At 39.6% G+C, this 288,358-nt stretch overlaps 3 protein-coding genes across 6 annotated transcripts; 2 read left to right on the top strand and 1 right to left on the bottom strand.

Annotated features, from left to right (window-relative positions):
• The first annotated feature begins 18,843 nt into the window (after nucleotides 1-18,843).
• On the top strand, nucleotides 18,844-42,521 carry LOC126456724 (uncharacterized). Of its 2 annotated transcripts, XM_050092465.1 has the most exons (5): nucleotides 18,844-19,066; nucleotides 31,499-31,675; nucleotides 31,769-31,987; nucleotides 32,193-32,354; nucleotides 42,341-42,521. In XM_050092465.1, exons 1-5 carry the CDS (start codon nucleotides 18,988-18,990, stop codon nucleotides 42,415-42,417), a joined length of 714 nt encoding a protein of 237 aa, XP_049948422.1. In that variant the 5' UTR covers nucleotides 18,844-18,987; the 3' UTR covers nucleotides 42,418-42,521. The 2 variants fall into 2 exon arrangements, with proteins under 2 accessions (XP_049948422.1, XP_049948420.1); XM_050092463.1 differs by having other exon boundaries at nucleotides 31,499-31,987.
• A 52,115-nt stretch (nucleotides 42,522-94,636) lies between these two features.
• Nucleotides 94,637-225,570, top strand: LOC126458595 (DNA excision repair protein ERCC-6-like). Of its 3 annotated transcripts, none has more exons than XM_050095748.1 (19): nucleotides 94,637-94,924; nucleotides 110,372-110,579; nucleotides 111,528-111,697; nucleotides 127,364-127,618; nucleotides 132,338-132,450; nucleotides 139,261-139,416; nucleotides 146,317-146,467; nucleotides 151,493-151,645; nucleotides 151,806-151,933; nucleotides 160,909-161,066; nucleotides 161,165-161,362; nucleotides 163,189-163,482; nucleotides 174,249-174,386; nucleotides 191,000-191,110; nucleotides 191,398-191,601; nucleotides 191,732-191,902; nucleotides 208,847-209,603; nucleotides 214,325-214,529; nucleotides 224,132-225,568. In XM_050095748.1, exons 3-19 carry the CDS (start codon nucleotides 111,627-111,629, stop codon nucleotides 224,598-224,600), a joined length of 3,732 nt encoding a protein of 1,243 aa, XP_049951705.1. In that variant the 5' UTR covers nucleotides 94,637-94,924; nucleotides 110,372-110,579; nucleotides 111,528-111,626; the 3' UTR covers nucleotides 224,601-225,568. The 3 variants fall into 3 exon arrangements, 2 of the variants coding, with proteins under 2 accessions (XP_049951705.1, XP_049951702.1); XR_007585665.1 differs by lacking the exons at nucleotides 94,637-94,924; nucleotides 224,132-225,568 and adding exons at nucleotides 95,692-96,365; nucleotides 212,581-212,723 and having other exon boundaries at nucleotides 214,325-214,462; XM_050095745.1 differs by lacking the exon at nucleotides 94,637-94,924 and adding an exon at nucleotides 95,704-96,365 and having other exon boundaries at nucleotides 224,132-225,570.
• A 42,037-nt stretch (nucleotides 225,571-267,607) lies between these two features.
• On the bottom strand, nucleotides 267,608-272,079 carry LOC126456723 (protein POLR1D-like). Its single transcript, XM_050092462.1, has 2 exons — nucleotides 271,936-272,079; nucleotides 267,608-268,425 (listed from the first exon to the last, which is right to left on the bottom strand). The coding sequence occupies exons 1-2, from the start codon at nucleotides 271,959-271,961 to the stop codon at nucleotides 268,005-268,007; spliced, it is 447 nt and encodes a 148-aa protein (XP_049948419.1). The 5' UTR covers nucleotides 271,962-272,079; the 3' UTR covers nucleotides 267,608-268,004.
• Nucleotides 272,080-288,358: the final 16,279 nt, after the last annotated feature.

Genomic DNA, 288,358 nt, shown 5'->3' with positions numbered 1-288,358 from the left:
GAGAACATTTTTTTGTTAACCTAACCAACTAAGCCACCGAGGCGCATTCATGTACAGTTCGTTAATAAGTTATTTATGAAATAGAAACAACACTGAGCCAAGAGTACAAGCATTATAGTCTGATAAAGTTGCTTGATAATTGATACTTCATGCGTTGGAGCTGGTTTCCTCCAATCAAAGCGCTTAACATCACGCCTCAGACGTTCGCCATTACCAAACTGCCATAACAATGGGTCAGTTCGTTTCTACTTCCTTGTTCGGCTTTTTCATTTGTTTTGATCCTGAATCATAGGTCTGTCGTTTTTGTTTCGTATTTCATCACATATGATAATCAAACCAAAAATAAAACACTCACAAACACACACACACACACACACACACACACACACACACACACACACAGTACGGCAAGAAAGGAAGAATGAATTGATTGTTGGTGTTAATAACAATCATCCTCCTTTACCTCCTCTGCATTACTGCAGATAACGTGTCACTGAGCACATTCGTTCTGTGCATGCAGTACACGTGAGGCGCCTAGTTGTTTCCACTGCACTGTGTGGAATACGAAGGTTCTGTTATAGTTCACTAACCTGCTGTCTTCAAGTTGATGTCCCCAGCACAGAAAACAGCACGCAGGTCGTAGGTTCTGTATCTTGAGGCTGAAACTGACGTTTAGCGAGGTTTTGTTCTGAAATAATTATCACTTCTTTGGGATGCCACTCGCCTATTTTAATATAGCCACACGAGAAGATTACATGATCTTAATACAACACCTTCTAATACAGCAAAGTACATGATCAAACACAATGTTTACGAAAATGTATCTTTACACTAGTTGTGGCACGTTTCTGTGCCTCATGACTACTGGAGTGAACCTTTTAATACTGCATACTGGCAAACACATCCTGCGCCAGACAACATGTCTGTTCTTCTCGACTACCTAATCCAGAGTGACGAACAGGAACTTAAATAAAATTGGAAACACATCCTACGACAGACAGCATGTCTGTTCTTCTCGACTGCCTAATCCAGAGTGACGAACAGCCCGAATCACTTCGCGCGCCATACCAGAAAAAGCGTGACCCGAACGCTTCCGAAGTGCTTCGTCTGCAATTTCGTCAGTCTTTTGTTTTTGATTTAATATGTTTTTAAGAAATCTAAAATGACTGATTGATAGTCAGCTGTTGAGAGATATTTATATTAAAAAGTGAAGTTATTCCAATGAGTAGTTTAACTAATAATAATATTAATTTTGGCGCCCTTGCTCCGAACACAGCAGCCAATCACAGAGCAGTAGCATTATGCAGGCGGTCTTTCTCACGGGAATGGTACCGAATCTAACACCTGTCACAGGTACCTCACACCACATTTCGTCATCTGTATACTTCTTGCATCTCCACTGCTCTGGGAACAGCTTCTTGGAGCCTAATATGATGACTGACTAAGCCAGAAATATTACAACACACAAAACAATGCTAATGAAATACACACGCTTCACACACAGCTCTAACCAAACACTACTGGATACTTCCACACAAAAGGTGAATCAGCGTCACATATACAGTTATCATAATCACAGAGATCGGCCTACATTAGGTAAGCTTCGCACGACACTGCACGAAGACGAATTTTCGAAGGCTGCAATTCATCATTGCGACTGGGTCACCACAGTTAGAAATATAACTACGTAAGCTAGTGTTGTGGCATACATTGTGCAATGGTTACCATCTAAACATGACATGTAGAAGCGTTTAGGTTCGCATAGTGAATTCTTTTTTTTTATTTCTAAATCTAGTCAAAGGAGTTTGATTATTATTTTTATTCAGTTAAGTTTAAATGTAATTTTTTTTATTTCTAATACTTTACCCTATTGTATTCATCATTGCATTGACTTTTTTATTTGTTCTTATTTTTCTTCCTATAATTGTTTCGTCGTTTGGAATCTGCCTTTGTCACCTATAACCTGCAACCAAGTGCCAGTAAGGACTGCTCATCGTTTAGTAGTGCGGCAGCTCTTGTAGCCGGCTTGAGGATAGTTTCAGGTAACCAATGTAAGCGATAAATTACAGTTTGCGTTTAGCACTGAAACTGAGTTTTTTTCTTTCTTGGCTTTGCTCATAGAGGTTAGCTTTAACGCCGTGTACAAAGCGATCATGTTTCTAGTTCTGCCGCAGATTGTTGATCGCCTTTCTCTCGGACACATCGCACATCACGAGGTTGTGTGTAGGGCTACAAAACGCATCACTGCACCATTCCAGTCGGTGGTCACTTGGGATGAGCTGTCGACCGAGCATCTCTCGTTTATGACATACCTCATCGCGGCCACTTCCAGCATTGCCCCACGTTACACATTAATAGCAATTGTAAAGTGATCTGCTGTGTTTGTGTGTTACATATAACTGAGCGGCAGCCGGCAGCCGATGTGGCAACACTGTCGCAGCAAGTGACAGATGTCAACTATCATGCAGTTTTAAATAGACACAGAATTAGGTACAATATGTAAACAAAGCAAATACAGTGGAATTTTATGTTATTTGTTACTTAAGTTAACGAAATTATTCATGAAGAAATTGTTTCAATGAAATAATTTTTAGAAAAATTACCTAGATGAAAATTTATTTTAGAATAATGTTCATCTCTGGTTACCACTACACCATGGGCTTCCTTACCCTTTCTGTTTATTGCAGTAAATATCATCATCTGTAACGAGAGTTTTAGTTCATTTGTTTGATCCATGCATAATGGTCTACAATGTAGGTGGATTGAAGTTTTTTGTTAAACATAAACAATGTCAACACTTATAATCTGTTGTCACTCTCCTCAACATAAATCTTTTTCGTTTATTGTGCCCAAAAGATGATTCAACGTCAATGCTATTTTAGCAGCAGACTGAATGCGAGCATTATTTTGTCAGCTGTTCTCTCACACAAATTTACAGATCCACAGCTACATCAATAACCTTCAATGACATTCTGTATTGGCTTATTACTTTAATTTTCGTTACACATAATCGTACTCGACTGCTGTGGTAATACTTGGGTCTCAGGTATATGGTGTACGCATTCTCCATAGGAAACATGGACAATAGACAGTTAAAAAGAGATTCTAATTTTAAATGCATTCCAGTCCTTGCCATGCCCACTGGTGCCGCTATGTTGTGATGAAGCCGTGCAGAGTGACATTTCCACAGCCGCGTGGCAGGACCACTCAGGCGTGATGCCGAGAGCGTAAACTGCCGGCCGCGTGTTTCCACAAAGCGTGCGAAGTGAACGCGAGTGATGGCAGCGAGCCGGCCGCTGGTGGCCGAGCGGTTCTAGGCGCTTCAGTCTGGAACCGCGTGACCGCTACGGTCGCAGGTTCGAATCCTGCCTCGGGCATGGATGTGTGTGATGTCCTTAGGTTAGTTAGGTTTAAGTAGTTATAAGTTCTAGGGGGCTGATGACCACAGATGTTAAGTCCCATAGCGCTCTGAGCCATTTGAACCATTTGATGGCAGCGAACGCTGCTCATGCGGTTCCGCCACATGGACATTCTGAGTCATACTGGCTCTATAGCCGTCCATAACTGCGAAAGTGTTGGCGGAGCAGGATTTTGTGCACAAACTGACCTCTTTATTATGTCGCATAAGTGTTAAACGGGATTCATGTCGAGCGATCTGAGTGTCCAAATGATTCTCTTGAACTGTCCTGAATGTTCTTCAAACCAATCGCGAACAATTGTGGCCCATTGACAGGAGTCGTCGTTTTCGGGAACATGAAGTCCATGAATGGCTGCAGTGGTTTCCAAGTATCTGAACATAACATTTCCATTCAATGAGCGGTTCAGTTGGACCAGAGGACCCCATCCATTCCATGTAAAGACAGACCACACCATTATGGAACCACTGCCTTCTTGCACAGTGCATTGTTGACAACTTGGGTCCAAGGCTTCATGGGGTTTGCGCCACATTCAAACCCTACCACCAATTCTACTAACTGACATCGGGACTCATCTGACCAGACCTCGGTTTTCCAGCCGTGTAGGATCCAACCGACACTGTCATGAGCCCTAGGAGGGGCGCTGCAAGTGATGTCATGCTGTTAGCATAGGCACTCGTTTCAGTTGTCTGCTGCCATAGCTCATTAACGCCAAATTTCTCTGCACTGTCCTAGTGGGTACTTTCGTCGTACGTCCCACACTGATTTCGGAGATTATTTCCCGCAGTGTTGCTTGTCTCTTAGCGCTGAGAACTCTACTCAAACGCAGCTGCTCTCGGTCGTTAAGTGAAAGCCGTCGGCCACTGCGTTGTCTGTGGTGAGAAGTAACGCCTGAAGTTTGATATTCTCTGCACACGCTTGACATTGTGGACCTCGGAATACTGTATTCCCTAACGACTTTCGAAATGGAAAGTCCCATGCATCTAGCTCCAACTACAACCCCACTTTCAAAGTCTGTAATTCCCGCCATGCCCCATAATCACGTCGGAAACCTTTTCACATTAATCATCTGAGTACAAATGACAGCTCCACCGATGCACTGGCCCTTTAAATCACGTGTATGTGAAACTACCGCCAGCTGTATATCTGCATATCGCTGTCTCCATGACTTTTGTACCATAGTGCAGTGCTTTACTACAGATTAGTGCTAGCGCCCACGGATGACATTTGTCACCATGACAAAAAAGTTTCTGCCACTGTAACATCACGCCGTCAAAGAAGAAGACGCTTACGGTGGATAACAGTCACTAAACATTTTTTGAAATCCAAGCGTCATTTGTCAATATCGATTTTGAAGAGACACTCATTATTTGTGAACACATGAGTCGTAAAAGGAAATTATCATAAATATGAATAGTGGGTGACAGCCTAATAAGGAAAGTTTTACACAGAGATTCATAAACTTCGACATCAAAAGAATTTTTTTCAGTGTTTTCGAATTAGTATTGGAAGTTTTGATGAATTACATCGCATTTTACCTGCATTAACACACAAAAATACGAACATGAGATTGTCTGTCCCAACTGAACACAAATTGTCCCAAGCACTTAAAAATATAATTCGGCTGATTCCTCCCCACCCTTTAATTTCCATATTTACTTCTGAATAATCCTTTAAATTTGCTTTCGAAAACTACTGGTTGTATTTCCACTTATTCCATGAGAATATTACACTACTGGCCATTAAAATTGCTTTACCACGAATATGACGTGCTACAGACGCGAAATTTAACCGACAGGAAGAAGATGCTGTGACACGCAAATGATTAGCTTTTCAGAGCATTCACACAAGGTTGGCGCCGGTGGCGACACCTACAACGTGCTGACATGAGGAAAGCTTCCAACCGATTTCTCATACACAAACAGCAGTTGACCGGCTTTACCTGGTGACACGTTGTTGTGATGCCTCATGTAAGGAGGCGAAATACGTACCATCACGTTTCCGACTTTGATAGAGGTCCGATTGTAGCCTAGCGCGATTGCGGTTTATCGTATTGCGACATTGTTGCTCGCGTTGGTCGACATCCAATGACTGTTAGCGGAATATGGAACCGGTGGGTTCAGGAGGGTAATACGGAACGCCGTGCTGGATCTCAACGGCCCCGTATCACTAGCAGTCAAGATGACAGGCATCTTATCCGCTTGGCTGTAACGGATCGTGCAGCCTCGTCTCGATCCCTGAGTCAACAGATGGGGACGTTTGCAAGACAACAACCATCTGCACGAACAGTTCGACGACGTTTGCAGCAGCATGGTCTATCAGCTCGGATACCATGGCTGCGGTCACACTTGACGCCGCATCACAGACAGGAGCGCCTGCGATGGTGTACTCAACGACGAACCTGGGTGCGCGACTGGCAAAACGTCATTTTTTCGGATGAATCCAGGATCTGTTTACAGCATCATGATGGTCACATCCGTGTTTGGCGACATCGCGGTGGACTCACATTGGAAGCGTGTATTCGTCATCGCCATACTGGCGTATCACGCGGCGTGATGGTATGGGGTGCCATTGGTTACACGTCTCGGTCAGCTCTTGTTCGCATTGACGGCACTTTGAACAGTGGACGTTACATTTCAGATGTGTTACGACCCGTGACTCTACCCTTCATTCGATCCCTGCGATACCCTACATTTCAGCAGGATAATGCACGACCGCATGTTGCAGGTCCTGTACGGGCCTTTCTGGATACAGAAAAGTTCGACTGCTCCCCTGGCCAGCACATTCTCCAGATCTCTCACCAATTGAAAACGTCTGGTCAATGGTGGCCGAGCAACTGTCTCGTCACAATACGCCAGTCACTACTCTTGATGAACTGTGGAATCGTGTTCAAGCTGCATGGGCAGGTGTACCTGTACACGCCATCCAAGTTCTGTTTGACTCAATGTCCAGGCGTATCAAGGCCGTTATTACGGCCAGAGGTGGTTGTTCTGGGTACTGATTTCTCAGGATCTATGCATCCAAATTGCCTGAAAATGTAATCACATGTCAGTTCTAGTATAATATATTTGTCCACTGAATACCCGTTTATTATATGCATTTCTTCTTGGTGTAGCAATTTTAATGGCCAGTAGTGTACTATCGAAAGAGTCTTCATGCCCTGTTACGTTCTGTGAAGAAGTTGATGTCATGTTTGCGTGTCACACTGCATCAATAGTCGTAACGCAAATGAAGAGCGGAGAATGCACAGAGAGTGACAACTGTGGCACTGGTCCGCTTGCGGCTATAGAGACCTAGCGGCCCAGTGACAGTCATTGTCATGGGCTTGTTCGCTGATCGGCAGCCAAACATGTCATCCAGCTGTCACGTCATAACACTCGCGCATCTATGTACACAGTTGGTACAGGAAAGCAGCACACTGATAGATAATGTTTTCATAGACCAAGAGAAATATAATCAAATAAAAACTTTTCCTGTTAAGAATACGTCTCTCCAATCATGATGCACAGCTAGTTACAGTATATGATATAGCTCCATATAATAATGCAAAAAGTACTCCAAAATAGTGTGTTCAATTAACGATTGAACAATTCATAATTTTAAGGAAAGCTTGCAACAATTAGACTGGGATGAGGTGTGCAGGGAACATGAAGCTGATTTAAAATTTAACCTATTTCATGATACCTTTGTGAGAATCTTTGAAAACAGTTTCCCAAAGAAAACAGTGAAATATAATTACGAGAAACCATGTAAAAAGTCGTGGCTTACTATAAAACTATCTTCTAAACAGAAAAGGGAAATGTATCTTATAGCTAGGAGGAGTAATGATATTGAAACAGTGAAACATTATAAAAACTACTGCACTGTATTAAGAAAAGTTATTAAGAAGCCAGAAGTATGCGCATTATATCTGAGATTAGTACATCTGACAACAAAACTAAAACAATTTGGAATACTGTGAAAAGGGAAACAGGGCAACTGAGAGCACAAGAATACTGTATTTCCATCAAACACAATGAAAAGTTTGTTAACAAGAAGTCAGAAGTAGAAAACATTTTAATAATCTTTCTTAAGTGTTGTAAAGAAAATGGGATACAGCTATTCATTAGAAAATGCAAGGCAGTATATGGAAGAGGCAGTACCTATGCAATTTGATAAAATTGAAATTCAACCCACCACTCCTACTGAAATTAGGAAAATAATAAATTCACTCATACTTGCAGTGTTTTCCCGTATAGAGGTGTTATTTTGAAAAAACAAACACCTGAAATGACATCTGTTAGATGTAATGAACATATGGTCGCCCAGTGAGATCACAGGTATTTTATTCGTCCTCTAAAAGAACTTATTTAAGAGGAAATAGTGTCAAATTTAAATTTTCTTTGTTTTGTATACTCTCTGTAGTGTCATTTCTTGTCACACAACTGAATATTAGCATCCCAACAGGGCTTGTTCTTGAATAAATGTGTTCTTTAGCGACATAACCCGAAATTTTGCGTGAGATAAACACAAAACATTCTATTCAAGTTTTCTTGATAGTGTAAATTTCTTTTAAAAAAGACTGCTACTAGTTTCAACAGTGTCTATTGTCGCAATAAAAATGTAAGTAAACGTTTCTAAATCGTATCCAACTACAATATTTCATATTGTTTTATAGACGCGATCTAGGCCTAAATTTTCCGAGCTATAATCGTTTAAAAACCTGACCAAACACGCCTGATAACTTAAATTCTCTAAAGGCGAATTACTTACAAATTCATTCTTCTGTCATTTTATCTCCAAATCAGTACAAAAAAAACCAACGCACATAGGACCTTTGTGTCGTTTTTTGTTTACACTCAGCCAATCTCGCGTCCTTGACAAATTTAAAACATTCTTTAAACTTAATTATTCTTTCGAAACTGACCATGAGTAAGAAATGTGGGAGCTGTTATAGGGTAGTGAGTAGAGGGATTTGTTGCCAGTCTTGTAGGAAATATTTTCACAGGGGGGGATGCAGTGGCGAGAATGTTGGGAGAACAAAAGAGGCTCTCTCCTGGAACTACAGAGTATGCAGTAGGAACATCTTTGATTGGGAAACAGGAAAGGGAAATCTGTGCCCTTCAGGCACAGGTGGAGGAAGCAAGGAAGGAACTCATTGTTGTGTCACCGCCAGACACCACACTTGCTAGGTGGTAGCTTTAAATCGGCCGCAGTCCATTAGTACATGTCGGACACGCGTGTCGCCACTGTCAGTGATCGCAGACCGAGCGCCACCACACGGCAGGTCTCGAGAGACTTACTAGCACTCGCCCCAGTTGTACGGACGACTTAGCTAGCGATGCAACACTGACGAAGCCTCGTTTATTTGCAGAGAAGATAGTTAGAATAGCCTTCAGCTAAGTCAATGGCTACGACCTAGCAAGGTGCCATAGCAATTGATAGTTATCGTATGAAGCATGTCTCATCAAGAACGATGTATACAAATGATGGATTAACGTTAAGTATTCCAGAAGCTACGTACTTTTCTTTATAGCATTCATTACGTATCCTGTTTCAGACCTCACGCCATCCGGCGTGAGCTTATAGCGTGCATTTCGGCTTCCTCAAACAACACGGTGTTGGCACTTCTGCCGACACATCACTCATAAGGATCAAGGGAGATAGGGGGGAGGAGGGTGGTTGGGGACTGGCAGCTGGTAGGAGGATAGGAAGAAAGAGAATGTGATCTGACAGTTTTGTCATCAACACCAAAAACAGGTATCTATCACTGCCAGAGTTAAGTGGAGAAGAGCCCCAGGAAGAATGAGGAGCAGGAAATATGCAGCACACCTCAGACGAGGCCAAGAAGCCTAGGAATGTACAAAGTGTTAGGAAGAAGAAAGTGCTACTGCTAGGTAGTAGCCATAGGCGAGGTGTAGGCCCTCAGTTACAGGAAAGCTTAAGGGCAGCATACCAGACCACCAGTATCTTCAAGCCAAATGCAGGGCTAAGTCATGTGATAGAGGACCTAGGGTCTTTATGTAAGGACTTTACAAAAGAAGACCATGTAGTGATAGTGGGTGGGGCAGGAAACAGTTTGGACAGGGATGGGGCATGTGACATAGGTGGTGACCTGGATAAGATAGCTTCCCTGACTCATGGCACCAACATACACTTTGTTGAGCTGTTCTGGCGTCATGATCGACCACACCTTGATGGAGTTGTGAGGCGAATCAATGTGGGGTTATGGATGGCTCTGAGGACAGCCAACTTTGCTCATGTTTCTCTGGTGCCCGTCGGGACTATCAACAGACTGGTTTTCACTAGGCATGGCCTACACCGAAAGAGGACTGGGGAGGGAAGATTGGTACAACTGATTCATGAAAGTATAGGGGGTGGACCTCGGGCCACACATGGTCAAATACCTGTTGTCATAGGTAGGAAAAATAGGTCTTTTTTAGGATAAATCCAGACAACAGGTTCCCCTGCCTAAAGAGTATCTCCAGCACTTTAAAAAATACTGAAACAATCACTCGCAAGACAGATTTTAACACCTCAAATATCACATATACCAGATGTCACAAAGAAAAACAAAAGTTGAGCTCCAATCTTTGAAGTACACAGTAATTTGTATTACTGAGCACTGGTGTAGAGATACAGAAATCCAACATGCAGTATTATCATTTTATGAAAAGGCAAACTCTTACTGCAGTACTACTTCAAGGGGTGGAGGATCATGCATTTATATCAGAAAAGGAACACAGTTCAAATCAAGACATGACCTCAGTACCGTAAGTGAAGACAAATACTTTGAAAAATCAGCAATTGAATTAACAGGGCTTTATATCACCAAGAAATTAATCATTTGGTGTGTATAAATCGACCATTGGCACTGTGGACTCTTTTTTCAATAAGTTAACAGACGTTCTGGATAAAGTCTCAAGTACAAAGGTCAACATAATTCTGTGTGGGGACATTATCATCAACACTAACATCATAAATGAATCCTGCAGCACCTTCATAATCATCCTTCAAAGTTTTGGCATGTCCCTATTGGTCAATAGTGCAACAAGGATTACCACAACGACTTCATCAGTAATTGACCATGTGGCCACAAATATGGAAAGGGAAAAATGTGATGTAGCTGTAAAAGATCTCGGCCTATCAGACCATCTCTGTCAAACAATAACAGTGAAGTCAGGCATCGAATCATTCCCTAAACTACAAGCCTACAAATGACATCTATCAGAAATCAAAATTAAAGGTTTTTCAAAAGAACTAGAAAAACAAAGCTGGGATGAAGTGTATAAGGAAACCAATGTGAATATTAAATTCTCCACATTGTTTAAATTGAACTTCGAAAAGTCATTTCCAAAAGTATGCATGTCTATAGCAACAGCTCACAAAAACATATGGATAACAGCAGGTATTAAGAAGTCCTCCCAAACACGTAAACACCTCAGTAGCATGAAAAAGATTCACAATGATACAGAATTCTTAAATTTCTAACACAGATACAAAAATATCTATAGGAAGGTGCTAATTGCTGCAAAAAAAGTCATTTAATGACAAAATAATATATAATGCAGAGAATAAAGGAAAGCAGTCTGGGATGCTATTAAAAAAGGAAATGGGGATAGGCAAACAAACACAGAATAACCTAATGCTAAGGGAGGGGGCTAAAGTAATAAATGATCCACAGCACTTGGCAAAATATGAAAACGAGCATTTTTCAAGTATTGCAGAGAAGTTATAGCAAAATTCCCCCAAACAAATATAACACCTGTAAACAATGTTGCACTAAATACAATGATGTTACTTCCAACCACAGAGAATGAAGTCAATAAAACAATTCAAAAACTAAAAAATAAAAAGTCAGTAGGCTTAGATGAAGTACCAATGTGTGTACTGAAACAATGCATAGAGATTATACAAGGCCCCTTAACAAATATAATAAATGAATCCTTCACATAAGGAACATTTCCAGAGCAGTTAAAACAGGCAAGACTACTACCTTTGCTTAAGAAAGGTAATGCAGAAGACATAGAAAATTACCGGCCCATTTCCCTGCTGTCACCATTCATTCACAAAAAAAAACGTAAGCAATTATGAAAGACATATTAATGAATTACCTGAATAAACACAATTTTTAAGCGAATCGCAGTTTGGTTTCTGAAGTGGCAAAAATATGGAGTCAGCCATAGTAGAATTCACAAAAGTTGTACTTCATGCTCTTGATAAAGCTGAGTGTGTCACATGCATATTTTTGGATCTTTCTAAGGCGTTTGATACAGACGACCACAAGATTCTATTAAATAAATTAGAAGCACTAGGAATAAGAAGGGTAGCTAATGACTGGTTTCGATCATACCTAACAGATAGGGTACAAAGAGTAGAGATAGTACATACTTCAAATAGATCTAAACATTTAGTAAAACACTTATCAGAAACAAAATACATTAATATAGGGGTTCGGCAAGGTACCATATTAGGTCCAATACTGTTCCTGATATACATCAATGACTTTCCCAGTAGTGTTATTCATGGTGAAAAAAAATCCTCTTTGCTGATGACAGCAATGTTATAGTCACTGAGAAAACAAGAGAACTCCTTGCTGAGAAAGCAAATGAAACTCTCAAGAAATTTTTTGATTGGTCAATAGGTAATAAGGTGACAGTGAACATAAAGAAAACTAATGCCATGAATTTCAGTTTGAAGACGAAAAACCACAACGTTAAATTAAATGTAGATGGCACCTCTATAGACTGTGTAATAAATGCAAAATTTCTAGGAATGAATATTGATTCTCAGTTGAAGTTGTGTGAATACACAAAGGTACTTGCAAACAGAATGTCATCAGCATGTTACGCCCTTAGAATCCTATCATCAGTGTGTAACATATAGTGTCTTTTAGTTACGTGTTATTCGTATGTCCACTCAGTTCTTAGCTATGGCATTCTTTTTTGGGGAACAAATGCACAAAATATAACTACACAATTTTCAAACTCCAGAAAAGAGCGATAAGAATAATAGCCAAAAATACTAGTTGAGCTCATTGTAAAGATCTGTTCAAAACACTGGGGATTTTAACTGTTCCATGTGAATACATTTACCAGTCAGTTGTACACATCAATAATAACATTGGTAATTACTGCACAAACAGCTCTGTCCATGATCATGCAACAAGAAATAGACTTAACTTACACTTACCAAGAAAAAATAAACACAAACATCAAAACAGCATTTTCTACCAAGAAATAAAACTATACAATAAATTACCAAAAGAGGTTAAAAAATTGCAAAAATACACTTATTTAAAAAGGCAGCTAAAAAGTACCTGTTATGCAATACATTTTATACACTGAAGGATTACTTAGCTAAAACAGAGTAGGAGTTTGATAAAAAAAAGTTATACAAATAAATAATAACAATAATGATTATAAAATATCCAACATTCCACATAACAACTTCAGTTTATGTTTTTTTCCTTCATTTTCCTTTCTAGAAATACTTACCCCCCCCCCCCCCCCCCCAGCTATGCATAGCACAATACTAACACCTCTTCCTCTTTCTGAGCTCAACAACTCACTCATTATGGAGGGATGCTAACTCAATTTTTCAGGATAGCAAATGGGAAGTTGTGGTACAGAAAATAGCCCAGAGGTCACCAGTGTGTGTGTGTGTGTGTGTGTGTGTGTGTAGTGAGTGAAGTGTTATGAGACAATGTGTGTATAGTGTGTGCAGTGACTGTTAGTGGGATATGGGTGGACAATGTGGCATTACATTATTTAGTTACTTATTTGTAAAAAAAGTATTGTATACCAGGAGTAAATCTAATGATTGTCCCTAGCTAGAAGTCTGTAAATATATGTGTTTGCAAATTAACTTACTTTAAATTGATCTAAATTTGTAAATACTTTGACATGTCCTATATCCTTGTAAAAAGAGAACTACAGATGAATAAAGCTACTACTAGTAGTTCTACTACTACTACGACTACTACTACAACTCAAAATTAAAAGCTCACATGAAATTGATGTCATTTCTAATAGAGTATCAAAATTATTGATTTGCGACTCCATTGAGCGTTCTGTGCACCACGACCAGATAATGGATATAATTGGAAGGAGAAACAGCATTGGTCATATTTTTTTTGTTTTGTTTTATCACTAGCTCTAAGCTTGTTGATACGAGTGCCTACCAATTTTAATTGTGTATTACAGCACTGAGGATGGTCACTAAGTGACCGAAAATCGATTTTGCGGATAATAAAACAAAACAATACGACCAATGCTGTTTCTCCTTCCAATTATAGAGTATTAAAAGCTTGTTCCCAACAAATAAGTAGAATTCTCAGCCACATATGTAGTAGCCCACTGAAACAGGGCATTTTTTCAGATAGACTTAAATATGCAATTGTTAAACCATTGCATAAAAAAGGGGATAGGTCTGATGCTAACAACTACCACCCAGTCTCACTTCTGACAGCCTTATCCAAAATTCTTGTATTCAAGAGTAGCATCACATATTTGTAAAAATGAAGTACTAACGAAATGTCAGTTTGGTTTTCAGAGAGGCTTTTCAACAGAAAATGCTATATATACTTTCACTGATCAAAAATTAAATGCATTGAGCAACCGAACATCACCCATTGGGATATTTTGTGATTTCTCAAAGGCTTTTGATTGTGTGAATCATGAAATTCTTCTAGATAAGCTCAGGTATAGTGGTATGAGTGGGACAGTGCACAAATTGTTTAATTCATACTTAACTGGAAGATTGCAGAAGTTTGAAATTAACAGAACAGATAGTCTGCAAAAATCAGCAGAGTCCTCTGACTGGTGAGGTATCAAGAATGGTGTCCCCCAGGGTTCAGTCTTGGGTCCCTTATTGTTTTTAATAATTGATAGTGAAAGGGCCAAATATCTCACGAAATAAGCATCAACCAAAAAAACTAAAAAGAACGAAACTCATCAAACTTGAAGGGGGAAACCAAATGGCGCTATGGTTGGCCCACTAAATGGCGCTGCCGTAGGTCAAACAGATATCAACTGTGTTTTTTTAAATAGGATCCCCCATTTTTTATTACATATTCGCGTAGTATGTACAGAAATATGAATGTTTTAGTTGGACCACTGTTTTCGCTTTGTGATAGATGGCGCTGTAATAGTCACAAACGTATAAGTACGTGGTATCACGTAACATTCCGCCGGTGCGGACGGTATTTGCTTCTTGACACCCTATCCGTGTTAAAATGGACCGTTTACCAATTGCGGAAAAGGTCGATATCGTGTTGATGTATGGCTATTGTGATCAAAATGCCGAACGGGCGTGTGCTATGTATGCTGCTCGGTATCCTGGACGACATCATCCAAGTGTCTCGACCGTTCGCCGGACAGTTACGTTATTTATGGAAACATGAAGTGTTCAGCCACATGTGAAACGTCAACCACGACGTGCAACAAATGATGATGCCCAAGTAGGTGTTTTAGCTGCTGTCGCGGCTAATCCGTACATCAGTAGCAGACAAACTGCGCGAGAATCTGGAATCCCAAAAACGTCGGTGTTGGGAATGCTACATCAACATCGATTGCACCCGTACCATATTTCTATGCACCAGGAATTGCATGGCGACGACTTTGAACGTCGTGTACAGTTCTGCCACTGGGCATAAGAGAAATTGCGGGACGATGACAGATTTTTTGCACGCGTTGTATTTAGCGACGAAGCGTCATGCACCAAAAGCGAGAACGTAAACCGACATAATATGCACTATTGGGCAACGGAAGATCCACGATGGCTGGGACATCAGCGACCTTGGCGGGTTAATGTATGGTGTGGCATTATGGGAGGAAGGATAATTATCCCCCATTTTATCTATGGCAATCCAAATGGTGCAATCTATACTGATTTCCTACGTAATGTTCTACCGATGTTACTACAAGATGTTTCACTGCATAACAGAATGGCGATGTACTTCCAACATGATGGATGTCCGGCACGTAACTCGCGTGCTGTTGAAGCGGTATTGAATAGCATATTTCATGACAGGTGGATTGGTCGTCGAAATACCATACCATGGCCCGCAAATTCACCGGATCTGACGTCTCCGGATTTCTTTCTGTGGGGAAAGTTGAAGGATGTTTGATACCGTGATCCACCGACAACGCCTGACAACATGCGTCAGCGCATTGTCAATGCATGTGCGAACATTACGGAAGGCGAACTACTCGCTGTTGAGAGGAATATCGTTACACGTATTGCCAATTGCATTGAGGCTGACGGACATCATTTTGAGCATTTATTGCATTAATGTGGTATTTACAGGTAATCACGCTGTAACAGCATACGTTTTCAGAAATGATAAGTTCACAAAGGTACATGTATCACATTGGAAAAACTGAAATAAAATGTTCAAACGTACTGACGTTCTCTATTTTAATTTAAAAACCTACCTGTTACAAACTGTTCGTCTAAAATTGTGAGCCATATGTTTGTGACTATTACAGCGTCATCTACCACAAGGCGAAAAAAGTGGTCAAACTAAAACATTCATATTCCTTTACGTACTACACGAATATGTAATAAAAATGGGGGTTCCTATTAAAATAAGCGCAGTTGATATCCGTTTGACCTATGGCAGTGCCATATCACGGACCAACCATAGCTCCATCTGGTTTCCCCCTTCAAGCTAGACAAGTTTCGTTCTTTGTGGTTTTTTCGTTTGGCGCTTATTTGGTGAGATATTTGGCCCGATAACGATCAATGGACCACCCTGTATATTAACGGCTTCCCACTCTGTATTCATGAAGATTCAAAGCTAGTTCTTTTTGCTGGTGATACAAGTATAATAATCACACCCAACAAGCAAGAATCAGCTGAGGAAATTGTAAATAATATCTTTCAGAAAATTATTAAATGGTTCTCTGCAAATGGAGTCTCACTAAATTTTGAGAAATACAGTTTATACAATTCTGTACAGAAAATGGCATAACACCATTGATAAATATTGACTATGAACAGAAGTTTGTTGCTACGGAAGAATACTCAAAATTTCTGCGTGTGTGCATTGATGAGAAATTGAACTGGAAGAAACACATCGATGATTTACTGAAACTGTTAGGTTCAACTACTTATGCTATTAGGGTTATTGCCAATTTTGATGATAAATATATGAGAAAATTGGCCTACTATGCCTATTTGCATTCACTGCTTTCATATGGTATCATATTTTGGGGCAATGCATCATTACGAGAGAAAGTATTCATTGCACAAAAGCGTGTGATCAGAATAATAGCTGGAGCCCACCGAAGATCACCTTGCAGACATTTATTTAAGGAACTCGGTATATACATAGTAGCTTTACAACACATATATTCTCTTATGAAATTTGTCATTAATAATCCATTCCAATTCTAAAATAACGGCGAAGTGCATTGCTACAACACTAGAAGAAAGGATGATCTTCACTTTTCTGGATTAAATCTCACTTTGGCACAGAAAGGAGTGAATTATGCTGCCCCAAATTCTTTTGTCATTTGCCGAATAGTATTAAAAGTCTGACAGATAGCCAATCAACATTTAAAAGCAAATTGAAAGAATTCCTGAATGACAACTACCTCTACTCAATAGATGAATTCTTAGATATGAAGTAGTATTGTAAAAAAGTTAATTAATTAATTATTTTGTGTAAAAAGACTTATGTTAAAGTGACACGTTCCACAACATTACGAAATGTATTCATGATCTATGGAACAAGGAGTAATGTATGTATGTATGTACTGCTGCGACACACTGTGGACCCATAGAACTGCTTGCTGATAAAGGAGAGTAACATTCTGTACTACTCGTAGTGATTTGTGTCATTATCTACCTGCCTTCCTTATTATTTTCTGGTTTGTATCCTGCCCTAAGAATTTTACTCGGTCGGCTCTTCAGTCGTAAATATAGACTGTAGTATTGTACTAAGACATTAGTTGCCATTTTAAAATTTGTCCCGCCATAATATAGTCTTTCCTTTCTGGTTTGTACCTGGTCATTAATGTTGTAATGAATCAGCTGCTGGTCGTAAATACAGCCGGAACAATTGGACTAAGGCGTAGGTTGCCGTTAAGCAAAAGAGGGACCTTGTGGTTAGATTTAGATGTTAACCAGCTCAATTCTTTGATTGTAATTGTATTTTTCAGTCATTAGTAGTAATCTGAACAACCTGTAGTACTAAGCTGTGCGTTACTGTGTTTGAAAGACCAGGTAAAAAATGTTAAAATGTGTTTCAAATTTTATGGGACTTAACTGCTAAGGTCATCAGTCCCTAACCTTACACACTACTTAACATTAATTATCCTAAACAATCACACACATCCATGCCCGAGGGAGGACTCGAACCTCCTCTGGGACCAGCCACACAGTCCATGACTGCAGCGCCTTAGAGACCGGGTCATTATTGATGGATTTTAGCTGGATCTTGTGGTTCCGCCGAGTGAGTTGTCTTGCAATACATGTTCACAAGTAATGATTTCAGACGTTCCTTCAAAGCTGTCTTAATTACTGACAATCAGTTTAACTTTGAAAATATTAACAGCCAACTGTCACCAGGGCTTTAGTGAAAATAAGATTGTCAAAAGGGTCAGGCTGGGATCCACTCGCATCCCGGTTGCCGATTGAAATTAAGGAGTAAGCCTTATCATTGCCATATTGTTTCCTAATCTATTTAACCTTTAAGCCCAGGTGCACTCATTAACCCCGAACCTTTCGACGTACGGCTTTCAAATTAAAAGTTACGTCAACTGTTTTGAGTAATTAAATCACACTTGTCATCAATGGTGCTTACATAGTTTTCATGTGCTGCAAAATGGCGTTTAATAAGAGAGACTGTGTCCAACGCGGTGTTAAACGCAGCTGTGCCGCCCGATAACGGATGGGCTGCAGATCCGGCCGTCTTGTAATTATTGTCATATTGTTTGCTGTTTTGATTTCTTTTACAAAAGCTTATTCATCTTAAGGTTTAGGTCAAAATAATTTTGCAGATATGTTCATTTTGTAAAAAGTGGTTATATATTGTTAAATAAACAGGTTGTGAAAAGAAAGTTACATTGGTGGGTTCTCCCTTCCAAGTTTTCCTTAATTCCAGTAAGTACCACGTATCTCTCGTGTTTCATTTCGCGCAAAAATCTAACGGTGCTACAGCGACTCTGGTCACTCGCTGTGCGGCATTCAGTTGTTACTACACGGCATGTCATTCAAGAGTCCCTATTTTGCTGCGTAGAAATACCTTCCATTCCAGAATTAAACTACTTTTTATTATATCTGTAGAATACTGTGTTGGGCTATAGATAAATAACAGTTTCTATTATGTTTACAGCAAGAGTCAATTTTAATATTCGCATGTTTGCTTCAACGGAGTTACGTTGGCAACATGAACAATCACGCGTCATCTGTGATTCAAACCGCGGTATTTGTGTTTAAATCTGTACTGACTCAGTACTACTGAGTACTGCGATCGCTGTTCCGAAGCCGGTTGAAATCAGTTGTTGCGACGCTTTGTAAAACTTCCGAAGTGCTAGAAGAAGTCTTTTTCTCCAAGGTGTTTTCTTAAATACTTTTATTCACTATGTATGAAATATTCTCAGACCGTGAAACACAAGATCTGCAGAGAAGCAATCACCAGAGGCGCAGTATAGATGTGAAAGGTAGTTCTGTGCAATCTTTTCATTTAATATAGCTTATAGTTCCCATTGCAATACAGTACTTACATGAGCATATAACACGTTTATTGCGCAGCGCGTATCGTTGGTAGGCATCTTTTGAAGACTTGATTTATTCTGTCAGATAGCCCTACCGTATGGAGCGTTGCGTTGTTGGTTGGGAATACCGTGGGCGGTTTTGTGTTTAGTTGTTGTTGTTTTCACCCGTAGATATCATTTACAAGGATGGTATACTTGTCATGGTATCACACAATTTAAGAACAGCGGAATAAAGTAATTCACATGTACAAACTTAAAGGTCCAGTTTGGCAAGGATGGGACAGGTATTCGGCCGTCTCCTTGCAGTAGTAATCTCGACAATTTTCCTGAAGTAATTTAGGGAAACTATGGAGAACCTAAATCAGGATGGCTGGGTGACGATTGAAGCTTTAAATAGTGATAAAAGCCTCATGTTACAATGTTCATTCATTTCTTACTCACTGTCATGGCGCCTACTATACACTTTTTTTTTCATATTGCTGCTCACTATAAGCTGATATCAGAACCATTTTGTGTTCCACAGCTTCCCATTTGTTAGCCTGAAAAAGTGTTTCAGTATCACTCAACTCTGAGTGAAATGTTGAGTTCAGGAAGAGGATAAGGTGTTAGTATTGTACACTGCAAAGCTTCGGAAGTATGTTTTTACAGAAAAGGGAATAAAATGTAATGTGAAATGTTAGATATTTTCTTGTCATTATTATTATTATTATTATTATTATTATTTATGTTAAAATTTTCCCCAAACCTCTATTCTTTATTTAGCAATCCTTCTATGTATACAGTGTCTTACTTAAAGTTTTTTTTAACAATTTCTTTGATCTTCCTTGGCAGTTTATTGTACAATAAACTTATTCTTTGGCAGAAAATGCCATTTTGAGTTTTATATTTCTTCTTTCTTGGTGCATGTAAGTTCATTCTAGGTCATGCTCAATGGTCATCAACAGGGCCTTTTGTTGAGTAATTATCAATGTTATTTTTGATGTGCACGACTATAGGTAAATGGACTCTCACGGTGCTGTTAAATTCACCAGTGTTTTGAACAAATCTTTATAGTATGCTTGATGACTATTTTTGTTTATTATTCTTATGGCCCTTTTCTGTAAATTGTGTTCATATTTAATGCATTTGTTCCCCAGAAAAGGATGCTATAGCTTAAAATTGGGTGTACCTATGAGTGATATGTAATTAAGAGACACTGGCTGTTACATACTGATGACAGGACTCTAAGGGCATAGCGTGCTGATGACATCCTGTTTGCAAGTATCTTCATATGTTTGCATGACTTCAACTGAGAACCAATCTTCATTTCTAAAAATTTTGCATTTGTCACTGTCTACACAGGTGCCATTTTCCCTCTCCAAACAGAAATCCATGGCATTTGTTTTCTTTATGTTCAGTTTCACTTTATTGCATATGAACAAATTGTAAACTTCCTTGCATAATTTATTTGCTTTCTCTGCAAAGAGTTCTCATGTTTTCTCAGTGATTATGACATTTCTGTCATCAGCGAAACTGACTCTACTTGGGAAGTCATTGATGTATATCAGGTACAGTATTAGTCCTAGTAGGCTAACTGAGGAACTCCTATATTAATGTATGTTGATTCCGAGAAGTGTTCTAGCATTTAGTAGTAGCAGATCAGATGACTTAGAATGCACCACAAAAAGCTATTACTATAGGTACTCTTCCATAAAATAATTTTAACCTAATTGTCTTTCATTACTGCTCAAAAATGTTACATTAATACATACCAATGTAGTGTAACCAGCTACCATTGCAAAAAATGCAGGATAGGTTGGAAGGTGACAGTTTGGTTTTAAGTTTGCTAAGCCAGTGAATGTGAATATAAAGTCATAGATATCAAGATGTACTGATCTAAATAGTGTAGCCATAGGTCCAGATAAGACTAAAAAGTGACAATTAGATTGTGAGTTGACAAAGCAGAGTCAAATGCTTTAGAGTTAATCTGTTGAATTGATATGATAGTTTAGTTTGCAGTTTAAAATAGCCTAGGCTACATATAACATGTACTTGAGTAATTATTCCTGTAAAATATTGGGAATGACCAAGGAAACGGCTGAAGGCATATGATTTGAAACATAGCCCTATTATGGTTGTGTTTTGAATCTCTTTGGTGCTATTGCAGTTTTCTGAGGCTCACAAAGAACCCTGACTATTTTGTGGTGGTTTCTTTCTCTGTTATTTGTTTCGTGGTGACTGACATAATTCAGGAATGAAGAAATGGCCTTCATTATCTTTCACTTAACCTGTTTTAACTCTTTGCAGTCTAGCTTATACTTGTTGACCTAAATGGGAATGAAATGTCACCCAAATACATCCTCTTATTGGGAGTGGCTTAACAAGCAATATAGTGAAACAGGTGGATGGGAAAAAATGTGAGCATACGAAGAAATTAGTCACATTACCAGCATGACTTGTCAGATCCATGGATTTCTCAAGGAATAAAGGTACCTTGTAAGACAAAATGGAAACTGTATCTGTCGATCAGAAACAACTCTGATGTTGATGCTGTAGCTCAATATAAGAACTACTTTGAAATATTGTAGACAGTAATACAAATACAGACATTAATGCAAATGCATTATGAGAAAAAGATGGCCATGTCACTTAACAAAATAAAGACAATGTGGGGTTATAGTGACTATGGAGACATAAAATCATAGATGAAGAGCAGCAGATAGCATTAAGAGTATGCAGTGTTGCAAAATTTCGTAACACAGTTCATAACTGTTACTGAAAAAAAAGGGGAGGGGGCATCCAGTTCAGTAGATGCTGCCATGGGATATCTCAGACCACTCATTTAAAACAAATTCGGTGATATAAATATGACTCTCACTATTCTGGCAGAAGTAATGTTAATATAAAATCTGGAAAATAAAAAAAATAATGGTTTTGATAAAATAACAGCAGAGTTAGTGATCTTCTGAGTCTAGTAATATACTAACAACAAAAACAATAAATTATTGACAAAATTATTTAATTGGAGAGATAAAAAATCAAATCAACAAGCGGTGGCGGAACACATGCATAAGACAGTTGTAGTTGGCTAGCTTTCGGAGCCGGTGGCCCCTTCTTCAGGCAGATGGGTCAAAGGGGAAGGATGAGGGGTGAATGAAAAGGACTGGAGAGGTCTAGGAAAAGGGTTAGGTTTCGTGAGAGTCACCCGAATCATGGGTCAGGGGAGACTTACCTTACAGGATGAGAAGGAAAGACTTCCTTCTCATCCCATGTGGTAAGTCTCCTCCGACCTGCAGTTCTGCGTGACTTTCCCGAAGTCTACCCCTTTTCCTAGACCTCTCCTATCCTTTTCCTTCCTCTTCTGCCTGAAAGAGGAGACACAAGCTCCAAAAGCTTGCCAATTACAACTGTCTTTTATGTGTGTGTTCTTACACCACTTGGTGAGTAGATTTTTTTTTATCTACCCTATTTCGTAACATTAATTTATTTGTGTTATACTTTCTGACATGTTGCACACCCACAAGAATCATCCCATTTTTGGGCCTGTGGAATGAAAACTGAATTTAATCTAAACAGTTATTAATCAGATGAACATTTCCCAAATGATTTAAATATGCATTCTTGAAAATTGTGGAAAAGGAAATATTCAATCGGCTAGAGTGTGGATATTATAACCTGGCAGTTGTAAGTGTAAACAGGTAAATAAACGAGAAATCAGACTGTCAGAGAGGGTGAGAAGTGGTGTCCAGAGGAACAAGCCCCTCCACCCCCCTCACACACACAGAGCTGACAGCCTGAATGCATGTTCTGTGCTACAAACAAAAGCAGAATTGACTTAATAATGCTCGTAGGGAATGCTGGCCCTTTCTGCTGTTGTGAGGTTCACACCCCAAGCCCGTCCTGGACCAGGATTAATATCTTCTCATATCAGAATGAAATAAGAAAAGAAAAATGAGCAATGCTCAACATAGAGCAAAGCAGAGTACACAAAGCATTTGGTAATGGCGAAAACCCAGTTGGCTACTGTGTCAGGCAGTCCATAAATATGTAGTTCTGGTTCAACCTCCTGACAAGTATCTGCATAATACCATTTATAGGTGGTAGGCCTACTGAAAAATCCAGGGTGAAATGTAAACAGTATGATAAGCAAAAATAACTAGTTGTATGAATGTAATAGAGGGAAACATTCCACATGGGAAAAATATATCTAAAAACAAAGATGATGTAACTTGCCAAACGAAAGCATTGGCATGTTGATAGACACACAAACACACACACAAAATTCAAGCTTTCGCAACCAACGGTTGCTTCATCAGGAAAGAGGGAAAGACGAAAGGATGTGGGTTTTAAAGGAGAGGGTAAGGAGTCATTCCAATCCCAGGAGTGGAAAGACTTGCCTTAGGGGGGGAAAAAAGGACAGGTATACACTCTCGCGTGCGCGCGCGCGCGCGCGCACACACACACACACACACACACACACACACACACACACACACACACACACACACATATATACAGACACAAGCAGACATTTTCCCCATAGCAATACACTACCTTTTTCTGAAAGCCATATTGTGCATTGTGAAAACAGTGGATCAATGTAAAGAAATATAAAATAGTATTTTCACTTTTTTACTGGTCAGCAGCTCTGTATCAGTGTGGGATAATGCTCGCAATAAAAGAGAACCTAGTAAAGCTGGTGAAACATTTGTGATAAGTTATTGTGGTATTTTTTTACTATCTAGTGGCAATAAGATATCATAGGAATGAGATGTACATGTCCAGTTTGTATTACGAAAGGCAAATAGAATTGTTAGTTTTGCTGGGAGGTTTGTGGGAAAGTATGATGCATCCATAAAGAAAACTACATATAAGATGTTGGGGTCATTGCTCTGCCATGCACCTCATGATGGTTTGCAGAGTACAGCTGTAGAAATAATCAATGAAATCACCTAATAAAAATAAATTTGAACCTTGATCATTTAGAATTTTGTGATATTTGATTATTCTGCATATCAAAATAAGGTAAAATCAAAAATTAAAGACTTTTTTCCGACTTTTAGAGATTGATTTTTAAAGTGACCAAAATTGAGACTTTTGTTGAAACCTTAAAATATCTCCAAAACTATTTGACTTACAGATCTGAAATTTGTACCACAACATTTGTTTTCTTATAACATTTACAAAATATGCTACATGACCATATTCATATAAACACTGGATTTTCCTGAACCATTTTTTTAATTTTTAAAATTTGATAAATGGGAATTTTTTGTGTTGGAAAAAAAAAATTGTCAAGCATACAGTATTTGTTAGTGTGTGTGCTTAATTTCATGGTGGTATTCCAATGAGAATATAGTGAAATTTTATTTTACTGCAGTTTTCTTTGCCAACTACGCCACAACTTTGCATGCTGGTTCATAAAACTAAAGTTAAAATTAAAGTATTGTGTACTAATGAACCAAATTTAAGTCTGATTGTAACAATGTCGTAAACAATGCAATATAACAATTAACCTAAGTAGTGTAAGGGTTATTGTGTCTTTTTCATTTTCTATAACTTTTAATTTGGTTTTTATGTTGACGACACAGCAAAAATAAATACTATCAGTATATAATTATAAAATAAAAACTCACTTCTATTGGCATAATAATGCACTTCAACACAGATTGGTTGTTAAAACAAAATTAGCAAAGCACTGGAGGGGAAAGGAGGAGCAGGTTGATTCATGCAACACACCTGGTGCATGAGTCGAGCGTACATGTAGCAATATTTCTGTAGTAGTAGTGGTAGTAGTATTATTTTAAAGAGAAAGCATTAAGTTTCAGTACAGTCTGTGGACACCATCCCTAAACATCACTGTACTGCATTGCTGGATTTGTAAAATGGTATTTCGAAAAAAGTGTTTCTTTTTTTTAAATTACTCTTCAAAATTAATGCATTAATGTAATTTAAACTAATTAATTTTACATTTTATTTATCTTGTAGGTTTCTTCTTTTTAATGCTTGTGACTTATCTTTCATTGATTTCTTAAGACTAACACTAATTATGTTACAAAGAATCTTATGGAAAGGTAAAACAAGTTGTAGCATGTTCAATTACTCTGAGTTTATGGACATTCCAAAAGGATTGCTTTCATTGAATGCCTCTTTAGCTTCAGTAGGGGAATCTCCAGTAATAAAAAAGAAAGGTATCAGCTCAAAGAAATACTGCAAACATAAAGCTGAAAAAATTAGGTGCAAATTAATTGAAATCGTCTTTCAGGAAGAAACGGACAAAAATCAGAAAATTTGTGGCTGTGGTGGTCCATAAGCTAAAAGTTTAGACAAATCTCACATTTCTAGAAAAGTGAAAAATTTGTAGTGTAGGGGTCCCTACCCAGAAGTTGGCCCCGCACTCGTCTAGAAGAACAGGTTGGAGCAAAGAAGTACATGACAAGAAAAACAAACGAGAAACGCAGAATTTTTTAATTGTAGCACAAGATGACAAAAGTAATAGCTGCCCAAAGTTCTAAATGCGTGCGGAAAATTTGACACGCACTGCTGACAAAAACAGCTGTAACTTCTGCTCTCATAGAAACAGAACCATGAATCAGGTAATTTTGTAAAGGGCTAGGAACAAGCTTACATATCACATACAAGCAGCCCATATTCAAACAATGTACATAATTAATGACAGTGACCTTAACCGTAACCTTTTACTTTGAGTACCTCAAAACATATTACCTTCAAAATTTCTGAAAAAAATACACTGAAGCACCAAAGAAACTGGTACAGGCAAGCGTATTCAAATACAGATATATGTAAACAGGCAGGATATGGCACTGTGATCAGCAATGCCTATAGGAGACAAGAAGTGTCTGGCGCAACTGTTAGATCGGTTACTGCTGCTACAATGGCAGGTTATCAAGCTTTAAGTGAGTTTGAATGTGGTGTTATAGTCAATGCAAGAGTGATGAAACACAGCATCTCCAAGGTAGCAATGAAGTGGGGATTTTCCCATACGACCATTTCACGAGTGTACTGTGACTATCAGGAATCCGGTAAAACATCAACTTTCTGACATCGCTGCAGCCGGAAAAAAATTCTGCAATAACAGAACCAATGGTGACTCAAAAGAAACACTCAACATGACAGAAGTGCAACTCTTCAGCAAATTGCTGCAGATTTCAATGCTGAGCAATCAACGAGTGTCAGCGTGCAAATCATTCAACGAAATATCATCTATATGGGCTTCCAGAGCTGAAGGCCCACTCATATGTACCCTTGATGACTCCATGACATGAAGCTTTATGCCTCATCTGGGCCTGTCAACATCGACAGTGGACTGTTTATGACTGGAAACATGTTGCCTGGTTGGATGAGTCTTGTTTCAAATTGTATCAAGTGGATGGATATGTATGGGTATGGAGACAACCTCATGAATCAATGGACCCTGCATGTCAATAGGGGACTGTTCAAGCTGGTGAAAGCTCTGTAATGATGTGGGGCATGTGCAGCTGGAGTGACATGGGACCCCTGATATGTCTAGATAAAAATCTGGCCGGAGACATATGGAAGCATCCTTTCGTGTCTACTGTGCATTCCGACTGAGTTGGGCAATTCCATCAGGACAATGCGACACCCCACATGTCCATAATTGCTAAAGAGGGACTGTTCCGAGTTTAAATACTTTTGCTGGCCACCAAACTCCCCAGACATGAACGTTATTGAGCATATCTGGGATTGCTTTGCAACATGTTGTTCAGAAGAGATCTCCACCCCCCATTGTATTCTTACAGATTTATAGGCAGCCCTGCAGGATTCATGGTGTCAGTTCCCTCCAGCACTACTTCAGACATTAGTAGAGTTCATGCCACGTCACGTTGCGGCACTTCTGTGTGCTCGCGGGGGCCCTACACAATATTAGGCAGATGCACCACTTTCTCAGGCTCTTCCGTGTATATTTGCTATGTGGTACATGACACAACATAGTAAAAAATTAAAAACGAGATGACTTTTGTATTGGGAGGTATAAATTAATATCTACAGTAATACGATACAATAAAGAAACACAATCCGTAACAAACTGTCAAAATGTACGGAAAAATATATTAACTTTTTAAAAGATAGTGCAATAGCAACTCACAGTAAGGTAGCAATATGAACAGGCAATCATTTGTAATATGCAAAGTACAAATGTGTTTGATAAGATCAGTGGCTTAATGACAGACCACAAAATAAGTGACAGACATGGGAAGAAATACACAAAAACTAGGGCCTGTGGCTCTGGTGAACCGACTACATTGAAACTGATATTAATCACAAACCTGCTGAGAAAAGTTACACACATCTGTAGCTAGGCATTGATTTAGTTGCATTAAATGGCAGTCTGGTATCCCTTGGCAAATCACCAGTAAAAAGAGAGAGAGAGAGAGAGAGAGAGAGAGAGAGAGAGAGAGAGAGAGAGAGAGAGAGAGAGAGAGAGACATATATGCACAGTAGTAGTTCAAGAAAGTGTCTGAAGTGTTCCAAAGTATATACGAGAAAATGCAAAGAGTGAAACAAATGTATCTGAAATTATAATGCAACTGAAAGAGTAATTCAATGCTAGCACTACAAGCAGTGAGAAGATCAAAATATTGACACTTCTTCTGAAAAGTTGGAGCATTCAAAGGATTGAAAATTTGATTTGTATCTACAAACTATTTCGTGAGAAAAACAAAACAATTAGAGTATGTAGTAACTTATGAGCTCATAGTCAGAGATGTAAATGTGTCCTAAATGAACACATTGTGAACTGAGAAGATATGTCACTGTTTGCCTGGAAAGAAGAATTTCTTTTCTGTCGAGGAAGATAATTACACGGTTCATTAAAAAAATCATGTGTTGGGAAACCTTAATGAGATGTCAACCATCCCAGACTGAAAATAGCATTAGTCATATTTTGCCAGTTAAGACCCAAGAACTGGTACCCATAGTGTGTGTTTCTGTAGTGTTAATGAAAATGTGAGGCTTGTGTTGGAACTTCCTGGATTGAAAGAGTTGACACCTGATGTTGACTGTCAACATGTACAAACACTGTCTAGCCCAGATCATTTGTAATCCAGCACAGCCAAGGTGTTTATCTGTCAACATGTGAGCACTGTCCAAATATACATTCTTTCATGACATGTGTATGAGAGTTGTTTGACGAAAATGGAATTGAGTAACAAACTGTGGAAATCTACAAACAGACCAACTCTCCAAAGACATGTATCTTCTGTGGCAGGCTTCTAGGAAAACATTGTCAAAAATTTAAAAAATAGCCCCTTCTAGGAAAACATTGTCAAAAAATTTAATGAAAGCTCCTGTTGCAGGTCTCCATAGCCACCCAACAGTTTGAATTTCTGCAATATCTGAGAGAGAGAGAGAGAGAGAGAGAGAGAGAGAGATGACAGTGGATACATTGTTATATGCATTCATCAGTTTGTTGCTTATAATAAACATGACACTGAGTGTTTGTCTTTTCAATGTCATTTGGTTAATTGTACAATATCCCATTTCCATAGAACATCCAAGCACATTACTTCTTAGATGCTGCTGGCCCAGTATAAATACTACAAGAATTTTGCAAAACATATGTTGTCATCAGTGATTTCAGTTTCTGTGCAGAGTGGGATTTCACTGCCACATCAAGTGGCTAAGGACCATGTTATGGTATTGGAATACCATCAGGAGACTTGCTTCCCATGCCAATCTGCAGTGTATATACAATTATCAGATGATGACACCCTACAGTTGTGTGTGGGCTGTTCCTAGAACATTTCAGTTTGTCACTTTCATTAACTGTAAAGGAAACAAAAGAAAAATTCGGAGTAGGTATTAAAATTCATGGAGAAGAAATAAAAACTTTGAGGTTCGCCGATGACATTGTAATTCTGTCAGAGACAGCAAAGGACTTGGAAGAGCAGTTGAATGGAATGGACAGTGTCTTGAAAGGTGGATATAAGATGAACATAAACAAAAGCAAAACAAGGGTAATGGAATGTAGTCGAATTAAGTCGGGTGATGCTGAGGGAATTAGATTAGGAAATGAGGCACTTAAAGTAGTAAAGGAGTTTTGCTATTTGGGGAGCAACATAACTGATGATGGTCGAAGTAGAGAGGATATAAAATGTAGGCTGGCAATGGCAAGGAAAGCGTTTCTGAAGAAGAGAAATTTGTTAACATCCAGTATTGATTTAAGTGTCAGGAAGTCATTTCTGAAAGTATTCGTATGGAGTGTAGCCATGTATGGAAGTGAAACATGGACGATAAATAGTTTGGACAAGAAGAGAATAGAAGCTTTCGAAATGTGGTGCTACAGAAGAATGCTGAAGATTAGATGGGTAGATCACATAACTAATGAGGAAGTATTGAATAGGATTGGGGAGAAGAGAAGTTTGTGGCACAACTTGACCAGAAGAAGGGATCGGTTGGTAGGACATGTTCTGAGGCATCAAGGGATCACCAATTTAGTATTGGAGGGCAGCGTGGAGGGTAAAAATCGTAGAGGGAGACCAAGAGATGAATACACTAAGCAGATTCAGAAGGATGTAGGTTGCAGTAGGTACTGGGAGATGAAAAAGCTTGCACAGGATAGAGTAGCATGGAGAGCTGCATCAAACCAGTCTCAGGACTGAAGACCACAACAACAACAACAACAACAACAACAACACTTTCATTATGAAATTAACAGTGAGTCTGATGGAGCATCTCTCCTTCTTGAGTGGTTAACACAGGTTTGCACAGTTGCAGGTACCCACAAGCTACACTGTGTTGTTCCCACTGGCCAAACAAAATCCAGTTGAAGATTTTTCCAGTTCCCCATACATCAGAAAGGAGTGTTGAACATAGATTCAACAAAACTCGTACCTCGGTGATATCACTGGATATGTTGCCTGCATGTATGAAGTTTGCTGCTGGCTTGAATGTTTTTTGAATGTTAATAAAGATAACAGTGTGTTTACAACTAGCTTCTACATCCTCACAGCCCTTCACCTTCATTTTCGTACAAGGAACCTGACATCTTTACTCTGTACAAGAAAGACTTACTTACAAAGGTTGACTGAGAAAAGCAACAGGCCAAATTTCATTCCACCAAAATTTTCACAAAAAGTGTCATATCTTGCTACCCAGTATTGAAGCATGGTCAGTCCTGATGATAAATTTGTCATTGCATTTGTTTGTATAAATATGAACCCTTTTTTCCATGCATTCCACGCCTGTTTGGCTGGAATGGTTATATTGTTTTGCGTCAATGTAGGTTGGAGGACATAGTCAGTTACCTTGCATATTGCAAATGCTTGTTGTTGACCTGTTCACATTGCTACCTTACTGTGCATTGCTAGCACAATATATTTTTAAAAGTTAACATGTTTTTCAGTGCTTTGTCATTTTACTGCAGTTCAGCTACACCAGTGCTAAATTAGTACAGAGGTTCACAGTTAACATGCAAAAGAAAATGCTAACATTAAATTTAAATATTTAATTCTAATAATGCAATAAGTTGTGATGAAATGGAAAAATAGCAATGACTTGACAGCCTTATATGGCTTTTGTCATTTAATTTTCTGTTATAAGTTAGTGGTAAGTCAGAAGCCCTGCAGGCTATGTGCTGCATGCTGTGCTTACCAGTGAAGTAAATTTTATTTTAATATGTTCACACCTGAATAACATCATGTAACTGGCACACACATTATTTCAAAACAAAAAAAATTGTGTTTGTAATTTTAAGAATTTAAAAAAGTTGGTTTTGGAAAATTCAGAGTTTTATGAATATAGTAAAGTAGCACATATTTTTAAAGCCTATGAGAAACTGAACAAAATCGTACAGCTTTTGAGGTACAATCATTTTGAGGTTTCAGAACATGACCAAAATCCCAAAACTTAAACTTTAAAAATTCAAAAATGAATGGTCCAAAAAAAGTTTAATTTGGAATTTTTATACTGACAACTGCTAGTATCAATACCAACATTCAGAGTTTGTATCAAGTACGCTAAGTAGAGGCTACTTGCAGACATTTAACAAATTCAGATGTACTCTGCAAGGATAGGAAAGTTGAATAAAAATCTGGAGGAAAAAGTAAGCTCTGTACTCATAGAATTGTTAGGTAAATGTAGAGAACCAGTATTCAGGGAAAACTATGCAACAATTCTGCTGTTTCATTCATATAACTTGTTTAGGCACCCTGAAAATAAGATAAGGGCACTTGCTGAGCCTTATAGACAATTTTCACTTGCTTCATATTTGGATGAAGTACCAGTGGACTGTGGTTTTGTTGCCTCCATAATTTCCTTTTATGTGGGTTTTTTCTGCGCTGTACAGTATACATCATTTCTTTGTGTTGGTTGAAGACCATTGTTTAACATTTTATTTTTATCTTCTTTATTTTCCAGGAGGGTGCATTCTAAAATCTAAAGGTAGTGATGTCCTCAAAAAGAAAAATGTTTTTGCTGATCTCAGTAATATTATGAGACAAAAAAATGAAGCTGAATCACTGATAGATGATGATCACCAAATTTCAAACCTGTCTGCTTGTGACAAGAAAAGCAAAAATGTAGAAAATGACAATGGCAAGGATAGGCACCAGAGGTTGTATGAAAAAATGATAGCTGAGAAAAATATCTTTCCTGGCGCATCTTGTGAAGTTCCTAATTATCTTCTAGATGCCCCATACTTGTACAGTGAAAATATCCTCTTCGATGAAAGCAATAATTCCACTTTCGGCGAAAATTCCAGAATTGAGGAAGATGTTTTCTTTGGAACATATTACTCCATTTCAGAAGACGAGAGAGAATTAATTAGCACAGCTAACTGGGATATGGATACAACTGAAACTATGTCTGGATATTGTTCTGAAGAGGGAAGCTGCGATACAAGTTATGGTAAGAATTATTCTCTTATAGGATAGTTGACATAAAATGTGTGCCCATCTTAATGCTCAGGTATATTGTGAACTTAAGCTTCCACACCATTCTTAGCCATTTCTGTGCTTTTTGTAATGCAGACTCCCTATCAGGAAGAAGAGACAAACTTCTATCATGAAAAACTACAGTGTTTCCATGATTGTTTCTTTATAACATTTTACAGATGACCGATGGCTTGAGAAACCTCTCTGGAAGACAAGTGAAGGATTTCACCAGATTGTTGAAGTGCCAGAAACATCAAAATGTGAAACACTGACGAAATTGGAAGACATGGAGTTTACCAGTTTCTTTACTGAAATCCCAACTTCTGTAAAAACAGCTTTAGGTACTGTATTTGTACTGATTTTATTCATTACCTTATTTATGCTCTTTGGATCATTTCTGCACAAGGAAATACTACTTGGCACACAACACTGTGTGGGTTGATTCTCCAGCCTTACTGTCAACCACAATACTTCTACAGTTGGACTAACATCATTAATTGCCAAGACACGAGTACCATGAATGATAGGAAGAAGGGGGTTCAGAAGTTTGGTAAACTGATTCTATATATCTTCCTTTGCACACTAAAATTCTCCTGATCATCTATATTTTGAATTTCACCTGTTTCACTTTCCTCCTGACACTTGAGGAACGAAAGGTGTTGCTGTACTTAAAAAGATCCCCGCATAAAGCCTGTATATTGGATGTGAATTTAGGCTTTTTATTAATAGCATGCACATCAGGCATCCTATTAGCCACATGGTATGCCAGGGCATGTAACTGCGACATTTGAGCACAGGAAAGGGATGTGTCTTCTAACAGTGTAACACCTTCCTAAAGAGCAGTGAACAAGCAGCGGCATGCAGTGCTGGCGGTACTCATCTCCCCAATGGTTTTTGCGGTTATGTTTACTGGCCTGTCCATTCATGCCCCCACAGCTGCTGGTATAATTCCATCATGCTGCCCTCCTCCAACTTGCTGTGGTCATGTAGTTCATACAACAGGTGCCCTTTCTCAAATCTTTTACCTACACTACTCTTTGCTCTCCTATAGTGAACAAATGCTGCAAACATACTATAAGTTACAAACAACGAGAAATTTATAAATGCATGTACCACCACCACCTGCCGCCCCCCCCCCCCCCCCCCCACACACACACACACAAAAATACTTCCCTACTGTGGTACTTGAGCAATATAACTCCATATAAGAATAAGTTAATTATCCATAAATCTTTAATGCAGTCATGAAATTTTTAATCCAATCAGAAAAATCAAAGGTAATGACAAATAAAATTATTTTAAAGGCCTAGAAATTGACTAAATTTTTAAACAATTGACTGTTACCAATTTTCAATTCAAGAATAATGCATTGTCTAAAATCTTCAATGCAACTGATAATTGCAGTAAAAAATTTTAAAATTCAGAAAGCAAGTAAATTGTCAGGAACTGTTAAAGCACAACTAACAATTTAACTAAGGTGCTGCTCAGAATGTTCAGGCACAAAGTTAGTAATCTGGTCAGACCAAGATACAAACTTACAGACATGACATTACTGTAATAATCTTTAAGGAAAACGTAGTAGCAGCAGCAGTTGCTTGTGAAGGAGGTGTACCAGGCCAATGTCAACCTTCATATGCAGCATGCAACAACAGAGAAGACACAGTAAGCTTAAGTGTTGTGATAAAGCAATGATATTCACCGCAATATTTGCACTGTGCTGCACAAAAAAATGGCACATAAATAGTGAAATGATTTAGAATTAGCAGATGCAAAAAAGTAATAGTGCATAGATTAATACTGAATCAAATCAAGGGCACAATAGCTGGCATAACTACCATGAGATTTACAATCAGTAGACAGAACAGAACCTTATGTGTGTAACCTGAATTTTTACTTTTCTTTGGAGAACTGAAACCTGAGTGATACCAAAGCCGACATTGCATCCTACACAATGTTCTAGACCAGTCTATGCAGTAGCACTTAAACTTATCTGTTTTAACAGTCAAAGTTGCAGCCGGAGGCAATGTTGTCTTTGCAGGAAACAGAAAAATCTGGCAGCTGCTCAATGATTACAGATCAGCAAAACGGCCATTATGATCATGGCTCTGAGCTTGATGCAGTGACCATCCCGTGTGCCACATCCTGCCCTGTCCAGACATGGATCACTGTGGTTTCCAGCGTATGTCATTGTTCATGGCAACTCACCCTCCCTGACTTGTGCCACGCTAGTCTAAGGAAGATCATGTCCGAAGTCCCAGCCAGCCGCCATGTATGAGCCGCGCGCACTCTGTCAAGTCAGCAGCTATCAGAATCTCCCCACTCCGGGCTTGCACACAGCTTAAGAAAAGCCTCAAAATCGCCACACACACCCTCTCACAACAGCAGACTGTGTAAAGTGTCTCAGCGATGCTGATTCTAATTAAATCGAAATGGAACATATCAAACATAACAGACCTGTATTCTACTTCATCCATTTGAACAAGACACAGGCAACTCGTGTACTTTTAACAGCAATAGAAACAAAACTATTTTGAGAATGAAGTAGTCAGTTAACATGCAAGGTGCCCAAAGACTATAGAATTAAATTTTGTTTTCACCATCTCCTTGTGGTCAATCTGACAGTGTGTGAATGCTCTGGGTCAACCAGGAAATCCGGGCTAAACCTGGGAATTTTTTTATCTGGGAGAAAACCGGTAAAAACCCGGGAATTTTCTATAATTCCAAGAATTTTTCTTTGTTTTAGTCTTCTGTTAAATTTGTGTGATTTTGACTGGTAAGAAGTTATAAGCAACAAAATATGTCAAAGGCTTTAGGACGAAGACTATGGAATACTTCATAACAGCAAACTGCTTCCGATTAGCGTGACGTCACAAATGTTTACGTTAAGTCATTGCGAGTAGTCGCCAGCGGGATCGTGCACATGCACAGTTAAGTTGCATACGAGCAGTGCCTTCTCCCACTTCTGGTTGCTTGCAGTGTGGCTGCAGTAATAGCAAGATTTGTCATGCTACACACAAAAATTTTCTGGCGCGCCCAAGCTGCCAGATACCCACATGCAAAGAACAGTCTGGGTTTTACTGGGGAAGAGCATAGTGACCCATGCTTATGTATAGTGATTTTGCTGTGTCCTGATGTCCTATTTCCTCTTCGTTTACAGTTCACACGACAAAAAAAAACTGGATTTCTGTGGCCGGGGGTTATCAAGTAAATAAAAATAGGTGCACATAATTATGAAAGGCAGTTATTAGTTTATTTTCTGATTTTATTTTTTTATTTCCACATTTTTTGGCAGTCAAGCATTAATTGCCCTGCACAACAATGAAGTTATTTTTGTCGGTTTGCAAAATAAATGTAGCTTTTATTAATCTTTTCCACACATGCAATCAATTGATAAGAAACGAAGTGTTTCATTCCACACTAATGGCTAGTTTCAACTGTTCACTGGATTTCAAGTGCACATTTTCATCTTCTGACACGTATTATGCCATGATAAAGAATCAGACATGGGACAATACAGAACTGGTATTCCAAGAAAATTTTGCATCCCGAAAAGCACACTGAAAAGCTTAATATCAGGTTGAGGCCTACTTCATTGAGAACCTGGACATATGAATGTGTCCTTTCAGCTGAATTATGAATTTTAGTATGCTCTCAGAGTATCCTCTGATGTCCTATTTCTTTTATGACGTCATGTAAGATCTCTTAATGCTATAAGTGTATGAACATACAGGCTTCCTATGTCATCATAGCTGCCCATGCACAGTAACACTTGTTTCCTGGCACTCTCTGGTAGCTGTTGAAACGAACCAAGGTCAGAGAGGTCGCAGGAAAATATTGCAAATGGTTTTTTTCGAAAAACATTATTTCCAAAGGAAATTTTCTTTTACACAAGATGAACTATGTTACATGTGAGAATATGCAATGAATTTCTTAAATCACAGTGTGTTTGAATCTCATTTAAAACTTAAACTTTCAAGACCAGCCCAGAAGGCCAGACATTGCATTCACTTAAATCTGTACTCGATGTTAACAAATTTCTCTTCTTCAGAATCGCTTTCCTTGCCATAGCCAGTCTACATTTTATATCCTCTCTACTTCGACCATCGTCAGTTATTTTTCTCTCCAAATAGCAAAACTCATCTACTATTTTAAGTGTCTCATTTCTAAGCTAATTCCCTCAGCATCACTTGATTTAATTCTACTACATTCCATTATCCTCATTTTGCTTTCGTTGTTGATGATCTTATATCCTCATTTCAAGGCAATGTCCATTCCGTTCAACTGCTCTTCCAGGTCCTTTGTTGTCTCTGACAGAATTACAATGTCATCGGCAAACCTCAAAGTTTTTATTTCTTCTCGGTGGATTTTAGCTCCTACTCCAAATTTTTCTTTAGTTTCCGTTAACTGCTTGCTCAATATACAGATTGAATAACATTGGGGATAGACTACAACCCTGTCTCACTCCCTCTCCAACCACTGCTTCCCTTTCATGTCCTGCCATTTATTTTCTGTACAAATTGTAAATAGCTTTTGTTTTCTGTATTTGACCCCTGCCCCATTCAAAATTTGAAAGAGAGTATTTCAGTCAACATTGTCAAAAGCTTTCTCTAAGTCTACAAATGCTAGAAACGTAGGTTTGCCTTTCCTTAATCTATTTTCTAAGATAAGTCATAGGGTCAGTATTGCCTCATGGATTCCACCATTTCAACGGAATCCAAACTGATCTTCCCTAAGGTCAGCTTCTACCAGTTTTTCCATTTGTCTGTAAAGAATTTGTGTTGTTATTTTGCAGTCGTGACTTATTAAACTATTAGTTTGGTAATTTTCACACCTGTCAACACCTGCTTTCTTTGGGATGGGAATTATTATATCCTTCTTGAAGTCTGTGGGTATTTCACCTGTCTCATACATCTTGCTCACCAGATGGTAGAATTTTGTCAGTGCTGGCTCTCCCAGGGCTATCAGTAGTTCTAATGGAATGTTGTCTACTGCCAGGGCCTTGTTTCAGCTTAGGTCTTTCAGTGCTCTGTCAAACTCTTCACGCAGTATCATATCTCCCATTTCATCTTCATCTATGTCCTCTTCCCTTTCCATAATATTGCCCTCCAGTACATTGTCCTTGTATAGACCCTCAATGTACTCCTTCCACCTTTCTGCTTTCCCTTCTTTGCTTAGAACTGGTTTTCCATCTGAGCTCTTGATATTCATACAAGTGGTTCTCTTTTCTCCAGAGATCTCTTTAATTCTCCTGTAGGCAGTATCTATCTTACCCCTAGTGATATATGCCTCTACATCCTTACATTTGTCCTCTAGCCATCTTTGCCTAACCTTTTGCACTTCCTGCCAATCTCAATTTTGAGACATTTGTATTCCTTTTTGCCTGCTTCGTTTACTGCATTTTTATATTTTCTCCTTTCATCAATTAAATTCAATATCTCTCATGCTACCCAAGGATTTCTACTATCCCTCGTCTTCTTTCCTACTTGAGCCTCTGCTGCCTTCATTATTTCATCTCTCAAAGCTACCCGTTCTTCTTCTACTGTATTTCTTTCCCCTGTTCTTGGCTAAGCAGTTAAAATGCAGTCTGTGAGGGGGCTTTTACATAAGCGCAGCCGTTAATAACTGATGCTACATCACAGTTCACAAAATACACTGTTGTCGGCTGTCGTAAACCACTATATTGCGCTCAACTTGGTTATTTTTGAACGTTACTACATACATACCTGTCTCCGATTGTGGCTACCAAACCAATACTCTCCCTCCAGATGGGCGGCACATCTGGCTGTTAGCACTGCTCAAACTCCTGCTCAGCTCCCCAAAAGATGGCCGGCCTATACACCCTCGAAAAGGCTGCTGAACTCAAAACAATGTTTGGCAAAAAAAAATTAGGAATATTCTAAAAGTAACCACAGAAATATGTAAATTTTCCAGGCAATAACAATTTAAATTCCAGTTTTTTGATCTGCCACTGTTTTCACAAATAACGTTCTTGTGGCATGATTTTGCTTTTCTCGGATTTTTAATACTAGACATAAATAAAAAACTAAAAATACAGACTTAATTACTCATCTGCCTCTTGAAACTTTAGAATGCTGCCGCTAGTTTCATTTCTTTCAGTTTATTTATTACCAAAAACACAGTTTCTCTCAGTCAAATCCCATATTACGATCTCATTAAAAATGGTACATACTCTGGCTAAATTGGCTGCGATTGCTCAATGCAGCTCTACTAGCCACATACGTAAATACTTTATTCATATAAGTAAGCCAAAGCATTGCCAAAATATTAGCTGTTGAACTTTAATAAATTTACAATTTTTACGATGACAGTAACTTTTAACTATTATATATTTTTGTGGCGCGTCTAGATAATTTAGCTTTACATATTTTTCTGCCCATGAGTGCCAACTCGCATCTCCGTGTCACTCTTAGTTCTGTTTTTAACAATTTTTCTCTGACATAAATACCTCCAAGCACACAAACATGGTCATATGCTCACCTACCAAGCTCTGCACAGGTTTTTCCAAGGCCGTGTTATCGCTAGCCGCTTGCTGCAGCCCCGTAGCAACCGCCAGCCATGTGCTCTGCGGCGGAAAACTGCCACCCTAATCTCCCGCCGCAGCTTGTATGCTCACAATTACTCCCACTTGCTACTCCATAAATGCAGTTCATGGCATTGCAAGTAGCACGGAACTCAATCTGTGCCCTCAGAAACCAAATAATATACAAAGATAAACTCTACATATGATAGCAGAAAAATCGAAATGAAAAAGTCCCTATATAATCTTATGTGGTAGCACTTCCTACCCTAACTTGACTAAACTTCACGAAATACATTTATCCATCAGTATTTCCATGATGCTGATATGACTGGCCAAAGGTTGTAAGTAACGAAACATTAACATATCGAAGGTGGATCAGCAATTTTTCTTAAAATCATCTAAATATTGTTTTTTTTCTCCCCGATGCACTATATTTCTTAGTAGAAATTATGCAGCACATACAGCAAGCACTACACCTTTTGTTGTCTTCTGTGGTGTGCCTCTGACCTGCATCAGTGCTGCAGCTCAAACCTCAGGAGCTGTTTCTCAAGTTCTCCTGCCAGTCAGCTAACCCGGTGCTACTAGGAACAAGCAAAACTCAGTTGATCAATTTCCTATCAGCGAAGGTGTGTGGGTAACAGAAACCGGTCGGATGCAAACCCTCCCCCTCTGCTATCCAGACTTGACACAGTTAAAGCCAAATTTCAGGGCGAAACCTGACACAAACATGCATATGATAGTGTTACCAAGAGAAACATGCACTCTCTACAGACTTTTCTTTGATCACAACAATTTGTTCCATTAAAGAACAGGAACGGCCCAAATCGTTGCAACTGTACAACATTGAGACAAGGTTTCTCTAACCAAAGTGAAACTAAGAAAATATGTGACCAGAATAGTACTCAAAAATTGATTATATGATGGATTCCCTGGTAGGTTCCAGCAACAACCCTGTCTCTAGTTTCAAGCCAAACAATAATCTAACTGCTGCTCATTGACCAATGACAATTACAGCACTGCAAACTGAATAAAATCAAATATATAAAATATCCCATGGCACAACATAATCCACAAATCAGCCTATTTTCCCCTGAAATAAGTAATCCTAAACATATAAACAAAAATAAAAACAAATTATATATACCATTCAGTTCCATATTCTCATCAGTCAGTCCCATGCTGAACTATCTCCACCCCTATAAACAAAAAAAATTATTGTGTGCCCAAATCACAATAACCTCTCATTAAAAATTGAATCAATATTCATATGATTATAATCAGTAAGAAAAATGCCACTCAATGTCCCTCTCTCACATTCACATCCTATCATGTACATATAAGTGCTGTACAGTGACTACATCTGTTGTAGCCTGTATGACTAGTCATTATGAGAGAATTAGTTGTGTCAAGCAGCTGTTCCACAACTTCAAGTACTGCTATGCTTTTGCCAAGAGAAACATGAAAAACACTAGGCTATCCAGAAAATTCTTAAAATTAAACACGTATGTAAACTGTATTCAGCATGGAGTCCCTTGAAAAAAACCTTAGCTAACATACACATGATAAATTATCCTCAACATATAAGCACCATTAAGTAAACTCCTATTCTTACTATAAAAAAAAAAGAAAAGAAAAAGATTCAACCCCATCACAGTGGCTGTTCATACAGTCACAGCTCAGTTACATTCCTGGGTCCCAATGGGTTATGTGACTTAGGATACTCCAACCTGTAACCGCTTGGGTGGGGCAGCTTACCACAACAAATGGGCCATGGTATGATTCAAAAAGCTGTTTGATCTCTCCATCTAAATCCATTGGCTGTTTCTTTGTCTCTACTAATAGTGAGTCACCCACCTTGTACTTTGTAGGCTTGTATCTTAAATCATGCCTATGTTTCCTCTGTAAGCCCCTTTTGCCATTTCTCCAGTAATTAGCTCTTGTCTCTTGTTCAGAAATAGGTGTGCCTGGTGGAAAGTTCACTGCCTCAGCTATAAGGCTGGCTGCCTTTTTATTCCACATTACTTCATGAGATGTGAACCCTGTGGCACTGTTTTTTCACTCTGTTCATGATGTCCTCAAACTTAGCCACAGTTCTGCTCAGGTGGTATGCTTGTGGCTTTAGTGTCTCCTGCACAATCCTCCGAGCTCGCGTATATACGGTACTTCCCAGCTAGATTTTCTGCTGGGTGCTAAACTTATGTTTCACACCTCTCTGGTGCAGGAAGTTCTTCCATGCCTTGAAGGTGAATTGGGACCCATTGTCAGAGAGCACTGCTTTCGGCTTACCAATTTCATTGTAGTAGGACTCCAGTTTTTTAATCATAGTCCCACTAGTGTCCTTGTTCATCCCATACATCTTTACGTGTTTGAAGAATACATAAACTGTCAGCAGAATGCACTTTAGCCCACCCCCTACTAGTTGGTAACAGATCGAACCCATCAATTGCTAGGTGCTCTTTAGCGTTTTTGGCCAAGATGTTTTGCATCTCCCCTTGACTGGTAATGGTGCTGTGTGTGTGTGTGTGTGTGTGTGTAAACACCACATAGTCTTGTAGTACTCCTATCCATTTTTGTGCCCCATAGTGCCCATGGCTCGGATGCACATATTAATTAGTGACAGTACATGTTCCTTAGGCCACCACAGTCACTACTACTATTTGCTTTCTTTCTGCAGTACAACACCCCTTTAAATATCTTGTAAAATCTCTCCAACTTCTCATGTCCCTTTGTACCCAGTCTAGTCTTAACTAGCTTCAAAATTGGATCTGTATTCGCCTCATGTACTTGCAAGTCCTCCTAATCTGTTTTTCTCCTTCCACACCCCCCATATACATCATCTTAAATTCCGTTCCCTCTTCGTCCTCTTCACTGTTCCCCTCAATTCCAATTGGCAAGCATGAGAAAGCATCTACCAACATGTTTTCAGCGCCCCTAACATACTCTATCAGGTACTGGAATCTTTGTAAGAACATTGCCCGCCTAGTGAGCCTCTTATTCAGCAGGCTACAATCCTGCAAATAACTAAGGGCCTTGTGTTCTGTCATTACAATGGTCTCATGCCCTTCCAAGTATGTCCGGAACTTCATGAACTCCTACTCCACTGCCAACAATTCTTTTTCAGAATATGCCATAGGCCCGTTCGTGCTTAATCAGCATCTTACTTATACCACCAGCCACATGCTCTGCGGCAGAAAACTCGCCGCTCTAATCCTCCTCCCCGCCCCCCCACCCCCCTCCCCCCCCCCCCCCTCCCAGCTTGTACGCTCAAATAGTGTACCTGTTGCTGCACGTCAAAGATCTTTCTGAAATGCTTCCCCCCCTCCCTTCCTCTTCTTGCTGAGTTTCGCTTTCAAAGTGCCGGAAAGTTCTCACTGGTGTATAAAACCTTTACCATTCAAAGTATTTATGTTTTTACAGCTTCGAGAGAGAGTACACAGTTGAAAAGTGTATTTTCACAAGGAAAAAAGTATGTTTTTAACTGGGAGATCCAGGAAAAATTCTGGAATTATTTTTTCTTTCTGCGTATACACCCTGTCTGAGAAATTTACACTTCACGCTCACATGCATTAGGAAAACATAAACTAGTCTTGCATTATAAGCATAAAAATTAATAATTGCTTCAAGAAATCATCAAAATTATGGTATTTTGAGTTGCAGTGGAACATCTGATTCCTAAAATGTATGAGAAATAATCTTTTTGAGTAAATTATTGGTGCTTCTTTGCAACAGTTTGCTGTCTTTGTACTACCACACTGTGCTGCACTTAGACATCCTTTTGTTTTTCAGATGTACCAGATGTTCTGTTTGGTAGTGATTACGAAAATGATGGCCCAAAAATTCCTGTACCAGATCTGGAATGGTGACATTTTGTAAATATGTTCATATTACATTATTCACAGTGTGTTGCTGTGGTATTTAATGTGCAATTTTTGAAATTCATTTAAAGTGGATCATGTATTGTAAATGACAGATGTTCTATTTTCAGATTATATTTAAAATAAATTTATTTGTTTTTAATAAATTAGTGATGCTCATTCATTTCAAATGCATAATCAACCCATTATCACAAAATTGTCTTAATCTGTTTTTTGGAAGTGTGTTTCTTTGTTAATCATAGTGTCTGCCATCCTAACTTCTGTTTGGTAAGCAACTACTCCACAATTACAGCCAGCCTCTTTTCATTTCTCAGTGTCTCCCAAGGAGTGAACCGCTTTTTCATAAAGTTGATTTATTGTAATCTTGTGTGTAGTGCTTATTAGCATTCATTCATCTTTTGTCCAGTAAAGAAATTTTTTCTTTGTATTTTTCTTGACAAGGTGTTACATAACTCCTGTAATCTTTGACAGTATTAGTTCTCTCCATTATAAACAAAAGGGTCAAGGGGCAAATGGTAATATAGAAAGCAAATTTTCTATAGAAAACAGTGGAATATTTTTACACAGATTTGCACTGCACTGAGATCTTCACTTTACATGTAGTCAAGTTGATGTAATGAGAAAGGGGCCATTTGAAATAATAATGTCATCACATAAGTGGGCAAATCTGTGGTCACTGGATTGCACTCGGTGTCTCATTGGTAGAAGTTCTTTATATTGCTGTAAACTGATTTTATGATAATTTCTCAAATAATGAATGCAATGCAGCATTTAAATTACTTTGTTTCGCACATTTATTAAGACTTGAAGCAACATGATGACCAGTCTGTTTTCACCTAAGACAGGGCTTCCCAACGTGTGGTCCGCGGTCCCCTTAGGGGTCCGCCGGCTCTTTCTAGGGGGTCCGTGGCCGCCCTTCACGAAATCGTGTAAAATAATGAGTAAAATTATTGAATAAAAATGTGAAAATCAAATTCATCACATTTTTTTTCATGTGAAAAAAATATGTACTTTTGCCTCAGGTCGTATTCCCAAGCAGCCTTTGCGGTTCCTAAGTGAGAACGCATACACAGTTTAGTGCCGGAGAATGCGGCTTCTCTGATCGACTGTTTCGCAACAATACAGGGGTCGTTTGTGCACAGGCTCATGGCGGTAGATGCGCTGAAACCTTTTACGCATGCGCGGAGCGAGCTTTGTCGACCAATCACCGCACTCGCTGGCATGTATGCGGCCCTAGGAGTCATTAAATGTTAAACTTGCTTTGTCAGTGCACTACCTATTTCGGAAGGCGATTTTTGACCTTCAAGTTGTTTTCATTCATCTCTAAACCAAAGACTATTGATACTTCGGGGGGGGGGGGGGGGGGGGTCATTGGGAACAGACTAGGGGTCCACCATGGATTTTCGACTGAAGAAGGGGTCCACCAGGTGAAAACGTTGGGTAGCCCTGACCTAAGATATTGACCACAAGTAGATACATATAGTAATCTCCTAAGAAGTCTTGTCTGTGGCTAAATGTTACAGTACGCTTTCATATATGAAGTAAGACAAATGAACATTCAAAGTTGTTATCAAATTACACAGTCAGTAGAGGCAGTAGGTATCACTACCGATAACACACAGAAATGTATATAACTGACATGGAGACATTTCCACTAGACTGAAGAAGATATTTAGGTGGTGTGGACTATTCAGAGACTTGTGTATGAACATTTTATGATCTCAGGAAATACATTTTGTTTATAAAACTGCTAGGTTGAAATTTACTAAAGCAGATGAGCTGTGTGCTCGGGCATTAATTTGTTTTACATAATAAGTAATTAGTAAATTACAAAAGCTTATGGAACTATTTTGTAAGTCTGCATTGGGGATTATCTGTTTACAATTGGAGTTCAATGTCGAATTTATGCAAATTCTTCACTAGTGGCTTAATTGGTTAATGAAGTGTCATTCAGTTTAGAAAAATTAGGGCATCAAAAGTATAACTACAAACTTGAAAATTAAATGGCTGTAATGGCACAAGAGGCAATAGCAATTTTGGGTGAGTCTGAACTTTAAGATTCTCTGCATTTACAATACAATACAATTTGTTGCAGGAAAATTAAAATGTGTTGCTGCAGTCTAGATTCCAATCTTTCTAGTGGTATGTGTCATTGTTTCCATCACCATCAAACTGTAGTAAAATTTTCAGTTACTCATTAATTTAAATTAATATGGTTTCTAAAGAAACTAAATACATTGCCATAAAGAACATGTTGACAAATGACACCTGAAAAATGAATCTGCCTGAGATGTGGTCTGAATAACATTAACATTTTTTACAGATTTATGCATGCATGACATTTACTCAGTGTGTATGATTAGACTTAACGGAAATTAAGAAAAAATGTACATTTATTAATAAGAGTATAATAATAGCAAGTAGGGTAGTTCCAGCTTGCAATGTTATATCCCCCCCACTAACAAATTGAGAAATAGCAGATTGAATGATTCAATGCCAGATACACAGTTAATTCATCTACATTAACGTACATTTTAAAACGAAGTGCAAATCAAATATAGTAAATTTTCATACACTATAAGAACATACATGATTTGAACTGTCACTGGCCATCACCCTTACAAGCACACACAAATTCTTTTCACTGTTATATCATTAGTCACAATATAATTAAATTCATTTCACCAATAATTTTTCCAGAGTTTTTGGGAACACATACTTTGCCAGACCGACACCTTGCAGTGGTTCAGCCTGTGGCTCTATTTTCCCAGACACTTTTGTCAGTGTCTGTGGTTACAGTAGCATTTATCGTCCATTTACATGAAAAAAATATATATAATATACTATATTAGAAAAATAATAGAATTTACTCTTACACCTGAAATAAGACACATTTATTTATGTATTTATTTATTTACACGTCAAGTTCCGTAGGACCAAATTGAGGAGCAAATCTCCAAGGTCATGGAATGTCTCAGTACAGGAAATTACAACATAAAAGTAATAACAGATAAAAATAAATGTTCATGAACCTGAAAAAAGTTGGTCCATATGTTTAAGTAAACACTATCAGCAATACAAAAAGAATCAGCTTAATTTTCAAGGAACTCCTCGGCAGAGTAGAAGGAGCGACACATTAGGAAACTCTTCAGTTTCGATTTGAAAGTGTGTGGATTACTGCTAAGATTTTTGAATTTGAGTGGTAGCTTATTGAAAATGGATGCAGCAGTATACTGCACACCTTTTGCACACTAGTTAAGGAAGTCCGGGCCAAATGCAGGTTTGATTTCTGCCAAGTATTAACCGAGTGAAAGCTGCTTATTCTTGGGAATAAACTAATATTGGTAACAACAAACGACAATAAGGAATATAACTATTGGGAGGCCAATGTCAAAATACCCAGACTTGCGAACAGAGGTCGACAAGATGTTTGTAAACTCGCATCACTTATTGCCCGAACCGCACGTTTCTGAGCCAAAAATATCCTTTTAGAAGGGGAAGAGTTACCCCAAAACATAATATTATACAACATAAGTGAATGAAAATAAGCAAAGTAGATTAATTTTCGAACGATCACTCATTCTGATACTGTTTGAATAGTAAAAATGGCAGTATTGAGTCTTTGAACTAGATCCTGAATGTGGGCTTTCCACGACAGCTTACTATCTATCAGAACACTGAGAAATTTGAACTGTTCAGTTTCCATTAATCATATGCCCATTCTGTGAAATTAAAATGTCTGGTTTTGTTGAATTGTGTGTTAGAAACAGTAAAAACTGAATCTTACTGTGATTTAGCGTTAGTTTATTTTCTACAAGCCATGAACTTAGGTAATGTATTGCACTGTTTGAAACCGAGCCAATGTTGCACACAACATCCTTTAGTACCAAGCTAGTGTCATCAGCAAACGGAAATATTTTAGAGTTACCCATAATACTAGAGGGCATATCATTTATATAAATAAGGAACAGGAGTGGCCCCAACACTGATCCCTGGGGCACTCCCCACTTGACAGTACCCCACTCAGACCCCACATCACAGCCATTCTCAACATTGTACATAATGACCTTTTGCTGCCTGTTGCTACAGTAAGAGGTGAACCAATTGTGAGCTACTCCCCGTATTCCGTAATGGTAAGGGTTAGACGCACACACTAATTGTGTGTGCCTGCCTGTATACTGTATGTGTCCCAGGACAAGCTGATGACTTAACAATACGAAGAGACAATGTGCTCTCAGAATGAATTACACTTAAATCATTTCCATTGCAACTTTCAGACACTATGCACTCACACTGAATTCAATAGCACATAATAAAGCATATGGTGTAGAACAAAGTGATGTAAAACAAAAATACAAGTAACATTCTCTGAATTGATGAGAAAGAATTGTGATAAATATTTAGAACTATGAAAATTGTCAAAAATCCGCTGCAGTTTAGATGGTGGGCAGGGGCGAGGGGCGGAGGTAGCAGAAAACGAGAGAAGTGAAAAGACTTGGTGCGATGGTGGAATGAGGGCTGTGTAGTGCTGAAATGGGAGCAGGGAAGGGGCTGGATGGGCGAGGACAGTGACTAACAAAGGTTGAGGCCAGGAGGGTTATGGAAATGTAGGATGTATTGCAGGGAAAGTTCCCACCTGCGTAATTAAGAAATGCTGGTGTTAGTGGGAAGGATCCATATGGCACAGGCTGTGAAGCAGTCACTGAAAGAAAGGATGTCATGTTTGGCAGCACGCTCAGCAACAAGGTGGTCCATTTGTTTCTTGGCCACAGTTTGTCAGTGCCCATTCATGCAGACAGACAGCTTGTTGGATGTCATGCCCACATAGAATGCAGCACAGTGGTTGCAGTTCAGCTTGTGCATCACATGATTGGTTTCACAGGTAGCCCTGCCTTTGATGGGATAGGTGATGTTTGACTGGACTGAAGTAGGTGGTGGTGGGAGGATGTATGGGACGGGTCTTGCATCTAGGTGTATTACAGGGATATGAGCCATGAGATAAGGGGTTGGCAGCAGGGGTTGTGCAGGGATGGATGAGTATATTGTGTAGGTTCAGTGGACGGCGGAATACCACTGTGGGAGGGGTGGGAAGGACACTGGACAGGACATTTCTCATTTCAGGGCACAACGAGAAGTAGTTGAAACGCTGGCAGAGAATGTAATTCAGTTGCTCCAGTCCAGGGTGGTACTGAGTTATGAGGGGAATGCTCCTCTGAGGCCAGTCAATGGGACTTTGGGAGGTGGTGGGAGAATGGAAAGATAAGGCATAGGAGATTTGTTTTTGTACAAGGTTGGGAGGATAATTATGGTCTGTGAAGATTTCAATGAGACGTTCAATATATTTCAAGAGGGACCGCTCATCACTGCAGATGCGACGACCATGGGTGGCTAGGCTGTATGGAAGGGACTTCTTGGCATGGAACGGGTGGCAGCTGTCGAGGTGGAGGTACTGCTGGTGGTTAGAAGGTTTGATACGGATGGAGGTACTGATGTCTTTGTGACAGTCTTTTCATTATGCTTATCTGCGGCTCGGCATCTCCGCTATATGGTGAGTAACAAGTTCCCTTGTCATGATATTGTTACATCTCATCTTGGATTTTCCATTGTTTGATTTTTACCTGATGGCCTTTCTTCGATCCTGGCTTTCTTCGATCCTAACCCAGGGCTGTTTTCCTTTGTTACTATTTTTGAATGTATTACTATACTCAATGTCCCTCCTTCTTTCTCTTCTTTCTTTTGTTTCTCTTGTCGGCTTACAAACCGCACTGCACCCTCTACTTACAAGCCAGTGTATCAACCGTCTTGGCCGCACTCACCACTGTGCTATAAGATCACGCTGAGTGTTGGTGCAGCATCTTACATCCCACATTATTCCCACCGATATCATTAATCCTATACCTTCAAATGGATCACTGTCCCATATTTTTGTTTGTTATTTCCCGCACCTTTCCGGTGCCACACAGAACCCATCTCCCCCCCCCCCTCTCTTTCTCTGTTCTGAACTAGTTCGCACCCATGGATTCCGCCTCATCCAGTCACATCCTCCACGCTCTTTTTTCACACTTACCCACCCTCAGACCTGCTACCCACAGTAAAATATACAGGGTGTCCCATAAAGAATGACCCAATTTTAAATAGAATTATTTATTAGGAAGAAAGGCCTAACACCAACAAATTGCGTACTAAATTACTCAGAAAAGACAGAACGTTATAAAAATTCATCATAAATGTTCAATATGTCCTCCATTGGCTGCACAGACAACATCTAGCCAATAGCGGAATCATCCCAAACTGAGCGTAAGGTGTCTTCTGTCACTGAAACTACAGCAGCTGCTATTATGGTTTTTAGGTCATCAATGTCATGAGGGAAGGGAGGAACGTAAACACACTGTTCAACATATCTGCACAAGAAGCAATCACATGGTGTTAAGTCAGAGAACCTAGGAGGCCAAGAGTGTAAAGCCTGGTCTCGCGGTCGTGTACACCCTATCCAACACTGAGGCATGTTGACATTGAGGATACTGCATAAGTTTTTGTGCCAGCGTAGTGGTGCTCCACCTTGCTTATTGATGAAATAGTCGGAGTCAAATTGTGGGAATAACCAGTTCCGTAGCACTGCAAGATATGATTGTCCTGTTACAGTTTCTTCCTCAAAAAAGTAGGGTCCATAAATTTTGCTTTGCGAAACAGCACAAAAAACATTCACTTTTGGTGAATCACGTTCGTGTTCAATTGTTTCATGAGGATTTTCGAGCCCCCATATATGCACATTATGACGGTGAACCTTACCGCTAATATGGAAAGTTGCTAATCGCTGAATATCAATTGTGACATAAAAGTGTCATCTTCCATGTCTATAATAGCACTGCTAAAGTCCACTCACTTCACTTTGTCAGTATGTCAAAGAGCTTGTACCAATTGTAATCGGTATGGTTTTAGGGCTAAACGATGCCATAACACACGCCACACTGTCACGCATGGTAACACAAGTTCTCGGCTAGCACGACACACAGTCTTGCGGGGGCTCTGCTCAAATGCTTGTCGGATTTGTTCCACTGTTTGTTCAGGAACGCGTGGCCAGCCAGGACTTTTGCCTTTACAAACGTACCCTGTTTCTTTAAACTGTTTATACCACCGTCGAATGTTCTTTGGTGATGGTGGTTTAGCACGAAATCAAATATGAAACGCACACTGAACTGCCATCACTGATCGAGTACGACTAAATTCAATAACACAATACACCTCCTGTTGCGCGGACGCCATACTGCACAATACTGGCTGAATGCCCCAGGTCAGCACTCGTAGCGATATCTAGTGGATTTTTTCTGAAACTCTAGACCATGCCAACTACATATCTAGCGCTGTTCCAGTTAACTAGTGACATTTGTCTCAATATTATTACAAGTTAAAATCGGATCATTCTTTTTGGGACACTCTGTATATATTTATATATTTTTTTAATTATTTCGTTGTGGTATCAAATGCCAAATGTGGCGTATTGACACCAAATGTAGTGGGTGGGTGCCAGGAGGTGCCATATTAACACTTGGCGAGAACTTTCCAAATGATTTACATGCTCTGTTCACCTCGATCTGCATCACCTGGGCCCCGCAATGCTGAGGAAGCACCCCAGTGGCCTGTGCAACACAACACTGTGTCATGCCAGCCTTGGCTGGCCTGCTGAGTTCCGATGATATCAGGATGGCCGCGCCAGCAGCCAATTCGGCGCTGCTCGGTGTGAGCCGTGGGTGGCCAGCTGCATCCTTCTCCTTCCTGGCGTGGCTGAGACCGCGGCGACGAACAAGCACCGGCTATCCGGCATCTGAATCTGTGGCCTTCGCCTCAGGAAGTCTCCGGCATGTAGTCAGGAGCCGAGATGACTGCCCGCGGTGGCGAGCTGAAGAGTGGCCCACTGCTGGGTGGCTGCGGACCCTGCGTCAGCCTCAGAGGGTCGCACCAATGACCCGCCATGGACTGGGACGCTGTCGCCCCATCTGTTGCTGTGTGTAGCCCAGCGGTGACACACCCTGCTGCCCAGGAGAGCTACCACACTTGAATGAATCTCGTTAGAAAATGTCACCCATTTATACTCGGCTGGGTGCCTCTGTTTCACGTCGCTTCGCGTCGCGTATCCATAACACTTAGGTTGGCCAGTGGCCTTCTTCTGCCTGTGACTTGCGCCCTGGAAACTGCTGTGTGCACCCTCTCCGGCAGTCTAAGCCCCCGTGGCCTCTATTTGCCTTTGCAACTGCTGATATGTGTAATTTACTGCAATCCAGCCTGCACCTGGCTGTAACTTGTGCTCCAAATATTGCACAAAACTAACTTTCCCTATGCTAAAGGGTGTTGCCGCTACAATTTGTATCCTTTTGTTGATCTCTTTGTGACTACATTTTAGTGAATTTTCGCCTTTCGGTTTTATTGACTCTCTGATTTCATCGTGTTTCCCTCTTTTGCATCCATTTCATCCTTCTTGTGATTTTTCACACATATTTGGGTGTATTTTGCAAACTTTTTCGGACGTAATTTTACGTTATTTACATAATTTTTCACATTTTTTCCACCACCATGGACCTTTGATCCTTCCATCTGCATCAATATAGAAAAGTTTCCTTAACCGAAACCCAGTCCCACATACTGTTCCTGTGTTGTTCCTTGTCTTATGGAAACCCCCCTCCCCCAATGGCCTTGTCATCAAATTACCCATCTCCAGGTGCCACCCCTCCTTCTACAATGACCTCCACCTGTTCAGATTCTGCCAGTCCTTAGCCCTCACCAACATAGTCCAACAAAACCCCATCAACCAAGCCCAAAGCTCCTTGCAGTACCTTATCTCCATCCACAAAATTTTCCTGCAATGCAATCCTAAATTCCTGGAACCCATAACACCCATTGAAACTCTTGTCCTCCAGGAACTAGAGCAATGTGCACAAAGCCACCTCAAAAAGCTCTCCACCCTGCTCATTTCCTACTCCCGCCTTGGAATACCACTGTCCACCACTTCTACAACAACCCCCAAACCTCCCCCATGTCCCCTCACAGCTGATAGACCTTGTCTCACAGACCTACTACACTTACCCCACCCTCCAAAACTCCCTCCCACCACCACACAGAATCCAGAACCTAAACAGACCCATAACACAGTCATGAACCTTTACCCACAGAAATATCAGTCCTTTCCAAAGACCTCACATTTTGCCCCACCGCCAAATTCAATCATGCAGGACTTGTCTAAGACCTTCTTTCCTTCTCTCAGTCCCTACAGTGGAAACACTTCTTCACCACCAACCCTACCAATCACACTCAACCAAAGACAATGCTGAACCATGCCTAACTTAGTTCACTCCTCCATCCAACCATGACCCACCCCCACTGCCCCCAAATCACCCAGTTAACTTTCCAGAATTTCTTAACTTCAAACCTTGTCTAACCATCATTCCCAAAATCCCTCAACATGCAAACTAACCTTACGTATGCAGAAAGAACTGCAGTCCACCATCTAAAAACTGATCCTGACCTTAAAATCCTACCTGCAGGCAAAGGCTCCACCACCATTGTTTTGAACCGCAAGGATTACCTGGCAGAAGGACTCTGCCAGCTGTTAGATACTTTCACCTACAAACCTGGCCACGATGACTCCATTCCAGAAATCCAGCAGGATCTCCAGTCACTCCTCAAATCCTTAGGCCCATGCCAGAATCTCTCCCCGGAATCCATCTCTCTGCTCTACATTCTTCCTAAAGTCCATAAATCCAACCACCCAGGATGCCCCTTTGTGGCTGGTTACTGTGCCCCCACTGAGAGAATCTCTGCTCTCGTAGACCAACATCTTCAACCAATTACCCGGAACGTACCCTCGTGTGTAAAAGATACCAACCATTTCCTCCACCGACTTAAACCCCTCACCTGGTTCAGATTCACCGATGATACCTTTGTGATCTGGATTGAGTGTGTGGACACCCTATCCACATTCCTCCAGAACCTCAACTAATTCTCCCCCATTTGCTTCACCTGGTCCTCCTCAACCCAACAAGCCACCTAGATGTTGACCTCCACCACAAAGATGGGTACTTCAGTAACTCTGTCCATATCAAACCTACTAACCACCAGCAATACCTCCACTTCGACAGCTGCACCCTTTCCATACCAAGAAGTCCCTTCCATACAGCCTAGCCATCGGCGGTCGTCACATATGTAGTCAGTAGCGGTCTCTCTCGAAATATACCAAGACCTACACAGATCATAATTATCCTCCCAACCTTGTACAAAAGCAAATCTCCTGGGGGGGGGGGGGGGGGGGGGTGGCACCTACTGCAAAATATAGCTCATAGGATAACACACATGAACATGAAAAAAGATGTGAACATAAAAAAAAAAAGGAAAGTGCCTACTACAAAACATAGCTCATAGAATAACACGTGAATACAAAAAGATGTGAACAAGGCAAATACATAAATCATATACAAAGTAAATACAAGAATAATATATACTACATGTGGAACTAGAGTTTGTTGCTAATAGGAGTTCAAATCAATGAGATTTATGGGTTGTGGTTTGGCCTGTTGTATGCACGATACCTAACCACAAGAAAGTGTTTCTGTGATATCTTCACATGTATGCCTCAACATTGTGTAAACTTGTCACATGCAGTGTCTTTTGTGAGGAGTGCTGTGTCCAAGCATGGGGGCGTATCAAGGTTGTGTGGGGTGGGGGAGAGAGAGAGAGAGAGAGAGAGAGAGAGAGAGAGAGAGAGAGAGAGAGAGAGAGAGAGCGTGAGGGGGGGGGGGGAGAGAGGGGAGGGGGGGGGGAGCAAGGTAGTGAGGTCAGGCAATCTCACAGAACATGCTCATTGTGGGAGCACGTGTAGTGTGGCCACTGTTGACTGCGCATTACCTTTACGGATGGCCCTTTGGCGGTGAGGTAGTGTGGTGCTATGTGACACACAACTGTGATGACTAATGTGAGCTGGGCCCCATGTGGCTTTGTGTGCCACTGGTGGAGGTGTGTCACCTGGAATGTGCACAGGGATGCTGGGGAGGGGGTTCCCCAAGGCTGTCCACCACTGTAGTTGCTGATGAATGCAGTGGGTGTTGGATGCCAGCAGATTAACAGATTGTCAGCCACCTCATGCTAAGCCATTAGGAAAAGACCTTTCCGCGGGTGAGGCACATGACCCACTGCAGGCTGCTTCCACTAGGGGTGGTGTGATGATCCTTTTTGTCTGCTTCCCCTGGGAAAGACCATGAATTAGGTCGCACTGGAGCATCCTGCCTGGCATGGTGAGGCACAGTGCTGGCTAGTCTGGCCCACCCCGTGTTTGTGAAGGAATGGGACTGAGGTGTGCAGGTGTGGCCAACTGCGCTGCACAAAAGAGACAACTCAACTAAGTACAGGATCCACAGCAACGGGTGATGCACACACGCAACAGTGAGTCATCTACAGTCCCCCTCTGGAACAAGAGCCCCTTTGTGAGTAGGTAAAACTGTCTGATTGCTGCCTCCTTCCTGTCCTCCCATTTCTGTTCTAGGTCTGCAAGTCCCAGGTACTTATCCCACTCGTTCTTGATATCTTTCATACTTTTGGTTATGTCCTATTTTAGTGATACATTTCTCATGTAATACAGGCTAAAATGGTATCCTTCTAGATGAATCCTATCAGAGATCTCAACACAATGTCAATGACTGTATCCTAGGGCCCTTTGACATGGATAACTTGGAAATCGAATTCTTGGAGCAGGAGCACCCATCTGGTCAGCCTCAACCGTACAAGTAGTATCTAAACTTCTGGAACCCCCTCAACATGGCAAGTGCTTCCAACTCTGTCACTGAATAATTTCTCTCACTTTTTGTGAGTACACAGATACCAAATGTGCTTGTTTTCTATACCAGGTTCGCATCATGTCTCCCTGAGAAAATCACTAAGGATGCCATGAAGACCTCTGATAAATGTGGCTGATTGCATGGTGAGACCAAAAGGCAGCCTTCTGAACTGATAGCACTTCCCTAATGCAAGAAAATCAATGTACTGCCTGCTTTCAGAATACAACTTGATCTGCCAGAAGCTGCTGCAGAAATCGATCAAGAATACCAGTACCCCACGTAAGTTTCGGAGCGACTCTTCCCACACGTCCGGTCTCTCCGTTTTGGTTTCCCATGTTTACCTGCTTTGCATCAAGGAAGAGCTGAATTGATCAATGTTTCTTTTCAGTGACCTTTGTGAGTTTATTGTAGGTTGATCTAGCTGGCTCAGTTACACTGTCCTCTTTATCCTAGTGATCTCACTGGCCACTTTATGCAGCAGATATGCAGGATTACATATGGCAACATAAAGGGCTTTGTGTGTGGTTGATGCGGAAATGGTACGTGAAGTTTTTGATAATACGAGGCTTTGGCAGAAACATGTCGGTGTTTCCCATCAGAATGTAGTTCCTCTGTTTCTTTTGCCGCCATGTTCAATACTTTCTATCTGTTCAGTGTGGGTCTTTTCTTCAACACAGATGTTCATACGACCGTCGACTGGTTGGTCATTTCTGTCTCCACTATTCTGTATATAACAGAGTTTTAGACTGTTGGGTGGCGGTTGCACCCTAACTGCATGCTCATCGAACCTGATGACAATTTCACCCCCCTTGTTTAGCGTGACCAGGCCTCTTCCTAGGTTGAGTATCGGCTGATGATCTTTCAAGAAATTCATACCAGTGATGATTGGTATTGAGAGATTTGGCCCCACTAGAAAATTTGATTCCAGATGGTGCACTTGGCACATTAATTCCAGCCTAATTTGCAGATTAACATTGGTGCTTTTCCTGGTGATCACACCTTTTATCTTCATTTTGCACATGGTGAAAATCAGCCAACTTCTATCTGCTGTACATCTTTGGAACACCTGTTCTGAGCTGGCCATAATGTAGCTGTCACTGTCCACATTAGTCAAAATTACTGTACGGAGGTCCTCCCTTGCAATCTCCTCCTTTTCTTCCGAGAGTAATTCTTGTATGTCATCATACCGTACTAGGTGTAATCCAGCTATTTCCTAAGCAATTAGTGGAGCTATTACAAATTGGCACTGCTCATCTCTGTTGCCAATTATTACCACAGTTTTGAGGGCCATTAGACAGGTTCAGTCCCCTGGCTTCCTTTCTCTCACCATTGCATTAAATGTACCACTGGCCACACCATCCATTATCTGCCTGCTGGTCATGTTGTTGCTCACACCAGTTGCTTTTGAACCTATGGGGATTATCCTCTCCCTAGTGTTGGTGTTCACAATCTACCAGTTCATGCAGTCCCATTCTTTTCTGTAGTTCATTCTGTGGCACTCATCTGTTATTCTTTCCCTAGGTTTGGTAGTTATTCGCATCATTTACCCTTCTTCTGTCATGCATTTTGCTTTTGAAGAACTAATTAAAGTTCACTCAGCAAACTTCAAAACTTCTGTGTCTTCACCACATTTTCCAACTAATGGTTGTTGACAGCTGAACAGCAGTTTGGTATAGCAAAAGCAAATGATTTCTGTGGCACTGTAAGGTAAGTCTAAAAATTGCTTTTTTGAATCAACACGTCAAACATCTTTATTGGATTCTTAAAGCCTGGTGCTTTGAGATAGGGCCACATCGTGATCTTGTACTCTTGTCTCCCTCCAATAGGTCACGAGAAAAGTGTCTTGGAAGAGGTTATATACATCAACACACTGCAATGTTCCATATTTTTTTTCTACGACGACGCCACCTTGGTTTGTACAAATGAATTTCAGCTTTGTGCTGAGTGGCCAAGAAATGGGATTGATGTTGTAAACTACCCAATCAACACCTTAGAGTGTAGATAACTCCCTCCTCCCCTGCAGGTTTTCAATTTTAGAATACTTAGGAAATACCTGTAGTCGAATGCAGATTCTGCTCTCACGCTTGGGTATGTGAGAGACTGTGTGACATACATGTCCTCCACATTCTGTCTCCTGTCACTACCATAATGTACTGAAATCTCACTAAAGTTTTCCGGCAGTGCTTCATGCATATGATGGTAGTGCGGTAGGAGGGTGCACTTGTTGCAGATGTGCCAGAAATTTGTGTGCCAAAATGTACTCCAATACATGGAGGTATTGATTGCTCCATTAGTGGCTTGGTACTTCAGACGGGGTTCTGGTTGATTATTCTGGCTGCTCCTGTTCTAAATCCTTTTTGAAAGTTACATACTTGATTATCTATATTCGAAATTTTACTCAAATTCTACTGAACTGGATCTCGGAGATGCAACACATATTTGATACTATCAAAAAGTACCTTCACAATGCTATCACTTTGACACACCCTTCACCTTTGGCACAACTGTTCAAACAGTGTACACCAGAGAAATAGTAACCAAGGCAGTTTTACAATAACTGTAAACAGCCAACAACAATAACTACAGTTCTTTTCACAAAAGCATATCAAGTCACAACTGTGGTCAGCATATGACCATGGACTTTTAGGTCTGTGAAGCCATTAACTATTTACCGGAGAATACTGAGGGACATCCGTTTACCATATTCACTAAGCACCAACATTTAGTACACATCATATGCAACCCCAGTAATTCCTCACTGCTTCCATCATCTGGATTGCATTACTGACATTTGCCACATCAACATGGTGGACAATGTAGTTGCTGGCTATCTGTCACACAATAGCAAGCACAATAAGTGTCTTGATAGATTGCAGTGAAATGGCAAAAGAACAAAAGAAGGATCAACAGATAATAACACACTTGATGGACAGTCCCACCAGGTGAACAATGCAACAAGTATTGATTCATGGTGCGGCCTTGCACCTGTGGTGTGATACTTCACAAGGCAAATTACATCCACTGGTTCCAGTTAAGTTCCACAGAACTGTTTTTGACAATCTACATAACTTGTCTCACTCTGCCACCTGCCCTACCACAAAGTTAATGACAGAAGGTTTAGTGTAGTGCGTTGTTGGAAGAGGACCCATTCTCTCTTCAACAGCCAATGCAGCAAGACCAGGTGTCACACCTCCCCACAACATGGAAAATTTGATGCTCCTGAGGAGAGACTACAGCATCTCCACTAGGGGCTGATGGGACCATTGCCAGAATCACATGGCTTCTGCTGTATAATATCAACCATTGATAGAGTGACATGCTAGGTGGAAGCAGTTCCACTGCGGACGTGAATAGCCGAATCAACTGCTCTTGCCTTCGTACAGATTTGTATTGCACATTCCCACTTCCAGCTTTAGTAAATAGGGTGAAACAACATGTTGTTCACATTCATGTGCCCCTCCTCAGGAGCACAACTTGCAGCAGATATTTGTCCACAAGGCATTGAAAGATTTGTGCCATATAGTACTGTGTGGTGATACTATCCAGGCAGCCATGAAACAACCATATTGCAGATCATACAACGTGCTACAGAGTGCTGATAAACATTCACTACTTTACTTAAAGGTAAACCCTCCACTGTCTCCATTCAACAGCTCAAACAGCGTTGGTACTGCTGGACCAAGAAAGTGATGAAGGATTAGCCTCTGAACAAGAGGGTCTTACACCTGCCTCTGATACACCCACTGCAGTCTTCAGCCCTACTCCCCTCCTCCAGACAAAGGGAATGATGCACTAATGTCATCACATAAAGATGACAATGGCATGCCTGCCCCTGATGGATAGAATGACACAGCAACATCATCACTGCGACGCAATACCGACACACTTTCCCGCTCTTGCTGCAGCTGTCTCCTGTGGCCTCTGTCCTTTCTGCATGGGCACATTTTGGAATAATGGTGCCTCCACTTTCCCTACTTTTGGTGCTCCATACTGGAGTGGAAGGGAGTGGGGGGGTAGTGTCACTATGGGTATGCTAGGTGGAAGCAGTTCCACTGCGGACGTGAATAGCCGAATCAATTGCTCTTGCCTTCGTACAAATTTGTATTGCACATTCCCACTTCCAGCTTTAGTAAATAGGGTGAAACAACATGTTGTTCACATTCATGTGCCTCCTCCTCAGGAGCACAACTTGCAGCAGATATTTGTCTACAAGGCATTGAAAGGTTTGTGCCATATGCAATGTTCACTGTAGCGACTGAAATCAAGACTACGGAACATAATGTGTGTCTTGTGTTCTTGTCTTGTGAGCTCTTTGACTAGTCTGTTCGTGGTATCTGACTGAATGTATGTGCATTGCATTGTCTTGTATTTATGCAAAGTGGATCAAATCTGTCATAACTGTATGGAAGTGTTACTGTGCCTCCACACCTGCGTAGAGTTTACCACACATTTATTAAAAAATTTCCATATAAATATTTTTAATGTTGGTGGGAGTGTGCTACAGGAGTTCAGGTCCTATCCCCTACCTAACCCAACACATTGAAAGTTAGCTGTCTAATCCATAGAGTTCGATGTGGAATGCTGCCTATGACTGTTATTAAGTTCAGTCTTTGATCTGAATTTCACTAGAAACACTGCATAACTGTTATTATATTTCTATTTGCTTATTTTACACATAAAGTGTATAATATTGCAAGTGGATATACTCAAGAAGGTTTATAAAAACTTGAGAGAGCCAAATCACCTACTATCCTCCTGCCACTCATAATCAATACAGCAATGGGTACATCTATCATTTTTCTAATTATAAGAAAACATCTGCTAACTGTTCATAATATGACAACAAGCTCCTTTTAAAGTCAATAAATGGATAAGCAAACACAACATGGAATATCATTCAATAAAAGTGGTATCAAAGCATTCAATTTGCTATCTAAGCTGATCTGTTATGTTTCAGTACCCCACAAAGAGTACTTTACATCTGTAGCATGCACAAAACTCTTCTAGGCAATCCGCAAAACAGTGAACAGGTAATAAGTACAAACTTTAATCCTGATGATAGAGCTTTGAACACAAGCATACACGAATGAAGTAATATATATGAAGTATTATACAGTTGGTCTATAATGAATATCTTAGCATTACAAGGAATTTACAAAATAAATGAGACATGCAAGTTTTTAAAGGGTAATCCTTTAAAAACTTTTCTCTTTCTTCGCACAGAATATCTCATCACAGCAGGTAACTGTCCTTTCCAGTATATGATGTGTCAGTCCTGGAAAAATCACAATTTGAATCACTACTTCTGTCAGCCACAGCACTTAGATATAACAATGTATCTCTTTACATATTATTGATAACACAATAAAGGAAAAACATCAGGTAGAGAACATATAAAGAAATACATAAAAATAAAATGAATCTCAGTACCCATAATTGTCTTGTACAGAGAAAGAAAGAAATTTAACCCAGTAATGTTGATGTATTTCATTCAAAATATTCACAAGTCTATGATTCGTATATCACTTTTACAGTTATTATTTTCATATTTAGCTCAGTCTCATGCTTACTGAAGTAAGAATTGTTATACTCTCTAATAGAATGGCATGTATCATATTCAGTGTTAAAATTCAATAACATTCCATCTGGTCTTTATTTTTTGTATCATAATATTTTTTCTCATAAATTCTTCTTCAATAAGTGTCACAGTAGTGCAATACCATTGTCATTCAATATTAGCTTACAAACTCAAAGTGGGTTAGTTGTGTGGCAACAGTATGATATACATACATAAAATATGTGTGCATCTCAAATCTCATTGATTAAGTGGATAGTGCTCTCTCTTTGGAGTTATAGCATAAACTTCACCTATGGGTGATGGACTTGACATTATATTACAATTTTCAATGTGCAGATTAATTCAACAAATGTGATACTTTTCCATTAAAAGAAATTATCTTTTTTGGGTGCAGTTATATAATTAAATGGTGGTAACCAGGTACAGTTAGGCTATCCAGACAAACTATATTCAGTTCACTTCCACTCCTGTTCTGCTTTGAAAAGACAGTATAGTTACAACATATTCAATATTAATATTCAGGGGTGAATAGGCAAAATGTACTGAAAAAAGTAATTAATATTTGCCTTGAATAAAAGTTACTAGTAAATATATTCCATTGTAGTATGGACTGCAACCCTTTGGACAAAGTTAAATTGGCAATTATCATCATAGTCTAATGGCGTGATGGATCAAACCAGTTCATTCATGTTTCACATATACCATAATGATATATTCCTTCAAAAGGTGCAATATTGTAATGTGTTAGCTCAGCCATGTATTATGATTTTCCAGTGTACCATGCCAAAGTAAGTGTGACCCCCCCCCCCCCCAACCCCCCCCCCCCCCTACCCACACAATCAATTGGATCATAGTGGGTTTGGTGTGACAAGGTGTAATAATTCGCTAAGTGTGTAATGTTGCATGTGGATATACTCGTGCTATCACATGGTTCATGAAAGTTTATAAAAACTTGAGAGTGCCAAATCACTTATTAGCCTCCTGCAATCACAAGCAATATAGTGATAGATATATGTGCTATTGTTCTAACTATAAGAAAACATCTGCTAACCATTCACATGTGAAAACAAGCTCCTTTTAAAATCAGTAATTGTCAATGAGTGAACAGGCAATCACAATGTGGAAGATCATTCAATAAATAGTAAGGAATCAATATAGTGTGCTTTGATATAATGTTTAACTGATAGAAGATGTTGTTTGTTGTTGTTGTGGTCTTCAGTCCTGAGACTGGTTTGATGCAGCTCTCCATGCTACTCTATCTTGTGCAAGCTTCTTCATCTCCCAGTACCTTCTGCAACCTACATCCTTCTGAATCTGCTTAGTGTATTCATCTCTTGGTCTCCCTCTACGATTTTTACCCTCCACACTGCTTTCCAATGCTAAATTTGTGATCCCTTGATGCCTCAGAACATGTCCTACCAACCGGTTTCTTCCTCTTGTCAAGTTGTGCCACAAACTCCTCTTCTCCCCAATTCTATTCAGTAACTCCTCATTAGTTATATGATCTACCCATCTAATCTTCAGCATTCTTCTGTAGCACCACATTTCGAAAGCTTCTATTCTCTTCTTATCCAAACTATTTATCGTCCATGTTTCACTTTCATACATGGCTACACTCCATACAAATACTTTCAGAAATGACTTCCTGACACTTAAATCTATACTCGATGTTAACAAATTCCTCTTCTTCAGAAAGGTTTTCCTTGCCATTTCCAGTCTACATTTTATATCCTCTCTACTTCGACTATCATCAGTTATTTTGCTCCCCAAATAGCAAAACTCCTTTACTACTTTAAGTGTCTCATTTCCTAATCTAATTCCCTCAGCATCAGCCTACTTAATTTGACTACATTCCATTATCCTCGTTTTGCTTTTGTTGATGTTCATCTTATATCCTCCTTTCAAGACACTTCATTCCGTTCAACTGCCCTTCCAAGTCCCAAGTCCTTTGCCGTCCCTGACAGAATTACAATGTCATTGGCGAACCTCAAAGTTTTTATTTCTTCTCCATGGATTTTAATACCTACTCCGAATTTTTCTTTTGTTTCCTATACTGCTTGCTCAATATACAGATTGAATAACATCGGGGAGAGGCTACAACCCTGTCTTACTCCCTTCCCAACCACTGCTTCCCTTTCATGCCAATCGACTCTTATAACTGCCATCTGGTTTCTGTACAAATGGTAAATAGCCTTTCGCTCCCTGTATTTTACCCCTGCCACCTTTAGAATTTGAAAGAGAGTATTCCAGTCAACATTGTCAAAAGCTTTCTCTAAGTCTACAAATGCAAGAAACGTAGGTTTGCCTTTCCTTAATCTTTCTTCTAAGATAAGTCGTAAGGTCAGTATTGCCTCACGTGTTCCAGTGTTTCTACGGAATCCAAACTGATCTTCCCCAAGGTCGGCTTCTACTAGTTTTTCCATTCGTCTGTAAAGAATTCGTGTTAGTATTTTGCAGCTGTGACTTATTAAACTGATTGTTCGGTAATTTTCACATCTGTCAACACCTGCTTTCTTTGGTAATGGAATTATTATATTCTTCTTGAAGTCTGAGGGTATTTCACCTGTTTCATACATCTTGCTCACCAGATGGTAGAGTTTTGACAGGACTGGCTCTCCCAAGGCCGTCAGTAGTTCCAATGGAATGTTGTCTACTCCGGGGGCCTTGTTCCAACTCAGGTCTTTCAGTGCTCTGTCAAACTCTTCACGCAGTATCATATCTCCCATTTCATCTTCATCTACATCCTCTCCCATTTCCATAATATTGTCCTCAAGTACATCGCCCTTGTATAGACCCTCTATATACTCCTTCCACCTTTCTGCTTTCCCTTCTTTGCTTAGAACTGGGTTTCCATCTGAGCTCTTGATGTTCATACAAGTGGTTCTCTTATCTCCAAAGGTCTCTTTAATTTTCCTGTAGGCAGTATCTATCTTACCCCTAGTGAGATAAGCCTCTACATCCTTACATTTGTCCTCTAGCCATCCCTGCTTAGCCATTTTGCACTTCCTGTCGATCTCATTTTTGAGACGTTTGTATTCCTTTTTGCCTGCTTCATTTACTGCATTTTTATATTTTCTCCTTTCATCAATTAAATGCAATATTTCTTCTGTTACCCAAGGATTTCTAGCCCTCGTCTTTTTACCTACTTGATCCTCTGCTGCCTTCACTACTTCATCCCTCAAAAGCTACCCATTCTTCTTCTACTGTATTTCTTTCCCCCATTCCTGTCAATTGTTCCCTTATGCTCTCCCTGAAACACTGTACAACCTCTGGTTCTTTCAGTTTATCCAGGTCCCATCTCCTTAAATTCCCACCTTTTTGCAGTTTCTTCAGTTTTAATCTACAGCTCATAACCAATAGATTGTGGTCAGAGTCCACATCTGCCCCTGGAAATGTCTTACAATTTAAAACCTGGTTCCTAAATCTCTGTCTTACCATTATATAATCTATCTGATACCTTTTAGTATCTCCAGGGTTCTTCCATGTATACAACCTTCTTTCATGATTCTTAAACCAAGTGTTAGCTATGATTATGTTGTGCTCTGTGCAAAATTCTACCAGGCGGCTTCCTCTTTCATTTCTTAGCCCCAATCCATATTCACCTACTACGTTTCCTTCTCTCCCTTTTCCTACACTCGAATTCAAGTCACCCATGACTATTAAATTTTCGTCTCCCTTCACTATCTGAATAATTTCTTTTATCTCATCATACATTTCTTCAATTTCTTCGTCATCTGCAGAGCTAGTTGGCATACAAACTTGTACTACTGTAGTAGGTGTGGGCTTCGTATCTATCTTGGCCACAACAATGCGTTCGCTGTGCTGTTTGTAGTAGCTTACCCGCATTCCTATTTTCCTATTCATTATTAAACCTACTCCTGCATGACCCCTATTTGATTTTGTGTTTATAACCCTGTAGTCACCTGACCAGAAGTCTTGTTCCTCCTGCCACCGAACTTCACTAATTCCCACTATATCTAACTTTAACCTATCCATTTCCCTTTTTAAATTTTCTAACCTACCTGTCCGATTAAGGGATCTGACATTCCACGCTCCGATCCGTAGAACGCCAGTTTTCTTTCTCCTGATAACGACATCCTCTTGAGTAGTCCCCCGCCCGGAGATCCGAATGGGGGACTATTTTACCTCCGGAATATTTTACCCAAGAGGACGCCATCATCATTTAATCATACAGTAAAGCTGCATGCCCTCGGGAAAAATTACAGCTGTAGTTTCCCCCTGCTTTCAGCCGTTCTCAGTACCAGAACAGCAAGGCCATTTTGGTTAGTGTTACAAGGCCAGATCAGTCAATCATCCAGACTGTTTCCCCTGCAACTACTGAAAAGGCTGCTGCCCCTCTTCAGGAACCACACGTTTGTCTGGCCTCTCAACAGATACCCCTCCGTTGTGGTTGTACCTACGGCACGGCTATCTGTATCGCTGAGGCACGCAAGCCTCCCCACCAACGGCAAGGTCCATGGTTCATGGGGGTGGGGGAGGGGGGGGCGGGGTGATAGAAGATAAAAATATATAAATGTGCAGGCTGAAATAATATGTAATAGTTATGTTACCACAAGTAAAACGCATCGCAGCTGAATTTGGTATCACATAGGTGTTTCACATAGTTTGCCAATCACCTGTGGAGAACTCCTTTCCCTACTACATAAATGATACTATTATGATTATCTCAAACATTTATATTCTGCCCCTGGATCATGGGGTCCCGGGTTTGATTCACGGCCAGGTTGGGGATTTTCTCTGCTTGGGAATTGGGTGTTGGTGTTGTCCTCCTCATTTCATCATCATCATTCGCAACAGTGGCTAGATTGGACTGCATAAAAAATTGGAGTGTGAAAAAATTTGGACTTTGTACAGGCAATGATGACCCTGCAGTTGAGCACCCAACAAACCAAACATCGTCATCATCGTCAAACATTTATCTGTGCATTCTTTTCTATATTCGTACTGTCCTTTTCAACATTCCAGCTGATTCATTACCAGTATATTAATTGTAATTACTTCGAAAGTGTAGATAACATCTGTCTGATATAAAAATTCATTTCAAATAAATCTTTGTGCATAACTTTATGAACTGAGGATACATACTTCATCTTCATTACCACTAAACTTGTATCCAAGTTATGATTTGTGCACAGTTGAATATATACACCGACACCCTGCACCCCTACCTTCTACCTTCTTCCTAAAATCCACAAACCCAATCATCCCGGCCGCCCCATTGTAGCTGGTTACCAAGCCCCCACAGAACGTATCTCTGCCTACGTAGATCAACACCTTCAACCCATTACATGCAGTCTCCCATCCTTCATCAAAGACACCAACCACTTCCTTGAACGCCTGGAATCCTTACCCAATCTGTTACCCCCGGAAACCATCCTTGTAACCATTGATGCCAGTTCCTTATACACAAATATTCCGCACGTCCAGGGCCTCGCTGCGATGGAGCATTTCCTTTCACGCCGATCACCTGCCACCCTACCTAAAACCTCTTTCCTCATTACCTTAGCCAGCTTCATCCTGACCCACAATTTCTTCACTTTTGAAGGCCAGATATACCAACAATTAAAGGGAACAGCCATGGGTACCAGGATGGCCCCCTCGTACGCCAACCTATTCATGGGTCGCTTAGAGGAAGCCTTCTTGGTTACCCAGGTCTGCCAACCCAAAGTTTGGTACAGATTTATTGATGACATCTTCATGATCTGGACTCACAGTGAAGAAGAACTCCAGAATTTCCTCTCCAACCTCAACTCCTTTGGTTCCATCAGATTCACCTGGTCCTACTCCAAATCCCATGCCACTTTCCTTGACGTTGACCTCCACCTGTCCAATGGCCAACTTCACACGTCCGTCCACATCAAACCCACCAACAAGCAACAGTACCTCCATTATGACAGCTGCCACCCATTCCACATCAAACTGTCCCTTCCCTACAGCCTAGGTCTTCGTGGCAAACGAATCTGCTCCAGTCCGGAATCCCTGAATCATTACACCAACAACCTGACAACAGCTTTCGCATCCTGCAACTACCCTCCCGACCTGGTACAGAAGCAAATAACCAGAGCCACTTCCTCATCCCCTCAAACCCAGAATCCCCCACAGAAGAACCACAAAAGTGCCCCACTTGTGACAGGATACTTTCCGGGACTGGACCAGACTCTGAATGTGGCTCTCCAGCAGGGATACGACTTCCTCAAATCCTGCCCTGAAATGAGATCCATCCTTCATGAAATCCTCCCCACTCCGCCAAGAGTGTCTTTCCGCCGTCCACCTAACCTTCGTAATCTGTTAGTTCATCCCTATGAAATCCCCAAACCACCTTCCCTACCCACTGGCTCCTATCCTTGTAACCGCCCCCTGTGCAAAACCTGTCCCATGCACCCTCCCACCACCACCTACTCCAGTCCTGTAACCCGGAAGGTGTACACGATCAAAGGCAGAGCCACGTGTGAAAGCACCCACGTGATTTACCAACTGACCTGCCTACACTGTGATGCATTCTATGTGGGAATGACCAGCAACAAACTGTCCATTCGCATGAATGGACACAGGCAGACAGTGTTTGTTGGTAATGAGGATCACCCTGTGGCTAAACATGCCTTGGTGCACAGCCAGCACATCTTGGCACAGTGTTACACCGTCCGGGTTATCTGGATACTTCCCACCAACACCAACCTATCCGAACTCCGGAGATGGGAACTTGCCCTTCAGTATATCCTCTCTTCTCCTTATCCGCCAGGCCTCAATCTCCGCTAATTTCAAGTTGCCGCCACTCATACCTCACCTGTCTTTCAACAACTTCTTTGCCTCTACACTTCCACCTCGACTGACATCTCTGCCCAAACTCTTTGTCTTTAAATATGTCTGCTTGTGTCTGTATGTGTGGATGGATATGTGTGTGTGTGCGAGTGTACACCTGTCCTTTTTTCCCCTCTAAGGTAAGTCTTTCCGCTCCCGGGATTGGAATGACTCCTTACCCTCTCCCTTAAAACCCACATCCTTTCATCTTTCCCTCTCCTTCCCTCTTTCCTGATGAGGCAACCGTTGGTTGCGAAAGCTTGAATTTTGTGTGTATGTTTGTGTTTGTTTGTGTGTCTATCGACCTGCCAGCGCTTTCGTTCGGTAAGTCATCTCATCTTTGTTTTTATATATAATATATGGTAGACATATATCTAAAAACAAAGATGATGTGACTTACCAAATGAAAGTGCTGGCAGGTCGACAGACACACAAACAAACACAAACATACACACAGAATTCAAGCTTTCGCAACAAACTGTTGCCTCATCAGGAAAGAGGGAAGGAGAGGGAAAGACGAAAGGATGTGGGTTTTAAGGGAGAGGGTAAGGAGTCATTCCAATCCCGGGAGCGGAAAGACTTACCTTAGGGGGAAAAAAGGACGGGTATACACTCGCACACACACACATATCCATCCACACATATACAGACACAAGCAGACATATGTCTGCTTGTGTCTGTATATGTGTGGATGGATATGTGTGTGTGTGCGAGTGTATACCCGTCCTTTTTTCCCCCTAAAGGCAAGCAGACATATGTCTGCTTGTGTCTGTATATGTGTGGATGGATATGTGTGTGTGTGCGAGTGTATACCCGTCCTTTTTTCCCCCTAAGGTAAGTCTTTCCGCTCCTGGGATTGGAATGACTCCTTACCCTCTCCCTTAAAACCCACATCCTTTCGTCTTTCCCTCTCCTTCCCTCTTTCCTGATGAGGCAACAGTTTGTTGCGAAAGCTTGAATTCTGTGTGTATGTTTGTGTTTGTTTGTGTGTCTGTCGACCTGCCAGCACTTTCATTTGGTAAGTCACATCATCTTTGTTTTTAGATATATATTTCCTACATGGAATGTTTCCCTCTATTATAACCATATATGGTAGACAGATACATAAAACTGAAAAGATTGTATGCAGTGGACACCAAGATTAGTATGAGGAAAATGTGACAGCAGAAATATAATTAATTACACAGAAGAAAAAGTCACGTGGCTAGCGTCCTTTGCATTTGACACATGCATGATACACAAAAGAGTGCACATCCCCTGGGGGAGCTTACTGATTTTCCACTTTTTTCATCAACTGTAGAACCCTTTCCGTCAAATTTGTACCCTATATAGCTTGTACTGACTACTACTTCTGTCTATATTTCCATTTTAGTATTTTCTGAAGTTCACTTTCAACCACATTTCTTGTACAGATTGGTACACCATAGAGCTTCATAAAGAATGGATCATGAGGTCTCAACTTTAGCTTACACTGATAATTTCTTACTCTCCCTGTTTTTCATCAAAGATGTCACAATACTCCCAAAGTTTTTTTTTGGTTCCTCTTTTTCCTTTGAATTTAATTTCTCAGCTTGCCTTACCTTTCCCACTACTAATGCACTATATGATTCATGTACCATATCATCATTACCAAAACCCCAATCTTCCTCATAATAACTGCTTTCATCCAACTGTTCCATTCCCCTGATTAGGTTACTACTATTACCATTATTTATCATTACTATATCTGATCAGTATCACAAATAATTCCACTTTTGCATCTGTAAATAATAATTTCATGTCATCCCAACTGAATCCAACTTTTGCTTTTACAATCCAATCTATTCACAATATCAAACTTTCATTCAGGTCCTTTATCAGCAAACAGCCCAGCATAAAAGAAACACTATTTATTTTGAACATTACTAGAACTTGTCTGTTCACCATATTATTGTACTTCCCTGTAATACTACTGATTAAACCTCAGTTACTGTGAATTCAACAAAATTTTCTCTACTCTTTATCCTAGTTCTTAATTTTCCCAAGATTCCACTTATAGGACTTCCATTGTCAACTAGGCAATTCCCTTTCCAATTCCCTGTTTGTACACAACTGTAGTCTCCCTTGCACATCACTTTCATCTATACCCTCCCCTCTGGCTAATAAATTACCTTCTATGTCTTTGAATTCCAGTCCTCTCTCTTCTTTAAGTAGCTCCTCTTTTATTGATGGTCCCCAAAGGTACATTGCTATTGTTTACTTCATTATTTACTTTAGAGTCTATTCACCAACCTGGGTACAAATTCTGACAAACTTCTCTCAGAACACCATGCACATAATTACAATTACCCATATCATTATAATATTCACATGTTACTCTTAATATTTTGTTTCCACCTTGCTTTTTGACATACTTAAAAGCTGACACTATTTCACTGATGCTAACAGGTACAAGCTAATTATCATGTACTTCCGTACAACTCTCCTGTTCATCCCTACCACAGGCAACTATATTCTAAGTATCATTTTTCTCCATTCTTCTTCCTTAACTTCAACATAATCATTCCATCTAATTCTTAACAAAGTAAAATATCTTCTCAAACTGACAGACTCCCAGTGGTATGTCTCAGTTTTCCGAATCTTTTCTTCATTTTCTGTCCCCCTATTATCAAACTGTCTGATATTTCCTTCCCATGGTCTACCTCTTTGCTCATATCTACTACCTTCATTTCTGTTCGTTTCAGTGGTTATCCCTCTTATCATTGTTATTGTAGTACTCATTTCTACATTTTCTTGGTTCTCTCTTTCTATATCTACCATCATCCTAGTTTTGAGATCATTCCCCATTCTGGTTATGATTGTATTATCTTTGTCTATCCCTTTTTCTTTAATTTCTCTCCCGTGCCATGTCTAACTTGTCTACATATCTTAGAAGCTGTTCAGTAGCATCATCTGGCCTATGTACCACTCCCCATTGAACTTTATTTGGTAATCTCCTCTTTATTTATTTTATTTATTTATGCATTTATTTTACCTGGCAAGATTAGGGCCTTCAGGCCCTCTCTTACACCTAACCAGGCATACTCAGATTCAACAAATTTCAGTGTCTACAGAAAATTAGGACATATAACATGTTATACAGTATTAATGTTAAAGAAAAAAATAGAGATTATAAAAGTAGTACAATGATAATTATAACAATCAAAAAATAATTATAACAATCAAGAATAATAAAAATAATAATAATAATGATAATAATAATAATAATAATGACTATGTATATGAAAGTAAACATATTTTTCTTTTATGAGTGTCAGTCCTATTGCTAGTTGGGAATTTTCTCGTTATATTCTTGCAGCTTGTGAGTTATTCTCATCAAGCAGAGACATAAGACGATGGAATGGGGTGAAAGAGATATAGAAGAGGTAGATAGGTTAGAGGAAGAGAAATAGAATGGTAAAATTCGAAGCTATGATGGAGAGGAGAAAGAAAAAGATGAGGGGGGGCACAACAATGGCGGCTATACCGTCCCTAATATGTAAGTCTTAAGTTCCCTCTTGAATGTTGAGTGGTTTTGGATAAGACGCAGATCACAGGGGAGCGCGTTCCATAGTCGTATGGCTGAGATGGAGAATGACACGGAGAAAGATTTTGTGTTATGTAAAGGTACAGCCAAGATGCTAGACGTATCCGATCTGGTATTGCGGTTGTGGAATGATGATAGGTGTTTAATGTGAGAAGATAAGTATTGGGGGCACCAGTGGCTAAGAAATCGATGAAGTAAGCACATCGTGTGGAGATCGCGTGCCTTATGTGGGCGTATCCAACCTAGCTGGGAGTATGAAGGACTGATATGATCATACAACCGTATGTTGCATACGTATCTAACACAAGCATTCATCACTAGCTCGAGGCATCTCGAATTTTCATTATTTGTGCCATGTTGAACTACATCACAGTAGTAAAGATTAGGCAAGACTAGTGTTTGGACTAATTTTTGTTTAACATGGGTTGGAAATATTTTTCTAAATTTTTGAATTGCATGTAGGGAGGAGAGCGATTTCCGGCAAGCTGTGACTGTTTGTTCTTCCCAGTTTAGGTGTTCATCCAAGATTATTCCAAGGTCTTTTACTGTTTTTTGGTATGGTAGTTGGGTACCATTGAGGAGTATTTGAGGGACTGTTTCGCGAAAGTACCGACTGATTAACTTTGGATGAGATATAAGTATGACCTGGGATTTCTTGGGGTTTAGTTTCAGACCTAGGTTCTGTGCCAATCGAGAAACAGAGCAAAGGCATCAACCTGGATTAATTTGTCAAGGACACCCAAATACACTGAAGTTTTTAACTGTTGCTCTGAAAAGTCCTTCGTTCTACAACTACATTCCCCAAAATTAGCTCCTTTTAAGAAACACTTTTTTATTCTTGCTTGTTTAGTTCATAACCAAATCTTATTTAGACAGCATTTTTCAAACTGAAACTTTGTGGCAGATTAAAATTGTGTGGCCAGACCAAGGATCGAACTCAGCACTTTTGCCTTTTGTGGGCAAGTTCTCTATCGATCGAGCTACCCAAGCACGACTCACGCCCCATCCTCACAGCTTTACTTCTGCCAGTTCCTCGTCTCCTACCTTCCAAACTTTGCAGAAGCTGTCCTGTGAACATTGCAGAACTAGCACTCCTGGAAGAAAGGATACTGCGTAAACATGGCTTAACCACAGTATGGAGGATGTTTCCAGAATGCCATTTTCACTCTGAAGTGGAGTGTATTGTGTGCTGACATGAAACTCCCCGGCAGATTAAAACTGTGTGCTGGACCAAGACTCGAACTCAGAACCTTTGCCTTTCGCGGGCAAGTGCTCTACCAACCAAGCTACCACATCACAACTCATGACCTGTCCTTACACACTGTTTTAATCTGCCAGGAAGTTTCGTATCAATTCACACTCTGCTGCAGAGTGAAAATTTCATTCTGGAAGCATCCCCCAGGCTATGGCTAAGCCATGTCTCCGCTATATTCTTTCTTCCAGGAGTGTTTGTCTTGAAAGTTTCACAGGAGGGCTTCTGTGAAGATTGGAAGATGGGAGACAAGATACTGGTGGAAGTAAAGCTGTGAGAACAGGTCGTGAGTCATGCTTGGATAGCTCAGTCAGCAGAGAATTTGGGCGCGAGAGGCAAAGGTCAATGCACACTCGGCAGCAGAATGAAAATTTCATTTTACATTTTTTAAACTCATTGAAAGTTATATGTGTATTAATATTTTAGTTGGTTCAAAATGATGCTTTTCCACCCAAACACTTTTTTTGCAAATTTAAGTTCAAACTTTCAGACATCCCTGAAACAAAATTATCTTAAAAATGAAAAAACTAGACGTAATTTGTTTTCTCCTGGGGACCTTTGCCTTTCGCGGGCAAGTGCTCTACCAACGGAGCTACCCAAGCAAAAGTCACGCCCCGTCCGCGCAGCTTTACTTCTGCCAGTACCTCGTCTCCTACCTTCCAAACTTTACAGAAGCTCTCCTGCGAAACTTGCAGAACTAGCATTCCTGAAAGAAAGAATATTGCAGACACATGGCTTAGCCACAGCCTGGGGGTCATTTCCAGAACAAGATTTTCGCTCTGCAGTGGAGTGTGCGCTGATATGAAACTTCCTGGCAGATTAAAACTGTGTGCTGTACCGAGACTTGAACTATGGGACCTTTGCCTTTCGTGGGCAAGTGCTCTGCCAACTGAGCTACCCAAGCACGACTTTTTGAGCTCTTTAAATATGTCATTGTTGTTATCTAACAGTTTTTGGTGGTTGAATCCTCAAAATGGAGAGCAAACACTACTTGAGTCTCTGCCTACAGCTCCCTCTTCGCAAATTTCATCATTCTCATTGCCACTGTTCACTAAAACCTGCATGTCATCACTGTCCTATTCAGAATCTACATTTTGTCTACTTCCTGTACCCCATGAACAACTTCATCAGTTCATTAAGTTACAATTAACGTGAACAAAAAGTTTTTATATATATATATATGAGCTGAACATACTAGACTGAAAAAAGTAAATAAAACTGATTTTGAAGCTAACGATACTTATCTTGTGAATTTCACATTGTTGATTGTCATGGGTGTGGGTTTGGTCCCAAAAATTCAGTTTCTGGTCACACAGTTTAGCTCCAGCATTTCATTCCACAGATTTAATTCATGTTCATCAGATTCCATCTTTAATTTCATTTTCTAGTTTTTGTATGTTCGGCATACCTGAAACTTAAAATGACATTAGCATTTTGTCCAGCATTACCTCAGATTCCTGCTCATACCACCACATTGTTACATCCCTATTTGCTATTGGATGACACTTAAATATTTCATTCACTTTGCAATGTAACGTGATCAATGAAAATAGTAAAATAGTCTATGAGGGTTATGTAACTCAGTAATGAATTATATTTAATTGAGATGTGCTCATTGTCCCAGAGATCTTGCTGAGAACTGTATCCACATTTTAGGTTTATACAGTGTGTAATGTGAAAAAAGCTTATGATCCGCAGAGAATCTTTTAATAACATCTTATTTCACAATGCTAGACAGATCTTACATCACACGGAAGTAAGAACAACAGTGAGCCCTATCTCTCATGACTTGATTGCTTATGTACATCCATGACAATAAGAACACTGTTTATAATATTGATTTTATGAGTTACAATTAGAAATACTTGGAAATGTTATTCAATACGTGTAAGAAGATTGCCCAGGTGTCACTTTTGTCACATGAAATCACATCAAATATGCAATACTAAAATGCTTTTTATAATTTTGTTAATTGAACAATAAATAAACCAGGTACAGGATTCCTACCATAATTTAGGCATCTGACTGAACAGACCTTTCTATCAGTATTTCCAGAAGTTCTGACATTTAATCAGAAAGCAGGCTTCAGACATTTATTTATAGTTTCTGATTGACAATAACCCATAAAGTTTCATAATGATTCTGAAAATTAGTGAATATCATTATATAAGAACAGTGACTGTACACACGACAAGTTAAACTTTGTGTGAAGTATTTTAGCAGACAATTGAAAATGAGCAACTTGTAAAAACTCAGTTTCATGATCTGCTAATTACAACTGAATGTGCAAATTTCAGATGTTCCTATCAATTAAACAAGTTCTATAGACTTACTGCATTGGTGTTTCAATATCATATACATTATATAACATTCACAAGGTATGGATTACTGGTACTGACACTTTTTACACTATAATTGTACTGTTAATTGGAATCTGGATGATTAAATGTCCTAACTGAACTAAGGTTTGTTGTTGCAAACCATTTGCTATCCCCCCAGGGGGCTCACGGTTCTTTCGTGAGTATGTGCGTGGCGAGCACGGGGCCCCAAGCTATTGCAGCCTTCCTTCTTTCCAGGGCTACATTTCCTTGCCCTTCCCCTCCTTTTCTCTCCTTGCTCCTTCCCCTTCGCCCTCTCCTCTCTCTCTCTTGGTGTCCTTGTTTATGTTGGGCCCCTATCCTCCTGGTTATGTTGGTTTTGCAGATTGGTTTTGTTGCGTAATCACATCACCCTTTTGGTATTCCCTGGTCCCCCTCTGGGGTTTGACCTCCATTACTAAATTTCTGTTCTGTAGTGTGTGCCATTTGGGGAAGAGCACCTTACCTAGTGTCTCCGACGTGTGCCCTCCTAGTTCATTCCACCTTTTCTTTCCCGTTGTTGTCTGATGATAGGGCGCATAGCCAGCACAGTAGCCAGCCCGTGTGGTGCGGTCACTATGTACCCTTTTGGTTGAGCCCCCTGGACACACAAGGATCACACTTCTGATACCTGAGCTGTGACCTCCTCATGTAAGCCTGGGAGTGGCTGCTTGTCGTCCTGGAGCATCAGAACTCCCGGCACTGGCGCTGTGCCAGACAGCCCTTGCTGTGGCTGGGTGGCACCCATGGGGAGAGCCCCTGATCGGAGAGGGTGGTATCAGGGCGAACGCTATGCAAATGAAACGCATACGGGTCCAGAACTCTGGCCATTCTTCTGCGTCCGTCTCTCCGCATGGAACTGATTCTTTTAGTGCTGCTTCTCCTGCCCCATCGGCCTTCCCTTTCATGGCTACCCCATGGGAGGATTGTCAGGCCCGTCAGCTAGGGGCGAAACCTTTCCCCTGCTATCTGGTTTGCACCAGGACTGATGGGGATATTTTCACCAATACCAAATCTTTATTTTTTGTGGAACACATTGAAGACAAGTTTGGCGAAGTGAACTCTCTGAGCAAGATGCGGTCGGGTTTGTTGTTGATCAAAACTGCTTCAGCTGCCCAGTCTGCGGCCCTTTGTGCCTGTAACCATCTTGGCACAATTCCTGTGTCCATTACCTCCCACCAGTCTCTAAATATGGTTCAGCTTATTCAGAAAGGTCGGTAGGACAATTGCATTGATACTGGTGCCTTTATCCTGGCCTTTGAAGGGGATACCCTCCCTGAGAAAGTAAAGATTATGGTTTATCGATGTGATGTAGAGCCGTACATTCCACCACCTATGAGGTGTTTTAAGTGCTTGCGCTTTGGACACATGTCTTCCCGCTGTTTGCAGGCCACTCTCTGTGGTGGCTGTGGATGTCCACTCCATGAGGCGAGTTCCTGTGTTCCCTCTCCTGTGTGTGTTAATAGTCATGGCAATCATTCTCCACGTTCACCAAATTGCCCAGTTTATAAGAAGGGAAACGAGATACAGGAGTATAAGTCCCTTGATCATTTAACCTACACTGAGGCTCGTAAGAAGTATGCAAGTCTTCACTTGTCTTCCCGCTGACCTGTTGTTCATGGATGTCGCCCCTTCCTTGTCGGTGACGGGTGGTGACATGGCGGCATGACTGGCTTTAGCCTGTTCAACTCGCATTTGCATCATTGATCTGTGGTCATCCAATGGAATTGTAATGGATATTACCGTCACCTTCCGGAGTCGAAATCCCTTATTCCCTCTTACTCTGCAGCTTGTGTAGTTCTACAGGAATCTCATTTTACTGATGATCACTCACCAACCCTCTGTGGGTTCCGTGTTTTCTGTCTAAATCGGGTCGGACCCCTGCGGGCCTCTGGTGGCGTTTCTACGTTGGTCCGTATGGACGTTGCTAGCACATGGATTCCTCTTCAAACTACATTGGAAGCGGTTGCTGTTAGGGTGCACCTGGTCTCTGAGGTCACGGTTTGCAATCTTTATCTCCCTGCTGCCTTAACTGCCCTTCTTCAGCAACTTCCTCCTCCCTTCCTCCTTCTCGGGGATTTTAATGCTCATCATCCCTTGTGGGGCAGTGCATTTCCACCTCTATGAGGTCTTCTCCTACACCAGTTTCTTGCAGACCATGACTTGTGCCTTCTTAATGATGGCTCCCCTACTCATTTCAGTGCTGGTCATGGTAACTTTTCTGTCACTGATCTTTTTCTTTCTTCTCCCTCCCGCCTCCCTTCATTACACTGGTCGCCACACGATGACCTTTTTGATAGTGACCATTTCCCATTGATTCTCTCGCTACCTTCCCGCTCCCCGATGGACAGGTTACCTCGTTGGTCTTTCCGACACACCAATTGGCCTCTATATACTGCACAGGTCATGTTTTCTCCCTCTTTGTCGGGTTGTATTGATGACGTCCTACGTGACGTGTCTGATGTGATTGTTCGCACTGCTAGCCTTTCTGTACCACGCTCATCTGAACCATTTCGCTGCTGTCAAGTCCCGTGGTGGAGTACGGCCATTGCTACTGCCATACATGATCGCCGTCGAGCTTTGCAGCACCTTACGAGGCAACCATCTGTTGCCAACCTTATTACCTTTAAACGCCTACACACTAAAGCCCATTACTTAATCAGACAGAGGAAACGGATGTGTTGGGAAAGCTTTGTTTCTTCCCCTGGTTCTACCATCCCTATGTAACGGATATGGGCTACACTTCGCTCTCTCCAAGGTTGCCATCGGCATCTACCCTTCCAGGCCTTCACCTCCCGGACGGCCTTTGCACGGACCCATTGATGCTCGCGGAACATCTTGCGACCCATTTTGCAACAGCATCAGCCTCCTATCCAGCTGCTTTCCTTCACCAGAAACAGCGGGCCGAAGCTTCTGCCTTATGTTTTACCCCTTTACTGGATGGGAACTTCTTTCCGCACTTTCTTCTTCTCATGATACGCCCCCTGGCCCAGACTCCATTCATAACCAAATGCTTCAACATCTAAAGCTCCACAAAGGCAACATCTTCTCTGGGTGTTTAACCGTATTTAGCTCCAGGGTGACTTCTCTTCTCACTGGAGGGATAGCATCGTGGTTCCTGTCCTTAAGCCTGGTAAGAACCCCCTGTTTGTTGAAAGCTATCGGCCAATTTGTCTGACAAATGTTGTTTGCAAGTTACTGGCACGGATGGTAGCCCGTCGGCTCAATTGGGTCCTCGAATCTCGGGATCTACTGTCCCCTTACCAGTGTGGCTTCCGAGAGGGACAGTCTCCGATCGATCATTTACTTCACTTGGAATCTGCAGTACGGCAGGCTTTTTCCCAGCGCCATCATTTGGTTGCAGTATTTTTCAACCTTCGCAAGGCCCCTATGACACGACTTGGCGCCATCACATCTTACTTACACTTCATGAGTGGGGTCTATGGGGCCCACTCCCGATTTTTATCTGCCAGTTCCTGTTCCTTCGGTCGCTCAGGGTTCGGGTTGGTACTCTTTTTAGTTCTCCATGGACCCAGGAGGATGGCATCCCACAGGGTTCTGTATTGAGTGTACTTCTTTTTCTCATTGCTATCGATGGACTTGTGACCTCTGTCGGTCCTTTGGTCACCCCTGCTCTGTATGTGGATGATTTCTGGATTTGGGTTAGTTCCTCTTCTATGGCCTCTGCAAAGTGTCACCTCCAGGGAGCTATATGGCATGCCTCTGCATGGACCCTCTCACACAGGCTCAATTCTCTCCTTTAAAATCGTGGATGGTCCACTTCTGTCGCTGTACTGCGATCCACCCCAATCCGGAGCTCTATCTCGATGCACAACGATTACCTGTGGTCCCACAGTTTCATTTCCAGGGTCTTCTTTTCGACAACAAGCTCACTTGGCTGCCTCATATCAGACTTCTGAAGGTAGGATGTTTCCATAAACTCAATGTCCTTCTCTTCCTTGCCCACACATCTTAAGGTGTGGACCGCTCCATCCTTCTCCACCTTTATCGGGCTTTAGTGCTGTCTTGCTTGGACTATGGTTGTCAAGTTTATGGTTTGGCTGCTCCTTCCACACTACACCTGCTGGATCTGGTCCACCATTGTGGTATCCGTTTCGCCACTGGCGCCTTCCCTACTAGCCCTGTTGATAGTATCCTGGTTGAAGCTGGGATCCCCCCCCCCCTTTCTGCTCGGCAGTCCCAGCTTCTGGTTTCTTATGCAATTGCTGTCCGTTCCTCTCCCACTCATCCTTCCTATTCTATACTGTTCCCAGACCATGGACGTCACCCACCTGATTCCCGCCCTCGGGCGGGTTTACCGGTTGGGCTCTGCCTTATGTCTCTTCGCCATGATTTTCAGCTTCCTTCTTTGTCCTGTCTCCCACGCTCTCCCCCCCCCCCCTCCCCCGATTAGTTCCTAAGCCCCGAATTCGGATGGATCTCCATTGAGGTCCGAAAGATTCCATTCCCCTGATGGTTTTCCGTTGTTTCTTCCGCCGAATTTTATGGGAGTTTTGGGACGCTGTTGTTTTTTACACCGATGGCTCTAAATCTGCCAATCGTGTGGGATATGCCTTCACGTCCTCTGTTGGCAAGGAAAATCATCTCCTGCCACCTACATGTGGGGTGTTTACTGCAGAATTGATGTCAATTTCCCAGACTCTCACCTTTATTAAACAGTCCCAACTCAACCATGTTTTGTTATGTACGGACTCAATGAGTGGCTTTCTAGCTATTTACCGGTGTTTTTCCCAGCCATCCCTTGGTCTCGGCTATCCATGACCATCTCGCTGATCTTCACCGTGCTGCTTGTTCCGTTGACTTCCTTTGTGTCTCTGGCCACGTGGGTATCCCAGGTAATGAGCTTTCTGATCATTTGGCTTTGGGAGCAGTCCTTACCCTTCCCCCCCCCCCCCCTTCTCTGTAACCCCTTCTGCAGCGGATTTACGGCTTCACATCAAATCCCACTTTACCAGCTCTTGGGAGGCTAGCTCCCTGTCTAATAAACTTCGTGCAATTAAGGTGACACCAGTCCTGTGGCATTCTTCCTTCCGCCTCTCCCGAAAGGCCTCAACCACCATGTGTCATCTCCGCATCGGCCATACCAGGCTGACCCATGGTTTTCTTTTGCGCAATGAGCCACCCCTACTGTGGTTGTGGAGCCTTCCAGTCAGTAGCCCACATTTTGGTGGAATGGCCCCCTTCTTTTGGCTCTGCATACTAAGTACTGACTTCCACGCACTTTACCTTTAATGTTGGCTGACGATTCCCGGACGCTCGAACTGGTTCTCAGTTTCCTCCGTGAAAGTAGTTTTTATTCTCAGTTTTAAGATTTTTAATCTCACTCTGGTGTTGGAGCAGGGTGGCGAGGGTTGGGGTGTCTCCCACTGTAAGTTGTGTTTGGAGATTCCCAACTCTCCTCCCTGGCCAAGATCCTATTTTCTTTCCCTTTTACTCTGTTTTTATCACTTTTTAGAATTGGTTAGTCTCCTTTTCCCATATGCAGTTCTACATTCTAGTGGTTGAGTGCTTTTAAATAGCAGGTGGTCTTGCTTCTGAGGTGGGATATTTCCTGCCACTAGCATAGCCTTGGGGTTGCTCTCTTGCTGACTTCCCTTATTTTGTTTTTACCGTTGACGACACAACTGTACTTTCACATTTTTTAGCCTTTTCTGAGATGTCAAACTGTCTGAATGGACCACATTTGAAACAAGGGACTGATGACCTTGCTGTTTGGTCCCTTCAACCCCAATCAACCAGCCAACCAACCATTTGCTATCTGAGCTAATCTGCTACATTTCACTATCTGATGATCATTCTTAAATAACGACTTGCTATTACAGTATGACAGCAACCGTTGTTGAGTGTCGGTTGGCACTGTAGCACATAACAACTGATGGACTGCAACTGTGGAACTGTTGGACCAGGTGACTGCTTGGAAATTTGAGGCACCTGTCGTGAAGTGTGTCCGCTTGGTGCTGCCCTCTGGTGCTGTTGCTGTGTATCTTATGACTGCAGTCATAGCAGCCTCTACAATTCAACCTATACATCGAACAATTAATTATGGAAATAAAAGAAAAGTCCAACAACAGGATTAAAATTAAGAGTGAAGGGTTATCTGTCTTGAGATTTGGTAATAACATTGCTATCCTTAAATGAAATGAACAGTCTAATAAGCATACACTATGCATAGAGAGTTAACTGAAGAAAGATGAAAGCAATGAGGAACAGTAGAAATGAGATTAGCGACAAATTTTACATCAAAATTGAGCAAGTACAGTACTCGAAGTGAAAGAATTCTGCTACCTTGGATGTAGAATAAAATGTATCAGACAAAGCAAAGAAGACATAAGAATCAGACTATCGCAGTCAAAGAGGGCCACAGACAGTAAATATAACTGATCATTAGAGTTCTACCTGATTCAAACATAGTCCTTAATTTGAAGAAGTTTCTAAGAATGTACGTTAGGAGCATAGCATTGCCATGGACTTCAAAAAACCTGGAAAGGAAGAGAAACGAATTGTTTGAGATACAGACCTATAGAAGAATACTGAAAATCATATGAACTTATAAAATAATGAGGAGATTCTCTATAGAATCAGTGAAGAAAGAGCTTATTGGCAGCTGCTGCAAATCAGTGTGTTGAAGGAGCTCCTGAGAGGTGTGTACTAGAGTCCTGCATGACCGAGTAAGCGAGCACAAAATACGAAAGGGGCGAGCACACCCTAACTGGATAGGCTGCCCGCACTAGTTCTAGTGACCGAGCATAGAAGGCGTGATCGAATACGTAGCACATAACTTCAAACACATTACACATGTCATTATCCGTGTGAGACTGCAGCCAGTACAGGCTTCTCATTTGTGGTGTGTCTCTCTCTGTAATCATGCAACGCGAGGAAGTCAGTGCAGTAAGACCTAAGATGTTTACACATTGAAGGAACGGGAAGGTCTAAAAAGCCAAGTATGGAGTACATTTCTACAGTGCGTCTACTGGGTACATATCGTGCATAAACTGCTCCACATTATTGTGTTTCCAGTCGGGAACAACTCATTTAAAGAAACATGGTTGCAGGAAACCTCACAGAGGTACAAGTCCTTCAGGGATACCGGCAGTAATAAATAAGTGTATTACAGCAAAGTGTGTTGCAATGTGTGCTAAAGATATGAGACCTTTTAATGCTGTTTCCGGTGAAGGTTTCAGAGAACTAGGCCAAGAATTAATACAGCTAGGTGCGCATTATGTAGAAGTTAACGTGGCAGATGTCATGCCACATCCCTCTACTATAAGCAGACATGTCAAAGAACAAGCTGATACAATGCGAAACAGCATAATGGCTTCTGTTAGTGTGGAAGTTATTAATAAAGCAAGTGCTGCGACATTTGATATGTGGACTGATTTGCATAATCAGGTGCACTATTTGACGCTTACAACAAAATTCCCTGACGTTAAGAAGACGGGAGTAAATATTATGAAAGAAATTGAAGAGAGGATGGCTGATTGGGACATTTCGCCGCACATGTTGCACAGTTTTGTTTTTATCTCCAACCAGGTTCCCAATGTAGTAAAGGCTTTGAAAAATCACGAAAGGATTCCTTGTGCTGCTCACTGTATAAACACAGCACTTTCGATGAAGATAACTTCTTGTTAAATCATGCCCCGAACATCGCACAAATATAAATACTGCAAAATGCATTGTAAGGTACAGTAAGAAAAGTGGCCTCTGCTCGTCTTTGAAATCGTCGTTGAAACAAGAGTTCTGCACACGCTGGAAGAGCTTGTACACTATGCTGGAATCCTTACACATTCAGTATAACGAAGTTGCTGCTTTGTTGACGGAAAAGGAATCTGTTTACAGATTGCAAGGATATGATAATGAGCTTGCAGGAAAAATTGCGCATTTTCTGAGACCATTTGAAGAGACCACAGATGAATTAGAAAGCGAAAAAGAATCGACAATTCAGTTAGTTCTTCTTTGGTTTCACAAACTGCAACAAATATGTAGTATCAATGACACTGACTGTCAGTTAAAAGCATGCAGTTAAAAGCATTGTTTCATTATGATATGCAATAGATTTGTAATTAACTAGCGTAATTGATGTGTATTAACAGATATGTATTTTTTGACAGGAGGTACAAAGGATTAAAAATCGAGCCTTGACTTTCGTTTGTGAGAAGACTGTGATCACTTCCAGACATAAAATTGCTACGTCTTCTATCCGCGATTGTATTGAAATATCATTTTACTTACCAAGTGCTTTATGAATTTAGCTGTGTCACGCACTCGTTCTTGGAAACGTTACTTTTGCATTAAAAGAGAGAGAAACAGAGATAAATACATTGTGTGTGTGTGTGTGTGTGTGAGAGAGAGAGAGAGAGAGAGAGAGAGACAGAGAGGCGTTGTGTTTGTACAGTGCAGTACAGTGCAGCGAGCCGGGGCGAAGCGAGGTGAGATGTCAGCGGTGACCGGTCATGCTCGGTTATCCGCATGTCCGGAATCCGGACAACAGACATGGGGCGAGTACGTGACCGAGCCGAATCGTGTGGGGCCGGACACGAGCGGCTTGGTCCCCCTGTCAACAGGCGAGCCATGACCGGTCGAACATTGAGCGTTGCAGCACTCTAGTGTGTACCTATGATACCTGTATCAGAGGAACCTCTCCCCTGGATTCTGTCTCCTCTGCAGAAAGTACAGAATCTGTCATTACTTGTCCACTTGCCTGCGAGTGACACATCTATTGCAGATCTAGGCGTCCTGTACAGAGTGGACAGTGACCAGGGAGGACTCAGGGTGTTGAACCGATTCCCCTAACTGACAAGTTTGAGGTTCCGTCTTTCTCTGAAACTGAGCCAGTGGGACTCAATTCACTTGTTTTGGGGAAACTTTTTTTTTTTTGTCCAGTGTCAGGAGGAGGCAAACACAAAAGGACACGGATCTATTAATCGTCTGCAGTTCAAACATATGGCAAATGATAGTACCTGTTAGGGAAACAGCAGCAAGGGGCAGGAAATGACACCGGGTGCACTCAGTATGTTTGCCTAGGAGCCTCATTCAACATGTTCGAGAGGTTATCCCAGCAGCCACTGTGAGAACAGAGTGCAACCAACTGCAGACTGTAGCGCATGTTGGAACAAATGATGCCTGTCACTTGGGCTCCGAGGTCATTCTCGGGTCATTCCAGTGACTGGCAGAGAAGATTGAGAACGCCAGCCTTGCACAAGGAGTTTCAACGAAACTCACAATTTGCATTATTGTCCCCAGAACTGATCATTCTGAGTCAAGTGGAAGGACTGAGGCAGTGACTTCAAAAGTTCTGTGTTATGCTAGGCTGTGACTTCCTGGACTTGCGCCACAGGGTTGAGAACTGTAGGGCCCCCCTAAAGGGGTCAGGTGTGCACTACACATCAGAGGCTGCTATTCAGCTAGCTGACAGTGTGTTGGGTGCACACAAGGGTTAGTTTTAGATCAGGTGACTCTCCATCCAATCCAGATAATGATAGCTGTAGGAAACCGAGAAGTATCAGAGAAAGGTTGAAAGAAATGCTTCCTGCAGGCGAGTGTTAAAATCCTAATTGTAAACTGTTGAAGCATTTGCTACTGCCAAAGATTTGAAGCGCTCATGAAAAGGAGTGAAGCTTACATTATACTAGTACACAAAGCTGGTTTAAACCTTAACTTGATAGCAGTGAGATTTTTGGGGAAAGCCAAATGGAAAATGAGGTGGTGTATTTGTCACAGCAGACAAAAAACAGCTCACCGAGATAGAAATTGAAGTTGCTTGTGAAATTGTTTGGGCACGACTCAGTATCAGGCATGGGCAGAAAATGGTAACTGGATCCTTCTATCATGCGCCAGACTCGTCTCCTGATGTAAACGAAAACTTCAGAGAAAATCTCAGTTCACTCGTACATAAGTTGCCCAATCATGCTGTGCTAATCGGTGGAGACTTTAATTATCCAACTATAAATTCGGAAAATTACAGTTTTGATAGTGGTTAAGTGATAAGATGTGCAATTTATAGTCCAGCAACAGCCTTATCTAACCGCAACTTCCTGCCGTTGCACAACCGGAAATGAATTTTTCTCTGTCACGGGCCTAGTACTACTAGGACCCATGCTACACCCTGCCTCACCAGAAACTAAGTCCCACTACATTAACATCTTCCTCAGGCAGTTGTGTTGCTTAACCTAACATGTCTTTAACTCTGGTACGAGTTACGGCTCACAGAGACACACACATTCACAGAGACACAAGGGCATCACAGAGAACCCAGAGAGCATCCCAGAGTGCTAAATGCCGCCTCTGAAAACATCCCAGAACAGATAGTTAGGAGCCACACTAATGATGGAAATACATTGGATCTAATGGCAACAAATAGACCTGAAGACTTTTGAGGATGTCCACATCGAAACTGGTATTAATGACCATCACGCAGTTGTGGCAGCAATGACTACCAAAATATAGGGTGTATCAAAAAGGAACATCCAATTTGGCATGTCTACATTTCTGAAACTAATAAACAAATACAATTAATTTTGTTTTTTGATGAATGGGAAACTTAAAAAAAATTTTTTTCATACCTTTTCATAGGTGTTCAATACGCCCTCCTTGAGATGCATGGCATATGTCAATGTGGTATTGAAATTGTTCACACACTACAGTGAGCATGTCTCGAGTTAAAGCTTCCACAGCTGCTGCTTGCGACATCTCAGAAGAAGCATATTACCGAGATTCTCAAACAATTAAGTTCAGCTTCTTTCGCTCTTCGTATAATCGATAGTCTTGGTAATAAACAGATCAGCCTCCTAACATACTTTGCATATTTCCACTCAATAATGTCTTGTGGAATAGTTTTCTGGGGTAACTCACCACTTAGACATAAAGTAATGATTGCACAAAAGAGAGCAGTGAGAATAATTAATGGTGTTCACCCAAGGACATGTAGGCACCTATTCAAGGAGTTAGGTATTTTAACTGTGCCATCAAAGTACATATATTCTCTAATGAAATTCATTATAAATAATCCATCTAAATTCACAAAGAACAGTGATGTTCATATGTACAACACTAGAAGGAAAATTGACCTTTCCTATCCATTATTGAAGCTGTCAGTTGCTCAAAAAGGAGTACATTATTCAGCAACAAAAATCTTTGATCATTTGCCCAACAACATAAAGTGTCTGGCAGGTAGCAGATCAAGTTTTAAATCTAGCTTAAAATCATTTCTTTTGGACAACTCCTTCTAGTCCATGGACAAGTTTCTGTTTCAGAACTATATATAGTTGCATGCATAGAACTAAAACTTTCAGTAATATTAATATTAGCACTGTTCATGTGTGTGTGTATATATATCTTGTAATCTGACTTGTTCCACATCATATCGATAAAATAATTGTGAAAATGATCTAAGGAACATAATTAAACTAAACTAATTCATTGTTGTTGGTAATGGAGGCACATAAACAGTCTTTTATAAATCCCCACAAAAAATAATTACATGCAGTCAGGTCCAGTGACCTTCGAGGTGAGTAATGTAAGGCTGAATCATATGGTACAGTGCGACCCATTCATCATTCAGTAATCCTTTGATTTAAAAATTCCGCACTTCCAGATGCCAGTGTGGGTGGCTGTGCACCATCCAGTTGGTAAATGAAATTGTTCGAATCAGTCTCCAATTGTGAGAAAAGAAAGTTCTCAAGCATATTGAGATATGTGCTTCCTGTAAAAGTGTTCTCGGCAACAAAAAATGGACCATACACTTTTTTCCATGAAACTGCACAAAACACATTAAATTTTGGAGTCTCTCTCTTAAGTTGTACAACTACATGTGTTTGTTTCGTACCCCATATTCTTGCATTAAGACGGTTTACCTTTCCATTTGAATGGAGTGCTTCCTAGTCACTAAACACTATGCATGGAAGAAAATTATCACCTTCCATCTTGCCAAGAACAAACGCCTTCACAAAGAGCTCGCAATAGCTGAATTTTGTATGGTTTCATGTGTGAACTTTGATGCAACACATGCCCGACAGACATTGGGGGTACGCTGAGCTGTCAAGCTGCATGGCGAACAGATTTCTGTGGACTCCTTGTAAAACTATGGCGGATATGTTTGACATCTGTGTCAGACATTCGGGAATGGCCCGGTTATTTCCTTTTACACAAACAACCTGTTTCTCAGAATTGTTCATGCCATCGTCTAATATTTCTGTGCAGTAAGGGGATCCACACTATACCTAGTGTGAACATCACGCTGAACAGTTATTACTGATCCACACTACACAAAACATAGAACACAAAACACTTTCTGTTGACCCAACACTAGAACTGAAGTGAGCGCACACTGCTGCTACCTAGCGGGAACCATGTAAAACTTGAAAGTTTGCTCTTTCCAACAGTAAGTTGTTCACGCACATATCTCAGACAACATAATAGTTATGATTTTTTTATACAAAGGACAACTAAAACAAGCAAAAAGATGTATATGCTCAGTAAACTACATAAAAAATCAGTAGTGTCATATCTCAGTGAGGAACTTGAAACTTTCAGTACAGGTGAGAAGCATGTAGAGGAACTCTGACTCAAGTTTAAAAGAATAGTTGACCAGGCACTGGATAGATATGTACCCAGTAAAATAGTTCATAATGGGAAGGAACCTCCATGGTACACAGTCACTGTAAAGAAACTTCTAAAGAAACAGAGATTATTCATAATAGGTGAAAAAAAAGAAGAAAAAATAGGGCTATAGATTGAGAGAGGCTGAATGAAACGCATTTGGCTGTCAAGAGAGTATTGTATTTTATTTTTATTTATCCAGGCAATCATAGTATTGTACAGCTGTACATATGATATAGGACAGGTCAAGAGAGCTATTTACATCCAGGCAATCATAGTACTGTACAGCTGTACATATGATATAGGACAGGTCAAGAGAGCTATTTACAAGTAATTTTTACAAATTGATTTTTACATTATTTTGTAGCAAGGAAATTATCTATCTTAAACAAAACAGTTAGTACAAATCATAGAATTGTAAGGTTGTACATACAATATTGGACAGGTCAAGAGAACATATTTGCAAGTAATTTTTAATAAATTGATTTTACATTATTTTGTAATGAGGAAGTTAGCTATCTTTAACAAAACAGTAAATACAAATGTTGTATGGTAAAATACAAGCAGCTAATACAAATGTAATAGTAAAGTAGTCCAGTGTATTTCATAGACATGCACAGTATATAATTTTCAGACCTAATTGAACATTTATCATAAAATTGTTTACAATTTTAACCCCTTTCAAAAAAAAAAATGATCAACTGCATAAAAGCAATGGACCACGAGATATTTTTTTAACTTATGTGTGAAGGCTCTTGGGTTCTTTGTTGCTTTGATTTCATTTGGTAAATTATTATACACCTTTTTTGGTAGCAGGTAGTTCTGGACTGAATCATATGTAGGTCAGATTGCTGCCTTGTTGCACAGTTATGAATATCTCCATTGAATTTTAGTGTGCAGTCATTGTTTAACAGGTATGACTTGACAAATGAGACGATATTATAAAGGTAAGCAGAGGGCAGTGTCATAATGCCATTTGTTTTGAAATGTTGTCTGCATGATTCGTTATGTCTTAGATTATATATTGTGCGTATTGCCTTTTTTTTTGCATTTTGAAAATATATCTACCTCCAGGTGAGTTCCCCCAAAATATGATTCCATACTGTAATGTGGAATAGAAGTAAGCATAATATACATGTATGAGAACAGATTTTGTGACTGATTGTTGAGTATCCTTAAAATGCAACACACAGTTGATAGCTTTTTTGAGATATAATTTGTGTGAGTCTACCACTTAAGATTTGCTTCAAGCCATATGCCAAGAAACTTGACAGAGTCCACACACATAAGCTCTTGGTTATTTAGAATCACATCAGGCATTTCTTGTTTTTGGGATGAGAGTCTGAAGTTTATGTACGTTGTTTTCTGTATATTTATAATCAGTTTGTTCTCGTTGAACCATTTGCTGAGTGACAACATAAACAGTTTGGTTGTGGTCCTCTGTATCAGTACCTGTTATTAGTATACTCGTGTCATCGGCAAATAGTGTGGTATGTCCTGTAGCAAGCTTCGTGCTTACATCATCAATGTATAGCAGAAACAATGTGGGTCCCAGGATTGAGCCTTGTGGCACACCATATCTAATAGGCATTGTGTCAGAAGAGTGGACAGTAGATTGATGGGTGGTTGTATTCTTTTTTTCAAAATCAGTTTCAACTTTTTGAAATCTGTTTGACAGGTAAGAGACTAACCATTTGTTTGCAATTCCTCTTATACCTTTATTTGCTAACTTTTAAGGAGTATGGTATGGTCAATTACAGCAAAGGCTTTGTATAAATCTAAAAAGATACCAGTAGTGATTTCCTTATTATACAGTGCTTTTAAGGTTTTGTTGAGATACTCATAAATAGCTGTGTAAGTTGTCTTTTGCTTTCTAAAACCATGCTGGTGTTTTGTTAATAAGGATAGGTTATTAGTAAAGTCTTCCAATCTGGTGTAAAATAATTTTTCAAATATTTTTGAGAATGAGCTGAGTTGTGCTATGGGCCTGTAATTGGCTACATCATTTTTAGGGCCCTTTTTGTGAAGTGGGGTAATTTTAGAAGTCTTTAGTAGGTCAGGGAAAACTCCATTTGTAAAGGATGCATTTATTATGTGGGTTAGGAGTTCTACAATGGATTCTCCACATTTCTTTACAATGCATGATGCCTTCAGTGACTACCAGAGTAGAATATTGTCTAATGACATTTCACAAAACCCAAAGAAATTCTAGGTGTGTAAAAGCTGTTAGTGACACCAACGTTAGTATCCAGTCCTTACTGAATGAGACAGGAACTGAAATTGAGGGTAGCAAAGCAAAAGTTGAAATGCGTAACTCAATTTTGAAATGTTCCTTTACAGAGGAAAACCAAGAAGAATTGCCCCAATTTAATCCTCGACCAACTGAAAAGATGAAACAAATAAGTGTCAGTGTTGGTGGTGTTGAGAAATAGTTGATATCGTTAAAACTGAACAAAGCTCCAGGGCCCTGCGGTGTCCCTGTCAGATTCTATACTGAACTTGCAGTTGAGATAACTCCTCTTTCAGCTATAATCTATCATAGATCCCTTGAACAAAAAACCATGCCCAGTTCTTGGGAAAAGGCTTATGTGATACCTGTCTACAACAAGTATAGTAGAAGTGATCCACAAAACCACTATCCAGTATCCTTGACATTGATTTGCTGTAGAATCTTAAACATGTTATGCGCTCAAACAAACAGAATGACCTCCTCAATGCCAACTAGCAATGTTTTCAAAAACATCGATCATGTGAAACCCAACTTGCACTTTTCTCACATGACATTTTGAAAGCTTTGGATCAAGGCAATCAGGTAGATGCTGTATTTCTTGGTTTCCAAAAAGCATTTGACTTGACACCATACCTACACTTATTGCCTAAAGTACAATCATATGGGGTATCAAGTGATATTTGTGGCTGAATTGAGAACTTTTTGGTAGAGAGAATGCAACATGTTATCTTGGATGGACAGTCATCGTCACATGTAGAAATAACTTCAGGTGTGCCCCAGGGAAGTGTGATAGGACCTTAGCTATTCATGTTTTGTATTAATGACTTGGCAGCCAATATGAATAATAAAATCAGGCTTTTTGCAGATGATACAATTATCTACAAGGTGTACAACTTTGCTTCCACCGTTTGCTGATAGGTTGTGACAACGGTAAGTAGCGGTCGAAAGAAACAGATCGCAGATGTCAGGCAGTTAGCTTGGACCTCGGTCAACATAACCTCATTCAAACATTAGTTGATTTGAGTCTGCATCATAAAGTTGTCCTTGACTGAAAATGTCAGTTTACAAGCCTAATCCTCATCATTTGCGGGTGGTGTTACTGTTTTGTTTCAATGCGAAGAAAACAGAGGCTGGGTCTCATTGAATGCTCTCAAGTACATATGGTAAGGACGCTATTAGTGAAATAATGTGTCATGAGTGGTTTCAACACTTCAAGAACAGTGATTTTAATGTCTTAGACTGGCATAGTGGTGGAAAGGAGAATGTTTTTGAAGATGCAGAATTGGAGACATTGCTGAGTGAAGACTCACGTCAAACTCAAGAAGAATTGGCACGATTAGTGGAAGTGACACAACAAGCCATTTCAAGAAATCTCAAGGCAATGGGCATGGATCAGAAAGAAGGAACTTGGCTCCCGCGTGAGCTGAAACCAAGAGACGTTGAACGGCATTTGTGTGTTTGTGAACAGTTGCATCAGAGGCTAAAATGGAAGGGATTTCTGCATCACGTTGTGACTGGGGACGAAAAACAGGTTCATTACGACAACCCTAAATGCTAAAAATCATGGGATATTCTGGCCATGCTTCCACGTTGACGGCCAAACCGAATATTGACAGCTCCAAGATCATGTTCTGCATTTGGTAGGACCAACTCGGCATTGTGAACTATGAGGTGTTAAAACCAAGTGAAATAATCACAGGTGCTCATTATCGAATGCAATTAATGCGTTTGAGCAGAGTATTAAAAGACAAATGGCCGCAATACAGCTAGAGGCATGATAAAGTGATTTTGCAGCATGACAACGCTCGACCCCACATTGCAAAAGAGGTCAAAATGGAAAGTCCTACCCCACCCGCAGTATTCTCCAGACATTGCACCTTCTGACTATCACCTGTTTAGATCAATGGCGCATGTCGTGGCTGACCAACACTTCCGATCTCATGAAGGAGTCACAAATTGGATCGATTCCTGGATCGCTTCAAAACATGAACAATTTTTTCGACGCGGGGTTCATACACTGCCCAAAAGATGGGAGAAAATAGTGGTCAGCAATGGAAAATACTTTGAATGTTACATGTGTAACCAATTTGTTTCATTCAAGCCTCAAATGTTGGAGAAAAATGGTGGAAACGAAGTTGTACACCTTGTATAATGCAGTATTTTCTGATAATAGCTGCATAAATATTCAGTCAGATCTACATAAGATTTCAAAGTGGTGCAAATACTGGCAGCTTGCTTAAATGTTCAGAAATATAAAACTTTGCACTTCACGAAACGAAAAAAAAACAACAACAACATAGTATCCTATGACTATAATATCAATGAGTCACTGTTGGAATCGGCCAACTCATACGAATAGGGATGTGAAATGGAATGATGACATAGGTTGAGTCATGGTAAAGCAAGTGGTAGACTTTGATTTATTGGTAGAATACTGGGAAGTGCAGTCAATCTACAAACGAGATTGCTTATAAATCACACACTGGGTCTAGAATATTGCTCCAGTGTGTGGGACCTATACCAGAAAGGACTAACAGGGGATATTGCACTTGCACAAAGAAGGGCAGCACAAATAGTCAGAGGTTTGTTTAATCCATGGGAGAGTGTCACAGAAACAATGAAGGAACTGAACTGGAAGACTGTTGAAGATAGACGTAAACTATCCCAAGAAAGTCTATTAACAAAGTTTCAAGAACTGGCTTTAAATGATTACTCTATGAATATACTAGAATTGCCTGTGTATTTCTCTCATAGGCATCTTGAAGATAAGATTAGGATAATTACTGCATGCACAGACACATTACAATAATCATTCATCCCGCACTCCATACATGAATGGAACACCTACAGTGACTAAAAATGCTTCACATCAAATGGCCAAAAGAACTTTCTCCTCTAACAGTTGCAGTCATTTTGTAAATACACTGGTTAAGCAATCATGGGCAGAAGCATTGTTACAAAAAGCACAAAAGCTGCATATAATAATTTCTCTTCTCCATTTATGTTAAAAGTTTAAATGTGTTTTCCTAAAAACTTGTCAGAACAAATTCATACACCCATTTACATACTAATTCCTGTATTACGACAGGTGTTAGAAATTCCTTCTGGACAAGGAAAACTCTTTACTCTAAACTGAAAAGTTGTACTGACCACAAGTTTAAAGAACATGTAATAAACCACAAAAAATATATAGAAAGATAATTACAAAAGCAAAATTAGCGAGTAATGATAGATGAATAAGAAAATTGGGCAATAAATCAAGAACTACTTGGGAAACAGTGAAAAGGGAAACAGGTAAGAGCCTCGTGGTTCAGGAAATAGTACTCAAAAAGAGCGAAAACATTAGATTAAAAGGTGAAGCTCTGGCAAATAACTATTTTTAAGTGTATTTGTGTCACTAAGCAAAAACTTTACCAAACATGAGAAATTAACAGCTTCAAAAGTAGACAGTAGTATGACATTAACTCCTACAAATGAAAATGAAATATTAAAAGTGATAGAGTATAAAAACCGAAAAATGTCTGCAGGTCTGTGTATGTGTCACTAATTAAAAAAGCTGCCCAACAAATTATCGAGACCCAGGTACATACAGCCAGTTTCTTTCAGCGAAGGAGTGTTTCCACAGAGGTTGAAAATTTCATAGGTTATACCTCTGTTTAAAAAAGGAGATCCATACAAGACAGAAAATTACAGAACAATTTCCCTTCTCCAGTCATTTTTCAAAATTTTAGAGCCATTAATGAAAATCTGACTCATAAATTACTTATATGCATATAAACATCTGAATTGCAATCAACGTGGTTTCCATTCAGGCCACAGCACAGAATCAGCCATCCGTACCTACACTGAAGAGATTGTCAGGAATCTTGACAGTAAAAAATGTGTAGTGGGAATCAACTTAGATACATTAAATCACCAAATTTTGTTAAACAAGGTGAAGGTAATAGGAGTAAGAGGAGTTGTGTAGAAAGTGTTGGAATCTTATTACATTCAAGACAGAACTTGGGTTGTTGAAATCATCTCAGATCATAATAACCCGAAAATCAAGTGGGCTTCAGATACAGAAAATGTGGAAATAAGCATCCTGCAGGACAGTGTTCTTGGCCCCTTATTATTCTTGCTTTATATAAATGATACAAAGAACCCAAATATTGCTACCAAAATTATGTTGTTTGCAGGCGATGAGAGCATAATTATAAGCAATGATACAAAAATCACTATCCACCACAACTGACATAGTCCTGAATATATACAACAGTGGTTTAATGCAATTGTATTAACACTTAGGTAAAACGAACTGTATACAGTATGGCAAAGCAACTCAAGGAAATGATCTCGAGTTGAAACTGAGCGACAAAGAGATAGAGAATGTGCAATCCACAAAGTTTCTCAGCTTGCAGATTGATCAAAACTTAGTCTGGAAAGAGCCTATCAGTATTTATCCCACAGGCTCAATTCGGCATGTTTCACACTGAGGATAATATCTAGAGTGTGTAGCATAGATTGTGCTAGATTAGTGTATTTTGATTACTTTCAGTCTATTGCTTCTTATGGTACAGTATTCTGGGGTAAACTAAATCACGCGTAATAGATACCTTCAAACTACAGAAAACAGCTAGTCCAATTATAACACAATGCTCCAAGAACTCACTATAGACCCCACTTCAAACAATTACAAATACTCACAATACCATCACTGTATATATTTAAAAGCTTTCGTGTACAAGAGCACACCTGAACAATTTACATACCAATAAGGACTGCCACTATTATAATACTTGCAGTTGTAAAAATTTAAATGAAGAGAGTAAGGATAATGGATACATAAAAGCATGTAAGTTATTTTGGAATACAACTTTACAACGATCTGCCAGTGAACATGAAGGAAATAACTGATGAAGTAAAATTTAAGACTGAGCTTAAAAATTACCTTCTAGACAATAGTTTCTATGGCATAGATGAGTACTTTGAATGTGAGTAAAATTATTGTCTTAACCCTTATGGACATGTTTATGACAAATGTTGTGCTCTCAAAAATGCTCTGAAAATAGCTATTAAGTGATAATCTACTATTATGTTTGTTTTGCATGTGCTCTGCACGTTAATTACACTTGTGACAATTCCTACATCATGTAAATTATTTACAGGATCATAATAAAATAAAATGAAATCAAATGAAACCGGAAGAAACCATAATAACTGAAACAATGGGACGTATCCTCTGCCATGCGTATCTCAGTGGTTTGCAGAGTATTGATGTAGGTGCAGATGTAGATGAAAATGTAGATATTGAAACCATGACAAGAAGAAGACAGGAAGACATGTGTTACGACATCAAGGAATACCGTAACTTCGGGGATCAGTAGAGTGTAAAATATGTAATGGAAAGACAGAGACTGCAAATATCTAAAAATTATTAAGAACATAAAGTGAAAGTACAACTATACCCCATAATTGGGGCGGAGGCGGGGGGGGGGGGGGAGGGGGGGTTGTATGGGGAAAGAACTCGTGGCGGGTCGCATCAAGACTGAAGAAGACTGTCAAAGGTTTGACGGAAGAAAAAGCAGTGCGAAAGCTGCACATGGCTAAGACGGCATTATTTTACGAATTATTCTCGTAAAGCCTAACTTCTGATTAAAAGGGGTGGCTGGTGTAATTTAAATGCTCAACATTTATAATAGGGTACCGAAACATTACATTACATAAATGGGTAATACGTGTTTAACTGAAAATTAAAATCCACAGTAATATAAGGCACACACAAATTTAAATACCATAACGCAATTTGTACTCCCTGCTTCCGTCAGTTTTACAGCAGTACCGGTATTTATCCCGGTCACAACACAACGACTATGTGAACCTATGTTCACTGCACTTCGCTTTCGCAATATGGTACTTCCCCTAGTTCTACAGCCGCATTCACCACAAGCGGAATGCCAATGCTCACGGATAGTGTGCCAAGAGGTGATTAGACGTATAGCGTTTGAAACGTTAGGCAGTTTGTTGTGGAGCCATTACAGAAAAATATACACTAGTTGACAGTTTAACTAATGTGATGTCTGTTTTTTTTGTTCAGAATGAACGAAATATTGATAGCCTGTGGTGAATGGTGTAGGAGTTTCGGAAGCGACATTCATTTCAATATGGGCTTCGCAAATTGTGTCGTGACTCTTAGAAGTCAAACTGATATAGAAAAGTATAAAAACTTTTCAGCGCTCAAAGCTGCAGTTCAGCAGTCTGCTTCGAAAACGCGAAAGAAGGTAAGTACATGTTTCATTTCCCTTGGCAGCAAGGGGATTTCTTTTGTTTCATTCAGCTACGCTTAGGCCGGTATTACACTATCGTTATTGCGCTGTGAGAGCAGATGTTTCCTGTGGTTTTACCACATCCACAGCTCTGTGAGAAACAGCAGATAAACAGAAAATATAATGTCAGTGCCAAGTTTACTATTGTATTACGTTAGCATAATGAAAACTGCAGAACTTCAAGTTCTGATGAGAAAATTGCGATAATAGAGTATCCAATGAAGAAAGATTCGTTTGCTAGTGATGATCGTTCTAGAAAGTAATCTGAATTAAATGAAGTGTGAGCAAAACGAGAAAGCAGAACTTCGGTTGTGGCGCATAAATGTTCATTTCGGAAAAAAATGTCTCCCCTACTTAGAAAAAAAAAAACAGATCTCATAGTTCGAAAATTACAATTACTGCATTTTATGTAGATCCAGTCATATTACCAGAGCTTCAGAATTAATGCGAAGGCCACAAAAGTTTGACAAGTTGGAACAGCAAAATCAAGGATGCTGATATCGGGTAACTGCAATTCTCTATCACCACGATATACAACTCGGTGCAAACTTTAATTGGGATATGGGTGTTGCACTAGCGATGACATTGTATAACAGAAACTCAAGACTATGTCTACTGGTAGGATTTGAATAAAAACTTTCCTATCCACAAATTTAAAAGATTTCGTGACATTGCGAAACTCCGGTGTCAAAGATTATACAGATGCAGCTCAGTGTAGTCAACTATATAGTTAAGAAAAATAAAGTTGTGGCAGGTTAAGAACAGAGAAGAAGTTGTTTGCAATTGTTGTTGCAGTTCATTGTTAATGCAGCGCATTATGTATGATGTGTGGTCAATCACAGTTTATATAATGACTTGTCACTTCGACTTTTAGTTTATGTTAACCATTCTATGACATGCAGCCGAACAGTAGCAGTAAGCAGCAGTTTTTACAGTATTATTCCAAGCTGCTCATGCATTTTCATTATAGTTACACCTCTTAGGTTTCCACAGTTCGTACATTTTTGTGTCATAAAAAATTGTTCATTGAAAACGATCATTGGCATCGCCACACAATGGATCCTTTTGAGAGGATTGAAGCAGAACCAGAAATGAGTTCAGATGAAAACCAAGGAAGAAATCCAATGGAAAATGACAGCCCCCTGGATAGTGCACCGATACCTACAGTAGGGGACGTTAATTTAGACAAATTTATGGTAACTATGGCTGTGATAGAAACTGTGCCGGAGGAACAGCAGGATTCAGAGTTGAAGGATTTAGGTTTGTCAGTTTACGATCAAGAAACGTTTGAAAAAGGAATTCTTCAGCAAGTTGACCGAGCTGTAGAAGATCAGAAGCGGAAACATGCGATGGAAAAAGTGGAAAAAGAACTAAAAAATGTGTCTGATGAGATTCAGTAAGTTCTAGCACAATAATTTTCTATCTTTTCAATTGTACCAATTAACTTGCCACCCACTCCCAGTTTCCATCATTCTCTGTACAGTCCCTCATTCTTATACAAAGGAAGAACATGTTGGCACCTAAATACGTTTAGTTTACAAAATGTTTTGATTGTGTTGGCAGTGCTAGACATTTCTTCTCCTGCAGGTAAATATTAACCAATCGTTTTGCCTTGTAGTTAATCTTACATTATAACAGCTACATGGTTACTCTGTAGTTCACACTTTAGTGTCTGACAGAGGATTCATTAAACCACTTTCAGATTATTTCTGTGCCATTCCACTCTAAAATAGGACATGGGAGAAATGAACATGTAAATTTTTTCATGAGGATACTAATTTCTCTTATTTAATCAAGATCCCCGCCTACATAGGTGGGAGTGACCAAATGTATGGGCTGTTGGAGAAGATTGTCATCTGGTGGAAGTTATTCGCATAGTTTTCCTACACCTTTGACTGTAGGCCTATAGTGAGGAGATTTATATTATTTCTATAACGTCCTCATTGCTTCAAAATATGTTAATTTAGAGCTCCCCTGGGGTGCTGTTGAATACCTTGAGCAGCTTTTCGCCAAAAATTATTTGTACTATTTCAGGAACAGAATAAAGTTTTGAGTACCCTGTTGACAGTTAGCTGAACATAGATTTAAAGGATTCTGCGTGAATCATTCTATCGTAATTAGGATATGGAAAAGTGTATAACATATAATATTAGAGAAATGGTATAGTACTGTTTTATTCGTGTAATATAAAGTGGTTGAAATGATTTAGGAGTGTGTGACGAATAGAAAAAAAAATAAGACAATAACACAAAATAATAGAAATCAGGAATAAGCTTAATAAAGCTATGGTGAAAATTTTTCACAACTGAGACATAATTTCACATGCTTTTAAATATATCCACAGGTTTGGGTAACAGGTATTTTAGCGTTGGTGTTGTGGACAAGAGAAATGTTGCTCATACCCTGCCAGTGACAAGAGTCTTGTTCCACCACACTAACATTCATGAACATCTAGTGGCTATAAAACATATGTTGAGTTGTAGAACATTTCAATAACAATTACGTCACTCTCAGAGCAGATATCAGCCAAGTGTAAAGTCAGTGACATACGTGATCATCGATAAAGAATGTGATAGACCATTGGATATCATACTCAGTTATCCAACGTAGAAACTCATTTGTAATTTATTCATAGAATGTGGGACCACACGTCCAACCACTTTGAGATTGTTTAGTATCAGATGTCCTTGATATGCTGTTAGCCATTATGACAAGGATTTCCTCCTATGCAAGTACAATAATAAAAGTGCAAAGCAGCAGCATTTGCTGTTAAATGTAGTAAAGTTGGATTTTCTTACTAATCATTCCCAACCCAACATACAACTTTATTCCCATTATGTGTGATCAGTTTGATCAGAGTTGGTAACGCGACTTGTATTATTTCGTATTTCCAATTTTCTTTCTTTCTTTGTTTGGGCCATCTAAGAATCACGCACCAATTTCGATGCTTCCTTCTTTGTTGTTTTTTCTTTTTCCTCCATCTTTTCACTATGTATCCTCATTCTCTCCTTGGACCATTTTGACCCTGTCTTCTTCTCCATCTTGCCTTGGAATCCTTCCATTTTTAACACTTTCCTCTTGAAATCTCTCTTTCTGTTGCATCTTTTTTCACTTATGTTGTTTCTTTCCAGATCTTTTCTAAATTTGAATCCAGGCTATTGTTGACTTCTTGTTACAAAGATATTTAAAAATCTTTTTGGTTAACCTGTTTCTGTTCATTCTGTATAACTGTCCAAAAAATAGCAGTTCCCACTTTCATAGTGTTTCATTTACATTTTCAATGGTGCGATAAATTTCTTCATTGCTTCTTAATTTCCATACCTCCGTATGTTTTGGTGGCCCACGTATTTTTCAAATGATTTTTCTTTATAGGGCTTCAAGTTTGTCTAATTAGTAGTTCAGTACTAAACATTCACTTGCATAAAGGCATTCTGGTTTTACTACTGTGTTGTAGTGCTCTATCTTCAAATTTTTAGGCAGACATCTTTTGTTACCATTTATTACCAGATCTTCGTCGTTCACCAGTCATGGCTGGACAGACTGCATCAAAGTTACAATCAAGTGATTTACAATGTAATGAATTACAGATTAACAGCTAAACTTTATACAGTGTTTTAGAAAACTGCTCAAAGATATGAACTGGAAAGATGTTTATAGGTAGTGCTCATGACATGAATGAAAAACATAACACATTCATAAACAATGTCAGTACCATGTTTGAAAACTGTTTTCCTCTAAAAGTTACTCAAATTAAACAGTAGTCTATAATAAAACCATGGATTACACAAGGAATAAAGATTTCCTGTAAGACAAAAAGGAAAATGTATCTGTCGACCAAGAATAGCTCCAATGCTGACGATTTTGCTAACTACAAGGAATACTGTAAAATATTAAAAAAAGTAATTCAGACATCTAAACAAATGCACTACGAGAAGAAGATAGCAATGTCAGGGAACAAAATAAAAACAATATGGGATATAGTGAAAGAGGAGACTGGTAGAACCAGAAAGGAACAGGAGCAAATAGCATTAAGGGTAGATGACACATTAGTAACCGATGGGCATAGTGTGGCAAATCTATTTAACAAGTACTTTATATCTGTTTATGATAGATTGGGATTGTCAGGATCAGTAACTAATGCCCTTGAATATCTGAAACGAGCCTTTACAAATAGCTTCAAGTACATGAATATGTCACTCACTTCACCATAAGAAATAACGTCCATAATAAAATCTTTAAAAACAAAGCAGTGTAGTGGTTACGATGAAATATCAACAAAGTTAATTAAGGCATGTTCTTGTGAGTTTAGTACAATTCTAAGTTACTTGTGTAACCAGTCAATAGCTCTTTGGAGCAGGGTGTTTTCCCCGATAGACTGAAATATGCCATTGTAAAACCATTGCATAAAAAGGGGGATACGTCGGATGTCAACAACTACCGCCCAATCTCTCTTCTGACAGCTCTATCAAAAAATTTTGAGAAAGTAATGTATTCAAGAGTAGCCTCCCATATTTGTAAAAATAAAGTACTAAAAAAATTTCAGTTTGGTTTTCAGAAAGACTAAACAGAAAATGCTATATACGCTTTCACTGATCAAATATTAAATGCTCTGAATAACCGGACATCACCCATTGGTATTTTTTGTGATCTCTCAAAGGCCTTTGATTGTGTAAATCATGGAATTCTTTTAGATAAGATAAATCATTATTACTTGAGTGGGGCAGTGCACAAATGGTTTAATTCATACTTAACTGGAAGAATGCAGAAAGTTGAAATAAGTGGTTCATGTAATGTTAAAACAACAGCTGATTCCTCAAACTGGGGGGGCTATCAAGTACGGGGTCCCACAGGGTTCGGTCTTAGGTCCTTTACTGTTCTTGATATACATTAATGACTTACCATTCCACATTGATGAAGATGCAAAGTTAGTTCTTTTGCTGATGATACAAGTATAGTAATAACATCCAAAAACCAAGAACTAAGTGATGTAATTGTAAATGATGTTTTTCACAAAATTATTAGGGCCTAAGTGGTTCCCAGCATACGGACTCTCTTTAAATTTTGATAAAATACAATATATACAGTTCCGTACAGTAAATGGCACAACTCCAGTAAGGTAGAATTTTCAAAATTTTTAGGTGTGTCCATTGATGAGAGGTTAAACTGGAAGCAACACATTGATGGTCTGCTGAAACGTCTTGAGTTCAGCTATGTATGCTATTAGGGTTATTGCAAATTTTGGTGATAAGAATCTCAGTAAATTAGCTTACTATGCCTACTTTCATTCACTGCTTTCATATGGCATCATATTCTGGGGTAATTCATCATTGAGTAGAAAAGTATTCATTGTTCAAAAACGTGTAATCTGAATAATTGCTGGAGCCTACCCACGGTCATCCTGCAGGCATCTATTTAAGGATCTAGGGATCCTCACAGTAACCTCACAGTATATATATTCACTTATGAAATTTGTTGTTAACAATCCAACCCAGTTCAAAAGTAATAGCAGTGTGCATAGCTATAACACCAGGAGAAAGGATGATCTTCACTATGCAGGGTTAAATCTGACTTTGGCACAGAAAGGGGTAAATTATGCTGCCACAAAAGTCTTTGGTCATCTACCAAACAGCATCAAAAGCCTGACAGATAGCCAACTAACATTTAAAAATGAATTAAAAGAATTTCTAGATGACAACTCCTTCTACTCATTGGCTGAAATTTTAGATATAAATTAAGGGAAAAAAAAAACTTAAACATTAGTGTCATGCAATATTTTGTGTAATGTAATATCTTGTACAGACATCTTTTATTAACCTGACACGTTCAACATCATTACGAAGTGTCGTATTCAAGATCTATGGAACAAGTATTAATCTAATCTAATTATAACTGGGACATTTCCTGACTGGCTAAAATATGTAGATGTTAAGCCTCTATTCAAGAAAGGGGAGAAAGAGATACCGTCACATTACAGACCGATTTCACTTTTGCCAGCAAAAGTGAAATCTATAGCCTATAATCCGTGCAAAGCAGCACCATTCGAAATGAAACATAGGGATAAGCCTACTTCCTCTTCTGATGTCTGCAGTCCTGATGACTTCAATGACTACTTTATTGAAGTTATAGAAAACACTGTTGTTGAAATCCCAGACTCAGTTACAGATCCTGCTATTTACTTACCAAATAAAACTCACAGTAAATTTGAAACACGGAAAATGCAAATGACATGGTGAAAATAGTAAAATCTTACAAAACTTCAGAGAGTCAAGATATCTATGGGATGTCCTGTACTGTCCTAAAGAAAATCATTGGAGAAATAGCACAGCCATTAGCAACAGCTATAAACAACTGCCTATCTGCAGGGGTTTCCCCAGATTTCTTGAAACTTGCAAGGACAGTACCAGTTTACAAAAAAGGAAACCCACATAATGTGTCAAGTTTTAGGCCAATATCAATCATTTCTATACTAGCAAAAGTTATTGAATTCATCATGAAAGATCAGATCCTAACAAACAATCTCTTCAAAGATGCACAACACGGGTCCCAGAAGGGAAAATCTTGTATCACTGCACCATGAGACTTTTAAGAAAAGTAATGCAAGCATTCAAAGGGGAGAGAGTTTATGGCATTCACACTGTGCAACCTAAGCAAAGCTTTCAACTGCATCCCCCACAAGATCTTGCTCAAAAAACTAAAATGCTATGGTGTGGGAGGTACAGCCCTAGCTACACTTCAGTCTTTTGGGAAACAGAAAGCGAATTGTTTCAATCCAAGTAGCAACATCCCAGGAACAGAAGGTAGAACACGGCAGGCCCCAAGGTTTGGTCGTAGCCCCGCTCCTCTTCCTCATTTTTGTAAATGATCTAAGTGAAGTTGGCGAGACACTACAATTTGCGGATGACACCACTCTTACTGCTAAAGGAGAAAATTCTGCCCAAGCAGTCATGAAGTCTGATGCACAGTTCGAGAATGCTAGAAAATTGTTCATTCCCAACAAGATGAAAGTAAATGAAGAAAAAACCCAGTGTATGGTATGCAGCCTTAGAAAAAACACATACTCTAACCATATAGAATCTGTGAAACTGTTAGCCTTCACAATAGACTACAAACTCTCATGGAATGGACACACTGTGCACATATGCAAGAAACTCTCTCATGTGATATACCTCCTATGAAGATTAAAAAAGTGATTACAGACCAGTTTCTGATAACTGTCTACTATGCCTTGTTCCATAGCCACATTTAGTATGGATTACAGCTATGGGGTCATTCGGCAGTCTGGAAGGATGTGCTGTTACTGCAAAAGAAGGCGATAAGGATTATTACATCATGCAGCAGCCTGGAGCACTGCAGACCGTTATTCAGAACATTGGGAATGATGACTGTTTATAGCCACTATGTATTATTATGCCTCATCCACATAAGAGAAAACATAGACACCTACAGCAAGACGCAAAACATCCATAAACATAATACACGCGGCAAAGAAGACATAAATCTACCAACCTGCCGACTGTCCAAAACAAGAGAAAGGTTTCCGGTAATCGCTGTGAGGATGTTCAACAAAGTACCTGTCGAATTGCAGACCCTGCTGCTGGACAACTTCAAGAAACAAATTGCTGAAGGCCTAAAACTGCCCACTATACACGGTCCAAGAATTCTTTGACTGTGAAAAAAGCGAATGGACACAGTGAATATGACATAGTCTATATACATTACCTGAGATTACATTAGTTTTTGTTCCATAGATCCGTGCTGAGGAGATCCTCGGGAATGTGGAACATGTCAATTTTTTTTAATTTCTTTTTATTATTTTTTAAGCTGAAATAACAATACTAATATTATGAATATATACAATACATCATTTGTTTCTATTAAAAAATTCGTCAGTGGAGTAGAAGTTGCCCACTAGTAAGTCTTTAAGGCTTCTTTTAAACTTATCTTTATTTGTAACTAAATTTTTTATGTTTGCTGGTAAATTATTGAAGATGAGTGTTCCTGAGTAGTGGACTCCTGTTTGAACTAAAGTAAGGGCTTTTAAGCCCTTGTGCAGATCAATTTTGTTCCTGGTATTGTAAGTATGAACTGAGCTGTTTGTTGGAAGAAGAGATATATTATTTAGGACAAATTTCATTAAGGAGTAGTTAGTATACCCAGTTCTTTGAAGAGGTTTCTACAGGACATCCGTGGATTTACTCCACAAATAATACGTATTACACGCTTTTGGACTCTGAAAACTTTTGTTTTACTTGAAGAGTTACCCCAAAATATTATACCATATGACATTATGGAATGGAAGTAGGCAAAGTATGCAAGCTTTTTCATTGTTATGTCGCCTATGACTGCTAACACTCAAAATGCAAATACAGATTTGTTAAGGCGTTTTTGCAGTTCTGTGGTGTGCTCCTCCCAACTGAATTTATTATCAAGTTGTAATCCCAGGAATTTATATATAGCGAGTCTTTTCGAAGTTTAAAGTCAGTGAGTTGGCTTTAAACCATTTATTAATATCCATGAAAATATCATTAGCAGATCTTTCTAGAACTACACTCGACATACTATTTATTGCAAAACTTGTGTCAACTGCAAAGAAAATGAACTCTGCTTCTGGCAGTGTAACTGATGAGAGATCATTAATGTACACAAGAAAAAGCAATGGCCCTAAGATGGATCCTTGTTGGACATCACATGTAATTTCTTCCCATTCTGATGATGACTGATGACTTAATTCACTAGTCCCTTCCACTGACACTCTTTGTTTCCTGTTAGCGAGGAATGACTTGAACCATTTTGCAGCACTGCCCGTGACACCACAGAATTCTAATTTATTTAAAAGGATGTTGTGGTTCATACAATCAAATGCCTTTGACAAATCACAGAAAATACCTGCTGCTTGTAATTTGTTATTCAATGAATTAAGTACATTTTCACTGTAGGTGTAAATAGCCTTCTCGATGTCAGAACCCTTCAGAAATCCAAATTGTGTTCTTGATAATTTGTTATTTGTGGTCATATGGTTGAGAAGCTGTCTACTTTTTCTAAAATTTTTGAGAATGCTGGCCAGCTGCGTTAGCTGTTAAGGTCAAGCACTGAATGAAACGCACTATGTAAAATTTCTTGTGGTTCAGCCAGGTAACTTGTGAAAATAGAGTCAACATTGGATAAACTAATCAGCGTGCCCAGTTTAGTATGTTATACTCTTAAGGAGCGTCTCTCATTGTGTGACCTAAAAGACAATGAGTGCTAGGTTACTTTTCAAATTTTCCATCACATTTATTTTACGGGGGTGGGCAGTGCAGATAAAGTAAATAAATTATTTATTCAGTGGAAAAAAGCAATAAGAATATTCTGCAATGTAGATAAGTTGTAATATTTACTCCTTAATGATTTTTATTGGTGATATTAAAAATCGGTTTCTGCTATATTGTGATTTACACAGCCACAATACAAGACACAAAAATAATTTTCATGTAGAGATTGCCTATCTAGGTTTCAGACTAGAATTAACTCTTTAATGGTAGGATATTCATCGGAATCCTGTTGAGCATAAAGTGTAAAATTGTGAGTCCCAAAGAACTCCAAAGAAAATTAAAAAAAAACGTATCTTATTAGCAAACCTTTATGCAAATTACTTGAATATCTACCTTGAGATAATAAAAAGTTCTGGTAGCTACATGGCAAGTAGCACTGCTCATTATAAAGCTATATTCTAAGTAGTTGTATACCGTAAATAGAATTCTATAAGTAGGTAATAACAGATACAAAAACTATATAGTATAACTGAGGGGCAATAGTTGATGAAGTAGCAGCTTTTTTTTTATCTGCACAATTAAATTTAGCTGCCATAAGATTGAATAAAGATAAACAGTACTGGTCTAGTGATAAATTATTGTTAATGTAGTATACAGATTAAGTTACTATGACTTTTTTTTTTTATTAATGTGTATCTTTGACTCATTCCACACCCTAAAAGATTCTCCTTCTTCATGGGATCTTAACAACATAATGAGTGCTTACGTCTTTCAAACAACGCACAACACAATGGAATGTGTCATTTTTGTTCCCATTAAAAAACAAAATGACTTTTAAAATTGGAATTTTACATGTCTGTCTGACAATGCTCCCAGATTAGTCTAGTGCAGTATTCATTTTATCAGTATGTATTAACAGGGACAGTAAAACATGAAGATTAAACAGTGCACATGATTTTGTTCATAGCTGTAATTCGGCAGCTGTAAAATATTTCAGCAAAGATAAAAAGTTACTTGTCAGCTGTACAGGAGAATCTTTATCTGGTTCAGTTTAACGGTTTTGAATTTAAACTGTCATCTTCGGAAGTGAAAAAGGCTCAAATCATTGGAAAGGCAATGTCAAAATAAGAATTGAACAGTAGTAGCTTTTGCTACAGAATCAGATTAGATTAGATTAATACTAGTTCCATGGATCATGAATACGATATTTCGTAATGATGTGGAACGAGTCGAATTTTCCAATACATGACATAATTAGGTTAATTTAACAACATACTTAAGTTAATATAACAACTTTATTTTTTGTGTTTTTTTGTTTTTCTTTATTTTTTATTTTTATTTTTTTATTTTTTTATTTTTTTTTATATTTTTGTTTTTTTTCTTTTTTTTCTTAATTTATATCTAAAAATTCCTCTATGGAGTAGAAGGAGTTGTCATTCAGAAATTCTTTTAATTTCTTCTTAAATACTTGTTGGTTATCTGTCAGACTTTTGATACTATTTGGTAAGTGACCAAATACTTTAGTACTAGTATAATTCACCCCTTTCTGTGCCAAAGTTAGATTTAATCTTGAATAGTGAAGGTCGTCCTTTCTCCTAGTATTGTAGTTATGCACACTGCTATTACTTTTGAATTGGGTTTGGTTGTTAATAACAAATTTCATAAGAGAGTATATATACTGAGAAGCTACTGTGAATATCCCTAGATCCTTAAATAAATGTCTGCAGGATGATCTTGGGTGGACTCCAGCTATTATTCTGATTACACGCTTTTGTGCAATAAATACTTTATTCCTCAGTGGTGAATTTCCCCAAAATATGATGCCATATGAAAGCAATGAGTGAAAATAGGCGTAGTAAGCTAATTTACTAAGAAGTTTATCACCAAAATTTGCAATGACCCTTATTGCATAAGTAGCTGAACTCAAACGTTTCAGCAGATCATCAATGTGTTTCTTCCAATTTAATCTCTCATCAATGGACATACCTAAAAATTTGGAATATTCTACCTTAGCTATATGCTTCTGATTAAGGTCTATATTTATTAATGGCGTCATACCATTCACTGTACGGAACTGTATGTACTGTGTCTTATCAAAATTCAGTGAGAGTCCGTTTACAAGGAACCACTTAGTAATTTTCTGAAAGACAGTATTGACAATTTCATCAGTTAATTCTTGTTTCTCAGGTGTGATTACTATACTTGTATCATCAGCAAAGAGAACTAACTTTGCCTCTTCATGAATATAGAATGGCAAGTCATTAATATATAATAAGAACAACAAAGGACCCAAGACTGACCCTTTTGGAACCCCATTCTTGATAGTTCCCCAGTTTGAGGAATGTGCTGATCTTTGCATGTTACGAGAACTACTTATTTCAACTTTCTGCACTCTTCCAGTTAGGTACGAATTAAACCATTTGTGCACTGTCCCACTCATGCCACAATACTTGAGCTTGTCTAGCAGAATTTCATGATTTACACAATCAAAAGCCTTTGAGAGATCACAAAAAATCCCAATGGGTGGTGTTCGGTTATTCAGATCATTCAAAATTTGACTGGTGAAAGCATATATGGCATTTTCTGTTGAAAAACCCTTCTGGAAACCAAACTGACATTTTGTTAGTACTTCATTTTTACAGATATGTGAAGCTACTCTTGAATACATTACTTTCTCAAAAATTTTAGATAAAGCTGTTAGAAGGGAGATTGGACGGTAATTGTTGACATCAGATCTATCCCCCTTTTTATGCAAAGGTATAACAATAGCATATTTCAGTCTATCAGGGAAAATGCCCTGTTCCAGAGAGCTATTACACAGGTGGCTGAGAATCTTACTTATCTGTCGAGAACAAGCTTTTAGTATTTTACTGGAAATGCCATCAATTCCATGTGAGTTTTTGCTTTTAAGCAAGTTTATTATTTTCCTAATTTCAGAGGGAGAAGTGGGTGAGATTTCAATTGTATCAAATTGCATAGGTATGGCCTCTTCCATTAACAGCCTAGCATCTTCTAATGAACACCTGGATCCTACTATATCCACAACATTTAGAAAATGATTATTAAAAATATTTTCAACTTCTGACTTTTTGTTCGTAAAGTTTTCATTCAATTTGATGGTAATACTGTCTTCCTCTGCTCTTGGTTGACCTGTTTCTCTTTTAATAATATTCCAAATTGTTTTAATTTTATTATCAGAGTTGCTGATTTCAGACATGATCCACATACTCCTGGATTTTTTAATAACTTTTCTTAATATAACACAGTAGTTTTTATAATTTTTGATAGTTTCTGGGTCACTACTCTTTCTTGCTGTCAGATACATTTCCCTTTTCTGGTTACAAGATATTTTTATACCCTTAGTAAGCCATGGTTTGTTACAAGGTTTCTTACGAGTATATTTAACTATTTTCTTGGGGAAGCAGTTTTCAAATGCATTTACAAAAATGTCATGAAATAAATTATATTTTAAATTGGCATCAGGTTCACGGTACACCTCATCCCAGTCTAATTGCTGTAGGCTTTCCCTGAAATTTGCAATTGTTAAATTGTTGACTGAACGTACTACTTTGAAGGACTGTTTAGTATTGCTGAATGGAGCTATGTCATATATTGTAACTAGCTGTGCACCATGATCAGAAAGACCATTCTCAACAGGCTGAGCATTTATCTGGTTAAACTTATCTTGGTCTATAAAGAAGTTATCTATCAGTGAGCTGCTATCCTTTACCACCCGAGTAGGAAAATCAATAACGGGTGTCAAATTGAAAGAACCGAGTAATACTTCAAGGTCATTTTTCCTATTACCCTCTTTCAGAGAATCTACATTGAAGTCCCCACAAATAATAATTTGCTTCCCCCTGTCTGACAGATAGCACAACAAGGAGTCCAAATTTTTCAGAAATAGATGAAAATTTCCTGATGGGGACCTATATACAGTTACAATTATAAATTTGCCTTTATTTAATTTAAGCTCACAGGCACATGCTTCTATATGTTTCTCTACACAAAACTTTTTTGTTTCTATACTATCAGTAAAACAAAGTGACATCACAAAGAATATATGATATTCCATTCAGAGCTGCCACTAGTAGCGGTCGTGTGTATAAGGGGTGCTCGCTTGTGTGTAAGTGTGTTCCTTAGGTTTTGCCCAAAAGCTGCAATGTGTAACAGTCTTATTGTTGTGCATATATGCAACTCAACGAGTCATCTTTTACACTGAGTAGCAGTCTATCCTTTACTTAATATTGTTGATATTCCAGCCTGAAGTTTCTACTTTGGCCATTATCAGTTACCTTCCTGTCCAAATAACATAACTCGTCTACTAGTTTCAGTGTCTCATTTCTTAACCTAATTCCCTCACCAGTGCCTAATTTAATTTGACTATATTCTAAATGATTACTGGAAAATCTCATATAAAGATGTGAAACAAATACTAACAAAGAAATAGAGGGGCTGGCCAGTACTTACCTCAGCTCAGTACAGCCAATAGATACACATAAAACAGAACCGAAAATTTACGTTCCTAGCTTTCGGAACAAATGTTCCTTCTATGTAGATACATCTAGTGAAAGTTTTAACTTGTGAAATTGTGAAAAACAAGACACAATGGTTTCAAAAATACGTCCTAAAAGAGATATATATACCTGCAGAAAGATTTATCTCCACAGATACTCAACCACCCACACAATGGGTACAAAAAAGCACTAAATGTATATACCATCTGATGATGAGTTGCTAGGCAGCTCGAAACCGGTCATGGTTAAATAAAATACATCTACATAAAAGGCGACTGGTTGCAGTAATTTCTGAAAACCTTTTCACACCACAGTCGTAGTGTTCCACATCCACAATGGATAAAAGTCTTAAATGTTCCTTCATCGGGGAGGAGAGAGGGGAAAGAAAGGGAAGAAGGGAAAGTATATTCAGTAACTCACAACCCAGGTTATGAAGCAACAGGGGAAGGAAAATAGGAGGAGGGGGGGGGGGGGGTAGCAAAGATGGAGGCATGGTTGTCAGAGGGAAGCCCAGTAACTGAATCTCCTTTTCCTTCTTCCCTTTCTTTCCCCTCTCTCCTCCCCAATGAAGGAACATTTGTTCTGAAAGCTAGGAACGTAAATTTTCGGTTCTGTTTTATGTGTATCTATCGGCTGTACTGAGCTGAGGTAAGTACTGGCCAGCCCCTCTATCTCTTTGTTAGTATTTGTTCAACTATATTCTGTTACTCTTCTTTTACTTTTGTTGATATTCATGTTAACAATACGTTTTGAAGACACTGTCAATTCTGTTCAGTTGATCCTCCTGTTTCTTTGACATCTATGATAGTATTACAAAGTCTACTACAAACCTCAAAGTTTTTATGTTTTCCCCGTGAACTGAAATTCCAGCGACTGGCGCACAAGGTTGAGAAAACCAGCCTTGCGCATGGAATTTCAACGAAGCTCACAATTTGCAGCATTTTCCCCAGAACTGATTGTGGCCTTTCAGTTGTTGAGTGGAAGGACTGAACCAGAGACTTCAAAAGTTCAGTGACAAGCTAGCCTGTGACTTCCTGGACTTGTGAAATAGGGTAATCCAGCAAAGAACTTCTGTAGTTTATGTGCCATCTAATCACCTGCCTACATGCCCAGCTCCATTAATTAAAGTCATAATTATGTCTTCCACTCAGTTTGTTTTGTAATTGTTAACAGAATGCCTGTGGGCATTTCTGAACTGGAATGGAGAATATTGGGATCGTTATTACAAAATACCACAGTTGATTCCTTATCTCATCCTGGACAGTCTCACGAAGTGTTCTGCCTCTGGTGAGCACCCTGAGTGAGGAAGTACAATATACAGGCAATGGACTAACATCCAGGTTTCACAGGTTCAAATCCCTGCCTATCTATCCAGGTTCATAGGTACTGGTTCATAAACCAATCACATGTGAAAGCTGTTGCTGAAAATTCATGCCCATTTTTTCCCATTCTTGTCCATTCCAAGCCTTAGCTCCATATTTGAAGACCTCATCATCAACAAAATGTTAAACTATAAACTTGCATCCTTTACTCTAATGACAATAGTGCCAATAAGGTATAAGAATCTAGTACATGTGTGCACTGATAATATAGTCTGTGGAAAACTGTGTATTCATTTTTATAACATGTTTTAGGTCCCATGAACAAACCATAAAAAAGAATGAAACATTGGCTAGAGCATTACTTGCTGCAGGAGCCGAAGGACTCCAACGGAGTATCCTTATTAGGAAGGACACAGAACTGAAACAAAAGCAGCTGAAAGTTCTTCATGTAAAGCACACAGGTTTGGAGAAGAAGAGACTACAGCTTTCTTTGCCAGAGACAACTGAAGACAAGTTGGAAGTGAGTTTAGTTTTTAAAGGAAAATTTGAATTGTACTAAAAATCACATATATTTTCTTCCCTGCAACATTTGAACAGATGGTTTTGAGCCTGAACAGAAACTTATCCATATATTTCATGACATCAATGTTTATTAAATAAAATACAAACTTCTCTACTGTCAGTTATTTTTATTTACTAAGGAGAGACTCCATTGTTAATGGTAGTGTATGTACCACCAATTGTTTTGATATTTTATTTTCATGTAGGTCTTCGTTTCTGTCTGTTTCCTTTGTATTCAACATATTTATTTCCCCGTATTAGTCATTATCTTTTTTTCAATTTAATTTTTTTCTGTGTGTCTCTGTTTCATTTCTTGATTGGTTTACACACTCCTTTAGCAGGCCACTGTTACTTCCCAGTTCCTTACCATTTCTACTGAATTTCGTCCTCTTCATGCTTTCTTCATCACATTATTGATTGATATCCACCAGTAACATTGGTTGAAAGTTCAACAAAAGTCCAGTCAAGAGTTGTAGTGTAGATTGTTTAAAATCTTCATTGTAATGGTAATGAGTAACATTTTGTAATTCTTGCTCAAGTGATTACAGTCAATGATCTCACTCTTATTTCTTATATGTTTCCCTGTCTACAGACATAACGTATTATTTTGCAAAACAAAATGGTGGGAAGTTATGAACGGCACAGAAAACAGTGGAAAATTGTATTTTGAATAGCCTAGATTGTAACTTTCTAACTTTTGTGCAGTAAATCAAGAACAAGGTAGAGAAAAAGAAGATAGTTTATGCATTTCATTTTTCTTTGTTTACTAGTTCATACTCTTTGTTCTTGCATGGAAGTAGTGTGATTCAGTAACTAAAAATACCATTCATGTATTGTTTATTATGAAAAAGTTTTTGATACACATACGTGATAATGCTTAACAGTTGCCTTCTTTTCTTTCACTTAGAATGTTTTGTCAGGCGAGGATGATGATGATGGTGATAACAGACACTGCAAAGGTCTCGCAGATTTATTGGGAAATGATGGTGGGAGAAAAGAGACAGAAATGGAGAAAAAGATTCGCCTTGGTGAAATGACTCCATTTGGGACTGTTTTAGGAAATACTGGTAACAAAAGGTAAGTTCTTAGTGTTTTCTCATTTGTCTGTAATCAACCTGGTTTTATACTGTCAACTAATTTCTGTGTATTACTCTTGTCTTTTCTTTGTGGGAATAAGTTCCAACCCCAACATTAAGTGGGTATTCCTTTGCTTATACTTTGTATTTTCTTTTGATTGCATTTTATTAAAACACGGAATGAAACACATTCATTGTTTTATCCACTGTCTCTGTTGCTTGAAATATTGTCTGACCTGTTTTCTGCTGTTGAATCTACTGCCTTCACGTGTATGTTCTTCTATGGTACAGCATTTAAATTTGGAAGACTGTTAAAAATCGCACATTCCAAACCCAAAAATGAAATAGTGAGAGCTACAGAAAGGAATAAAACAACCAGATTTTTTACTCGACCAAGGTCGTACATTGTAGTGTGGACAAATGGAAAGTAATTGGTGAAGGAAGACATAAAAAATCATTGCATTTAAAAGCAGCCAACAGATAAAAGATAAGGGCACTTGTTAAATGGTGAGAATGTCTGATTAAAATATGAAATGAGTTTCATTTGATCCTCTATAATTGTTTCAAATATTGCTGTCCTATCAAAGAAATTCAGAAGGTGTGAACATGTCAGACTGCTGATGATGACGGGTTGAAACCTTCAGCAGTCTGATTAGGCACTGAAAGAATATAAAGGATCTTAACCTCCTTTATGAAGCAGTAGAACTGTGTAATTTATTGAAATACAGTTTAGCCTCCTTTTTATGTTCCCATAATTATCATTTTCCCACTGTTTTCAACATATTTTAAACACCCCTATCAAGTTTCCTGTGTTCACAATGTTAAATAATCACCCGTTTTTACATTAACGTATTTCTGATTTTCCTGTGAATTAAGCTCTACAAAACAATGTACATGGAGGAGCAACTGTCACAAACATAAAATGATGCTGACATAGTGTTGACTTACAAGTAGTGTTTACAAACGTTACGCAGTTGAGATTCTCAGCACCAGGGCACTCTACTCAGCAGACCCAAATCTGTAAAAGTTGGAATAAATTGTGCTTGCACTCATGCTGTTGGCTGGCTGTACTCACCGTGGTGGTGGGTGGGAGTAATTAGGTTTGCTCTAATAAAGGTATCAGACGGATCACAAAGTTTTCAAATTGTGTCTAATGCTCATGTACTGCTTAATGACATCTTTGTGTCACTTCAATGCATAATTTGCCTGTTTTGTTCTTTGGACACACCAGCACTGTTTCTAGTTTGAATAATGAAACACAGCAACAGTTATGTGTTTTTCATTGTTTAAATAATGAATGAAATTAAGTTAAACATTTCTACTTTGCTGATAGTTACCAGTTCCAGTTACAACAATGACTAAACAAAGCACATATTTTTGGTAATGCTTATTAAGTCCTCAGTGAGTATTTTGATGCCTGTTGTGTACATATATCGTAAACTGTGAAAATGGGGGTGGGTGTGGGGTGGTTCCTGTAAGTAACTTTTATTGCTTAAAAAGTTACCCTCGCGAATCAAAAAGCACTATGTTTGTTACCAGCAGGTGTGACGAACACACAGGTTATAGAAATGCTCCATGAACTCAGCTGGGAATCGATAGAGGGAAGAAGACATTCTGTTCAGGAAACGCTATTGAGAAAGTTTAAAAAAATCAGCATTTGTGTCAACATACCTCATGAAAGCACCGCCAACAAGAGGTCCCCAGCAGTATGATCGACTTTTAGAAACTAACGAGATGGTGATGTAGGGTAAGATCCCAGGTATCACACTCTGCAGCCATTCACCCTGGTGGGCACTCATTTGCAAGTAATTGATGATGGAAAAAAAAATTGGAGATGTGTGACATCAGTAGTGTTAAAAAAAGTTGCATTTATAGGCTGTCTGTGTGGTATAATGGACAGGATAACAGCTTCACATGCAGGAGAGAGTGTGCTCGAATCTTATCATGAGCACCAGTTTTATTTATTTTTTTATTTTTAAATCTTCATCGAAATGTTTTGATTGTCGGGTGTTGTATGGAAGCATGTAGACAGCCGTTATCTCTCACTCCATCTGCAAGTGAATCAGGAAGGGATTGAACAGCAGTAGTACATGTACATCTGTAATTTGCGGACACTATGAAGTGCGTGGCAGAGGGTATGTTCCATTATAACAGTTACTAGGGCTTTTTCCCATTCCATTTACATACGGAGTGCAGGAGGAATGATTGTTTCAATGTCTGTGCATGTGCTGCAATTAATCGTGTCCTCACAATCTGTATGGTAGTAATTTGTAGGTGGTTGTAGTATATTCCTGGTCTGATCTTTTAAAGCTGGTTGTTGAAATTTTGTATTTAGACTTTCTTGGGATAGTTTTTGTCTGTCTTCAGTCATTTCAACATCTCTGTGACACACTTCTGCAGGGCAAGTCAGACAGACTTGTGACCATTCATCTACCTGTTTCTGTATATGTTAAATATGTCCTGTTAGTCCTATTTGGTACATGACTCAAACACAAGAGCAATATTCTAGGATGGGCCACACAAGTGCTTTATAAGCACTGATTGCATTTCACGAGTATTTTATCAATAACTCGTAGTCTGCTCCATGCTTTACCCATGACAGCTTGTGTTATCATCCCATTTTATCTCCCTATTGTTACACTAGGTATTTGTGTGAGTTTACTTATTTCAGCTGTGACATAATGGTATAGTATTCATAGGCTACTATATTTTTTAGTTTTGTGAAGTGCACAGTTTTAAATTTCTGAACTTTCAAAGCAAGTTGCGAATCTTTACAGCAGTTTGAAATCTTATCAATGTCTGACTGAATATTTGTGCAGCTGCCTTTGGACTGTGCATCATCTATAAAAAGTCTGAAATTACTATTAATATTGTCCATAGGTTGTTAAGGTACAACATGAACAGCAAGTGACCAGACACACTTATCAGGGTACACCTGTAGCTATTTCTAGAACTGTCAATGACTCTCCATCCAAGATTGGCTACATCCTCCCTGCCAAGCAATCCTCAATTCAGTCATAAATTTCACCTGATTCTCCAAATGATCGTCCTTTTGATAGTAAGTGTAAGATTGGTACTGAATCAAATGCTTTTCTTAGATTGAGTAATACTGCATCTACCTGACTGCCTTGATCCATGGCTTTCAGGATATTGTGGGAAAAGTGCATGTTGGGTTTAACATGGTCAGTGTTTTTTAAATCAGTGCGGGTTGGCATGGAGAAGGCTGTTCTGTTCGACACATCTCATTATGATTGAGGTTTGAATATGTTCTAAGATTCTACAGCAAAGGGGCGTGAAGAATATTGGACGGTAGTGTTGTGGAACAGTTCTGCTACCTTTCTTGTGGGCAGTTGTGACCTGTGCTTGCCTTCAGCTACTGGGCATGGTTTTTTGACCGAGGGATTTAATGTAGATTGTAGTTGACTTGGACACAAATTGAGTATAGAATGTGATGGAGATTCCATCAAGCTCTGGAGCTTTCTTCAGTTTAAAGGATTTCAGCTCTTTCTCAACACCACTGACACTAATATCCATTCCATCATCTTTTCAGTGCTACAAGGATTAAATTGGGGCAATACTCATGGGTTTTCCTTTGTAAAGGAACATTTGAAAACAGAGTTGTGCATTTTTGCTTTTGTTATACGGCTGTCAATTTCAGTTCTGTCCTATCCTTGAGTGACAAGACAGTAAATTTGGTACCACTAACAGCCATCATATATGCCCAGAATTTCTTTGCATTGGGTTCATCACAGCTAAATGCCTTTTGTGTAGCACCTGTCTATCTATAATCTAATACTCTGTTTTTTGCCTGCTATTGAACTTTGGTATTCATTGTTGTTATAACTGCCACATGGTCACTGATACCAGTATCGATATGGACACCTTCAAAGGAGTTAGGTCTGTTTTTGGCCATTAGATCAGCTAGGTGCTGAGGGCATTGTGGTAATGCAATGGCAAAAGTTGAAAATTCGTGGTAGACCAGGACTCGAACCCAGATTTACCACTTCTCATGAAGCAGTTGCCTTAACTGCTTTGGCCATCCAGACATGTGCATTAACCGACTCAAATTTCCGACTTATCACACACTGCTGTGCAGCATCTTTTGTCCATTAAACTGTAACTCGCAAATCCTGATTCTCATAGGTGTTCAGATATGTATATATCTGAGTGATGTCTGTTCTGTTGAACATATCCGGCCACTTGTGATGACATGGCTGGTACATAATGTGTAAACATGTAATGATGGAAGGGAAGGGTAGGGAAAGGATGGGTGGGAAATACAAGGCATTGTTGTAATGCAATGCCGAAAGTTGAAAATTTGTGCCAAACTGGGACTGGAACACAGATTTACAGCTCCTCATGACTGACTCAAATTTCAAACTTATCACATGCTCTAGTGCAGCATTCCCAGTTCATTAAACTCACTGTGTGGAACGTTGGCACCATCTTTTCTTTACGACAGCCCCAAAACTATTTTTGTGGTCAGCCAGAAAGCAATGGAGAACGCACTGACCGTAGTTTCCAGTGTGTAAGTCCATGTTCTTCTTTTGTTCACTGAAAGAAATGTTTCTACTCTCTGTTTACTCAGCAGGATCATAACTATGATTATAAATGAAAGTTTAGAGTTCTATCTGATTGATATATTTGATAAAATTTCACATGCACAACATAGCAATGTTCCTGATAATAGTAATAATAATGATGTCTCTATCATAAACAGCACTATGATCATTTCAGAGGCTCAACTTCCTATGGTAAGTTCCCAATAAATAGTCTTTCGCCCTGTCTTATAATAAAGTTAATTGCTCTCCTCAAAAGAGGAACATAATTTCACCACGCCCAGAGGTTTTGTTAACATTACAGGAGGAACACAAACAGTTACTTCTGCGAAATCTATGTGATCCGACACAGTGTACAGTCCTCGTGAGTGCAATTCCTATTTGTATCGAAAACAAGCATTTAGTAGCAGCATGGGTGTGACGTCATCCGAGGCAGCGCATAAGTAGGCGTTTTCACTGACGCAGACCGTATGTAGCTGGGTGTGAAGTGAAGTGAAGTGAAGTGAAATCTAAATGATCCAGTATGGTGTACAGTCTTCTGACTTCACTTTATACTCTTACTGAACAGGCTTTTAGTACCAGCCTGACGTCACTCCAGGCAGCACATAAGCCGGCATTTGACTGACGCATATCGACTGATAATGGGGTGCGAAGTGAGTCGTCACTGCCTCTCAGGTCGTATTTATATATGGGCACAGTGGACGACCAAAGGGAACACCTGCCATCATCTGCTATATCCCCTAGTAGCAGCATCTAAATGGCCGCTTTGTTGGACACATTATTTTATAACACTCTCATGAACCAATTTAGAATCTTCGACAAAATTATTTAATTGGATAGATAAAAAATCTACTCACCAAGTGGTAGCAGAACACACACAAAAGAATGTTGTAATTGGAAAGCTTTTGGAGACATTGGCTCCTTCTTCAGGCAGAAAGGTTGAAGGGAAAGGAAGAAGGGTGAAGGAAAATGACTGGAGAGGTAGGGGTAGATTTCGGGAAAGTCACACAGAACCCCGCGGGTCATGGGAGACTTATCGTACGGGATGAGAAGGAAAGACTGATTATTGGGGACTGCATTGGACGAGATTTGAAAACCTGAGAGCTTAAAGGTGGAAAACAGGACAATATGCCAGACAGAGATTACTACTAAAACATTATGCACTAGTTAATAAGAGTGAAAAGCTAAGTGCATTGTAAGTAACAGAGGCGGTGAAAAATAGATGAAAGAGGCAATGAAAGATGTAGAAAACTAAAACAGAGTGAGGCAAAAAGTAGTTACAGTGAAGAAATCCTGAGACCGAAGAAATTAATGTAAATTAATGCCAGGTGGGTGGCAAGAACCAAGGACTTGTCTTAATGCTAGTTCTCACCTGCAGAGTTCTGAGAAACTGGTGTCTGGGGGAAGAATCCAGATGGCGCTTGTGGTGAAACAGATGTCGAGGTCATCAATGTCATGTTGCAGAGCATGCATTTTGGATATTGAGAAGTTGCAAGTATATTTCCTCTGCCTATGCGTATGCCCATTCACCCTAATTGATAATTTAGTGGTAGTCATACCGATGTAGAAGTGTTTACATAGTAGCAGGTATATGACGTGTCATATCACTGGTTGCTCTCCCTTTGATAGTATATGTTTTACCAGTTACAGGGCTACTATGGATGGTGGTAGGAGAGTGCATAGGGCAAGTCTTGCAGCGGGTATTGTCACTGGGGTAGGAGCCATAGGGCAGGGAGATAGGTGCAGAAGGAGCATAGGGTTTGACAAGAATATTGCAGAGATTGGGAGGACGACGGAAAGCTGTTCTAGACAGTATGGATCTAGTTTCAGGGCATGATTTTAGGAAGTCATGGCCCTGATGAAGTAGCTTAATAACACATTCCACCAGACCGGGATAATATTAAGTCACCAGTGGCGTGCTCTGAAGCTGTTCTGTGGAGGGATCAGCAGTAGCACGATTGGATGTGATAGCACGGTAAATCTGCTTTTTAACTAGGCTGGTGGGATAATTACATGCAGTGAAGGCTGAGGTGAGGATGGTGGTATATAATGTAAACACTTCTACATCAACATGACTCCCATTAAATTATCAATTAGGATGAAGGGGCATAGGCAGAGGGTGTATACTGGCAGCTCGCAATATCCTTCTGCAGAGCATGCTCTGCAACATGACATTTGTGACCTCTGCACCTGTTTCACCACAAGAGCCATCTGGATTCTTCTCCCAGGCACCAGTTTCTCAGAACTCCGCTGGTAAGAATTAGCACTACAACAAGTCCTTGGTTCTTGCCACACACCTGTCATTAATTGATGTTAATTTCTTCCGTCTCAGCATTTCTTCACTGTAACTACTCTTTGCCTCACTCTTGTTTCAGTTTTCTACATTTTTCATTGTCTTTTCCATCTATTTTTTTCACCCCCCACTCCCCCACCCACCTCTGTTACTTACAATGCACTTACCTTTTCACTCTTATTAACTCATGCACGATGTTTTAGTAGTAATCTCTGTTTTGCATATTGACCTGTCTTCCACCTTTAAGCTCTCAGGTTTTCAAATCTCATCCAATGCAGTCCCCAACAATCAGTTTTTCTTCTCATCCCGTACAGTAAGTCTCCCATGACCCGCGGTTCTGGGTGACCTTCCCGAAATCTACCCCTACCTCTCCAGTCCTTTTCCTTCACCCTTCTTCCTTTCCCTTCAACCCTTCCGCCTGAAGAAGGAGCCAATGTCTACGAAAGCTTGCCAATTCCAACATTCATTTATGTGTGTGTTCTGCAGCCGCTTGGTGAGTAGATTTTTTATCTATCCAATTAAATAATTTGTCAGTAATTGGTTGTTTTCATTGTTGTAATGTAGTATCTTTGTAATTTTTCTAGGAATGGATTTAAGTTGGCTTTAATCCCAGAAAAAGTTTTAGCTTGACTGCATTTAAGCTTTGCCATGTAGAATTTTTGAATGGAACTTACAGTAGAACATGACGTCTGAACCACATCTTTAAGAGACGTTGTATCAATTGTTATTTACATCAAAGTCTTGAAACTTGTCATAACTTCATTATTTAATAGATGTAATGAAGTGCTGTAGTTACAGCTCTCTATCGTTAGTATAACTGATACCTAATCCACTACACCCCCCATGAACCATGGACCTTGCCGTTGGTGGGGAGGCTTGCATGCCTCAATGATACAGATAGCCACAACGGAGGGGTATCTGTTGAGAGGCCAGACAAACGTGTGGTTCCTGAAGAGGGGCAGCAGCCTTTTCAGTAGTTGCAGGGGCAACAGTCTGGATGATTGACTGATCTGGCCTTGTAACACTAACCAAAATGGCCTTGCTGTTCTGGTACTGCGAACGGCTGAAAGCAGGGGGAAACTACAGCTGTAATTTTTCCCGAGGGCATGCAGCTTTACTGTATGATTAAATGATGATGGTGTCCTCTTGGGTAAAATATTCCGGAGGTAAAATAGTCCCCCATTCGGATCTCCGGGCGGGGACTACTCAAGAGGACGTTGTTATCAGGAGAAAGAAAGCTGGCGTTCTACGGATCGGAGCGTGGAATGTCAGATCCCCTAATCGGGCAGGTAGGTTAGAAAATTTAAAAAGGGAAATGGATAGGTTAAAGTTAGATATAGTGGGAATTAGTGAAGTTCGTTGGCAGGAGGAACAAGACTTTTGGTCAGGTGAATACAGGGTTATAAATACAAAATCAAATAGGGGTAATGCAGGAGTAGGTTTAATAATAAATAAATAAAATAGGAGTGGGGTAAGCTACTACAAACAGCATAGTGAACGCATTATTGTGGCCAAGATAGACACAAAGCCCATGCCTATCACAGTAGTACAAGTTTATATGCCAACTAGCTCTGCAGATGACGAAGAAATTGATGAAATGTATGATAAGATAAAAGAAATTATTCAGGTAGTGAAGGGAGACGAAAATTTAATAGTCATGGGTGACTGGAATTCGGCAGTAGGAAAGGGAGAGAAGGAAACGTAGTAGGTGAATATGGATTGGGGGTAAGAAATGAAAGAGGAAGTCACCTGGTAGAATTTTGCACAGAGCACAAATTAATCATAGCTAACACTTGGTTCAAGAATCATGAAAGAAGGTTGTATACTTGGAAGAACCCTGGAGATACTAAAAGGTATCAGATAGATTATATAAGGGTAAGACAGAGATTTAGGAACCAGGTTTTAAATTGTAAGACATTTCCAGGGGCAGATGTGGACTCTGACCACAATCTATTGTTTATGAACTGTAGATTAAAACTGAAGAAACTGCAAAAAGGTGGGAATTTAAGGAGATGGGACCTTGATAAACTGACTAAACCAGAGGTTGTAGAGAGTTTCAGGGAGAGCATAAGGGAACAATTGACAGGAATGGGGGAAAGAAATACAGTAGAAGAATAGGTATCTCTGAGGGATGAAGTAGTGAAGGCAGCACACGATCAAGTAGGTAAAAAGACGAAGGCTGGTAGAAATCCTTGGGTAACAGAAGAAATATTGAATTTAATTGATGAAAGGAGAAAATATAAAAATGCAGTAAATGAAGCAGGCAAAAAGGAATACAAACGTCTCAAAAATGAGATCGACAGGAAGTGCAAAATGACTAAGCAGGGATGGATAGAGGACAAATGTAAGGATGTAGAGGCTTATCTCACTAGGGGTAAGAGAGATACAGCCTACAGGAAAATTAAAGAGACCTTTGGAGAAAAGAGAGCCACATGTATTAATATCAAAAGCTCAGATGGAAACCCAGTTCTAAGCAAAGAAGGGAAAGCAGAAAGGTGGAAGGAGTATATAGAGGGTCTATACAAGGGCGATGTACTTGAGTACAATATTACGGAAATGGAAGAGGACGTTGATGAAGATGAAATGGGAGATATAATACTGTGTGAAGAGTTTGACAGAGCACTGAAAGACCTGAGTCGAAACAAGGCCCCGGGAGTAGACAACATTCCATTAGAACTACTGACAGCCTTGGGAGAGCCAGTCCTGACGAAACTCTACCATCTGGTGAGCAAGATGTATGAGACAGGCGAAATACCGTCAGACTTCATGAAGAATATAATAATTCCAATCCCAAAGAAAGCAGGTGTCGACAAATGTGAAAATTACCGAACTATCAGTTTAATAAGTCACGGCTGCAAAATACTAATGCGGATTCTTTACAGACGAATGGAAAAACTAGTAGAAGCGGACCTCGGGGAAGATCAGTTTGGATTCCGTAGAAATGTTGGAACACATGAGGCAATACTGACCCTACGACTTATCTTAGAAGCTAGATTAAGGAAAGGCAAACCTACGTTTCTAGCATTTGTAGACCATTTGTAGACTTAGAGAAAGCTTTTGACAATGGTGACTGGAATATGCTCTTTCAAATTCTGAAGGTGGCAGGGGTAAAATACGGGGAGCGAAAGGCTATTTACAATTTGTACAGAAACCAGATGGCAGTTATAAGAGTCGAGGGGCAATGAAGGGAAGCAGTGGTTGGGAAGGGAGTGAGACAGGGTTGTAGTCTCTCCCCGATGTTATTCAATCTGTATATTGAGCAAGCAGTGAAGGAAACAATAGAAAAATTCGGAGTAGGTATTAAAATCCATGGAGAAGAAATAAAAACTTTGAGGTTTGCCGATGACATTGTAATTCTGTCAGAGACAACAAAGGACTTGGAAGAGCAGTTGAACGGAATGGACAGTGTCTTGAATGGAGGATATAAGATGAATATCAACAAAACAAAACGAGGATAATGGAATGTAGTCGAATTAAGTCGGGTGATGCTGAGTGAATTAGATTAGGAAATGAGACACTTAAAGTAGTAAAGGAATTTTGCTATTTGGGGAGCAAAATAACTGATGATGGTCGCAGTAGAGAGGATATAAAATGTAGACTGGCAATGGCAAGGAAAGCGTTTCTCAAGAAGAGAAATTTGTTAACATCGAGTATAGATTTAAGTGTCAGGAAGTCATTTCTGAAAGTATTTGTATGGAGTGTAACCCTGTATGGAAGTGAAACATGGACGATAAATAGTTTAGACAAGAAGAGAATAGAACCTTTGAAATGTGGTGCTACAGAAGAATGCTGAAGATTAGATGGGTAGATCACATAACTAATGAGGAAGTATTGAATAGGATTGGGGAGAAGAGAAGTTTGTGGCACAACTTGACTAGAAGAAGGGATCGGTTGGTAGGACATGTGTTGAGGCATCAAGGGATCACCAATTTAGTATTGGAGGGCAGCGTGGAGGGTAAAAATCATAGAGGGAGACCAAGAGATGAATACACTAAGCAGATTCAGAAGGATGTAGGTTGCAGTAGGTACTGGGAGATGAAGAAGCTTGCACAGGATAGAGTAGCATGGAAAGCTGCATCAAACCAGTCTCAGGACTGAAGACCACATGAACGAATGAGTTAAAGTTTTTATATCAAACTGAAGCTTCATAAAATTTTTCGTATTTCGAAGTCTGATATTTAGCGCTTTCAGTTTTTCGTAAAAACTCCAGTTTTTTTTACCAAAATATTGTTCTGATCAAGTTGAAACTTGAAGCAGTTGATTTTGACATGCATTTGCACATTCTGACCAATCTTTGGCTTTCTAGCTTTATTATTTAGTGCCACTTATTTTTTTTCTTAAAACAATGTATTTAGGGAAAGATATTCATCTGATCACTCTGAGATTTAACAATTTAAACATTAATATGCTGAATCATATGTTGACAAAGTTTGGAAAAGCAACTTTAATTTTTTATTTCATCCTGATATTATGGTGCAATATGTGTACTCTAAGCACAGGCGCGCGCGCTATGATGACGTGGTGCTAGTAGCAGTGAACTGGGCTACGTCCCTGCTCGACTCTGTATCTCTCAAATGATACACCGCTTGTTTCACCACAACTGCTCGCAAATCCTGAGTCCCAGTTCTGATGATATTCGCACTGAAATAGGCAAGGAGCCACCCTTCCCTTTTTCAGAAGTGTACATAATTGAGTGGTGTCCATTCTGTCAGACATGATCAACAGAACAGACACCGTTCAAATATATACATATAGTAATGTTTCTGTGAATGTCATTCACACCCACCACTAACAAAACTGTAGTTATCCCAATTGATTGTTGGATTGTTAAAGGATCCTCCAATTGTTCCAGTATGATTAGGGAACTTATGAGAGAGTGAACTGAAGTTTTGACAAATGTTTTCATTTATCAGGCGGTAGATGTGATTGTCAATCTCTCTCTCCCTCCAAGTTCAATTTATGTAATATGTACCTCAGCTGCGGACATGTCCAAAAGAACAGACACCACACATTCATATTAAGACTCTATTACAGTGTTATGCCTACTGTTGATATTGAGTCTTGCTCAAATAATCTCACAAGAAGGTTCTATTTCTATTTCGGTGGATTTTAGTTTCTTGTCTTGTATGACAAACATACTACCACTATTTCCGTATCCTTTCAGCATAGGCTTAAATTTTCCCCGAAGATCTCCAGTGTGAGCTTCAGGTTTTAACCAGCTTTCTGCACCTAGTATTGTGAGAGCTTCAGTGCTTTATAAGAGAGCTTCAAACTCTGACGCTTCGTTGCATATGCTTTAGCAGTTAACCAGATTTTAATATTCTCGCCTGTGGGAGGCAATTCTTTGGATCTTACACTAATAGTTCTGAATTTTCTTTTGTAGCTGTCAGCCTAGCTTGTCACAGAGTCGTCACAGTGGCTGGTTCAAGCCTTCCACTTGATGCAGAAAATGGGGGGGGATCTGTTCTGGGGAAATGCGACAGACTGTGAGATTCGTTGCAGCTGTATGAGCAAGGCTGGTTCAACCTTCTCTGCTAGTCGTTGGAATGATCCAAGTATGATCTCGGGGCCCAGACTGCAGGCATTGTTTATTCCCATGTGCATCACAATATGAAATTATTCGCACACTGTTCCCACAGTGGCTGCCGCAATAGCCGCTACAACATGCTGCACAACATGCCTGCAGGTGTACACTCTTGAGTGCATCTGGTGTTCCTTCCCATCCCTTGCTGCCATTTCCCTAAGGGGTACCATTATTCTCTGTAGTTTGAACTGCTGACAATTTATAGACCTCTCCCTTTAACACAAGATGCAGCAGGTTTCCCAATAGGTGAATCGAGTCGCACTGGGCTAGTTGTTGTTTCAGTGGAAGACAGCACCTCAGATGTGTTGGTTAATTGGATGGTTGCAACATCCTGAGTTCTTCCTGGTCTGTTTACCCTTTATAGGACACCTAGACCTATGTGATAGTTACATTCTGGCCCGGCCTGCTGGAGTTGGCGGTCATATGTGCATGAGATGTTTGCTTTGGTGAACGAACGGTGTGTGTTTCTCTTTTTCTGATGAAGGCTGTGGCTGAAAGCTTTGTGTAAGTGTCCTTTAATTGTGCCTGTCTGCAGCTTAACATGTCATCTTTATAGTAAGTAGCAACTCATTTGCAGGTAAGTGGACCAGTAATGATGGGTCATTTATTTCCTGCAGCAGAAACAGTATCGACAAGAGAAGGTAATACTTGAGGTACTTTTGGTATCTCTGATATAAAATCTCTCTCTAATGACCTCGATGACGAGATACATTTGGTATCTGTGGTACAGAATCTGTCTCTAATGATCTCGATGTTGATGTTAAACCTGATCTTCCTTCTTTTTACCTGGTATACAGTTCTTGGTAACCGTCCTAACACAACCATTTGCAGCAGTTTCTAATCACTTGATAGTAATCAGGGTGGTTTCCAGCTGCTTACAAATAGCAACCAACTCATCCACTGTCTAAGGACGAGAAACACAGTGGGACTGAATTATGGGCAATGTTTTCCAGAACAGTAAACAAATAACATGCCTGGTGGAGTATTTTATAGATGAGCAAACTAGTAACTTTATATTAAGCTTGTTGATTTCTCTTTTAATTTATGAATTTGGTATGGTACAAGTATTACCAACAGTCTTTTGAAACATAAGTGACTTACAGCCAAAAACAAGATATCTGTTAAGATAACATTTTTCAGGTTATAGTCACTAAGAAAACTTGACAGTAGTATTATTTATGATAACTGTAGACTATGTACACTCACGTTAAAGAAGAGAACCAATGTGATACAATATGTTGCATATTTAGAGTAATTGTAAATCACAAACACCAATGTATTATGAAATAGGTTGTGCAAAACACTTATAATGTGTGAAAATCTTTGCAGGCATGTGGAACTTCACAAAAATATACCTTTTTCTCATAAATACATAATTAAATTACGGGACTGTTAGCTGTGAACAAGGATATTGGAGCCAAAGTTCCTGAAAAGCACAGTTGAGCTCACAGTGGACATTATAATACTGTTCAATATATCATGTTCCTGAAAAGCACAGATTATGTTTACAATTGATGTTTAAATACTAATTTTTTATAAAATCAACACGAAAAACAACTTTTAAGTTTTATGTCGTGTTTCTGTACCACAGTTTTCAAAATGAATTTATGTGGCGCACGTGATTTTACTTGAAGACAAAGGAATAACAGAAGTCTGTATATATACACCAGTATAAATAAACAAACATGCAAATTGCATGAATTTTGCAACTTGTATGTCTGCTTGTGTCTGTTGTGTGCGGATGGATATGTGTGTGTGCGAGTGTATACCTGTCCCTTTTTCCTCCCAAGGTAAATCTTTCCGCTCCCGGGATTGGAATGACTCCTTATCCTCTCCCTTAAAACCCACATCCTTTCGTCTTTCTCTCTCCTTCCCTCTTTCCCGATGAAGCAACTGTGGTTGCGAAAGCTTGAAATTTGTGTGTGTGTTTGTGTTTGTTATTGTTTCTATCAACGTACCAACGCTTTCGTTTGGTAAGTTGCAGAATCTTTATTTTTAGATATATTTTTCCCACGTGGAATTTTTCCATCTATTATATTCATATCATTAATTTGTTTGTATGTATATGTGTATATGTAATCTAGCACAGAAAAAAATTTGTCCAAAAGTTAGCAAAGTTTTCAGTATTATTTATGTGCTTGTCAATGACGTAGTGCCTCTACTATTCAGCGAGTTCTTACCTTCACTCCTAAATTATTTATGGTCTACCAGGACTTCCAATTACCATAGCTGATAGTTCCGCAGAACTCAAAGTATCTAAAAGTGTTCATGAGATTCGTGGGAAGGTAGTATGTTTTAGCATCATGTTTGATTTAAGAAAAGCTGCTTTTCCAGCCAGCTGCACATGCACTTGATGGTTTGACTAGAGTACACCCATGTAAGCTATGTAATTATCATATTTCATGGTGTTTATAATACAGTACTTTGATGTCTATAGTAAATGAAATCAATCAATTTTACTCATACGCTGAAGCAGATTTGTCCATTTGTTGTTTGGGGCGGGGGGGTTCCAGTAATAGATCTGGGGCTGAACTTCTGAACACTGCAGCTTTCAGTAAAAATATATTGCAGTAGTTTTACGTGTTTTGTTTGAGAATACTTCACTTTAGTGACAGGTCTGCATGTACTGGAGGAGCACACTGATTTAAAATTGGGATCGCCTACAGCAAATTTAATGAGTTCTATTTGTATTGAAAGCTTTTCATGGGTGAAAACTTACGTAATTGATAGTTCAGTAGCTTTTAAACAATTATTAAAAGTATTTGAAAATCTACCTTTGTAACTTATAAAAATGATCTTTGTATCACTGTATGTGCTTCGTTTTACTGATATAAAACTTCAGTGGTCTCAAATAAAACATATTTAAAATTTTGTTTGATTTTTACTTCTAAAACAGTTTGTTTTAAAATATAATGACACATGATTTTTATTTACATCATTTTTTTCAATGATTTCCACTCACATCTAGAAGTTTCATCTGCTTGCACATTTCCTTTGTATTCTTTGGTAGGGTCTTATTGTTCAACAGAAGAATTAAACTTAATGAAATTGAAACATAAAATAGATTAGATAATTGGCACAGTTTAGAACATTGCACATGAATCAGAATCAGTAAAAATTGTGTTTTCTGTTCTGTAATATAACAGCTATATGATCTAATGTGGTATGCATTTTTTTATATATATAAACACTTTCTTTTTGAAGTATAATCATCTGTTGTATTTGTCACAGTGCGCCACGAGTGGATCAGACACTCTCAGAATTTGAAAAATATCTTGAAGCCCAGTCAAAATTGCAGCAGACACAAAGGAAGAAAGTTCTGCTGAAAAAGAAAGCTCTCAGCTTAAATTGTGAAGAGGCAGCTATTCAAGAAGGAAAATCAGTGACTCCTAAAAAGAAGTCATCACCTCTGAAGAAAAGTATTCTGCTACCAAAGAAAAGAAAGAAAAAAGAAAAACTTGGTTCTTCAACTAGTGAAGATTATCAGTAAGTCCATTGTTAATTTCCACTATATGCTTGCTTGTTCATTTGATATCAGTAATGCTAGGGTTAAATAAAACACCAGTAAGGGCATTTGTCATAGTAATTTGAGATGTTGTGTATGTATTGCCTATAGTGCAACTTTATGAATTATAAGCTATTACACAAATTTACAGAGCAAATATGAATTACTAAACTACAGTTGAGAAGACAGACAACTACCTTGATCTGAAATAGTGTCTCAGGTAAACGCATAAAAATGGATATGTTTGCTCGGCTTTCAAACCGCTAGCTATAGTCAGAGAATCCTGTGTTTGTAGTGAGTGGCAGCTGCTGTGTAAGAGCACTTTTGCCACCTCACAGATTTTTTTTTCCTAGAATGCTGTTAAACGTAACATAGATGTGGTAATTTGAAAATAAGGCACTAAATCCACCACACTATGTGACATTGGTACTCCTCTAAACTCTGTGAAACTTGGCATAAGGGTCGTGAGCATGCCTTCAGTTGTGCACGTTTAAGGTGCTTTTGTGCATGTGCAACTAGAATGATGTAGTTGCCTTATGGGCCAAATACATTCAGATTCAATAAAAAATGCCCACTGTTTTCATCATGCACAGCTAGCTGTACTACTCAAGTACAGGTTTACGCCAATTCCGCCATGTGGTAGCACACTGCAGCAAACTTACCACATTTGCTTGGCATAAATCATGCTAGATGGTAGCACACTCCTCAGATGTGCCAATTCTTTTATTATACAGTAAAATTAGATAATATATCAGTATATGTTATAGTTGTACTGATAGAAAAACCTATTTTGTGGATTTCTGAATGAGCTATAGTATATTAAATTTTGAATTTTATCATGCAGTGGTCCATTTGAGGCCCTGAGAACCATAAGGGCCTTAAATCATCGATTCTGAGACTAGCATTTATTCATGTTTTTCACATATGTTGATATTACAGCGAGTCAAGTTTATCTGTGCTGTAGGCCCGCATTGTATATATGAGTATCAATGTTACGGAAAGCTGTTTCGTTCCTCCAGTATTCTCTTAAATGTGGGGTGATTACGATGTGCATTTGGCCCTTATGGTTCTCAGCGCTTCATTTGTATTCTAGTCAGTGACCATGTTGGTAGACGTTACTACTTGAATTTATTAATTTGCAAAAACGGCCGTTTGTGTTTGGAATTCGGTTTTTACTGTACAGGAATCCGCTTTCATGGGCAGTGTCAATGTGAACTCTGTTGAATCTGTTTTAAGTGCTCACAGAAAGTAAATTACCAAGAAAAGTTAACCACAAAAGAACTAGGGCCTCTGAGACCAGACCCATTGGCCGAGAAAGTGACAGAGTCAAATAAGCTTCAGTAGAAGCGAACATTTAACAGAGAAGTGTACAATAAGTGTAAGTTGTTGCATGGGTGCAGTGTAAGAATGTCTTATTTTTCAGCCCAGAAGTTAATTTGTGGATTAATGCAAGTGTTAGGGATCTTGTACATTTTTGTGAAATAATGAAAAGCATGAAAACCACCACTTACACAAATGTGCGAAACAGAGAGTAGAGAAAGCTTACATGTTATTTCGTTCTTGGTCTAAACTATACTTAGCCACAAAACAACAAAATTCCACAAAAACAATCCTTTCTTTTGCCAGAAAAGTAATGCATATTATTATTATTATTATTATTATTATTATTATTATTATTATTATTATTATTATTATTAGCGGTGCCTGTAGTTGTATAAATTTGTTCATAAGCATAACTGTTATACAGCAGGTGATATTAATTTCACACTCACAAATTTATCGAAAGTAAGAATTTGTGAACACGTGGAATGTATACTCAATAGTAGCACCACTATTTGGAGCAAACCAGGTTTACTTTAAATACATGCTGTAACAGCTGTGTGCGTTAGTTACCTTTGAGATTGGGCGTCGTGAGTTGATGTTAGTCAAGAATACCGTTAAGGCGACAAAAACTCCATTATCAACACCTCACTGATTTTGTACGAGGTTGTGTAATAGAAGCTGGCTGTTCCGTCTGCAATACTGCAAAAAGACTTGGCAGGAGTGTAGCCACTGTACATGATTGCTGACAGCAGTAGTTATGAGAATCTATGGTGACAAGATGCCTAGGCTCCTTACGGCCATGTTGTATTACCAAGAGAGAAGACCATCAGGTTTAGTGTATGACTCTGGCACATCATACTGTATCTGCAGCAGCAATTTGAGGAGTGATTGGCACGACAATGACACAACAGACAGTTACAAATTGGTTACTTCGAGGGCAGCTCTGAGCCAGGAGCCCTGTAGTGCATTTCACTGACCACAAATCTCCGCCATTTGTGACTTCAGTGGTGCCAAGGGAAAACTCATTTGACGGTAGGGTGGACGTCTCTAGTGTTTTCCGATGAACGTTGGTTTTGTCTTGGTGCTGGTGATGGCCGTGTGTTGCGTTGGAAGGGGCCATTTGAGGACCTCACAAAACCTGCCAGCGTGCTGGACGCACTGTACCTTCACCTCGACATATGGTCAGGGGTGCTATTTTGTATGCCAGCAGGGGCGCTCTTGTGGTTACCCATGCACCCTGACTGCAAATTTGTATGTCAGTCTGATGATTCAACCTGTGGTTGCTATTCATCCATTACCATTGGATAATGGTTGCCCACATACCACTTAACCCAACTTGCTCCACAGAGTGTTGACATGTTGCCTTGGCCATCTCGATCACCAGATACATCCTATCGAGCACATGTGGAACATCATCAGAGAATGCCTCCAGTGTCTTCGATAATCAGCATTGACTGCCCCTATATTGACCGATCAAGTGCTGCAGGCATAGAACTCCATCCCTAACATCTGGCACCTGTACAACACAATGCATGCATGTTTGCATGCCTGCATTCAATGTTCTGGTGGTTGTACCATTTATTAATGTACCAGAATTTCAGATTTGGAGTGGCTTATCTCACACTTACATTAACTTGTGATCTTGCAATGTTAATCACTTCAATATGTTGCCTAGACAGACGTATTCCCAAAATTTCATTATTTACATTAATAATTTTTTTGTTTTGTGATTTTTTCCTGTTGACTTTCAAGTATGACTCACGAACATACACAATAAACTTTCTTGAGTTGCTGTGCCCCCTAGCTCTGAATCAGTAGAAGTCATTAAAACTGGAACAACTCATATTGCTAGTGCTTTGTCTTGTAACAATGTCAACCTAACAATTTATACTTTATATGGTGTTGCTCATAATTGTGAAATCAAATGAAATATTGGGTTGGTCTAAAACTTCAGTATTAGTGGAGGTGTTATCAAGTAGTGTACAGCATACTTCTGTTTTTTATTTAATATATAGCAATTTGCAAAGTGGTGGTTAATCTGGGAACTAATGACAAAGCCTAAACAATTGAAATACAATCATAATTGTACATACTTTTCACACTCGTTTTGGAATGCATCCCAGTTTCTGAAGTGTTGATTGGGATTGGACCTGACAACAGAACATTGTTATGTATATCATGTCCTACAGAATTTGTTGTGACAGTGCCACGACATTCAAAAGTGCCGCTACGTTAGTACGCGAACACGGCGATAGAGGCGCTCCGCAGCTCGGCCGAGCGCGGGAGCGCCACCTGGCTGTGAACGGCGCCGGCTGCATGTCACGGCACGGCAGTCGAATGACAGATACGAAGTTAGTAACATGTAACCGCTAGTGTTTCTACTTTTGTATATCCACGCAATTTATTAGTGATTAAAGGTTATAACAGAATTATATTGCGTTATGCCACTGTGTATATACATACATTTAACTTCTTGGTGACATTTATAGGATGTTATTCTGTCATTGGATCCACTACCTTATGTGATCAATCATCATCTGTTACTAATGGATAAAATGCACATCACATATTTTTCTTTAAAATTCATTTTTAGCATACATTGTAACAAGTTTTGTTATTTGAAGTCAGAAAACTTTTTCGCTCTGTCTTTGTTAAGATCCTCACAGGTGAAAAGGAATCCTCAGCTGTCTGATTTGATATTTGTTCTGTCTACATTCAGATGATTAGCAAACTGACTTGGTAACCACACCATATTTCCAAGGCCCAACTTCTGAATCCATAGTTTTTTTCTTCTGTCTCAACCATGTACTTCCAGGTCTACTTTCTTCCACAGGTCTGCAACATAAACATGGTGTAGTTGCAAACTTCAAAATAACTGCTGAACACTTCTGTACCTTTGTTGTTAATCATCTGCAACCTCCTGTGTAGCAGCTTTTTCCATGTGTTAAAAGGCATACCATCTTAAATCCACACACATCCCACTGCCATTCTAGTCCCTCCTAGTCACCACCGATGTTACCTCTTTCCTTACAAATACAGTATTCCACAAATGCATGACCTGCCTGGTAATGAACTTACACCAAAACAGTGCCCTGTTGGAATAAGCTAATAATACCCTTATTGTAATTAATTTTATGCTCACCTTTAAGAATCTCTTTAAAAGTGGCATGCAAAGAAACTGATCAGGGATCACTGGTACAGCCATGGAATTAGGGATGGTCCCTTCTTGTCCAGGCCTTTTAGGTTACTTACAGATGGGCCTCTCAGAGTCAGTTGATATCGGGCCCTTAATTCTAACACTGTAATACTTAGAAACCATTTGATTGATTGGTAAAACTTGGGTTATATTTATAATTTAGTCTTCATTTTTAAATTAGGGATCAGTTAAAGAGGCCAGGAAAGCTGCTATCTGAGAAGACTGCACTCGAAGATAGTGATGAGGGTAGTGAATACATACCATCAGAAGATGAATTACGGGAAGCAGAAGATGGTAAGTTCAATTTATTTCATAGGGTTTGTAAGTTCTTATTTTATTGCAGATTTTACATAAGTCTCGTACACATATGTACTGTTAACCACCATTTTCTTTCTTGCATAAAATTGATATATTTTTCTGTAAATTACTTACCTGTGGTTTTTCTTTCCTTTTTTGACTTTCAGTATTGTTATAACAAATATTCTATCAAGCCTTGGAGATCCATTCATTTGTCCACATTCGAGCCGCTGCTGAATCACTAGAATTACTTCTGTGGCTTCACAAGCAGTCTGTCGATTGCACTGCTCTTGTGCAGTTTTGTTCTGGGCTGCCAATATTTAAATATATGTAAATAGTCTTCATTTTTCGTTCACATCTTATATATGATTTGATTGAAGATTTTTCACCAAAAATAACTTATAACATTATTCTCAGTGAGAATAAATCATCAGAATCAAAAATTGTACTCAACATTCCTTGGGAAATTTTACATAATTGTTACAGTTCACTTTATAAATTACTTGTTAAATAATCTTGATAACACTCAGAGACAGATCTTGTGGCATAGGGCAAGAACATCGATGGTCGTGCCATATATAAAAAACCTGTTGATTCAATGTTTACTTACAAGGGGAAGTCCCCAGCAGTGGGAGTGACTTTTTGAAACAGAATAGAAGGTGATGTACGTTAAGATTCCAGGTACCACACACCGCAGCCATTCACCCTGGTGAGCCCTCGTTTGCGAATAAGCAATGAAAAAAGATTCAGAATTTTGTGTGATGCTCAGTAACATTAAAAAAGTCAAATTACGTAATCTGGTTGTATGGTGTAGTGGATACGGTAATAGCTTCACATGCAAGAGGTTGTGGGTTTAAATTTTGGCAGATGCAGTAGATTTTTTATTTTTATATCTCTATCAAAACAATTTTGATCATTATTTTTATTCAGTTCATTGGTTTAAATGTAATTTTTTATTTCTATTCTTTTTCCAGGTGGAATTTTTGTGAATATGAATTCAATTATATGTATCTATTATAATATTTAGTTATTTGAAAATTCCAATTTATCCATTAAAAACAAAGGACCATATAACGTATTTATATTGACTGTGCAATGGTCTGAAAAATGTATTTTTTGTTACCAGATGTGCAGTTTTTTTTTTAATGGTAATCATCATACAAACATTTAAAACATAACCTAAATGCCTGTTTCACTATGGAAAAAATAATGGAGGTGAAGATTTATATAAAAGAAGAGTTTATAAGTATAATGAAATTCAAACAAATTGAGATACAGGTATAATGAATGAAATAATGTGGATGAAAAAACAGGGTGACAAAACAAAAGGAATTAAATTGAAATTAATACATAAAATTAATTGAAAACACAAGAACAAAAATTTCAAGTAGAAAAGAAATGATGCGAAGAAAAATGAGAGCAAATGAAGTAGTCCATATTATGATTAAAATGATATGACAAAGGGATGGAAATGAAAATTACATTCAGATCAATTAATTGGATAAAAATAATGGCCAAAGTCATTTTGATAAAGATTTAAAAATAAAAAATCACTGCACCTATAAGATTCGAATCCACAAACTCCCACATGTGAAGCTACTGTCATATCCATTACACCATGCAACCACACTACTTGATACAACTTTTTTAACACTATTGAGTGTTACACAAAGTTCGAAATTTTTTTTTTCACCAGTTACTCGGAAACGAGGGCCTGCCAAGGTGAATGGCTGTAGTGTGTGATGCCTGGGATCTTAACTTACGTAACCTTATAGATGGTTTCAAATAGTCAATCCCACCGCTGGGGACCTCTCTTTGTTAGTTCAAAGATTTCTAGAAGACCCTCAGTGTAACTACATGGACAGGAATGCTTGTAATTTGTCAAAAGACCAAGTATTGTTTCATCATACCATTACTTATTGATCACTGGAACCTGTCACATCCTTCAACTTGTTAGGACTACCCACCTAAAGTCATTTCATGTAGAACAACGTGGACCTAGGCGTGCAGAAAGTAAAAGTTAGGCTGAAATTTCAGTGGCTAATTCTAAGGAAATTTAATTCATCCACAAAGAAGGTTTTTCACAAAACTCTTATTTATGGCTTTATGAATAGTGGTTTTTATTTTGGGATAGAAGAAAGAAAAGAGATTCAGAGGGGAGGTGCACATTTAGTAAAATGATACTTAGTCAGCATAATAGCATAGTAGAAATTCTCCACGGTCTTCAGGAAGAAAGTACATATTTCACAAAAGAGTGTGTATGGCCCAGGAGGAATGAAGAAAGATGTGTGCTCATGCATACATCTCTCTTATTAACCATTATACTAAAATTTTAGATTTCCACTCGTATAAATGTACATCCCATAGCCATTTACAGATGAAATAGGAGACAGAAGAAGAGGGAATTGTATTGGTGAATGTTTCAACTGTCACACATCATACAACAAAGAGGAGAATAGAGACATGGATGTAGTAAAAACTGTAAATAGTATTTAACAGGCTTTCTGTATGGATTTCGATTTGTACTTTGAAATGTACATTATATTCAATTTTTTATTGCATAAAGCAATACAGGTACAATATTTTAAAAGTTTGAGACTAAATGTTGATTACTGCAAAATTCATATTGTAGATTTCATGAAAACTGTAACACTTCGAAAGAAAATCATACACAGTTCACAAGAAATTAAAAGCAAGGTGTTGGCTGCAGATCATTTTAATTACCAAGTTATAAGTTTGTGTGTGCTTAGTTGGGATAACACTTAAACAGTAAGCAATACTCAAATTTAACAGTAATCCTATCACAGTTAAAACTTTCAGTAGCTTTAAATTTTGCCTGAACAGTACAATGCTTTAGTAGATACTGCTGTAGTGGGTGTTACATGCTTTTTATTCCTTCTGACCTGTAAACCAGTTCATCAGCCCTATTACCAGAGTGGCGGTGATGGTCCTTCAGATTAACAACTTGAAACCACAGTACATCATTACTGGATCTCAAACGAAATGTAGCACTCTTTTGACTTAAACCAAGCCTTTAAATTATTAGCATAATACTTAACTGACCTATTGAATGACTGTGACACACAAATATCTATGGAATCTTTACCATGCCCATAAAGAACTGAAATACAGTGCTGTGAAACTTTTAATGCCTCCAAGAGGAAAACAGGAAGCATAAGAACCATCAGAAATTTGTTGAAATTTACTTAAAAATTGTAGCTTTATGCTGGACTGAGGCATTCGCCTAAATTTTTACACTTGCTGGGCAACAGTACTAGTTTGTCTGGCACACCCCACAGCTCAACTTAAAAATTCCACTACCACTCTCCCACTTTGCATATAGACCTCATAAGACTTACTCTGCCATTTCCATTTTCTCAGAAGTGCTTGACCTCCACATGAGGCAAGAAATCATCTGAGGAGTTTGGGAAAATGAGAAAGAGTTGCCTGCAGATTGAAAGGTAAATGGGACAGAGAGACATGCTCAGATAAATTATGCTTAGAGCATTAGTGACAAAACATGTAAATGTGTAAGGGTGTGTTGAGAAATATGGATTAATTCAGACATGATAATGTAGTCTCTCAAATTCTGCCAGGGTGTCTACGACCCGGGACAACATGGAGATCCGGGAGAAAACCGGGAATTTTTTCATTCGGGAGAAAACCGGGAAAAACCCGGGAATCTTTTTGAGTTCCGGGAATATTTCATTGTTTTAGTTTTCAGTTAAATTTTTGTGATTTTGACTGGTGAGAACCAATACTCTAACAAAAAAAATTTACTCTATCCCGCTTCTGCAGAATAATACTGCAGCAAAAAAACAAGAATGAGAGAAAAAAACAAAAATAAAACTTAAGTCGCAAAGAAAATGCGCCATATACAACGACAAAGCACAGTGCTCATACAAGCATCTGCCAACAGCAAAGTGTGTCAAAGGCTTCAGGAAGACTGTGCAGTGCTTCTTAACAACAAATTGCCTCCAATGAGCATGACGTGACAGTTTTTTTACATTAGACTCGTTTTAATGCAAGATCTTTTAATGTTTCACACGTACAAACGTGCGGGCTTTCTGTGTCATTGTAGCTGCGCAAATGCAGTGACGCCTGTTATCTGGCACTCTCTGGCAACTGCTGAAACGTACCTTTCAAATAGGTCACGGAAAAATATTGCGAATATTGCTTTGAAAAGTGTTACTTTCAAAGTAAATTTCCTTTTATGTAAGATAAACTATGTGAGAGAGTGTACGACGATTTTCTTAAACCACAGAGCGTTTGGCTCTCATTTAAAAATCAACTCTTTGGGGACGACCATATGAAGAATTTCGAGCCCAGAAGATCAGACATTTACGTCGTTATTAAAAAAAAGTTACTGGCACATTTATGTAATGTATAACGCACAAAAAAGATCAACAATATATGTGGAAGCTTAGCTTCTCTTGCAGCTTATTGATCTTAGAGACCAATACTATATATGTGATAGCTTTGCTTTTCTTGTAGCAACAATTGTACATTAATTTAAGCCAGTAATTTTTCTTATTTGTGTGTTCGTGCTACTTAAGAGTGATCTTGCTATTGGCTGACTACATCGCGTGTCAAATTCTGTCATCAGCTGGCGAGATCAAGTGACATGAAATGTGACTGGCTTACAAAAGCGCCGCAATCTCGATTTTAATGCTTCAGAAAGTAACATGCGGTGTTTGGTGGAATAAGAATTTATACCTTCGTAACACGGAACTATGCAGTGTATATGTTGCTGCACGTCAAAGAGCTTTCCAAAACGTGTTTCTTTCCCCTGAGTTTCATTTTCTAAAGTGCCGGGAAATTCTACGCCCGTGTATAAAACCTTAAACCATATAAAAGGATTGATAAGTGCCGAGAAAAAGTATACTGTCACTTAACACGGAAAAAGTGTATTTTCACCCGGGAGAAAGTGTATTTTTACTGACAGTAATTTCAAATTGATGGTTATTTGGAAATATCACTTAACATACATTTTCTTTCCATTTCTGGTATATAATAAATCAGTTATCAGCGACAGATTTAAAGTGCCCTTTCGAGATTACAAATTTGGTAGAACTTGCAGTTTGTCTAAGACATGGTGATACAAGTGCAAAAAATATTTTGGTACTGAATCTACATGAATTATTGGGGTGAAATGAATGGAAAGTAAATGGGATGAAAAAGAGATAGGAAGGAAATAATGACTTCCAGCTGCACAAGGAATTGTGGCAATGCAGTGACGGGAGCTGAAAATTTGTGATGGACCAGGAGTAAAACCTGGATGCTCCACTTCTCTAGTATGGTTGCCTTAACCGTCTTGGCCATCTGGATGTGCTTTCTGTCTTGCCCAAATACCGAACTTCCTGCTCACCGCATTGCAGTGACCCCCACCCATTAACCCCTACTCACAGATTTCTAGTTCCCTTAGGAGTTTGGACACTATTTGTGCATCTGGCAAACATCTGTCCAACAGGACAGACACCACTCATATTTGTAATGCTATGAGCTGTTCAATGGAAAAGTTTCAGTGCAGATGCACAAACAGCGTCTGAACCCCTACGGAATTGGGAATTTATGTGTAGGGGGTTATAATGGGCTGGGATCGTTGCGGAGCGGCGAGCGGTAAGTTGGCAATTTGGGTCATGTCCATATGGCTGAGGCGATTAAGGCATCGAAGTGGAGCATCCAGGTTCAAGTCTCAGTCAGGCACATGTTTACAGATCTTGCCGTTGCCTTGCTGCAATGCTCTGGCTGGCTGGTAGTCATTATTTCCCTCCTATTTCTTTCTCATCCTGTTTCCTTTCCATTCCTTTCACCCAAGTTATTCATCTATGTGGCCCAGCTGCCTCATCATGAGTTGCGTGTGTTCTGTCAGACACATCTGTCATTGTGAATAGTTGCTTTGTGGTGTAATAAGGAGGTGTGAAATATTTTGCGTTATGTGCTAGTCAGTGGACAAACATGTCACAGATAACAGACACAAAAACTAAATATCTCTCTCTCTCTCTCTCTCTCTCTCTCTCTCTCTCTCTGTGTGTGTGTGTGTGTGTGTGTGTGTGTGTGTGTGTGTGTATGTGTGTGTCAGAGAGAGAGAGAGAGATGTTTCTGATCAGTGCTTCCAGTTTTTGGTGGGTGGTGATCTCTCCTCTCACGCCTATTACCTTCCTTTCAGAATTCACCAGTATTGAAGTAAACAGTATTTGTAAATAGTTTTTTCATGTTTATCAAACTGCTTGTGTGGGGATCTTGTCCAGTTTCTGGGAATTGTAGTGCTCTATGTTCATCTGCCTTCAAGGGTTTAGATTATTAGAAAAAAATTTTTTAACTGAGGTGTCGTATTATGGTAGGAACAATATACACATCTTGGAACTTTATGAGATATTTGAAGAGATTGGCGGAAGAAAGTGCTAACCCTCATTTTAGTAAGGATTACTCAAATCACTTTATCTGTTGTGTATTAGATTGCAGCACACACTGGTAACAGTTTATGTGCACCCCTAGAAAGTGCAGCATACTATTTAAATTATTTCATCCTTTTCTATTTATGTTGTTATCTTTGAATTTAACCAATCAAGTAACACATAACAACTCAAAGTACTCTCTTGTGGGTTAGCACTTTCTTCTGCTGACCCATCATTTGGGAACGAACATGTCTAAATTGTGTGTTTATTGATTTAAATATATATTTATTGTCTCCAGTTGCTTGATATGCATCAACAGGCTTCCAAAATTCTTCCTCATTAGAGAAACAGTTTCTCACGTCTGTATTACATTGACATTGTTTGATGTGTGTTACGTTATTTCCTTTAGATGAGAAGAAAACGAGAAAATGGGAAGGACCATCACTGCATCATGTAAAGAAACGCCGACGACAGAAACTTATTTCACCACCTGAAGAATGGTGTTCTGATGACAGCGACTGGGATTATTCTGATGAAGAACGAAGACTGAAAAAAAGGAAGAGAAGTAAGGATTCATTTGCTGTCAGTCCAGTGCACTTCTGTGTAAAATGCTGTATTTCTTTCTTATTTAATTTTTGCCATTATCACTATACACTTATGGCCTTGTTCACATTAATGAGATTCTATGTAGTACGCACAGGATAGAGTAGCATGGAGAGCTGCATCAAACCAGTCTCAGGACTGAAGACCACAACAACAACAACAACATGTAGTACGCTTCGCAATCTTAATTCGTATTGTGAGCATTATAAATAATTAACCGAGATATAGCGTAGACACCCCCTTAAAGGCCAGGGAAAAAATGGTCGTTCCTTTTTGAACAATTGTTTTTGTTTATAAATATTTCTATTTTCCCCAACTTGACAAGGTATCAGCTGCTTTTGCAGAGCTAATTAAAAAGTTTAATTTTAATCATCCTAAAGTCACCTCAATAAAAATCAGAGACAATATCTTTCAACATACCTACACTCACGATAAGCACCAATTGGGCTCTGAAGAGTGAGAGTATGTCCAGCACGGCCATGTCCTCCAATCGGTCCTCACAGGTGGACAGCCCAGTTGCTGCTCGCACGGAGGTTGGTCCCTCAACTGTAATCGAGTGGGAGGTCGTCCTGGGATGTAGCAGGCGGCGAAATACTTCACAGGCGGCTGCACGTAAGGCCTCCTTGGTTTGTCTGACAAACAGGTTCCAGGTGCTGTCAGTGGCTGACACCGTTGCTGAGCCAGATGCTGTCGCCTGTCCTTTTTAAGAGGAAACCTCTCAGCCTGCAAGATCTGGACAGTCAAAGAGGGTGGGATTACTGATAGTTAGGAGCTCCAGGCACATTATGGGGCCTCTTAGGGACATGGCTGTCAAGAAGGGAAGGAAAACCAGTGTGCATACTTGGTGGAGTCATTCCAAATGTGGAACGGGTCCTCCCGGATGCCATAAGGAGCACAGGGGGAGACAACTGCAGGTGGTTACTCACGTCGGTACCAATGATGTGTTTCACTATGGATCAGAAGAGATTCTCTCTGGTTTGGAGCAGCTAACAGAAGTGATAAAGGCTGTCAGTCTTGCTTGCAAGATGAAAGCAGAGCTAACCATTTACAGCATAGTTGACAGGACCGATTGCGGACCTCTGGTACACAGCCGCGTGGAGGGTCTGAATCAACAGCTCAAACTTTTCTGCGACCGTGTAGATTCCTCAACTTGCACCAAAAGGTGGTTGGGTTTTGGGTTCTGCTGAATAGACCAGGTGTTCACTATACGCAGGAGGCGGCTACAGGGGTAGCACGGGCTGTGTTGTGTGGACTGGGCAGCTTTTTAGGTTAGAGGGTCTCGGAAAAACACAAGATGGGCATCAGCCACGAAGGGTGCAGGCCAAACACAGGAAGAATGTAGAGACAGGAACCATCGGTATAACAGTTGTAAATTGTCTAGCTGTGTTGGGAAAGTACCAGAGCCCCAAGCGCTAATAGAAAGCACTGATGCTCAAATCGTTGCAGGCATGGAAAGCTGGCCAAACGCAGAGATAAGCTCAGCCAAAGTTTTTGCAAAGAACCTAACGGTGTTTCAAAAGGATAGGCTAAACACGGTTGGCGGTGGAGTGTTTGTTGCTGTTAGTAATTTATGTTGTCACGAAATTGAAGTAGATAGTTCCTGTGAGTTAGTATGGGCATAGGTCATTGTTGGCAGCCGGAATAAAATAATAATGAAAATAATAGTTGGATCCTTTTACTGACCTCCCAATTCAGGTGATACAGTTGCTGAAAGGTTCAAAGAAAACAATAGTTTCAGTTCAAACACGTACTTGACTCCTATGATTATAGTTGGTGATGGCTTTTATTTACCCTTGATATGTTGGCTAAAATACGTGTTTAGTTCCGGAGGTACACATAAAACATCATCTGAAATTGAGCTAAATGCATTCTCTGGAAATTATTTCGAGCAGTTAGTTCATGAGCCCATGCAAATAGTAAACGGTTGTGAAAACACACTTGACCTCTTAGCAACAAATAATCCTGTGTTAATAACGAGCATCAAAATGGATACAGGTATTAGTGAACACAGGGTTGTCGCAGCGAGATTGAATATTGTAATCCCCAAATCCTCGAAAAATAAGCGAAAAATATACCTATTCAAAAAAGTAGGCAAAAATTCACTTGACGCCCTCCTGAGAGACAATCTCCACTTCTTCAAATTAATGATATAAGTGTAGACCAAATGTGGGTTGAACTCAGAGAAATAGTATCGGCAGCAATTGAGAGATTTATACCATATAAATTAACAAACGGTAGAGATGATCCTCCTTAGTACAGAAAATAGGTCAGAACACTGTTGCAGAAACAAAGAAACAAACATGCCAAATTTAAAGAGATGCAAAATCCCCAACAATGGCGATCTTTTACAGTAGCTCAAAATTTAACGCGGACTTCAATGCGAGATAATTATAACAGTTTCCACAATGAAACTTTGTCTCAAAACCTGGCAGAAAATCCAAAGAGATGCTGGTCGTATGTGAAGTATGTTAGCGGCAATGAACAATCTATGCATTCTCTGAATGATAGCAGTGGAGATACTATCGAAGACAGTGCTGCCAGAGCGGAGTTACTAAACACAGCCTTCCGAAATGCCTTCACAAAAGAAGATGAAGTAAATATTACAGAATTCGAATCAAGAATAGCTGCCAACATGAGTAACATAGAAGTAAATATCCTCGGAAAAGTGAAGCAACTTAAATCACTTAATAAAAGCAAGTCTTCTGGTCCAGACTGTATATCAGTTAGGTTCCTTTCAGAGTATGCAGATGCATTAGCTCCATACTTGACAATCATATACAACCGTTCACTCGAGGAAAGATCGCCGGCCGCGGTGGTTGTGCGGTTCTAGCCACTTCAGTTCGGAACCGCGTGGCTGCTACAGTGGCAGGTTCGAATCCTGCCTTGGGCATGGATGTGTGTGATGTCCTTAGGTTAGTTAGGTTTAAGTAGTTCTAAGTTCAAGGGGCTGATGTCCTCAGATGTTGAGTCGCATAGTGCTCAGAGCCATTTGAACCATTTTGAAAGATCAGTATCCAAAGACTAGAAAGTTGCACAGGTCACACCAATACTCAAGAAAGGTAGTAGGAGTAATCCACTTAATTACAGGCTCATATCATTAACATCAATATGCATCAGGATTCTGGGACATACATTGTGTTCGAACATTATGAAATACCTCAAAGACAACGGTCTATTGACACACAGTCAACAAGGGTTTAGAAAACATCATTCTTGTGAAACTCAACTAGCTTTGTATTCACATGAAGTGTTGAGTGCTATTGACAAGAGATTTCAGATTGATTCCATATTTCTGGATTTCCAGAAGGCTTTTGACCCTGTATCACGCAAGCAACTTACAGTGAAATTGTATTGGAAAATTGTGAATGGAATCTCGTCTCAGTTATGTGACTGGATTTACGATTTCCTGTCAGAGAGGTCACAGTTCGTAGTAATTGATGGAAAGTCATTGAGTAAAGCAGAAGTGATTTCTGGCGTTCCCCAAGGTAGTGTTGTAGGCCCTTTGCTGTGACTTATCTATATAAATGATTTGGAAGACAATCTGAGGAGCCATCTTCGGTTGTTTGCAGATGACAGTGTCGTTTATTGACTAATAAAGTCATCAGAAGATCAAAACAAATTGCAAAACAATTTAGAAAATATATCTGAATGTTGCAAAAATTGGCAGTTGACCCTAAATAATGAAAAGTGTGAGGTCATCCACACGAGTGCTGAAAGGAATCCGTTAAACTTTAGTTACGCAATAGATCAGTCAAATATAAAGGCTGTAAATTCAACTAAATTCCTAGGAATTACAATTACGAACAACTTAAATTGGAAGGAACGCATAGAAAATGTTGTGGGGAAGGCTAACGAAAGACTGCATTTTATTGGTAGGACACTTAGAAAATGTAACAGATCTACTAAGGAGATAGCGTACACTACGCTCCTCCATCCTCTTTCAGAATACTGCTGTGCAGTGTGGGATCCTTACCAGATAGAACTGACGGAGTACATCGAAAAAGTTCAGAGAAGGGCAGCACATTTTGTATTATCGCGAAATATGGGAGAGTGTGTCACTAAAATGATACAGGATATGGGCTGGACATAATTAAACGAAAGGCATTTTTCTTTGTGATGGAATCTTCTCACAAAATTCCATTCACCAACTCTCTCCTCCGAATGCGGTAATATTTTGTTGACACCAACCTACATAAGGAGAAACGATCACCCCACAATAAAATAAGGGAAATCAGAGCTCGTACGGAAAGATATAGGTGTTTGTTCTTTCCGTGCGCTATACGAGATTGGAATATAGAGAATTGTGAAGGTAGTTTGATGAACCCTCTGCCAGGCACTTAAATGTGATGTGCAGATTTAGATGCAGTGCAGTGGACACAGGCTTATATTCCACTTTGGGAATGGGTGTAAATTTTAAATGTGCCTTGCTGTGGATTTCATCTACAAACGCGGAAAAAACGGAAATAATTATGTAAGTGTATCTGATGACTGAAGATGATAAAACCTGTGAAATTAGTAAATTTAACAATAATGTCTAATGAGTGCATACAAGTTGTTATAAACTTCAATGCTATTGAGTAGGGACCTGAAAAGATTGCATCTATTTTTGGCAAAATTCACATCTATTTTTAGGAAAAGTTATATCTAGGGGCCGTTGTAATGGAATGTTTGCTTTTGCAAAAACTTCAGTAGCTTTTTTCAGCATGGTCTTCTCTTTTTTTTCTTTTGGCTCTACTTAAACTATCAGCAAATGATTGATTGGGTTGAGAAGCAGCACCAGTTTCATACCTCTGATTGATGGTGTTTCCCAACATTATTTTTCTTTTATTTAATAATTACAGAATCAGCAGAATATTGATTTTTGCCTTTTGTGGGCATTCATAGCCATGTGACCCGTACTTGACAGTGCTACAGATTGAACTGACAGGATGCTTAGTGTGTAAGCAGAACCAAAAATAACTTCATTCTTACATTAGGGAGAAACTTTTGACAGGTTTTGTTTTCCATCACTATAGTGAAGAATGGTGACACCTTAAACTGGCAGTCGGATGTGAGTGTATACAAATTAAACTTATATCTTTCAGGGAGGGAGAGAGAGTGTGGGAAGACAAGCCCTGTTGCACGAAACAAACCTACACCCATGTTCTCTGTTTCTGCAAAAGCGGAACTTGACACATGCTCATAGGGATCACTGAACCCTTTTGGTGTTTTGATAGTTGTAATCAAACTCTATGATGAACCAGAATTAGTTTCTTCATGCATTTCAAAATAATAAAAGAAAACAACAAGCAACACACAAAATTCGGTAAGAGCTATTACGCAATTGCTTGCAAATGTTGGAAGTTTCTTAAATGAGGTAATTCTGGTCCAACCTTGTATCAGAATTTGATGTAACCACAGCTCAAAACACCCACCACCTAAAACTGCCATGTTAAAATGCCTGAATTATACGAACGTTTGACAGACAAAGATACATGTTTATGTGCTCTGTGATGCTGGGTCCCATAGTTGAGTCTTGTGTTGCCTTAAGGTGGCTACTCACGCATTTGCATGCTTGATAGTGAGCAAGCACACAAGCACAGAGTGCTTGACAATGTGTAGGATGAATTTGTGCAGGCATCAGGGCTGTTCAAGCAGCTTGATGCTTCATTGAATTTCATTTATGCATGCTTGTGCAAAGCATTCAAACATAAGCATTCTTGAGCATGTGTACCAAGAATTGGGAGACTTGTGCCAGCATTTTGATTTGATTTTACTTAATTTTTTAATTAGGTTCTGCTGAATTACATTCTATACAAATGTACTGTAATGTAGGAAAAGTGAAAGAGTACAATATTACATGGCGAAGAAAAAAAAGAAGGAAGACAGCAACATTGTGAGACAGTTTCTGTAATTGTGTATCACGAATATTTAATATGAAAATAATATTTTTGTTTTTTAAACACTCTTTACGCCACATATCACACTTGTGAAGCTTATAGATACCTGTGTAGCCACCTTTAGTTGGCATGTGGCATATACTGCCCATAAATGTTGTGACAAAAGAGCATCAGATGCACTGATATGTTGTTGCGTTTGTGAACTTTTTATTTTGGAAACACATTCTTAGGTATTTTATCTTTAGAAATTGGGGTTCGCTAGATTTTTGCAGTGCCAGTAACCAAAAACTGAGTACATTTTCAATATTTATAAGCACAGAAAATAAAGCTATTTCAAACTAACTCTGATAAAATAATTCATCTGGATACAGTTCGCTGTGAAATAATGTTTATTGGGTAATTTTGCACTTTGAGCTGAATTCAAATATATTTTAATATTTATCACAAATTGTGAATATTTCAGGTCCCTGCTAATAAGATGGTTGTGTGGCCTGGTAGCCAACTTCTGTCCTTTTGAACTACATTACCATATCATTGCAGCTTGTCTTGCTTACATCTATAAGTGGACAAGGTGGCTCAGTGACAATACCCCGGGCTAATATTCAGGAGGAAATTTCCATCCAGCTATCCACATTTTAAGATTTCCATTGTTTCCTTAAATCACGTAAGGTTCCTTTGAAAATGCCGTGGCCATTTTCCTCCCCTATCCGTCTCCAATCTGAGCTTGTTCTCCAGGTGTGGTGAAGTTGTCACTGGCAGTACGTTAAACTGTCATCTTTCTTCAAACAATGGAAAGTCCACATTGAAATAGCAACAATATTGAAAAGGATAGATTGCTACTCACCGTAAAGCTGACACGTTATGCCTGTCTGCACATTAGAAATAGGAAGCACACATAGCTATGGAGGGAGGGTTCTGGTATTTTTTATGTGTATCATTGTTATAGTTTTACATATTTGATATATTTTGTTTTATTTCACAAGGTAAGAAAGAGATAGATGATGGGAATGCAGATGATTACATGGAGCGTTTGAAGCTGTGGGAAAAGACACGTACTGAGGAAACTGTCAGAGGAGATCAAGAGTTGGAGGGTGGTTACAGGATTCCTAAGTTCCTTTGGAACAAGCTATATAAGTAAGTACACTGCTGTTGCTACGTTTCGTATAAAGGATGCATTGATAGCTTGAAAATTTTGGTATCTACAGCTACATTTTATGAAACTCTGCAAAGTGCAAGGAGGTACTAGCCCTCTCAAGTATTGCTGTGAGTGCTCATCCTTTCCATTTTCCAGATAGAGTTTTAAAAAGATGTTATTGGTACACAATTTTTCTTACTGCAGTTAATTCAAGAAGAGGGGCTCAATATTCACACATTGTAATATGTAGACAGCTGCAAAATCTCTTGAGATCCAAGAATGAAGGTTAGTTCCTTTAATTTTGTGGAATACTTCCTGCAGCATAATAAGAATTTCCAGGCAGATATCGCTTAAAATATTGAGTAGTTCTGTAATATTTTAACTCTAGTGATCATTGGTGCACTGTGAGAAGAAAAGTACTTAGACACCCAGAGTTTTCAATTCAAAAGCCAGAGCATGTGGAATCTGTAGCATGTAGAATTTCATTTTCATACTGTTACAGTGTTTAAATCTTAAATGGACAGGCAAAAAATAAATAACACAACTAGATGGGATGGGTCTGACAGACCCAAAATTTTATTTACATTCCGAAATAAGTAAGACAAATATTTTCTACAGCTGTGCCAGAAATACTTCTATTACTGTTTCTTAAAAAGTAAGGTTGTATTCATCCAAAAATATGAAAATCAAATTACTAAGTATTTGAAAACTTTCTTGAAAATTGAAAACTTTTTTTAAGTTCACATCCTTACACATTATGAATTTAGGATTGTTGCACACAGTATTATACAGTTCAGTGTTTAGTACTATCCCATTACGATGTACATGTTACTGATTTGTATTTTCTGCCCAGTCTTCACATAACAATACTGAATGTAACAGACACAGCCATTTTCCACATTCTTTACAAAAATAATTTGTTTTATTGTCTTTGCATTCATAACAGCCACCTCATTTGCCTTCTGGAACAACTTCCTTCTGAGTGGTAATCCCAGATAGCCGTGCTGCCAGCTGGCTAATGTACCTTGGGAGATTCTTCTGGTTATCTCTCTGTGCCATGTGTTGTTTTATCAGTTGCCGAGAAATATCCATCTGTAAATATCCAATACTGTGTTTGATTTGTACACTGCAAATATATTTATATCAGCAGTGTTCAAAATGGCATAAAAATGCACAATGGCCAGCATCTTGTTTGCCTTCAAGATTATATTATGAGCACTTCTCATCAACCACATCCACTCCAGTATTTGTTGAATTACAGAAATTAATAATTCAGATTTCTTGTTTCTTCATTGATTATGTTTTTTGTATGCATTGGTGACAACAGAGTGACACCTTCATTTTTCTTTGGCACATATAACACCAATGCAAAATTGTCACTAAATCTGAATATGGATGAATGTATTTCTGTTTTTTGTAAGAGAAGAGATTTCTCTTTTATTTTTGCACAATGTTGAAACGAGTGTAAGCTTACAATTTGTGAAAAGTTTTCTAGCAAGAGTGTAGCATGTGAACCAACTGTCAAAGGTAATATTCCATCTTGTATCCTTCACTGGCTCTACAACTCTGAGCACAACATTGTCAACTACATTCTCTCTGGGAAGAAACCTGCTGGTTATAGTCCCACATACACTTCCAAATTTTGTACGTAGAACGATTTTGCATATCTAATGTTACTCCAACTGCTGTTCTGGCCAAAATATTTCTCACTGCAAAAGACTCGTCATAGTATGAGAGTGATGTAGTTTTTGCAGTGGAATACATAGCTTTGAACAATCGAATCTCCTTCACCAATTAAGTCAATTGGGGGATGTGTATTGCAGATTTGCCTGGATTTCGGACATGATGAAAACTTGGATGTTAAAATAATGTTTTCCAATACACTGATCATTATTTTTAACAGAAGACGTAGTTTTCTGTAGGCATTAGCAAAGGTGTGTACACACAAACATGACTGACAAAACAGCAACTTTTAAAGACATTGCATCATTACATTAGCCAAACTGTGACTGACTTTAAGTGCTTTGCACCGCTCAATATATACCTTGTCTGAACAATGTGCGTTCTTTGGCCTGTTGGCAAAAACAATTACATTTACTTATTTATAAAGAAAATGTATTGATTTACAACAAACTGTTAGTACGGATTTGAAGAGAATAAATGTCGATTTATTCTAAATATATTTCTCTCTCTCTCTCTCTCTCTCTCTTTTTAATGAAGTTACAGTAACAATGCCTATTGTAAAAGCATTAACTACATCTGGATTTCACTTTGGATTTTTTTCCTAACAGTAATTGAGGTACTGTACAAAACGCCAAAATGAAATTTCAGGTTAAATTCTGTATTGTTTTGTAGTATTAGAATGATTGAAAACCTGTAGTGTTTACATCATAATGTTGAAGAATTGTTAATGAAAAAATTAATTATAACTGACCTAATTTTTTGTTTCGTTGTTGGCATGATACATAAAGTGCACAAGTCATGTTAAATATATCATATGACTGATAAATGTTCCAAAAATTTGTTTTTAGGTAAGTTTAAATTTACGAACATTGCTAATTAATTATTTGTTTAATTACAAAATAGATATTTCTCTTCACTGTTCTGTGGGAATGTAGTAATGCAATCGTGATAATGAAGTTATAAATTTTGCTGAAATTTATGACAGTAAGGTAATTCAAAAGGACCTGGAAGAGCAGTTGAACGGAATGGACAGTGTCTTGAAAGGATATAAAATGAATCAACAAAAGCAAAATGAGGATGATGAAATGTAGTCAAATTAAGTCGGGTATGCTGAGGGAATTAGATTAGGAAATGAGACACTGAAAGTAGTAGATGAGTTTTGCTATTTGGGGAGCAAAATAACTGATGATGGTCGAAGTAGAGATGATATAAAATTTAGACTGGCAGTGGCAGGGAAAGCGTTTCTGAAGAAGAGAATTTTGTTAACATCGAGTATAGATTTAAGTATCAGGAAGTCGTTTCTGAAAGTACTTGTATGGAGTGTAGCCATGTATGGAAGTAAAACATGGACGATAAATAGTTAGACAAGAAGAGAATAGAAGCTTTCGAAATGTGGTGCTACAGAAGAATGCTGAAGATTAGATGGTGCTACAGAAGAATGCTAATGAGGAAGTACTGAATAGAATTGGGGAGAAGAGGAATTTGTGGCACGACTTGACTAGAAGAAGGGATCGGTTGGTAGGATGTGTTCTGAGGCATCAAGGGGTCACCAGTTTAGTATTGAAGGGCAGATAAAAATTGTAGAGGGAGACCAAGAGATGAGTACACTAAGTAGATTCAGAAGGATGTAGCTTGCAGTAGTTACTTGGAGGTGAAGAAGCTTGCACAGGATAGAGTAGCGTGGAGAGTTGCATCAAACTAGTTTCTGGACTGAAGACCACAACAACAACAACAACATGTTAATTCACATCAGGTTTTTTAACTGATTATAACTTTCTGTTAATTACAATTAAATGATATGAAATACTAATGGTGATGATTCGGTACATAAGTGAACCATACAGTTTAATTTGCTGATAGAAATGAAGAAAAACCATACTTTCCAATTTTTTTTCCATTACATATTGTGGATCAGTTAATATATAATCTGCTAAACTTTTAGTGGTATCGAAGCATTCATTAACTACCCCATAACTAGTCCTATTACAATCTGCTATGATAAATATTTTGTCCCAAACTTTCCAGGTCTTGGAGGAATGTACATTCTGGAAGAATGACATCCCCGAACAGGTAGTAACATGTCATCGACTCTTAAAGTATTCACAAGCGGTGTAAGGCCTTGTGCAGTTCTTTGCGAATCTCTCCACAACATGATATACAGGGTCCAGCATATCAAAAGAAAACGAATTATTGGCAGTGTCCTACTTGGAGGGAAGATTTTTGTCCCTATGCCTCAAGTGTCCAAAAGTTCTTCCATATTCATTGTGTATGAAAGACCCAAAAATGCTCTGAACTCCTCCTTTCTTTCCCCCAAGTTTCTTGCAGTATTTGGGTCACTTTTATGAAGGTGTTTTATATAATCTATTGAAGTTGTTGCGTTCTCTATTATCAAATCAAGCAAATTGTCGTCAGTGAACAGTTTTCAGGTCTTGACAATGTTGTTAGGATTTCTAGCTTCTTCACTAGCATGAGGCAAATGCAAAATTATATTGAGAGATCTGGTACATATATTTTGGTTGGGAAAGTTTTTCAGCCATCTAATTTATCTGTCTCTTGACAGATTGCAAGGTAATGGTTCACTGGAAGAGGGACCGCATCAAACCACACTAGTTGGTAGGGAATCTCGATTAGTGTTAGTAAGTGAATTCATGTTTCTGACAGCAATAACAGTGTTATCTTCTCTGTCCAACTGTTTATTACTCATTTCACTTTCTGTCTCGTGATAACTTTCAGGAACAAAACTAGGATCTACTGGCAAATTGGCATTATCAATTTCTAATAATAGTTTTTCAGTTTGTTCCTCATTTAAGCGGATGCTGCTAAGCCTTTTGGAGCAGTTTCATTACTTTCTGTCACAATAACAAGAAAAGTGCATAATTTTAAAAAAAGCAAATGTAAGTGGGCTGGATCTCTCAGGCTCAGAACACATTTCTTCCCTTGCCAACAGTCAACAGGCAAACAAAGAAGAGTGGTGAAACAAGTATTGCTTAATCATAAACAGTGCACTCTTGTGGAATTTTTAAAACAAAATCCACCTGGCTCTGGGAGCTCCAGCCCTTCGATTCTAGAGTTAATAACCTTTCTAAATCTAATAGACTTACAGTAGAATTTGTTTCCATTAATTCTAAAACATAGTGGAGCATGTCTTTTGCAATTTTAGGATACTATATCTTCATTGCATTTAATTTTGTTAACAAACATAGGCAATATGTAAAGGGCCAGACAGAAGACAAATGTCAATAACTGTAAGTCCCCTGCACCTTGATACTGATGTACAGATTTTGTAAGAAGTTTCATGTGGAAGAGAAATATTTTCTCTTAATTATAACTTTGCATTTCAGTTACCAAAAAGTTGGTGTACAGTGGCTGTGGGAATTGAATCTGCAACGATGTGGAGGTATTCTAGGTGATGAGATGGGACTAGGGAAAACAGTGCAAGTCATTGCTTTTCTGGCAGGCCTTGCACATAGTAAATTAGTTGCACGTCATGGTGGGTAAGCATCTTAAAATTAGAAATCCTTAAACTACATGATAAATCAGAAATTGAATATTTTGTAACTTCACTATTTGTATGTGTTTTGATTACTTCACCAAAATTTTTTAAGTATGGTGTCATACTATCAAATGTTTATTTATATTACCATGCTCTTATAGCTATCGAGGTTTGGGACCTGTTTTGATTGTGTGTCCGACCACTGTTATGCATCAGTGGGTGCGAGAATTTCATACTTGGTGGCCACCATTCCGAGTAGCTGTGCTGCACGAGTCTGGTTCTTTTGATGGTAAGGAGAAATATATTTTTATTTAAGTTGCTCTTTTTATACTGACTTCAGTATTGTGTAAGTTCCACAGTAACTCTTAAGTTCTAAACTAGAGATGATATAATTGAGAAAATTTTCTTCTAAGTACGCAGTTGAGCAGTTTTGTTTTTAGTTCCTGGAGAAAATTGTTCTTACAGCTCCTACATAATGGGACAGCCAAAAAACCTTGGATAGGTAATGCCAGTTTTCAATAGAAAAATGTTGAGTGCTAACACTGTTACCTTCAGCAGAGGTATTTCAGTCAAGCAACAGGTATATCTTGGTACCGCAGCGTGTAATAGGCATGCACCGTAGAAAATATCATTCTTGTCAAACACAACTGGCTCTTATCCACATGAAGTAACAAGTGCTATCTACAGGGGATTTCAAATTGATTTCATATGTCTATTTTTCCAGAAGGATTTTGACACCATTCCTTAAAAGCAGCTTCTGATCAAATTTACGTGCGTTGATGGAAAGTCATAAAGTAAAACAGAAGTCTGGCATTTCCCAAGGGAGTGCAATAGGCTGCCTACTGTTCTTGATCTGTATAAATGATGTAGGAGACAATCTGAGCAGCCCTTTTAGATTGTTTACAGGATAAGATATCTGTATGGTGCAAAAAGTGACAATTGTCTCCAAACAAAAAAAAAAAAACAAAAAAATTGAGGTCATCCGTTTGAACACTGAAAGCAGTCTGTTAAATTTCAGTTACAAGGTTTAAAGTATGTAAATTCAATTAAGTACCTAGAAATTACAATTATGAACAACTTAAATTGGAACCATTGCATAGAAATGTTGTAAGGAAGATCAGTCAAAGACTGTGTTGTGTTGGCAGAACACTTACAAGATGCAACAAATCTACTAAGGAGACTGCATACATTGCCCGTGTCTATCCTCTTCTGGAGTATTGTTTCACCACATAGTGTCATTATCAGTTAGGAATGACAGAGGACATGAAAAAAGTCCAAAGAAGCTCAACTCGTTCTGTATTATCATGAAAAAAGGGAAAAGTGTCACAGATGTGCTACGCAAGTTTAGTGGCAACCATTAAAACAAAAGCATTTCACGTTACATCAAGATGTTTTCACAGGCTTTAGGATGAAGACTGTGTAATACTTTATAGCAACAAACTGCTTTCGATGAGTGTGACACCACAAAGGTTTACATTAGGTTCGTTTGAGCAGTTGCCAGCAGGTTCATGTGCATGCACAGTTGAGTTGAGTGAGAGCAGTACCTTCTCCCACTTCTGGCTACTTGAAGTGCGGCTGATAGCTGTATCGGCAGCAGCAACAAGCAGCCAGACGCTACCCAGAAAAATTTTTCTGTCGTACCCAAGATGGCAGATTTGTGCATGCGCAGAGCAGCCTGAGTTGAGCTGTAGTGGTGGGAGGGGGATGGGGAGTCTCCAGTAGTGCGTGGAGGGGGGGAGAGTCTCCACATGGCCCGTGTTTAAATTTAGTGATTTTGCTGTTTCCTCTTCGTATACAAGTCTCATGTCAAGTGAAAAGAAAACGGATTTATGTGGCTGGGAGCTATCACGTCTGTTAAAATACATTCACATAATTGTGGAAGGCTGAAATGTGTTACTAGTTTCAGTTTGCTGATATTATTTTATTTTCACGTTTGTGGGTGTCAGGCATTAATTGCCTTGCATAACAATGAAGTTATTTTTGTCAGTTTGCTGAAGAAATTTGGCTTTTAGTAATCTTTTTCGCGGAGGCATTCAGTTTATTTGAAACACTGTTGGCTAGTGTCAACTCTTTGCTGAACTACAAATGCACGTTTTTTATCTTCTGGCATGTATTGCGTTACGTCATAATAAAGAACCAAACATGAGTTAATACTGTACCAACACTCCAAGAAAATTTGTTTCCCGAAAACCACACTGAAAAGCTTAATATCAGGTTGCAGCCTGCTGCTTTGTAAATCTGGATATATGAACATTCACTGTAAGACGAGTTACTCATTTTAGTATGGTTTACAAAATACTGATGCTCTTGGAGTATCCTCTGATGTCCTTCTTTATTTATGACCTAACATAAGACATAATGTTATATACATATGAACATATGGGCTTCATACATCATCGTAGCTGCGCATGCACAGTAACGACGTTCCCTGGCACTCTCTGACAACTGCTGAAATAAATTCTTACAGATTGTGGGAAAATATTGTGAATGGTGATTTGAAAAGTGTTACTTTCAAAATAGATTTCATTTTATGCAAGATGAATTATGTTATGTGTGTGAACGTGGTTTGAATTTCTTAAATAGCGGAGAATTTGAATCTCATTTAAAGCTTAACACTTTGAGAGCCAGCCACTTCAAAGACTTTTGAACCCAGAAGACCAGACATTTATGACATTATTTAAAATTTTACTGGAACATTTTACTGGTGTATCTTAAAAGGAACCCATTACCTAAAAATGCTTGAATTATTTGACGCATTTAAGGTAAGGCAGAGTCGTGAATGTGGTGACATGATGATGTAAAGGCTTAACACCACCCTGATAAACCTCAAACCCCAAATGGGCAATGGTTTATGAAAGAAATGTGACTTGCCAGGTTGCATTTCAATCCTTCCTTATGTAAGACCATGAGAAAGGTGTAAGTTATGTAAATGCTCTTCCATGGATGCATCCGTCACAATGATGTCATCGAGATAGCTCATGCACCGCACCCCAGAACACACACTACAAAAATGCTGAAAAATTGTCGATGCACTAGCCACACTGAACGAGAGACACTGATATTGGTCAAGGGCTTGTTAAGCACAAGGAGTCATGTAGATTCTTCAACAGAACTGTGTAAACAGGCTTCACATAAATCATTTTGAAGAGAATCTGACCCTCAGTGAATTTAACCAATAACTTGTCAAGACGGGGCAAAGGGTAAGTTTCAGTGACAGATTGAGTTTTAAGTGAAACTTAAGTTTCCGCAGAGGGAAAGCTAACTGTTGTGACTGGCAATTCGCAATTTTTCACAAACACAACTTTTATTGATGTAAGTTCACAAGATTGATGACTGAACAACAAACAAAAGGTAAACACACACACACACACACACACACACACACACACACACACTAGTAACAGTCCAATTCAGAGACGAAGATGTAATCTTCCATGGTCGCAGTACACGAGGTCAGCATCCGGCGTGAACTGAACTTCGGGGCTGGTTCTAGCCCCTAAATAGCTGTCTCCAGTCAATCATGTTCTGGTGTAGTGATACTTACTGCAGGCCGTGGCTCGAGGTCCACCTGCAGGAAGCAGTGCTCAGAATGTTTGTTTACATTACCTTGTATGTAAATAGCCGGTGTTTATCATGGTGCTGTTGGTACGCCTTGGCCATTGACAACCTTGTCCTCTATGGTGTAATATGGGTTGCCATTCCTCAGGGGCTACCTTGGCTCCAAACACCCCTCTCCCCTTGGAAAAGCTGGTGTGGCACGGGCGACCACAGGGGAGAGAGTACCAGTGTAGGCTGATCTGCACCTAAGTCCTCCTGAAGGAGATGGTGGGACCCGGCCGCCGGAGAGTAGGGTGTCGCTTTCGGCACGAGGCGGCTGGAACGCCGCAGCGGTGGTGGTTGCGAGGCGACGTCAGGCTGGGCAAGCAGGATGGGGACGTCCGCGTTGTCCAACCGAGGCGGCGCCGAAGAGTGGCCAGGAAGTGGGTTCAGGGGAAGGTCTCGGAGCTCTCCTGGGTCCGGAGTACGCGGCAGCGCAGGGCTAGCAGCCAGCGTCTGCTGGCTATCTCCGGGAAGATCTTCCACCAACTGAGGAGAGGGCATCAACATAGGCCCCAAGGAAGGCACCGGCAATGGAGAGAGAGGAGCCGGCGCTGTGGGCTGCGGTTGCTTGAGGAAACGAGGACGCAGTTGGTTGCGGTGATGCAAAACCAACCTGTCGCCCAGGTGTACGTTGAACAGTGGTCGACCACGGGACCATATAACGATCCCCAGAAGCCAGCTGGGTTGGGGCCCGAAACTGCAAGCCCACACCTTGGAGCCAGATGAATACTGGGAAGCGCCTGGCAGGGCTCGAGGTCCAACCTGTGGCAGGAGGAGATGGAGTAGGGCGACCACGGAGCAGTTCGGCTGGACTCGTTGTCACCCACCGGCGTGGCCCTGTAGGTACTGAGAAATAACGTTAGAGCTTCTTCCGGAGAACAGTCCTCCATGTACTTCTTCATCTGAGTTTTAAAAGTGCGAACAAGGTGCTCCGCCTCTCCATTGGATTGGGGATGGAAAGGAGTGGTAAAGACGTGGTGGATACCATTATCGTGACAGAATTTGGCGAACTCTTGACTGCGAATTGCGGGACTTTGTCTGATACCAGGGTGACGGGAAGGCTATCAGTGGAAAATATTTTTGATAGGGCCATGATGGTATTCTCTGTGGTGATAGAGGAGCGTCGGATAATGAAAGGGAAGTGGGAGTAGGCACCTGTGACAAGTAACCAGTAAACACCGAGGAAGGGTCCGACATAATCCACATGAATGCATTCCCATGGGAGGGAAGCAGCCGACCATGATTGGGAGGACCGGGGCAGCTGGGTACACTGCTGACAACCCCGAACCATGCACTCCATGTCCACTGTCATGCCTACCTAGAAGAAATGGCGATGTGCGAGGGTTTTCGTCTGGGCAATACCCCAGTGACTTTGATGTAAGACGTGGAGAATGCAGGACTGCAGGGAAGTTGGTACGATGACTCCTGGAGTGGCGTCATTTTCCGCACGGAGGAACACTGTTGACAGCCACCAGATGATGGCGTGTGAAGAAGAAGAATCAGAGGTCAGCCTGGAGACAGAGGAAGTGTCGGCCAGCTGCAGAGAACATATCGGCGCACCAGGTGGAGGAGCGGATCTGCGGTCGTCGCTGCGGCCACCCTTTCAGCTGTGACTTGGAATGCAGCTAACGCATCCTGTATGTTGTCATCGACCTGAAAAATTAGCAGGTCCGATGAATCGAATGCCGAATCATGGCCAGAGGAGAGCTGAGACAAGGCTTTGGCGTTGGCATGCTGGGAGGTGGACCGGAAATGGATGGTGTACCTAAAACATGCAAGGAATAGGGCCCATCGCTGCAGGTGATGGAAAGTCTTTGTGGGTAACTGGTCTGATCAGGAAAATAAGGCCACGAGGGGCTTATGGTCAGTGATTAAGCGAAAAGGCTTACTGTAAAGGTACGGGAGGAATTTGTTACAGGCAAACACGATGGCAAGGGCCTCCTTCTCAGTTTAAGAATATTTGCATTGGGCATCCCAATTCATCCAGTAGACGGTGCAAAAGGACAGCCATAGCCAAGAGGAGAGGAAGAGAGGGGTTATATGGCGTGAGACAGGCCGCAGAGTGCAACCTCCTCTTTAAGGTTTGGAAAGCTGATTCACAAGCTGGGGACCAATGAAAAGGCACATTCTTTCGGCATAGGTGATGGAGGGGCACTGTAATGTGGGCAGCGGAGGGAATGAACGTTCGATAGGGGGGGGGGGGGGGTCGCCCCAACCTTCGCATAAGAGGAATAGTTGATCAGTGAGACTGCTGCTCCAGTATCCATCTGCAGCAGCTGACCGTTGACGTGAATGTCAATCATCAGCTTGGAAGATCCCGAAGACTGCACCTGGTTGACATCCATGAGTATAGGCCCCCAACGGTCATTGGCTGGATGAGGAGGGGGCTGCCAAGATCGGCAGACTGAACTGACATGTCCATTACGGGTACACACGGCACAATACGCCGTCCGAAGGCGCAAATTCCTGGATAGGGCGGCTGCCCTGTCAGCGCTGTGCAAAACAGGATGGCTGTCACCGTTCATCGGAACGGACGGCAGCAACGTCTTCGACCTCTGCCAGTGATGCAAAGGGGCTCCGAGGCGTCATGGTCGCGGAGGGCCGCCATTTCCATGCAGGTTTCCAAACGCTTGTCGGCTGCCATAGAGATTTCATACTTGAATGCTAGATCAATGATCTGGTCCAGAATAGGATTGCGGAATCCAAGAGCATCGTGCTGGAAAGCCGCATCAGGGGCGGCCTGGATGAGGCGGTCGCGGACCATCTTGTCCGCGTAGTATCCTTTGGAGACTCGTGTTGAAGTGCCATTTCCAGCTGAGACCTTGCAATTTCGCTTCCCACTGGTGGTAGGATTGGCCAGCCTTCTTGCGACACTGGTAAAATTGGACACGGGCAGCCAACACGTGGAGCCGTCGTCAATTGTAAGGTGCGTAGAAGTTCACAAATCTGGGAGAAGTCAAATAATCCAGAGGTCAAGGTTGGAGTTTTGTCAAGAGAACATACACTTTGGACTGGTTCCCTGACAAAAAGTAGGAACGACGAGCAGCCTCCTGGACAACCTGGTGGATTTGAAAATGCTTCTGGAGCCGCTTCTCATATGTTTCCCAGTCTTCAGCATCCTCATTGAATGCGGGAAACAGTGGGGACGGCGGAACCGGGCGGTTTTGCCAGAGTTCCGTAAATAAACTTTCTTGTGTATCCAGAGAGTCCTTGCAAAAATGTTGAAAACCTTGTATTAAGTCATCCACACTTTGTACCAGCTGCTGTAGGACAACTTCCACCATGAGGAAGACACATGCAGGCACCAACTCGTCGCCACTTGTGTTGTGACAGACAATTCGCAATTTTTTACAAACACAACTCTTATTGATGTAACTTCAAAAGGTTGATGACTGAACAACAAACGAAAGGTAACAATAACTATGCCAGTACTAGTCTCCTAATTGAAGCAAACAAAAGTTCACTTCTAATTTTCCACAAAGGTTTGTGGTAAAACACACACACACACACACACACACACACACACACACACACACACAGTAGTAAAAGTCCAATTCAGAGACGAAGATGTAATCTTCCACAGTCACAGTACACGAGGTCAGCATCCGGTGTGAACTGAACTTCGAGACTGGTTCTAGCCCCTAAATAGCTGTCTCCAGTCAATCAGGTTTTGGCGTGGTGATACTCCCTGCAGGCCGTGGCTCGAGCTCCCCCTGCAGGAAGTAGTGCTTGGAAAGTTTGTTTCCATTGTCTTGTATGTAAATAGCCGGTGTTTACCATGGTGCTGTTGGTGAGCCTTGGGCATAGACAACTTTGTCCTCTGCGGTGTAATATTGGTTGCCGGCCCTTCATGGGCTACCTTGGCATCGAACACTAGTCAATCTTATTCATCTACTACTACCCTTTTTGCAATCGCAAGGGGGGAAACCACTCACTTGGTATAATAGGCTGGCACGGGGGGGGGGGGGGGGGGGGGGGGGGGGGGGGTGGCTGTGCCATAGGTTTCAGAGTAATGTGGGCTGCACAATTAGTGGCAAACCTAACCCATCTGAGAAAAAGAGACAAAACTTGGAACACAGAGAATGTAAGTGATGGTAAGGGATTGGTGAGAAACGAGGTGCACCATATCTGAAATGGAAAAACAAAAATAATTGAAAGCATACAGACTGAACAAATTTGCAGTGTCAGCATCATCCACTACCAAAAAAGTCAAGGAATGAACCACAGCTTTCATAAGTTGCCCCAAAATTGGAATGTACTGCTTGTTGTAACTCAACCAACATAAAGTAATAGGAAACAATGCTGGAGATCCCAAATCCACATGAGTTTGTGACTTCAGTAAAGTTATGGCAGCACCCATGTCCACTTTTAGCCTGAGCTTTTTGTCCATCACTCGCACCTCGATATTAACGTCCATGGAAATAACACACAGACGCTATATGTCCTTTTTTCCTTTAATCATTGCAAGTAGCCATGCACCTGGGCACACAGCCCTGTGTTATGTTGCACGAAGTGCATAGGTAAGACGAGAGTGCAGAGTGCTGCTGTTGCTGTGGTCGTTATTGTTGCTTGGTGTGACGCTGTCCTGCATGGCACAGAGGTTGTGGTTGGATGGCTGCCACACCACCCTCTCCTCGAGAACCGACTTACGCCCGATGACCAGGAACAGGAGCCACTGCAGTGATATCACACCAAGCCTCAATCTGATCACTTGCAGCTCGAGACACCTCAAAAGATTGAGCAATATTTAACACTTCAGCCAAAGATGGATTCTGTCACTGTAGTGCGTGTTGATGCAACTCCTTGTCAGGAACTAACCGACAAACCGACCTTTGCGACGGAGGCCATGGAGTTTGGGCGTCGAATCTCGGTAGGACTGGTGAGGCTGTTTAAGAAAATGATAAAATGCAGCAATGACATGCATACATTTACAATGATGACTTGACAACAGCCAACTCATTTTGTCAAAATGAAAGCAACTTCGGTGCCTGGAGAGAGGGGGTAACTGGCACAACAGTTGGTAGGTACGAGGGGAAATAGAAGAAAGGAACAAAGTCTCACACCTGTTAGCATCAGTGACACCAGAGGTGAGGGATTGTTGCCAAAGCTGCTTCTCATAAGCTTCCCTGTCTTCGGCCACATCATCATAATGGGGAAAGATCAGTGGGTATGCCAACAGCATGGGAGCCTCCAAAGCTATTGTGGCCAACAAGTTAATGATAGCAACTGTTAAGATCCTGCTGTTGCTTGAGGTGAGATTTGAGCACTGCCGCCATGGCCAGAAGAACCGAAGGAACAACCAATAGACCGAGCACATGGAAGTGAACAGCACACTCGCCACCAATTGTCATAATGTGGACCACCACAGGCAGCCTCTGGTGGTTGGCCTGTGCAGATGCTGCTGCCAGAAAATTCAAAGTGTAGTGCACTGGTGGCCCGGTGCTGTGACGTATATCCAAGTATTATGTACAGGATTATAGCAATCTCCCTCTCTTAAGTTTCACATCTGGTGCTGTGTGGTTTACATTTTCAATCTTTTGTAAATAATTGACTTAATGTACTTCTAATAATATTCTGCTGTTTTGCATCTTAACAATTGATATGTTTCCATTCGAAGTATTTGATAGTAACTCTAAAGCTGACTCTGTTGCACTGATTTTGCAGGACGAAGGGAGTCACTGATTGGTATAATAAATTCGAATAAGGGAATACTTGTTACATCATATGTTGGTGTTGTACAGCACAAGGATGCCCTGACAGCCAAGAACTGGCACTATGTAATACTTGATGAAGGCCACAAAATTAGAAACCCTGATGCACAGGTAACCTGTATAATTTCATTTCCACACAATTTCAGGATGAAACCTACAGAATTATATGTGGTTCCTGTTTAGCAAGCTAAAGAACGTTTTCTTTTCAGGTTACACTTGCAGTAAAAATGTTCCGTACCCCTCATCGTATTATTTTGTCTGGGTCACCAATGCAAAATAGTTTGAAAGAATTGTGGTCTCTCTTTGATTTTGTGTTTCCTGGTAAATTAGGCACTCTTCCAGTGTTTCTGGCACAGTTAGCTGTTCCAATTACACAAGGTGGATATGCGAATGCTTCAGAGGTACAGGTATGTGAATATCTCCATGTTTTACAGTCAGTGATTGCTTTTGCCAAATACTAGTGCTTTGCAGTCAGTTTGGGATAAACATCAAATTTAAATCTCTTAAATAAATAATTATTTTTTGTCATTGCTCTTTAATGACTGCATATATTGTCTAGAACAATGTTAATTTATATTTATTTGGAATGATAAATTGCATATAGATCTGAACTCATCTTGAGCATGCAGAAATGTGCACTTGTCAGCTCTTACATTCTATATCTGCTGGTCTTGTGTAACATTTGTCATAGTCATTCTGTGTTTGATCCATTGATGTGTGGTGCTACAAACAGATTATCATGATAAGCTTTCTCTCTTTTTTTTATTAAATAACAAAAGAGGTCCCTTTTCCCATAAATTAAGCCTCGCCTATAAGAACTGCAATTGGATTCATATGATAACCCATATTTCAAATTACTGCAGAAATACTACCTCCCTTCCCAGAATAATGCAGTGTTAATACAGATGTTATAGATTTTATGTTACCTTTTCATTGTGGAAGTACAGTTATGGGGAACCCATCTGCAGTTTGGTAGATTTTGTCTTACTGGCCGTTCTCAGAACTGTAAGTAGCACAACTCATTTAGGATGTTACGCATCATCTGTAAACGTATACCATGGGTAAATTACTGGACAACAGAATCACATGTCAAATCAGACAAAACAAAGGGTGCCTAATGTTGAAAACATAAACAAATAATATTTAAGCAAAACAACATACAACACCACTGTGAATGCCAGGGAAAGGCTACAAGTGAATATCAAAATAAAGAAAAATTGTACAAAAAATTATAGGCTTTGAAATGAAAACAAGAATGGACTCAACCTCAAGACAATGTAGCCCCATCAAAACATATTGCTTCAAAGTGAAGCACTACAGTTCCTGTAGTAGAAAATCAAATGCATCTAACACCAAAATGCCTCCAACCCACATATTACTCTTGCACATAGAAAATCAATTTACAATTAGTTAATAAATTCTGCAGCTGTGCATTTGATATGAATACAAGTAAAACCTGCAATACATATATGTACTGTGTTCAAATATTGATATTACATCTGGCTTACGTTTGATCAAATACCTAAAATGAATGTTTTTAATCATAAGACAAATGTATGTCACCTATAGACTGTTCACAGTACAGGATAGTGAGAAGTGTTTTGTCATGGTTTTAATTATAATATTTTAATGTCTAAACATGACACTTGAGCCACAGCTCTCATATTGCTCTCATTTTCAGTGGGCAGCCAATGTCAAGGCTTAGTTGTCTGATTGACTTGTTTTTACTACTAAACATTTCTAGTATGTCTTCACTGTCAGCACAATGTCTTGTGTTCAGGAGCATAGTTCAGATTGCCATTCAGCCATCCAATTTTAGGTTTTCCAGAATCAGTGAATGTGAATGCTGGTATGGTTTGTTTGAACCTAACTTGGCCAGTTCCTTCCCTAGCCTTGTACAGTGTAAGCCTATGCTCATGTTGCTAGTGACCTTGTTGTCAACAGGTTGTGAATTCTTAATCTTCCATCCTTTTAACTGTCAAGCAATGGAAAATCAAGAATGGAATGTAACAATATAATGAAAAGACAATGCTACTCACCATATAGTGTAGATGCTGAGTCACAGAAAGGCACAACAGAAAGACTCTTGGAAAGATGGCTTTTGGCCAACAAGGCCTTTGTCAAAAGTAGACAATATTCACACAATCACTCACTCACACAAATGTAACTGTGTAGATTCTGACTAGACAGTGGGAAGCAAAAGCATGCCTGAGCAATCTTTGTTATTTTTCAGGTTGCAACTGCGTACCGCTGTGCAACAGTATTGCGAGACACCATTTCACCATATCTTCTACGACGCATGAAAAGTGATGTGAAGGCACACATCCGCTTGCCTCAAAAAACTGAACATGTTCTTTTCTGTCGGCTTACTGATGAACAGCGTCAATATTACAAAGGTTATCTGGACTCTGGGGAAGTGGAACGCATACTTCAAGGCTATACCAAAGTTTTCCTTGGCCTTATAAATCTCCGTAAAATCTGCAACCATCCAGATTTGTACTCTGGAGGACCTAAACTTTTCAGAGGTGTAAGTTACTGTATTCTTTCAGTAATAGCTTAGCTAAAAAGTTGATACTTGGTATGGATTTAAGCATTCCAGTTGTATCTTTCCTTTTTACACATTGTGTTATAGATTAATATACAAAGAGAAAAGAAACTGCAGAGGTGGGCAGATCAGAATAAATAATTTTATTAATGAAGCCTGCAGCAAAAAATAATAAGAAATTTTTTAAAAAGTGATGGCTTTGAGGGACTTTTCAGCTTAAGGTTGACTGTGCCTTCTTTAATCAGATGTTCGCTCCAGCTGCTGTTAATGCAGTTTGGATGAAACCAATATAATATCCAGAATAGATTTATACAGAGTGATTCAAAATACCTGTTGCAGACTTCTAGAGGTCATAGAGGGGATTTAATAGATGAATGATTTTGATAAGGAATCCATGTCCGGAAATTTACCATTTGGATATAAAATAAGTTTGAAGACCAGATCACTTTCTAATCTCCCACTTACAGTATGCACAGAAGCTGAGAAGAGGGAAGAGGGAGCTGTTGTCAATTCCTATTTAGTTATGATATCACAGGAAAACTTTGTCTGACTACAACAGCAGCGAGAAATTGATATGCTTGAAACCAGAAGGATTGGCTGTGGTTTTCCACAGGCACACTACACTCTTAAGTTTGCAGAGAAAGCCCTTCATCACATAGACGAGAACCCAAAGACAAGTACTTGAAACATTGCCCATGCCATGTGCCTCTGCAGCACACAGCACAGAGCTCATTGTGTCCTCTGTGTGCGTACCATGAAGTGGGAGATTTGAGAGTGGACTGATCCTCAAACTAATTCTACATCCATATGGTACGTTTCTGGAAGTGGGTTCCTTATCAAAACTTCATTTACCTAGTCCCCCTACAATCCCTAGAAGCCTTCAGTAAGAATTGTGAATCACTCTTTATATCTTGAAATAATAAATTGCATGATGTGGCATGTAATAAGCTAGTGAATTAGCTCAGCTGTATGCATCTTACTTCTTACATTAGATTGTATTAATATTTCATATTACTGTACAAGTTATCTGTTTGAAGAGCTATCTATGAATAATCTCCACACTAAATCTTTCTGGATTGTTCCGTTGTTAATACATTGTAACATAATACAGACTTTTACATGGAATAGTGAGAAGTACAGGAGCCTCAAAACTGAAAATGTGTAGTCCCCGTAGGATACAGTATGAATGAATGAACATATGCCCGACAGCAAACTTGTCAACCAGTATATGCAACCAACACCAGTTGTTGCAGGTGTCCCCAAATCGCACATTAGTTAACTCTTTTTATTTAATTTTATCCCAATACAGACATGAGTTTCAAATTGATCATCAATCAGTGTTAGAAGCACTTGTGAGAAGTGCCATGAGGGGCTCATCTCACTACAGGCTTCACAGAGTTCAATGAAGTTTGACGATGATAACTTGGACCACCGATGAGCAATACTTCTACATGAGTTGTTTGACTAAAAACAAGTTTCCTACCTGAGTGGAGATCAGTAATCTTAAAATGCTGTCGTGAATCACAGTAGAGCAGCGATTTGCAGTCTAACAACCCTTTATTTCATAGTCACAGAACATACAATACTACATGTCAGAGATACATTGTCCTAAGAGTAAACAAACAGTCTCTCACTTGCCCAAAGTACATCACTCTGTGACATCCTCTCCATCCTGGTTGACCTCCAAAGGTACGGCCAGCTGCACAGGATGACTAATGATGTGACCTTCTGGTGTCCGGAGTATTATCGTCCTTACCCTGCCGTCTCTCCCTGGTAGTACCTTTTCTATCCTGGCCTTCTTCCAGATATGTCAAAGGTCCTCTTGGGTCAGCACGATGTCACCAGGGCGAAAGGGGATGACTCGTCCCGATGGGCGTTTAACTTCATGGTAGTTCCAGAGCTCCAATAGGTATTCTTTAATCCAACGGTTCCAAAAATTGTCACAGTTGCTGTCTCAGTCGGAATTCCTTTGTTAAATTGGTGTTCGCTGAAGGCTCTGGTCCCGTCAGAATAGTCGTAAGTTTTTCTCCCATCAGAAAATGGGAAGGTGTGAGTGCATCACAATCATCTCCTGGAGTTCACCATGGCTTCAATACTGATCAAGGTGGTGTTCAGCTGTTCCTCAGTGAGCTTTGCGAGTCCCAATACCTTCCGTAGGCAACGCTTTATAGTGCCCACCATTCTTTCCCACCATCCTCCCCACCAAGCCGCCCGGGAGAGAATGAATTTCCAAGTAATACCGTGGTGGGCAGGGAACTGATAAGTTTTTGTGGTTGTTATTGCCCTCCAAAGTTGGGCTAGTTCCATATTCGTGGCGTGGAATGTTTTCGCGTTATCTGTATATATCGTGTGGGGTATTCCGCGTCTTTCGGCGAATCGCTGAAGTGCCATAAGAAACTTGTCCGTTGACAAGTCTGTACAGAGTTCGAGGTGTACAGCTCGTGTGGTAGCACATGGAAAAGAGTGATATATGACTTGTGCGTTTCCTTCCCCACTTTGATGAATAGTGGGCCAGCAAAGTCTATTCCGGTTACAGCAAATGGTTTGGCAGGTGAAACTCGTTCAGGTGGCAGCGGTGCTTCGATCTGTTGCCCTCGTGGATTCTTCAATACCTTGCATGGGAGGCATGAGTGTAGGATTCTTTTGATGGCCTGACGAGCTCTAAGGATCCAAAATTCGGTTCACAGTTTGGATAGTACAGAACGAACACCAAAGTGATGGAGGCGGATGTGTGTCTCTCAAATAACCAATTGTGTGAAGTAGTGGGAACCGTCAAGGAGTACAGGATGTTTTTGTTCCCTATTTAGGCTAGTGCACTGCAGTCGACCTCCTAGACGTATCAGTCCATCTTCTAAGAAAGGATTGTATCGTGCAATTTTTGACTCTTTTGGCAGTGGTAAGTTATTCTGAAGTGCATGTAATTCGCTGGGGAAGGAATCTCTCTGGCCCACTCGAATCCAATACATTTTGGCAGCTGATAATTCGGTGGCTGTACGTTCTCCTGAAGATTTATTCTTCTGACGAATGTTGTGTAGGAAGCGAAGAGACCATGCTGTGATACGAATGAGCTTCCAGTAAGAGTTGAATTTAAGTAAGTTCAAAGGGCTGGTTGGCGTAGATATCGACAAGACTTGGCTCTGGGTTTTCTTCCTCTTTTCTTCGGGAGGAAGTCGTACCATCGTTGGAGTATCGTGTGGCCAGCATTCAGGAGGGCGTGTAAGCCAAGGCGGCCCATGCCACCAAATACCCAGAGAATTCATTTGGTAGCAGAGGAGCCCACGTGAGAGGTGGTCAGCAGGATTGTCTGGTCCTGAGCAGTGTTTCCATTGCGTGGGAGTCGTGTGTTTGTATCTCAGTTACATGATTACAAACGAAGGTCTTCCATCTGTTAGGATCACAGCGAATCCAACTTAGTGTTATAGAATCTGCCCAAAATATCGCATGGGCAATGTTAAAGTCTGTTGCACGGCAAAAGTAACACAATAGTCTGGTCCCAACTACTGCCGCTGAAAGTTCGAGTCGAGGCAATGTCACCTTCTTAATAGGAGCAAGTCTGTTCTTGCTACAGACTAAATGGATTACGATATTATCATCTAAGACAGTACGAATGTACAAAGCTGCTCCATATGCCTTTTCCGAGTCGTCACAGAATACGTGCAGCTGAGAGTCTCTTCCATGAGCTGTAGCTATCCATCTAGGGACACATATATGTGACAATGAAGGTAAGCTAGATATCCAAGTGCACCATCGTGCCCCTAAGTCCCAGGGCATAAGTTCATCCCAGCCAATTCCTCGGCACCATGTGTCCTGGAATAACAATTTCCCAATAAGAGAAACAGGGGAAAACAGTCCGAGTGGGTCATAGAATTTAGCCGTACATTGTAAAAGGAGTCGTTTGCTGGCTGGCTCTTCTGACGACCTTCTGATGATTTCGCTAGGATCAATACAGAAGAAGTCACCTGCGGTGTTCCAGTCTATGCCTGAAACTTGAGTCTGGGTGTGGAGTTCTCGCCCTTTTGCCCTCCAGATAGTGTGGAGTTGTTCACAGTTGGTAGCCCATTTTGATAAGGGGAGACTGATCAATTTCATTAGGGTTACAAGTTCATAGTATATAGTTATCACCAAACTATTACCTTCTACTGAGATCACAAAGTCGTCCATGTATGCAGTCTTGTTTATAAGTGGCATCCGGTAAAACGCGTAAAATTTTCAGTGTGAGGACTCGGCCGTATCCGTTCACGTCTTCCCCAAGTGCCCAGAGAGCTTGAATACGTCGCTGGCATTCAATGAATGTTGAATTAAGTTCCTCTGGGGTGGACAGCTTAATTGGGTTTATGGCTTCGAGATAATCTAAGTGGGCTTGAATTATTCGATCCTTGTTGCCGTAACACGCTCGGAGAATCCTCTTCGTTTCTGTGTACGTCTCGGCCGTCACTGCAATACCGTACACTAACTGCTTTGGTTCTCCTGAGAGATAGCCGCGAAGAAAAATGTGTTTATTAATTGTAGTTACCGTCGGATCCTTGTCAACCGACTGCTCAAACTGCTCCCAGAATCGTGCCCATATCTCGATATCGCCTGAAAAAGGCTCAAGTTTGATCGGTGGAAGTTTTACTGAAGCTGTGGGAACACTCATTGTTACAGATTGTACTGGCGGATTGTCGGGAATCTTTATGTCTGCTACCGATTTCGCAAGCTGTTTCTCTATTTCATGAGAAAATCGAGAAATTGTGAGTTTCGCGATGTCTATATAATCTTCGCATTTAAGAACATCATCTTCGTATTCGTCATCGTCTAACAACTTGTGAATATCCTCATATAATTTAATGATGCGGTTCAGAATGCTTCCCAGTCTGTCATTGTAATATTTATAATCCGCGATTTCCGATGTGTCTGACAACCTTGCAACTTCCGCTACAAGTCACGTAATGTTTGCCCTTTCTCTCATACACTTTCTCTTTAGAGAGTGACCTGTGCTTCTGGTTTGTGATCTGGCATGTCCATTCCGTCCGATTACTCCAAAGTTTAAAGCAGTGTCGGCTAGCAATCAGCTGTACCTAGTTGGGCGTTATCTTTGGATCGCTAGTCGAAGTAGTTCAATTGATGGTCGCTAGATGGCAGCACTAGTCATAAACAATCTACAGGCGTAGCGTAGGATCTGATAATTCGTTAAAGCGCTAATCGAACAGCTACAATAGCAGTACACAGCGGCAATAATGTAATCAGTTGCCTTTACAAATGGCACTATAAAACGTGTTGCGTAATAATTCAATTGAACTTAGCTGTGTATGCAGGCGGTTGTCGTCGAAGAGCTTCTTGCATGGTGTGACAAATCGCTGCAGTAAACCCCCTCGTAGTATTGCCGCGTGACGTGCGTCCAGAATTCGTGTTTCACAACAGCAATCGTGGAAATTGTCTCCCGGGTTTCGGAACCAAGTTCTTATATCGTGAATCACAGTAGAGCAGCGATTTACAGTCTAACAACCCTTTATTACATAGTCACAGAACATACAATACAACATGTCAAAGATACATTGTCCTAAGAGTAAACAAACAGTCTCTCACTTGCCCGAAGCACATCACTCTGTGACAAATGCAGTACTCCAGATTGTTTTCTTATGACTTGTGTGTTTGGATTGTATGCATGGTTGTCATTAGGCAATAAAAATATTAACTAATAATTACGTGCTCCCTGTCATTGAAAACGGTATGTTTTTGTCCAGCGTAGAATCTGTCATTCTATGCTTTTTCAGTATATTGTTTATCACAGTTTTCATCCATTTACAAATAAAGTAATGTAGGTATTCCATTGAAAATAATTTTGTAGGAGGGAAATGCCAAAAGACAGTGATCAAGTATCAATTTTCTGAACTATTGTATAAGAGATTGTGTAATGCCAGTTTCTCATTTCCAGGGTGAAGACAAAAATGGAGTAAATTCAGGAAACAGTTTAAAATAAAATAACTGTCAGTGAAAAGTGATCAGAATTAGAGTCTGGGTGTAAGTGTTGGAAAATGTAACACTTATTTATCGTAATTGTTAGTGTTGCAGTAACTATTTTACACTAGTGATTTAAATTTGCCCCCTGTAATAACATAGAAATGACAGCTGAATCACAGAACTGTTGAAACAGTGTAATTTGTTTCAAATGTTGTTTCCATTGAAGATCAGTGTTTTTGCCCTTTGTTTTTCTGACATTTTCATTTGTTAACAAGAGTGTTTCTTGTGATAGAAACAATAGCTTTCTGGGAGATCGTTAACCTTGTAGTGGATGTGTAACCTGTAACATGTCAGCTTTTAACATTTTTTCGTTAGTGTGATCAGTAATTTGACACACATTCTGCTTTTGTATCTTGTTGTTGTGGTCTTCAGTCCTGAGACTGGTTTGATGCAGCTCTCCATGCTACTCTATCCTGTGCAAGCTTCTTCATCTCCCAGTGCTTACTGCAACCTACATCCTTCTGAATCTGCTTAGTGTATTCATCTCTTGGTCTCCCTCTATGATTTTTACCCTCCACGCTGCACTCCAATGCTAAATTTGTGATCCCTTGATGCCTCAGAACATGCCCTACCTACCGGTCTCTTCGTGTGCCACAAACTGTTCTTCTCCCCTATTCTATTCAATACTTCCTCATTAGTTACGTGATGTACCCATCTAATCTTCAGCATTCTTCTGTAGCACCACATTTCGAAAGCTTCTATTCTCTTCTTGTCCAAACTATTTATCGTCCATGTTTCACTTCCATACAGGGCTACACTCCGTACAAATACTTTCAGAAATGACTTCCTGACACTTAAATCTATATTCGATGTTAAAAAATTTCTCTTCTTCAGAAACACTTTCCTTGCCATTGCCAGTCTACATTTTATATCCTCTCTACTTTGACCATCATCAGTTATTTTGCTCCCCAAATAGCAAAACTCCTTTACTACTTTAAGTGTCTCATTTCCTAATGTAATTCCCTCAGCATCACCCGACTTAATTCGACTACATTCCATTATCCTCGTTTTGGTTTTGTTGATGTTCATCTTATATCCTCCTTTCAAGACACTGTGCATTCCGTTCAACTGCTCTTCCAATTCCTTTGCTGTCTCTGACAGAATTACAATGTCATCGGCGAACCTCAAAGCTTTTATTTCTTCTCCATGGATTTTAATACCTACTCCAAATTTTTCATTTGTTTCCCTTGTTGCTTGCTCAATATACAGATTGAATAACATCGGGGAGAGACTACAACCCTGTCTCACTCCCTTCCCAACCACTGCTTCCCTTTCATGCCCCTCGACTCTTATAACTGCCATTTGGTTTCTGTACAAATTGTAAATAGCCTTTCGCTCCCTGTATTTTACCCCTGCCACCTTCAGAATTTGAAAGAGCGTATTCCAGTCAACATTGTCAAAAGCTTTCTCTAAGTCTACAAATGCTAGAGATGTAGGTTTGCCTTTCCTTAATCTTTCTTCTAAGATAAGTCGTAGGGTCAGTATTGCCTCACGTGTTCCAACATTTCTACGGAATCCAAACTGATCTTCCCCGAGGTCAACTTCTACCAGTTTTTCCATTCGTCTGTAAAGAATTCGCGTTAGTATTTTGCAGCTGTGACTTATTAAACTGATAGTTCAGTAAGTTTCACATCTGTCAACACCTGCTTTCTTTGGGATTGGAATTATTATATTCTTCTTGAAGTCTGAGGGTATTTCGCCTGTCTCATATATCTTGCTCACCAGATGGTAGAGTTTTGTCGTGACTGGCTCTCCCAAGGTCGTCAGTAGTTCTAATGGAATGTTGTCTACTCCTGGGGCCTTGTTTCGACTCAGGTCTTTCAGTGCTCTGTCAAACTCTTCACACAGTATTATATCTCCCATTTCATCTTCATCAATGTCCTCTTCCATTTCCGTAATATTGTCCTCCAGTACATCGCCCTTGTATAGACCCTCTATATACTCCTTCCACCTTTCTGCTTTCCCTTCTTTGCTTAGAACTGGGTTTCCATCAAAGCTCTTGATATTCATACATGTGGCTCTCTTTTCTCCAAAGGTCTCTTTAATTTTCCTGTGGGCTGTATCTCTCTTACCCCTAGTGAGATAAGCCTCTACATCCTTACATTTGTCCTCTATCCATCCCTGCTTAGTCATTTTGCACTTCCTGTCGATCTCATTTTTGAGACGTTTGTATTCCTTTTTGCCTGCTTCATTTACTGCATTTTTATATTTTCTCCTTTCATCAATTAAATTCAATATTTCTCCTGTTACCCAAGGATTTATACCAGCCTACTTGATCGTGTGCTGCCTTCACTACTTCATCCCTCAGAGCTACCTATTCTTCTACTGTATTTCTTTCCCCCATTCCTGTCAATTGTTCCCTTATGCTCTTCCTGAAACTCTCTACAACCTCTGGTTTAGTCAGTTTATCAAGGTCCCACCTCCTTAAATTCCCACCTTTTTGCAGTTTCTTCAGTTTTAATCTACAGTTCATAAAGAATAGATTGTGGTCAAAGTCCACATCTGCCCCTGGAAATGTCTTACAATTTAAAACCTGGTTCCTAAATCTCTGTCTTACCCTTATATAATCTATCTGATACCTTTTAGTATCTCGAGGGTTCTTCCATGTATACAACCTCCTTTCATGATTCTTGAACCAAGTGTAAGCTATGATTAAGTTATGCTCTGTGCAAAATTCTACCAGACAGCTTCCTCTTTCATTTCTTATCCCCAATCCATATTCACCTACTATGTTTGCTTCTCTCCCTTTTCCTACTGTCGAATTCCAGTCACCCATGACTATTAAATTTTCGTCTCCCTTCACTACCTGAATAATTTCTTTTAATCATACATTTCATCAATTTCTTCATCATATGCAGAACTAGTTGGCATATAAACTTGTACTACTGTAGTAGGCATGGGCTTCGTGTCTATCTTGGCCACAATAATGCGTTCACGATGCTGTTTGTAGTAGCTTACCTCATTATTAAACCTACACCTGCATTACTCCTATTTGATTTTGTATTTATAACCCTGTATTCACCTGACCAAAAGCCTTGTTCCTCCTGCCACCGAACTTCACTATTTCCCACTATATCTAACTTTAACCTATCCATTTCCCTTTTTAAATTTTCTAACCTACCTGCCCGATTATAACCTACCTGCCCGATTAAGGGATCTGACATTCCAAGCTCCGATCCGTAGAACGCCAGCTTTCTTTCTCCTGATAACAACGTCCTCTTGAGTAGTCCCCGCCCGGAGATCCGAATGGGGGACTATTTTACCTCTGGAATATTTTACCCAAGAGGACGCCATCATCATTTAACAGTAAAGCTGCATGCCCTCGGGAAAAATTACGGCTGTAGTTTCCCCTTGCTTTCAGCCGTTTGCAGTACCAGCACAGCAAGGCCATTTTGGTTAGTGTTACAAGGCCAGATCAGTCAATCATCCAGACTGTTGCCCCTGCAACTACTGAAAAGGCTGCTGCCCCTCTTCAGGAACCACACGTTTGTCTGGCCTCTCAACAGATACCCCTCCGTTGTGATTGCACCTGCGGTATGGCCATCTGTATTGGTGAGGCACGCAAGCCTCCCCATGTATGTTATGTACAGAAAATTAGCAGTGTTTGGTTTATTTGAGTACCTTGATGGCCAAAGTTCTTCACAACTTACTTTTATATTAGAATTTAGTATGTAATTGAGAATGAGGCAGTTAGAACCATGATTCTAGTAGGAAACTTCCTGGCAGATTAAAACTGTGTTCCGAATCGAGACTCAACCTGGAGACCTTTGCCTTTTGCGGGTGGCAAATTCTTGTAGGAACTGAAGAAAGTATTGGCTGCAGCTATTTCAAAGAAAAAAATTTTTCCCCAAGGGAATCGTGGAAAATATAAATCAATCATAATCTGAAGTTTTCTAAGTGTAATTAATTGATGGGATGTTTTCATATTTCCAATATAGTTTATGATTCAGTTTTAGCACACAATATTTTAATGATTGACCAAGTCGTTATCTTCAGGAGCTGTATGCTCACTACCTGGAGTCCAATCATTGTACCTGCAGCACCTGTACAATACAACTAAATCAGTCATCTACTACCCCTCCCCAATCATTGAATGGATCAGTGAGCAAAGCGGCTAGAGAAAGGTGATGAGTTACCAGCTCCAGTGAGACCACACCTAGTAAAGCATTGTGGTGTTAGACAGGTGTACTTATATTGTATTCTACACTGGCTGTTGTTGTCTCTTCCCCGAACACTTACAGTTTCACCATACTAGTTCTGTTTTACCACACTCCCTGTTGACAACTACAATTATGGTCTAGTTGTACCTTACAATTTCTTTTTCGAGGTGATGTTCTGTCATTCTCAAGACAATGTGGAGAATCTGATTCTGTATTTTTCTGTGATATTCAGATATGTTAAAAAGAGAGAGAGAGAAATTGAGGTAAATAATAGATGATCACATGGAATATCACTATGAATCATATTAAGTCAATTTCAGCTTGTAGTGGATCTTCAAAATACTGATTTCATGTGTTTCTGTTCATCTCTAGAATGGGCTTGTTTTTTGTCATGTACATTTTGTTATTTCTGGTTTACAGTTTTCATTGTCCTTTAAGTTGATATTTTCCATACTTTTCATTTCTATTTAGCTCATGTTGAAGGAATCTGAAACTCACCATGTAGTACGCGGTCCACAGTGTGTAAGGTTCTTCATATTTAAATTTCATATTTTGCAGACATTTAAAAAAAATACTTCATTGTTTCAGGAAAATGAAGAAGATGTGCCAGAAGAGCAAAGATATGGTCACTGGAAGAAATCTGGTAAAATGATTGTCATTGAATCACTTCTGAAAATTTGGAAGAAACAGGGACATCGAGTATTGCTTTTTACCCAGAGCCGTCAGGTTTGTATTGAAGCAATTTGATTCCCCACTGTTAATATAATATATATGCTACAGAACATGGATACAGGGTTTTTATTTTAGATCCAACAAATTTATTATAGAATGGAATTAAGGTAGTAACCAAGTGCGCAGCTTAAGCACTTACATGTTAAATAGCTTTATTCCATTTTTGCAAGACGTGGCATTTCATGTTTGGTCAAGTAAGTCGTAAAGATTGCAGTTGTCCGTTAGGTGTATTATGATAATTGAATATATGAGATAATATTAAAATTCCTTTCATTTAGAAAATATGAGCACACACAACTATCACGTGACAGATGGTATTTATTTGTGCAAAATGTTTTGTACAACCTAAAATATGTTACTCATAAACACTGCTTAAAGTATTCTCCCATTGAATAGCTTCATGGATTTTCGAATGCTGCTTAATCACAACCCAAGGGATACATGTGTATTGTCTGTTGGCACTTACAGTACTTGTGGAATTATTAAATGTTGTGTATTGATAACCCCTGACGTACTCCCCGAGGGGGAAAAACAAAGAGCTCTTTAATACCGTTTGATCACAAGAGGCAGACATATTTACTACCAAGACAAATACCATCTGTTGTGAAGTGTATTATGCAAGAGACTTGTGATATTTTGGTTGCACAGATTGTGATCAGTATTTTGTTTGTTGCCTCATTGCAGTTGGTCTCTTTAGAACTTGTATATTTCCAGCATGTGCTCGTAATGGACCCTTTCACTAAAGAGAGTGACAATAATTTATCACAACTGAGTCTATATCATAACATTTATGTAATGAGTGTCTAAATATTAAGAGTTTCCTCCATTGCTGGTATTGAAAATTTATGACCATTTGGCGATGCATGTAGAATCATGTTCTGCTAGGCAAAGATGAATCAAATCCTGACGTTGGTCAGTTGTGTGGATGGAATGCTTCTCAGAGAAAGCTTGGAAAATATTGAATCTAAATCTCCAACTCTTACAGTAATTTCTATGGCGACCAGGGGCACAACCCTCATGACAGTTATGTGCGGGTCAAAGAAGGTGGTGCTTGCACACTCTGTAGCAGCCACATGGAAACGAGAAGTATGAACACAGACTGCTAGGAGGCAAACAAAGAGCTACAGACCACCAGAAACCTCGCCAAGCATCAGCAGAGGTCGCTAGCTGGACCACCAAAATCCAAGCTGCGACTACTGTCGTGCCATGGTAGACCCTGATCTGCAAGCACCCCACCATGAGAATGAGGTCATTACCAAAACTACACAATTTGGTCTCAAAAGGGTGCAGTGTAGGAGACCCAGTAGCTTGTTACATACTCCAGTTGATGATTGTAGCTGATGATCCAGTATCAGTCTGTAAGATGAATGGTTGTTTTCCATCTCAAACTGTATAAACATCAGCTTAATGGACATTGGGAGGACAATCTGTACAAACTTCACATCTGGAAAGCCGGGCTTGGGAGACCGTTTTTTGGGTTGCCTTGTACCCAGTCCTGGGACATTGGAGTGGAGGAGCTACTTCGTCCTTGTGTCCAGAATTACTGCAGGTGGTACACTTTGCCATGCAGAAATGCATTTGTGTCATGAATGGGTAACAAAACACTGCTCGCAGAATGGTAATGGTTTGAAATGTGTGTTCTGTGAGGGTCTTTGTTTAACTCGGGCACAAACTACTGTTGGGAGGCTTCCAACTCTTGACAGAAGGTAAATACCAGGGCTGTATTTTGGATAGAAGCTGCTGCCCTGACTGACTTCTAAAAAGCCCAATTGATGGGAAGGCATGCTTCATGCAATGGGTCCTTTAAATTCAAGAGACCCTGATGCAGGCTTTCATCAGGTGCACAAACTAAAATCATGTCTCTGACTAGAACTGGTGCATAATAGAGCTTGTATTGTTCATTTGAAACATTGAAACTGGCTTTCCTGGGAGAGACCCTCTAGCATAGCTTCCATTCCCTATAAGTTTTAGAATGTCTTTGAGAGCTAAAAAATTTGTATTGCATTGCTGTGTGTGTATCTGAGTGTTGATATAGTCAGCTAAGCTTTGCTTTAAGGAAGTGTACGCTCTGCTTTGGGATTTAACTGTTTTAAAAGCTGGCAGATTGCGGGTCCCGCATTCTCCAGTAGGAATGCTCACTGCCGCACGTTGCTGCAGACATTGTACACGTCAGTAATGTGTTCGTTGTAAATAAATGTTGTAGTAGTTCTATTATATGTTTATTACATTATTGTTTTTCTGACATGTTCTACATCCTGGAGTACCTTTTCACTACGGATCAGTTGGAATGAACGTAAATCTAATCTAATCAAAATGTTGTTCTAATCGAGCTATGTAGCAGGCCCAATGATTAATATTCCTGCCAAAGAGTTGAAAGGGCGGTGGTGCCCGTGTGCATGGATGACAGGCCGGGAATTTATCCCTACGGGTACTGGAGTGGGGATTTTCAAGGTGAGATTTGGTTTTGTTAGGATCTTATTTACCTGCTGCTACTTGTGGAGTAATAGAAGCACCAGATGCTTAATTTCTTATGTTTGGGCACGCATGTTCTAAAGTTCAAAGAAGGCAGCCCGTTTCGTGCTATCGCGCAATAGGGGTGAGAGTGTCACTGATATGATACACGAATTGGGGTGGCAGTCACTGAAACAAAGGCAGTTTTCTTTGCGGCGAGATCTATTTATGAAATTTCAATTGGCAACTTTCTCTTCCGAATGCGAAAATATTTTGTTGGCATTCACCTACGTAGGGAGAAATGATCATCATAATAAAATAAGAGAAATCAGAGCTCGAACAGAAAGATTTAGCTGTTCCTTTTTCCCATGCACCATCCAAGAGTGGAATGGTAGAGAAGTAGTATGAAAATGGTTCAATGAACCCTCTGGCAGGCACTTAAGTGTGAATTGCAGCGTAACCATGTAGATGTAGAAAACCCAAAAGTCACCACTGAAAAATTCTACTTTTTGTTACTAATAGGGGAAATCTGTGGTAGTTCTTACAAACATTTTCTTTATTTGCTACCAAAAAGCTGGTGATTATAATAGGAACAACAAGAAATTAACTCCAACCCCTCAGAAGTTTCAGCTACATACTATTCTGAGGTATAGGCTCCAAACTGACTCCCAGGATATGGAACTGAAAGTGGAGAAACTAGCACTCGAAGAACTGTTGTCTACTGCAAAAGCTAACTTCTTGGTGTGACACAGTCTTTATCTGATGCCACGTCAATAAGAGCTTAAGTGATGGACTGCAAGCACTCAGCGCATGACTTGTCCAGCCTTTTCCGATTGGCACTGTCAATAGCAGTTTTTGGGTTGGCTTAAATAGTCATTCTTCAGGAAGAGACACTTGTGTTTGATGTTCCTGTGTAGCTGCTACAAAGTGTGCAAGCATCATCTATTTAAACCACAAATCATAACTGTCTTGAGGGTTGTGGGTTGTGCCCATGGTCACAATTGATTTCAGTTCGTCGGCTGTAGACTGGGAGAAGCATACGTTCAGAACAGTTGACAGACAAGGATTCATGTAACGTTGTGTTAAAAATAGTCTCCAAAAATTATATTGAGCAGTTGTTCATGTCACCTACTTATAAGGAAAATGTACTAGATTTCCTGGCAACAAACAGGACCAAACCTATTAATTCATGAGACAGAAAGGGCATGTACAGCCAATAATCATGAGGCTGTTACACCCTCTGTGTCACCAGGTTGAATGTCAGCAGGTTGAATGTAAAGTTAAGAAAGGTAGAGGGTATGTGAATCTTCAGGTTTTCGCGGCGCAAAGACTGCTCCATTAAATTTCGGGAATGCAGCCGCATAAATTCTGCTTCTTCTTCTAATATTTCGGCTGTATATCTTTCAGCCATCTTCAGAGAGAGCCGTACGACTGACGCTCCAGCGCTCGCTCCATCCTTTTAAACTCGCGGACCGCGCCACTGCGCATGCGGCCACAGATGAACAAGGCGCCAGTGATGTTGATCGGCGGCAAAGACGTAACATATGCATGAGTTACGTCTGTGGCTGCGCATTCGATCCATGCTGGGAGATCGATGTATTACTGGGAGCTGAACTGTAGCGACGTCTTTGTAAGTTCAATATTGAAAGTGCCGGATTCCATGATTTATCTAATGTGAAACCACTGTCTCTATTAATTAAATTCTTCGCCAAGCGGATTTCAATGGCCTCTTTTACTACGGAGTCCCAGAAAGATGAAACAGAAGTCAGAATTTCGACATTTTCATATACCATAGAGTGACCAGAATCAATACAATGCTCTGCCACAGCCGATTTACTGGGTTGTAAGAGCCGAGTGTACCTGCGATGTTCCGTACACCTCTCTTGGACTGTACGATTCTTTTGTCCGATATATGAAAGGCCACATTCACATGGTATCTTGTAAACTCCAGGTTTGCGGAGTAGTAAGTCATCTTTAACGGAACCCAGGAGTGCAGCCGTCTTCGCCGGTGGACGAAAAATCACTTTTACTTTATGTTTAGTGAGGATCCGCCCTATTTTGGATGAACAAGCTACGACATTTGAGAGCGAGATTATTGAGCTCTTTAAGTTTTTTACTGAGGTGCCGTGACCATGGCATAATTCCGAAGTTTGCCAGGTTAGTACATTTTATAAAATCGACTTCCATGAATAAGATTTTATTTAAAGCTGGTTCTGCTATCGTTAAGGAGAGGATCCGATTTTCACGAAGGAAGCTGGATCTTGTTTCTCAAGAACTTTATCGTCTGCACCTGAAGATGTCTGTGGAGTTACCCAGCAACTCTTGGAACTGGATAGAGGGTACAACATGGGCCAAATCAGACTGGGTTCGTGAGGTAGCGACATCAAGACAGACTGCAAAGTTCAGCCGACTTGAGCCATCTCCACAGCAAGAAAGTATCATTTGACGCTCCATCATTAATATGACGGATAGAGATTTGGACGATGCTACGATGATGGTCTTAAGCAAAGGACTGAATTTTGCACCCACGCCAAAGGTTTTGCCTATACCTGCATTCATCAGTGCCGTTGAAGAAGCTGTTCGACCACTCTCTACGGATTCTGCAGATGAAATAAGACACGAAACTTGTCGAGCTGTTATGAAGGCTCACCCACAAAGAAGCAATATATCTGTGGCAGAGAGGACTGCACTACGTATGCTCCGCCAAGATACCGAAACGGTGGTTCTCCCTGCTGATAAAGGTAATGCCACTGTTTTAATTTCACGTGACGACTACCATGATAAGATACACAGCTTACTGAATGATAGTATGTACCGGAAGATCAGTAAGGACCCCACCAACAAGGTGGTAAGGAAGACGGCGTCGCTTTTGAATGCCTCCTCATTTCCACCGGAAGTCATACGAAGACTGAAACCAAGTGGTGCAGTGCCTCCAAGGCTTTATGGACTCCCAAAGATCCATAAGAAAGACGTTCCTCTACGTCCTATCGTGAGCAATATTGGTTCTCCCAACTATGATTGTGCCAAGCACGTGGCGTCACTATTGAGGCCGCTTGTGGGAAAATGTGATCATCATATAAGGAACTCTGCAGATTTCATTGGCAAATTAAAATCTTTGAAACTGAACACCTCTGATCTATTAGTCAGCTTTGATGTAGTGTCGCTATTTACTAAGGTACCTCTCTCTGAATCTTTAGATCTCATTGGAAAAAGTTTTGATAAGGAGATTTTAGCTTTGTTTCACCATGTGATGACCTCCACATACTTTTTATTTAATAATGACTTTTTTTGAACAGACTGACGGTGTTGCCATGGGTAGTCCTTTGTCAGCCTTGGTGGCCAATTTATTTATGGAGGATTTCGAGGAGAAGGCCCTGGAGTCTGCTAGTTTCAAGCCTACAGTTTTTTGGAGGTACGTTGACGACACCTTTGTAGTGTGGCCCCATGGCGAGGACAAATTGCAGGACTTCTTAAACCATCTGAATTCCATCCATGGACAAATTCAGTTTACAATGGAAGTGGAAAACGAGGGATGTCTTCCATTTTTGGATGTCTTGGTTCGGCGTAATGAAGATGGCACTCTGGGTCATGCAGTATATCGGAAACCGACCCATACGGACTTATATCTACATGCAAATAGCTGTCACCATCCTTCGCAGACGAGTAGTGTTCTAAGAACTTTGGTACACCGAGCACACGTCATATCTGATGAAAGTAGTTTAAAAGACGAACTTTTACATTTGAAGAGAGTTTTTGAGGACAACGGGTATTCTCCACGACAGATATGTAAGGCACTACAAATAAAACCTAAGGTGTCCGTAAGGAATGCAGAAGATGACGAGGAAACATTTAAATCCATGGCTGTCCTGCCGTATGTGGGAAGCCTTTCATCCAAAATAGGACGGATCCTCACTAAACATAAAGTAAAAGTGATTTTTCGTCCACCGGTGAAGACGGCTGCACTCCTGGGTTCCGTTAAAGATGACTTACTACTCCGCAAACCTGGAGTTTACAAGATACCATGTGAATGTGGCCTTTCATATATCGGACAAACGAATCGTACAGTCCAAGAGAGGTGTACGGAACATCGCAGGTACACTCGGCTCTTACAACCCAGTAAATTGGCTGTGGCAGAGCATTGTATTGATTCTGGTCACTCTATGGTATATGAAAATGTCGAAATTCTGACTTCTGTTTCATCTTTCTGGGACTCCGTAGTAAAAGAGGCCATTGAAATCCGCTTGGAGAAGAATTTAATTAATAGAGACAGCGGTTTCACATTAGATAAATCATGGAATCCGGCACTTTCAATATTGAACTTACAAAGACGTCGCTACAGTTCAGCTCCCAGTAATACATCGATCTCCCAGCATGGATCGAATGCGCAGCCACAGACGTAACTCATGCATATGTTACGTCTTTGCCGCCGATCAACATCACTGGCGCCTTGTTCATCTGTGGCCGCATGCGCAGTGGCGCGGTCCGCGAGTTTAAAAGGATGGAGCGAGCACTGGAGCGTCAGTCGTACGGCTCTCTCTGAAGATGGCTGAAAGATATACAGCCGAAATATTAGAAGAAGAAGCAGAATTTATGCGGCTGCATTCCCGAAATTTAATGGAGCAGGTAGAGGGTATGTCTGTTCAACAAGTGTGCCAAGGCAATAATCAAGCACCTCTTGATTTTTAAGCCACATCTTTTGAATTATAGTTGCACCAGTAAACCTCACATTCTTTAAAGAATAGAACTCCCGCGTATAAAACAGCTTCTAACTTCTCATTAAGTTGCAAGTGAATTTTTTGTGTTAAATATTTGACATTAAGCACATAAGAGAGGAAAAATTTAGAAAAGTTTTGAAATTATGTTTAAAAGTTTGTTGGAAGTCACTAAGTGTTCCCATTTACTAAACTAGATAATTATATTCTGAGTAATTTGCATTCTGTTGTAAGCAAAAGCTAGTTTTTCACACATGGCAATGTTTTTGACATCATGTCTCCAAAACCATATGTTGTAAAATACTGTAATTTTGTAAGTGCATTCAGTGATATATGTGGACGCTGTCTGCAAAATGTGTTGCAAATACAGTTAGTAGTAAAGAAATAATAAAGTAAAACATCATGCCTGACGCGGCAGTTTTACTGCATGAGAAGCAAAAATGTAGTAAGCAATAAACTTTTTTCCTTTCCTTTTGTACACAACTTTCAAACCAGACATTGTAGCATCAACAGCAGAAATGTTTTATGGGAGACATAACATCTGCCGTCTGAGATTTTTCCAGCACAACAGTTGTCAGTTGAACCAGAGCTACCATTTTTAGTGCAAAAAGTCAAGATCCAAATCTCTAAGCTGCGCTCTTCATCAGTATCTCACCATGGATACCAGAAAGTTGTCATCCACACCTTAAAACGTGCTTGCATGCAAAGCTAAGGATAGATGCAGTGCGTGCACTGTTATAGCAGCCATACTCGGGACCTCCCCAAGCACCCGTACACAATGAACATACAGTGCAGATAATGTGCAACAGCAAACCACTAACAGTATCACTGGACTGGGTCAAACTGGCATATTTTCTGACACCACTTGCACAACAGGAAACCTGGGACTTTCATATCAATGACTTCAAGCCAATCCAGTAGCTGGACTGATCACTCAATCCCAGTGTTGTCTCCGCTTCAGCAAACAAGCCTGCAGAAAGCATCTGATATACCAGGAATGTACACTAGAACAAGGCAACAGGTTCATTACAAATATCAACACATTCCAGAAGCTCTGCTCTATTGTGGGGGGTCGACGTGTGGGAAGCATCGACTTTTACATATGACAGATTTTTGTTTACTCACTGTTGTCAGGTTGTATTTTCTTAACTGTAAGAATAAAATCTGTTTATTCTGTTATGTGTATATTGGATTATTATGATATTGATATTGGGAGAAACCTATAAATGTTTTGCTTAGTGGTTACTTTTTAAATAAGTTTGTTTGAGTAATCTGTTTAATCTTGTTGGATGATTTATTGTGGGTTCTGTTCCTTGACAGAAAATGCTGATTTGCTTTTTCTGTTTATTCTTTCTTGGTAAATGTAAGTCAGTCTCCCTCTTGTTCCACAGTTATTGACAGAGCTGTTTGTGCTGTGATTATTAACATTATTTTTGGTGTGTAAACGTACATGTAGTTAAAATGGCCAGTATTTTGAACAGATCTTTACAGTGAGCTCGACCATGTTGATTATTATTCTTATGGCACGTTTCTGTAATTTGAAAACCTCACAGTGTGTTCAATGAACCTTAAAATCTGGAAAATATGGGAATTTTCAAAATCTGAAAAAGTTGTAAACTGTTTTTTTTTTTTTTTACATCGTATTCAATTTGTATTGATGTATCATCAGTTTAAACTGCACGTGATATTTCAGATAGCATTCATATATTCAAAAGGGAAATCTACACATTATATACGTACTACCCTGTGATGATACAGTGTGTATCCAAAAGTTTGTAACATTTTTATACCTGTCGAGCTGTCTCATGAGGCAGGGGTTTGAGGAAGTTGATCGGTGCCATCGCGAGAGGTGGGGAGGGTGGGGGAGGAGGATTCCTTGGCTCCAGATTAGGCACGAAGTACCGATCAGTTACTGGTAGAAATAACACACAGAACTAACAAGTTTTGTAAAAGCACTGTGTGGAGACATTCATATTCAGTTTAGTACTATATGTGACATTAAATTAATCTGAACAGATCTATGTTGCCAAATGAGTGCTCGACAGCGAGAGACTGATATAATGTTATGAATGGAAAAGCTAGTCTTCAGTTTAATTGTGGGATAATCCACCATCTTGGATCAATAAATCTACAGCTTATGAATGTTTGCTTGACTATTTCACTGAGCGGAACAGTAATAGCCTTGGGAGTAGCGGAATGAATGCATAGGCAGCCGCAGGGTGAGGAAAGTTGCAGGGAAGCAGAATTGGCAACTTCACCCTTCGTACCAGTCATTTGCTATAGTAGAAATGACACGGGGGAATAACAAGCTTTCTTGAAAGCGCTATAGTATAAATGAAACTTTGGAATAACAAGCTTTCATATAAGCACATTTTTATGTGATACTCATTAATAGCAATGAAATTAAATCAAGGCTGTTGTAACACATTAGTTCAAACAGGAGAAGACAAACGACATTTTAAACATTGTGTCTCACTTCACATCATTAATACAGTTATCAACATTTAGTAAATATACTCACTTGTTTCCATTTTCTTTCATTTACAGCACTGCAAGACATTAATAATAATGTTTCTCACTTTACCCTTTGTTAACAGAGTCATAAATATGGGTGGACCAGGAGTAGTGTCTTTATTCATCATTTTTCTACTCAGGTACTCACATAGATCAACTTCACACAAGCAACTGTTCACTGCTTAAAGATTACGTACTGCAATGCCACACACTGTTGAATTTCGTTGCTCATCTATAATTCCAAGCGGCATGAAGTACAGGGATAAGGGACCAAGAAAACTACTTTCCTTAAAGTGCATTCTTGAATTCGGCAGTTCTTTCACTTTTAAGCGGTCGATTAAATATAGAAAACCCGTTAACAGCATAAACAAAGAAAATCTGTAACTGTGCAGACCATCAAATAAAAGAACTTGGTAATCACTATTGGTAATGCTGTATAACCAACAACAACAAATGGAAAGCGAATGAATGGAGTGAAATTAAAGTACTGCTCCAAACAAGTTCACACCAGCGGTTTATTTAAATTAGTGATTCCCCCCCCCCCCTCCCCCCCACCTTGTGGCTGTTGAAATCTCAAAATTGTCGAATTCATGTACAAGCACAATATGATATCAAGCCTTATGAGTTTCGTTTTGATGGGTTGCTCCTTGCTCCTGAACTCAAAAACAGTACAAATGCTATTTGTACTTTGTGCAAGGAAGTGATGATTGTTTTCAGGATGGGGAAAAGTATCTTTGAAAGTGATGCTAAGAACATAAAACACAAGGGTTTCAATACAAATTTGCTGACACTACTTGCTTTCATGCAACATTCCGAACCTCTAGTAACAAATTTCGACACAATTAATCATACATAATGTTCAGGGATTTGATTTAGTGCTGAACCATTAACCCCCAACCCCCATTCTTCATAGAATTGAACTCCCATGTGTAAAACAGTCCCAAACGCCTGAAAGAAATGTAATAAAGAAGCAAAGATGTAAAACATCCTGCTTGAAGCTAAAGTTTCACCAAATGAACTGCTAATATCTAGAAAAAGTTTAAGAAATGCATGAAATAATTTGTAGAGTTTGTTGGAAGTTGCTAATTGTTCTCATTCTCAAATACTGGATGAATATAGGCTGGGTAATGTGCACGTCATGAATTAACACAGTCTCAACACATCTGTGGCAACAGTCTTGCCGCAGTGGATACACCAGTTCCCATGAGATCACCGAAGTTAAGCACTGTCGGGCGTGGCCGGTGCTTGGATGGGTGACCTTCCAGGATGGGTGACCTTCCAGCCGCCATGCGCTGTTGCCATTTTTTGGGGTGCACTCAGCCTCGTGATGCCAATTGAGGAGCTGCTCGACCGAATAGTAGTGGCTCCAGTCAAAGAAAACCATCATAACGACTGGGAGAGCGGTGTGCTGACCACACGCCCCTCCTATCCGCATCCTCACCTGAGGATGACACGGCGGTCGGATGGTCCCAGTGGGCCACTTGTGGCCTGAAGACGGAGTGCTTTTGAGTGCAACACAGCTGCAAAGTTTTTAACTTAAATACTTAGCTTGTTGTGTTAAAAAACTTCAGAAACTTAATGAGTAGACTACGACAGCACTTTAGATTTTCAAATTCAGTCAATAAGTGTATAAAATACTGAAAATGAATATTTTGTTGCTGTTGGAAGTTGTTACGCAATTGCAACTGGAACTAGGTTTGACCATTGGTCATTTAGTAATAAAAATGAACTTGATTTTCAAGTGTGAGGTAAAAGCTTGAACCGAAAGTGAGTTTGGATTTCATACGAGTTGAGACTTGACAGTCACATTCGCCATGTTATGTACGCCATGTTCTTGTCAATAGTAAGTACAAAAATCCTCATTTTCTTTCTTAAAATAAGTGCCAAAGAAGGTTAGCTCCAGACTTGGGAAGAATGTGAAGATAGGAAGAAACCTTCCAGTTGAGTTGTGCAGCAGTTTCTTAAGGTGCGAAGTAGGAATTTGTCCTAATTTTAAAAAAATTATATTATAAACCATTTTAGCAGAAACACAATTCGTCAATTCATGAGTGTATGTTATTTACTAGTTAAATAGAAGGAGTTCCAGCATCAGTCAAAGCAATATATTCAAACCCGTAGAATGATCCGATGAAACAGTCTGCAGTGTAGTCCCTGTTTACTAGGAGATGACATTACGAGCTGAACTCTTGTGGTCATTTGTCAATTCTGGTCTCAGCAGACTGTATAGCATTATTTCCTTCATTCTTTTTGGACAGTTAAATTGAGAAGAAAACGCAGCTGCAAAAATGAAAAAATTGTTACAGCATTGTATATGGATTGGCACCATACATGAGATGTAAACTTGCTGATCTCATTGACAAGTGTGAAATGATCGTAATTGAATTTGATGAAAGCATGAATTTTGTTTTTGGGACCATGATAAAATTAATGATGACATATTTTTTTGAAATGTTCAAGGGCAAATAATTTGCCTGAAGGCGTAGAAAGAGTGTTAGGTTTGGAAAACCCTTAAAAAATTTACAGCTGTCAGAGGATGGGCCAAACATGAATTTAAACTCTTGAATGACTAACAATGAACTACAAGAATACCTCAATCTTTTACAACTGCTGCAGTTTGCACATATTCAATGGCGTTTTCAAAACGGGAATATCCAAAACCAGCTGGAAAGTGTGCTATTTTTGACAGAACTTCATTATGCTGTTCATTTTTGGAACACAACCTATGACCAGCTTAGAGACAGAAGTGATGACACTTTCTGCAGGACCTGACCATCATTTTGCTGGACAGTGCTCAAGCATGTACAGTGCAAGCTGTTACTGATTTGTTTGACTGATGGGGCTGCTAAGTGCTATACCACCTACTGCACTCCCCTGGCTTAGCCCTCGCTAGTTCAACTCGATTTATAAACTGAAGGAAACACTTAAAGGCATTCGCTTCAAAACTGCTACAGTTGTTGAGCAATAGACTGTGCTGCTCGAACTGTCAACACAACTGACACTGCTAAGGGTATCATACGACTTCCAAATAACTGGCAACCGGTTATACACAACAATGGTGACTACTTTGAAGGTCAGTAAAACTTTGAAACACGTATCTATTTTGTACGAGCTGTAAATAAATAGTAGCCACTCTTGAAGTTCCAACCCTCGTATTTATTTCATGATTCACGTGTATGGAGGCCACAGTATACTGAGATAACTGGATCTTCATTCTTTCCTATGCCATTTTGTGGAACAAGATAGATCGAAAGTGCCAGTGCAGTTGAGAAAGCTATTGAAATTCTTGAACGTTTTCAAATTTATGTTACTGAGATAAAGAAATCGAAAACCACTTCTCTGTCATCAAGTTTCAGATTTGTTTTAAAGCTGTCTACGACAAATTGCCGTCTCTAAAACTGACATTCTTCAGTTCAACAGCACATTTTTTGGATCCATTTTTACTTGAATTTCTGAGTGATGTCCAGATGGCTCCATTTCTATATGATGAACTACTACATAGTCTTATAAACAATTTGATGCAGTGAGTTGTGAAACTAGGCATCTTAAAAAACAAAAAGGCCATGTTAATGAACATCGACTTGAAGGATTTACAGAACCTGATTGCGACAAGAGTGTGCAATCTGGAGTCTGCTGCAAGAAGTGCAATAAAAAAATTAAGAAAATTATCTGAAGAAGAAATTTTGTTGTGAACATACATTATCGGCAATCTAGAGGAGTTGCAAGAAAGATCAACCCCCCCCCCCCCCAAAAAAAAAAAAAAAACTAAACACGTATGATTCCCTGCTTAAATCCAGAAATCTCATTAAACCATGAAGTAACTCACAGAAGATTCCCAATGTGTCTTGAAATTTTGGTTTCAAACGGAAGAACGTCAGATTCAAAGCTAGACTGTGTCAAACTTGAATTTGTGGTGATTTGCAGAGAAAAAAAAAAGAGTTGGAGACAAGATGACATCTTACAAGGAAGTAAAAATCGTCTCGAATGCTGGATTAATATCATGAAATTATTTTCAAAACCATGCAGAAATTTCTGATACTTTATCCAAATAATTTTAGTAATCTCACATGGTAATGCTGTTGAGAGAAGATTCGTATATGACATGGTCAAGCACACTAATGGAGTTCTCAATTTCAACATCTTACACATTGGATTAAAACTGTGTGCCCGACCGAGATTCGAACTCGGGACCTTTGCCTTTCGCGGGCAAGTGCTCTACCATTTGAGCTACCGAAGCACGACTCACGCCCGGTCCTCACAGCTTTACTTCTGCCAGTATCTTGTCTCCTACCTTCCAAACTTTAGAGAAGCAGGAGAGAGGGGGGGGGGGGGGGGTGTAAGTACCAGAAATAAATGGAGAAAGTTAACATCAGGATATATGGTCATGAAGTAGATGAAGTTAAGGAATTCTACTACCTAGACAACAAAATAACCAATGACGGGTAGAGCAAGGAGATCATCAGAAGCAAACTAGCACGGGCAAAATGGGCATTCATGGCCAAGAAAAGTCAACTAGTATCAAACATAGGCCTTAATTGAAGGAAAAAAATTCTGAGAATGTTTATTGGGAGCACAACATTGTATGGTAATGAAGCATGGACAGTGTGAAAACTAGCACAGAATAGAATCGAAGAATTTGAGATGTGGTGCCACAGACGAGTGCTGAAAATTTGGTGGGCTGATAAGGTAAGGAATGAGAAGGTTCTATGCAGAATCGGTGAGGAAAGGAAGTAAGGGATGAGGAGGTTCTACACAGAATCGGAAAGGAAAGGAATAGGTGTAGAACACTGACAAGGAGAAGGGATAATATGATAGGACATCTGTTAAGACATCATGGAATTACTTCCATGGCACTAGAGGCACCTGTACAGGGCAAAAACTTTTAGAGGAAGACAGAGATTGGAACATAACCAGCAAATAATTGAGGGCGCAGGTTGCAAGTGCTTCTCTGAGATGAAGAGAGGAATTCATGGCATCAAACTAGTCAGAAGACTGAAAGAAAGAAAGAAGGGCCGATTCTGTACTTCAGTCACTTCAGAAACCCAACTGTGATTCACTTAAAAAGTTGTATTTATTCACAAAATTCATTACTCTGTCTTTTGTAATTGATTCTATTATTTTTGAGAATGTTGACAACAGGGTAATGGTCTGGTGGTTTTCTATGTCTTCTGCATAATCTTTCTGTTGCAGAGTCACAACTGTTGCCTGTTTTAAATACTCCATACATTTCTCTGATGTGAATGATTCATTTATTGCATTTGTTAATAGAGCTGGTATACTCCTTATGCATCGTTTCAGCATGCACATTGTTGTATCATCTGAACATACTGACCTTTTTTTTTTTTTTTTTTTTTTTTTTTTTTTTTTTTTTTTTTTTTTGTACAGTTCTGTTAACGTCATGCATTGTTGTTTTTTAGTAACATCATTGTACTTAGTGCATAATTATTCAAGGTGATATGTTGGTTTTGGGGCATTTTTGTTCTTATTTCTCTGTAATCCTTGAAAAATGCTCATTCACATAGATTGGTAGTTGGTGTGGATCATTTATTACTTTACCCTTCTTCCTTGTCAGTTTTTGAGAAAGTAATGTAATTATGTAGATAAAAAATCTACTCACCAAGTGGCGGCAGGTGAACACACACGTAAGAACTTTTGGAGCCAGTGGCTCCTTCTTCCAGCAGATTGGCTGGAGGGGAAGGAAGAGAGGTGAAGAAAAGGACTGGAGAGGTTTAGGAAAAGTGTTAGAGTTTGGAAAACCTCTCCAGTCCTTTTCCTTCACTCCTCTTCCTTCCCCTTCAACCCTTCTGCCAGTAGAAGGAGCCAATGGCTCCGGAAGCTTGAGTACATAATACCTTTTATATGTGGGTTCTCCTGCCACCACTTGGTGAATAGATTTTTTTAACCATCCATTTACATTATATTGTCAAAAATAGATTATTTAGGTTGTTATATTATCCTGTATCAGTTTCTCATTACACCTTTGTGTCTGCCCATATCATTTTTAGTGATTTCCCACACTGCTTTAATTGTATTCTCTGCACTGTGATTTATTTTGTCATAAATGGTTCTTTTTGGAGAAACCTACTCTTTCCTATAAATCTTTTCGTTCCTTTGATAGAACTTTAAGAAACTTGGCTCATTGTGGTTCTTCTTTATGGAACTAAGGTGCTTAAGAGTTTGCGGGGACTTCTAAATTCCTGCATTTGTTTTTGTGAAACATTGCTAGTGATCGATACCAATGTAGGTACTTCTGAAAATGCCAGTGTGTTTATATTAGTGTTACTGGCAGTTAAATGCATGCATTCACTCATTCCATTTGATTACATGTAGTCTTATTATGAAACCGCCTACTATGGTTACCAAAGACTTATTTGAGTACCATGTTGTTCGATATTTGTTTTTGATTATTGTGTTAATAGAGCTTTTATTTTTATAGTTTGCTTTGATATATCATAAGTAACGTCCAGTGGTTTGCGTTATTATAATTTTTGTATTGCACAGTGATAGAGACTACATTTGTTAAGTTCCTGTTTCTGGTCTTCTATATGATCAATTCCTGCACACTACCAAAAAAGCCTGTGAAATATATCATATCAGCAACATGGCCATTTGGCTGTAGTTGTGTTTCCATATATTTTCTGGTTTTATGCATTTTATATCTAGTCTTTTTTTTATATGTGACCCACGTATATTCTATGCCTGCTTAAAGTTTGTACTGTGGACTACTTAATTAATTCATGTGGTTTATTATGCCATCTGCTAAATAAATAAAAGTTGTAACCAAGGATTTAGTTTTTTTTTTTATATTTTTATAAATAACTCTTCTTAACTGTGTACCTCTTTTGACTGAAAATTATCTACCATGTTTCACTGTGAAGTGCTAGTGTTTTATTGTTGCTATTGTACTATTGACTGTCATACTTTCTTTTCTAGATGCTTTGTGTTCTGGAATCATTTGTTCAGAAGCAAGGATATAAGTACCTGAAGTTGGATGGTGGTACATCAATTGCAGCACGACAGCCACTTATAACAAAGTACAATGAGGTGAATGGTGACTTCATATTCTCATAACATACATAATCTGAATCATTTGATTCAAGTGCTAGATACGTGAAAAACTTTTTTTGTAAAATTAGTGTTGTGAAGTGTTTCTTTGAATGTATTGCTTTAATGAACTTGCATCCCTCACTTGTTCCAATAACAAATATTCAGTATTAACTCTTTATTAGTTGTTGGAGTATAATAATTTTAGTTAATCTGAATTTGATATTAATTGATTTATTAATCTATGGAATTGTTTACTTACAAGAAGACCTCTTATGTTTGAATAGGACAAATCATACTTCCTGTTCTTGCTAACAACACGTGTTGGTGGCCTAGGTGTAAATCTTACTGGAGCCAATAGAGTGGTAATCTACGATCCAGACTGGAATCCAGCCACTGACACTCAGGCCAGGGAACGAGCATGGCGAATTGGTCAGCAGAACAATGTTACAGTGTACAGGCTAGTGACAGCTGGTACAATAGAAGAGAAGGTTTGTCGCTTGACACTTTGAGCTTTCTTTTGAGGACTAATTATTTCTGAGAATAATTATTTTTCCTTGTTTTATTTTGATTGTTAGAATTATATTCCTCTAAATATTTTTTAATATGTCTTTTGACTAGGTTTACCACCGCCAGATTTTTAAGCAGTTCCTTACCAATAAAGTCCTACAGGATCCAAGACAAAGACGATTCTTCAAGTCTAATGATCTGTTTGAACTATTCACACTAAAAGAAACAGATGTAGAAGGAAGTACAGAAACCTCCGCCATCTTTGCTGGCACAGGTTCTGAAGTAAGTGGCTATCACAGTAGGGACAATTATTCTTTATTATCTACAGGAATTATACAAACTATATACCTGTAGTGGTATAAGTTGTAATTGAGGGCCGCAGTGAATTGTGGTAAGGTTATATGGCTCATTGCAGTTTTGCTTGAGGTGACTAGCATTGATAGAAAATTTCTTGTATTTAGTTCAGTTCATCACTTTGAAGTTTCTGTGTAAGGAGTGTTATTGGTCACATGTCCCCAATCTCCCATAAATCACCTTACCCGTTCCTGGTAGAATATCCAAAGCTTATGACTATTTAATTTTAAGATTGCCAGAATTGAGTGTAAGTGGCCATTGCTGAAATTGTCATACTTGAGGCTTGAAGGTAATTGCAGATGACTTTGTTTTTTAAGATGGTGTAATAAACTAATTGCTTGAATGTGCAGTACCATATGTGTTGCAGAATAATAGTGATTGAACCCTTGTGTCAGTAAAATGTTCATTATCCATTAATTCGTGTGAATATAGCAATATTTTACTACGCATGTGCTTGTACCTTAACTTTCTTCCCTTCTGTAAACCAGTGCAGCACTTGAGAATGACCAAAAATTTAACACAAAATGAAGCACTTGGTATTGTCATTGTCCACATATTCATACTCATTGTCAAATAAAACATATATTGCTTGTTCAAAATATGCTACATTCAAATTACATAATATCTTACACCAGATGGTGCCTTTTTCACAAATGTTAGACATTGGAAAACTGTATCAGAACATTCTGTTCTTCTGTGCTTCATGTGCAGAGTATGAGTGTCAGTCACATTTGCTGCATCAATCAAGCTAAATTTCTGGTGAACTTTTAGCATAAACAAGACAAAGGCACATTCAGTTGTTATATTCTGGAATAAAGCACTGTAGCTTCAACAAAGTATAGGTATTCTTTACGATCTCATAAGTAATTCATTTTCAAATACTTCTTTTGTAATATAGTTTATTAGTGCCTACATTTTTTCTTCATGTTTTGAAAATATATTACATGAATATTTGCAGAATTCGTGAGGTTCTGTACACTTTATTACTGAAACACTTTATTCATTCATAAATAATTTAATGAGCAAAGGTAACAATTTGCCAAATAGTAGAGGCACTGAATCATCGGTGCAGAAACAAGATTGAAGACATTCTTAGCTCTTGAATGAATCCCGTAAAGCAAGCTATGAACCATGTGATCACGTGCGCACTCTCTCTCTCTCTCTCTCTCTCTCTCTCTCTCTCTCTCTCTCTCTCTCTCTCTCCCCCTCTCTCCCTCTCTCTCTGTGTGTGTGTGTGTGTGTGTGTGTGTGTGTGTGTGTGTGTGTGTGTGTGTCTCACTCCAAAATGTTGTTTATGTGCCATTCACTGCTCAGCGCCTGTACTGTTCAATGAGTGGTTAGCTTTACTCTGTCAGTTATTTAAATTCTACCAGGACTTTCCATTACTCTAGTCATTCATTAATTTATTGTGTTTCATAGACTCCATTGTGAAGGACAATCTTCTGAAACATGGATACAGTCATGGTGTACATAGGCAGATATAAGCTACTGTTAAATCTGAACACTTTATTAATTTTGTCACTACATAGCTTTATACAGTTGCCATTTGTAACTACATAGTTTTAATTAATGGATCAGCAGGAAAGTCAGTGTTTGGGAGTAAAGCTACTGGTCGTCCAGTTTTATTCAATGGCAGCTGTGTATTGACAACTGCTAGCTTAATGCCCACTTGACCTCAATGATATACATACTGTTTAAACAGAGACTTGTTTGAGACTTGTTTTTAATGAATATTGTTGCTTGCCATGCAGCTGACAAAAATTATCAGTGCATATATATTAATATTTCTTTTACAGAAATGAATTTACCGTATTTACTCGAATCTAAGCCGCACTTTTTTTCCTGTTTTTGTAATCCAAAAAACCGCCTGCGGCTTAGAATCGAGTGCAAAGCAAGCGGAAGTTCTGAAAAATGTTGGTAGGTCCCACCACAACTAACTTCTGCCGTCAAATATATGTAGTGCTACACAGGCATGCTTTGTAGGCACAAAGATAAATACTGGCGCCAAAACCTCTGCGTAAATAAATTTAAAAGAAAAGGTGGAAGACGAGCTTTTTTTTCTCCGCCCCGAGTTTAGACCACTGCACTTTAATACATTATCCAACGAAGTAAATACAAATTCCGTGTTGTTCATCTTAGAATGTAGCAGAATTTCAATGTACTACGAAAATCCGACTGGCAAGATTGTTTGGTATATTTGTCAATATGGCCAACTCTACGTTCTGAATTTTTTCCTAGCAGTAAGAAGAGATGGTTGCTAATAGGAAACTGATGAAATGTAAATCACATGCAGTATTCTCTTCACCATAAGAATAATACGAATATAAACATTTTGCCATGTATTCTTGCGTGTTTGCTGCTATCTCATTTAAATCCTGTCTACCTAATACACTACGAAACTAGAGTGAGACAACAGCAAACGCGGAAGAATATACGTATCATGTCATGTTTATATTCGTATTATTCTTATGCCTAGTAGTGATACAGTCAGAAATGAAGCACAGCAACTGACTAGATTTTTAAATCTAAGATGACTCTAATTTCTACGCAGAATTTGATGTACTAAAGAAGCGGCCACAAAGATTTTCAAACGGTGAAAAATTTACGCCTAACTCTCGTTCAGAACATGTTCTATCATACGCAGTCTATTATTTGGTTCTTGTTGATCATTATCAAAGAAAGCAGCAGTGTAAGTGACAACAAATAGCAGTCTCTTGCCATTGTTTCGATAATGAGACGATTCCTCTCTCTTTTTTAAAAAAAATTGTAAGCGGCGGTAGCGCGCACAAAAGCAAGCCATGCCGCGAGCGGCGACAGGCCGTAAACACGCACTATCAGAATGCGACAAACAATGACACAGTATAGTAATGCATTTTCAGCTTAGAGTGACGTAAACACCTATAACAAAGAAGACGGCACTTATCAGATCAAAGGAAAATAAGCAATCGATTCAAACCAGACGGAGCACGTGAAAAAGGAAGGGTACCCGTATAAATACGGACGGAGCGCCTGACGCATAGCAATGGCTACCTGGTAAAGCTTAACTGCTAACTGCTAAGCTTACGACTCGAACCAAACTACTGTAGCTGTATCGTCATTCATTCAATCTACATTGTTTCTCATATTACAATGGACCAACTTTGTTTCGATTTGGAGGTGCGGCCTAAAACGTTTCTCTCCCCTTGAATTTCGAGTCTCAAATTTCAGGTGCGGTTTATATTTGGGAATTTTGTTTTTTTTTCTTTTATTTCGAGGGTCATTTTTCAGGTGCGGCTTAGATTCGAGTGCGGCTTAGATTCGAGTAAATACAGTAGGCTCCTTGTAATTTTTTTTCCTCCTCCTTCTTCTTTTCCTCCATGAACAGTTATAATTTTTCTCTAAATTCAACACAAGAAACTACAACAGAAAGATATTAAAATAACTGAAAAGATTATTCTCCCTCCTTACTTCATTCACAATTTATCTCATGCCTCACCTCTCATGGAATCTCAAAAATTTTCCAGTAATGTGTCTTACATATTCATTAAAATGTGCCAGAAGAAAAATCAAAATAAATTTATACCATTAGTTTGCTGACTGAAGCAAAACAGCAAAGATATTAGATTATAAGACAGGAAATATACAAGTGCTGCAGCAAATAGTTAAACATTTCTGTGAACTAACTTTGCATGATTTTGGAAGAAAGTAATAATGATTTACAATCATCTGCATATTATAATTGGTTGTGTGTGTGTGGAGGGGGGGAGGGGGGTTGTGGTAGTGAATATCATATATGTAACTCTTGACATATAGAGAGAAACCTGTAAACCATTGATTCTTTAAAAATGAAGCTCCCGTGTATAAAATAGCTTCCAACATCTGATTACTTTACAAATGAGTTAATGTGTTAGAGAGAGAGAGAGAGTTTGTTGGAAGTTGCTGAGTGCTTTCATTGTGAAACGGGATGAATATAGTCCATATCACGCAAGTTTTTCATGCATCTGTATGCCCATAAGATTATTCCTTCCAAACTATTGCCATACAGTGACATAATTTTGCAGGCACATTCAGTGATGTATATGGATACTGTCTGCAGACAAATCCAAATAGATTTGGTAGAAAAGAAGTAATAAATGTCTGTTTCTGAAGTTTTACTACAGGAACAGCAAAAACTTGGTAAGGGATGAACTTTTTTCTTTTCATCATTTTCGGGGGGGAGGGGGGGGGGGGGTGCATCATTGTGAAAAAGTTTTGTAAAGATTTGAAATTGTGTGTGACATAATGCTTGAGTAGGTCCCTCTTAGGAAGTACATGCAGAAATGAGTAGTAACATATGTTCAGTGCAACGTGCCACTCGTAATTTTGACACAAGATACTGTCCTTTTTAGCTGTTATCAGAGAGTTGCGGAATGGAACAAGTTTCTCTGGTAACAGGTCGATATAAGAATCCTTCAGTGACCACCATAACAGAATCTGTGCTCTGTAAGCCACCTTTGGGGGTGTGGTAGAGGGCTCTTCTGGATTTTTATATTTTCACCTCTTCTCTCCTCGAGTTATGAATGATTTACAGGGAGAACAAATGTGTCATGAAACTTCCACATGCAAGACATATGTGGAAGGAAGTAATGTGCTTCCAAACTTTTTTTCGAACTTACTCTCTTGGCAATGCAATAATGTGCTTCCAAACTCTTTTTCGATCTTACTCTCTTGGAAATGCAACAGTAAACCTTTCCGTGATGCACAGTGCCTCTCTTGTAGGACTGCCACTGGATTCCATTGAACATCTTCATAACGGTTTTGCACTTACTAAAAGATCCTTTGATGAACTAACTGCTCTTCATTGGGTCCTCTCTCTCTCTCTCTCTCTCTCTATCTCTCTCTATCTCTCTATCTATCTATCCATCCAATGTAGTAAGGATCTCAGGCTGATCAGCAACATTCAAGAATCATCCATACAAGTGTTTTGTTAGGCATTTCTTTCATGGATGAATTCCATTTCCTAAAGCTTCTTCCAGTGAATCTCACTGGTAATATGCCTTTCCTAGAGTTTGTTTTATGTGGTCATTCCGCTTTAGGTCATGCCGAACAGCTGCACTACAGTATTTTACCATTGTTTTTGTTGCCATTGATTTTTCATCAATAGCTGTGTTTCACTTTAGCCTTGTCACTGTGAGCTTCCTAAACACTCATATACTGTAAACAGTAACAGTGTTATAAGACACACGTAGCATACTCTCAAAATTACATTTATGTATGTCAGTTTCTCCCTGTTAAGAACAGTGTATTGAGTTCTTCCTGCTAGAATATCCTGCGTCCAGTCATGAAACAGTTATGTTATTCAGTGAGTTTTTATTTTGTTCATTAAATGACAATGTGGAACTATATCCAGTGGCTTCTGGAAGTCAAGGAACACAGCATCAACATAGCCACCTTTCTCTAGATTATCAGGGCGGATATTTTTTTTTCTCCAAGATCATCATTGAGCTTGAGCATAAAACATATCCTGTAATTCTACACCAGATTGATGTAAGTAATATAGACCTATAATTTGTGAATCTGTCTGCCAACTATTTTTGGAAAGGGATTAACTTGTGTTTTTTCATCGTTTAGTACCCTTTGTTGGTCTAGCAGCCTGCTATAAACTGCTGCTAGAAGGGGGAGCAAGTTCTTTCACATGATATCTGTCGAATGTCACAATTACTTCATCCTGCTCAGATCTCTATGTATTCTTGAACAATTTTAGTTTATTTTATATTCTGCAATCATGTATCTCATAAAACCCGGAGAAATTCTGGTTGTATCTAATGGTGCTCAGTGAAGCCAAAATTAACATTCAGACATTCTTGGAATAAGAAAAGAACCAAAATTGAAGGTGGCAAAGCAAAAGTAGAAATACTAATCTCCATTTTCAAATATTACTTTATGAAGCAAGACATAGAGTACTGCCTCAGTTTAATTCTCATACCAATTAAAATGTGTGTGCAATAATATTAGTGTCAATGACATTGAGAAGTAGCTGAAATTGTAAAACTTGGACAAGGCTCAAAGGGTGTAACTAAGTTACCCTCTTGTAACCATAATATACCATAGATCACTCAAACAAACAAACAGTGCAGGAATGATAGCAGAAGTGATTCACAAAACTACCATCCATGATCATTCATATAGATCTACTGCATAATCTTAGAACATACTTATTTTATTTTATTTGCACGTCAAGTTCCGTAGGACCAAATTGAGGAGCAAATCTCCAAGATTATGGAATGTGTCAGTACATGACATCACAACATAAAAGTAATAACAGATAAAAATAAAATGTTTATGAACTCAAAAAACGTCAAGACATAAGTTTAAGTAAACGCAATCAACAATACAAAATATGAATAGGCTTAATTTTTGAAGGGACTCCTCAACAGAATAGAATGAGTGACCCAGGAGGAAACTCTTCAGTTTCATTTTGAAAGCACGTGGATTACTGCTAAGATTTTTAAAATCTTGTGGTAACTTATTGAAAATGGATGCAGCAGTATACTGCACACCTTTCTGCACAAGAGTTAAGGAAGTCCGATCCAAGCCGGCCGAAGTGGCCGTGCGGTTAAAGGCGCTGTAGTCTGGAACTGCGAGACCGCTACGGTCGCAGGTTCGAATCCTGCCTCGGGCATGGATGTTTGTGATGTCCTTAGGTTAGTTAGGTTTAACTAGTTCTAAATTCTAGGGGACTAATGACCTCAGCAGTTGAGTCCCATAGTGCTCAGAGCCATTTGAACCATTTTTGAAGTCCGATCCAAATGCAGGTTGGATTTCTGCTGAGTATTAACTGAGTGAAAGCTGCTTATTCTTGGGAATAAGCTGCTATTGTTAACAAGAAATGACAGTAAAGAATACACACACACACATCAAAAAAGTTTTGCATCAGCCCTGTTCTCAGAACTCCTGAAGATAGATGTTGACTGTGGATATTGTATCTCAGAACAGTCCCTTTGACTATTCAGAGATGTCAATAAAATCGTCCAAAGATGTAAACAACCATGCATGAGCAGTGCCTATCATATGGAGGGTGTCCGACAGCTGATCGGTTCCAGCCATTGCATCAGGAAGGAGGTACACAGCTCATATTGTCTGTAGTTCACCCATGTCTAGAAGATCAGTACCATGGTTCAGTCGTGTCCGCATTGTTACTTTGTGCCAGGAAGAGCTCTCAGCAAGGCAAGTGTCTAGGCGTCACGGAGTGAACCAAAGCGATGTTGTTCGGACGTGAAGGAGATACAGACAGACTGGAACTGTCAATGACATATCTTGCTCAGGCCGCCCAAGGGCTACTACTGCACTACTGCAATGGATGACTGCTACCTACGGATTATGGCTTGGAGGAACTCTGACAGCACCATGTTGAATAACCCTTTTCGTGCAGCCACAGGACGTCGTGTTATGACTCAAACTGCACGCAATAAGCTGAGTAATGCACAGCTTCACTCGCAACATCCGTGGCGAGGTCCATCTCTGCAACCACTACACCATGCAGCACATACAGATGAGCCCAAGAACATGCCGAACAGACTGCTCAGGATTGGCATCGCGTTCTCTTCACCGACAAGTGTCGCATATGCCTTCAACCAGACAATCATAGGAGATATGTTTGGAGGCAACCTGGTCAATCTGAATGCCTTAGACACACAGTCCAGCGAGTGCAGAATGGTGGAGGTTCTCTGCTGTTTTGGGGTGGCATTGTGTGGGGCCGCTGGTGGTCATGGAAGGCGCCGTAATGTCTGTATGATACATGAATGCCATCCTCCGACCGATAGTGCAACCATATCAGCAGCATATGGGCAGGAATTCATCTTCATGGATGACAACTCGCAGCTCCATCATGCACATCTTGTGAGTGACTTCTTTCAGGATAACGACATCGCTCGACTAGAGTGGCCAGCATGTTCTCCAGACATGAACCCTATCGAACATGCCTGGGATAGATTGAAAAGGGCTCTTTATGGACGACGTGACCCACCAACCACTCTGAGGGATTTACACCGAATCGCCGTTGAGGAGTGGGACAATCTGGACCAATAGTGCCTTGAAGAACTTGTGGATAGTAGGCCACGATGAATACAGGCATGCATCTCAATGCAAGAGGATGTGCTACTGGGTAATAGAGGTACCGGTGTGTACAGTATTCTGGACCACCACCTCTGAAGGTCTCACTGTATGGTGGTACAACATGCAATGTGTGGTTTCCATGAGTAATAAAAAGGGCGGAAATGATGTTTATGTTGATCTCTATTCCAATTTTCTGTACAGGTTCCGGAACTCTGATGGCCGAGGTGATGCAAAACTTTTTTTGGTGTATGTATATTGAGAGGCCAATGTCAAAATACCCAGGCCAGTGAACAGGGGTCGACAAGAGGTTCATGAACTTACACCACTTATTGCCTGAACCACCCGTTTCTGAGCCAAAAATATCCTTTCAGAATGGTAGGTGTTACCCCACAATATAATACCTTATGACATAAGCAAATGCAAATAAGCAAAGTAGATTAATTTTCATGTCGAACGATCACTTACTTCAGATTCTGTTCGAATAGTAAAAATGGCAGTATTAAGTCTTTGAACAAGATCCTGAATGTGGGCTTTCCACGACAGTTTACTATCTGTCTGAACACCTACAAATTTGAACTGTTCAGTTTCACTAATCATATGCCCATTCTGTAAAATTAGAACATTGGGTGTTGTTGAATTGTGTATAAGAAACTGTAAGAACTGTGTCTTACTGTGATTTAGCATTAGTTTATTTTCTACAACCCATGAACTTATGTCATGAACTGCACTACTTGAAACCAAGCCAATGTTGCATACAACATTCTTTACTACCAAACTAGTGTCATCAACTACTACCAAACTAGTGTCATCAGCAAACAGAAATATTTTAGAGTTACCCGTAATACTAGAGGGCATATCATTTATATAAATAAGGAACAGGAGTGGCCCCAACACTGGTCCCTGGGGCACCCCCTATTTGACCATACCCCACTCAGACCCCACCTCACAGCCATTCTCAATACTGTGAATAATGACCTTATGCTATCTGTTGTTAAAGTAAGAGGTGAACCAATTGTGAGCTACTCCCCGTATTCTGTAATGGTCCAACTTCTGGAGCAATATTTTGTAATCAACAAAATCAATTGCCTTCGTTAAATCAAAAAATATGCCTAGCGTTCAAAACCTTTTGTTTAATCCATCCAGTACCTCACAGAGAAAAAAGAATACCGCATTTGATAGCAAATTATGTGATATAAAATGATCCATAAGCCTTACATACAAAGCCTTTTCAATAACCGTAGCAAACATTGGCAGCATAGAAATAGGTCTAAAATTGTCCGCATTATCCCTTGCTTCCTTTTTATAAAGTGGCTCTACTACTGAGTACTTTAATTGTTCAGGAAACTGACCATTCGTAAAGGAAAAATTACAAATATGGCTAAGTACAGGGCTAACATGTGCAGCACATTACTTTAGTATTCTGCTAGGCACTCTCATATCCATGAGAGTCCTTAGTCTTCAGTGATTTAATTATTGACTCAATCTCCCCCTTGTCTGTATCACAGAGGAGTATTTCAGACGCCGATCTCGGAAAGGCATTTGCCAAGAGATTTATAAGATTCCCTGTAGAAACTAAATTTTTATTTCATTCACCAGCAATGCTCAGAATGTGATTGTTAAATTCTGTACATATACCTGATTTATCAGTAACAGAAATATTTTTACTACGAACTGATTTTACATCATCAATCTTGTGCTGCTGACCAGACACCTCCTTTACATCTGACCATATGGTTTTAATTTCATCCTGTAATGGGCTACTGTAGCTTGATTGTGACTACTTCTAACATTTTGATATATTTCCCAATTTGGTTGCCTTTTACTGCTAGTACCCCGTTTAGAACATTCTAATGGAAAGCAACCCTCAAAGAGTATGAGAAATGTATTAAGGAAAGCATTATATTTGTCATCAGCGCTATTGGCACTATAAACATCCTGCAACTCTTGTTCCTTGACAAGGCTTAAAAAAATCTCTGTTGCCAATTGATTAACTTGCCTACATAGTATGTAATTATATGTGACATTTTTTTTACTACAGAAGCCTTTTAGTGTTAAAATTTGTGCATCATGGCCATCTAGAATGCCCATCTAGTGATGAAGAATGAGTAAAAATAATGTCTATGGCTGTGCTACTGTTCACGTTCACCTTAGTTGGAAGAAACACTGTCTGCATCATATCATATGAATGTAGGAGGTCTACCAACAGCCTTTTTCTTGCACCATCATATAAAAATTTTGTATTGAAGTCACCGCCTATAACTAATTTCTGGTACTTCCTACAATGTGAATCAAGAACCCTCTCTAGCTTGAGCAGAAATCCTCTGAAGTCAGAGTCAGGGGATCTATAAACAACAACAATTAGAAGTTTAGTTCCACTAAATTTAACTGCACTTGCACTCAAATACTTGTTCAGTGCAGTGCCGTGATACGTCTATGGACTCAAATGTAATACTGTTTTTTACTTACATAACTACTCCCCCACCCTGCAAGGAACTCCTTGAAAGGCAGCCAGCTAATCTGTAACCTGGTAAAGGAAGTCTCTGAATTGTCAAATTATTTAAGTGGTGCTCCGACATACCAATAATTTCAGAGTTAACATCTATCAGCAGTTCACTAACTATCTCTAATACGTTTTATATTTTGATGAAATAAGCCAATTCCTTCTCTACTTGGAAACATGACGTCCTCTGAAGGTGATCCCTTTGTTAGAGGGACTTTCTTTGAGCAGGTTTACCTTTCAGCTAACTTCAGTCCAAGAGAAGGTGCAGCTCTAACATCAACTACTACAGGAATTTTTCCAAGAGTGATCCCACCACCACCCACTACACTTCACCTGTAAGCTTTGCCAGCCTCCCCTTTCCATACCTATTGAGGTATGACCTCAAACATAAGAAGGCATCTCAAACAAAGTTACCTCCACTATGCCACCCAATACAAATTCTGAAAATATTGTTCTTGTGAGAATGTAACTCTTGCTGGAAGTTGTAAACCAAATTAGTCAGTTGGATACAATATTTCTTTATGCATATTGAAAGTATGATTATGTGGGGTAGTCATATATATATATATATATATATATATATATATATATATATATATATATATATATATATAATGGAAGGAAACATTCCACGTGGGAAAAATTATATATAAAAACAAAGATGAGGTGACTTACCGAACAAAAGCGCTGGCAGGTCGATAGACACACAAACATACACACAAAATTCAAGCTTTCGCAACAAACTGTTGCCTCATCAGGAAAGAGGGAAGGAGAGGGGAAGACGAAAGGAAGTGGGTTTTAAAGGAGAGGGTAAGGAGTCATTCCAATCCCGGGAGCGGAAAGACTTACCTTAGGGGGAAAAAAGGACAGGTATATACTCGCACACACGCACATATCCATCCACACATACAGACACAAGCAGACATATTTAAATATGTCTGCTTGTGTCTGTATATGTGTGGATGGATATGTGTGTGTGTGCGAGTGTATACCCGTCCTTTTTTCCCCCTAAGGTAAGTCTTTCCGCTCCCGGGATTGGAATGACTCCTTACCCTCTCCCTTAAAACCCACATCCTTTCGTCTTTCCCTCTCCTTCCCTCTTTCCTGATGAGGCAACAGTTTGTTGCGAAAGCTTGAATTTTGTGTGTATGTTTGTGTTTGTTTGTGTGTCTGTCGACCTGCCAGCACTTTCATTTGGTAAGTCACATCATCTTTGTTTTTATATATATATATATATATATATATATATATATATATATATATATATATATATATATATATATATATAATGGAAGGAAACATTCCACGTGGGAAAAATTATATATAAAAACAAAGATGAGGTGACTTACCGAACAAAAGCGCTGGCAGGTCGATAGACACACAAACAAACACAAACATACACACAAAATTCAAGCTTTCGCAACAGTTTTTCCAAGAGTGATCCCACCACCGCCCACTACACTTCACCTGTAAGCTTTGCCAGTTTGTTGCGAAAGCTTGAATTTTGTGTGTATGTTTGTGTTTGTTTGTGTGTCTATCGACCTGCCAGCCCTTTTGTTCGGTAAGTCACCTCATCTTTGTTTTATATATATATATATATATATATATATATATATATATATATATATATATATATATATATATATATATATAATAGAGGGAAACATTCCACGTGGGAAAAATATATCTAAAAAGAAAGATGATGAAACTTACCAAACAAAAGCGCTGGCAGGTCGATAGACACACAAACAAACACAAACATACACACAAAATTCTAGCTTTCGCAACCAATGGTTGCCTCGTCAGGAAAGAGGGAAGGAGAAGGAAAGACAAAAGGATATGGGTTTTAAGGGAGAGGGTAAGGAGTCATTCCAATCCCGGGAGCGGAAAGACTTACCTTAGGGGGAAAAAAGGACAGGTATACACTCGCACACACACACATATCCATCCACACATACACAGACACAAGCAGACATTTGTAAAGGCAAAGAGTTTGGGCAGAGATGTCAGTCGGGGCGGATGTACAGAGGCAAAGATGAAGTTGAAAGACAGGTGAGGTATGAGCGGCGGCAAATTGAAATTAGAAATTAGCGGAGATTGAGGCCTGGCGGATAGCGAGAAGAAAGGATATGCTGAAGGGCAAGTTCCCATCTCCGGAGTTCTGACAGGTTGGTGTTAGTGGGAAGTATCCAGATAACCCGGACGGTGTAACACTGTGCCAAGATGTGCTGGCCGTGCACCAAGGCATGTTTAGCCACAGGGTGATCCTCATTACCAACAAACACTGTCTGCCTGTGTCCATTCATGCGAATGGACAGTTTGTTGCTGGTCATTCCCACATAGAACGCTTCACAGTGTAGGCAGGTCAGTTGGTAAATCACGTGGGTGCTTTCACACGTGGCTCTGCCTTTGATCGTGTACACCTTCCGGGTTACAGGACTGGAATAGGTGGTGGTGGGAGGGTGCATGGGACAGGTTTTACACCGGGGGCGGTTACAGGGGTAGGAGCCAGAGGGTAGGGAAGGTGGTTTGGGGATTTCATAGGGATGAACTAAGAGGTTGCGAAGGTTAGGTGGACGGCGGAAAGACACTCTTGGTGGAGTGGGGAGGATTTCATGAAGGATGGATCTCATTTCAGGGCAGGATTTGAGGAAGTCGTATCCCTGCTGGAGAGCCACATTCAGAATCTGATCCAGTCCCGGAAAGTATCCTGTCACAAGTGGGGCACTTTTGGGGTTCTTCTGTGGAAGGTTCCGGGTTTGAGGAGATGAGGATGTGGCTCTGGTTATTTGCTTCTGTACCAGGTCGGGAGGGTAGTTACGGGATGCAAAAGCTGTTTTCAGGTTGTTGGTGTAATGGTTCAAGGATTCCGGACTGGAGCAGATTCGTTTGCCACGAAGACCTAGGCTGTAGGGAAGGGACCGTTTGATGTGGAATGGGTGGCAGCTGTCATAATGGAGGTACTGTTGCTTGTTGGTGGGTTTAATGTGGACGGACGTGTGAAGCTGGCCATTGGACAGGTGGAGGTCAACGTCAAGGAAAGTGGCATGGGATTTGGAGTAGGACCAGGTGAATCTGATGGAACCAAAGGAGTTGAGGTTGGTGAGGAAATTCTGGAGTTCTTCTTCACTGTGAGTCCAGATCACGAAAATGTCATCAATAAATCTGTACCAAACTTCGGGTTGGCAGGCCTGGGTAACAAGGAAGGCTTCCTCTAAGCGACCCATGAATAGGTTGGCATACGAGGGGGCCATCCTGGTACCCATGGCTGTTCCCTTTAATTGTTGGTATGTCTGGCCTTCAAAAGTGAAGAAGTTGTGGGTCAGGATGAAGCTGGCTAAGGTAATGAGGAAAGAGGTTTTAGGTAGGGCGGCAGGTGATCGGCGTGAAAGGAAGTGCTCCATCGCAGCGAGGCCCTGGACATGCGGAATTCCTTATACACAAATATTCCGCATGTCCAGGGCCTCGCTGCGATGGAGCACTTCCTTTCACGCCGATCACCTGCCGCCCTACCTAAAACCTCTTTCCTCATTACCTTAGCCAGCTTCATCCTGACCCACAACTTCTTCACTTTTGAAGGCCAGACATACCAACAATTAAAGGGAACAGCCATGGGTACCAGGATGGCCCCCTCGTATGCCAACCTATTCATGGGTCGCTTAGAGGAAGCCTTCCTTGTTACCCAGGCCTGCCAACCCGAAGTTTGGTACAGATTTATTGATGACATTTTCGTGATCTGGACTCACAGTGAAGAAGAACTCCAGAATTTCCTCACCAACCTCAACTCCTTTGGTTCCATCAGATTCACCTGGTCCTACTCCAAATCCCATGCCACTTTCCTTGACGTTGACCTCCACCTGTCCAATGGCCAGCTTCACACGTCCGTCCACATTAAACCCACCAACAAGCAACAGTACCTCCATTATGACAGCTGCCACCCATTCCACATCAAACGGTCCCTTCCCTACAGCCTAGGTCTTCGTGGCAAACGAATCTGCTCCAGTCCGGAATCCTTGAACCATTACACCAACAACCTGAAAACAGCTTTTGCATCCCGTAACTACCCTCCCGACCTGGTACAGAAGCAAATAACCAGAGCCACATCCTCATCTCCTCAAACCCGGAACCTTCCACAGAAGAACCCCAAAAGTGCCCCACTTGTGACAGGATACTTTCCGGGACTGGATCAGATTCTGGATGTGGCTCTCCAGCAGGGATACGACTTCCTCAAATCCTGCCCTGAAATGAGATCCATCCTTCATGAAATCCTCCCCACTCCACCAAGAGTGTCTTTCCGCCGTCCACCTAACCTTCGCAACCTCTTAGTTCATCCCTATGAAATCCCCAAACCACCTTCCCTACCCTCTGGCTCCTACCCCTGTAACCGCCCCCGGTGTAAAACCTGTCCCATGCACCCTCCCACCACCACCTATTCCAGTCCTGTAACCCGGAAGGTGTACACGATCAAAGGCAGAGCCACGTGTGAAAGCACCCACGTGATTTACCAACTGACCTGCCTACACTGTGAAGCGTTCTATGTGGGAATGACCAGCAACAAACTGTCCATTCGCATGAATGGACACAGGCAGACAGTGTTTGTTGGTAATGAGGATCACCCTGTGGCTAAACATGCCTTGGTGCACGGCCAGCACATCTTGGCACAGTGTTACACCGTCCGGGTTATCTGGATACTTCCCACTAACACCAACCTGTCAGAACTCCGGAGATGGGAACTTGCCCTTCAGCATATCCTTTCTTCTCGCTATCCGCCAGGCCTCAATCTCCGCTAATTTCTAATTTCAATTTGCCGCCGCTCATACCTCACCTGTCTTTCAACTTCATCTTTGCCTCTGTACATCCGCCCCGACTGACATCTCTGCCCAAACTCTTTGCCTTTACAAATGTCTGCTTGTGTCTGTGTATGTGTGGATGGATATGTGTGTGTGTGCGAGTGTATACCTGTCCTTTTTTCCCCCTAAGGTAAGTCTTTCCGCTCCCGGGATTGGAATGACTCCTTACCCTCTCCCTTAAAACCCATATCCTTTTGTCTTTCCTTCTCCTTCCCTCTTTCCTGACGAGGCAACCATTGGTTGCGAAAGCTAGAATTTTGTGTGTATGTTTGTGTTTGTTTGTGTGTCTATCGACCTGCCAGCGCTTTTGTTTGGTAAGTTTCATCATCTTTCTTTTTAGATATATATATATATATATATATATATATATATATATATATATATATATATATATATATATGTATGTATGTATATGTATATTACTAAATTGATGATTTCTTCATGGAAATAACTTCAGGTATGCCCCCAGGAAGTGTGCTGTGATTCTTACTATTATGTGTCTGACAGTATTACTTGTAACGTCAGATTTTTGCAGAAGGTGCAGTTATCTGTAATGAAGTACTATCTGAAAAAAGCTGCACAAATATCCAATCAGATGAGATTTCAAAGTGTTCCAAAGGCTGGCAGTTTTCCTTAAAGGTTCATAAATGTTCGGTGAGTTCTTCAGGAAAGCACAGCATCCTGTGACCACAAAATCAACGAATCACAATTGGTATTAGTCAACTAATACAAATACAATTTGTGGGAATATGAATTGGGACGATCACATAGGCTCAAGTGTAGCTAAAGACTGACATGCTTCAGACCATTGTTAAAATATAAGGAAAATGCAGTCAGTGTACAGAAGAGATTACTTACAGGACACATATGCATCCATCTTAGAATATTGCTCAAGTATGTGCCACTCTTACCAAATTGAATAATTGAGGCTGTTGAATGTAAACAAAGGAGGGCAACATTAATGATTACAGGTGTTGTGTTGTTGTCATCGTCCCCCCTGCCCCCCGTCTGTCCTCTTGTTGGAGAGTGTCGCAGAAGTACTGATAAACTGTAACTGGCAAACACCTCAAGATAAGATGCCATCTACCCTGCAGATGTTTCCTTGCTTAGCGTCAAGATCTAGTATTAAGTGAGGACTCTAGGAATATACTAAATATTCCTATTTACCACTCCCTTAGCCATTGATAGTCTGGTAAAATCAGTGGTAAAATCAGAAGTACCATCTGCCATGCAGTTCACAGTGGTTCACAGATAGATGTTGATTCAGGCAAATAATTGTGAATCAGGAAATAATTTTGCTATGCATATATTATCACCAAGTATGTGTGTTTGAGGAGGAGGGGTTATTGTTTAAGTAAGGTTTGTGTGTTGTTATGACTTTCAAATTAATGTGTGAATCTGTAAGTTAGTTACACCATGAATTAATTTAATTTATTGTGTTAATTTCAGGTGAAAGTCAACTTAAAGAAGGATAAGAAGATACTGAATCACAAAATGCAGAAATACAGTGATAGTGTGGTTCCCAGAAAGCCAGGAGATTATCATAAAAGTGATTTGTCAGTCCCACTTTCTCAGTCCAAGTTAAATTATATGAAGGAATTAGCCCAGAAACTAAGCAAAAAGATAAGGAGCTCCGCTGGAACAAACTTTGGTGGAACTCCCACTAGTCCTGGTGCCAGTAAAGAACAAAGTGAAAAAGAATCACAGATTAAAGAAGCATCTGACACTAAAAATACATCACAACTGCTGCAGAATAATCAAAAAGAGAATGACAACAGTACATTTTCAAGTTTGGGTGAGAAAGACCAAGATGAAGTATTTATCAGTAAACAAGTTGAGCTGGAGAAAACCAAATTTGAAAAAGGGCATTCTAGTAAGATGGAAGATTCATGTATGCAGAATCTGGGTGATAACATAAATGCATTAAAGGAAGAGGGGACTGATAGAAAAATAGTTATAAATGTTGATGCAGAGCACTCTTTTAGCAAAATAAAAGAGAAAGCAATGAAACACAAGAGAGAAGAATCACAGAAGAAACATAAACACAAACATAAGCATAAAAAGAAACATTCAGATGTATTTGAAGGAGAAAGAGTTCCACATCTTGTTGGTCAAGGTGAAACAAAACCATCAACACCCTCTGATGAAGAAGATACTCATGCTCAGCAAGATGATTATGTGCTGAAACAACTCTTCAAAAAGTCAGGTACATTTGCTTTTTAGACATTTGAAATATTATGAAAAAGAATTCCATTTTTGTTTGAAAACTTGTTGCGAATTCTGGGCTGTTTCGTAGTCACATATTTATTGTTATTCTGAATTCTTTCTGAACATTCTAATTTAATTAACATTACACATAGTAGGCACATGACATGGAAGGCAGTTATGTAACTGGATCAGAGGTGAATTTGGAATCATTCTAGCAGTGATACAGGCCAAAAATGGGAAAACCGCTGACATTAGTGATGTCAACAAAGGGCAGGTTGTTATGGCCCAGCACATGGGAACGAATGTCTCGGCAACAGTGGAACTGGTCAGATGGTCGCATGCTACTACCACCGAGTGTGGTTGAAAGAAATGAATCCACGACTAGGCAACAAGGTGTTGGACATCAACACTTGACCACAGAATGTGGAGGTCAGAGCCTGCCCGCTGTATAAAACACTATGTGTGGTGCAGGCATAACTGTCACAAAGCACACTGTCCTGTTCACACTACTGAATGTGGGGCTCTGCAGCAGACGACCCTAACATGTTGCCAGGTTCCTGACATTGTCAGTTATGATGGCAGTGAGTACAGTTTCATTGAAATTGGACTGTGGATCAGTGGAAATATACTGCCTAGTCTGACGACTTTTTATGCTTCTTGTTATGTCCAGATACACCACTATCCAGGCTCTCAGCTGTTCGGCACAGCATCACATACGCACACTGGTGGGGGCAGTACATGCTACGGCTGTGACGTTCACCTGTAGTAGAGATCAAACACACCATGACAGCTGTCAACTATGTGAGCATTATTGTTCACCATCTGTATCCCTTCATACTTGATATCTTCCTTGATAGCACTGACATCTTCCAATAGGATAACTGTGCTTTTGTCAAGGCCAGAACTGTGCTACAGTTGGTTGAGGAGTGTGCTTTGTCATTGACCCCTTTTTGCAAGAGGGTCTCAAAAATTGTCACTTCAGATGTTTATGAACCTTCCTTCACATTTTGGGTACAATTTTTCGTCCCAGAATATGCAATGCAGGTACCCAACAGGATGATAGGTTTACTGTGTTTGAGTGCTAAATTGTCGCAATTTATGTATTGGTTACTATTATCGAATTCTAGTCGCCCATCAAAATTAAATTTTCGTCTCCCTTAACTATAAGAGTAATTTCTTCTACTCATGATATATTTCTTCCATCTCTTCATCATCTGCAGAGCTAGTTGGCATATAAACTTGTACAACTGTGACAGGTGTGGGCTCCGTGCCTATTTTGGCTAAGATAGCGCATTCATTATGCTGTTCATCAATAGGCAGGCCATCTAGCAAACTTTTGGTGTACCTTACTCCATGCAAGATGGGGTTAAAGCAACATAATCCTCTACACAGTGGCAACAGCTGCTATTTTCTTAGTCATTATTAAACCTACTGCTGGATTACCCCTATATTTTACTTATGACCCTGTATTCACCAAACCGCAAGTCTTATTTCTTCTGGCAACAAAATTTACTAATTCCCACTATATCTAACTTCAGCCTACCCATTTTCCTTTATAAATTTTCTAACGTATCTGCATGATTAAGAGATCTGACATTCCATGCTCCTGTCCATAGAATGCCACTTTTGTTTCTCCTGATGACGACATCCTCCTGAGTAGTCCCTGTCTAGAGATCCAAACGGAGGATTATTTTACCCAAGAGGATGCCATCATCATTTAACCGTGTAGTAGAGCTGCATTTCCTTGGGAAAAATTGTGGCTGTACTTTCCGCTTGCTTTCAGCCATTTGCAGCACCGTTAACAGCAAAGTCGATTTGGTTGTTTACAAGGCCAGATTCGTCAATCATCCAGATTGCAGCCCCTGTAAGTAATGAAAAGGCTGCTGCTCATCTTCAGGAACCACATGTTTGTATGGCCTCTCAACAGATACCCCTAAGTTGTTGTTGCACCTGTGGTACAGCTATCAGTATTTCAGTGGCACGCAAGTCACCCCACCAGAGACAAGGCTCACAGTTCGTGGAAGTTGGAAATTTTTAGTACAACTGAAAAAAATTAAATTATACTTTTTTGACACAAAAAATGCCCAAGACAGACTTTTAGAGGCAGTATCATGAGTGTGATATAACTTAGGATATTGAATATGATAATAATTGTAGAATGAAGTGGAAACATCTTAAGATCATTATTTGGGAAAATGAGAAAAATAAACAAGAATGAACTTTTATAAAGTGATGGCTGTGTCAGCTTTGATGTAAAACTCAGTGACATGGGTGACAAATACTTTATGTGTTAGTCAGGGATCAGAAACAAGAGTCATGAGCTCATTGAAACGCTACACTAGATAGATTTAAAAATGAAAACGAGTGTAGATAAAACCTTCTTTTTATTAAAACATTGAATCAAAGAAAATCATTAAGGGTGGCCCTCTCTAACCCCTTCTCCCATTGTGAATGTGATGAGCATTAATTGTAAACTGGCAGCTGTTGCCACTGTGTAGAGGATTATGTTGCTTTAACCCCATCTCACACGGAGTAAGGTTCACCATAAGTTTGCTAGATGGTCTGCGGGACTGCCGGCTACCAGATGGGGGTAACAGCTACCTCACATGCTGAACCTCACACACAGTGTGCAGTTCGGCGTGGAAGCCAGCTGGTTGGCTTGACTCCGCTAAACAAAAAATGCTAATTCCATTTTACCAAGTTAACTTTCCTACATGTGAAACTGCCAGAGTGATCTTCTCATGCACAGACCCACTCAGAGTGGGAACTAAACCAGTAATACTTAAATATGCAATGTGTAGAGACATTATGCCACAATATTTTATGATATTACAATGATGACGTACTTCAACCCATATTGGCCAAGTAATCATTATTTTAAAGTTTCATATTATTGTTTATTTTGGAAGTTTTATGGAACTGTATGGCCTTTGCTAGTTCATCTAATGTCTACAGATTGCACCATCTTTCTGTAGCTCCCACAAACTGCCCACAGAGATCAAGATGACAATCATAACTTTGCATGACGTTAACATTGGTTAGTGATAATGCCACTTTTGACTACATCCAAAAGTGCGACATAACAGCTGCTGCCTGATTACTGACACTGTCATTCTTGGTAGGTTTCAACTTTTTATTTAACCTAACTTAGCACATTTTAAATGTGGTTAACATTTTATCTTGCATGGTTGAACATAATAACTAGTTATTGCTAAATTATACAAAAAATGAAACAAGTATTATGATTACTTAATCTAATCTATTTCGCAGATCGTTGTTTCTAATTATTACTGTAGATCCATTAAAGTAAATATTACACATATATGTCGTCTGCTGTATTTTCCAATGTGTTCACTCAAGCAGCACAGTCAATGTAGAACAAAAAGTTGTTGTATACAGGGATTCAAAAATAAAATGAAGAGTTCTACAATTACACTATCATTTTTGTTTCTCCAGCCAGTCATCATATTCTTAACCTAGCACTATCTTTCCTAGGCATTGTAGCATTATTACTTTCTTGAATTGTTAAGGTAACAGTAACAAAAGAGTTGAAAATTTAAGAAACTGATACCTAATTTTTTCAGTGTTATCTATTCCATTTGCTACACTTTCATGTTAAAAGCAATAAAAATTGTGTGTTGGCATTGTAGGGTTAAGTATAGGTTTCCTTGAAGATTGGCTGATTGTGAACACATGCTATGTTGCACATTTTAGGAGCACTAGGAATTTACATCGTTGCTTAGGATAGTCTTATGGAGTGCTCCATAACATCCATGAGAATTCTGCAGTCCCTTTTTTCTTTATTCTGTAATAGAAGCTCATTATTTTCATACAAAGAAAAATGTAGGCAAGTTGTTTGGAAATATCTTGGGAGCACTGGAAATGGATTGCTTGGAAAGAAAGCCAAAGAAGTACTGAAGCAATCCTCTACAGAATTCTTGAAAATATTATATTATCTTGCCATGTGTGTTACAGTGTTGCTTCCGGGGCAGGGAGTAACAAGAGTCGGTATGCTGGACAGCCTGGATGTGGTTTTTAGGTGCTTTCCTATATCCCACAAGGTGAATATGAACTGGTACCCAAGTCCTGCCCCTGTTACGTTATTCACAAACATCAAGAAAACTCGCTCACTTTCACATGAATGATGCTACACAAACACAGGTGGGTTGCGTATTTCCTGTCCGGGGAGGGGGGCGGGGGTGTACACAAAGACAGTTGGGGTACATTTATTTTGTCTGGGGGGAGGGGGCTTAATAGGGTGGCTGCAGGAAGGGTATCCAGCCACCCCTTAAATTAACAATATCAAATCTGTCCTGCACCAGTGCAGGCCAAAGGCACAATTGGCTGAAATTTGCCATGGAAATATTCGTGAAGTGTGCATGCCAGTTATCTCTCAAAGCAGAAGTGTATTTTCCGAGCTGTCAGAGACGGCAATACTTTGTGTGTGCCAGTTCCAATTCAGCCACGACACCAACAGCCACATTTTACTGGTATGGTTTGATAAATGTTGCGTCACTGTAGTAGGAAAGCTGAGATGGGATAGAACCAAAGTAATGGCTAAATCAATGCTAACAACCATTTTCATTTTTTAAAATTCAATGAAGATTTATTTCTGCAAGCTATAAATATTTGTGTCTGGATATAATATCTATCATCATTCATAATCAAATGTCAGGCATTATTATACTGAAGACGATTAATTTTAATGCCATTTTGCAGGACTGCAAACAGCATTACATCACGATCGTATAATGGAAGGCAGTGAAGCAGATTACTCATTGGTAGAGGGTGAAGCTCAGCGTGTAGCAAAAGAAGCAGTTAAAGCACTGAAGGAATCACGGCAGCAGTGTTTCAATGCTGGTCTGGGTATGCCTACATGGACAGGGCAGCATGGTGTCATTCGAGTTCCTGGGAAAAAGCCATGGTACCATTTGTTTACTTTCATAGAATTTTATTCTGTTGTTGTGGAATTTAGAGTAAGCTACGTAACTACTTGGATGTTCATCTATGTTCTGTATATGAGGACATTATTACCTCAACTAAGTCTTGCATTGGAGCGTAGCTGCTGGTCTCTCTCTCTCTCTCTCTCTCTCTCTCTCTCTCTCTCTCTCTCTGTCCTAGGCATGTTTTTGTGTGATTAGAATTCTGTTTCTGGCTTGTCATTTTGAAGCTAATATGTTTTTATGATGGGTATCTTCATTAAATATGTTACAGGAAATGAATGTTGCTAGTCACATATTGTTGAGTAATCTATATGAACACCAATACTCCCAATAGTTAACACAAACAATTTACATATTTAAAAAAGCACAGAAAACCGGTGTGTAACACATAATGCATCCATCCCAATACCCTTGTTGTTTTACATCATCATGACGTGGCAGACGTAAGTGTCTCATAATGTATGATGTCCTGGTTGCCATTATCATATTAACTGACATTTAATTATAAAAAATCATACAAATATGGTGCATTTTTGATATATCTTCTATGCACCATTGCTGTAAGGCACACTTTCATAATATGCAAGTTATCATATCTAAACAATGCAATACAAAAAATCTTTAACCACCAATAAGACATTTCCCATAATTTTCCTTGTACAAATTGTATCAGTAATGACATGTTTTCAAGAGGTCCTGATAGTACTAGTGCTTTGAAACAACATTTATTCACAGGGTGTTATTGTAGTATAAAACCATGTATAAAACCCACCAAATATGAGCTCGAACAAAACCTTATGTGATTTCTCCTAAGTTATGCGTGTTATCTATACATGACTTAACAATTGCCAGGCTGAAGGGACTGAGCCTTCAGGAAGCCTATAAGAGCTGTATTCTGTTAAGCCACGCCCCCAAACCTCTACTACATAAAGCTTAACCTGCATTTCAAGATGGAGCATCCACTCACGTTATGTAAATTCATATGTGAAATATTCAAAATGCATACTGATATTTAAATTCTGTAATCAGTTATGGAGAAACATATTTTAATATGTACAGGGTGTACATAAAGTCCAGGAACACTTTCAATTATTTATTGCACAAGAACTAAACATTGTACAGATGTCATACATATTGCAATTTTAAGAGAAGCTCTGATGAAAGTTTTTTTACAAACATTCAATATGTGAACCATGAGTGACCCAGCAGATGTCAATACGGTAATCGAGTTCTTGCCATACCCGTCCCAGCATGGCATCATAGACTGTGGCAGTCGCTTCCCGTATTCTCTCCCGGAGCTCTGCTACATCACGTGGTAGAGGAGGCACATACGCCAGATCATTAATTTGTCCCCAAAGAAAAACGTCACACAGAGTGAGATCTGGTGACTGGGGAGGCCATTTCATAAAACAGCTGTCCCCTTCTGTAGCACGCGCTCCACGTCACTTCTCTCACTGGGACGTCCGCTTCTCTTTGCTGGCCACAAGCAACCAGTTGTAACGAATTTGTTGTGTCAGTGGTAAATGGTCTTCCTTGTTAGTGGCTTTTTATCGCACTTTGTTCTAAACGTCCATTGAACTACAAAATTGTTAAGGCTTTCGTGGCCACTTGTTGACAAACTGCCTATTGGCTTCTGTCTCGGGTTCTTCGGCCAACGTTCATCTAATGATTTTTCTGACGTTCGCCAGCACGAGTGGCTGGCATTGTCAAAGCTTCACCCTCCATTGCCGGTGGTGAACTGGAGGCGAGCTCGCGGCCGCAGACTATATGTACCTGGCGCGCCAACGTCCGAGGGCTTCTCCGCGGTCATTTCCGGTGCGGTTCTCCTCTTGCTACCGGCGACGGTCGTTCGCTGCAGTACGGGCAGCTAGGATCCGTTTACCTTAAGGCTTTCCTCTTTCTTGTTGAAACTGTTTGCGTGTTTTTGCATTTCTAGAGCTTATCTGAACAAGCGCGTGTGATAGTGCTTCTCTACAGCTAGAACTTCCGCGTCGGCGAATTTTATTACGTGGTCGGTCCCATTCAGTGCGTGCTCTGCCACGGCCGATTTCTCCACCTGCCCCAACCTGCAATGTAGCTTGTGCTCTTTGATCCTGGTGTTAATTGATCGTCCAGTCATTCCGACATAAACTTTTTCGCATGTGCATGGTATACGATATATTCTCGACCTTGCAAGTGGGTCTCTTTTCTCCTTCGCCAATCTAAGACACTCTTTGATCTTCCTTGTCGGTTTGAAAATCGTCTTTACGCCATGTTTGCGCAATGTGCGGCCGATTCTGTCTGTCACTCTGGGAATGTATGGCAGAAAGGCCGTACCCGACATTTCTTTTTCTGGTTCCTTACTTCGCCGAGTGTTGGGCTCTGTTACACTTCTGATGTAATTTGTGGAGTACCCACTGCTCCTCAGAACAGTTTCCAGGTGTTGCATTTCTCGTTTGAGGTGTTGCGGCACACATATTCGTTCTGCTCTCATTACAAGCGTACTAATCATGCCTCTTTTCTGGCTCGGGTGGTGCCAGAAAAGAGGCATGATTAGTACGCTCGTAACGAGAGCAGGACGAATATGTGAGGCGCAACACCTCTTTTCTGGCTCGGGTGGTGCCAGAAAAGAGGCATGATTAGTACGCTCGTAACGAGAGCAGGACGAATATGTGAGCCGCAACACCTCAAACGAGAAATGCAACACCTGGAAACTGTTCTGAGGAGCAGTGGGTACTCCACAAATTACATCAGAAGTGTAACAGAGCCCAACACTCGGCGAAGTAAGGAACCAGAAAAAGAAATGTCGGGTATGGCCTTTCTGCCATACATTCCCAGAGTGACGGACAGAATCGGCCACACATTGCGCAAACATGGCGTAAATACGATTTTCAAACCGACAAGGAAGATCAAAGAGTGTCTTAGATTGGCGAAGGAGAAAAGAGACCCACTTGCAAGGTCGGGAATATATCGTATACCATGCACATGCGAAAAAGTTTATGTCGGAATGACTGGACGATCAATTAACACCAGGATCAAAGAGCACAAGCGACATTGCAGGTTGGGGCAGGTGGAGAAATCGGCCGTGGCAGAGCACGCACTGAATGGGACCGACCACGTAATAAAATTCGCCGACGCGGAAGTTCTAGCTGTAGAGAAGCACTCACACACGCGCTTGTTCAGAGAAACTCTAGAAATGCAAAAACACGCGAACAGTTTCAACAAGAAAGAGGAAAGCCTTAAGGTAAACGGATCCTGGCTGCCCGTACTGCAGCAAACGACCGTCGCAGGTAGCAAGAGGAGAACCGCACCGGAAATGACCGCGGAGAAGCCCTCGGACGTTGGCGCGCCAGGTACATATAGTCTGCGGCCGCGAGCTTGCGTCCAGTTCACCACCGGCAATGGAGGGTGAAGCTTTGACAATGCCAGCCACTCGTGCTGGCGAAACGTCAGAAAAATCATTAGACGAACATCGGCCGAAGAACCCGAGACAGAAGCCAATAGGCAGTTTATCCATTGAACTGCTGTAGCACACTTGTTTTTGTTGAACTTCAACACACAGAAAGCTCGCACCGCACCTGAGCCTGCCATGTTTGTGATGAGCGCTGACTATTGGCAAATTACCAGACTATGCTGTGGCGGTGTACATGGGAGAAAAAAAAAAGCCCTTCAGGGTTTCTTTTCAAAATGACATGTGTATGATACCTGTTCAATGTTTGGTTCCTGTGCAGTAAATAATTGTAAGTGTTCCCGGTCTTCATGTACACTCTGTGTTTTGGGATGGCTCCACCTCAGAGCCTGTAACCATGAGCTGCACTTATCCAAATAACGGAACATGTAAGGCAGTGACTTGGAATGTTTGTATCGTACATACTTCACATACGAAAATTATCTCTCCTTATGCAGTTAGTAAACATCAGATGGTGTAATATAACCTACACCTTCAGTCAAGGCTAATATGCAGAGACTTACCAGTCTGATTGCTGCTCATTGCATTGCATTGCTTAACTACTCGAACTGCCAAAACTTCCTTGTAGATTAACAAATAGCTGTGGGCTTATATTTAGGATTTGCAGGGAGTTATGAAATTTCTTTTTGGTGTATGTTTTGATATAGTCCAAAAAGTTTATCTCAAGTTTATGAGCAGTATAACATATCCTGCTGCTTAGTATCATTAATATTTGCAAAAACAAAATCAGAATTGCATGAAAGCAATCTCTGTCATACTAAAGAAGCTATCTTGATTTTGTCTGACACATACTTAGTCATACTTTCATACATGACAGCAATTCATTTTATAAAAATAGCTGGCAGATACAATGCTTCCATATGAACAGCATAGAAAAGTCCTACAAATACTGACTTTGTTGTGGAATTGAGAATGCTGTACGAAATTTTGAAACTGGAAGAATGGACTACTAATGACAGATGTTACTAAGTTTTATGTATTCTGGACCTTCCAAGATGGTGAAGGCCTTAAGGTGTGCATATTCATGACATTGAGGTCTGCTTTTGTGACATACTAGTTCCTAATTACAAATCTGTAAGTGGAATAGGAGTGTGAAAAAGAAATGTTAATAGTTACTTCTAAAATTAACTTGCTCTCAAGCAAGACTACAGTCTGTTTCAATTACTTGATAGTTGACATCTGTCACTTAAAGACAGTACAGTGTTGCCACTTCGGCTACCACTTGGTTAAAGGAGACACACAAATGTGGCTGGTTACTTCACAAGTTCTGAAATGCTGTTCAAGTAACGTGGGGCAATGTTGGAAGCTGGTGCCATCAGATACGACAGGAATGTGAGATACTATGTCTACAGCTGATTTTAAATGACCAGTGATTGAACTAATGCAGACATTGTGTTTTATAGCCTTGAATTTACACTCATGTCCTAAGCTAACTACAACCTCTTGACGTGCAATATATCCGAGTAAACAGCAGGTAACTGTACCTGTGGCAGAACTATTAATTACGCTCGCTTTGCTCATGACTTTTAAAGTTGACCTGTACGAACAAACTCAAGACAAAAAAAAATTGGTGTAGTGCTAAAAGCGGGCTGTAACTTCTCACTTTTGCTACACGAACTGGCGCGATACCGACTGATGAGCAGTCCCGGTTGGAACTCAGTTACAGGTTATAGGCGGCACAAGCAGATTCCAAAAGAAAGAAGAATAACAGGAAGAAATATAAGAGCAAATAAAACATTCAGTACACTGATGAAAATGATGCACCAAAAGATTAAAAGTAAAAAGTTAGACTGTAACCAGTTAATTGAAAATAATGATAATCAGAGTCATTTTGGCAAAGATTTAAAAAATAAAACAAATTATCACCTGGCGATATTCGAACTTGTATACTTTTACGCCATAGACTGTGGCATCACCACTGCACTGTAGAGGAAGTTGAGATTATGTTGTTACATTTATTTATGGAAGCTAGATGTAGTGGGAATTGGTGAAGTTAGATGGCAGGACTTCTGGTCAGGTGAATACAGGGTTATAAACACAAAATCAAATAGGGGTAATGCAGGAGTAGGTTTAACAATGAATAAGATAATAGGAATGCAGGTAAGCTGCTATGAACAGCATAGTGAATGCATTTTCATAGCCAAGATAGACACGAAGCCATGCCTACCACAGTAGTAGAAGATTACATGCCAACTACTCTGCAGATAATGAAGAGATTAAAGAAATGTATGATGAGATAAAAGAAATTATTCAGATAGTTAAAGGAGACAAAAACTTAATCGTGGTGGGTGACTGGAATTGAATAGCAGGAAAAGGAAGAGAAGGAAAAATAGTAGGTGAATATAGACTGAGGGAAAGGAATTGATAAGGAAGTCACTTGGCAGAATTTTGCACAGAGCAAAATTTAACCATCTTTAACACTTGGTTTCACAATCATAAGGGAAGGTTTTATACGTGGAAGAGACCTGGCAACACTGGAAGGTTTCAGATTGATTATATAATGGTTAGACAGAGATTTAGAAACTAGATTTTAAATTGTAAGACATTTCCAGGGACAGATGTGGACTGTGACCACAATTTATTGGTAATGGAGTGTAAATTAAAATTGAAGAAATAGGAAAAAGGTTGGAAATTAAGGAGATGGAACCTGAATAAGTTGAAAGAACCAGAGGTTGTTGGGAGCTTCAGAGGGAGCTTCATTCAGTGTTTGACTAGAACAGGGGAAAGGAATACATTAGAAAGCAAATGGGTATCATTAAGAGATGAAATTTGGAAGGCAGCAGAGGATCAAATAGGTAAAAAGACAAGGCCTAGTAGGAATCCATGGATAACACAAGAGATGTTGAACTTAATTGATGAAAGGAGAAAGTTTAAAAATGCAGCAAATGAGGCAGGCTACAGGGAATACAAAAATTTAGAAAATGAGGTTGACAGGAAGTTCAATATTGCTAAGCAGGGATGGCTAGAGGACAAATGTAAGGATTTACAAGCATATTTCACTAGGAGAAAGGTAGATCCATCTACAGGAAAATTAAAAGAGGGTTTTGAGGAAAACAGAACTAGCTGTATGAATATTAAAGAGCTCAGATGGTAAACAAGTCCTAAGAAAAGAAGTGAAAGGTGGGAGGCGTATATAGAGGGTCTATACAAGGTAGATGAACTTGAAGGCGATATTACAGAAAGGCTTGAAGTCGATATTACAGAAAGGGAAGAGGAAGTTGATGAAGATGAGATGGAAAATATGATACTGTAAGAGGAATTTGTCGGAGTTCTGAAAGATCTGAGTCGAAACAAGGCCCCAGGAGTAGAAAACATTCCATCAGAACTACAGATAGCTTTGGCAGAGCTCGTCCATGTGGTGTGCTAGATGTGTGTGACAGGCGATATACCCTCAGACTTCAAGAAGAATGTACTAATTCCAATTCCAAAGAAAGCAGTTGCAGACAGATTTGAAAATTACCAATCAGTTCAATAAGTCGTTGTTGCAAAATACTACTACAATTTCTTTACAGGAGAATGGAAAAGCTGGTAGAAGCAGACCTTGGGAAGATCAGTTTGTATTCCAGAGAAATGTAGGAACATGCAAGGCAATACTGACTTGACTGGAATACACTCTTTGAAATTCTGAAGGTAGCAGGGCTAAAATACAGGGAACAAAACGCTATGTACAACTTGCACAGAAACCAGACCATAGTTATAAGAGTTGATGGTCGTGATTGATAGGGAGGCAGTGGTTGAAAAGGGAGTGAGGCAGGGTTGTAGCATATCCCCATGTTATTCAGTATTTATACTGAACAAGTAGTAAAGGAAACCAAAGAAAAATTTGGAGTAGGATTAGATTTGGAATGAGACACTTACCATAGTAGATGAGTTTCGCTATTTAGGTAGCAAAATAACTGGTGATGGCCAAAGTAGAGAAGATGTAAATTTTAGACTGGCAGTGGCAAGAAATTCGTTAATGTTGAATATAGATTTAAGCGTCAGGAAATCTCTTCTGAAGGTATTTGTCTGGAGTGTAGCCATGTATGTAAATGAAACATGGATGATAAAATAATTTATTATAGAGACTTTAAAAATGTGATGCTACAGAAGAACGCTGAAAATTAGATGGGTTGATCAAATAACTAATGACGACATACTGAATAGAATTGAGGAGACAAGGAATTTGTGGCACAACTTGACAAAAACAAGGGATTGGTTGATAGGACAAATTCTGAGATATGAAGAAATCACCAGTTTAGTATTGGAGGGAAGTGTGTGGGTGGGGGGGTAAAAATCATAGAGGGAGACCAAGAGATGAATACAGTGAACAGATTGAGAAAGATGTCGGTTGCAGTAGTTATTCAGAGATGATGCAGAAGGTATAATAGCATAGAGAGCTGCATCAAACCACTCTTCGGGCTGAAGACGACACAACAACATTTATGCATTTATTTATATATAAAATCTGTTGCAAAGAACATTTTCTGCCTCCAAAATCTTCGGTTTTGCGTAATGTTGTATGAAGTTTACCTGCCGTAGGCAGTCTCTGTTATGATAATTGAATATGTGAAGGTGAATTGCATCTTATGCGAACGAATCCTGCAGTCTTAGGCTAGTGACGTGTAGCAATTGTGTATATTCTATTACCATCGTTTAGTGTAAGTGTGTGTTGTTTTGAGTATTTTATCATATGTGAAATAAAAGGGCCAGATCCAGGATTCAGGCTCTAAACATAACATGAGAAAAAGAAAAGCCAGACAGGGATTTGGAAGTTAACAGACCATTTGTTGTGGCAGTTTGGCAGTGGTGAACATTTCAGGCATGACATAGAGCCCTGTAATTGGAGGAAGTCACCTCCAACATGTGAATGTCAACTGTCAAGTAATTTAATCAGACTGTAGTACAGAACTGAGAGGATTCACAAAAAGTAATAGTAGGGTACGATCTAGAGTTACACAGATGTGTTTGAGTTCGTTACTTTGACAAAAACATTAATTGTAAAATTATGAAATGGGACAATAGTTTTAATTGTAAAATTATGAAATGGGACAATAGTTTTAATTGTAAAATTATGAAATGGGACAATAGTTTCCAGTGACAATTGGTTTTGGGCTCCTTCATGACCAGGCTATACCACAGAATATAAATAAACTATGATGAATCACTGAATAAGAGTTTATTTGGATTTTTGTGGCCCACTGTTGCTGAAAAAGCAATAGATTCGTAACAGCTAATGAATAAGTGTCAGTAATGCAAGAGGTGCCATTAAATTTATATGCTGAAATGATTGATGACAAAGCTTTAAGAGAACCAGTATTGAAATAGTGAGGGGAATTTAGTATTTGGATTAATTTAAGACAAAGCTTTAACATACCAGTATTGAAATATTGACAGTGAGTTTGGTAGCTGGACTGAGTTCGTTGTTGTACCTTGACTGTAAGAACAACGTAACGTGAAAAGTTTAGGAAAGTCACTTATTACACTGTTCGCATAACCGTGAAGGATGTTGCCAGAGGAACAAGTTCCGCACCATCATTACTGGATAGACATTCATTCCATGTCTGCAATTCTCTGATATCTAGGGCAACAGTTCAAAGTTTCCTGTGTAACACATTACAACAGTTTTCTTGGACAATAGTTGTAGACACCATTCATTGCACACCCGTCACAGTTTCCATTGACGTGAAGACTATTGCAACAAAATGCGATAAGTGATTTGTTTATTTGAAATTATTTGATATATTGTGGGGTGACTTCTTGAAAAGCTGATCATTAACATAGTGTTTCCATTCAGTACAAGCTCAGCACTGGTTTATGAAGTATGTGTACCTAAAGGTATGTGTGACAGTTATATATTGCTCAATGTTGTTTGATACCACGCTGCTCATTTACCACCTTGTGCTAATAACTGGCCACTTTTTTATGCCCACTAGATGAAGAAATAGCAACACACAGCTTTTCCCTAAAGTTGTCATAGTATTTATGCTGAAGCTATGACTTCATGAGATGTATTATTTTGTTTAGACACTTCTATCCCGTAGGGAGAGAAGAAGTAAATATGTATAGTGTTGCAATTTGAGCAAGTGGAAGCATAAGGAAATAGTTCTTATGTTTCAAAATAATTATTTGTGTTCTTTTTCTCTTTTTTATCAGTCTCCAATTTGGCAAGAAGAAGAAGAGTGCAGAAATGTCTTCCTCTCCGGCAAGTACTTCCAAAGCTGGTTTAGAGTCAAAGCCATCAAATGCATTCACTGGCAAACTAAAATCTGGACAAGGAAATATGTCTTCAGGTGAGCTTCTAGCTCGCATTCGAGCCCGTAATCGACTTTTGACACCAGCTAATGATTCTCAAGAAGAAGGACAGCAACAAATAGTGCAGCCAACAACATCGAGTGACGATCCAAATGTTGAGCTGTTGACCGACATTAGAAATTTCATAGCATACGGAGCAGCAGTAAATGGCAGAGCTTCAACACAGGAAATAGTTGATAGGTTCAAAGACAGACTTCCTCCTGGTTCTTCTCCACTTTTCAAGTTCCTGCTGCAAGAAATAAGTGAATTTCATAGGACTCAAAGTGGAGAAGGTGTCTGGAAGTTACGAGCAGAATTCAAGTGGACGTAATTGTAACCACTATTCCTCACAGGGCAGTCAGGATTGTAAAGTTATATTTTTATTTTATTTGGGCAACACATGGAGCTTTGGGTTAAAACAATACAATACATTCCAAAGAGTAATGCATTATATTTTTGTGCATTTTAAAAACATTTCACAGTGCATAGGATGTAAATGTTAGAAGGTTGTTCACACATTTCCTTTATTTCGTGTCATTCTCCAGTCTTCTTTCACTGTGATTCAACAGTCCTCAGTCTTACCAACACTGAAAAAAAATTGTCTCACATTCTATTGTAGTTTTATCGACTTTTGTTATTTAACTGGATTTTTATAATTTTATTGTGTAACAAGGAAAAGATTTTAGTGATCTAGCATTTTGTATATGTTTATTTTTGTTGAACATATGTGGTTGTGAACTTCTGTACTCATATCCATAATTGCTCACAACATGGCAGAACTACTGACATGAGAGCGAGAGATTGAAACCCACTAATACTAAGGTGAATGACTGCGAGACTTGTATTATTATAGGGTTGAAGTCAAAGACAAATTTCCTCCAGTTTCTTCTTCAATATTCAAGTTCTTCTGCAAGAAATGGTGAGTCTATAGGCCCCCAAGTGGATAAAAAGTTGTGAAATTTGTCACCAAGTTGTGTAAATCAAAAGAAGTAAAGAGTTATACTTGTCACTTGAAGGGATTATGAAATGGGTGTGCATTCAGTGCACTACACTATTGCTGAGCAATAGTTCATAAGAATTGCCTTCTTCTAGTCAATCTCCATATATTTTTAAATTCTTCCTTGCCCATTAAGTAAGTCAGAATATATATTATAATTTATTTATACTCACAGATTAACTAAAAATATTTTTTTATCTTTACTGAGAGATGTTAGAAAGATTATCAGTATTATTTTTTTGTCACTATATCTTTATTTCCTACTTCATCAGTCGAGTTGCAGCTGTATATTGTATTGCTATCAAACTAAGATTTTGAACTGCAAACTGAAGTTAAACAAGCTGTACATAAATTTATAAATATTGTTATAAATTTTGTAATGAAATAAAAGCATTTTGTTATGTACAATCTTTCAAATCTTCATTCCCAAACACATTTAAACATATTACACCTTGTCCACATTCTAAATGTTTGACGTTAGTCATTGGCCTGGAGTAATGAAAGGAGTAAAGGTAACAACTAACGGTATACATCTACACATAGACCCCACAAACCACCATACGGTTTGTGAAAGAGGGTATTTTGTGTGCCATTGTCACTTCCCCACTTTCCTGTTCCAGTCATTTTCGCTGGAAGGACAATTACAAGTCTCTGTGCGAACTCAAATTTCTCTAATTTTATGTTCATAATCTTTTCATGGTATTTGGAGGAGGGAGCAATTGATTGACTGTTCTAAGAATGTTTTTGCTCTTAAAACTTTTAACAGTAAATCACACTGATGTAGAACGCCTCTCTTATAGCATCTGTCACTGGAGTTGGCTGAGCATCTCCATGAAGCTTTTGTGTTTACCTATTTATTTATTTATTTATCCATCTGTAGACAATCAGGATTGTACGGATGTTGTCAACATAATTATATACAGTAGGTACACAAATTTTGAATTATCATAATCGGAATTCATGGGCATTGTAACATAAAGATACATTGTTAAACCACTTAATAACACAGTTGATAATTTTTACATATATCTATATATTTACATGATTCCAAGTAATCCTTGACAGTATAAAGACACTTTTCCAAGAGATTTTTTTAAGCAATTTCCTGGAGTTGTCTATTTTGCTTATGTCTTTGATCCCTTGTGGAAGATTGTTGTACAGTTTTATTCCTTTATGTAACATGCTATTTTGATTAGTTTTTCTTATAGAGGTGTAAGTGTTGTCTGTGTCTGGTTTCATGTGCATGGATGGAACTATTTATTGGGAACTGGTCAATGGTTTTTTTATGTATATTACTGTCTGCAAAATGTATTCACACGGAACTGTCAATATACCCAAAGATTTGAGTAACTCCATGCAATGGGATCTATTGTGGTCCTTTTTTGCAACTTAAATATTGTTTGTCTGTTCTGCCCTGTTGATCCCCAGAAGGATATGCCATAACTAATTATAGAGTGGACATACACATTGAATTTATTATCCTACGTGCATAGCATGCTGAAGCTATTTGCTTTACAAGTACCGCAGTGTGCTCGGTCCAATTTAGTTGAGAGTCGATATGCATGAGGATAGGGCCCAGCACACTTCCTTGGGGGACTCCTGTATTGTTGTATTCTGGGTGTGAAAGGTATGATTGGAGTTAGAGTGATCTCCACCTGTTGGACCCTGTTTTGCAGGTATGAATGAAACCACATGTTTGTTACCCCTCTTACTCCTAGTACATTTAGTTTATTTAGCAAAATTGTGTGGTCTGTTGTGTCAAACGCCTTGGTCAAATCAAGGAAGATCCCTGTCATATGGTCTCCTTTGTCTGGTGCTTCAAGGATAACATTTGAGAAATGAGCTACAGCTGAATTTGTGCTTTTTCCAGCCCGGAAACCAAATTGCTCCTTACTCAGAAGATTGAACTTGTTAAGTACCCCATGAGCCTGTTTTTCATTATTATCTCTGTGGCTTTTGAAAAGGATGACAGTAATGAGATTGGTCTGTAATTTTCTATGATTTCTGGATCACCTTTCTTATATAGGTAGGATTTCTGCATGCTTTAGTATGCCTGGAAAGCCCTGTGGAGAAGGATTCATTGATGATGTGCACTAAAGGATCTTTGATGTTGTCTATGCAGTCCTTCAGTAAGCACACAGGTACTTCATCTCTGCCTGCTGAATTTTTACATTTTAGGTTACTCACAACATTGCATACTTCTGCTGTGGCTCGTCTTAGCATTATCGTGTGTGATATTTTGTTCAGTAATTGTAAATGCTTTGTTTTGTTGAACTTCTGTCTTAGTTTGGTTGCTATGTTGCTGAAATACTGATTGGCAAAGTTTGCTAGTTTTTTTGGGTCATTTATTTTGGAATCCTTGTGTTGAAACTGCATGTTTACTGGCTTTAATTTTTTCCTATTAGTTTCCTGTTTGGTGATTTTCCATTCTGCTTTGGTTTTCTTATTAGCTTTTTCTATAAATTTGTCATTTTGGTACCTGTTAGCCACTAACAATACTTTTCTATAGATCTTTCTGTATGTATGATAATAGTTATGAAATGCTGAATCATTACAGTAGTTTTTCATTGAGCTAAGGTGCTTGAGGGTTTCAGAGGATTTCATTATCCCATTGGTTAACCAGCTGTTATTGTTGCATGATTTTGTGATTCTTAGAACTTTAGGAAACACTTCTTCAAATCTGAATTTAAATATTGACAGAAACTTTGAAAACTTCCCATTTATAGTAGGTTCTCTGCACACTTCCTCCCTTGTTTCACTGTTAATTAGTGGCGGAAATAGAGCTCTTTTTGACTTAGAGAAAACCCTACTGTACTTGTGTATTTTAGTGTTATTATCTAATTCTATGCCTAATCTTAATAACTGACTGGAATGGTCTGAGATTCCAAGGTCATTTATGACAATGTCACACCTATCTTTCTCTTTGTCCGTTAGCATATTGTCAGTACTTGATGCTGAATGTCTGGTCATCCTAGTGGCAGTGTTAATTAATGGTGATATACCACAGGTGTACATAATGTTCAGAAAACTGTTGCAGAACATATCTGGGTTCATCATGTTAATGTTTACATCTCCACTAATGATGATTTTGCCTTTGGGGCTGGAGACCATATCTAATGCTTGGGTTAACTTTGTAGTGAATGTGTCCATGTCACAAGTGGGAGCACGACAAATACATAGTACAATTAGTCTGTGGAATACATCTAGGGTTTTTTATCTCTAAAGCTGATATTCCTAGTGTTTATCCTCACTTAATGCCATAACGTCATTTCTAATTTTATACATAATCCCCTCGTACATGTATATGCATGATCCAATAGTGTTTCTACTGTAATGACAGGCTAGACTGTATGAATTTTGTGCTACATTTATTAATTCTGAACCGTTATACCAGTGTTCTGTTATGCAAACAAGTGAGCTGTCAATAGATTGCAGTTCCACTTCTAATTGTTGCACTTTGTTTCTTATGCATTGCATATTTTGGTGCAAGGCTGAGAAGCACTGAGCACTGCTTAACTTGTAGATTTTACGTTTCTTTTGCCTTGGTCTAAAAATCCTACCGATTCATGCACTGGCCACTGTTTATTCCGTTGGATCCTCACATTTTGCTATTTTTGCTGAAGATAATTCTGGCGCTGCCTCTTCTTGTTCAAGTGATGATCCTGGCTACACTGGTGGGTGTTTCTGCAACTGACTTTCTTGTTAAGGAGCTGTTATGGTGTTTTCGTATTTCCTCGATCGAAGCTGGCTATATAGCAGTTGTATTTCTTGCAGCATGTTCATCTTTCTGTATTAATTTTGTCAGCATTTTGCCGAAGCATGACTCCCCAGTGCTGTTATAGTGTTGACTATGTTTCGTGAACAGATCTCTTGAGTTGTGAAGCTCAAAGAATGTTGCATTTTGATAATACTTGCATATTTTACGAAATTGTCAATTTATTTTTGTAAGTTCCAAATTTACAATTGAGTTGTCCTGCAGACCGTGGGTGTGAGGCATGCTTGTCCCTACAATATTCAGCACTTTGAGGTTCAGTAGTGTTGGTTTTAGACACTGTGTGGCAAATTTACCATCGTTTCAGTATACATCATTGCTTCCACCCATGATGATGACTGTGTCATTCTTACATAACTCATTTAGTAAATTGCTGTTTTTCATTATCTCAGTCATTATTCCCGTGGCTGTAAATGACGAACTGTATTCATTCATTTTTCTAAGCGATTCTCTTGGCGTGACTGTCTCCAAGTAAGAAGACTCGTTTTTTGTAGTTCCCTGTTTTATTGGTTCTACAAATTTTCTTGACTGTGCACTTCATTGGACGCGTTGTCACTGATTTTGGTTTGTCTGTGTTTGCTGTTTGACTACAGTCTTCATCTAGAACCAGTTCTTTATTTAATAGCAGTATCACCAGAGCTGTACTTACTGTTTGTTTATGTGCTTTGATTGGCACACGCCACGTTTTCTGCATAGAAAGACCGTTTACAGCAACGTCTTGTGCTAGGCGATGATTTTGCTCCAATTCTTGGTATTTTATTTCCAGTTCTTGATATTTCTTCTGGTGTTCTTGGTATTTCATGGTTATAGTCACTAAATCGTCTGTAAGAACGCTTATTATGGTTTCTTTTGATTTTAGTGTGTTCAGTATTTCGTTTTTTGCAGAACTCGTAAAGCACTGACAGCATGTCCAGTCATGATCATATTTCATATACTTCAGATTCACTTTTATGCATTTATCGTGGTACTACGACTTGCACTTGATACACAGGATACCTTGCTTAACCTTTTTTGCACAAATTTTACGCACATCACTATCACATTGTATATTAACTGAGACATTGTTACATGAGGTGGTTTCACTGTCTGCCTTATCTACAATTAGTTTTATGTGGTCCACTTTAAATCACTTTTACAAATACTCTTAGAAATGGAGATGATTGTTCTGCAATTGTGTAATCGTACAGTAATGAATTGTCTTGTCTGTTTATGTGCACTACACAACATTTATGTTGAGGGTCAACTTGATCCATTGCTGGTCTTGCTGCATTACACTACAATTTTCTAGTGTTGCAACATTTATGAATACAACAGCATCATTGCTGAAAGGCACAATGCAACTTCCTGTGTTGTCCGCTAGATGATTTCTCTTCAATCCAATCACATAGCTGGTCTGATATTCCATACACTTGAATTTTGTTCATTAGGCAGCAGTGTAGAATTGTACTGACCTGAGCCCCTACCATCTTCGAAGGATGCCACGGGTCTGATGATGGTCATGTGATATGACCGAAACTGGTCACTTATGTTCTTGTAGCATACGTGAAATTTTTTGATCATTGTTCCAAAAATGTTTATTAAAATTGTCTGAATGATGAGTTAATCTCATGGCTGTCAATAACTCCTGATCTGTCCCCAATGGAGCATGTGAGATCAGCTTGGATGTCAGTATCCTGGATATCAAGGATCATTTACTACAGGTATGGGCCAGCTTGTCTCATGAGAGGACACAATGTCTTCATGAAACCCATCCCAGCTGAATTGGTATGTGTATCCAGACTAGAAAGGGTGTAATGTCTTACTGGTAAGTGGGCGTATACTGCTAAGTTCTTTGTAAATTTGTTTTTGCAATCACTGAAGTAACATCACATACTCTCTCAGCCTGTTAAGTTTAAGTTCATTTCCCCAGCCCCCTTAATGGGTGCTTTTTGGTGGGCAGTGTGGCTATGGTAGAGAGGAAGACATTAATATTGGTGGCCATAAGTATCACTGATTGTTTCAGTTCAGTGGTACAAAACATTTTACACCTGGTACAAACAACCAACTACAAATACCTTGATCTACTCTGTCAATTTTTTTTTTTTTTTTTTTTTTTTTTTTTTTTTTTCCTCCCCCCCCCCACCAGCAGATATTAGTTTAAAAAATACAACCCCTACGGAAGTTACAAAATTAATTATGCCACTAAAAATTAGCAAATCCTCTGGCTGTGAAAATGTTTCTGGCAGAATATTAGAATCATGAATTGATGTGATAAGACCATCCTTTTGCTATCTTTGTAACCATTAAGAGTTTGCATGTTTTATCACAATGATGTGAAACAAGTTAGTTTAATGAGCATTAACTTAATTTGCATTTTAATATGACTGCATGCTGACCACTTACAGATGAGCTCACATAAAGGAAGACAAAATTTAGTGCAATAACACAATGAAATATGCAACACTTGTACTAAATAAACTAAAGTTTCTAAGTAAAAATTATGCTATCTAAGAACATTACCAACTTACTTTCAAATTCAGTTTTGCTATCTGTCAGGCATTTAATGTAACTGGATAAGTGATTAAAGAGTGGTAGTGGGGATATGCCTCACAGCCAAATTGACAACAATATACCAAGTTTGGTAATAAAGGAAATTGGCGCACCTCCATTCCACAGCAAAATGCTATAATATGGAAGAGAAAAAGATTCACAAAGGAAGGGAAGTTGCATTCCATTTTCAAGTTCTGACGTTATCCTTTCTCACTACTTTCTGACTGAGATGTTATTGTTCTCAGCATATACTTCTTTAAATGAAACCCAACTTTCTTACATATGTCGAGTGTGCCAGTAGGTTACAATATTTGTAATTTTAATTCTGAATCGAGAATGTTGCTGTCACCCCATCACGACAGGGAATGTGTCAGCTCATGGATATGGTACTTTTTCAAACATGATGAAAATGTTGTGTGTTTTTCCTATGTTTAGCATAAATAATAGCATGTTCTATTTCTGACTGATTTGGACTCACAGCTGACACATGGCCAAGTTGTTCTTTCTCTACTTCAATTGTTCTGCTATACATACAAGTACTAATGAAAGCAGTTTCTGCAAGATGCCACAGGAATAACTTAATAACAGACAAAAGGTATACTGCTATGTTGATTATGTTGTGGAATGAGGCAGAGGTTATCATTGCAGAAATTGGTGACAGATATCAATCAGCTATCCAACAGTCATGATTACACTGTGTAGGTGAGAGAGGAGAGGAATCTCCAGGATATTGTGCTTGACACCAAGCACGGGGATGTTTAAAAAAAAAAAATTTTGCAGCTTGATAAGAGTCGGTACAAGGAAATGGCAATGAGAGAGTGGGGGATTATATTTTTGCCCTATTCACACCTGTCTTAACTGTAGACTGGGGATGGATCTGCTGCTGAACTCAAGGAACTTGAATAAATTAACCAACAGTATGGCTGTGCAACAAAGTTAAGAACTGATTGTTAAAACCACAGTGAGTCACATCATGCCTGGCAGTGTAAAGCCAAAACAGGCTAAACTTGGGGAAAAAAAAATCAGATAAAAATTTCTGTAATTGCATGAGACATTACTTAATACTCCACGAGATAGCACATGGCCCCCTCCCCCCCCCCCCCCCTTTTCCCCTTGTAGTCCATTATGAGTGCCTGTGGCAACACTACTACAGGACTAACAGTAGACCCAAAATGGCCAAACATAAAAGAGCTTGTATGTTGAGTCAGCCCCTATTTGAAAAGTACTTAATTAACTTTCCAGTGATTTGGACTAACTGTTCAAAAATTGTGATGTTTGCTGATGACATGAAAACAATAACAATGGCCCAAACTCAACCATGGCAGAGACAGCCCATATTATAGATCAAAAGGTGTACAGATGGTTCACATCAAGTTTTAGCCACACACTCCTAGCACACAATCCCAAATAAATGAAAATGGTCTCCTGCTACCAGAAATAGACAATAATCATACATTAAATTAAATATGAAACTCTATGTGTAAAGTTCATTGGATTAAAGCTTGATAACAAACTACAGTGGAATACAAACTACAATGAAATCAATGCACAAAGATGGAAAATTTGTATTGCATTGTTGGCTGGGAAATCCCAAAGGGTGGGCTCAGCCACTTGTTGGAAAAGACTGTTTTTCCTCAGCTCAGACTGCCCATTTTCCTTGCAGATATGTAATATTTGTGTCATACAGGTAGTTGCTACTCACCATATAGCGAAGATGCTGAGTCGTATATAGGCACAACAAAAAGACTGTTGGAAAGTGAGCTTTCAGCCAGCAAGGCCTTCATGAAAAATATACAACATACTCACACACACTCACACAAATGCAACTCACAAACACATGACCACAGGCTCTGGCAGCTGAAGGCTGGATTTTCCATTGCTTGATTTTTGTCACATGTATAATTGTGGAGTGTAGGTGAATGTTATGGATGCATGTACAGTGCAGTGTTATATTTCTGTTGTATGACAATGTTGAGAGAAGGGAGAGGCTGAAGCCTGGTGCTGGCACATAGCCTACACTTGTCAGAAAGCACCAGGTTTAACATCTGTATCCAATTGATGGATTTCCATCAAACATGTCGCATGTTCTCACTCCATGAGAAACTGCAGATGGGTTTGGTATTTAATCCCGGTCATTGGTGGAAAGACTAGTGATCGCAGACTCTACGCTGCCATCTCTCCTCTGGCCAAATACTGATGTCGAAAATTTCATCCTCCACCAGGTTTCAAACCGGTTTACTTCAGAGTAGAGCATCACCAAACAGTGACCTCAGCTATGGATGGGAGTATCAGCACATAGGTAAGTGATGAAGAAGCTCAGTTCATCCTGTGTACACTTATGTTGTCTTGAGCACCACTGTCTAACTTATTTTGCATACTTTCTATGAGGGCAAATGAAGAAAGTATTCATTCAGTAAAATTGGTGAGCAATACTAGAAAAGTATATAACCTCACCCTTTGCACTGGCCTCTTCCAAACTCTTAGACTTTTTTCCCATTACATTTACTATTTAATAGTATCTGCCACTAATAATAAAAATTAGTTTCAGTAGGACTGTGATTCACGAAACCATAATACAAAATAGTGAAACAGTCTTCATGAATATGTTTCCCTCCATGCCCATGATTCAAAGTTAGATTGGGAACTGCTTTTCAACAAGCTCTAGTAAACTCAGAATCACTACAAATTAAAAATGTGTTTTATGAAGTACTTCTACATATTATGTATATTGAATAATGGAAGATCCTTCTCAACTGCGTGATGAGTAGAACTACAGGTTGTAACTGCCTCTACTTTTATAGCATATAGACTACTGTTACTATTTGATAAATATCAGCACAGCCACATAAATATTAAGTTGGAGAAGCACTCTATAAAACACCCACATTTAGCATAAGAGGAGAAATAGCAACTCCTTTACTTGAAGTAATGGCTTTCCTCTTAATTTTACAGTGTTAAACTTAGCATGAGTTGGCACACATAGTTCATAGCAGTTTAACATTATTTAATTATAAATATACTTTCTAACAAGTATTTCACTTTGATTTTGTAACAATACAAGAGAAGGAAAGTTGCTACTCACCATATAGCGGAGATGCTGAGTCGCGATAGGCACAATAAAAAGATTCACACAATCATAGCTTTCAGCCATTAAGGCCTTTGTCAGCAGTAGACACACATACACACACTACACTGAGTGTAGTTTCAGCTCTCTGAGACTGCAGACGTGTGTAAGTTGCGCTTCCATGAGTGTGTGTGTGTGCGCGGGTGTTTGTGTGTCTACTGCTGCAAAGGCCTTAATGGCTGAAAGCTATGATTGTGTGAACCTTTTCATTGTGCCTATCATGACCCAGCATCTCCGCTATATGGTGAGTAGCAACTTTCCTTCTCTCGTATTGTTACATTCCATCCTGGATTTTCCATGTTTGATTTTCACTTTGATTTTGTTAATATGTAACCTTAATTCATCCTACATCCCTGAAAGTTGTCCCTTCATGATGAGATCTACAGAACACAATGAATAGTTGAATAGCTTCATTGTTTCATCACAAACATTGTTAGTAACCCCCCTCCATTGTGAAGTGAAGATACTGTGAGAGCACAACATTGGTTCACATATTTTTTAGGTTTGGAGCATGATTTTATTAAGAAATTTGCCCAAAAAAGAAATATCTGTATAACATTGTTGGCTGGGAGACCTACAAAGCATTGTTGGCTGGGAGACCTACAAGGATAGTTCAACTGTCTAATTGTAACAGATTTTCTTTGTCTATCCACAATGGCCTTTTTTCTCACATTGTATGAGAATTGTGTCTGTTACATGTAGGTGACGGAAATGGATATGTGTATAGTGTTGTGTCTCGGTGTTGTATGGTGATGAGAGAAGGACCACTTATAGATTTCATGGGCCCCTAGACAAACTTTTATGAGGGCCCCCAAGCCTTCTCAGCCCATAGGAGATGATTGTCACAAATATTGATTCTTCAGTATGTTGTTTTACACTTTAGCAGTAAATAAATGATGCCTGCACAGTGCAATGTCAATAATTTGTTTGTTCATTGAAAGTGCCATATTTTAATAGACAAAAATACACTTACCAAAAAATCACAGCATCAAGAAGGAGTTATGTGACATAGACAAAAGTTGTGGTATGTTCGAATTTTGCATAAATCACGTAAGAGTGGTGCTACTTGCACGACTATGAGGATGCAAATCAGGTTTGCTTTAAAAACACACTGCAATGGTCATGAGCATTAGTTACCTTTGAGATTGGAAGTGCCAAGTTGATGTTAGTCAAGAATGCCCCTAAGGTAACAAAGATGCCATTATCAACACCTTGCCAAGTTTCAATCAGGTCATGTAATGAGAAACTGGGTGTTCCTTCTGAGATATTGCAGAAAGACTTGGCTAGAATGTAACCACTGTACATGATTGCTGGCAACAGTGGTCAGAAGAATGTACTGTCACAAGAAGACCGAGCTCTGGATGGCCACATAGTGCTACTGAGGGGGAAGATCATCATGTATGGCATATGGTTATGGCAGACTGTACTGCATCTGCAGCAGTAATTTAAGCAGCAGTTGGCACCACAGTGACACAATGAACTGTTAAAAATTGATTGTTTCAAGGACAGCTCTGAGCCAGATCCTTTAGCAGGCATTCCAATGATCCCAAATCATTGCCATTTGAGATTTCATTGGTGTCAAGTGAGAGCTCAGTGGAGGATGAAAGCTCTGTGCCAGTAATGGCTGTGTGTTGGTTAGGAGGAGGCCATTTGAGGGCCTGCAACCAACCTGTCTGTCTGTGTACTGGGACACACAGGACTTACACCCAGAGCTATGTTCTGGGCTGTGATTTCCTATGACAGCAGGAGCGCTCTCATGATTATACAACGCACCCTGACTGCAAATCTGTACATCAATCTGGTGATTTGACCTTCGTGCTACCATTCATGAACAGCATTGCAGGGGATGTTTTCCAAGAGGGTAATGCTCACCAACATATCTTTGTTGTAACTCGACATGTTATGCAGTGTGTTGACATGTTGGCTTGGCCTGCTTGATCACAAGATCTATGTCCAATTGACTACATAAGGGACATCATTGGTTGAAAACTCCAACATCATCCACAAACAGCATTAACTGTCCCTGTATTAACTGGCCAAGTCCAACAGGCAAGGAACTCCACCTAACAAACTGACATCCAGCACTAGTAAAACACAATTCATACATGTTTGCATGCTTGCATTCAACATTCTGGTGATTACATTGGTTATTAATGTACCAGCATTTCACATTCGCAATGACACCATCTCGCACTTACATTAACCTGTGCTCTAGCATTGTTAATCAATTAAAAGTGTTACCTAGACAAAGGTATTCCTGAAATTTCATAATTCTACATTAATTATTTTTTGGTGTTGAGATTTTTTCCATAACTGTAGTAGTGTACACAATAACAACAACAAAAACAACAATAATAATAATAATAGTAATAATAATAATAGCTACTAAAAGAAATAAACCTAACATTTAGTGAGAAACCTTTCAGCATACTTCTTTATCTTGACTTAAAAAGTCTGATTGAAAGTGTCAGTTGAACTATTTTAGACAGATGTAGTTGGAACACTGAACCTTTTATTCTTGTAACTGATGAAGTCACCCACTATCTCTGAAGCTCATTTTAGAAAGAAGTTCATGCTCTATTGATCTTCACTGATTTTTAAATAATGCTAATTTACTAAATCTTCTCTCATCTGAAGCAGCAGTCACCGGTAGGCCGGTTAAAATCCTGAGCACAATGTAACACCCAGGAAACACAGATTGTAATCTCAACTTACAAATTTCATTTTAAAAAAGAAATCGAAGGTCTCTGTTTTCTGTTGTCTTTGTCAAATCCTGAACACTAGCTGCACTCACTGACTTAAACATTTGCATTTGTTTGATAAGATTATCCCTCAGATCGTCAGGATAATTTCTACTTATTTTCTTAATCATATCAAAATCATCCAGAATTATATTTAGTCTGAGAATAGCTTCAAAAGTTGTACAAAAATTTCTCATTTCTTCATACCAAGTATCCATTTTAGAAAAAATCTTGTCCATAAAACTGACTTCTCGAGACTTCATCAGAGGCTTTAATGACCCAGAAAGCTCTTACAGACTCACATCAAGCTCAGAAAGCTGAACTGTTAATATGTATCCACACAACAGTCGGCTCATGACGTCATCGAACTGCTGTCTAAGACTGCGGAGTCATGCTGACGCACACCATGGAGTTTGTAGAAGGGAAGAGTTGGCACTGTTTGTTTCATTTAGTACTAGAGCCCACAACTAGTCTAATTTCAATGCTTCTTTTCTGTTGAAATTGTTTATGTGATTTTGAATTTATATGGCCCCTCTGTACAGCCTAGTGTAGTAATTATTAGATTTTGCTATTATCACAGCGCCAGAGAAATAAATTTGGTGGTTTTCCAGTCCTAGTGCATGATCTGCTACCAGTGATTTATCCATCTTGCCCAGTCAAAAAATTACTCTTGTGCTGTTTTATCTGGATGTTAATGCTTCTCTTTGTAATTCACATGCACACTTGGCCACAAGAGCATGGGATTTTATATACTCCTGCTGAGGCAAGCAGTGAGCATAGGTCCTTTGCAGTGTTCAAATATTCACACACCTTTCTTGTTAGTTTAAACACCGTATCAATACCATGTTTTCTGGGTATTTTGCTGATGCAATCTGTGGTAGTTTTTACAAACAGAATGAAAACTTTCCTTATCAAAGGATATCATAGATCACTTCAGACATTGTCTCACATCAACATACTTTCAATTGTGCAACAATGTCTATGAGCAAATTGATGGTGTGAGTGTGGGGAACCCAATCAGTGGAGCTGTAGCAAATTTTCATATTGGAAAATTTGAAGAAGCATCCCTTCACATGACTAAGAAGAAATACTCTTATTGGCTTCGGTATGTGGATGATAGATTATACCATTTTGTGGAGAAAAATAACTCTCTGAAATTCTAAATTTTCTGAATAATATTAATTCTAATAAAAAGTTTACTATGTGCAAAGAGAATGATGGTCATATTTCATTTTTAAATGTACAAATAATTAGAAAACCTGATGGAACTTCAGGTCATGAAGTCTACAGAAAGCCCACTCACATAGATAGATACCCTCACAAAGATTCGATCTGCCTTCCCAAGCAGAGAAGAGGAGTGATCAAAATGTTAGCAGAATGGGCTGAAAAAATCTATGAATAATGGTTCTTGAAGGACGAGCTCAATCAATTAAGAAAGGCCATCAGAAGAAACAGCGACTCTGATAAACAGATAAATAGGATGCTACACCCTAAAAGGTCTAGTTTCTGGTGATAAGAGCCAACTAAAGGAAAAGTTTTCCTTCTACTTGTAAAAGCTATCACAGATTGCATCAGCAAACTACTCAGAAAACATGGTATTTGTACAGAGCTCAAACCAACAAGAAAGGTGCATGAATATTAGAACAGTGCAAAGAATCTACACACACTGCTTGCCATAGCAGGAGTATATACACTGAAGGGCCAAAGAAACTGGTACACCTCCCTAATATCATGCAGGGCCCCTGCGAGCACGCAGAAGTGCCGCAACATGACATGGCATGAACTTGACTAATGTCTGAGGGGAACTGACACTGTGAATCCTGCAGGGTTGTCCATAAATCTGTAAGAGTACAAGCGGATGGAGATCTCTTCTGAACAGCACGTTGCAAGGCATCCTAGATATGCTCAATAATTTTCATGTCTGGGGAGTCTGGTTTCCAGTGGAAGTGTTTAAACTCAGAAGAGTGTTGCTGGAGACACTCTGCAGCAAATCTGGACCTTTGTGGTGTCACATTGTCCTGCTGGAATTGCCCAAGTCCATTTGAATGTATGATGGACATGAATGGATGTAGGTGATCAGACAGGATGCTTACATATGTGTCACTTCCTAGAGTCATATCTAGACATATCAGGGGTCCCATATCACTCCAACTGGACACACCCTATACCATTACAGAGCCTCCATCAGCTTCAACAGTCTCCTGCTGACATACAGGGTCTATGGATTCTTGAGGTAGTCTCCATACCCGTACAGGTCCATCCACTTGATACAATTTGAAACAAGACTCGTTCATCCAGGCAAGATGTTTCCAGTCATCATCAATCCAATGTCGATGTTGATAGGCCCAGGAAAGGGTACATGAGTGAACCTATTGCCCCGAAAGTCCATATTGATGGTGTTTCATTGAATGGTTCACACGCTGACACTTGTTGATGACCCAGAAATTGGCAGAAGGGTTGCATTTCTGTCACATTGAATGATTCTCTTCCTTTGTTGTTGGTCCCATTCTTGGCAGATCTTTTTCTGGCCACAGAGATGCCGGAGATTTGATATTTTACTGGATTCCTGTTATTCATGGTACACTCGTGAAATGGTCGTATAGGAAAATCCCCACTTCATCACTATCTCTGACATGCTGTGTCCCATCACTCATGTGCCACTATAACACCATTTTCAAACTCAGTTAAATCTTCATAACCTGCCATTGTAGCAGCAGTAACCAAACTAACAACTGCGCCAGACACTTGGTGTCTTATCTAGGTGTTGCCAACCGCAGCACCTTCTGTCTGTTTACATATCTCTATATCTGAATATGCATGCATATACAAGATTCTTTAGTGTTTCAGTGTAAAATCAAATTAGCTGTAGCAGGTGATGCACTAGGACCAGGAAACCACCAAGTCCTTTTCTCTGATGCTGTGTTATTAGCAATGTCTCATAATTACTATGCTCGGACGTACAGAGAGGCCTTAAAAATTCAAAAGTGTGAAAGCAATTTCAGTATAAATGAAGGAGGACTGAAATTAGACTAGTTTTGGGTCCTAGTGCTAAATAAAACAAGCAGTTCCAACTCTTCCCCCTGTACAAGCTCCATAGCATATGTCAGCATGGCTCTGCAGTCTTAGACAGTGGTCTGATGACATCATGAATCAAATAATGTGTGGATACATGTAAACAGTGAGGCTTGCTGGACTTGTTTTGAGTTTGTAACAGCTTTCTGGGTCATTAAAGCATCTGATGAAGTCTCCAGCAGTAGAAGACAAAACATTAGGCAGGGAATTATGCCCATAAATCACAGCTAAACTGCAAATACCAGCTGTGAAAGACTATGTTGTATAATCTTGTGTATGATTATGTCAGAAACCTTTTCTTTGAAATTGTTGTTCTTCAGGTTCATCTGGGAGTATGACAGATACTCCGCTACTATCCCGGTCAGATTCATTCAAGAAAACCTTCCTCTTCCTTTCTCTTTTTGGAAAAATCTTCCTCAATCCCAATTTCAGTTATCATTCTTTTAGTGCTACTTACTAATTCAGGCCAAAAAGCTCTTACAGATGAGCTTTAATGTTCTTCATTTCAGTATCAAGGGAAATATCATTTGACTGCACAATCAAACTGCTTTCACGTCTTCACCAAACCACCCTTTCAAGCACTCAAGAGAATCAATGTTTCAGACCTGGAGACATATCTAATCAGACTGGTTACCTTTGCTGTCCCACCAAGAGATAAATTGCACTGACTTGTTCTGTCTCAGTTCATGCACTCCGTCTCGTTTCAGACAGGCTTTGAAGAGATCGATTGGCTGTGTATTTTAATAACTCTTCCCATCTTGTGAGGGGTGATCTGAAGAAATTGTGCAGCTGGTTTGGACAGCTGAAGGATGTACCTACTACTTCATTACTTCTTGTAGAATGTAATCCTACTAAGTTCAGAGTATGAGCTGCACAAGAAGAAACTGTTGACAGGTAATTTTTGCTTGCACACATTTTATTTGCACAGACATATTTGATCCATTATCAAAGCAGTGACCATTATAGTACTGTAAATGAATTTCATTCTAATTAAGGAAATCTACAATAGCATTACTAATTGCATATTTTTCTGTAAATAAAAGCATTTCAAACACCTCTCATGAATTACCCATTTATTTTCCTCTTTGGGAACAAAAACACACCTTAAAATCAGAACTTGCTGTTTGGTCTTAGACACATCAGAAATAGCATTGGTTGGATGGGGTGAGTGGGTGAGGGAGAAGAGGAAAAAAGTAGAACTTGTTTCTTGTAAGATTTTATTTAATATATCATCACCACACAAATATAAAAGTTCTTTTTGTGCCCTCCATGCTAAATAGTGTACTACCTTTTTATGTTTCTGTTAACAGGTTTTAACATAAATTGTATAGTTTCTTAAAAATAGGTCATATTTAACCAATAATTCAGTTAACCCCAAGAAGTTACCATTATCTAGCTATCCTAACTGGTGACTACTTGCCCTAAAAGGAAAATTTTGTGAGGCTAAAAAGATAGCAACATCTAAAATTCTTTTTAACAGTTCATGAGAAAGTCTTCTTTCTTTAAGCAATAATTTCTTGAACATGGAATCAATACTTAAAACACCAGTTCTACCAAACCTGTCTCTATCGCTATTATTAAATGGATATGTTCTTTGCCCAGTCACAGTCACTGCCTCTCCTTCATTAGATGGCAAAATGACATAATCAGAAGCAGTTATAAGGAGCGATAAAAAAGTTTCTGTTTGAGGGTCTTGCTACAAAAAATATGCAATTTAGCATGACTCTGATGTGTGTATGTAAGCACTGAATGTAGGCAAGGGATTAGTGTGGCATTTGTGTCTTTCCTATGTGCATGCAGTAAACAGGGAAACTTGAACTATGGCGATGTTGTTATTATCAAATCCGTCCGAACAGGGCCAATGTGCTATTATTCTTTTCTTAACTGCAAAAGGACAAGCATTGATAGAAATCAGTTGGACAATGAAGAATCTGTATTGAGTAGCATGTCTGTTGAAAACCACTGTTGTGGAATAGTGTGCCATGCTCATGATAATGCACATCCCCATACTGCAAATGTTGTAGTGCAGAAATTATGCCAACTCAACTGGAAGACACTTGAGCATCCACCCTATAGTCCTGAACTCTCCCCATGTGGTTAACACTCCTTCAGTCCCTCAGAAAAAGACCTTGAAGAGTTGACAATCCCTGTCAAATGAGGATGTGCAGCAGGCAGTTACAGACTTCTTCACACAGTAGGACATGGTGTTTTACCAAACAGGTGTCTTCAATCTGATGCTTCAGTGGGATAATCACCTCAGTGCTCAATGCAATTTTCTGGTCCCTTCAACCCCCCACAAACCAACCAATCAGTACAATTTTCCTGGGTGGCATACTGATTCTGGGTTGTACGGTCTTCAATTGGAAACTTTCTGATTGCCTCTTATAGCTTAAGTTTCTGCTCAGAACAAGTTTCTGCTTCTGCTGACACTGAAGGATTACTTAATTTGATATTGGATTATTTTTTGGTAAAAAGTGGCTACCTACTGGTTTTCTTATTTTATCTGGATCTTTCACAAATTTTGCATCATGTTCATGTTTTCCTGATTACTTCTGTGCACCAGATTTATGTGCATAACCCAAAATTATCCTGGAAATAAATAATTAAAATATCTACTAAAATATGTTTACTTAAATAAGGAAAACTTTAAATAACAGTGAAAGTAGTAGTACTAAACTGTTTTTAAAATTTTGTAATCCACTTCAGATTAATTATAAGATTATGAAGAAAATTTCCCAACAGATTCATGGGTATCTGTAGTATCTGCACAGGCAAAGAAGCCTAATTCGTGTGAAAACAACTTGCACACTGCTGTCACTCCTAACATTAACTGAGTAAATGAAAATAAGCACAGCACTTAAATACAAAACACACCACATATAAAACATCAGGACACTGATGATAGAGTCAAGTGTGATAAAAACTGTCATCACTATTGTTGCCAATGCCATTTTCATGAAACTTGGGAAGTCACGGTGCTAGAGTCTCTATATTCCTGTCAAACATGTAAAATACTGGATGTGGAGATTTATTATTTAATCTGGCAATAGTGGTGTTCAGTCAACATTGCGGCTGATTATCGGTATGTGTTATAAAATTGATCTCTGTAGTTAGAAGGTTATAACTAGTCCAACATTTCTTGAGTCGTGCCAGAGGCCAGGATGGGGAATGAAGGTGTAAGTACCATGGTGGCCTCAAAGCAAGGAATGTTGTGTGAAGAATATTCTTGCTGTGCTGACAAAAATTGTAGTTGCACTACATTCTGACATCTTGCTGTAAAGGAAATGATGCATGGAAATACATCTCAATAGTAAGAAGGTTATAACTAGTCCAACATTTCTTGAGTCGTGCCAGAGGCCAGGATGGGGAATGAAGGTGTAAGTACCATGGTGCCCGCAAGGCAAGGAATGTTGAGTGAAGAATATTCTTGCTGTGCTGACAAAAATTGTAGTTGCACTACATTCTGACAACTTGCTGTAAAGGAAATGATACATGGAAGTAACAAGGTTTCATGAAAACACATTAAAGGGATATTCGTGTTCACAGCTGATACCTATTTTTAGCAATGAAAGTGGCTTGACATTAAATTAAGGCCACAGCTCAGAAGCTGCAATGTTCATCTTTGGGACTAATGCATAAGACACTACTAAATTTTCTGAGTGTGAAAGGTGGTTGGAAATTTGTGCATTTCAATCATTTTCTAACATTTAGCTGAGTTCTGGTTCTTCGTTTGTATATAAGTCAGGCCATGTGGTTCAGAGAATTCCACCTACAAATTCTAGATTCAAACATCCTGTGCGCAAAATGGATGGTGCCATGACCTCTCTCTGTTATCATTCATATACTGCTTAAAAATTTGACATTCAAATTTGCCTGCCAGACTTCACTTAGAACTTCTGGGCTGATAGGCTGTGATTGATGCATAAAACTTTCCCTTAATGTTTCTTCTGATTGCAGGAGACACCTTCAGAGGTAAAGTGGTGAACTGCAGCCAGAACTTGAGGGAGCACAGAATGTATATGCAGTATAGAGGGCACCACAGTTCATCACATGACATTGGCTGCGAGAGTATTCTGGTAATGCCAGAATTCTTGATTGGAAGTAATTGATTATCGTCCTTATGGTGAAATGTTGACATACAAATTTTATGTAATTTAAACACTTTCCTCTTTTCTGTCAAAATTATTACAGTGTTTATAAATGTCAATAGCCTCTCTATACACGCATACGTGATAATGCGATGTTTTCGATATGACACTTTTCTCATTGAATTTTATTTCATGTTCACCCTTTTGGTAAACAAATTCTGCTATGGCCAGCTTGTCCATATGTCCCAGGCAGCAATTTTTCCTGTGTTCAACCAGATGGATGTTAACACTTATTTTTGTGGTACCAATGTAGGTCAGTCTACAGTTTGAGATGAAACCTTAGGGATAAGTTTTCTGTATCGACTATGGCGTAACAGCCTGGAGTTTTAAGTGAAATCAGCACTGGCTGTGAAAGCCTACATTGTTTGATTACTTGCAAGTGTTTGCAAGTGAATCTTCTTACTTGAAATGCACGTTTGTAGAGCATGATTAGAATAAATCCCCATTGCAAATGCCGTATCCAGGCTCGTAATATATTAGCTGAAGTTTATGCAAGTTAAAAATCTGTTTTGACTTCAGTGTAACATTTGGAATCTGTTGTAAATGGATGTGCTGGTCAAACAATCCCCCAAAAAAGTACCAGAGATACCCAAAGAACCTCAAGAATTTTCTACTCCTAAAGATGCTGTTCCAGGCCAGAAAAGACTGGTCTGCAGAGCCCATGGTACAGCACCCATCTTCCTTACCTACAAGTATGTAGTGCTATGTGAAACTGGCAATGAATCTGAGTCAGTACACTTGTACTGATGGGATGCAATTTACACCCCAGAACATGCCAAAGCCGAAGCAGAAGTGAACTCGAATATTAACTACTGATAGTTAATCATTCAGGAAATAATGGTACCCCTTAGGAAAATTGCACTAAATCTTGGGGGGGGGGGGACCATGTGTACTCAGTGTGGATCTCTCAGTGACATGCTGTAGAGGCCATCCCAGTGGTAGCTGAGTGCAGAAGGTGCAATCAGGTGCATATCACTGCCCATATCAGAACAAATGATGCACATTTCCTGGGTTATGAGCTGTATCCAGTACCTTCTGATGGTTGACAGAAAAAGTGATAACAACCAGCCTTTCTTGTTGTGTTTTAATGAAGCTCACAAAGTGCAGTATTTTCCCTAGAAATGATTGGGATCTCTTGTTTTGAGCCAGATGGAAGAGAGACAGTAATTGTGTAACAACCTAGGATGCAACTTCAGAGACATATGCCACAGGGTTGAGAGCTGCATGGTCTATCTAAATGCATAAAGGGGGAATTACACACCACAGGCAATTACCAGTGTAGCTGGCTATGTTTGCAACACATATAAGCATTTCTTACAATACTCGGCTCTTTTTCCAGTCGGGACAAGCATTGCAGCAGAGGGCACCAAAATGTTCATATCAGATTTCAAGAAATGCTTCAAACAGATGAGAATATCAAGATATTGATGCTAAATTGTAGGATCATCATTAGAAGAAGAAGAAGAAGAGTTTGGAACATTATTAAAATGCAGTGAGGCTGACATAATATTCAGCACCAAGGGTCAATAAAAGCTGGTAATTGATCGTATTGAAATCACTGGAGCAAATCCAAGTCCTTACCAAGAGTACAGGTTGTATAGGATGGGATCTGGAGCAGTAGACAAGAAATGGTTTACGCACAAACAAAAATCGCAAATGAAATAAAAGTTGTAGTTGGAGCCTTTCGTTGGCCAACAGAACAGCTGAAAACTTCAGTTGCTTAGTATACATATATCCAAGTTATGCTATAATAATTAGAGGAGATTTTAATCTCCCCACAGTTTATTGGGAAATTTACGACTTCAGAACAACTTCATATGTGGTAGACAAGAGAAAATTCCAGTGAAGTTTTCTCTGAAAATTACCTATAACACATGGTTCAGTGCCCCACCTATATTAGAAACACTAGATTTGTTGGCAACAAACAGACCTTATCTGTTTTAGGTGTTCACATAGAAACTGGGATTATTGATCATGATGGAGTTGCAACAACAATGGGCACAAAGGTACAAAAAGCTAGAAAAGTAAGCAGAGAATGTACATGTTCAAAAAATAGATTTTCAGATGGAAGGTAAAAATAATTTGATTTACATAGAGGAATTGTGGCTCAGATTTAAACAAACAGCCACACAAACTCTAGAAAAATATGTCCCTAGCAGAATAACTGTCTGGCAGAGATTTCTCTTTAGATACAGAAAGTATAAGGGAACTTGTTAAGAAACAATAGGTACAAAATAAAGCATAAATCTGCAGACAGGCAGACATTAATAAAACTGCACTCAGCTACTAGAGAGCCCATGTACAAAGCCTTCAATAACAACCACAGCAGAAGGCTATCACATAACCAGTCTCAAAATGTCAACAAATTTTGGTCATCAGTTAAAGTTGTCAGTGACATGAAAAGTGTTCATGTGCTCGTAGATTAGACAGGAACCCAAATAGTGGGCGGCAAAACCAAAGTTGTAACATTTTGTTCCATCTTCAAACATGCCCTCACAAAACAACATCAAGGAATGTTGCCCTCATTATCATACAATAATTGTACCATTGCTAAGATGAGTCACATAGTAATCAGCAGTAGTGGTGATGAAAAGCAGCTTAAATTGGTAAAAACAAATAAAGCTCCAGGACCTGAATTTCTGAGTGGATAAGTTTCAGTCTTGACCATAATTTAACATAGATCCCATGAGCACAGATATTTTCCTGTGTTTGGAAAAGAGCACTAATTACATCAAACAACAAGAAACAAAATAGAAATGATCCACAGAACAACAATCCTATATCATTCACATCTATTTCTAGAACACATTCTGAGTTTAAACAAAATAACCTTCTCCATAGAAATCAGCATAGGTTCCAAAAACATTCATCAGGTGGAACTCAAAACACCCTTTTCGCATGATATCCTTTGTGACCTGGATACAAGAAATCAGGTTGATCTGATGTTACACTTCAGGAGAAGCAACATGTAAGAACAGTCAAGAAACTTTGGCACTGACACCTAATGACATACATTACTGTGGGATACTTAATCAGGTTTGCAACTGAATCAAAATTTCGTGATAGGCAGGATGTAGCGCGTTATCCTGGAAGGAAGCCATCTACAGAATCTAAAAGTAGTATGTAATGTGTCCCAGCAGAGTGTAATAGCACTGTTGCAGTTTATGTTATATGCTGATGCCTCAGCAGATTGCAATAGATACAATCTTAAAATTTTCAAAGCTGATGTACCTATGTATGAAGAAATTATATCCAGTGAAAACTGCAGTTAATATCCAGTGAGCCATGGTGGCGTTGCACAATCTTTTGGATCCTCTGATTGACTGGCATCCTGGTAGGAGGCACAAGTGCCACACAGATTCACATGGTTTACCACTGTTTGCGAGTGAGGAAAAGGCAGGACTCATGGTGGCAACAGGTATGGACTGAGGGGCCAGTCTGTTGACAAGGTGGCTGTTGGGGCCTCTAGCTGTATTAGGAGCTGTATGCACAGTAGCATCCATTGTGGCTGATTTATGGGGTTTTGAGAGAGTTTGCACCAGCGATTTGCCTTGTGGAATGTTCTCACCATGTGCAGTTTGGATATTGGCAGTGGGAATGGTGCTTTGAATGATGGTGTATGTAGTACTAAAGAAGTTATGCTTCATGTTGTGTTTATTCCCTCAGTGAACCTCGCCTGTGGAGTTTGAAAGATGTTTTTTTTTTTTCCAATTGCTGTAACCTACTTGAAGCTGCAAGTGTAAACTATGCTGATTTGCTTAGTGATTTCCATTTATGTGTGTATAAGAAGTATTGTGTTGGCAGCTGGTGTGTCAGAACCTCTGAGTTAGCCTTGGGTTACATGAATGTTTAGATGGGCCACTGACTGAAGTGGTAAATACGTCTTTGAACATGTCTGCTGTGATTCTGCTGGCATACTTAATGTGCACTGGTGTTTCCATTTGTTGTTCCTTAGCTTTAAGTCAGTAGATTAGATTAGATTAATAATTGTTCCATAGATCATGAATACGACACTTCGTAATGATGTGGAACGTGTCAGGTTAATAAAAGATTTCTGTACAAGATATTACATTACACAAAATATTGCATGACACTAATGTTTAAGTTTTTTTTTTTCTTGTAAGTTTTGAGTAATGTTGGATCACTTTTTGATGTTTTAAACTAATGTCCTTTTAATTTTGTTTTAGATGTGTTTAAATCTTGAGAGCCTGCAACCTCAATCTTTTCTGTAAATGTTAAACCTAAAGTTTGTGCCAAGTGGGTAAGCCTGTATCTATTATTCTGTAGTTTCAAAAGGGCAACCAGTGTCTGTTGGTAAATCTCCTATTGGTACTCACAAGTGTCTTATCCTTTTATATTAGCAATTTTAGTACAGCAATTGAAATTTCTGCTTATAATTAAAAGGTTTAAGCCTCATTCACTTAACTTGGTGTTATGTAATTGTGAACATTATGTTACTTTAAGGGCTTCATTAAGTCTTAAAAGACCTGTGCAGCTTATTACCAGAGCTCTTGACTTTAGTGTCATAATGAATATGCTACAGCCTTGGCTTCTGAGTTTGCCCACGTGTATACTCCTATATTTCAGCCTTTACTTAATTCCATTGTTATATTTGTGTGGGTTAAATTTATGGGCCTTACAGCCATATAGAAGTTTGGGTGACTTTAACCTGTTGTCTACTGAGTGGAAACGACCATGTACAAATTAAATGCACCAAAATAAGTGAACAAACAAATTCTAGTGTTTGTAGTAGATTAGTAGCTGGGTAATTAATTAAGGGTTTTAATGTGGTTCTGTAGTAGTAGAAGTAGTTGTAGTTCTTTTCTTTTTTAATCTCTCTTTTATTTAAAAGTTAAGTATCAGAAATAAATAATTAATGCATAACGTATAACTACCCAACTAAAGTGATTTGCATGGCCTATTTTAGATTTTTAGATAATAGGCTGTAATTTTGAATAAATAAAATAAAAATAAATGTCTACTGAGTTTTAAGAGTGGCCCAATCAGTGGTTGGCTTCGGCTTAACTGTTGTGATACACAGTAGTTATTGTTTCCCTGTTTTAAATTTGTTTGTGTAAGTGAAACTTGTTGTTTAAATTGATATTCCTCTTGTCTTACAGACTGCTTGTATAAGAGAAATTTGCTGTTCATCATTATCCATCAGGTGCAAGAGAAGAGTGTGCTTTTAATTATCATTCTGATTGCTGGCTGTTTTGAAATAGATTTGTAATTTCTTAAGGAAAAATGGTGTGCTCAGCCTGGGTTCATCCTTCCACATCTCCTATCCTTTGTGCATCCTGTGTTTGGACATTTCAATGGTAGCAACAGAGTGTGACTGCTTTCCTTTCTAGTTGAAGGGGCCAGGTTGATGGGAGACTTTCCTTGTGTTGAAGGCATAATTTTTTCTCTTACTCACTTACTTACTTACTCCTTGGCACTACAGCCCATCTAGGGCCTTGGTCTCTCTGATGATCACAGCCCAATCCTGTTGATTTTCTGCTCATTTCCTCCCTCTCCTGATTCCAATCTTCCTCAAATCATTTTCCACATCCTCCAGCCATCATTTCTGGAGTCTCCCTTTGCTCCTTTTGCCACCTGGATTTCCTGTGTAAACCTTTTTGGCAGCTCGATCCTCTGACATTCGTTCTACATGGCCCAGCCATCTCAATCTGTTACACTTAATTTCAGTCAACAAGTCAGGATTTCTATCCAGTTCTTCCAATTCCTTGTTTCTCCTTATCCTCCATTGCCCCACCTCATACGCAGCTCCAAAAATCTTTCTTAATATTTTCCTCTCTCATCTTCTCAAGAGTTCTTCTTCTGCTACAGTTGTTGTCCATTTTTCTGAGCCATACATTACCAACGGTCTTATGACTGTTTGATAGACAATCACCTTCGATTTTCTGCTCAGGTTACATGACTGAAGGATCTTGATTAGGGCCCACTAAGCTCTATTTCCTGCAGCAATAGTAGATTTTTATTTCTTCTCTTATTCTGCTATCCTCCGTAACCAGCATTCCCAGGTATTGGAACTTCCCACATCTCTCATAATTGCTTCTGTTCAACTTAATATATTTCTCTGTAAAAACAGCAGTTTTCCTGAGAGATACTGTTTTTTGTGTTGTTTACCCTAAGTCCCAACTGTTCTGCCTTCTTTTCCAGTCTGCCAAATCTTTCTTCCATACTTCTAGACAGCATACACACATCATCGGCATAAGCTAGATTTTGGTGCATATGGTTAAACAGAGTGCCACCTCGGTTATCAATCTCCACCCTTTGCATCACTCTCTCCAACACTTTGTTGAAGAGTAGCATGGATAATAGATCATCCTGTCTTAACTCTTGGTTGACCTCAAATTATTTAGAAAGTTTTCCTTCCACTTGGCATTTTGTGGTGGTGATGGTCATTTGTACCAGTCTGATAAGTTTACTTGGGAATTCCATCTCCATTAAGGTGTCATATAGCTTTTTCCTTTTAACACTACCATAGGGCTGTTTAAAGTCTACAAAAAGCTGGTGTACATCCACATTATATTCATAACACTTTTCCATTTTTTGCCTTATAATGAAGATCGGATCAGTTGTTGATCTACCCCATCAAAAACCGCACTGGTAGTCTGTGAGTATTTCTTCTGTAATTGGTACAAGTCTCACAGCAGTGACTTTGGCTAATCCTTTGTACACCACACTGACTAAAGCAATACCATGATAATGTTCACAGTTTGCTTTCTCCTTCTTCTTACGAACTGGGTATATAATGGCCATGTTCCACTGGTCTGGCATCTCTACCTTTTCCAATATTTCCACTGTCAGCTGTTGTACCGATCTTGTTAATGTTCACCTTCACCCTTGATCATCTTTGCTGAAATGTTGTCGTTACCTGCATCCTTATTATTCCTTAGGCTTTTAATTGCCTTTCTAACTTCCTCTATTGTTGGTGTAGGTACAGGTCTTCCATCCTGACTAACATTCTGCCAAAGTTGGTCACCCTCTATTTCATTTTCTTCCGAACTTCTCTTTCTGTAGCAACATTTAGCAGCTCACTGAAATATTCAGACCATCGGTCTAGAACCTGTTCTTCTCCTCCTATAAAATTTTCTTCTTTATCTCTGTAGAATACTGTATGTGGTTGGAAGCCTTTCTTCAGTTCCTGAACTCTCTCGTAGAATTTTCTTACTTCTTGCTCATTATACTCTTCTTCTAGCTCCGTAATCCATCTCCTCTCTAATTCTTGTTTTTTTCTTCCGCAAAGCCTATCTGCCTCTCCTTTTCTTCATGAATTCTTCCGTATTAGATCTTGTTGTCCTGTTTATCATTTTCTTCCTTGCTTCATTTCTCTCTTCCACTGCCTTTTTACAATCTTCATCACACCATTCTGCCCTTTTCACCCTTTCTTCTAAACCTAAAACTTTTTCTGCAGTTTCTTGTAGATCCTCTTTAATCATACTCCACTTTCCTTCGATGCTTTCCAGAGCCTCGCACTTCTTCTGCAGTTCTGTTTCATACTTTTCGGATACTCCCTTCTCTTTCAATTTGGAAACATTGTATGTTTGTGGAGTTTTACTCTTCCCTCTGGATCTATAGATGGCTATGCATTGTCTCAATTTCACTCTTACCATAAAATGATCCGAATCGCAGTCTACCCCCCTGCAGCTATCAACTTCAAGGATGTCAGACGCATGTCCCCTGTCAATTACCACATGGTCAATTTGATTAAAAGCAGTGCCATCTGGCGAGTGCCTTGTGGCTTTCCTTATGTTCTGGAGCCATGTACTCTTCACTACCATTTGACACCTCAAACAGGCTTTCATTTCCTACTATTTCTCTAAAAGCTTCTTCTTTTCCCACTTTTGCATTGAAGTCACCCATCACTATCTTAACATCATTCCTTGGTATGCCTTCTAATTGCTGTTACAGTCGACCATAAAACTCATCTTTCACTTCATTCTCATCATCTTCCATGGGTGCATACACACATACTAGTACTCTTAGTGCTTGAAAATTTCATTATAAAGTGTTCTAAAAGGTTTTTCAAATTGTTTTAGATCCATATGGTGACATATTTATGAGGGTGTCTGGGATTATCCGACCTTAGGTGGAAACATCTGCAATATGAGTTGAGAGTTAGAAACACACCTGGTGAAGGCACTGTTCTGAAGTTGGCAGCCAAGCTGAGCATGGAACTGGACAGCCCTCTCCATGTTACCCTTAATACTGTTGGCGAGGTAGGTCTGGCTATTGCTACCGTTTCTGTAGCTGTAGAGGAGTTGCATGACAATGTTCAGTTCTTGTGAGACAATCAACCCACTTACAAGAAAATTCTTCAAGTTCAAGTGCACTTATTTCAATTGTGTAATCGTCTTTTGGACTTGAATTGCCATGAGATATCTGATCAACAAAAGGAAAGTGTTAATTATATAATTGCTAGGATAACAGATCTGCAAATTCGTGCCCATTCTTTCATTTTAGATAGTGAAAGTGTTAATGTGGAGGAAGGTATTCCAAGTGTTAATCAAGTTTAGGGGGTGAGGTGTGGCCAAGCTCAGAATTTGTGTGGTTTGGTGTCTGATTCCTTTGCTAAGTTGCCGAATTCCATTATGTGCTTACTTAATGGTATTTCTGAGCTGATGAAATCAGTCAGGTTTGTGAGATGCTGTGATTACTTGGGCGGTTCGAGCATCATGCTGACGCGTTACAAGTTTCACAGTCCATTATTCTTTCCTTGCTGTATCCTTTGTCTTGAGGTATGCTGAGTGACTTATTGCCTAGTGTCTTTGTAAATCTGGGCTCCTTGAGTCAACTTAGGGCTCGAATAATACAGAGCAAGTTACCGATACGTATTCACAAAGAACTTGAGTGCCTTTATTATTGGCGAGTACAGGGTTCTAGTGAGATAGTGATTCAAATCATTGAGTGTGTTCTGATGGCTGTTGCCACCTTAGATATGAATATTAGTGAACAGGATAGCATCTCTAATATTTTGGAAGGCATGAGGCCAGGAGATACGTTGCATTTCCTATTCGCTAAAAAACCAACAACCTTTGCGAGTTAAATCAGGTACTTGTCTCTAGTGAGGGCTTTAGGTTTGCTGATGAGCAGCGCAAGCAGAATAGGGGTTCTCAATCTGTCTCCCTGGTTTCTAGAAGTGATGGTTGTCATTCATCTCATAGATTACAAAACTAAAAGGAGATGTTTTTGTCGTGGTGCCCAAAATCCCTTGGTATGTGAGTGTCCTGTTAGGTGGGGGCACAGACCTAACAATTGACACCATTGGGTGGGGGCTGGAGTTTCTCTATGTAAACCTCCTGCTTGCTGTGGTTGTATTCATGGTGTCCTCCCTTATCTCCGTGCACATCTTAATCACAAACCGGTTTGTGGACTGTTGGATTTGGGTACTTGCATCTCATTGCTTGATTATGAGTGATATCTTGAGTTCCACAATTTGTGTAAATTCACCCCCATGGAACTTCCTCCCATGGAATTCATAGGGCAAATGGCCAAGAGTTGCCTCTGGTTAGAGTGTTGCAGGGGAGTTTGTCAATTTGCGATTTATCTTGGCCAGTTCAATTATTTGTGGTAAGGAATCTGTGCATCATCTTATTCTTGGGATGTGTCTTTATTTAACTGACTGCTTTAGTTTTAGATTTTGCCAGCAATACCTTTTATTTTAAATTCCATCTGTCTTGTCACATAGCACTCTTTCTTGCTAATTTCAGAGTAACATAAATTCCTTAAGTACAGATCAATCAGATTTTCAGATAAATCATCTTGAGCTACCCAATTGAGAGCTGCCTTAGATAAATTTCCTGATGTGCTTTCAGAGCACTGGTCCGTGGTTGATCAAATCCAATACAAGATTCATCTCACAGACACCATTCTGGTGCGTCATGCCCTTTATCTTCTTTCACCTTTCACAATGAAGATATTGAGGCAGAAGATTGATGATATGTTGTGCAGTGAGTTTGTTAGACCATTCACCTCCTCATATGCTTCGCCTATATTTTTAGCATCCAAACAACAGGGTGGTGACTACAGAGCTGTTGCTAACTGTAGAGCTCTTAATGAAAAGGTAGTTTTGGAGTCAGTGTGCTTGCCTGATTTCCACAATTGTTTTACTTGGTTTGCTCATGCCTTTGTTGTTTTGGTGCTTGACTTAAATCAAGTGTACTGCCAAATACCACTGAGTGAGGAATCTAAACAGGCAACTGCCTTTTGTACAGACTGGAACCTGGACAAAATTAACTGCGTGCCTTTTGGCTTGGTCACTGGTGCTGTCCTTTCACGACTTCTGAACCATATCTTGTGTTTACAATTATTCAGATGATGTTGTCATTTATAGCCGCTCCTTTGAGGACTATCTTTTTCATCTCGAGCAAGTGTTAATAAGGCTTCATTCAGCCAGTTTGACCGTTAAACCTACCAAGGTCACCCTTGCTAGGGAGCATATTTTGTTCCTAGGTCATCTTTTTTCCAGAGATAGTATTCAGATAGTTCAAGAGCACACCTCTGGCTTGAAAAATTTCCGTGTCCTAGGAATAAAATGGAGGTTTATTAGCATGGCCAGTTACTTCAGAAAATTCATTCCCCACTTCACTGACCTTGCAGCTCTCTTCAACAGCCTTTGTAAAAAAAGGGGAAGTTTTGTCTAGGGCCAGAGTCAGCAATCCACTTTTGAAGCCATAAAGACTGCTCTCATCAAAACACCTATACTTGCCATCCCAGATTTCCAGAAGAACCTTATTGTTCAAACTGATGTGTCCAATGCTGGCATTGCCACTGTTCTTCTCCAGGAACATTCTGGTGAGATGCCCCCCTTTAGCTTTTGCCTCCGTTTAAGAGTGTGAGGTCTTGGCTCTCTTGTTTGCTGTTGATAAATTTAAATTTTATCTCGAGCACAGAGAGTTTGAGTTGGAAACCAACAGTCAGGCTTTGAGCTGGGTCTTGGCACACTCTAGGAAAATGCGCAAGATAGCTAGATTTGGCTGTTCCCATACTCGTGTTCTGGTTTAAAGTTCTTCATATTAAAGGTACCGACAAGCAAGTGTTCAATGCACTTAGTCGCTTTTTTGTTGAGGGGGATCAGGAATTGCCAGTTGATGACTTGTCTGACAATCTGCCTGTCTGTATTGTTTTGGCTGAGGTACCCCAGCTCTTCACTAACTTCAGGCTTAAGCAGGATCAAGATCACTATTTCCACCCAATTAGAAAGCGATTGTTAGATGATGAACTGATTTCCGATTATGTCTTATGAAAGGATATATTTGTTTACCCATTGAACTTGTTCCCTCCATCTTTCACTATTTTCACAATTCCTTGGTGGGTGGGCACTTGAGTATCAATAAGGCCTTGACTAAAATTCGAGAAAATTTCACCTGATCAATGCTGTATAAGTATGTTTGCCATCTGGTTAATGAGTGTGAGCTTTGCAAGATGGGTGGTTCTATTTTGTGTAAGAGACTGCTGCAGTTCGAAAGAGCAGGCTCCCATGGATAAATTATTTATTGGTAAGGTGAGTCCTCTTCCCCATACTAATGCCGGGAACTGTTACATTCTAGTTGTTGTTGACAGTTTCTCTCATTTTGTTTCACCAGTTATATGCCATTTATCTGGGATATTTTCTTGGTTTGGACCCCTAAGGTCCTTGTGAGTGATAATGCTCCAGCATTCCTTTCCAGTGAGTTTAAATGTTTCTGTTTTAATAATAGCACCCACCATATTACCACTCTCCCATATTACCCTCAGCCTTCCTTTTTTGAACTTAAAGGCCTCTCTAATCATTTACCTTGTCAAGCTCAAACCAAATGGGATACGTCCTTACTGTACATTAACTTTGCCTTTAACTCAGCACCTCCAAGGCAGTCCCAGTGGCACTGATATTTGCTTACCCTTTTAATTCGCCACTTGCCAGTCCATGAAAAATACATGATCTTCCACCTGAGCATATCAGTCTGGTTTTTATTAAACAGAATTGGCATGGGGCAGGAAAAATATGTTAGCCCATCGATGTCAGAAGAAATGCTACAAATAGGGTAGGCAATTCTTTTGGGGTTTGGTAGGCGGTAAGGTTTTTGTTCACAACTTGAATGAAAGTTTTTGTTCACAACTTCAATGTAGGTGATGGTCAGTATAGGAGAATTACTGGTAAGCTAGCTCCAAGATTTATCGGGCCTTGTTCAGTTGTCAGGATTCAGAATCCGTTCAACCTTCTTGTGCATAATCTTGCCACTCACAAACCCTTTAAGGTCCAGGTAAGCCAAGTTAAACAGGCCAGTTAGTAGGAGGCGTGACTGCTACACTGATTCAGTCTGTTTGTCACTGTTTGCGAACGAGGAAAAGGCAGGACCTGTGTTGCAGGTGGCGAGCTGGTGTTGGTACGGGGCAGCAACAGGTATGGACTGAGGGACGTCTGTTGACAAGGTGGCCATTGGGGCCATTTGCTGTAGTCAGAGCCGTATGCAGAATAGCCGTATGGTGGCGGATTTCTGGATTTTGGAGAGAGTTTGCACCAGCAATTTGCCTTCTGGAATGTTCTTACCATGTGTAGTTTGCATGTTGGCAGGGAAAGGGGTGCTCTGAATGACGTCATGTGGAGTACTAAAGAAGTTATGGTGCATATTGTGTTTATTCCCTCAGTGAATCTTGCCTGTGGAGTTTGAAAGATGAGGGTTTTTTCCAATTACTGTAACCTACTTGAAGCCGCAAGTGTAACTTTGCTGATTTGCTTAGTGATTTCCATTTATGTGTGTATAAGAAGTGTTGTATAGGCAGCTGGTGTGTTAGAACCTCCGAGTTAGTCTCAGGTTACATGAATGTTTACTTAGACAGGCCACTCACTGAAGTGGTAAATTTGTTTTTTAACACTTCTGCCCTGATTGTGCTGGCAGTACTTAATGTGCACTGGTGTTTCCATTTGCTGTTCTTTAGCTTTAAGACATTCCTTATTTGTTTTAAGTTTTGAGCAATGTTGAATCAGCTTTGATGTTTTAAACTAATGTTCTTTTAAATTTGTTTTAGGTGGGTTTAAATTTTGAGGGTGTGCAACCTCAATCTGTTCTTTAAATGTTAAGCCTATAGTGTGTGATAGGCGGGTAAGCTCGTATATATTATTCTGTACTTTCAAAAGAGCATCCGATGTCTGTTGGTAAATCTCCTATACTTTATCACATGTGTCATCCTTTTATGTTAGCAATTTTAGTACAGCAATTGAAATTTCTGCTTATAAGTAAAATGTTTAACCCTTATTTATTTAACTTGGAGTTACATAATTGCTTAGCGAACATTACGTTACTTTAAGGGTTTACTGAGTCTTGAAAGACCTGAGCAGCTTATTACCAGAGCTCTTGACTTTAGTGTCATAATGAGTATGCTACAGCCATGGCTTTTGAGCCATGACATTGTAATTGATGTGACGCTTGCCTGTGTGTATGTACCCAGATGGCGTCTCAGATGGCTATTAACTCTTGTTGGAGTTTTGATTCCAGATGCAACTGCTAAACAAATTAAGTTTTCCCGATATTCTATTTGAGGGGTGGTTTTAAGTAAATACTTTTCCGAGCTTGCCCTATCTTGTGTTCTAACACAATTTTACTTAATTCCACTGTTATACTTGTGTGGGTTTTATTAAAGGGCCTTATGGCCATTTAAAACTGTGGGTGACTTTAACTTTTCATCTACTGAGTTTTAAGAGTGACCTCTGCCTGGGTAAGGGCAGCTTCGGCCTACTTATTTTGGTAGACAGCAGTTATTTCTATCATTGTTTCCTGATTTTAAATTTAATTGTGTAAGTGAAGCTTGTTGTTTAAACTGATATTTCTCTCGTCTTAAAGACTGCTTATGTAAGAGAAACTTGCAGTTCATTATTATGCATCAGGTGCTTGAGAAGATTGTGATCTTAATTATCATTCTGATTGCTGTCATATTTTGAAACAAATTTGTAATTTCTTAAGGAAAAATGATGTGCTCGGCCTGGGTTTGCCCTTCCATGCCTCCTGGCCTTTGTGCATCCTATGCTCGGACATTTCATCCTGTTAGGTCTCAACAATGTATCAGGGTGGTGCAAAGACTGCAAACATGCTCTTAACATAGAGAAACTTAAAACTGCGCATATGTGATGGAACAACCCAATGGCAGATGATTGATGGCTGATGACAGACAGCCATAATACTGCCAATCTGAATGCCTGCTATTGTAACAGTAAATTATGTAAACAACTACTTTATAACAAGTTCCTTCCCCTCTTGGCAACGGATATCCCTCGGTTTCGCTTATTTCTTTTTAAATTCCTCCTGTTGACATGTGTCACATAATGCATTGGTAACTCATACATCTAATCCTACTTAATAAATCACACATATTTAGTTATGATTCCATACAGAGGTTCTTACAATCACTCGTGCATCTTCTACACTGAAATCATCAAGACAGTTTTCCATTACCTCCAACAGAGTGAGGTGCTGCAGTCACATTAAGAGTAGTAGTTTTCATATCCCTATCTGGCCATCCAGATTTATGGTTTAGTGGTTTCCCTAAATCACCTACAGCAAACTTGGGGATAGTATCTTTGATACTGACAAAACTGATTTCCATCTCTGATCTTGTCTAATCCATGTTTGTGCTCTGTCTGTAATGGATGGTTGAATGCAGATTTTAACCCAGTTCCTCCCAAATACAGTGTTATTTAAAATGATCTAGACACTGTCAAATGACTGCAAAAATGTTTGTATTGAGCTTATGTATTATATAAATATATATATATGGAAATAAATTTGAGATTAAATGTAAAAACAAAGGATACTCTATAATCAACTGTCATGCACCCATAAACCAGGACAACAAAAATAACCCGGAGAAAGTTGAAGAATTTTGGGAGATACTTGAAATGGAACTGGATAGATGCTCAAAGAAGAACATAAAAATGTTAGTAGGCGATTTTAACGCACAAATAGGAAGGGAGAAAAAATACCATGGAACAGTAGGCCTCTTCCCAGGTCACAAAAGAACTTCAAAAAATGGAGAAAGGCTTATAGAGGTATGTAGGCATTTCAACTTGAAAATAATGACAACACATTTCAAAAAGCTGAGCCGAAAAACTAAAACATGGAGATCACCAAATCCACTTCTCGGAGAATTCCAAATTGACCATGTGGCTATCTCACTTCATTGTCAAGAAGAAATTCAAAACACTAAAGTGCTGAAAAGCCTTGATGTTGATTCAGACCACTATTTGACTACGATTAAATTCAGACCACTCCCATTTCGAAAAGAGAAGAAAACCTTTTACAAAATTCCAAAATATAACACAGAAACTTTAAAAAATGAAGAAATTAAACAACGGTTTCAAAGAGCATTGCACAAAGATAGCGATGGCATATCCACAATAAACAAGGAAGCGGGATAGGAGGAGATCAAAAACGAAATAGTTGAAATAGCAAAAGAAAATTGTCTCGTGAAAAGACTAAGAAGACATCCATGGTGGGACAATGAATGTGATGAGAACCTGGAGAAGAGACAGAAATTGTGGCAGAAATGGAACTCCACAAAAGATCCTCAAGATCTTGACAATTTTAAAATCCAGAGAAGAGAAACAGCCAAGCTTTTCCGTAATAAAAAAAGAAGACAATTTCAGGATAACCTAGAACAGATTGAGGAAGACTTTAAAAGAAATAATTCTAGAGATTTCTACAAAACTTTTAGAAAACAGCTAACCAAATACCAATCCCCAAATTTATGTTTTAAAGATGAAGAGAACAAGCTAGGTTTGACAAACAAGACTAATTGTGAAATATTAGCAAAATATTTCGAGAATCTACTAAATTGTGAACCACCCAAAGATAAAATGAGTTTTGAAAACCACCGAAATACTAATACCGAGTCAAAACCTCCAGACGCTGAAGAAATAAAACACATAATACACAGTCTAAAAAACAATAAAGCCCCAGGTGAAGACTCCATAGTACCAGAAATCCTAAAAATAATGGATACCAACCTCCCACAAGTTTTGGAACATATGTTTAAGAAGATCTGGGACGAAGAAAGAATTCCTGAAGACTGGCAGTGTGCCCTGATACACCCACTACACAAAAAGGGGGATAAGATGAATGTTAATAATTATAGAGGGATCTCGCTACTACCAGTAGGATACAAAATTTTGTCAAGGAAATTACTTCAAATCGTGGAGCCAGTTCTGGATAAAAAAATAGGTGAATATCAAGCAGGTTTTAGACAAGGTAGATCCTGTGTTGAACAAATATTTAACCTGAAAACACTAATTCGTTACAGAATCTCAAGAGGCCAGAGATTTGCAATAGTATTTGTAGATTTCAAAAAAGCATACGACTCGGTAGATAGAGAAACATTACTGAAAGTATTGGAAGAATTTGGGGTCGATAAGAAAACAATTCAAATTATCAAACAGACGCTAACAAACAGAAAGGCCAAAGTTAAATTTATGGGTGAAATTTCAAGGAAGTTCGAAATTAAAACAGGTGTTAGACAAGGTGATGGTTTATCCCCAATCCTCTTCAACTGCGTACTGGAAAAGATATTGAGAATATGGAAAGAAGAACTCAAAGGCACCAAGAATGACATCAGAATTGGAACAAAAAAAGAAAAAATAGAAGTGGACTGTTTAGCTTTTGCAGACGATCTGGCAATAGTTACAGAAAACGAAGAAATAGCTCAGAACTACCTGGAGAAACTACAAGAAGTTTCGGCCAGAGCTGGACTGCAGATTTCATTTGAAAAAACCGTGTATATGTCTAATCATAGAAATAACAAGAAAAATCTTATTACTAAATACGGCAATATTAAGAGAGTAGAAAAATTTAAGTATTTAGGTGAAATAATTCAAGTGAATGGTTTAGACAAGAGTGCAAACCAGGCGAGAGCAAGGAAAATGGAATTTGCTTTTCAAAAAACCAAAGACATATATAACAAAAAAAACATTTCGATTCAAGCTAAATTAAGACATTATAAAACTGTCATTAGACCAGAATGCCTGTATGCATCGGAGTGCCTAACTCTTAACAAAAAGGGGGAAATAGAAAACATGGAAAAGAAAGAAAGGAAAATTTTGAGAAAAATATTAGGACCGAGAAAGATTGGAGAAGAGTACAAGCTAAAGAGAAATAAGGAAATATACAAAACTATTGAGAAAGTGAGTGAGGCAATGCGTAAACGCAGACTAACGTTTTATGGTCACCTGTCGAGGATGGATGGAAACAGACTAACAAGAAAAGTGTTTGAACATAGTAACAGGAACGAAAAAACCAACAATAAATGGATACAGATGGTGAAAAAGGATTTGGCCTATTTTAATGTCACCCGTGAGTCAATCAGGGACAGGGAAAAGTTTAGACAAATAGTGAACGAAATTAAGTGTTTTCCAGAAGAAACGAAACTAAAGAATAATAACAGGAAATGGTCAGAAGAGCGGAGGAGGAACCACTCAAAAATGATGAGGAAATATTGGGAAGAGAGAAAAAAAGATCAAAAAGCCGGGCAAGTGAATTGTTGAACGTGGTCCAAAGATGGCCGAAATCGAAAGAAGAAGAAATAAACTCAAGGTATTTTTTTTGGGTTCAGTGACTGCAAGCAACATGGGTGTCAGACCAATGGAGAGGCATATTTGCATGAGTTCTGCAAGAGCAAGTCTGCAACCGCAGTGCATTGGAAATGCTGCACCACATTTAACGAGTTTCCATCTACCAGAACAAACATTTATGAATGGGTACAGAAAGTTATGAAAACAGGATCTCTCTGTAAAGTCAACAGATTAAACAGACCAGAGAAACATTTCTCAGAAGAATATGAAAATCATCTCCTGCCAGCCAAGAGCTTTTAATTCCACAACCAACTGTTTGGAGAGTGCCGAGTAAACACATGCAAATGAAACCATTTGAAATTCAGTTACTCTGAATCATTACACATGGCAACAAATGCTGTGCATTGGTATGCAGTAGTCAATGAAAGAGAACAATTTCACCTGCAGATTTACTTTTAGCAGTGAGGCTACTTTGCACTTGAATGGTGCAATACACTGGCACAACATCTGAAAAGGGGAAGCAGGGAAACCACACATAATTGTCGAACGTGTCCGTGTATTGTCAAAGGCTTGTGTGTTTTGTGCTTTGTTAAAGCAGAAAGTGTATGGACCCTTCTTCTTCGCAAATGGAAATACTTACCTGGCCATGCCTCAGCTGTGGTTCATGCCAAAATTGCAAGATCACAGCAATAATTTGATTTTTCAACTCAACGGTGCTCTACCACACCTCCACAATGACGTTCTTGAGTTTTTGGATACTGAGCAGCTACCGCAATGAAGGATCAGCTGAAAATCAACAGTTACTGGCATTCACTCACAGGACCTGACACCATGTGATTTCTACCTGAGGAGTTACGTCAAAGACTCTGTTTTCACACCTCCACTTCCCACAACATTGCTGACTACCAAGCATGTTAATGCTGACACTTTGGGATGAGAGTGGGTCAGACTCGACTACAGACTGGACATACATCTAATGATTCACACACTGAAAATGGTTCCTGAATTATGTGGTAATATCCACCAACTGCAAAACTTTCCAACAAGGAAGGCTACTCTATAGGCTCACAGATTCAAATAGTACACTAAATCTGCAGAACACTGTGGTCCCTGTATCGCAACGCATTCTCGTTCTCGGTGCTGCACAAGTCCAACCCTTGGTTCCAAAGGGGTGGCTGCCTTACTTTGCTTCTGCCTCCCGAGCTGTGTGCCTCAGCCATTAAAAGTTACTTATGTGTTAATTTTCTTTTTCAATACTGTAGTCACGAGACTAGTGACTACAAAAATTATTGGTGGTACTGGCATAATCTGTTAACATGACTGCTTGGGAGTAGGCTTCAAATGTTGGAACTGCATCTCGCATACTGTATACTGGCTGCTGGCCATTAGCACCTACCCCGCATCACTACCATTAATGTCTCCTCTCCAACTATGCCCTCTGCTCTGACAGGGGCCAATTTATTTTGCACTCACTCTAGGTGCAGTGATCATTTACCATTTATCATAATTGAAACATTTTTTCCTCCACTGTGGAGCACTGATGAAAACTGTTACCAATGTCTTCATTCTATAAATATTACAATACAGCCCATCGCACAACTATTAAAAACTGTCAAAAAATTTATCTTATAGAGATTTGTTGAACCAGTAATAAACATAATATGAGGTGAATCCTAAAGTACAAAATGAAACTGCTGAATACATCAGTTCACACTAGAAAAAAAATCACACAGAAGAGGTCCTATACCACCATAGAGCTGATAGTGACTGAGCACCACGCAGAACATCCCAATGTAGGCCCTTCCACTGCTTCTAACTGTTGAAATTTGAAACACAGATTATAAGTGGATGTCTCAGTTGTATTACTTGGAAGTTCAAGATTGGACTAGAACTCTGTTATTCTCAAAATTAAGACTAAATCAGACACACTATTTGTGCCACAGACCCATAGCGAGGAAATCCTCAAGCACGTGAAACATTTTAGAAAACCATGCACTAAAGATGTTAGCTAAAGCTGTTGTTATCAAACTGTTATAGAAGAATCTCAAATGATAATTTTAACTCTCTTCATCATTCTTCAAGATAGGAATCTTCAAAATGAAACTTAAACATAAATAGATACTTGTAAAGTTGCAGCAATAACACATAAAAATAAAAACACACACAAACTTCTGGAATAATGTTTTTATTTCATCCAACAAAATGATAAAGCTTGAAGAAACAAGACTATTCATGTATTATACAAGAAAAACCACCCATGACAATGGGTTAAAAAATAAGATAAGAGAAAAAGTAACAAAGAAATAAAGCAACAGAAAATATTTGAGAACCAGGAATGATTGCAGAGAGAGCAGGTATCACCAGTACGGGCAAAGAAACAGGCAATAATAAAAGAGAAAATGAAAATGTAATGTCAGAAGCAGGGGAGGGGGGGGGGGGGGGGGGCGCAAAATGAGTTGTTAAGCAAAATAAACAGAGCAAAATATGTAGAAAGAGGAAGAAATTGGTCAATATCTGGAAGTGCGCTCAAGTCAGGTCAGCAGCAGGATAATTATTACTATGTTTTTTCTCCTCCCATGCAAGTGTGTTTGTGGTGGGGAAACCACACAGAGGCAGTGCAGCTGAAGCAAACAGTACACGACAGCCCATTACTGGTTCCAAGTCAACACAGTTTCTCAGCATGAGTGGTGTAGGTGACAGGAACTGTGGTCGTAAACTACAGCAAGTCCCTACCTATGACCTTCTACATCTACATCTACATTTATACTCCGCAAGCCACCCAACGGTGTGTGGCAGAGGGCACTTTACGTGCCACTGTCATTACCTCCCTTTCCTGTTCCGGTCGCGGGAAGAACGACTGTCTGAAAGCCTCCGTGCTACCTTCTAAGGTAGTGGTGCAGGGAGAAGCAATTTAAATAATCAACGAGGTTCATCATGCACCAGGTTGTTGCATCTTACCAATGTAGACAATGTGCCTCTTGATGCTTCCCAATTTGCTGCTGCCAATGTGATACACTGACTCACAGTCACATCTCAGCTGGTGTGTAGCACAGATCATCACACAAAGTGGTAGTTATAATTCTGATGAGGTACCAATACTTACTAAACTACAAAATGATCCGATTAATATGGATTTTGCTCACATTTAGTCTCTTGTCACTTAGATTCATAATGAATTGGTTGGAAAAACAACTTTGTTTCCAAAGAAATTTTGCACCATTTGCCATCAAGAGACTCAGCCAGTGATAGTGGCAGAGGAAATCCAGGTACCAATACTTACTAAACTCCAAAATGATCCGATTAATATGGATTTTGCTCACATTTAGTCTCTCGTCACTTAGATTCATAACGAATTGGTTGGAAAAACAACTTTGTTTCCAAAGAAAGTCTGCACCATTTTCCATCAAGAGACTCAGTTAGTGATAGTGGCAGAGGAAATCTGCAGTATAATTTCTTCTCAGCCATAGTCAATGCAGGAGATATGTTCAGGAGCAGTTCATGAGGGAAAACTATAGACTATTACAAAACAGTCATACCAATTACCACTTACATGTAGCTAATCATGCATCCTGTAACACAGCTCAGTTACTGGTTTGGAATATAATATAGTTACCTAAATCATTCTTTGATGTTGCTTTTCTTCTCTCTGCTGCCACAAACCATCATAGTTCCAAAACTTGTGTGTGCCAAAAATCACTATCAATGCAGAGCCTATTATTTTACACTTATTTCTATTATTGTCTTGTTCAATATCCTCCTCCATGTGATCACTATCTTTGATATCAATTACTTCACCCACTGTCTTGCCCAAAAAGGCCAAGAAAATGTTGAACTGGCTAAGTCATAATTTCTGACTTGGGTGTTGGAGAACATGAAACTAATTGAAAATACCAAAAAAAGAATTAACCAAGTATATAAAGTTTCACAGCAACTACTAATGTAACAGCTACTGTGGCTGGTCTGAGATATAAGAGGCATGTTTTTTTACGTAAGTACCATTTTGAAATTAAAAAAAGACATGCTAAGATATCTCAATAATTTTATTTTTACATGAAAGCCTGTACCTTAATCTACTTTTCTACATAATTTCCGTCAATATTGAGGCACTTGTCATAACATTATACCAGTTTTTGAATACCCTCCTCATAGAAGTCTGCCGCCTGACTTGTTAACCACTGCATCACCACTGTTTTGACTTCATCATCGTCTTAGATGCTGACCGCCCAGGTGCAGGAACAGATGGTAGTCACTGGGCGCAAGAGAAAAGATGTGATGAGATCTTTGGTCTGATTTGCCACATGCAGACGGGCATTGTCTTGCAGCAAAAAGATGCTCTTGCTCAACTTCCATGGACTGTTGCTTTGCTTCTGGTATGACGTAAGCCACCCATGTTTCATTGCCCGTAACAATTTGGCTTAAGAAATGATCACCGTCATTGTGGTACCGCTCAAGGAAAGTCAATGCACTGTCTAAATGTTTGGTTTTGTGCACATCCGTCAACATTTTCAGTACCCAATGTGCGCACAATTTTCGGAAATTCAAGTGCTCGGTCACAGTGCCATACAAAACACTATTAGAAACATTAGGAAAGTCATCCTGCAAGGAGGAAATCAAAAAGCATCTGTTTTCTCTCACCTTATTGTCCACTTCCTGCACCAAACTTTCATTAATGACTGAAGGACGCCCACTCCATTGTTCATCATGCACATTTGTGCGGCCATCTTTAAATGCTCTCACCCACTTTCTTACCATTCCATCACTCATAATGTTTTCTCTCGAAACTGCACAGATCTCATGATGAATATCGATTGCTTTTAGGCCTTTAGCACTAAGAAATCTTGTAACAGCCCTTACTTCACAGTCACGGGACTCACGATTATCGGAGGCATCTTAAACACTCAGTACACAACGTAAACAAGGAAGAGTCAGACTAATGGCATCAGTGCGTAGATTAAGGTACAGGCTTTCATGTAAAAATAAAATTATTGAGATATCTTAGCACATCGTTTTTTAATTTCAAAACAGTACTTACTTAAAAAACATGCCTTGTATCTTGTTTGGATGTCATGTATGTGTGTGAACTTACATAACAAAAAGAACTACAGTTTAAAAGCTTGTTGAATTTGTGTGCTGTTGTGTGCGTTTCAGCATCACACATTAGTCAGCTATAGATGAGGGACTGCTATTCCTCATTTTCATTAATTGTTTTTATAATTACAGTGACATTATGTTAATGATGATGTGACATGTATTCGAACAAAATTCAGGACACACAACCCTGTCAGACACATATTCTGAAACGTATACAGTGAATTACAGCTGGCATGTCTTTTTGCTCTGTAATGTTGTTGTGGATACTGTTAATAAACTTAGACCATTGTCTTTTGAAATGAATGTGTTGTCTTTGTCATGCTTCAGTTTATAAATTAATGTAATTACTACCACAACAAAACATATTCTTTAAATACAGTTTTACATCAGGTGCTGCTAACAACGACAAAGAAAAAAATCAGGTTCTTTGGACAGTCTGTTGCTAGAATTACATCAACTATAAGTTTGTGGAAAGTAAAGAAACACACTTACTTACACCAGTGTATTATCAATATTTGATGCAGTGATAGGAACAACTATTACAACACTGATTACGTAACTGTATCCTGTACTGCAAAAGGTCATTAAAATTATGTTATTTTTCTATTTTGTACAACAAGAATGACGTGATGAATCAACAGATGTGTTTGTATACTGTACTAATGCACATGAATGTCAGCATTACTATAGTTAAGATAATATAGTTAGGCTACGTAAAACTAATAACTTTTATTTTTGATTGTTTTACTGTCACTTCTAAGATCAACGACTTCCTTTTCTTTATTCTTGCATCTCTGCACAAATAGTTTGTTCACTTTCCCACTTTTGGTATGCTTTAGGTCACTTTTAGAATCTGAACCACGGCAGTCACTGACTTTTGGATATGTTGACTGTTTTTGTGCTACTGTCTGCTGCTGGGTAGAATGCTGTAATTCTTCCTTTGCATAGTCATAATGAGCCTTCCTATTTTGCATTTTTTTTGTTTTAAGTTTGTTCGCATGCATAATATTAATCACAGTGTTGTTGAGAAATGTCTTGTTCATTTGTCTTAATGGACACTTTTGCCATCCCAGGGCACCAGCTATTGATGCCCTTTCGGCAGCTCGTTTGGCTTCTTTCAGGAGTTCTTCTTCAGCAAGTCTGCAATATAAGAAAATACAAATTTCCATGACATTTTAAAATTGAATCTTCATCCAACTCTACAAAATTCAATTGTAAACAAAATGTAATCCACAGACATCCACCTAATGCACATAAATGTCTACACTATGCACTCTGATCTTTTCTCTGGTTCTTGGACCAAGCGGACTCAGTGGGCTTTGCTGAAAAGATGCAACTTATTGAGACAAAGAATGGAAAAAACATGCTGATGGTGCCCAAATTTTACTGTAGCCCTAGATGCCTTCAAAACATATTACACACAGGCAAATTATGTGCAAAAATGTCAAGTACAAGGTTCTCTCTTTCTTTCTTCAAGAATACAAAAGAAGCAGTAAAACAGTTTGTATATCTGGCAATTTTAATATTTCATAATAAGACTCCAGAGTAGCATGGAGAGCTGCATCAAACCAGTCTCAGGACTGAAGACCACAACAACAACAACAACAACATGAAAAGGATAGATGGCTACCCACAGCAATCGGGATGGAGGTAGTGAGCGTAGGTGCGTATTCGTATGTTTTGCTTGTTTGTGTGAATGTGTGTATGCTTCTCTTTTATGATGAAAGTTTTGGCCGAATGCTTATATGTAATGGTCTTTTCATTGTGCCCGTCTACAACTCAACGCATCTTTACAGTGAATAGCAGTCTATCCTTTTCATATTCCAACCCAGACTTTCAGTTTGTTTAAATCAGATTTAATCATTTCAAATGAGACACACACAAATTTATTGCAGTTACAAAGCTTTGATTTTTGAAAAACGTGTTAAAAACAACAGTCCAGCTGTTCTATTCAGCACGACTGAGACCAGCTGCAAATTTGTTAAATTCAAAGGTTACATTAAAAATTGTGGACACGCACAGGTGCCAGTCAATAAAATCTTTTGTTTCATTCTTGTAACCACTTTTGAGAGTCTATGCAAATCTTCAGATAGCTATGTTTAGGTTTCTTATACAGTGCATGTTTTCGGTGACATTTCATCTGGTGCTTTGCTATGTAGGAAATTTTTAGGCCTACAAGGTTAGTGTTACAGGCTGATGTATCAGCAGCTTGTAACAAAATATGTATGTTGCAGAGATATGACTAGTATTTCAGAGTGGTAGGGGCTGTCCCATCATATTCCTGCCTTCAACATAAAAACCATAATTGACTGATTCAGGAGAGGAGCAAATAATATTCAACATTCTAGTGAGACAGCACACTTATGCTACATGATTGAAATGCAAACCTAATAAATGAAAAAAGTCATATGAAAATGGCATCAGAGTATAAATCACACAATGTGAAGTGCATGAGTAACTGTGACATCTTTACAAATCAAACCTTTGTCCTGCCTCACCACACATATAAGACTTATAAGTTTGAAGAATGGCAGAAAGTACAATCTAACTTCTGCACCATTTCAGTGCAATAATGCGTTCACTGTAAATAAGTTTTATAGTAGTTCTATTATATGTTTATTACCTTAGAAATAAAAAAAACTTATTTTATGTTAAATTCAGTGCATTAGTGTTTGTAAAATGATTATTACATATAGTGTTCATTAAAAAAATGACGATCATTCCACTTGGGACCTGTGGAATGATACATTAGCTTATTTGTTAGATTTGTAAACATTTGTCATGTATTATTGTTTTTCTGACATGTTACACATCCTGGAGGACCTCCTCACTTCATATCAATTGAAATGAAAGTAAATCTAATATGAATGTGTAATGAATACAGGCCACCAGCATATGCACCCATATCAATACAGTTTGGCATGAAATCTCCAAACTATTTCACCACTTTCAGATTTATACAATAACCAATCATTTTCTCTCAAAACTACACCTGAATAACGGAGATGTGTACTGTGTACAGTGGTAACGTTATGATACTGGCAAAGCATGTGTGTTTCAGGTAATTTGAGGTTTCTTTTTTAAGGACAATGACCCCTAAATTACTGTACAAAACTTAACAGCCACATTGGGTCACACTGAAAGAGTTTCAGGTATCCAGCACAGCTGCATAGGAATAGTACATTATCTTATAACCAAGTATAATAACATCATCAGATGTAGAAGTAACTCCATGTGTGCCTCAGGTAAGAGGGTTGGAACCATTTCTGTTCATGTTGTATATTAATGACCTTCCAGACAATATTAACAGTAACCTCAGGCTTCTTGCAGATGATGCACTTACCTATAATAAAGTACTATATGAAGGAAGCTGCGTAAGTATTCAGTCAGATTTTAATAAGATTTCGAAGTGGTGCACAGATTAGCAGCATGCTTATATGCTCAAAAATGTAAAATTGTGCATATCACAAAACGGAAAACATAGTATCCTATGACCATAATATCAACAAGTTACTGTTGGACTCAGTCAATTCACAAATTACCTCGGGCGTAACACTTTGTAGGGATCTGAAATACAATCATCACATAGGTTCAGTTGTAGGTAAATCAGGTGGTAAACTTCAGTTTATTGGTAGAATACTGGGGAAGTGCAATCAATCTACAAAGGAGATTGCTTACAAATCACTTTTGCGTCCGGTGCTAGAATATTACTCAAGTGCATGGGACCCATGGCAAACAGCACTAACATTGAATATTGAACAAATAGAGAGATGGGCAGCACGAAAGTTCACGTTTGTTTGATCCGTGGGAGATTGTCAGAGATGCTGAACTGGCGGATTCTTGAAGATTGACAAAATATCCCAAGAAAGTCTACTAACAAGGTTTAAGCATCGGCTTTTAATGATGACTGTAGGAATACAATACAATCCCCCAAATAGTGCTCACATAGGGACCGTGAGGACAAGATTAGAATAATTACAGCACACACAGTCATTCAGTCATTCCTCCCGCGCTCCATGCGTGAATGGAAACTAGCACAAAGGGACGTAACCACTGCAACGAATTTTACGGTGGTTTGATGAATATAGTTGCAGACTGATGAACGGGATGATACTTTGCAATACGGTATCAAACCGAATTCCTCTGAAAAGAAAATTTCAAACAATTTACTTTCTTAAAAAACGCGTCTGGCACGCCAACATTCTATGGACATCCATCATTTCTCCTGCCAGTATTCAAATTCTGATAACTCCACTGAACAAGTATATAATCTCTAAACTCTGAGTCCGATTTACTCAGATTTCTAAATAATGTTTATTTAAATGTACTGACGGCTCCACAAAAATCATGAATCCAAACAATTCCTTCCAACACACGACATGCTGCCGCATCTCATCATAATGAATGTAAATGGGTTTTACGCCTGACGTTCCATATACACACTTCACAAATGTGTCTGTACAACGAATATTTCCTACATTTTCTGAATTACACAATTAATTGTAAAACTGATCCCGATAAAGCAAGATTGTCGGAAATATTTCAGGTACGGAAGTTTAAATAATGTCACAGGTTACATCAACAAAAAGAATATTTCTACTTTGATTCCTGCCAGTGCTCACGGACATTAATATTTTGAAGGTAACGTACTCGTCCAGACTCTTATCGGTGGACATTTCCAATGGTGTGTTTCCATAAATAACAGTGTCACAAGTTCCTTTAGAGTCACACGCTTATCCTGCAGTTTGTTTACGTTTCGCTCCTTCAAACGATACTAGTAGTAGTACTCGTCACTGTGCACTTTCACGACTATCGATAGCGTTGTCGACACTATCGATAAAAATGCTGACGTATACGGCGGGCCACACGCGATGATCTGTATACTCTGATATCTACGCATATGTTTGTGCTTGGAATAAATCGCCGGAAATCACGTACGTCCACATGACACAATTTCAGTCTGCTGCTGGCCCGCACCTGTCGGTCTGGGAAAGAAGTTTCAGCGGCAAGCGAGTACCCATTCACAAAGGATATTTCGCTTCAGGACACTAACCAGTTACACAGGAAATTCCGCTGTTATCTGTGTTCGCGGCTAGCATTAAACAAGAACAATCTAAATGGCCTAGGAAATGGCTCTTCAAGCGGCTGCAGTTTTCACATATTAATTTATTTCATAAGCTACACGGCGAATCTGACGACCATTGCGAAATGACACGGAGAAAATCGTTAAGCTGATGTTGAAGCAAGAAACGATGAAAGAAAACTCTACTTATTCGGATAAGTTGACAAAATATACGTGTATAAACAGTTCACAGAGTGTCGGAAACCAAAAAAAGTGTGAAAGCAGCGTAAATTAGTGCACAACAATGTCTGTGATGTGTTATCTACGATAAATTACGAAAACTCCAAAAGTAAACAAAGTGCTTTTGCATCATCAAGAAGTAGTTTGCTTAGTAATTCCTGTAAAATAAATAACGATAGCTACAAGAAAGTTTTAAGGGAACATGAACTTTTGAACAAACCTTATCAACAGAAAGGTGATACAGGCTCTAAGTTCAGAAGTAAGGCAAACAGTGACGGTGAGAAATTGAGCATGCGTCTTTTGCACGAAGCAACGGGGCGAATGAAAAAGACAATATCAACAAAAATGTAGAACAGTGCAAACTCGAAAGTAGTGTATTATTTTTAACGGACAGTCCCGGCAAAAATATGGCGAGACTTTTCAAAGAAAACAAAAAATACCACGAAATAGGTATAGTAAAGCCAGGAGCAACAACGAAAAACATTATCGGTATCGACTTACACGATAAAATGTCGGGAAACAATGACTACGTCGTGTGTATAGCGGGTGCAAATGATATTGCAAATAACTGCCTAATGGAACCAAAAAAGTACCCGGAACGCAATAAACAACGAAATACAATAGTTGCAACGTTACCACACAGATGTGATCTAATGTATCACTCGTGTGTCAACAAATAGATACGAAAAACTAACATTAAAATAAAACAAATGTATTCTTTGTTTGGAAAATGTAGCGTGTGTCGAGAACACAAAATGAGATTGATGACAACACACTTCAGGGCCAAACCGTGTAAGAAAAAGACATGGGCATACCCAGGCGCCCACCTTGGGGAATTCCAGATTGACCACATAGCAATGAGCTGGACAAATGCTAAAGAGATCATGAACACAAAGGTCAGGAAGAACACAAGAATAGAATCGGATCACTATCTTACAGAAGTTAAGTGCCTTTGGATTCCAAACAGGGACAGCCTGCCACAGACGACAAATTAAGACACAATCGATCCATACATCTACATCTACATCTATACTCCGCGAGCCACCTTACGGTGTGTGGCGGAGGGTACTTATTGTACCACTATCTGATCCCCCCTTCCCTGTTCCATTCACGAATTGTGCGTGGGAAGAACGACTGCTTGTAAGTCTCCGTATTTGCTCTAATTTCTCGGATCTTTTCGTTGTGATCATTACGCGAGATATATGTGGGCGGTAGTAATATGTTGCCCATCTCTTCCCGGAATGTGCTCTCTCGTAATTTCGATAATAAACCTCTCCATATTGCGTAACGCCTTTCTTGAAGTGTCCGCCACTGGAGCTTGTTCAGCATCTCCGTAACGCTCTCGCGCTGACTAAATGTCCCCATGACGAATCGCGCTGCTTTTCGCTGGATCATGTCTATCTCTTCTATTAATCCAACCTGGTAAGGGTCCCATACTGATGAGCAATACTCAAGAATCGGACGAACAAGCGTTTTGTAAGCTACTTCTTTCGTCGATGAGTCACATTTTCTTAGAATTCTTCCTATGAATCTCAACCTGGCGCCTGCTTTTCCCACTATTTGTTTTATGTGATCATTCCACTTCAGATCTCTCCGGATAGTAACTCCTAAGTATTTTACGGTCGTTACCGCTTCCAATGATTTACCACCTATGGCATAATCGTACTGGAATGGATTTCTGCCCCTATGTATGCGCATTATATTACATTTATCTACGTTTAGGGAAAGCTGCCAGCTGTCGCACCATGCATTAATCCTCTGCAGGTCCTCCTGGAGTACGTACGAGTCTTCTGATGTTGCTACTTTCTTGTAGACAACCGTGTCATCTGCAAATAGCCTCACGGAGCTACCGATGTTATCAACTAAGTCATTTATGTATATTGTAAACAATAAAGGTCCTATCACGCTTCCCTGCGGTACTCCCGAAATTACCTCTACATCTGCAGATTTTGAACCGTTAAGAATGACATGTTGTGTTCTTTCTTCTAGGAAATCCTGAATCCAATCACAAACCTGGTCCGATATTCCGTAAGCTCGTATTTTTTTCACTAAACGTAAGTGCGGAACCGTATCAAATGCCTTCCTGAAGTCCAGGAATACGGCATCAATCTGCTCGCCAGTGTCTACGGCACTGTGAATTTCTTGGGCAAATAGGGCGAGCTGAGTTTCACATGATCTCTGTTTGCGGAATCCATGTTGGTTATGATGAAGGAGATTTGTATTATCTAAGAACGTCATAATACGAGAACACAAAACATGTTCCATTATTCTACAACAGATTGACGTAAGCGAAATAGGCCTATAATTATTCGCATCTGATTTATGACCCTTCTTGAAAATGGGAACGACCTGCGCTTTCTTCCAGTCGCTAGGTACTTTACGTTCTTCCAGCGATCTACGATAAATTGCTGATAGGAAGGGGGCAAGTTCTTTAGCATAATCACTGTAGAATCTTAAGGGTATCTCGTCTGGTCCGGATGCTTTTCCGCTACTAAGTGATAGCAGTTGTTTTTCAATTCCGATATCGTTTATTTCAATATTTTCCATTTTGGCGTCCGTGCGACTGCTGAAGTCAGGGACCGTGTTACGATTTTCCGCAGTGAAACAGTTTCGGAACACTGAATTCAGTATTTCTGCCTTTCTTCGGTCGTCCTCTGTTTCGGTGCCATCGTGGTCAACGAGTAACTGAATAGGGGATTTAGATCCGCTTACCGATTTTACATATGACCAAAACTTTTTAGGGTTCTTGTTTAGATTGTTTGCCAATGTTTTATGTTCGAATTCGTTGAATGCTTATCTCATTGCTCTCTTTACGCTCTTTTTCGCTTCGTTCAGCTTTTCCTTATCAGCTATGATTCGACTACTCTTAAACCTATGATGAAGCTTTCTTTGTTTCTGTAGTACCTTTCGTACATGATTGTTATACCACGGTGGATCTTTCCCCTCGCTTTGGACCTTAGTCGGTACGAACTTATCTAAGGCGTACTGGACGATGTTTCTGAATTTTTTCCATTTTTGTTCCACATCCTCTTCCTCAGAAATGAACGTTTGATGGTGGTCACTCAGATATTCTGCGATTTGTGCCCTATCACTCTTGTTAAGCAAATATATTTTCCTTCCTTTCTTGGCGTTTCTTATTACACCTGTAGTCATTGATGCAACCACTGACTTATGATCACTGATACCCTCTTCTACATTCACGGAGTCGAAAAGTTCCGGTCTATTTGTTGCTATGAGGTCTAAAACGTTAGCTTCACGAGTTGGTTCTCTAACTATCTGCTCGAAGTAATTCTCGGACAAGGCAGTCAGGATAATGTCACAAGAGCCTCTGTCCCTGGCTCCAGTTCTGATTGTGTGACTATCCCATTCTATACCTGGTAGATTGAAGTCTCCCCCTATTACAATAGTATGATCACGAAACTTCTCCACGACGTTCTGCAGGTTCTCTCTGAGGCGCTCAACTACTACGGTTGCTGATGCAGGTGGTCTATAGAAGCATCCGACTATCATATCTGACCCACCTTTGATACTTAACTTAACCCAGATTATTTCACATTCGCATTCGCTAATAACTTCACTGGATATTATTGAATTCTTTACTGCTATAAATACTCCTCCACCATTGGCGTTTATCCTATCCTTGCGGTATATATTCCATTCTGTGTCTAGGATTTCGTTACTGTTCACTTCCGGTTTTAACCAACTTTCCGTTCCTAATACTATATGCGCACTATTTCCTTCAATAAGAGATACTAATTCAGGAACCTTGCCCTGGATACTCCTGCAGTTTACCAATATTACGTTAACTTTTCCTGTTTTTGGTCTCTGAGGACGGACGTTCTTTATCAACGATGATAATGTCCTCTCTGGTAAGCCGTCAGGTATTTTATCGTTTCGCCCAAGGGGGGGTCCCTCTAACCTAAAAAACCCCCGTGTGCACGCCACACGTACTCTGCTACCCTAGTAGCTGCTTCCGGTGTGTAGTGCACGCCTGACCTGTCTAGGGGGGTCCTACAGTTCTCCACCCAATAACGGAGGTCGATGAATTTGCAACCATTATAGTCGCAGAGTCGTCTGAGCCTCTGGTTTAGACCCTCCACACGGCTCCAAACCAGAGGACCGCGATCGACTCTGGGCACTATGCTGCAGATATTAAGCTCAGCTTGCACTCCGCGTGCGATGCTGGTTGTCTTCACCAAATCGGCCAGCCGCCGGAAGGAACCAAGGATGGCCTCAGAACCCAAGCGGCAGGCGTCATTCGTTCCGACATGTGCTACTATCTGCAGCCGGTCACACCCAGTGCGTTCAATAGCTGCCGGAAGGGCCTCCTCCACATTACGGACGAGACCCTCCGGCAAGCACATCGAGTGCACACTGGCATTCTTCCCCGACCTACCCGCTATTTTCCTGAGGGGCTCCATAACCCGCCTAACGTTGGAGCTCCCTATAACTAATAGGCCCGCCCTCTGTGACTGTCGGGACCTTGCCGGAGAATCGGCCACTGGCTCAACAGGCGAGGCATCCTGTGGTGGCTCGGAAACGATGTCATCACCACTAGGAAGCACCCCGTACCTGTTGGAAAGGGGTAAGGCAGCTGCCACGCGGCCAGATCCCACCTTCGCCTTTCGGCCAGGCACGCGCGAGCCCACCACTGTCCGCCATTCACCCTGGAGTGATGGCTGACCGGTAAGATGCTCACTGCCGGAAGACGCAGCGACATCAGGGGTTCCATGTGATTCCAAGGCCACCGAAGTAGGCATAGGTCCCACCACAGTTGCCCCAACGCCACTACGAGCCGACGCCTGCGCCTCGAGCTCGATGAGCCTAACAGACAAAGCCTCCACCTGCTCCCGAAGAGTGGCCAATTCTCCTTGCGTCCGCTCACAACAACCACAGTCCCTACACATGACTATGTTTACCCTACTCTATACGGTGACAAATTCCCAAGATAATCTTCTGATGAGCTACTCTGATAATCAAGAAACACTCACTGAAATACGAGACGCGAAAACTACGCTAGGTTTTCCCAGAAAAACTATTTAAAAGCTAAGCGCAGCAAATAAGTACAAAAACGCTTTATACAAACAGTACTCGCTGCTGCTGGTGCTCTCGCTCTGGCTGTCACAAGACAACTGCTGATTCAAGTGACTAGTGGCTAACGGCCGCGAAACAAACAAAAGACGGTTTTAGGGCGCTTTCTGTTCTAAACGATCAAGAAAACACTAAGAAATCTAACACGAAAACTACGTAAAGTTTTATCAAGAACTGTTAGTTACTATGCAGAGCAGATAAACACAAATAGAATCCCTTCCTTAGTGGAAGGTCGTAAACAAAATGCAAAATAAACGCTTTATACAAACAGTACTCGCTGCTGCTGGTGCTCTCGCTCTGGCTGTCACAAGACAACTGCTGATTCAAGTGACTAGGGGCTAACGGCCGCGAAACAAACAAAAAAACGGTTTTAGGGCGCTTTCTGTTCTAAACGATCAAGAAAACACTAAGAAATCTAACACGAAAACTACGTAAAGTTTTATCAAGAACTGTTAGTTACTATGCAGAGCAGATAAACACAAATAGAATCCCTTCCTTAGGGGAAGGTCGTAAACAAAATGCAAAATAAACGCTTTATACAAACAGTACTCGCTGCTGCTGGTGCTCTCGCTCTGGCTGTCACAAGACAGGAAGGAATTGAATCATTCAATGAATGGGACGACATGAAGCGAAATATGGCGAAACAGGCTGAGCTATGGGGAAAGGAAGAAAAGAAACTGAAGCACCAGTGGTGGAACAAGGAAAGTGAGGAAGCGGTAGAGACTCGCAGGAAACCCTAGAGAGACTGGAGCAGCATGAAGGACGCAGAAAAATGGGAAGTTTTCTTAGGAGCAAGAAAGGAAGTAGCCCGAACAATAAGATGGACCAGAAGACAAAAGATGAAGCAGGAACTGGACGAGATTGAGACCAACTTCAGGAAAAACAACAGCAGACACTTTTTCGGGAAATTCAATAAGAGTCTGATTTGATACAAGGTTAGAGAACTGTTTATAAGAGATAAGAAAGGGGAGCTGGCTGACAGTGTGCGAAGGAGAACTGTCGGATTTTTGCAGAATACTTTCACGACCTGCTGATCTGTGAACCACCTGAAGAAGAGCTGGAATTGGGGACTGACGCAGAAGAGAGAGAGCCACGCCCTCCAACCAGGGATGAAGTCTCACGTGCCATAAGCAATATGAAGAATAATAAGGCAACTGGAGAAGATGGTATAGCAGCCGAGATGATAAAGTGGGGAGGCAACAAAGCAATAGACAACATGACCAACATAATTCACCAGATCTGGAGAACAGAGAAGTTGCCAGAAGAATGGAAGAATGCAATTGTAGTACCAATACACAAGAAGGGGGGCAAGAGAGATGCAAACAACTACCGAGGAATATCGCTACTAGAGGTCGGATACAAGGTGCTGTCAAAACTATTGCTCAGGAGAGTAGAAGAACAGGTAGAAAGTACAGTTGGCGTCTACCAAGCGGGATTCAGGAAGGGAAGAGGTTGTGTAGAACAGATATTTATCCTGAAGCAACTGACAGAACATAGGGCCTTAAAAAACAAAGAGACAGTAATAACCTTTGTGGACTTCACAAAGGCATATGACTCCATCGACAGACATTGTTAGGATCCTGAAGAACAGAGGACTTGATGGAACTACACGTGAACTCATAAAAGAAATTCTGACATACACAAATGCAAGGGTGAGATTCAGAGGAGCACTGTCAGAAGAATTTGAGATCAAGACTGATGTTAAACAGGGAGATGGATTGTCACCATTGTTGTTCAATATAGCACTGGATGAAATGATCAGGTGGAGCGCAATAAACGAGGAAATGTGAATACCAAAGACCCATGTGGGGGACAAAAAGGACAACAGGGCTCAAGTGGACTGCCTAGCCTTTGCAGGTGACATAGCAATAGTAAGTGAGATGGAAGAAGACGCAGACACACAACTCGACAACTTAAGTAAGGTAGCCAGAAAGATGGGACTGAGGATCGCCTATAACAAGACAAAGTCATTAAACACCACTGCAGACTGCGAAACACTGGAAGGCACTGTGCAAATGGTGGACAAATTTAAATACCTGGGAGAATTTATAACAGGAAGGAACAGGAGCAAGGAGGGAATAACGGAGAGGATAAAGAAGATGAGGTCAGCCTTTTGCATGACGAGAGAGGTATACAATAAAAAGAATATATCCACAGAGGCAAAGATAAGCCACTACAAGGCAACAGTGAGGAATGCAGTATTATATGCTGCTGAGACGATGACACTAGGAAGAAATGGGGCAGAGCAACTAGAGAAAGAAGAGAGGAAGATACTGAGAAAAATATTAGGTCCCAAAAGAGGTGGAGAGAGGTGGATGCGAAGACCTAGGGAAGAATTGTACCGGAACATACATGGAGAGCTGCATCAAACCAGTCTCAGGACTGAAGACCACAACAACAACAATGAGAACAATATCCGGGGAAATCAGACTCAAAAGGGCAGGGTTTGCTGGGCATGTAGTTAGGATGAATATGGACAGAATGACGAAGAGAGTGTGGGAAACAACAGGGAGGACAAGATGAAAGACAGGAACCAAGTGGATTGTTGAACTTCGGGAGGACTGGTTGGAATTGGGGATCAAGGTCGAAGGAAAGGAAAATTGGAGGAACAAATATACATCGACAAATATGCCGGAGACCAATGACAGAGAAGAATACAGGAAAAGATTAGAATGTCACCAGTGGGGCCGCCAGGAGAAACGGAAACTGAAGATCTCGGAAGAAGAGTGGGAGAGGAGAAGAGAAAGAATGAAGAGGTTCTGGGAGAAGAAGAGAAAAATGCAGTCCACGAAGGGGCTACCCGTGGTCCTACAGAGGCCGTAATGCAAGAAGAAGAAGAAGAAGAAGAAAATGTAGCGTCCTTGATATAGGCAAATTGGACAGATGTCAGCATACAAAACACGGAATGCATCTAAATTACGAAGGAAAAAACTTTGTGTGTAAAATGATAAATGAAATCATTGCGAGCAGGGAGAGAGCGAACAGCAAAATTCAGTGTACCGGTATGGGACCAGTCTCAGCAGCAGGAGAAGCAGCATCGTCAAAATCAGCAGAATCATCAGTGATAGGACCAACAGCTGAAACATCAACACATGCAGCAGAAACTGTTGCCCATCCTACATGCAACAGAAAGCAAATCCAACGTTTTTTTTATTTTCAGCCACTCATCCCCTTAACAAGACAAGAACTTCACCACCATGTCGTCTAAAGGAGCAGTCAGCATTGGAAAATCCATGAAATGTTCATATACTGAGGAAGAGGAAAGCAGCAGTTCCATCCCATCTCAACGATGTTTTGTTGAAGGGCTAGAGCAAAACCACAAAAGATAATTACAAGTGTAGTGTTTTTACATATTAATGTGCAGTCTCTTAAAAACAAACTTAATGAACTTCAGTATTGGCCGGAAAACTTAAACTGCACTGTTATTTCAATAAATGAACACTGGCTTAACAATGAGGAACTAAAATTAAGTGTACCATTTGGATATGAATTGGCAACCAGCTACTGTAGAACAAGTTTTAAACATGGTGGTGTATCTGTATATGTTAAAAATAGTGTGAATCTAAACTATGAAGTTATAGCTGTAAGTGGACTATGCATAGAAGTAAAATTTGAAGCTCCAGCCATAATGTTGCCAAACCAGGAAATTATAACAGGTTCAGTATACCGCCCCCCCAAAACACAATGAAGACCTGTTAAGTTATCTTGTTCCATTTTTTCTACACCTCCGTGATGCTCCCCCATGGGTCAAACAAACCCGTTGCCATTTGAGCTGACCTTCTTGTATACGCTCAATATTCCCTGTTGGTCCTATATGGCATGAGTCTTGCAAACTCCAACTCAGTTGTAGGATGGGTTGTACGAGTGTCTTGCAAGTAATATGCTTTGTAGACAGATTGAATTCTCCTAGTATTCTAGTGATGCAGGAAAGACTGTCACCTTCTTTACCTACAACTGAGGACAACATGTGATCGTCCCATTTCATATCAATAAAAACTGACACACTCAGGTATTTGAATGAGTTGACCAATTACAATTGTGACTCACTGAGATTGCAAGCTTATGACACTAAATATTTTGGTTCTGTGGAGTGTACAATATTTCTTTATGTTTAAAGTAAGTCGCCAATCTCTGCACCACTTTGAAATCTTATCAAGATCTTACTGAATATTTGTGCCTCTTATAGTAAGATAGTACTTCATGACAGATAACTGTACCATCTGAGGTTGCTATTAATATTGTTTGGCAAGTAAGTAATATACAGCATGAATAGCAAGGGTTCCAGCAAACTGCTCTGGGTCACACCTGAAGTCTTCTGCATCTATCGACTCTCTATTCAAGGATTGCAAGCTGTGCTATTCATATGAAGAAATCCTCATTTCAGTCCCAAATCTCACTTGTTTCCCTATATGGTCGTACTTTTCGATAGTAAGTGTAGGTGTGGTATTGCGTCAAACGCTTTTCGGAAATCAAAAAATACTGCAGCTGCTTGACTGCCTTGATCTATGTGTGAATAGCGATATCTATGCTGGCTAGTCATTCTGCTCTAAATACCCCATTACGTTTGAATTCAAAATATATTCTAAGGTCCTACAACAAATGGATGTGAAGGAGATAGTACAACAGCTCTGTGAATGACTTCTGCTACCCTATTTGTACATAGGTGTGATTTGTGCTTTCTTCCAAGAAATGGGCACATTATTCGGTTCGAGAGATCTTTGGTATATTGTGAGTAAGAGATGGGTTAACTTTCTGCCAAATTTTGTATAGAATCTGAAAGATATTCTGCCAGAACCCTGAATCTTTGTTCAATTTTTCATCAGTTTCTTAACAGCAGTGACACTAACATCTGTATCACTCTTCTTTGTAGTTCACGAGAATTACATGGGGGTAATACTTCCGCATTATCGTTTGTGAAGGAAAATAGAGCTAAGAATTTCTGCTTTTGCTTCGGTGTCCATAATTTCAGTTCCTGTTTCTTCTATGAGTGTCTGAGTAGTAGGGCACTGTAGGTTCTGTCGGAAAACGCTGACTCAGTACCTGTCAGCACTTTTTTTCCAGTGTCATATTACAACAGAGACAGTTACACATCACACATCACTGACAGCAGCATCAGCACTTCCTTAACTCCAAGGCCATATCAGGAAACATATGCCAAGGTCAAGGAAGGGAGAAGGGAGGGGAGGAGAGGGGGCCCCAACTATCCTGCTCCACATGCTCCTATAGTCTGCATGAAGCACCCCCTGCCAAGAGTGCCCCTACTCTGTAGCCAATGATGTGCAAGCTCAGCTCTCCACCCCTTGAGGATCTGGTTCTATAATAATATCATCATTTGCTGTCCAGAAAGAAGTCTGCCAGAAGCAGTGATAGCTGGAAAGATGTCTGTCGATATGTATTATGTTAACCCATCTCTAATTACTATTATTATTGTGTGTGCTTCACTATATTCAGTGTTTTGCTATAATTGTTACAAACATTCAGCAGCAGCTGCAGCCCACAAGATTTCTGGTGTTAGTAGAGTATTCCGTAGCATGAGCAGAGCAGCTGCAATGAACACCTGATCCAGGGTTGAATGAAGACATTCAGATATTTCCACGATCACAGCTCACAGACCTGGTGTCATCTGACCATGCCATAGCACAATCACAGCAGCCAAAAAAAAAGTGTTACTGTATTTGTTAACACATAGAATATAACTGTAGGTCGTTCTAAATGTGTAAATGTAAGTAAGGCATCTGACAGTGACTTTGAAATAGATATATCAAGGTATAAAATGGACAATTTGCCAGTGCTAAAGTGCAATATTCATGGTCTGAGTGGGACTATAGAGATAGAGAGATGACATATGAGAATGACACATCTCATACCCCTATTGACATTCACATGTTTTATAATAAAGTGTCTATAGTGGATTTGCATGGTGAGGCACTGCTAGAATTAACCTCATTGAATACAGTTATATTTCTAAAACATCAAGTTGTCCATCATCAATCAACGCAGATAGATTATGCCATTGGCATCCATATGTGAGAGGGACATACCATGGATTTGTGCAGTATTTGCACAATAACAGTTTAAATACTGATCAAGGGAGCAATGCTTCAATGCCCATATCCTCCCCCCCCCCCCCCCACCCCCCCATACCAAAGTGTGTAAGTTTTGAGCCTGTAACTACAAAATCAGTGGAGGCTGAATTTACAGAAGGAATTCCCATGTACATAGTCGCATCTACAGACTTGAATACAACTCAGGTTAAATTCAAAACAAATAAAAACAATTATTTGATGGTTCTGTTAAGCTGAATGATAGTATGTAAATAAAAAACATGTTCTATAAAGTTGTTCTTATTTGCTTTCGCCCTTCAATAACTTCAGTGGTGAAAGGATCAACTACTAATAATACAGAAACATCAAATTAACTCGTGTTTACTATCAGAAACAATACATTTTGTTTTCAGAAAAGAGATTGCAGTATTCTTTTATTTACATAACAGTAACTGATCAATAGTACAATATTTACAGCATCAGAAATACATTATATCAGTAACAATACATTTTACAAAAAGAGATTGATTTCATGTACATGATAGCAACTGATCAACCATACAATATTTACAGCAGTAGAGATGCATTGTATTACAAGAGGAGAACAATGATTTTATTTATTTACAATATTTTCAGTGTATGGGGACTAGCAGCAGTAGGTGAAGAATCACACTATATAATCCCACATAGTGTGCAGTAGTGTATGTGATACACATAATTACATACAATTCACATGCATATACACCAACTATGACCTCATCTATATGTTACACACACACACACACACACACACACACACACACACACACACACACACACAAAAAAAAAAATCACTCAAGCAGATAGTGTGAGAACAGGAGGGTTCTGATCCCATCCACACAGATGAAGCATTTGTCACCATGATGCAAAGCGCTGGCTTTCACTTACAGTGCAATATGCACCTTACGGCCATGCGACCAAAAGGCTGCTTAGTGCACCATTTGCAGAGACTCATCTTCAGCAAAGAGAGACTCCCTATAGCCATCAATTGTGAGTGCCTGTGAGGCTGCACAATGCAGACACTTAGCCCATCTCTGTGTGACACCTGCATCTATGCAGTATGCATACATTTTCGATCTGAACTCTACAAACTCCACAATCTGTGAGCCATTTGCCTCACCTCTCATTAGACCGATAACCTTCTTGTTCTCACCCATTATGCTGTAAGGATTATCGGCTACATCTCCAAATGTGTCAGATTCCTCAGGATTGCACCTAGCTACTTTGTATAGATCACAGACTTTCATTCAATAGAGGAAACTGTCTGGAACCCTATAAAATAACTTGGCATCAGAAAAGTTTGGTTTTGCAAACTTGCAGTGGAATCGGTACCTGTTGAGTTTGGAGTGGTCCAGAACACACATATCAATGTAAACAGGCTTTGTGAACTGTGCTGAAACCTTAACCATCTCCATGGCGAATAGTACTTCATTGGAGATTGTACCCTGCTTAAAATTGGGCCTAGTGACATAATCTCTTGCACTATAACACCTATCCCAACAGTAAACTAAAAGAATATAGTGAGGGTTTCAAACATTATCCATGTTTTTGCCAGAAACTGAATATGACACATAACTGCCTGCTTGTATAAGGCATCATTCTCCTGCAAGTTGGTTAGTCAGATGTTTTTACTATAAAGGCCATAAGCATTCTACACAAGTTTTGAGAGCTTAGGCAGCTCTGTCTCATATTATTATCCTAAACATATGAGTCAAATTTATTTGTAATGGGATCCTTTGAGCATAGAACTTGATATACTACCATATACAGTACGTTTCGTTCTGTGAAAGTGGTGTGAGAGGAACTGGGTTCACCTTCACGACACGCTACAGGAACTAGTAAGCCAAATCAGCATGTACAAAAAAGGGACATTGTTCTTGGTGGTGGGCAGTCTTAAACTTCAAGAACTTGTTATCCACAGTGGGCGTTTGTAAACATACTGGTTCTTGGCCTGAACAGTCAACCAGCTGTTTTTCTAAATGTTCATGCTTAGCAAAATAATGAAGACATCTGTGACAAAAATTCCTTGTCCCATCATTTTTACTCTTTTGGATGGAAAGCAGGAAGGACATCTTTTTGATCCACACATAGTGTTGCTTCCTGCCTTCAGAGAATAGCAATAAATCTACATGTGTAGGAAACTAACCAGCTACTTTGGAAAAGTAGAGTGGTCTAAATACTTCACGCTTGATATCTCCTGGCTTGCTTCTTTTCTCATCTACATCCAGATGATAAAGATGACAGAGTAATTGGGGTTCTGTCTCTCGAATTTGGCAGGTCTGAAATTGTGATGGCAATCAGATGCCTTCGAAGTTATAATTCCAGCAGACGTTACTTATTTCATCTGCATCTGTACGACATGCATCTTTCAGGTAATTTCTGTCACATGTGAAGAAAGTATTCATCCTTCTCATCTAGATTCTGGTCATTAATACATGTTCTTTTAGAAGCAATTTCATCTGAAAGAGGGATGAAATTGCCCCCCCCCCCTCCATTAAATGGATAAAAAATGTGTGGGGGTACATATAAAGGTGGAGTATGCAGCTGAATGCCTTACAAAAGCATCTTCCCATGATATCAGAAAAACGCTTAAGTATGATGCTCTTGGTAAAAGTTCCATATCACTCTGCAATTGACATGTCCTACAATATCACGCCTTCCTTCCACCAAAGTTTGGTGATGCTTGTGTCTACATCATCATTGCTGCTTTCTTCAGTGGGATGTGACAGCTCACAGTAGAGAACTGCTTTGCATCTGATAGAGGTATACAGCTGGGTATTGATAATTTCAGGGAGTTACCTTTCCAACACTGCCTGGCAGGCAGGTAGCCAGATCTTGAAATACAGTAATGATGTTGTCAGTGGAGGACTGTAACATCCTATCCCTGAAAGGACCAGCAAATTCAAAGTAATCTAATATGGCTTTGTGATTTACCTGACGTTGGCATGCAAGATGGGCTGTGGGGCTGCTACTGCTAGACCAGGAAGGGGTGATGGTAGCAATGTTGATGGTGCCACACTGCTACCACTAGGCTGGGGGCAGTAGCCAGATGGACCCAGAAGAGATAACACAGATGTTGAGGGTACATCACTGCTTCTGCTAGGCTGGGAGCAGTAGCCAGACAGATATACAGGTGGCACAAACGTCTGGTTGCAGGTACACGTGTACCGAGAGATAAATCGTTAGGTAGGTGTCTGCGCTCTTGTGAATGTAGCGCACCGCTGATTTTCATGCTTTTTGCAGCACATGTAGCACTCTCTGCACATGTCACTATGTTTATGCTTCTCATGGGAGGAAGAGTTAGCTGTAGTTCACACATATACACACATGGAATCCAACACACCTGCGAGTACTGCTGACTGGTAATTCGGGCAATTTTGTTGTACTTGTAATCTGATATCCTCCGCATGTTCTCAGTACAGTGATAGTGTTCCAGGCGACTTAGCATAACCTAACCAAGGTCACACTGTCTGTCAGCATCTATCTGTGCAAGGTTCCTGGTTACCAGCCACAGCCATGATGCATCAGCTGGCAAGGGCCCCTGGTGGAAAATCAGAAGTTAATAAATAAACACAAAGTTTTTTAAAAAGTAACGATTTATTTATTGGTAAGTCAATTGAATAATAGTTGCACATTTTCTGAACCACCAGTAAACCCATGTTGTCCATCTCCCTTCTTCAGCTGCTTTAGGGCAGCACGGCTTTCTGTTTCCAGATTCTGGATAGATGCATATTCATAAATTTTGTTGAAACCAGGAAATTTTCTCACTATCTTTGACGTAAACTATTCTGTCTCTATGATCACACATTTAGAATGATGAAACCATATGTTCTTTCGCCACCCCTTCATTGCCCCAGCTATTTTTATGCTTGAATCTTGTCAACTGCACCACCGTTTCACGAGTTTTAGTGCACTGCACTGAGCTAAATGATTTTGGTGAAGCAACAGTTGTGGAATACTTCGTTAGAACTTGTCCAGTTTTGGAGAATGCAAGGAACACAACATCTTTATATACACTCCTGGAAATGGAAAAAAGAACACATTGACACCGGTGTGTCAGACCCACCATACTTGCTCCGGACACTGCGAGAGGGCTGTACAAGCAATGATCACACGCACGGCACAGCGGACACACCAGGAACCGCGGTGTTGGCCGTCGAATGGCGCTAGCTGCGCAGCATTTGTGCACCGCCGCCGTCAGTGTCAGCCAGTTTGCCGTGGCATACGGAGCTCCATCGCAGTCTTTAACACTGGTAGCATGCCGCGACAGCGTGGACGTGAACCGTATGTGCAGTTGACGGACTTTGAGCGAGGGCATATAGTGGGCATGCGGGAGGCCGGGTGGACGTACCGCCGAATTGCTCAACACGTTGGGCGTGAGGTCTCCACAGTACATCGATGTTGTCGCCAGTGGTCGGCGGAAGGTGCACGTGCCCGTCGACCTGGGACCGGACCGCAGCGACGCACGGATGCACGCCAAGACCGTAGGATCCTACGCAGTGCCGTAGGAGACCGCACCGCCACTTCCCAGCAAATTAGGGACACTGTTGCTCCTGGGGTATCGGCGAGGACCATTCGCAACCGTCTCCATGAAGCT

The sequence above is a fragment of the Schistocerca serialis genome, chromosome 2 (assembly GCF_023864345.2).
Source record: "Schistocerca serialis cubense isolate TAMUIC-IGC-003099 chromosome 2, iqSchSeri2.2, whole genome shotgun sequence".
Classification (NCBI taxonomy): domain Eukaryota; kingdom Metazoa; phylum Arthropoda; class Insecta; order Orthoptera; family Acrididae; genus Schistocerca; species Schistocerca serialis.
This window is presented reverse-complemented; position numbering and strand designations above follow the sequence as displayed.

What these genes read in the sequence shown, in the direction of transcription:
- LOC126456724 (XM_050092463.1), top strand. Translation starts at nt 18,988, where the DNA reads ATGTATGAAATATTCTCAGACCGTGAAACACAAGATCTGCAGAGAAGC. An exon ending in AAGCTGCGATACAAGTTATG is followed by an intron (nt 31,988 to 32,192) that starts GTAAGAATTATT and finishes AACATTTTACAG; the next exon opens with ATGACCGATGGCTTGAGAAA. An exon ending in TTCTGTAAAAACAGCTTTAG is followed by an intron (nt 32,355 to 42,340) that starts GTACTGTATTTG and finishes TTTGTTTTTCAG; the next exon opens with ATGTACCAGATGTTCTGTTT.
- LOC126458595 (XM_050095745.1), top strand. Translation starts at nt 96,025, where the DNA reads ATGGATCCTTTTGAGAGGATTGAAGCAGAACCAGAAATGAGTTCAGAT. An exon ending in TCAACTAGTGAAGATTATCA is followed by an intron (nt 127,619 to 132,337) that starts GTAAGTCCATTG and finishes TTTTTAAATTAG; the next exon opens with GGATCAGTTAAAGAGGCCAG. An exon ending in CGAATGCTTCAGAGGTACAG is followed by an intron (nt 161,363 to 163,188) that starts GTATGTGAATAT and finishes GTTATTTTTCAG; the next exon opens with GTTGCAACTGCGTACCGCTG.
- LOC126456723 (XM_050092462.1), bottom strand. Translation starts at nt 271,961, where the DNA reads ATGTCCACCGATAAGAGTCTGGACGA. An exon ending in ACCGATAAGAGTCTGGACGA is followed by an intron (nt 268,426 to 271,935) that starts GTACGTTACCTT and finishes CTTATATTGCAG; the next exon opens with ACTTGCTGAAGAAGAACTCC.